This window comes from Neurospora hispaniola (assembly GCF_033458365.1).
Source record: "Neurospora hispaniola strain FGSC 10403 chromosome Unknown B0T23scaffold_10, whole genome shotgun sequence".
NCBI classification, from domain to species: Eukaryota; Fungi; Ascomycota; class Sordariomycetes; order Sordariales; family Sordariaceae; genus Neurospora; species Neurospora hispaniola.
In genome coordinates this window covers 1115738-1374591 of record NW_026944415.1, presented here as the reverse complement: position 1 = coordinate 1374591, position 258854 = coordinate 1115738, and the positions used below count along the sequence as shown (strand labels likewise).

Below are 258854 nucleotides of genomic sequence, written 5' to 3'. Positions count from 1 at the left end.
TTTCGTATTAAAATTAATAATTTTATATTAAATATAGTATTAGCGAAAGAAATATATAATACTATAATTATTTTAGTAAAACTATAATAAAATTTAATTCTATTATTAGACCCTTAGGAAATAATAAGGGTAGAAGAAGATTTTTACCCTCCTATATATATAAATATCTTATTCGAAATCCCCTCTTCTTTAATATTAGAGCTTATAACCTTACTTATTATAGTAGAATCGGCCGAATTGCTTCTAATCCCTACCCCTTTAATAAAAAGTTTTTAAATAATATTTAATAGTATTTATCCTACCCTAATACCCCCTACAAAATTAATACTACTATAACCTTTAGAATTATTAAAGGAAATAAAAAATAAATCTACTATTTCCGAACCGATTATTTTATTAGAATATAAAGAATTTTAATCGGTATTCGAAGTTTCGGCTATACCCCTACCCTAATACAACCGGCTAAAATATTATATTAATTTAATTAAAGGGGAATTAATACTTTAAAGACTAATTTATATATTAAATATTAAGGAATTAGAAGTATTACGCAAATAATTAACGGAAATACTTTAAAAAGGATAAATTTATCCTTCCATTAATTTAGCGGGCATTCTTATTATTTTTATTCTAAAGAAGGGTAAAAGATTAAAATTCTATATTAATTTTAAAGCGTTAAATAAAATTATAAAAAAGAATTAGATAGTATTACCCTTTATTTAAAAAATTCTAAATCAATTATCATTAATTAAAGTCTTTATAAAATTAAATTTAAAGAATATATATTATAAAATTCGGATTCGAAAGGGAAATAAAGAGAAGACAATATTTTATATAAAGTATAGGTACTATAAATTTTTAATTATATTAATAGGATTAACGAACGCGCCGGCGATATTTTAAATGCATATTAGCGATATATTAATAGGACTAATAAATATAATATATATTATTTATTTTAATAATATTCTAATTTATAGTAAAAACGAAGAAGATTATATTAATTATATTAAGGAAGTCTTTTAACGGCTATAAAATTGTAACTTCTATATAAATTTAGGTAAATACGAGTTTTATATAAAATAGGTATTGTTCCTAGGATATATTATTTCCCTGGAAGGTATAGCGATAGATTTAAAGAGGATTATAATAATTATAGAATAGGAGGCTCCGGTAAGTATTTATAATATTTAAATTTTTTTAAAGTTTATAAAATTCTATTAATATTTTATAATATTATATTCTAAAGTATCTACGCCCCTAATAGAATTATTGAAGGGGAATAAATAAAGGTTATTCGAATTTATAAAAGAAGTAGAAAAAATATTCGCGGAATTTAAAAAATTATTTTAAAAAGTTCCTATATTATATTATTTTAATTTAATATTATAAATCCAAATAGAAATAGATATATCGGACTTTGCAATTGGGGTGGTTCTTATATAGTTATATAATAATAGATAGTACTTAATAATTTTTTTTTTTAAGAAGAAATCGCCGGAGGAAATTAAATATAGGATTAGAGATAGAAAGTTATTAATAATTGTAGGAGTATTAAAGGCGTAAAAATAATATTTATTATATATAAATAAATTATTCTTAATAATTATAAATTACTTAAATTTATAATATTTTAAAAAGAAGAAGCGGGCTAATATAAAGTAGAATTAATAGGTATTAAAATTAGTAATGTATAACTTTGGGATTGAATATTATTCGGGAAAATTAAATTTAGTGGATAGACTATTAAAGAAATTATAATTGCGAAGAGAAGAATAGAAGGTAGGGGGCGACTATTTATTAATAAAAATTATTAAAGGGGGTAAGGAGAAGGGTTAAACGATAAAGGAAAATCGAATAGTAAGAATATTAATAAAATAGATAATTTTAATTAGAAAGGAAATTTAAAGGATAATAATAGAAGAAAAGGAATAGCAATAGAATATAAGTAAAATAAAAGAAGGTTGGATATTAGAAAATAAAAAGGTCGAATTATAAAAGGAAAAATAGAATTCGTAGGGGGAGGGTAAATTAAATAGAAAAAAGAAGAAATGAAAGGAAATTGAAAGTAATAATAAAAAGGATAGAGTAATAAAGAAGAGGATAAAATTCGTAAGCGAAATTACTATTAAATTAGGGAAGGAGAACGAAGGTATTATTATAAGAAATATAAATAAATATATAATAGTAGCAAGGGTATAGAAAAACGAAGAATAATTACTATTATTAAAATAATAATTATTAGAAGTATAAAAGGAAGACCTATTTATTATTAAAAAAATTTAAAAGAATAGCGAAGGGAGGAAACGAATAAAGAATTAAAAAATAGAAAAAAATAGAATTCTATAGTATTAATACTAAATTTATATTTTAGAACGGATATAGGCCGAATTACTCTATATTTACTATAATATAGTAATAATTAAATACCCGGGCTAAAGGAAAATATTAAAATATATTAATTAATTCTATTATTAGCCTACTATTGTAATTAATATTAAATTATATATTTATAAATATTTAATATACTAGAAGGTCAAACTTTATAATTATTAATTATATAAATTATTAGGGTTATTATTTATCCCTACTATTCCCTAATAAAATATTTTATATAATTTTATTACCGGAGTATTAAAATTATTCGACCCCGTATTTAATTAGACCTATAATATAATCCTTATTATTATTAACTATTTTACTAAATATACTTTATATATCCCTATATAGAAGATAATTAATACTTAATAATTTATATTCCTCTTCTAGCGAAACATCTTCTAATAATTTAATTTCCCGAATTTAATTATATTAAATAAAGGTAGCCTTTTTACAAACTAATTTTAAAAAACTTATTATAAATTCCTAAATATTCGTAAATACTTTAATACAGCCTAATACCCCTAAATAAACGGATAAATAAAGAAGTAAAACTAAAATTTGGAATTATACCTTCGAATCTTCTATAATATAAAATAGGTTAATTAGGTTGAAAAAATTATATTAGTATAATAAATATATAATAATTATTTTTATACTGCTATCGGAAAGTCCCTTTTAGGATTACTCTTTAAATATTATCTTTAGGGATTAATAAACCCGGAGTAAAGGCGAAGGATAATCCTTCTAATAATAATTACTAAATAAATTAATAAATTACTTTATAAATAATTAAAAATCGTAGTAACTTTAAAAGTTATTAATTAAGGGTATGTGAAATAATATAATAAAGTTTGGAAATTAAAGGAATTTAATATTAAAAATTAGGTTTTACTTAATACGAAATATATTAAATAATATTACTTAAATGCTAAATTAATAGATAAATTTTTAAAACCCTTTTAAATTACTAAAATCATTAGGGAAAAAAAGATAATATATTAATTCGCATTCTCTATATATTATTAAATTTATTTAATATTCCCTATTATTCTATTAGAGCCGTACTATAGGGATCCCGTTGTAGTAACGCTATAAAGGGAAATTATAAATATTAAGGAGGATAATATTTAATATAAAATTAGAGTAATTATAAAATATTATAAATCTAGCCGCTAATATTAATTCTAAATTAAATAAAAAGGGTATCCGGACAACGAAAATTCGTAAGTTTTATAAAAGGATATAAATTACCTAAACCTTTTTAAAAAATATAAAATTAAAGAAATATAATAGTAGTATACTAGCGGCGGACTAACTATTAAATCAATAAAAGTTAATTAAATAGTACGAGGAGAATAGTAATTATTTGGAAATATAGAGTAGAAATATAAAATGTAAATATAAGCTGCAAAATAAAAATATAAAATATAAATGTAAAATGTAAAACGTAAATGTAAAATATAAATATAAAATGTAAAATGTAAATATAAGACGTAAATGTAAAATATAAAACGTAAACGCAAGACGTAAATGTAAAACGTAAGACGTAGATGTAAAATATAAATGTAAAATATAAGATGCAAATGCAAAATGTAAATGTAAGACGTAAAATATAAATATAAAATATAAATATAAAACGTAAATATAAAATGTAAATATAAAATATAAAGTAGAAATATAAAATGTAAATATAAACTGTAAAGTAGAGATGCAAATGGAAATATAAGATATAAATATAAAATGTAGATGTAAAGTATAAAGTAGGGATGTGAAAGTAAAAATATAAAATAGAAATATAAAGTAGAAATATTAGATAGAATAAAAAATAGGAAGGGAAAGTAGCTTAATTTAATATAGGATACTAATAAAGTACTAAATAGAATATAGCCCGTATTTTCTATTATTGCCCTAAATAAAAAAATCCTTAATAGTATCCGTTATTATTAATATAGAATTAGAACTTATAACTTTAAGAGGAATATTCCTATATACTACCGTGCTTATTAATAATATTCGTAAATACTATTTTATACTATTTACTTATAATCCTCCCTCGCAAATTCTAATAATTTATTTAATTTCCTATTTATAAATATTAGCCTCCTATTAACTATTTAATATTAGGGACCCTAATTATAATTAAAGGAAGGGGTAATATAAATAAAAAAATTTAATATAAAAATATTTATAGGAGAGCCACTATTACTAGTAATAAGACTATTAATAAGGGCTATTAGATTAATATTAATATTAATATTACCAATACTATAATAACCAAATCTCGAATAGCCCTTACAATTAAAATTCCTAATTTGGAATATACTAGGTAATATTATAAGGAGACTATTATTAATAAAATATACTTATATTATAATTTAAAATACTATTATAAACTAATATAACCGTTATAAGAGGGGGGTAGGTAAGGGGCTATTAGTATTAGTAAAACGTACAATCTTAACTACTATATTTTATATATTATTCTAGAAATTATAAATACTATAAAGGACTTCGAGTATATAACGGCGTAGCGATAGCGAATATTGCGATTTTTCGTTGAACTCTGGAAGGAGAAAACGTTAGTAAAAAAAAAAAAAAAAAAAAAAAAAAAAAAAAAAAAAAAAAATAAATTGGAGAGATAATAAACGGAAAATAACGTACCTTTAATCTAGTAAGTATATATATTAATTAAATAAAGTATTTTACATAGGTTTAGGGTTAGAGTATCAATAAATATTTAAATTAAAGTAATATTATATTTTAAATAAATAAAGGGGTGGATATTATTAAAGGATAGGAAAAGAGTAATTGATTAAAAGTTAATTACAAGCGTAAAGTGAGAGGAAAGAGAGGATAGAGCGAAAAGGAAGAAAATAGGGAGGAAAAGTAAATATATTAATTAGGTTTATAAAGGAGATAGGGATTAGTATATAAGTATATAGTAAAAATATATATATTTGTAGTAAGGGCTAGTTTAAATGAAAGGATAAGTAAGATAATTGTAGAATTAGGGGAGGAAGTAACGGATATAATTATAAAAGTAAGGATAGGAGAAAAAAGAGAGGAGAAGCGAAGAGGGTAGGTAGAAGGAATATTATATAAATAAGGGAGGAAGTTCTTATACGAATATAAATTAAAGTAAGTAAATATAATTTAAAGTAAGTAAATATAAAATAATGTAGGGTAAATGGAATATTAAATAATTATATAATGATGTGGGGTGGTTCATTTGTTTTTTTATTTTTCTCTACGCTTTCTTCTTTTCTTTACTTTAGACTCTTACTTTCAAATAATAAGTGGAGGTATCTAGGCCTTAGCTTATTATTCATTGAGGAGTAGATTTGTTGTATTGGTCGGACAGGACCTTAGGAATATAATAAGTAGAAAAGGGATATAAGGAGGAGATTCCGATTGAGAAGAGGGAGGAAGGACAGACACTCCAGACTAGATTAGATAATACCTATCCTCGAGAATAGACCAAAGAATCCCGCTCCTACACTATAAAATTACCATCGAACGCCCTCGTAATAATAAATCTAATAACCCTTTTATAAAAGAATTAACTTTTAGACCTATCTAATTAATTTAAAATTAATAAAAAGAATCTTATCCTTCTCATTAATCTTTAATAATAATTAATAAATTATAATTTTATTATTCTATTTTAATTCCTAAGGACGAAAGTTATATTCAATTCTAAATCTATTCTTTACTACATTTAAATATAGTAAAATACTTTTCGTATTAGTATAGTTTTTACTCTATTTTAAATAGTAATAAAGACGAAATTAAATTTCAAACTCTTAATTAAATTAGCTAATACGAATTTAAAAAGCTCCTAGAAAGGAATTCCTAAAAACGTAGAAATTAACCTCGAAAACCTCAAAATACCAACTCGAACACTAAGAATTAAATAGTAAAGAATTAATTAATTCTTCTAATAAAAAAACCTCTTACTCAACTCAATAGAGACCTTAATTCCGGACGTATCCGGATTTCCGCCTTATTAATTAATTTATAATTTATTAATAATAGATTATAAATACTTTAAATTATTATATTTATAAAATTAGAATAAAAACCCCTTACTTTATAATTTTAAAACCGATTATAATAAAGAAAGAAAATAAAATTAAATTAGAAAGACCCCGAGTAGTACTTAGGAAAAAAAATTAAATAAAGAATAATAATTAAAAAGAAGGTTAGTATAGATCTACCCCTTATTAAATAATATTTAGTATTTAAATACTTATATACTATATATAGAATTAGCGCTTCGAATTACCAAAATTACTATAGGATTAATAATTATATTATTCCATTCCCTATTTAATATTTTTAGAATAATACAAATAATATTTTATAAGGTTAGTAAGGTAAATAAGGAGGTAGTATCAACAATCTTAACTCGCTAATTATACTGTTTATTTAACCCTTAAATATTAATATTTATATAAAACCCCGAAAATTAATTATTATAGTTACTAAAATACTTATATAAAGAAGAAAGAATTAAAAAGGAATATTAAATTAGTTCCTTACTAAAGAAGGGAGAAAAAAACATCGCTTTTCAATACTAATATTACAAACTATAAATTCCTTACTAAAATCCCTATAGATTTAAATTAATTACTATATTTAATATTAGTAGTACCCCTACTAATAAAACTCCTTCGATTAATATTTTTACTCGTCCGGGTAAAATATCCTTTAACGCTATTACCGCCCTCTTTACGAATAATATTACTTCTATTCGAAAAATTCTCTTAAAGAAAAAATTCGATAGAAAAAGAGTCTTTAAATATATTAAATTATTCGAGGAAGAAATTAGTATTTATAATTTTAGAAATAATGAATTTAAAATTAATACCTAGCTTTAATAGTTTAAAAAGGAGCTTAAGGACGTTAATAAAGGTCTCCTTCGTAATTTTAAAGTTAAAAATACTATTATTTAAGAGGAATTTACTAAAAAATTTAAAACTATTTATAAAGTAAAGGATTCCGAATAAACGGATAGTATATTTATTACCCTAAAGAAATTCTATACTAAATACGTCTTTTATTAAATAAATAAAATTATTAATACTATTCTTACCTATTCGGTACTATTTATTCGTTAAAAGGCATAGAATCGGTATAGTACTAACCGTAATACTATTAAGAACTTTTATAGGAAATTGTATATTAATATAAGATATATAATTACCACCTTTTTATAGAAATTAAAGGAGGAACTCTATACTATAGAATAGACTAAATTTTCTCAATCCCTAAATAAACTCGTAATAAAATAATTCAATAATATTAATTCTAATACTTCGTTAGATATTAGTAGTAATAATAAAGAGGAGATATTTATTAAGAAGTATAAATATAAAACTAAGTATATAATTAGCCTAAATAGCTCTTCCGAATCTTCTAAGGAAAATACTAATTCTAAGGTCCTTATTAAAAAGATTATTATAAAAGTATAAATCCCTACTAAAACTACCCCAATTCTTAATAAAAAAATTATAAATAATCTAATTAATTATATAAAATAATTAATAATTACCCGAAGCACTACCTTTACCCCCCAAATCTAATAATAAACCCCTCTCCCTTAGTAGCCCGCCCTTCGCTAACCTATTTAATTTATAAATCTTTAAATTAATATTATTCAAATTAATATTTTATATAGAAGAATTAGGAATAGATAGAGTGCGAAGAGAGACGATAGAGGAAGGTATTAATAGTAGTATTATTAATATAATCTATTCGGTTACTATATTTAGGAATATAAATAAAAGGAAGTTAATTATAATTATAATATTATTAATTAGAAGTCTACCAACCGAAAAAGAAGTACGAATACCGTAGTATTTATAGGCTCTAAAATAGACTATAATAATAAGATCCCTAGGGATATATATTTTTGAATATTTAATTTAGGCCGATTAAGGGATATAATCCGCTCCCTTATAATTCTAGCTATTAATTACTCTAACTATTAGAAATTTAAGAAATAGAAATTCGAGGTTTAATAATAGTATAACCCACAAAATATACTATTTATCCCAATTTTTAATTTACTTTAGGATCTTAAATAGGCTAGATAATATTAGGATTAAATTTAAATTAAAAATAGTTCCCCTACTATTACTATTAATTATATTTTAATAAAAGTATTTAAAGAATTATATAAAATGTCCTCTTTTACTTAGGAATAGGTAATTTAAATTTATACGATTGTTACTAATCCTAATAAAATTACTAAATTAAGAGGGTCCTTTAAAATGAATATAAATTAAAAAAAGATCTATACTATTTCCTAGAACGTTATAATAGCAGCCAACGAATTAAAGAAGCCTAGGACTAATAATATAATACTAAATTCTATAACTACCCCTCCTTTTACCCTAATCCTTTATTTATCTACTATAGAAATATTTAAGTTAGCCCTTAAATAACTTAGGACTATTTTAAATAATAAAATTTAAATATAATTATTTACCTCTATTAATAAAGTATTAGAATTATAACCTAAGAAGGTTTTATTTATATAAAAAGAGGAAGGGTTAAATTAGGTACGTATAAAGAATATCCGGGCTCGAAATAATATTTTAAATATAAAGGAAATATACTTTATAATTATTAAGTTTATAAATATTAAAATTACTATTACTATTAAAAATATTATTTAAAATAACCCTATTAATACTTTAACTATTTACAATTAAATTAAGTAATTTTCTAGGGTCCCTTATAATAAGGATAGGATTTTTACTATATAATTTAAATACTATACTAATATAACCCTTAATAATAATTCGGAAGCTAATAAATTTATTCCTATTAGGCCTAATAAAGCGTAAATTCACTTCGTATTTATAGAAAAATAGGAGTTTAAAACGGATATATTTATAAATTTAATTAAAATTACTTTAAAGAATAATAGCCCTATATTTACCCGACCGTCCTTAGAAAATAATATTTTCTTTTTATTTAAATAGCGTAATATTAGGGATTAAAGAAAGAATAAATTTATATTAATACGTATTATCTCCCCTTAAAATATATTAACTTTTACTATAAATTAAATAAAATTTATTAATAAATTACCCCTCGCGGAAGGAAATACTATACGCCTTACCCCTTTATTTATACTTTATATATTAATTAAATTCTAGGGAGGAAAGAAAGTCGCCGCTTTATTAAATATAAGTATTAAGTATAATACTATTTATAAAGTATTAATAAATTCGCTAGGATTCTAAAATATTATTATAAAAATCTCTAATATTAATAATAATAAAAAAAGGAAAAAATTTCTTAATAAAATTTATAAGAAAATTTAATTATTCGATAAAGGATAGGAAATCTATTTCTTTATTATAAAGTAGGCCCTACCGAACTATAATATTATTTTAAAGTTACTATTCTTTTAAAACGCTAAAATCTATATAAAATATAAAGAAGGCGGAAGAAACTATATAATTATAACATTCAATAGGGTAATAATCCGTACCGCTTTAATTACTAATTTAGAAACTTTCGGGGGAAGTAAAACAATAAATAAAAGGTTTAACTCCCTTACTATTATAATAGCCTTGTATATTAAAGGGTAAGGAGGTAGGCCTAGCGAGGGCTATATAAAGGAGACTACTTTATTAATAAATTAAGAATAACCGTTAAAAAGCATCCTAAAAGAAAATAATAAATAAATTACCTCCTTTAATAATAAAATAATAAAGGATTTAATAATCTTCTTAAAAAAAGAATAGGGTTTCCTAATTAGCCTATAAAATCTGAATATCTTTTAATAAATTTATTACTATTAAAAAAAACTCTTTCTAAAATTATTAAAGAATATAAACCCGGACGACCTACTAATAGGGTATTTATTATTACCGGATAGTTATAGGGAAAAAAAGAAGGAGTTAGAGGGCGTTAAAGGAAAATTAGAGTATATAATTATATAAACTAATATAATATATAAGCGAGCGGTATAAAAAATAAACCTAATTAATAATATTGTATTAAATAAGTTAAAATTTAGAGGAAACCCTAATTAGAAGGAGAAGAAATTAATAATAGTAAAGGATCGAATTACTTCTATATTTAAAAATTATAATTCAAAATAGGACTACTATATAATATCAAAATTTATAGAATTAACCTAAAGATTATACCTAACGGAAGAATAATTTTAAACTTTATTAAAAATAGTTTAGGATACCCTAAACGAAGGAGAAATCGAACTATTTACCTATATCCTCTTTAATAGGGAATAAACTCTAGCCTAGGATTTTATTAAATATAGAAAGCTAAATCCTAATATTATTCTACTTTAGGAGATCTATACTATCCCTTATTCCACTTAGTAGATAAAAGCTATTCTAATCCTGAAAGCCCTCTATAATAAAGTATATAACCTATTGAAAAATCGAATTAAGAAGGGGATTTTAAAAGAAAATTATACAATATATAGGAATAATTAATTCCTAATTATAAAGAAGGATAGCGGTTTATATCTTATTAATAACGCCTAATAAATTAATAAGGTAATTCTCTAAAATACTAACCTATTCCTAAGTTATAAAGAGTTTAACGAAGTATTTAGAAATTGTAAAATAATATCCTTATTAGACCTCTTTTTAGGGTATAATTAAATCCCCCTTAATAAAGTAAATTGTAACCTTACTACTTTTTTAACCTCTATCGGTCACTTTCGGATAACTATTCTACTATAAGGAAGTACGAATTTTATTATATAATTTATAAAGGTAATAATAAAAATACTATATAATTTAATTCCTAATATCTACTAACCTTATTTTAATAATATTTATATTAAAGGACCCCGAAGTAATTATAGTAAAAAGTAAATTAATACTAAGGGAATTAGGAAATATATATTGAAATATTTTATAAATATTAATAAGGTACTTATTAATATAGAACTAGTAGGAGGGATAATCGCGGCTGTAAAATCCCAATAATACTAAAGGGAAATAGTATTAGTAGGGTACTTATATATATTCAATAGGAGAGCGCTAACTATAAATAAAGTTATAAAAATTAATAAGTAAATTTATTGCAAATATTAAACCGATAAGAAAGGAAAGGAGCTAGAGTAAATCCGCGCTTTCCTAAATATTATAGGGTATTATAAAATTTAAATTAGAGGATTTAATATTATTATAATCCCCCTCTATAACCTAATAAAGAAGGATATTAAATTCTAATAAATAGAGAACGAATAATTCGTAATAGAATATTCATAATATATAATTATTATTATACTAATTCTTACTACCCTAATATATAATAACGACCGTTACAAGATAATTTTCCTTATAATTAATATATTATTAGAAAGTTAGGGAACTATTTTAAAATAGATTAGCCCGGACGGAAAGTAATATTTATACCAATTCGAAAGTAGAATTTAGTTCGGTATTAAAAAGAGGTATAATATTATAAAGAGGGAATTTTAGGGCCTCCTCTATACTTTGAAATATTTAAGAAAGTACTTATTCAATATTTATTTTATAATTAAAATTAATATTATAATCCTAATTTATTAATTAAATAGAACTATAAACGATATACCCAGTACGCTACTAATATAGTAGATTATTTAAATAAAAATCTTTAACTTTAATATTAAATATATATTAGGGAATAAAAATATAGTAATTAATAATTTATTTTATAAACCCTTTAAATTTTCTAACTTTTATAAATAAATATATAAAAAGAATATTAATAATTTTATAAATATATAAATCTACTCTATCTTTATCACACACGTAAACAACCCTTAATTAATATTCTAAAGGGAATAGTCTAAAAAATTAAAAGAAATCGCTAAGTACCTATTAACCTACAAAGTCCTTTCAAAATTGAAAGGAACTACTATAAAACGCCAATTCCGGACTAATACTATTAAATTTATAATATATAATAGAATCCTTTAATTATACCCTACAATTTCGACTTAGAATTTAAAATAATTAATTAATAATTTAAAAGAATATTAATAGATTATATCCCATTACTATAACGAAGTAGGATATAGAGGCCGAGAAGGGACGTACTACTGCATTACAAAGTACTACTATTAGAAAAGAATATATACTTAAATAAAGGAATTAATCCGCTTATACCTTAACTACCAAATATTCAACCCTAAACAATTTAAAAATAACTACTAATAAACTTACCTAAACTCTCACCCCTTTAGAAAATAAATATTAAACATCTAGTACCTCCTAGGTATAAATAATAAGAAAATCCTTTTATTAAAAGTTAAAAATAATTTAATAAATTATATAGAAGCTACCCTATTCCCTACAACCTTATCAAATAAAGTAAAGGACTTTCTTAAACTTCTATTCTTAAAATAGGAATACCCTCTAGTAATTCTAATTAATAATAATATAGAATTCTAAAAGGTTATTACTAAATATTTACTTTAATTAAAGATTCTTAGAAAATTTATTATACTTTATAATTTACGAGCTAATAGTACAAATAAATAAAAATATACTATAATTACTTCCTTACTTATAAAAATAATTAGAGGGAGTAACGCTAATTAAAAAAAACATTTACCTTATATCCTTTTTATAAATTAAATTACTATTAAAAGAAACTATAAGTATACTCCCTTCTAACTAATATACAATTATAATCTAATATTACTAATTAAATTTAACCTACCCTCCTAGTAAATTACTAATTAGAAGAATAATAATAGGGTAATAATTAGGGAGGAATTAATTAATACAGTTACTCAAATATAAAAAGACTTTAAATACAAATTCGTATAAGCCGTAGAAAAAATCGTAGCAACAAGGGAAGCAGTAGTTAATTACCGTAATAAATAAAATTAGTAAAAAATACAATTTAAAAACGCTTAAATTAAGGTCGGCAATTTAATTTTAAAATATAATAATATTAGAAGGATTAATATAAATTTAATAAGGAAGTTCTCGTACTAATAGCAAAGCCCCTATAGAATACACCGGATCTCTAGCTTAGGGAGTATATATTATATTAATATTTTAAATAGGATATAATTTAATAAATTAATAAATATTAAAAAGATTAAGAAATTTATAGTTAGGGATAGAATAATATTAGACGTTAAAAACCTAAATATAATACTTAGTAGGGAATAGATTTTACCTAACGATAAAAGAGGTTAAAAAGACTCTAAACCGACTAATAATAGATTATTTATAAAAAAAATTCTAGGACGGGCATTACAATACAAACTTAGAGAAAGTATAACCGTAGAGAAAAGGAAAACGAAGTAGAATATTTTTAAAAATAAAATATAGAAAAATCTAATTCGAATTAAGATTGAAATTATAATCCCTAAGGGGAAACCCCTAGGAATATAAATAAATCCTAAGAATTAATTTAATACCCCGCTCGCATACTTAAGGATAAGTAAATCCGGATCTAATAATTAATATATAATAATAAAACCGAAATAATAATATAGCCCCCTTTCTCAACCTTTTTCTTTATAATATTTCCTTTAATATTTATTTTCCTTTATAAATTTATAATTTATATATTTATAATTATATTTTTACTTTTAAAATACTTTAATATTTTTACCTTTCTATTTTCTAATAAAGGGAAGTCCCTACTAATTCCTATAATATAAAGAAAATTAAATTAAACCGGCCTTAATATACTAGTACTACGTAGTAATATTATAGAAATGGGTATAGTAAATTTATACTATATAATTAAGGGACTAGTAGTTTAGAAAACATATAATTATTATATTTTATTATTATTCTATTTAATTTTTTCAATAAAAATAGTAAATTAAATTCTTACTACTTTCGAAGGGAAGACCAAATACTACAAATATACTAAGGAATAAAAGAAAATTTCAATATAATATAATAAAATATTCGCCCCCCCCCCCCCCTCTATTCTTTTTTATCCTTTTAGAAACCTATCCTCTCTATTTTACAAAAATTTAATTAATTAATAGAAAGATCTTTAAAAACGTCCTAACTATCTAACTCTATTGGATCCTACCCCAAGCCCATAGGATTATTAATAATAATAGGAGTAATATTAATATTTCCCTTAATATTAAAAAATTCCGAAATATTAGGAAAATTATTAAATTTACTACCACTTTCCTTAAATAAAGAAATTACTATAAAATCCCCCTTTCCTCCAAAATTATAAGTATTAACTATAGGAACCTCGCAATAGAACAGAATCTTTAATATATTATTAGTACTAATAAGCTTCGAATCAACACTACCCTTCTCGCTACTATCCTATCTATAAACTTTAATAATAATAACTATAGGAGAAGGAGCCTCTTTATTTATATAAATAAAGAAATTTATACCTAAAGGAGTAATTGGAGAAAGGTACTCTAGAATTTTAAGAAGCGGAGTCTTAAAATTTATATTACTACTTTCAATTATAATATTAATCTCTATCTTATCCCTAACTTTAAATTCTCTAATATTATATAAATCTATACCTTTATCCTTACTATCGACTTCTATATTATTACTAAACAAATTCTTATTATTAAGAATTTTATTAACCTCCGAAGAATTAAAATCAACCTCTAAATCCTCAACCTTCTCCTAAAAATCATTATTATTATCGAAAGAATATTATTAAACTAAATAACTTCCTCTAATAATATTACTCTAACCTTTAATTCAAAACTAAAAGTACTTAAATTCTATATACTCTTCCTAAAACTCCTTATTAAAAATAATTTACTTATTAATACGAATTTAAATACTCTAAATAATTTTACTAATTACTAAAAAATCCCCGCCTATACCTCTATTCTTATTTAAATACTTAATAAAATCCTTATAAGAAGGAGACAATTTATATTCAACAATAATCTAAAAACCCTCGAGACTAGTAATTAAGTAAATATATTTATTAATTCGCCTAATATCTTAAATATAATTACTATAAATCCCTCCTTTAATATTATTAAATATAGAAATATATTTAATAAAAAGTAATTAAATATTAATTATTTTCTATTAATTTTTTATAGAAAAGATAAAAGTAAAAGTCTTCTGAATTTTAACTAAATAATAAGAATAAAGGAAGCGATTCCTAAAGAAAAAAGTTAATAAGGAAGAATAAGAAGGCAAAATAAGGAAGGAATTTATATAGAATACTAAACACTTAAATAAAAAGGCCCAAAATCCTCTCCTTCTTAACCTATAAATAAGTACTATAGTAGCCCTAAAACTAAACCCCTTTTTTCTTAATAAATAAGTACTAAGGAGGTTAATTATCGAAGTTTCGGGTTATAAAATAAACTACTAGGACTATACAATATTAATTAGTAGAACGAAAAATATTAAAAAATTTAATAAAACTAGTAAGGAATTAAAATAAAACCTATTCTATATATAACTTCCTAACGAAAATAGGCTCAGAGATAGTATAAACCCGAACCAAATTAGTAAAGGCCTTATTAAATTCATTTAAAATTATACCTTAAAGAGAATTTAGAATAATAGGCTTAGAAAATAAATAAATATATATTTTAGAAAGTAATTACTATTTATTATTAGGGCGCTTATTAATATAACGAAGATTATTTTTCATTACTAATAGGTAAAATAGAATCGGCCCTTTACTAAAAATTATATTATAACCCCTTTTAATAATAGTAATTAATAAAGGGATATTAAAAGCTAATTAGAAATTTATATTTTAATACTTAAATAGAAGATTAAATTATTATATAAATTTTTAAATAGGATTATTAAGAGAAATATACGAATTCAATATAATAAAGGTAATAAAACTAAATATTAATATTTAAGGATAAGAAGGCGCTAGAAAAAAGAAGAAGAAATAAACAAATTTACTATAAAGGGAAGAAGGTAGTATATTTACTAGCGAGGAGTAGAAGTAAATAACGAAATACGTATTACTTAAATAATAATAATAGAAAAGTTTTAAATAGGGGCGGGAAGTAAATAAATATACCGTAATATACCCCCCTAGCGAATTAGTACTAAAATAATACCTAGAAAATTAAAGAAAGTTATAAAATTATACTAAATTACTATTATAATACTTATAGAATAAACACGTCCGGAGATTTCCAACCCCCTACTATTTTTAAAAATAAATTAATAAAGAAAAACCTTTTACCTTCTAAGGATAGTAACGTAATAAATAGATTATCTCCCTTTTATTTTTAAATAATATTCTTTTACTTTAATACTTTTAATTACCTTAAAGAATACCCTTCTTTAATAATATTAAACACTCTAGAAATCGCCCTAAAGGTACTCTCCTTTGAAAAACCTTTTAAAAAATCTAAGAAGAAAGAAATTATAATAACCTTAACCTTAAAGAGCGTAATTACTTAAAAAATAAAAATAAATTATTTTAAAAGGTATTTAACGAAACTAACTACTAAGACCCTAAAAAGCAATAATAAGGAGTGGATTACTATCTAATAATTATTTATTTCTCTTAAACTAAAGAAGAAAAAATAACTAAAAGTAAATATTACTATTAAATTTATTATAATTTCTAATAATTTAAATACGCTTGAAGAAATAATAAGGTTCTAGAAGGGTAAAGATAAGGGTATAAAAATTAAATCTTACCGGATCTCCGTAATTTAATTTACTATTAAGAATAATAAAAATAAGAAAAATTCTAAAGGTTTTAAAAGGAGTAAAAAGACCCTAAAGAAGAATAAAAAATTATTAAAGAATATATTACTATTTAAAGTAGATCTACTTAAAATTCTATAGAAAAAAAATATACCCTTAATAAACTAAGAAAATAATAATAAAAAAGTATTAAAAAATATATTATTATTCGTAACCTACCTAATTAATACAAATCCGACCCCTAAGAAAAAAAAAATTTTACTAATTTAAATTCCTATTAAAGGTACCCGTAAAGCCGATTTTATTAAAAATCCTATTATAAACGAATAGTATTTTATTCTAGAAGGAAAAGGTAATAATAAAGAACCTATATTACCGGCCTAAATCCTTACTTTATTATTAATTACTTTATCCTACCCTACCTCGCCCTCTATTACTTCCAAATTATCCTATTCTATAGCAATAATATTAAAAGAAGAATAGGGAAAAATTACTAAAAACTATAAAATTTAATAAATAAGAAAGGTAATTAATTAGTAAAATATTATTTTAGGACTTAGAAAGGTCTACCCCCCTTAAGGAGAAGTATTAAAGGATTTTAACCTAGAATTTAATTAGAGACTACTTAAGTATTTAAATAATAATCTAATAAATAAAAATCGAATAACGCTATTCGAATTAATATTTAATATTTTAAATATCGATTTATACAATACAATACTTAAAGTAAATCTCCTTCCCCCAAAGAATTAGCTAATAATAATCTAATTAAACCGAATAACTTAATATAAATATATAATAAAAATAATAAACCTATAATATATTATTTATATTAAGGGCTGGATAAATAGAGTAATTGTAAGTATAAACCTAATTTAGTTACTTAGAATATACGGAAATCGGATCTACGTCCCCTCCTCCGCTCAAACCGTAATTAAAAACGAATTAGGGAATCCGTACTTAATAAGTATTAGACTAATAAAAGAAGCCTTCTTATTATTAATAAAGTAGTAGTATATTCCGATTTATAAGGATTAATATTTTTCTTTAACTATCTTTAATTAATTAGAATATATATAATATTATTTTTATATAATAAAATACAAACTTAGGATACAGGAAATATTAAAGGCTTATAGTATATTTATACTAGCGAATTATAGATACTTTATTAATAAAGGAAAACGAATTTATATTAAAATATACTTTAACAATTGCGAATTCCCTTAATAAATAACTATATAACTATACGGCTTCTAAATATTAGAAGTAGCTAGGACTTTCTTTCTAAATACGAAGAGAGTAGATCAGCACCCTAATAGACGGATAATCCCTTATATTAAATTATATATCTAAGAATAGTCTAACTATTAGAAACCTTAAATATAATTATTAAACTTCAAATAACTAAAAGAAACTATAATTTACTAATAGATAAAAATAGCCTATAACTATTTAAAAACACTATAAATTAAATTATTAGTAACTCTTATAAATTAAGAATAGAGAATAGATCTATAATATAAAATAAGGTATAGGATAATATAGTACTAAAGGATCGAAGTGAAAAGAGATTTTTAAGAACCCGAATTTATAAAAGACAATAATATTATATAAAAGTACTTAAAAAACCCGCTTGCCCTCTATAATTTACTAATTTATATTTAAGGTATTTAATAGTTAAAGAAATTCTTAGTATTCGAAGGACTAAGGGTAAAAAATATTAGAAATATATTAATTAATAATTATAAAGATAATAAAAATAAGAGTAAAGAGGATGAATATATAAATAGACCTACTATACTATAATATTAAATCTCTTTCCCTTTAGAGAATAAAGTACTTCTAAAGCCCCTACGGAAATTAAAAGTAATTAAATAAGTAAAAGGCTATAAAATTAATAAATAAATAGAATTATTCAACCTATACAATAGATTTATTATTAACTATTTCATTTTACTTAAAAAAAGGAAGGCGGATTTATACCTATTAAGAAGAAAGGCTAAGGGAGAAGAGAAGGGGAGGTTAATTATAGAATACTAATACGTACTAATATTAGGCAAACAAATAGTATAGAATATTCCTACTATTAATGATATTAGTATAAAGGAAGCGTAAAGGGTATTAAGAATTTACAAAATATTAATCCGGAACGTTAAGAAGGAGGTAGAGGAAAAAAAAAAGACTAAAGCAAAGGAAGAAAGAACGAGAATTCGGAAGGCTATATAGAATAAAAAGAAATAATATTAATAAATTTACTTTATTTATATTATTACATCTACTTTTATTAATAGTAGGGTTATTAATATATAAATATTCTTATAAAGGATTATAAAAGAACATTCAAAGGGAAGTATAATATAGGGTAGTTTATTTATTTTCTTATTTTTCTCTATACTTTCTTCTTTTCTTTACTCTAGACTCTTACTTTTAAATAATAAGTAAAGGTATTTAAACTTTAACTTATTATTTATCAAGGAGCAAATCTATTATATTAATTAAATAAGACCCTAGGAATATAATAAATAGAAAAGGAATATAAGGAGGAGATCCCGATTAAAAGGAGGGAGGAAGGATAGGCACTCTAAATTAAATTAAATAATACCTATCCTTAAAAATAAATTAAAGAATCCCGCTCCTATACTATAGAATTACTATTGAACGCCCTCGTAATAGTAAACCTAGTAACCCTTCTATAAAAGAACTAACTTCTAGATTTATCTAACCAACCTAAAATTAATAAAGAGAATCTTATCCTTCTCGTTAGTCTTTGGTAGTAGTTAATAAATTATAACTTTACTACTCTATTTTAATTCCTAAGGACGAAAGCCATATTCAACTCCAGATCTACTCCTCACTACATTTAGGTGTAGTAGGGTGCTTTTCGTATTGGTATAGTTTTTGCTCCATTTTAATAAATAATAGGAGGGGGTAAATAGAAGAATAAAACGAAAGTAATAATTAAAAGGGGAAGGATAAAATAAATAGATAATAGTAGCGGTTGTAAGAAAGTAAGAGAAAAAGGTAAAAAATAGAAAAGTATATAATTCGGATTATAATAAGGAAAGCGGAGGAAGCGGTTAAAAATCGTACTATTAAAATAAAGGGAATAATATAATAAATAAAGCGAGGGTAATAAAAAAGCAATTAGAAAAGAATAATATAAATAAAGGAGGTTTATAGAAGAAATAGTATATAAAGTTATAGGAAATAGAGGAAAGAAATAAAAGTCCCGAGGATGGAACCTATAAGGAGGGGGATTGTATTTAAATATTATAATAGTGTCACGATGCCGACCAGGAAGGACTTGGAGAAGACGTAATATTGTACGAAGAGGAGAAGATTAGAAGAGAGTAGCGAAAACTCTACTCCCAGATTATATATATAAACTAAGTAGAAATTCGACAGAGTTAATTAAAGGACGGTTGGGTTGCGGTAGCGGAACGCCGAGAGGGACGGAACTATATTATATAATACTATAATAATACCCCCGGCCTCAAAACATAATTAACCTTAATTGCAAATAAAATAAAAATATTATAAACTCCCCGCTCCCCTACCGTAGTAATATCGCTATACGTTTATACTCGCTAAAACGTATTGCCGGCCGTACGCTACCTGCCGAAAGGCTATTGCCCTCGGTAATAGAAATAACGCTACGCTAATTCCAATTCGGCCTTAGTAATACGAGTGCCGTACGTCGCGTGTTTCCCTTACTTCTTTTCTCACTTTTTCCTCCTACTCTTATTCCTTCCTTTTTTTTTTAATAATAATATATTATTACTTCCCTCTATAATAATATATTACTAATAAAATATTTATACTCTATTTTTATTTTACTATTACTTTCCCGCTATTACTATAGGTAAAGAAAATTTTAAAAGGAAGTATATATTATACTATTAAAATAGCTAAGGGACGTACTACCGTTTGCGAAGCTGCAATATCAACCCTCGTACTTAAATTCGGTTATATACCTTACCTTCATTATTATAATTTAAATATTAAAATTAATAGTATTACCCTACTAAAAATCCCCTGCCTTTTTCCTATAGGGAAGAAGAAGAAATATTATTATTACTATACATTTAAAGATAATTACGATCTTATAAATATTTTTAAAAATCCCAAATTTAAAGCTTTATTAACGAAATAAGACCGTTCTATTAATAATTAGAAATACTTTTAATACTATTACCCTAACCATTTAGGCCGCTTTTTTTTAAAAGAAGGAGGATAATAAATTTATTTAGGACGAGGCTATTTATATAAATATTATTATTAAGACATAGAAGCTTCTTAAGAATTTTATAATAATTAAGAAGGACGTTTATAGTAATTAGGGATTTATTAATACTAAAAAGGCTACTAAGAAAATTATAAGTAATATTATACTAGTAGGGTACTAATAGGGGTATTTAAATAAATTACTAATATTATATTAATACGCTAACGTTTATACTACTATTAATTTATATTATAATATATTCGTAATTACCGGCGGTTTTTACCCCGCCTTTAATATATTTACGGTCGAACGTTATATTTAGGCCGAAAATATTAAGTCCTATTTTATAGAAGGAGATATTAACTATATATAATAAATTTTAGCGAAGTTCTAGTTCTATTCCAATATCGAAGTTGAAGTATTTTACATAATTGCCGGCGCTAAGGATACGATTCTTAAGAGTATTAAGGAGTTTATGAACTAAATTATATTTAATTATCCGAACTAGATTGAAATATAAAATAGCTACCTTACTTATAGCATACTAACATCCCCGTATCGAAGGTACTATATTACCGAAATTAGAAATCAAGTTCTTTTATTAGTATTTTAAGGGTATAATCGGCTAGGGTAATTATAGTAGAATATTTAAATAACGTAATTAGAAAGGCGGCATAATTATAACAATTTATTATTAAATATATTGAATAAAGTAGTCCTATATTCTTAAAATTATAAAAATTATAAAACTATTATAGAATAACCGTAAAAAAAAAATTGTAGAGACTTTACCGGATATTTAGAGTTAGGTATAATTATTCCAACTACTTAGCTCGGTTAGGAGCGGGAAGGGGTAATTTATAATAGTAATTATTCTAGTAGTATACTAACTATTAATTTAATACTCCTATAATAAATAAGCGTTTTAGTACCGTCCTTATACAATTAGGGGCTGGGCTTCCCTAAATTCTTAATATAAAAATCCTTAATATTATTAATATTCGCCTAAAAGTCTTTAATAAGTTGCTAATTAGGGTAGTAGGACTTTAATTATTTAATTTAATATTCGAAATTACTATTTTCGTCCTATCACAAATTTAAAATATATTTAAAGTATTATTTTTCTTCCTTAAAGTTAATTAATAAAATAATAACGCTATAGGCCTATTAATTTAAAGTTTCGTTAAATACGGTCTAACTTAGGAGGCCTCCTTAATACGGGCGGACAAAGGAAGTATAAAAAACCGGAAAAACTTTATATAAAGGATTTATAGTAATAGTAATAGCCCGGCGGTATACTTTCTTAATAATAAAAGGGCCTACCTATTTATTAGAGAGTTTAAGGGCTAGGCGGCCCTAATTCTAATACTATATACTCACCCAAACCTTATTATTTATAATATAGCGGGGGGCGTCGGACCGGTACAAATCAGTATAATAATAGTAGTATTCCTAGGCCTCTTCTATAAATAACCGAACTCTAAAAGTAATCCTATCAACCCGCTCCTTAATACTATATATATTAAAGAATTCCTAATATTACACTACTAATATAGGGCTAGTCCGGTAATTAAAAGGCTCGGTACCTATCCTCGGGTATTATTTATAATTAGCGAAGAATAGTAAAAGGCCAGTAGTTTCGGAAATATAATTATTAATTACAAATTTAATAAAAGGGAATTACTATAATTAATTGTCCTAATAGTAAGAATAGAAGGTACGGAGGTACTATTTAATATAAGCATTAATAATTTCCGTTTAACCATTTATTTCGGAATAAATAGAGGAGGATAACCTTTATTTAACGCTAAATAAATAATAAAACTCCTATTAGAAGGTAGTAATAAACTAGGTACTATAGTTAGAGATAATAGAATCCAACGTACTATAGAAGTAGTAAATTTCGTAAAAGAAAGCGGCTATAGTCTCCCTAATTAATAGGCTATAAATAGTAATATAGTAACGTATTTTTATTAATTTATTAATAATAATTATAATATAAATATAAATACGGCCGTCCGATTTTATTTTTAGGAAGGGGCCGATAAAATCGACGGAAATATTAGACTAATTATAAAAAAAGACTAATAATAATTCGAAGAGGCTAAATAATATAAAGTAAAAATTCTTAACCCTAGTATAAAAGTAATAACCCTAAACAAAAATAGCTATATTATAAGAAAGGTTCGGCCAAATATAAATCCACCAAACAAAATTATAAATTTTAAACCGTCCGGAGTAGCCGCCCGGGGCTAAACTATAAATATATTATAAAACTTAGAGCTTAATCTTAAAATAAGGGGGAATAAAAATTCTATTATTAATTAAAATCCTACTATTAATTATTATATAATCAATTATAGCCGCGCTAATAATTTTTTGCAACCATTTTGGGAAAATTTTACAATTAGGGTTTTAAAACGCCGTAAGGGCCGCTAGGGCCTCCGGAGAGGCGAGATAAGCCGTATTAATATAATTATTAATAGGAGATTTAGTATTAAGGACGAACAGCCTCGTTAATATTATTTTAACTTTATTAAAATCTAATTCTTTAATTTAATTCTCTTTAAATAAAAGTATATATATATAGTTAGCAATTCGGTTATCGCTAATATTCCATTTATTAATCGAAATATTACTAGGGAAGTAGAATAGTATATCCGGAACTATAATGTAGGTACCTAGATGGTAAATAATTTAAAAGCGGAAATTGCTAAAGAATTTGGACTACCATATTTACTACTAATTAAAGAGTTTTATAAAAGTAAAGTATTATAAATTCTTATAATTTATAATAATTTCAATTAATTCCTTTATATTTTAAAATTCGGGGCGCCATTCCTCGAAAGCCTTAATAATAACGAACAACTCCTTATTATAGATTTTATAATTATATTTTACTAGGGAGTACTTTAATAAGAAAAAGGCGATAGGGTAATATTTCCCTTCCTTATTAACCTACGATAAAATACTTCTAAAGGTTTAATTTAATATATCTACTTTAATAATAATTTTTTAATTAGGATTATAGTAAATAAGGACCAATATTGAAGTAAAGGCGATTTTTAATTATTCGAATATAATTACAATAATTAGGGGTATAGGCAAAGTTTATTTATCTTTAAATATTAATATAATTAAGGGTTAGGTAATTTTTAAGAAACTTTTAATAAAGCGGCGGTAGAAATTTATAAAACTAATAAAATATTAAAAGTCTTTTAATATTTCGGGGGCGCCCTAATTTAATATAATATTAATTTTTTCCAAATTTATATAGAGGCCGTCCTAAGAAATAATTAGGCTTAAATACTTAATCTTGTACCTATAGAACTCGCACTTCTAAATATCGATTATAAGGCCCGCCTTATAAAACCGCGAAATAATATCTTTAAAGTAATACCTATATTCCGCCTTAATTTCGCTATAAATAAATATATTATTAAAGTAGACTATAATATACTTATTAAAAACGTTAAATAAAATATAATTAATATAGTACTAGAAGGAAGTAAGTACACTTATTATATTGAAATTTACTATAAAGTATTCGAAGAGGCCGAATCTAATAATAAATATAATTTTCTATTTATCCTTTAGAATAATTTATAGCCGGTTAAAAGCTATTATAATATTAAATTTATTAAATTATTTTATTTTCTAAAGGATATTAATAATCTCCCTAATAAGGGGGATAAAATACTTATTCTTAATAGTAATATTATTTAAACCCTTATAATTAATATAAATACAGACGCCCCTATTAAGTTTTTTAATAAGTAGGATTAGGGTAGCCGTTAATAAAAAGTTCGGACGGATAAAACTAGTAGTAAAGTAATTATTTAAATATTTATAAATAGCGCGGAATTCTTTTTAGGATATAGGCTATAAGTAATAATAAGGGGGGTTCTAACCGGGAATTAAATTAATTTTATAATTAAAAGGGCGGTAGAGTAATATTATTTTAATAGTATTAAAATCGAAGGCCTTTTACTTTAGCCGAAGATAGTCTAAGAAAGTATTAAAAATCTCCTATTAAATCGGCGGTAATTTACTATTAATATATTTTTAAATATCCTCTATTAAAACGGCCCTAAATTACGGCCTCTCTATTACTTAATCCCTATAGTTAATAATCGGTTGGGAGAGGGGCTACTTAATAAATTAGCCCTAGAAGATTACTTAAAGCGTAATATTATTAAAGCTATAAAAAAACTAGTTAAGGTCGGCTAAGTTATTAAATATTTAAATATTATCTATAATACCGGGGGGTCCCAACGCCGAAAGTTCAATAAAGTAGTAGAATTAATCCGGCGTATATTTATAAATTTTAATGCTAGGCTCCTTATATATAAAAATAAAATTAGAGGTAGATAACATCCGGATAGAAGCGTCCTAGGGTTAAGTACGGCTATTTAAATGTGTATTCGCTAATAGCTATAATTTCCCTATTATTATAGAATGGTAGTAAGATATTTTAAATTTTACGGTAGGTTTAAACCTATCTTAAGGGGCGGGTTTAATAATTAATATAGTAATTAGGGGGTCGGTTCCGGCCGGGTTAGGATTTAGAGGAACATTTTTAAATACTTATTAATTAGGCCTAATAGGTATTAGAACTTTAACAATAGTAAAACCCAGAAACTTTATAGAATTACTAAATTAATTAATCTTCGGATTATACTTTTATAATTAAAGGAGGCCGAAGATTATATCCGGGCTGCCGAATAACTATACGAATAGGGCTAAGTAATCTGTAAATGAATTTAAAAAGTAGGATAGAATATAAATATATAAAATTTTACTACCCTCCTAACTATTAATTAAATAAAGGGTATATAGCTAAAGGAGTAGTATAGTAGGAATATTATAATAATATATAAATAAAGAATTAATAAAACCTATTAGAAAATAATTAGAGTTAATTATAATAAAATAAAGGACTAATAAATTAGCGTTGAAATAAAAGGAATTTAAAAAAAAGAAACTAGTATTAAGTCCTATAGAATATAAATATAAATCTTCTAATTTCTTCGAATTTCGCCTCCAATAATAATTTATACTAGAAATTAAACTTTTCCTACGTTTTAAAGAAATATTAAAACGGCGGCGAGGCTAGCGGGTTTCAATTTAACCTTTATTATATAAATTATTATATAGTAATTAAGAACGCTATAATATATATATAAATTAAACTTCTAGCGGCGGTCCTTCTCAATTTAGGAGATTAATCCCTTTTAAGGGGTATTAACTTTATTAAAGACTATAGAATTGCTAATATTACTAATTAGGGGCGGCGGATAGAATAGGGCCGAAGAGCTATTACTCCGGTAATAGTAATTATTAATATTATTAATTAAAACCTAGAGGAATTTAACTTATATATTAAAATTATTGGCTATTAATTATATAATAATGCTAATTAAAGTATTTTAGAAGGCGCTATTAATTTTAAATTTAAAGGCGTTGATATAGTACTATCCGTTGAATTTATATTAATTGGCCAATTTAATAAAAATAGTAATAAAATTAATAAAGGGGGTACTACCCTATTTAAAATAGTTTATTTTCTATATTATTTTAATATAAATATTCAAAGTAATATAATAAGAATTAAAATAAATAAGGATATTTTAAAAGTTAGAGAACCTAGTTGGCTAAATTAAAGTATTATAAAAATTAAGGGTAATAATATCGACTTTAGCCTAAATATACGTATAAATATCGTTGGAAAAGTATTAAGAAATATAAAGGATATAATTGGTTGGGGTTAAATATATAACGAAATCGAATATTAATTTAATAATTAATTAAGATTATTAATTAATATACTCTTCCTAACGTTTAAATAGGAATATTTTAGTGCTATTAAATATAAGAGATTTAGCGCCGTATAGGCGGGCAGCGCCGGTAATTAGGGTAATTATAGTTAATATTATTATTATATTAGCGTTTTATTACTGGGCCCGGTCTTTAACTATAATAAATTACTATTACGCCTATTAAATTTACGTAATTATAGTAGTAATTTTAATTATAACCCTAACGAAGTCCTACTACGCCTAGGAAGTTATAATAAAGTTCTAAATAACGGCCTACTAGGCCTAATTAGCCGTTTATTAAATATTTAAAGTTTCCTATTAAATAATACGAAGTTTACTATAAGCCCGGCCGAAATAATCTTTGATAATAGTAAGGTAGAACTAAAGTTAAATAAGGATGTTAAGGTTTGCTTCTAAAATAGAAGTAAAATTAGAGAAGTCCTCCTATAGGCTTTTAATTACTTTATAAATAAAAGAAAGGGTATCCGGACGGAAGAGAGTCCAAATGGTAGTTTTATAGGTAAGTATAACGCTAGAACCGGGGGTGGGCGTGTTTAATAAATTCGTAAAGTTATTTATAATTTAGCGTAGGGATTTTAGTAACGGAACGTTAATAGTATATTATATAAAAAAAAGGAAGTAAAGTATCGTAGGTAATTAGGGTACGTAGCGTAATAGTAATAGAACGTAGTAATAAAAGTAAGGTTGTCGGTTTGGGGCGTTTTCTAAGGGGGAATTTTAGCGAAATATAATTGGGTTGTATATATAGTATAATAGGGCTAGGACTAGGGGATTGGGAGAGGTCGGTACCGATTTTAAAGTAAATTGAGGCAAAATAATAAAGAGGTTGTTAGGCCGTTAATTTAATAGAAAAGGTACAATATATTATTATAATACCGATTAGGAAGGATTTGGAGAAGACGTAATATTATATAAAGAGGAGAAGATTAGAAGAGAGTAGTAAAAATTCTATTCCTAAACTATATATATAAACTAAGTAGAAACTTAATAGAACTAACTAAAGAACGGTTGGGTTACAGTAGCGGAACGCCGAGAGGGACGGGACCATGTTATATAGTGCCGTGACAAATAGGTTGTAGTAGGCGCGAATAATAGAAAATAACTTATAAAAAGAATTTCGGGTTTTAATTATATAGGTATTATATAGTAGGTATAAATAACGAAGGGTACTTTACGAGAATATTAAACTATATTATAAATACGAATAATAAAGAATATTTAATATAAAGAATTATAGGGCGTATTTATATTAATATTCCAAGATATTTATTGATACTTTTAAATTTAGCGTAGTACTCTTTATTAAATAAAACGAAACTTACTATTTTATATACTTATAAAATAACGGTCTTAATAATAGTCGGGAACCTAATTAATTTTTTAAATTTAATAATAAATTCGTATCTATATTTAGAATTTATAAGAATAGATATTATAATATTAATATTCTAACGGGTAGAATACTAGCGCTTTATATTTAATACTAGTTTTGTATCCGTATTAGAATTTATGAAAATAAATATTATAATACTAATATTTTAGTAGGTGGAATGTTAAATATTTAAACCTAATACCTATTTTATATCCGTATTTAGAATTTATAAAAATAAATATTATAATGCTAATATTCTAACGGGTGGCATACTAGCGCTTTAAATTTAATACCGGATTTGTACCTATATTTAGAATTTATAAAAATGGATATTATAATACTAATATTCTAGCGGGCGGTACGCTAATACTTTAAATCTAATACTAAGTTTATACCTGTATTTAGAATTTATAAAAATAAATAATATAATACTAATATTCTAGTAGGCGGTTTATTAGTAGTAAAGCGGCTATAATTTGGAATATAATGTTAATAATTATAACGAATAACGCCCGATAATATTATAATACCCGGCGTTTATTATAGAGGATTCTAAAAACGGAACTTATAAGGGGGGGGGGGTTATATTAAAAGGCTAAAAATTCGTATATAGAAGTACCTTAGCGGTTACTACTCCCCTTCGTTAATTAAAGTATAAGATTATTTATAATAACGCTTATATTGGGTCGGATTTGTAGGAAGAATAATCTAGTACCGCGCTGAAATATTAAATTAATATAAGGTTCTATAATACTTATTAATAGAAGAATAGAATTTATATAAGTATAAAAGAGGTTTAACGGAGCGTATTTTATTATAATTAGTAATTATTAATATATTTTTAAATTAACCCCTAATTTATTATTCCCTATATATAGCTACAATTATAATTACTTTAATTTACTTTTCGCCTATATTCTTAATAATAAATAACTATATCCTTTATTCCCTTCTTTCTTTATAATAATAGAAATTATAATAATAATAGAATTAGAACTTCCTTCTATTCTTAAAAAGAAAAATGTCCAATTAACGAAGGATAACCGGGTTTCTATTCGCTCCCTCCAAACTTATACTAATTTATCTTATTTTAAAATTTTTATAAAAATTAGCTTCATTTTCTATTAAATTTAAAAAACCTATATTAGACCTCTTACCCCTTAAAAAAAAAAACTAAGAAAAAGCCTTTTCTAAACCCCTCAAAAGAATACCCTAAGAAAATAATTGAAATTAAATCGGAATTACTATTTTATTTCCTAGAGTAATTTCCCTTTTATCTTCCCCCCTTTATTTTCTATTAGAAATAAAGCGTTAAAAAAAGTATTTCATTTATTTAATTTTAAAAGAAAAGTAAGAAGAAGAAGAATAAGGAGGATTAATACTAATAAAAAAGAAAGAGTTAATTAATATTAAGAAATGAAGCGATGGTGGCTATTATTATAAAATTAGGAAAGTATTTTTATTTTTAATAAGATTTGGGTAATTAATAATCCGATATCGAAATAATAAATTACTTTAAATAATAAGGATAATCCGAACGACTTCTCTTCAATTAAAAGAAAACCTTACGGATACATATTTTAGGAATCCTTTACTAGAGGAAAAAAAGGGCCTTATTTCCTTTGGGAAAAAGAATTTAGAAATATTACTACTTAGAAATATATTTTTTTCATCCTTTTTATAATTACTACCTTTACCCGGGAGTACCTAAAAACCGGTATCGTCTTTTAATAAAATAATACTCCTTCTTATAAAGCTAAAATTATTTAGAGAGTTATTTAAAGGATAGGGATTAATTTTTTAAATAAAAAAAAGTTCTTTATTTATTCTCCGGATTTAGTATTAATTGAAAATATTTAACTATAGATTAAATTATTTATAGAATTAAAATGCGATATTCAATTATTAATACTAAAAAAGCTTAGGGAGGCTATAATGTAGGCTTGGAATGATGTGCCGGAAGAATTTCTTTTAAAGTTAGTTTATTCAATACTAAAAAGATTGAGAAAGGTTATTAAGGCTAATAGTAATTCTATTAATTATTAGACTATACAAAATATAAAGTATTTACTATAATAAGAATCCTAGTTTATTGTCTGGGTTTAGCGTCTTGGCTATAGTACGCTAACCTTTTAAATGCCTGCAGAGGTGTATAATGGGAGTGCAAAATATAAGAAGCACTCAAAAAACTCGATCCACCCAGGGGTCGAACCTGGAACCTCCTGATTCGTAGTCAGACGCTCTGCCATTGAGCCAGCGGACCTTGGTTGACGAGATGGTTTGATTCATGTCCATAAGAAAGGCTTTGCCGCCCGCTATCCGTCGCGATACATTCCCTCTTTGTACATGATCATATGATAGACACTTCGTCGTAGTCGTATGATACTGGCTTCTGGATGCTTGTTGAAGTCTTCATCTGAGTACTAACATACCCTGATTTCTCTGCTCTACAGTTTGCTGGGGTTGAATCAAAAACACCAATCTCTGTGTGTGAAATTGAATGTTAGATACTTTGGCGGCCGTTACAATGATGCAACCGGCGAGGGAGTTCCTGAATCATCACCAGCAAGGCAGCAACTTGCATTGGCAGTCCTTCATGCCTATTTCCTCTTTGGTAACCTTGACCACTAGAATGTCGTCTTCCTCCATGACAGAAGACCCCGTCGTCTCCATGGGCGCTACTATTTCTCGACATCTTCCATCGTTTGCAAAGGCTACAATCTCCTGATCCTCCTTTGAATACACGCGGCTTCCAATGACATTATAGATCCCCGCTGGCTTTTTTACTGCTTGCATAGAGGTAATCTACGTGCCGTGAGAAGCATGTCTAGGGGTAATGACCCATCTTCCCATCATCTCAAGCCCGGCGATGACCCGCTCAGCCTTCGCCCTGATGGCGTCCCGCATCTCTTTACATGTGACACTCCCGTTTCCGCAACGGGGTCCTGCTCTTCCCAAAGTGACTTGAGTTCGCTGCGCATTCGTCTCTACGTCTTTTGCGAATATGTTTGTTGGTCCTGGTATGACTGATCGGGCTGCTGGAAACAGCACTGCCGGACGGGATCGTCCGGACGTCAAAAGGTCTCGTTCGCAAGAGTCATGAATTACTCCATCGGCGCCGTCTTCGGCTAGGCCAATGGACTTTGCCGGTTGAAGATAGCTGCATGTAATCATTCTGCTAACGGCGGTGAATGTGAGGGGGCGGCAATGCATTCGACCGCCGAGCCAAACCTGGCCTTTAAGTAAAAGGAAGGATGATGTTTGCTTGCCAACGAACATCGGAATGCATTACTCTATAGGCTAGGACAACCATGTCACAGCCAAGGTTTTACCCTGTGACAGTGAGGGAGGAGACCTGATGAGTTCTGGACATTGGAGCGGCCGTACACCCGAGTCCCAAGTCCCATGTACTCCCCACAAACTCGAGAGTGTTGGCTAAATACCGCCGAGGTGATAGGGAAACCCCGATGAGCGAAAGCGAGAGGGTGGGCAAGGACGAGTGAATTGACGGCGATATTGCGGAGAGACCCCGAAGGCTAAGGTATACACCCAAGGCGATAAGCCAAAAGCTCAGCGAAAAGCACCTTCGATGTGGAATAAGTCGAGCGCAGGACGAACAATTATGTCATATCTTGTCTCCGAACAGGCACGGAGATGTAGGAGTAGTTAGACATAGAGGCATTCCGGACCTCGATGTTGACTTTGTGCAGTGTGTTACAGTTGATTTCGAAGAACTTGGTCGCAACCACATCCATAAATGGGTAAATGGAAACATGTCCCTCGTTCTGCTGTCATCGATTATGTGAGATGCGAAAAACTCAAACACACTTTGTTGTCAGCAAAGTTCGATAGAGACAGTAATCACTATGGGTGACTAGAGAGGTCCTAATAGTAAACGATCGGCTTTGGGACGGTCAAGCTTTTGGTGATTATCATAGCTTTTGATCCTATCGACATAACAACTGTAATCCAACATAGCAAAGGGATCCGATGACGATAGCTAAAGAGCAAAGCCATAGGTAATCGAAGTCATGACACGAATGTTGCAGGTGAGGGAAACCGAAACACGCGGGACAGCCGCCAAATTCACGAGACAACGACGAGCCTAGTGTATCGTATCTATTAATTTGGCAGCTCATTGCACAAGACATGGACGAAAACTGCTTAAACAAGGCGCTAGCATGTCCCATCGCTTTTAGCCCGTTCCCTCATCACCAACCCCAACTACCATGCTATTATAGTAACACCATACTCATCCAATCATGACGTCTTCCATCAGAACAACCCAAGCAGATCCTCGCTACCTCCACCACTCTTGGGAGGAGTCTGACTAGTCGGATGCCCCAGCTGCTGACCAGGCGGCGGCGGCGCACTCGTCCCGCTGAGATCCATGCCCGCAAACGAGCTCATCATGTCACCCATCCCGCCTGCAGCAGCCGGCGAAGTTGCAGCAGACGCCGATGGCATGGGCGGTGGTGCATCGAAAAGCCCCATGATATCCGCCATGCCGCCACTGGGTTGCGGTGGCGTACCGGGAAGACCACCGACGTTGGCTGGGCTGCCAAACCGATCTGGTGTGCCGACACCGCCCCCGTGCTCTGCGCTGGCAGGAGCGCCGCCGTCAAAATCGATGTCGAGAAGGTTCTCAACGTTGTTCTGCTGGCCACCTTTGGCAGCAGCAGCGACTGACGCGGCAATGGGGTTCTCGGCGGCGTTTTGGCGCTGTTCTTGGATGGCGGCGCGCTGGATCTCGTCGGCGCCGAAACGGCCCTTGCCGACGAACGACTCGGGAGGCTTGTGGTAGACGGAGGCGAGAGTGGAAAGCTCGGAAAGAAGTTGCTCGAGGAGGACGGGAGGGAGGGATGTTACTGTTGTCGTAATGGCGGGCTTTTGAGAGAGAATAATGCTCTATGAACGTAGGTCAGTCAATGTTTACATATTCAGGGGGTAGAGATTGTGGCAAACCTTGGCAACATCGAGATCGCCAGAGAGGAGACGCCAGTAGATATAAGCACGATCCCTGATATCGGGGTTGTCGTTGTCTGCCGTGGCTTGCTGAAGGACCTTCTGTACTAGGCCTTGGGTGTTGCTGGGTTTCTTCAGGAACAGCTTGACCACAGCGGTAAGAATCTGCAGTTGGGTCTGCGTGAACTCTTCCAAGAAACCCTCGACGAACCCTTCCAGAATTTCATCGGCGTTGTTGATTTTCTCGGCATACTCTCCAACAATCCAGATCAAGGCACCCCTGGCGTTGGGCTCATCTAACTCGTCGATGTACTTGCAGAGAGTCGGAATGACACCTTCGTATCCGGGATACTTGCGGAGGATGTCCTTGATGACGACAATAACCTCTTGCACAACATAGTTGACCTTGGTGGAGATTAGATCAAGCAACGCGTTGACGCACTTTTCGCTAGCGGCCTCAATCTTGATGGCGACCTGACCGATGGCCTTGACAGCTCTCCGGACGAAATCCATGTCGACTTCAAGGGCATACTCCTTGAGCTCGGAAAGTAGTTGATCGAAGTTCTTGTCGTTTGCTATCCTGACCATGATTTCAAGCTTCTGGAGCTTGACGTACGGGGGGTCGTTGTATTTGCAGAAGAATACCCTCAGCTCCTTGCTGAGAATATCGGGATTGGCTTGCAGCAGAAGGTCAATGTTACGCAGAGCGACATACTGAACCTCAGGGGCAGAAGCGATGAGCGTTACCAGAGGGGGAGCCATCTTTTTCAGGTAAGCGCCCACTGTCTTGGGGTTGAGAGCCTTCATGTGGGTGAAGACGACCTTGACGGCAGCCAAAACCACGCTGGGGTTGACGTGTTGGAACTGGGGCGCTACTCTTTCGCAAATGTGTTCCGATTCCTTGACGTCATGGGCAGTATACTCGGCTAGTGTTGTCAGAATGGTGACCCTCCCCCATTCCGTGCACTCGTTCAACGCCATAAGCAGCTTCTTTAGGGTCGCGGGTGTGAGGACAAGCGCCCTGGTCTCGGGGGCAGTTTCGTGGATTTCGGACAGGGCCTGGACGGAGTTGGCCACAACCATGGGATTGGGATCGCCAATCATGTCTTGCAGCGTCTCCAGGAAACCGTTCTCGATGCACATTGTGGGGTTGAGATCGAACAGTTTGGCGACACAGATGGCGGCGGTCTTGCGTACGTAGGGGGACTCGTCTCGTAGCGTCTTTCGTAGCGGCTCCTCCATGTAATCGATCATTTTGTCGACACGAATGCAGCCCATTGTTCGAATCGCCAGCGCTCGAATGAGGGGGTTCGGATCTTCCGAGTCTTGTACGAATGTGTTGACGGCCAAAATGCAGAGATCGGGATGTGATTTGGCGTAGTTCCTGGACTCAGGGGTTAGCGCTCGTTCGCGAAGGGGCCAGAGACGAGGGCAGCTGATGCTCACATCAAGTAGAGATACACCAGCTTCTTCTGGTCAAGGTCGGAGGTCGCAATGTTTTTGAGGACGTCCGGGAAGAGCGCCGACACATCCTTGCCCAGGGTCATGGCCATGATGGTCTTCTGGATGGCTTCCTTTCGCTCGTAGGCATATTGGGACACAAGGCCGGCTCGCAGCTCGAAGGTTTCACCCTTGCGCGGCGGCGCAAACGCACCCCTAATGCGGTTGATAGCTGACATTGCGAAGGCGTTGATGTTCGGCGCGCTCGGGGAGAAAAAGCAGTGGTGGAGGTGCTGACAAGGTCGAGATCGGGCGGTGAAACCTCGAGCTTGGACAAAGGAGATGGCACCTCAACGGACGGTCGTGGAATGGCGCATACACGGATGCTTTGGTATGCTGATCGCGGAGGTACCGGTAGTCGTGACACAAAAGTGCAACCTGGCCGGCTGTAAGGCTGCGTACTGTTGTCCTCCAGCTTTGGATCAGGTCGCCGGGTCGTCGCTGGTGTCGGGATGGATCACGACGATGATGTGGACGGGCAGGCAGATGTCGGTCCAGTGATACGCGCTGAATGTGGAACTGTGGTGTCCTCCAAGTCACTGAATGCAGCGACAGGCCAGAGCGTCTTGGCGTGAGCCTTCGTTGTGTTGCCCCACTCACAGGGTCCTTCATTGCTAGGTAGGTGCCCCGCCGGAAAGGAGAGCTTCAGCCACAGTGCCGTCCTTTGGAAGCTGTGGCTTGCCCGGCACTTGGCGACGAGGACGATGATGATGGTTGTGCTTAGCCGTGACGACGAGGGACCATCCACTCCCAGTACACTGGACTATTCGGCGACATTGCAGCTTAGACACATCCTCCCCTTATACCAATATTTTAATCATCTTCTCACATCTTCAAAAGTACAGCCTATCACCAGCATCAACGTCTCAAGTGTCAACTGGCAGAGGCGAGACAATGGTAATTGTCCACAAGACTGACCCTTGTTGCTGAAATCCCCTAAACATGTTTCTACGACTGAGAACCTTGAACTACAACAGGCCAACTTTCCCAACTTGCGTCGCCTCTTCATCGAGGCCAGGACGGACAGTGAAGAAAGAGACGTGTCCAGAAAAGCAGTACGTCATATTCCGGAGCTACATACTGTTCAACCCTAAGACCACCTAACATGAAATTACTAGTTCTACAACGCCGTCCTGTTCCTAAGCTCCGTCGCAGTCTTCAGCTTGATAGCTCAAAGAATGAACGCCACAAAGTAATTCTGAAACTGAGAACCTGCCTCCAATGTGCCATATTCTCCGCCCATTGCGTACCTTGATAAGTAGTCATACAAAACCAAAAGGGTATAAAACATCTCGTTGAATCGTACACGCCCATAACATAACCATGAACAAGTAGTGGTGGTCCAAGACACTCGGTCTTGCTCCATATCAATCACCGTGACTTAATCAGACTCGCTCTCAGAGCCCAGGAAAGCGAAATCCGCCCTGTGCTTGGCTGGGCCTCTCACCCTTGCCTTTGGCTCCGCATCCTCTGAGTCGTCCTCGTCCTCGTCCTCGTCATCTTCTTCGTCGTCCTCCTCAATTTCATCATCATCATCATCGTCTCCATCTTCATCACCGCTACCCTCCTTCTCGGCCTTCTTCTTCTTCTTCTTTTCTTTCTTTTCCTTCTTGTCCGCTCCATCCCCACTCTCGTCCTCTTCCTCTTGATCCTCAGAGTCACTTTCAAGCTTCAGACTCTTCACCTTGGCCGCCGCCCTCCTCCTGGGTCTCCCGCCATCACCTAGTCCCCAGCTCTTCTCTCCATCCTTCACGGCATCCAGCTCCGCCTCCAACTCCCTGCGCATCTTGATTTCCTTGGCCTTGGACTCGGAGAACCGCCCGGTCATGCCGATATCGGTGAGCATGTTCTTAAGATGCCTGATCTTCGCCTTGGTGTCGTCACCGTACTTCTTGAGCTCGATTGGCCAGATCTTGCGAATGCCGCACTTGAGTAATTGGCTCTGGAGCTGCTTGATCAGGGCTTCGTCAGGAGAGAGGTCGGCGGATACGGACTTGGCTTTGCGGCCTTTGCTGGTGCTGCTGGCGGCCTCCTTGGATTTGCCGCGCCCCTTGCCGCCACGCTTCGGGGGCTCGTCGAAGACTTCAGACATGGAACTTTCGCCGTCGTCCTTGTCCGCGGGCGGGGCGTTGGTGGGCTTGGTGTCGGAAGAGTCTTTAGATGCGCCCTTTTTGGGTTTAGCTTTCCGTTTGGGAGGTTCGTCGATGACTTCGGAAAGCTCGCTCTCGTCGTCTGAGGCTGGTTTCGTCTCCTTCTCCACCTTTGTCACCTCGTCTTTTGTGTCCTTCTCCTTGGGGGTTTCGACATCCATGGCGTCCGATAGCTCACTTGAGTCGTCCTTATCCTCCAGTCCAGCCTCGTCGATTTCGCTAAGCAGGGACTCCGCGTCGGATGCTTCGACCTTTTTCTTCGCAGCGGCAGTCTTCTTGGTTGGTTTGTCCTTGGTAGCCTTGGCGGCGGCTTTCGCTCTCTTCTTAGGTCTTTCGGACTCGCTCTCCTCGGCTTCCTCTTCGTCATCATTGTCGTCTGATGACCCCTTCCTCTTCTTGCCCGTTACCTTTGTCGCTTTGCGCTTCTTGGCCGGCTCCCCTTCGGATTCGTCGTCGTCGAATTCCTCCTCTTCGCTATCCTCGGGATCGCTCAACTCGGACTCGGACTCTTCGGAAGGTGTCGCCTCCTTCTTTGCGCGCTTCTTCGCAGGTGCTTTGGCTTTGGCATTGTTTTTCGGCTTCTTGGCGTTTGGTTGCGCTGGAGCGGCCTGGTCTGGTTCTGCCTCGTCGGATTCTATCTTGGCCTACGATGAGTATACCTCTGTCAGTAATTGATTGTGGTCTCTCGGTGCTGTTCAATTGGGCCATCAAAATGACTACTTACGAGAGTGTCCATGACAAGCTGCTTGCTCTTTGCTTTCCAGTCGCCATCTTTGAGAAACCCTTCGCCAAGTTTGAGCTTCTTTTCGACAGCTTCGCGCACAGCGTTGACGGTTAGCTCTTGCGGACCGTGGTAGATGCGGCGCACGGCATCTGCGATCTCTGTCTTGATTGTCGCATCGGCGACCATTTTGCGGGGAGGCATGGTGATGCGAGAAGATGCAGGTCAAGTTCAGGTTGTGTTTTCGGTGTCGCAGTCAAAATAACTTTCGGCTTTCGGTGTTAAGAATAGTTGGAGACGGAATACAGAGATTCGCAAAACCCTTCAGCAGCTTGACAGATAGAATGCGATGAATGACGTTGGTGATCGCGTCCTGGTGAACGTGTCTGCGATCGAACAGACGCGAACAGATGGGGCCGGTGGGTTAGATGTGGATCCAGACGATGGCATCAGACAAGGGTCTTTGATGTTGGACAAAAGCGGTTGGCCCAAGCGTTTTCGAAGAGCTCTCCTAGACCGGTAGACCTGAGGTCCGTGTGCAATCGCTGCTATACTGTGCTCGACGACATCGATGCACTCGCTACAAGTTGAAGTCATCAACGTTCCCCTTTTCGGGCTTAAGCATGCCCAAGTTGTGCTACCAGTTGGATGATATTAAACCTTACACTTGGCTAGTTCTTTCATTGCCTGTAGTTACTTACTTACTTCCGTTACGCCGCCTTTGTCCCACTCACGAATCGAACTTTGTCGATAATCCATGTGCATGCTGGCGTGTCTCTATGGACCTCTTGGTATTTGCTGGTTACAGCTTATTGCGCTCCTGCGCTATTATGCTCCTTCAAGTTCTCCAAATTCCTGTTAACTTTCTACCTTTGGGGTTACCATCGAGGGCAGAGGCATCGAACGCAGCCACCGAGGGATTTGGGATCAGAGGATCGTTCCGACGAGAGGGTTTGGAGGACTGTGGAAGGCTCCCAAGAGCTGAGTGAGCTACATAGACATACTTCGATAGCTGAAACCCCAAGAGGGTACGCCGCCTTGAAAGATGGTAGGGCACAGCTGGGCGCGAACGCATCAGCACAGAGTGTCACCGTCCATTCGAATGCATATGAGTCTCGTCATTTCCCCGTTTACAGCAATTACCGCCGACACTTCAACATCTCAGCCTCAGCAACCAAACAGTCACGGTGGGGAAATTCCCGACTTTGGACTTGTCCCTCTTGACCGCTTTCGGAGCCCACGCATGGCCCAACCCATTTCATTTCTCAAAAAGCAACACTAAGTTCGGAATCGGCACACCCAAAGAATGCCCTCCCTTCAACAAGGGTACCTCCGCCATAGACTACTTCCTGCTCTATCCCGCAGATGACGACTGGGATGCCCATTCCTGCCAAGTCGTCTTCGGGTCAGTATCTCCCAGTCCCATGACCTCCCCAAGCCCCTGCCCAGGTGCCATACTCCCATACTTCCCATGCCTTCCAGATTCCTCTGGAACAGTTCCGTCGCCATCTACAATCCCTACCTCTCCCAGATTGCCCAAATCCTCACCTTCCACGGCGTCTCCTTCACAGGATGAGTAACTGAGATTGTTAGCCACTGAAGTCCTCCGACTTGGTTCAATTGAACAGGATTGGCAATGTGGTAGGTGAAAGATGAACGTGTTCTCGCTACAGAACCGCTCAAACACTAGCTCTCGGAAGACTCGATCGATATTTGCGAGGGACACGTGCGCGGAGCATTGCACAACTAGATGCACTGCGCTGAAAGGGCCTAGCGATGACCCGGCCTCCGACCAGACAGGAACTATGGATGGAACAAGGGGGGGGAGGTGATAGTCTGAAGGGGGTTAGGGCGGATTGTGGTTGATAGAAGCGTACGCACGACCGTTGCCGTCCGTGAGGTTCGTTCTGCATGAGGGATCCAGAAGTTGTCGTTGGTCGGAGCTGGCGGATGTGGCGGTCGGATGGCCCCGTCCGAGATCGGATCGGGATAAGCATCATCTTTGGGAATGGGAACGAGGTCCATCGGTTCGGACAATGGTGATAGACGTTGAAACTTGGTTCTGTGAAGAACGAGGAAGAGCTTGGACGGGAAATTATAGGAACGAGCTTGGGTTGTGAAGAAGCAAAGAGTGACAGTTCAAGCTTGAGGCTTGTATCCCGAGAGGAAACGGAACGACCTAAGCCATATGTTCTATCACTGCGTACATTTTGTCGGCGATGGTGTTGACATTGTATCCATGTTAGATGTAATCGTTGGTGCCTGGAGGCTGTATGCTCTATTCGGAGGTCCTGAACCAGGGGTCCTTGGAGTTAGATGCTGTTAACATCTGTGTCCATGTTTCAGTGTATCCCGCGCCTTATTCTGGAGGGTATTTCCAACGATGGAGTGATTTACCGACCATAGCTCGTTCAATGCCGGTAATTTCGCCCGTGTCGGACACATCTGTTTATTTGCTGATTTATCGCCAACGTGCTGACGATCCCTTCAAGAATCCGGATCGGGTCGCCCACCCTGCTAGTTTTCAGAAATCTTGTATCTTTTCGGTCTGTCCAGATTGTCCATCGTGGAAGCACCAAATGGGCTGTCATGTTGACACAGTCTGCTCCAAATACTCAAAGTACTTCTCGTTCCATTGCGCCAAGAACACGTCGTCGAACAAGCCCGGCGCCATGTCGGGCGACACCTCACCATGAGAGCAGAAGCTCGGCGGCATGCATTTCTTGTCGTTGACGGCTCGCTCAAATATCTTGATCAGGCATTTGCCACAAATCTTGTGGTCGCATCCCGGCCTTGAGAGTAGATTCGCGGCTTCCGGTTTGTCTTGACAAATGTAACATTTTGGCCTGTGTGAGGGCGAGATATAGAAGTCAGTAGAACTCTGAGAATGTCTCCATCCCGCACAGTCCTCCGTGATGGATGGCATGCGGATTTGGATGCAGTGAAACCTTACGTGGGTGGGAAGACCTTGATCCAGAAATTGTCAATCCGGCTGGCCCTGAATTCCGACGAGTTTGGGTCTGCGGGGATGTGCGCCAGAGTGTCGAATGATTGGCGATAAGACGGCGCTGGCTCTCGTTCGTGCTGTGTTGTATTCATGTTCGACATGTCTTCTGTTTCCTTGCTGCTACTGGCGTAGTGCAGTGTTGTGAAGGACTGATCAGAGTCCTTGGCGTGATTTGGTTTCTCGGGTCCGGTTTTGTAGTGCGATGTGAGCTTGACACATCCGACGACCGGGGCAGTGGTACAGCGATATCGCCGTCATCATCGCTGGCGTTCCTCGAGCCGAGCCGAGGTGCACCTTGAGTATCATCGGCGGTCGCTTATTCGTGGACGGCACCTTTCCCCGCACACCACATCTACGGCGCCTTCCAGGGCTTGGAATTGGCTCTTCGCATCCCCTCGTGCACTGTAATAACGAGCATTACTGCAAGGAAGTCAGAGAGAAATTCGAGCTATTCTTCCACATCCGGATGTGCACATCCCAACTCTTATTGACATTTCTTCATCTCCTCGAAGGACTATGACTGCCGTCAATTGATGGTTAATAAGTAGTGCATCTCAACATGGGAGCATAAAAAAACTCGCACTCGCCCGGCTAGCTCAATTGGTAGAGCGTGAGACTCTTAATCTCAAGGTTGTGGGTTCGACCCCCACGTCGGGCTCAATTCCCGGCGGCGAAATGCGATTCATCTTTTTTTGGACTTTTGCCCAAGTGTGTCGAACATGCCAATTGTTGTTTTGTTGTCTTGATTTTCCTCTGTTTTGTCCATTGTCACTGACTTGTCAGCCCTCCATTCAGTGTTCTCAAATACACCCGATATTTCTCGATTTCTACGTACCGCCCTACCGCTCCACTCCGACAGTTTGACTCTGTCAATCGGGCCATCCGATTACAATATTGAGTACGCGTGCAGGTATGCATCGAGCAACCCAAATATTCCACAAAATTTCGACCAAGGCCAACTTCCTGATATCTGAACCTTTCCAATTTTCAAATTCTATCGACTGTTACTCACAGTTAATACCGACATACTATATACCTACTCGACGTCGCTTTTCCACCGAACCCTGGCCAGTCTCGACAAAACCGGACAGTCACAGACATTCACAACATCACAACCTTGCTAACCGAACCCAACCAGTCGCACCAAACGTCGGACTGAACCTCAATCTACCTACGTTCCACATCGATGACCGTAAACAGATACCCCTTTATTGGAGGTTGCGGATTACAAATACAACAAGATGTCAAGACATGGTTTGATGTGCTATGGTTATGCTATACCGCTATAGGGAAGCTCCCGCACGAGGTTTCGGAGGCAATATACCTGCGGCGATCCCTGTCAACACACAGCCCTATGAGTATTGCGGGCTTGATCGGGTCACCTGCCCGTGGCCCCGTGATGACAACATTTATTATCCATCTCAAGATTACAGCACCCACCCTTCGAACATCAGGCTAACGGGAAAAGGGGACAAAATGACAGAACCAACGAGACATGCCTAGCTGCTATATGCATCCAGTTCCGTCCGGTCCGGTCCGCCCCGACATTTGATGGATTGAACTAACCCGGGTTTTGGGGCCAGTGCTACCTACATCCATACGTACCTATGCACGACCGTCGAGAACGTCCTCCAACTCCCGTTAACAACAGATACCGACGACCCAACGTCCGAATCCATACCCGCACCGTTTGAACATCGAAGCGCAACTTTAACAACTACCCACCTCGTCACCCATTTGCCATCGTCACGGTTACGTCTTCATTCCAGACTACCTACAATATCCTCACCATAGGCTCCCGCGATCGGTATCCGCACCACACACACAGGACTCGGTGTGCAAAAGTATTAGGAGGAGGAGGACGACGAGGAGGAGTTCACTGATGCACAGGGCAACAGTTTTAGTCTGCGGCATCACCGGAGTAAGTAGAAGTAGGTTCTGTGGAAGCAATAGAGTACCAGATCCACAGTGCCAGGCGAGGTACACAGCAGCTCTTTGAGGCCATGTGGAATGCATTGTCGGGACCTCCCGAACTGGCTGCATGCATGTACAACACCTCATGTATGGTATCTACTGTATCACACGCGATTGGTCAGCTGTTGTTGGCTCAAAATGGCCCATTTTGGTATCAGATAATTCACGAATGCAGACACATTCCGACTCCTTGTTGTTGTTGATGTTGCTGAAAGTTTGTTGATCAATAGCAAGCAGGTGATTCAAGTAGGCCATGTTTTCCCTTTCTTTTATTCTTCGCACAAGTCAAAGGCACATCAGAAGCAAAGAACAGTAACCATGATCAGCACAAAAGTATCATTAACTATCTAGACCTGAAATTGCGCCTTACTGCCCATTCGGGACCCCTGAGGGTGATGTTGGGAAACCAAGCGAAACCAACAACCAGAAGCCAGCAGGCAGAGGCTTGGATGAGACGCTCCGCTGGTGCCAAGTCAGGCCAAACTAATTACAACAAACTTGAACTCCTCTATCCCCAAAATACCCAAAGCAAAACCCAAACCCAAGAGCAGAAACCAAAAGCAGAAAGCAGCCATTCCTCCTCTATAGTCAAACGCCTGAAAATCCAAAAGCAAAGACCCAAAAGCCGAAACCAAAAACAAAAATCAAAAGCAGAAAGCAGAGATTCCTCTTCTATAGTCAAACGCCAGAAAATCCCAAAGAAAACAACCCAAAAGCAGAAACCAAAAAACAGAAAGCAGAACATTCCTCCTCTATGGTCGAACGCCAGAAAATCCAAAAGCAAAAACCCCAAAACAAAGACCCAAAAGCAGAAATCAAAAGCAGAAATCAAAAGCAGAAAGCAGACATTCCTCCTCTATGGTCAAACGCCAGAAAATCCAAAAGCAAACAACCCAAAGCAGAAACCAAAGGCAGAAGCAAAACCGAAAACAAAGCAAGAACAGAGCAAGACACGAAGCAAAACTTGAAGCAAAACAAGAACAAAACACGAAGCAAAACTCGAAGCAGACCAAGAGCAAAACAAGACAAAAAAAACACACACCTGAATGATAAGAAGATGGTACCTAAAAGTCAAGTCAGCAAACAGAGAGAGAAGAGTGTGAACTTACCGACGATCTAGAGACCCAGGTCGAGTGGCCCGGAATGTGACCGAGCGCACCCTTCCCAGATCCCCAGACTTCCGAGGCCTCCCACCGGCTTTCTCCAGCTCAGCTCGCCTGTTCGCCTCAGAGAGACGGAACGCTTGAAACCGGGCATGGAGGGTGCGACCGGAGTTCAGCAGGCGGCGAGACTGATCGAGAGCTTCCGACATTGCTGCCTTCGGCTCAGCAACCCGACTCACCACCTCCGGACGCTTGTCCGGCATCGGGGGCTTGGTCCCCTCAGCGAAGCGCACCTGCTTGCGCTTCGGGGTTTTGTCTCCCTTTGGGCGCTGCCCCTTCAGAATCGGCTTAGGCTCCGGTCCCATCTAGGTCCCTTCGCCGTCCACCTCCTCGTCCGAGACAGGCACACCAAAGTTCGACGCTGCTGTTAGTATGTGGGCAAGATCAGCAGCAATTGCTCGGCAAAGCTTGTCAATCTCCGCCGCGATGGCCCAGATCGCGACGTCGATGTGGACAATTGCTGCGATCAAACCTAGAGAGAGAAGGAAGGTTAGTCGAATCAGGAACATCGAAAAACCAGAGAGGGGCGGAAGGGGAGACTTAGCAGCGGAAGAGGAAGTCATGTTGGTTGTTGTTGTTGTTGAGTGCAGTTGTGTAGCAAAAAAAAGTCGTGGTTGTCAGCAAGTGCAAAAGACAATTGTTGTTGTAAGAGGAAAGAGAAGAGAAGAGAGAGAAGTGCGAGGGGACGCGACCTAGTATTTAAGGGACCCACGCTGCCTGAGTACGTAATCAAGTTTCACATGTCATGGCCTGATTTCTGAGCAAACGTGTCTACTCAGCTCCCTCTGACCCACAGGAAGTTGTGGGCTTACCAGAAGGAGCTGTAATCCTGTCAGAAGGTCTACCAGAGAAGCCCGGGGAGTAGGACTTTGGAGGTGTTGAGAGCAGTATTGTGCCAGAACCAAAGTCAGGTTATAGTGAGCAAGGTCCCTAAAGGGCCGGCGCTAATATGACTATGGGGCTTCACATTAGAGTGTACCTGAGTACCTGTAACTACCAGCTACTGGAGAGGCAGTCAAGAGTTACAGTGAGACTTTCTAGCTAACTATCAAGTGTAAAATGAGGAGTGTCGGGCGCCCGACGGGTCGGGCTACAGCAGTTCTTTTCCCTATAAATTGTGCAGTAAAACACCCAACAAGTAGCATTTCAGGAGGCCCTAACAGCAGCGCAGGCCTTGCAGCTAGTGGATGGCGAGTGCTTGAATGGGAGTTGAGGTATCTGTGTCGAGCAACAACAATGGCAAACATCACCACTTTTTCGATGTCAAGTAGTGAAAGACGTTCAGAAACGGCCTGTTGTCAAATTAAGCTTGCATATTGTATAACATCCCATTGGTCAGCCTTATATGTGGAGTGGCTGCACCCCTGTCCCGAGACTTCTTGGCTTGTCATCCGGACCCCGGACGCATGCCTCGCGGCGACCACCGGCGGCTGCGATGCACTAGCTAGCGCCGGGAAGGGCTGCATAACACATGTGCATTCGTCTGAACATCGATAGGGACGAAGTATTGATATGCGACATAAGGGAGGACCTGTGAAAAGAGGACGTCAGCGGTGGTGTGTATCTAGGTGAACCAGTTGTTGAAGCTGTACGTACCAGGCAGAGGACAAGGTGCAAATGAGACATTGCCGACACCTGCAAAGACCAAGACACCGTAGGACAAGGCAAGGACAGATAGATACAGCTCAAGACCACGTCTTGCTGGGTGCGAGCATGGGTATAGGGAGATGCCGTGGTGCAAGGTGGTCTCTCCTACTTCCAGTTCCTCTTTTCTTTCCCCTTTTCATCATGAACAGACACAGTTGTTTGCAGCCACGCTTTCCAGTTTTCATCTGTCGAAGCCGTCACCAATTCTTGACATTCTTATGGCACCAGTGGATACGATCAACATATGGCTACCCTGTATATAAGTCGGACTTGGTCCTCTTTCTTCCTTTTTTCTCTTCTCCTCTTCAATCAATCAAGACTTTCACCACCACCATGTCGTTCACCGTGGTCACTATCTTCCGTATGGTTCAACACCATCAACAGAAACCACATTCTGATCGACTTTTCATCATCAAACCTCTCTACATTGCACTTGACAACTTCTACAACCATCAAAATGCTCTCCACTCTTGTTCTCGTCGGCGACTTCGCCATCGTCTACACCATCGGCATGATGCGCCTTCTCTTCGAGCTATTTTTGTACCTTGTCACAGGCAAGACAACCCTACTTCAAAGGTAAGCATCAACATCTCCTTCCATCATCATTATCATCGGCCCGCGCTAACTTTCATTCGCAACAGGGACAGCAGCAGCGGCTTTGAAAGCAGCAGCAACAATGGCAGCAACAACAGCAGCCTCAGCAGCAACAACAACGGCAGTGCCCTCATCCGCACCATCAAGATCAGCCGTGGCGGTTGACCTGCTGCCTGCCATTCATGTTGCCTTCAGAGACGCAGACTTCACTCCGGTTTCAATGTATAAGCTCAAGCATGATACGGTTTTCAACCCTACAGGAGTCAGTTGCGGCTGGTAGGTCCAGCACGCTGATGGCCAGAGGATTCAGGCTTTCACCGGCCCTCAGACGGTAATGCACGAATGAAATATCGACATCGCACAGACCGACCCAGCGGCAAACTCTCGGCAACCCATCCCGTACAACCCTCTCAAGTATCTACGTGAGAGCATGAAGATGCTAAGGTGTTTTTGAAAAGGCCACTTGAAAACAGGCGCAAGAAAGGGTACGTGAGGTTTGCAGTAAACGAGGAAAAGGGATTTGCATTAGACAAGGGAAAGGAGTTTACATCAGACTGAAGGAAAAGTTTTGCATTACTCTCGGGGTTGGTTAAATGAATACAATGTTGCGTTTCTCTTCTTCATTTGCATGGTCTTGTTGTGCTTTTTGTCTTTGGTCACACAGGGTCTAGGATGCCTTCCACTGATTCCGTCATTAACGGCTGTATTGTAGGGAGGTTTTGCGCGGTTGACATAAGATAACAGCTAGACTCAATTGTTCACTGAGCGCAACGCTTGCGAGCTGACAACGGTTAATGGGATTATGGACATGGACCAGGCACGCGATCGAACCGTCGAAGAATAGGCGGATTATCCGTTAATGGTCCCAACGCGCGCCTTTGCCACAGCTAAAGTCTTGATTGCCACGATAATTGTCATCATGGTAAGCCTCTACAATCTACAATCTAGCCCTGGTTTGTTTGCTAGGTAATCTGGTACAAAACAGCTAAAACTTTACTGACTATCTGTAGAACAGATTTTGGCTTTCTATCGACTATCTCAGTCTTAAAGGCCTATCTGCCAGTCTGGAGGGCCTTAAAGGAGATCAAGAGAGGCACTGGAGGATGTCCATCAGAGGTTTCTGTAGCGTCACAAACCCTTGCTTACCATTGTCCCATATCGATCTACACGGAGGAGATTATCTCTTTTGAAAGACCAATGAATAAGAGCTCCAGAAATTCCCTGTTCAACCTCTCATCGAAATGCTAAACTACCTCCACCTAACAGACAAACGGGCAACTCACGATGTTAGCCACCCAGCTCGTTGTCTTCCAATCACTCGGTTCGATTGCGGCGAGCGTCCACTACGATATCGCGATCCGGGCTATCGAGACATCGATTGTCAATAGCAGCCATAAGGGCAGCAACAAGAGGAAGGGAATGTGGGGCAGAGAAGGATACAGGCGGAGCAAGAAAGGAAGATCAGAAGGCAGGAGAGAAGAGATTTATTGTTGAGCGGGCGCATAGTTTGGGGAACGAGCTAAAGGGGGGGAGAGTCTTGCATGAACAGTGGACGAGAACTAAAATGGAATGCGGGAAACGGGCAACGTTGAGAAAGCACTGGAGTTCAGGCAGTCATGCTGGGACAGAGGTGATTACAGATTCATCGTTGGCTAGGGCCTTTTGGATGTGATGTGAGGGTGAAAAGAAACGACGGAAAAGCATTGAGGCCACAGCCCAGCGTGTTGAGAATGGAACAACAAGAAGAGTTGCGACCACAGTCAGAGAGTAGTTGCTGAGAGGCTGTGGCAAGAGATGAAAGACCCGGATGGTATCATCAAGAGGAGTAATCAGGACAATTCTTAGGCATCGTTTCGCTTCAGACATGGATCAGTCTTGTATATAATCAGGGTCCCACATTCTCTTCATGTTCCGTGTTCTGTCTTCCTCCAGATCAACACGTCCATCACCATCTCGGTGCCTTGTTCAGTATCAGCTTGTGTCTATTCTTCTGTTTACTATGTTTACTTCGACGCGGTGGTGGTGATGGCATCGGTGTTTAGATCATCGAGATACGGGACGAGGTTATTGGCAATAATCGGACGCAAAGCAGAATCAGGCGGTGTCGGTTCAAGTTGAGGTTTGTTTGTTTCGCTGGTTTCCTTGTATCGGCGCGTGCATGGAGAGGAATGAATAGCGGTTGTAGGTCCTTAAGGCTATACCTAGATTCTTGGTATCGGCTAGAGCATTGCGTCTGTCAGTACGCGTGAAATAGCGAACGGAAGGAGACCAAACTCCCTCTGCTCCAAACCTTGAGTTTCGGTAGGCAATGTTTAACTTGAATCATGAAAGATGGGGATGATGATGCGTGTCGGTCTTAATGGAGAGATCCAGCTAACTCAAGCTAGAGGGAATTGCCACTGTAGGTATAGCTGGCAATACCAAGCATAAAGGTCTGCGATTTGCGAAGGAGTAGATTCGAGAAGTGCCAGAACCCTCTATCAAAGACAGGGGTGCAGGGCAAAGAGCCCTTGCTGCACTAGTAGACTAGCGGTCTGATAAACAAACGCCCAGAAACTTCTCGTACAATGTGACTGACCAGTGTGTATTAGCTCTTGGCCTTATCAGCCTCTCTTCACGTTCGTCTGCCCTAAGGGATTCCTAAAGTTGAGAGCCGACCATAGCCATTTGGGTGCAAGTTGCTTGATTCGGACCGGATCCTTTGAAATGTGTCAAAGGCTCAGCATCACAGTCTTTGGTCTACCAAAATACCGGCCCTCCAGGGTGCTCGAGACCATGACTTGTCGTGTCTGGGTATCCGACAGCTTTGTTGTGTTTGCCTTTCGTTTCGTGGGTTGGGATTGATTGGTTTGGTTCGCCTCGGGTCTGGCGGTTACGAGGAGACCACTGCGGATATGAAAAGGCTAAGCGCTCTCGCTAATCTTTTTGGTGACCGAGGGCAATCCCACTGGCGACGATCGTAGTGCGCGAAGAGGCGCGCTGCGAGATGCCCTCGATGGGCTCGGACGTCTTACCCTCCGGGCTCGTGCATTTCGGACGTATTGTCACTCTCGGTGTACAGATCCTCGATATTCTGGCGCGCAACGACTACATCAGGGAGCTTCGCGGGCGTCACGGCGCACTCCGCGGAGCCTCGATTGACGTACAAGCCCGATGTCTTGCGCAGGGTGACGGATGTATGCACTTGATAGCGACGTTCGTACTTGGATTCTTGAGCTGGGGAGCTTGGAAGCGGGTCGGTCGCTGGAGAGAGTCCTTGCCGTGAAACAAGCAGAAAGACGTGCTCAAAGCTCTTTGATAGTTCACAATCAATGAGTAGAAATTCGATAAAAGAGAGCAATACAGATTTGGTTGGTTATATTGACATCCCCACCAACTGGTCCTCGGGTAGTCTCTAGTAGCAGTTGGAGAGCGAATACGTCGGCATGTGGTGCCAGTTTCATTGTCTGCGGTTGGCGATCGGAGTCAAACAACTGGAGACCATAAGCCCATTTCTTGTAACCCCTGTTGCCTTGTGCGGTAATAATGTTCTTGGGCGTCAATACAGATGGCAGCCCCCTTGATCAGTGCCAGTGGAGCCGGGACACCACACCTGAACAGTTTCTGCTGCGATTGACAGTTCCCAGTACCTTCCAATCCTTCATTTGATTATATGATTCGTAGCATTTCTTGGTTTCCACATATGACCCCTTACTAAATCACACTTAGAGAGTGGCTGTGTACGTACCCTCGAGATCTTAACCTTGTTATACCCTCTAGGCTAAGCTTGCCGTACAAAGCAAACAATATTCACCTTGTTACACGATCTCTTCCTTGGCATGTAGAGCGGTGAGATATGTCAACATGGGGAATTTCGAATTGATCTTACAATTGAGAGCGTTCAACGTACATACACACAACATGTGTTTATCGATTCGCACCTCCTCCCTCCTCTAATAGATAAATAGGTACTGAATACATATACCTGATACAGACATTGATGAGTATGACGACCAGAATTCGAACAACTGCCCTTTCTACATTTCTTCCCCGGGCACATGATCCGGAACGCAACAGTAAATACCATATCAGTCTACTTGTTCAAGACCAAGGAAAAGTAGACAGTGAACACATCAATGACACACTGACATGTTTTTGTGATTGTTTCAGCCAGCTGACAAGTCAGAATGCGAGAGCTGACCAAAGATATCGCTCTTGTCAGTCGTCGAGCGATCCCTCAGACTGATCATCCTCCTCCTGGTTTGACTCAGCATCAGTGTCATCGTCCAAATTGTCGTCTTCATCGCTTGTTTCGCCAAAATGGATTCCTCCATTAACAAGACGCCAGTTCAGCCAAGCATCACTACCTTCGTTGTCATCGCCACCCTCAACGCCATCACCACCCGCGGGGGAACCCCCTGTTCTGGCCGGGTATTCGTGTACACCGTTCTCGCATTCTGCGACACATGTAGTCCGAAGCTCGATAGTATCACGGGGCGGCTGGTGTCTCAAAGCAAGGCCAGAGTCCTCCAAAAGAACCGATCTTCCATGCGGCAGACTTCTCACCGGTCGACGAGGCCTAACTTTGCGAGCCTTCGCGGATCGAAGAGACTGACGCACTCTCTCGTACATCAGGTCAGGATCGGTGTCACCCGGAACCGGCCTATTCCAGATATGACACCAGTACCCAGAAAAGGGAAGATCTTGAAGCGCTTGATCTGCATCTGGACCAGTAAGCTCCTCCCAGACTAGTTCCCATCCAATTGTGCAGTCTTCGTCAGTGATGAACTCCCCACATAAATAGCTGTATTGGGCCCAGAGTGGCCACAGACGACTGCCGGAAAATAACCGCGAGCCAAAGTCAAGTCTGTCCTCCCAATCAATAGTATCATCAAGGACATCTTCTTCATAGTCGTAGAGAATAGTGACAATAGTCTGCGTGGTGCCGAGACAGTTGTTGAAGAGTTTGTCCAGAGCACACCACGTGCATATTGCTGCGGGTGCATTCTTGAGAATATTGAAGCATTCCTTATCCTTGTCAACCATGAAGAAGTCGAGATCTCGAACAAATGCATGTTTGACGAAGCTCATATCCTCTGCGAGGGTAAAAGCAGTTGGGTTTCCATATTCCTCCGTGAAGTCTTGAAGACGGAATTTGAACATTGCGCGACATGTGATCGAATCGATGTAAAAGTAGTCCATTGACGGTCGCACGATGATGTTCATGTCGAGGTCCCAGGCGCGGATACTGACATAGCGCTGATTGCGGAGGGCCGCAATACGTGCCTCCTTGCTGACTCTCAGAAGGGGGTTCGAGTTGTACTCTACCAGACGGTCGTTTTGGCAGTGTCCCTGGATGAAGATGTACGGACGCAAGCGAATGTTTGTGGGATCAGAATGGTCGTCCGGGTCGTCCATGCCCCAGATCAGTGTCCAAGCAACGGATGGATTGTCTTCGTAATCATTCAGGAATTCTTCCCAAATCATGAGGCGTATCTCGTACGGAAAGTTGGAGAACTGGTGAAACTTCTTCCGCAAGCGCTGATTGAGTCGTTGGGATCTTGCTTTGCGGGAACTGGGCTGCGGCTCTTGGGCGGTGCTCAGTGACCGCGTGGTCATCTTGTGGGTGCGCATCTCGACGGCGCTGTCCATTTCAGGGGATTGAAGCCCCAGAACGGGCAAAGGGGTTGAACAGTAGACAGGTCCGGGTTGAAAGGAATGAAGTATGGGAAGAGTTGATTCGAAGTACGAGGGTTAAGGAGCTCGACTTCAATCCCGTGCGACGGAATCGACTAGAAGACGAGGAGTGGGAGGAAAATTTTCGATCGAAGGGCGGAAAATTAGGCATCCATGACAGACGTGCTCTTTGAAATAGTCAGAGGGAAGGAGCAAAGGGTCATTCAAGTGACTCTTGCTTGTCAAAAGCGGTCAACAGATGAGTGTCCCAGTTGCAGTGGTTGAAAACCGGGAAGGCAGGCACGCCTCAAGAGTAGTCAAACACCCCACCCTTCGAGGTCCAGCCCCCAGGCCTACACGTAGTGACCGTGGCCCACTGACGAGTGTACCGTAGAATTCAAGTTCTGGGGGATAGCTTTCCAGGGAAATCAGGCATGGTCTGTAAGCATACTGCAAAATGCCTCATGCCCACCAACATTTCTATGGAAGACGATGACTCTGAATGTCTCTACCCTCCAGTGCCTTGGAAAGATAGGTAGAAAAGGTGAGGTAGGGTACAAGATGGATCGAAATTACAGCTGAGTGCTCCGGGGTGGCAACACCTCTCCCTGATTCTATCTTGCGGGCATAAAATGTACATATTCGGGCAGGATGCTTCCAGATCCTGCCTGGTTTTCCCAGAAGTTCAAAAGCTATCCCCCGTAATTCTACGGTAGGCAGGAATCTTTGATGCAGTTGGAAATGTTTGCAGATGATGTAAACGCAAGGCTGTGGGTTGGTGACAGCCTGCCTAACCTTCCTTGCCCTGCATCACCTTGTGTAGAGGTACCAAAGCCTCGGGCTATTATTTTGTATCGACCATGTCCACTTGCGCCTTGGTAGATACATCTCCAAACTCGGATGTCTCTCGGCTACTCATCGGGGCCGTCCCAAACCAACACCAACCCAGTGCTGCGAGGGGCTAGGGCCTATTTTCTTTCCAGCGCGTGTGTTTGCTTTGATCCTTGACGAACCGACACTGCTATAAGGAAATCTGACCTCTTCAGAAGCGTGATTAATACTATTTTGGTCGCCCGCTCGAAAGTGACCACGATCCTAACCATGATGCCGAACACCGACCGTACCTATAAAAGCACCACCTGCCACCACAAGACCGACCGCAAGCATGGACAGAAGCGCGACCGTAACCGCAGCCACGGCCACACCCCCCTATCTTCCTCACGTCGCTACTCGATACCGCCCACTCCCTGATTCGATGATCGTGAAAGCTACCGATAGCGAGCTGAAGCTCAGGCCCTGTTGGTGTAAATGGCGAACTGAGAACCAAGCCAGTGGTAGGCAGACCATACGGGCACGCCGCACGTATATAGCGAAGTGTCGTGCGATATTCAGTTCAAAAGAAGGCAACAAAGGTACTCGGATGGGCTTAAAACGTCGTTTTAGACCCCAGGCTTAGCGACTTTTGAATCAAACCACCAGATACTATTGGCCCAGGTAGAGCCTGGGATATTGAAAGGGCGTCGCTTCTAGCCCCAATGACCGGGGAAGTGAATAGATGGACAGATATGCCAGAGAGGATGAGAACTGAGAAGCATCTGAGGAGCTTTTATAGCCATTCTGCAGGACGAAACTTCAATAGCAAGCGACAGAAGCGGTCAAAGGCCCTTCGAGCGGTCAAGAGCATATTCGTGATCTCATCCTGAATCGCTTCCTCGCTCTCGATCTCGCCTCCAGTACAAGAACTGAGAACGTCCATGCCTGTCATAGCAATGTCCTCCCTGTCGAGGTCCACTACCCGAAGCTTAGGACATGATGCTCCCCATCTAGTTTCTCGGGTTGGACATCTGGGCGGCTCAGTAACTCCACGTTCTGGGTTTCTCTGCCCCTGATACCTCCAGCACTTGCCAGCCCCCTTCCGCAGGCCAGCAACTTTCATGCACCCGTTGGGCAAAGCTCGTCTTAGATGGCCCCCAGTCCCGAGTTGCTGTCAGTGCAAGGCCACGCAAAGAAACAACAAATCATTGATCACCTGCTTCGTGGTAGCATGTGTTCTCCCGTTGATGTCTCTACTGTGGTATCACAGTACCTAGGTGGTCTACAAGTCTAGGATCTCGGATCTTTGGTTGGGACAATTTCTAATGGTTGGTGTGAATGATGATGGCTTTGTTGTGTCCTCCCCGTGGTTCAGGCCGCTGTGGACTTCAGGCTCTTACAGCTCTCTGCTGCGGCGCTCGCTCCTTGATTTGTGGAGGACCCAGTCTCAGCCAGGCCGGCCCTGGCCTAGATCGTTTGTTGAAAGTATCTCCTCCAATAAGACAAGGCGATCCAGACCAGATGATGGGTGATTTTTGTGTCGGATAATTCAAGCTTGGGAAAGGGCTCGGGGGGACGAGGCAGAGTACGCCCACATTCTGGGGTTTGGAGGTGGTTTGGAGGGGTTGGTCACGACTGCCCACCCGACAGCGGCCGGCACCAAAGCGGCGATTGTACATAGGTACCTTATCGGCTAATCAGGCTTATAAGTACCTCCTAAGGTAGACGGGCTAGTAGAAAACATCCATGGTCAGGGGCATGGGGTTCTACACCAGTATCAGTTGTAAGGAACATCTTTTCGTGATGTCTCGTTTGCGAAGATCGACTAAATCTTCAGCATGGACTGGAGCGGTACACCCATTCGAATAATTACCGGTTACAGCATCATGCTGTTGCTGCTTCCATGAGACCGTGGCCTTCCATCAAGCATCACCAGGATACCTGGTATGAATCGATATGAGCTTGTCATGTGGCTTCAACCCTAAAACCCCATCCTCTCTAGCATCATGTCCAAATAACCATCCGATTCCCAAACTCAGTGCATCAAAGAATTCGTCAGTTTGCATTTACCCACGCTGGTCTCACATCTGTCGAGTTCTGATACCGAAGCCAGGTCGCTCCTTCTTCTCTCCATTCGCGATTACTCTCGACTTATTCCCCATCGATAATTCCACATTTGCCATGGCTACCTCTAGGTACAATGGCAGACAGGACAGGACCGGTTGAAGCCTGCCTCCGCTCACCAAAACAATGGAGAGCAGTACAAAGCGGGAGCAAAGTCAGAAGGACATCTGGAATGACGACATGACCACATAGTGTAGATCCCATCTTGTTCCTGCCAGGCAACGAATGGGGAGATCTCTGGACGCGTACGCTCGGGACGGATGCAATGCAGATCATGGTGTGTGCTGTTTACTAACTCGTTCCCCGCACCGGCACCACCAGGCACAACAGGCAGCTTCCCAGCATCCTTTGCAGTCCGAGTCCAAGAAACACAACGCAACACTTTTGACCGACCGTCTTGAAGGCACCACCCAGCAACCATCTGCACTTCCGCCACATCGGGTCGGACTTCATCTCGGGTGACACACAGAATCTGGATGACGTCGCCGTTACGGATGTCTACCAGCTGACTTGTCTGCATCTCCGCATTGTCCTCCTTTCCGTGCAGCAACAGCAGTGCCATCATGCTGCCCATGGGAAGGAATAAAGTGTGTGCCCTCTTCTGTTGAGCGATCCGGGCGATTCTCTCGCTGTTCTCCCTTTCATCAACATATCACCAACCGGCTTCTTGGGTAGTTGAACTCGGTACTTTCAAAGCAACATGATCCATCCAGAGCAAGTCGCCGACATGCTTCGGCCCACCACATCCACCACATCTAGCCATGTGCCGGGACCAGTCCCGACCGTGGTCCGTACGTCTCCCGTCCCCGTCTTCTTGGTTCTCTCCTGCTAGACTGAATTCCGAGACTAACATTACGTGAACCAGCTACTCCAACAGAGTATCAAACCCTTGGCGAAACAGGCCACCGCACTCTATGGGTGACCTTCGCCCTCATGGTTCTCTCGTCGGGCATCTTTGCCCTCCTGTCGTGGAACGTGCCGACCTCGAAGCGTCTGTTCCACGTCATCACAACGCTCATCACCGTCGTTGCCTCGCTCTCGTACTTCGCCATGGCCACGGGCCACGCCACCACCTTCAACTGCAGCACCGCCTGGGACCACCATAAGCACGTGCCCGACACCTCACACCAGGTGTGTCGCCAGGTGTTCTGGGGCCGCTACGTCGACTGGGCCTTGACCACACCGCTGTTGCTGCTGGAGCTGTGCCTGCTGGCCGGCGTTGATGGCGCTCACACGCTGATGGCAATTGTGGCGAACGTGATTATGGTGCTGTGCGGCCTGTTCGCGGCGCTGGGAGAGGGAGGAAACACGGCGCAGAAGTGGGGATGGTACACCATTGGATGTTTCTCGTACCTCTTCGTCATCTGGCATGTGGCACTTCATGGCAGCAGGACTGTTACAGCCAAGGGACGTGGTGTCTCAAGGCTATTTACCGGTTTGGCTGTGTTTGCGCTGTTGCTGTGGACTGCGTATCCCATGTAAGTGCTTCATTCGTAATCGTGTGCTTCCTGGTTGTTGCTAACAGGACCACCTTTCACAGTATTTGGGGAATCGCCGGTGGTGCTCGCAGAACGAATGTCGATACCGAGATCTTGATTTACACCGTTCTCGACTTGCTGGCAAAGCCCGTGTTTGGCTTCTGGTTGTTGCTGAGCCACCGGGCCATGCCCGAGACCAATATTGACCTCGCCGGCTACTGGTCTCATGGCCTTGCTACTGAGGGTAGAATCCGCATCGGCGAGGAGGACTAAGCGGCGATCATTGAAGATGAAGGTTGAGTACGTGGTAGACAATGGTGTAGGGTGTCGGAGACGCCTTGGGTCAATGCATGCTGGACTTATTGTGGGTATTGGAGCGTTTAGGTTGAGGAACAACTTGAGTCGGCTTTCTAGGCTGGAGACGGACGCTGTGGTCATTTTTACGGCAATGAACGAATAGGGGAGGTTTTTGACAGTCATTTTTACTGCGGCTAAAAGTGTGTATAATCATAACAGCTTATTTTCGAGTAAACCTACGGAAGACACAAATGAAAGAAATTGCATTGGACCACAAATGGTTCTTGTCTTGCAACTGTTTTGATCACCGTGGGCGTTCAACTACTGTTAGAGTTGCCTTTTCCCTCCCTCTACCGAGGGGCAGCTTGCCAGGTCGATATCAACTTGAGCGAGGCATTAGGACCATCAGCCATCTCTTCATCAAATCATCCAACACGACATTACAGCCGCATCACAGATCGCATAATCCCATGCTCCATGATACCCTACACAACTGCAGATTTAATGACGATCAAAGGCATGTGAACGAATCAATCACCTTCTCTCTGCAGTACAGCCTGTGTTTTTTCCGCAAGTGCTCAGGCGAGAATCAAAGCTATCATGAATTACATGACAATGATGAGCACTTGCTTTTTCCCCAAGTCCTGATCAAACCCAGAATCAGCATGCGTGAATGTGCAGATATCCCTGTTTGTACATATGATCGCTCAACTAACTTCTAGTTGGCCCCGTCACAGCCAGGGACGGGTGAGTTGACGTTGCATCCCGCTATAAAGGTCGCAGTTAGTTATGCGGGCTTTTGTTCCTATTTTCCGCTGTATTTTCGAAACCGTTATCTCGACAGGGCAGCGGGCACTTTAGGGGAGGGAGCTTCAACTTCCATTCTTTTGAAGGTAGGTACCTTGGTGTCCATCAACGGGCTTCACAAATTCTTCCAAAACGATGGAGTCACTTGTGGCATGAATGGTCACTCTGTAAATGCTTTGCTTGTGTGTTTTCCCTGCCGTTCCCGCTCCCGCTCCCGTTACCGTGGCCCTTTTGTTGCCTTGCGTACTACCTTACTTCATATGTATATTTCCCTCGTCATTGAAGAGTATGAAACCGTTGTCGGTCGGTTAGACGCCTCATCAGATCGTACATACCGTTTCTATTGACTGCATGGGTAGACGGGACGGAGAAGTTTACTTTGAATCGAACATGACTTCTTCTTGACCAACAAAAAGAATCCTGTGCCACAACATATGATAAGGTCAATGACGGCTCCCCCTTTGGTGAAGGAGTCGCGGAAATATATGAACAGAATCAGTAGCTCTAGTGGCGGTGACAACTCTTTCTCGTTGCCGGCTTAAGCCTTGAGGCGGATATCGTAGCGAAAAGGGGGATCTCAACATTACCACCATCTACGGTACGTACACGATACAACAGCAGCGAAGGTGGTTCCCCTCGGAAATAACAAACGTTACATTCCACTTTCTTTCTTCATGAGTGCCCAGTCTGATGCAGGTTAGCGACGGGAGGTTAGGTATGGTTGGTTGCAGTTGCTAAGGTAATTTGACAGGGCGAGACGGGCACTGACACGTACATTCGGGAGGGTTGCATCATGGGAGGTTCAAGGTTGTATCCGTCGAGTCTTTTCTATTTCGGTTTCTTCTTCTGTTTTTCGGTGAAAGTTTGCTATAAATTGCATTTCATAGAGGGATACGGTGTTTCATCATCTTTTTCACCTGCCGCGAACGATGTGGTTGATACAGAGTCCTGCGTAGAAAAAATGACAAACAACTCGGAACTGAAACACGCGACACGGGAGAAACCACGTTTGAACGGGATCTAATAGAAGGGATTGACGTGTTCCCGTCGGGTCCGGGTGTTGCTATTTGTTTCTTTGACGGAAACGACGACGTGTGGAAAAAAAAAATGCTCTTGAGACACCAGAACTCTTTCCAAGGAATGTCTTGACATATGAAGAATGGAATGTGAATATTTCCATCAACAGGATGGAAATGACGAAGGCACTGGAAAGCCCTGCCTGCGTATGTAACATTGTAACGGATGCGCTGTAACTGCGTATCGACTTTAGCCTGAATACAATTGTTACGCTGAATGCTGATAAATACCGGGGTATGGGGTAGAGCTAAGTCCGGATAGGGCAGTGATGAGCACTTTGTATGTACGTGTAAGAGTTTGTTACCGGTAGCAGCTTATCACCGTCTATGCGCAGCGCTCGCTGTCTTCAGAATTTCGGTTACCTCGACGATATCAAATCGTGATGATGGAAGCAGTCCTGGTGTAGTGGATTCTTGAGCACAGAAAGCACAGTGTGATGGAACGGAGAGGCATGAAGCATACGTAAAGCGTGCATGGACTTGTGGTGGCCAGCACAGCGCAACTGTCCGATGCCTCAAATAGCACAGCTCTCGGTTTGCACAACGTCGAGGGCGATGTATGACACAGCGGAACGCGGGAAGCGGCTACTCAGAGCCCCGACCGTTCGCGGCGAAGCTTCAGGGCGCTACGGGCCACGAGCAAGTGTCAAGCGGACCGGACGGTCAGTTTAAGGCACTCGCCCTGTTCGTTTTCTCGCTTCGAGTTCCCGAAACCGTTGGTGAGCCGGGAGGATGGGACTTTGTAATCACTTACCCTTTTTCTCGCACTCAATTTTCTTGCCACCTTTGTTCTTGTTGTTTTTTTCGCGTCGGCCGATACGGCCACCGCCGCCGTAGCCATCAATTGGGGTTTTCGATGCTCGATCACCAGCCATCAGGAATATCGACAGTCTGGTCAACCTTCAATAAAGGCCAACTTCTCCAACTCGATCTGTCCCCTCACCTGATGCTTACCGCCACTGTCCCCATTCGCCTAACAAGCTCTGCCAACGCCACCCGAAACTTGTGGCGTCTGGGGTTAGCAAAGGTTTGCTTCTTATTGGAGTCATCAAGCGGGGTAGACGGTATGCGGAAACTGGCAAATTCTGCGTAGAATCAACAGGTCGAGAATCGGAATGGCATTTCCTGTCTTTCTCGAACGAGGCGCCTCGGCGCTTCACCTGACAGCGCCAAGGTCGATCTTTTTTTTTTTTTTTTTTTTTTTTTTTTTTTTTTTTTTTTTTTTTTTTTTTTTTTTCAAGCGTGCCAGATACCGAAAGCGACTCGAAATCTGATGATGGACAACGTCGATAATAGTCCAGCCTGGGATGTCGACGTTCCAGAGTACACTAGATCTCGTTGTACGTTGGGTCGAGTTTTGGATAGCTAAGCCGTCACCACGATGGAAGACTGGCTAACTGGCTCAACTGGAGCAAGGAGCAATCTTGATGGTCATGATATCTGTTTCGTCGCCATTTCTAGACACAATTAGTGTTTGCACGCTCCTCAGGCACATAATCTGACAGCACTCACACGACCATGAAGTTGTAAGGAGGCAAAGGGGTTGACGAAAGCAGAAACTCACCGTCACAAGATGACAAGACCAAAAGCGTTGCCATGGCTTGACAGAGGGTGCCCTTCGCTGGCACTATCCAAAGCTGATATCTGCTTCTTCAACCTTTCGGCTCGTAAACGAATCATCCTTCGCAATTTCCAAATTCGCTCCCGGATCGCGAATGACAACGCCTTCTTGCTAAAGCGGCACGGTACGGCAGAGTAGCCGATCCTGTTGGTCAGAACACCCCCCAGAACGGCCCGAAAAGAAGACAGAATAGGGAAAACATCCGGCCATCGACCTCCAGTCCTCTGCACCGCGTACCCAATAGTGCCACACACGACCACGACATGGGGAAATAAAAAGGATGCAAAAGGGGAAAGGGGGGGGGGGGGGGGGCAGAGGCCACCAAGCGGGTGGTGGGGCCGGAAGAAGCACGTCGACAGAAAGGGATTGGCTACCTTTACCTCGGTCACTGCCACGCCGTAGTAACACAGGAACGGATACCACTCTAATTTTCTATGTGTCCATCCCAGTCCACCCGTCCACAGCGCCAAACGTCTCAGCAGTCCGTTTTTCTCTCACAGGTAGCCGGACAAGCTTGAATTCCTCGTGGATGGACAAGGCTGACATGAGTAACCTCGTGTAGAACGTATCCGGTCCTGAAGACTGATTTGGAGATCCGGCAAACTACGAGTTGCGATCCAAAACAAAGAGCGCTGGTACCACTCGGAGACCCAGGTCAAACCAGGCGTGGAATCGCAGAAATTTTACAACTGTGGTCGAGTGTACCCAGGCAGCAGACTTGTAACTGGTAAACAGTCAGGGCTGCCTCAGCCTGTCAGGCTACCAAACGATGGGAAGTTTCTTTCACACATCATCGCACATCCTGAGAGAGTCAGGCGACAGATGCAACAAAGGGCGCTTCCAGCCCGCAAAGTGGGGTGCCAAAAAAATCAACAAAGAAAGAAACATTTGTCACATGAGACCACACATTTGCTATCCAGGGGCACATGATGCGGGATACCGTCCAGGCTGGCTGGCGGCCGGATACGTCGAACTGTTCCAACTGTCGGAGCAGTCCTCGATCTGTCGCGTACACCGTAGGTAAGAAATCGAATGATGACGGGGCATCATGTTGCGGTGTGAGAAATACCCAGCCCCCCTCCTCTGGGATCCAAAGAGCGAGGGCATTCGTGCACTGGAAGTGTAATTAGGGCATGTTTACCAACAGGTTTTGCCATCGTGGTCAGTGATAGGAAATCCCAGCGCCAAAAACCTCAAGGCAGCATGAGCATTTCCATACCTCTATCCACCCAGCAATCCCGGATAAAAAGAGCTTTTTCCAGAAGGGCTCGGCGAGCTAGGTAGGTACGGGATCGAACTCTGAGCCAAGGGGGCAACAGAATGGTACACTACTGAATGGTAGTCGAGAACTGACGGTGGTGGCTCAATGGCTTTACTACCTAGGGAGTGAGGGAGTATGCCCGTAGAGGTAATCTCCTAGAGTACCTACTGGACTGTGGTAACGGCGGACAGCCACTCATGTCATGAACACAACTTTTTAGCTCCTTGGCCTGGGCAGGCAAAGCCCGATGCCAAGCGCTGGCGAAGGAAGTTGTTGTGCTGAAGGAAGGAACAAGGGTGAATGGGATACCCCACTGTCGCCGCTTCGGTCCCCTTCCCGCCGGTCTTGCAACTTTTGTCGAGACTTTCAAACTTGTAGTGTACGCTGGAATTAAAGTCACATGCCATTCCCCAAAAAAAAAAAAATGTTATCAAGACGACGACCCAAACCCAGACGATATCATATGGTGGTATTGGGCGGAGATTTCCCCAGATTTGTTGCTCGTTCGTTATTCTCCTCAATCGCACGCGTCAATCCACCCGTCCCATGGGGAAGAGAAAAAAAACCACACAATCATGGGGTTAATCTGGGGAAAACAAGATCGCAAGGTCGGGGCAAAGTGAGGGGATTGGGGGAATGGACTGGAGAGACTGGAGAACAATGGAGAATATTGGAACTTTGGAGTCAATCTAGATGCGAAAGACTCCACAAAAGGACCGTTTACAAGCGGCCCTGCCCTGCACTTGGAGTGGTTTGGGCCCCTGTCGCCCCGGACCACGTTGCCATGCTTGTCCTAGTGGAGGTTGCGCGCGCCGCCCGGTGCCTGACTCCACAGAAATGTTGGGGTCAGCAAGCGTTCTGGATTTCTTTGGGACGAACAGATGGAGGGTGTCTGGCTAAGTGGTGTTGTAACATTCGACGTCGTGTAAGGGACAGAATGTTACGACGATTGTTACCATTGCTGAGTGACGTTGCTCATATAACACAGTCTTATAGAGCAGCGGCTCGGCGCGACTTGGTCGTGGTGCACTGTGATCTGTTTTGGTTCAAGGGAAGGCTTGTTGGGAGCGAATGGCGACAACTGATAAGTGATAATAGCGTCGCCGTCGTGTCGCTGTCGCCAAAGCGTCGGGACAGATGGAGAGCGGAGACCCGGCCCTACGCACCAAGCGACGGCAAGTAACGGTGCCGATGATGCCCAAAACAAACCTGACGCTCCCATCCAGAGAGGCACCGGGTCAAGTAGCCCCGAGTATGGGTACGTGACATGGCGTATGTATGGTATGCGGTATACGAGTCAGTGTTGGTGATACCCCGAACCCAATCATTCAATAACGCTTTACCCGGATTAGTCCGAGTACAGTAGCTGATGATGATGTATGTAGTGCGCCCACAAAAGCGCCGGTACTAATGTGCAAATACTGCCGAAGGATGGTCATTCGTATCTTCTTACCAAGCAGGCGGGATGTTGACAACTTGAACCTTTGGGACACGTCCTTGTCTGGATTCTTGGGGGCTCCTTGTGGGAGGATAACATCGAGCTTGGCCTCACTTGTAACTGGTAAGCAGTGAGAGATGGCTGACTCGTTTGGGCTCCTTGGCGACCACGATGTCAGTTCTGGGCATCGTTCGATACGTACTCTGATGCTCGTGTAGGGAGAAGCCCTGCGAGCATGGTAGGCATAGCTAGAAATGAAAAGGGTATTGTGCTGCGTGCCACCATGATCACATACATAACTTCAGCCTCAAAGTGATCCATGTTGTGGTTGTGGTTGTGTCGAGGAAACCCAGGACCCTAATTCTGAAATCTGGTGGTACGACAAGGCTGGACGGGGTCACTCTGGGTTATACTCGGTCCTTGTGTTCAACCCATTGCAGATTTCATCACTGCTGAAGATTCGATACTGATACTAACTGGGTATTGGACAACGGTGCATCGTTATCAACGTCAGGATCGTCTCCAGTTTCTCTGATCCTCATCAAGGGTTTGACAGCAAAGGGGCAAGAACACGTCCGTGCGACTATTCAACCCACAACACTACGAACTCAAACCTAAAACCTTTCGGCTACTGCAACGAAGATCGTTGGGTAATGTGATTGCGATCATGGGTGACAGAAAAGTCTGGTGCAGGGAACAAGGTTTTGGACGACGAGTTTAGCTTTGTTACGATTGTTACACAGCTCGTTGAAGGAGGCGGGATTTTGTACCCCCCTTCCCGGCTGGCCCATGCTTCTAGAGGATTGGTTCAGGCAGCCGTCAAGGCCGGCCAACAAATATTCTTTCCAAAATTACACGCAGGAATTGTTCCATTCCATTCGACCCTTGAAAAGCCACAGTCAATTACATACAACTATACGCACAGGAAGAACAGAGATCTAAGTCACCTCATACTGAGATTTTGGAATTGGAAGTTTAAAGCCAAAGATGAATGCTCCTCGTTCACTGTGTGTAACGGCTGGGAATATTGAAATGCATCGCTCATGCAAGAGAGCAGAATGGAATAGAAGGGAACTTGAAAGGGTTTTGAAGAGCAGGATGAGAACACTGGAGCCCCGGTCTCGCTTCCTTCTAGAAGCACATCCTTCATCTACACTTTCATCAACGGATGCAAATCATCACCGTCACCATCACCATGGTTTGCCAAGTAATGGGTGTCGCCAACGTCCCGGAAATAATCTTTAGCGTAGTGTGTCATGGCCCAGAAAAGGGGCTTCGAAGATACGTACCGTACCGTAGAAATCATTCCCGTTTGCATAGGGGAATTGTAACCACACCCCACGCGCGAGCTGGACGGGCGTCCACTCGGTCAATCGCCAAGTTGGGAATAGAGAAGTCGCTGTGATAACATCAATCACCCGGGAGCTACGGAACAAGAGTGCCAAGCGAACGTTTCTCCCAGGAAATGCAGCTTTGACGTCTTGGTGGTGATGTCGGGCTGGTAGTGGTTGGGACTCTGGTTGCATGGCGGTGGGACTGGACCTCGGCTTAGTTTTGAGCGCGAACAGTTGACCGAGGCGGAAACGCAAACGGTGTGGAATGCGGGTGATCTGGAGGAGGTCTCTTCCATTCCCGGCGGGCGGTCCGGCTTGTATCCATACCTCTATGATGGATGATGATGATGCCGTCAAGAAGTCGCCCCATGCATCCCGTTGAAGAAGAGCGAAAGAGCAAGACACGTATCGAAAAGAATGAAACAATGAAAGACTGACGACCGGGAGCAAACAATGCTAATTCGGGACTGGACCGAGACCCAAGACATTCCATACCGGGCGGAAGAAGAGTTGAGAATTGATGCGATTCAAGACGCTGTTACTGTAACAAAAACGGGGGGTTCAGCGGTTGTGTCTCAGGTAATTTTGCGTCAGGAATGTAACGCACCGAAACGGGGTTCAGAAGCGCTGTACGGATGCGTTCCTTCACATGACTTTACAATACGGATACGGCTTACCAGGGGGGTAACGATTCAAAATTTCAGCGACATCTCGAGAGGGAGCAGACACAGACTGTTCGAGGCCAAGATCTAGTGCAGACCAAGCTCTCTCGCTCGGCGTTATTCTGCATCTCTCGTGCATGGCGCTGCATGGATGAACAAGGAGGATGGCCACAATCTGGGGACCCCATGGAGAGGGAAGGCCACCCCTGAACAGAAAGATATGGGATGGGATGGGATGGGCCACTCCTCCACCATCCTGCGCCTTTCCAACCAACCCCAGACCCAGCACTCCAGACCCTCTCCACGATGGGACTTTTGCTGGATTTGGGGTAGAATCTTCCTTCTCCGCAACACATGGGAGTGGTCTTGCACGCGACCCCCCGGGCGGGACAATGGCGAAATCCCCAAGGAGCATCTTGCCAAGTTGGGGAAATCGCCCTCTGTCTGGCTCGGTCTGGCTGGTCTAGGTGCGAATCTCCGTTTTCTGACTGGCCGGATCCGACCAAGCCCTCCGCAGCCACCAGAGTCCCACCCTCCCCCGTCTTCTCCAACTTGGGAATCTGTGGGCATGCGTGTGGTATGGGCATGGGGAAGCCGGCAAGGTTCCAGAGTGTAACCACGGGCATGGGCTGTACTAAGATACAAGACCTTGAACATGCAAACTCAATTTACATAAAGAGCTTCGCATCCCGTTTCTCACCCCCTTTTCACCAGCCGCTTTCTCGACTTCCTTTCTGTGTCATCAACAAGTGATCTACCTCCCTTCATCCCCTCTTTCCTCTTCTCGTCTCTTTTTTGCTTCTTCCCTTGACGACAACCAGACGACAAGAAAGGGAAACCAACAAACACAAGAGTCACAACAAACACCATGTCGTCCACCCACGAGAAGGAGACGGCTCCTACAGCGGCCCACATCGGGCTCGCTCACACCCAAGATGTCGAACGCATCGAAGCCCCTGTCACATGGAAGGCCTACCTCATCTGCGCCTTCGCCTCGTTCGGTGGTATCTTCTTCGGTTATGACTCCGGTTATATCAACGGCGTTCTTGGCTCGCAGATCTTCATCGATGCCGTCGAAGGCACCTCCCCCGTCCGCGATGCGCTTTCTGAATCCCACCAGTCCCTCGTTGTCTCTATCCTATCCTGCGGTACCTTCTTTGGCGCCCTCATTGCCGGTGATCTCGCCGACATCATCGGCCGCAAGTGGACCGTCATTCTCGGCTGTCTCATCTACTTGATCGGTTGCGTGATTCAGATGATCACTGGTCTTGGTGATGCTCTCGGTGCTATCGTTGCTGGCCGTCTTATTGCTGGTATTGGTGTGGGTTTCGAGTCCGCCGTCGTCATTCTGTACATGTCCGAGATTGTGAGTTTTCTTTCATTCCCCCCCCCCCCTGACCGGTTTTCTTCCAGGGCATTTGACTAACTATCCAATGTCTGCAGTGCCCTCGCAAGGTCCGTGGTGCCTTGGTCGCCGGTTACCAATTCTGCATCACCATCGGTCTCATGCTTGCTTCTTGCGTCGTCTACGCAACTCAGGACAGGAAGGATACCGGTGCTTACCGTATTCCTATCGCCATCCAGTTCATCTGGGCTCTCATCCTTGCCGGTGGTCTCATGTGCCTTCCCGACTCTCCCCGGTACTTCGTCAAGAAGGGTAACCTCGCTGCTGCTACCAGCTCTCTGTCCCGTCTTCGTGGCCAGGACCCCAACTCCGAGTACATCCAGGTCGAGCTTGCTGAGATCGTCGCCAACGAGGAGTACGAGCGTCAGCTTATTCCCTCCACCACCTGGTTCGGCTCCTGGGCCAACTGCTTCAAGGGTTCTCTCTGGAAGGCCAACTCCAACCTCCGCAAGACTATTCTTGGTACCTCTCTTCAGATGATGCAGCAATGGTGAGCTTCCTCTTTACTCCTTGAGAAAGGCGGATGGACATGCTAACAAGTAACCAGGACCGGTGTCAACTTCATCTTCTACTACTCCACCCCTTTCCTCAAGTCCACCGGCGCCATCTCCAACACCTTCTTGATCTCTATGGTCTTCACCATTATTAACGTCTTCTCCACCCCCATCTCCTTCTGGACCGTTGAGCGCTTCGGCCGCCGCACCATCCTCTTCTGGGGTGCCCTCGGCATGCTCATCTGCCAGTTCCTCGTCGCCATTATCGGTGTCACCGTCGGCTTCAACAAGACCCACCTTGACGCCAACGGCGAGTCCATCGCCAACAATGTCAGCGCCGTCAACGCCCAGATCGCCTTCATCGCCATCTTCATCTTCTTCTTCGCCTCCACCTGGGGTCCTGGTGCTTGGATCTTGATTGGCGAGATCTTCCCTCTTCCCATCCGCTCGCGCGGTGTTGGTCTGTCCACTGCCTCCAACTGGCTCTGGAACACCATCATCGCCGTCATCACCCCTTACATGGTCGGCGAGAAGCGCGGCAACCTCAAGTCGTCCGTCTTCTTCGTCTGGGGCGGTCTTTGCACCTGCGCCTTCGTCTACACTTACTTCCTCGTGCCTGAGACCAAGGGACTCTCGCTCGAGCAGGTCGACAAGATGATGGAGGAGACGACCCCCAGGACTTCGGCCAAGTGGAAGCCTAGCACCACCTTTGCCCACGCGGCTGAGGATGGTATGCTCAACGTCCCTGCTGAGAAGCAGGTTTAAGCTATGAGCTGAGCGTTGACACTACCGAAAGAAAAAAAAAAGAGAAATAGAAAACAAAAGAAAGAGAGAGAAGATGGACAGACACGCACGCTTTCGACCAACACGGCCAGCGTTCGACAGAGAAAGATGATGGATACCCCGCGATTGTATTTTGAGCGAATGATTTTGATGAGCAAGCACGAGTACGAAAGCAATGAAATGCGTGATGGGAATGATTTTTCTGTACATGCGGTTGGATAGGCTAAGAGTTCTTTATGATATCTCTGAAAATGCGCGGGGTGTGTACGATGGCGCTGGTGTGTGGTGGCTGTCCTGGTGTCGTTGTTGTGGTCTTTTCTTTGTCAATCCTCGATACCTTGGTATACCCTCATCGGATACCGTAACTATACCACTAGCCTTACTTAATTGACGACATCAACCGCATATTTTTGAGCCCCTCGTGGTGAAGTGTACACTTGTGTTTACGGTTTGCCAAAACGTTCACGACACCTTGGCAAAGACGCATTGACGGCACTTGCTCCTCCATTGAAACGTGACAAGACTCGTCAACCCCAAGCTCGTAAGTGATGATCGCTTCATGTGCAACACCAACGATTCCACGCCTTCGGTTCACTACTGCGATCGGCGAATTGTCTGTCTCAGCAATTCCTTCCCCATGATCGCCCGGTACCTTGGTCGTTTCGCGGGTTCACGGGCGAGCGGTGTTCAAGCAGCTGAGCAGGCATCTTTGATCTGGGCATCTACCGAGACAGTGGCGTTTTCCGCACTACGCTAGCGCCGTCCAACTCCCCAAAGACCGTCGCTAGCAAGCGTCTAGGCCGATCTCTAGCGCACTCGCAACACAAAATCTTGATAAGAAATCCACATGCGTCAATTGAAGTGGAGGTTCGGCAACCGCTTGGAACCGCCAGAGGCAGATTGACCACTGCATTCATTGCCTTTCTCGCTTTCACTTCTCGGCTCTCGCCCGTCCGACATGTACACTACGCGCTGCCCTTGTGCTCCGAAAAGGAAGGAAAAGAAACAAACACAAAAATCTGCCTGGTCGTACCGAGGCAGTCGAATAAGACACCGAACATGCATGCCTGCGCTCTGATCGGAGGATTTTGATAGAAGAACCCCAAACACACCGCTTCTTAAGCTAATTTGGTTCAGATTGTTTCAGGAGTACCGAAACCAGATTTTGAGTAACCCAGACCCCAAACATGTGAAGCCAGACTCTGCGCGTGCTCTGAGACCAGCATCGTGGCATTTTGCCAGTTGCCTGAAAAGGAAGTGCGGACGTGTGCGCGCTTAACAAAAAAGGGGGCGGGAATCACCAATTGGCGGGGGTGCAACTGAACATGGAAACACAGGAAAGGGCAAATGTAGTTCAATTACGTGAGAGACGTCGTGTTAGGGGGGAGAATCCTAGAGGGCTGACTTGGAGTGTAACCGTAAGACAAAAAGGTGAAGGCGAAGGATGACGGGAACGCGAATTGAAAGCGGTAACAAAAAGAAAGAAATTAAAAAAATAATTGAAAGACAGTGGAAGAAAACCGAGGCAGACGCCCAGCGGAATGCTGATTCCTCAAAGAGTATCATACTTGGAGGTGAGACCTGTGGTACCCATCTCCTATTTTTTTTTCGAAAGAAGTCTATCAGAAATTTCAGTAATCGTCAGGTCTTCGAAACCGACCGTCTGACTGGCGGGCGAGCCACTTTGATGTCCCTGACTTGGATTTGGTGAGAAAAGGTGACACACGATGCGGAAAACGGGCTCAGTTCCGATCCGCGAGTAAGAGTGGCGTGATGAAAATGGATGGCAGCGTCTACAAGAACTGAAAACTGCACTGACTGAAAACAAACAACGAAAAGAAGAAGCGCAGAAGTGAGGAACTTCAGGGTCATTCGCTGCCCCTGGTGTCTGTCAACATCACAATTCAGGCACAGGTCTGGACCCCCAATTTTTTTGGTTTTTTTCAATCTTTGGCTTCCGAAAATCGGAAAGTGGGATACGCCTTACTTGGTACAGCCCGACACGGCACCTCACCCGGACTAGTGGGGGCGGGGGCGGGGATCTGAACAGAAAAAGAAATGCAGTCGTGCATCAACACCAAAGTGATGGCTCCAATCACGACGACATCTACCGATTTGGACAGCCAGCAATCAAGCATATAAAGATTAAGCTCTCGCGCAGTGGTTGAGATGTTCTCCTTTACCAATTCAAGGTGTTGAAACGGAATCCTTCGTTACCGATCTCGCAATGCCGTCAGTCTGATTATTCCCGGCTGCACTGCCCTAAATGCCTTATCTTGTACATATGATGACTCCACTGTGCCCACTGAAGCCGGTGCGCTGATGTGGGCTGGTGGTCTAGTCTCCCGACTTTCCGCTTCCCGTCCACAGCTTTTTTCTTCGGCAGTCAGCTTCATCGCCAGAACGGCCTCCACTTGCCCACACATGACATCACGAGCCGCCGAAGGGGTTTGATGGGGCCCTCGAGAAGCTGGGGGTTATCATTCCCCCGGAAAACCTCCCCCCATGCCCACGACCCCGGCAGCGTCCAGCAAAACACCATCGCCTCCTACCCCGCACAGCGGCAATGCCAATCTCGGTGTCCATTCCACCACCGACACCCCCGGCGCTCGCCTCAGGACCCTCCCAATCTGGATGATCGCGCCCCGAGATCCGTCAACATGAGCCTCTTCCCGCAGGCTGGACCCATATTGCTCGCCAAAATGACACGACAGGTGGATCGGGGATGACTGGATGTCGGTAGGGCGCTAGGCAGCCGAGTGGTATATAGCAAAAGAGCCGCCCTGCCTGCCGCCCTCCCTTTCAGCAGCTCCCACCCTCTTCTATTTCGTGTCGACACCACACCAACACACAGAAATTAACCATGCCTCTTCCTGCTGGAGTCTACCGCGCGGACCACGTCGGGTCCTTCCTTCGCCCCAAGGCCATCCTCGAGACCCGTGAAAAGGTCGAGAGCCAGGCCGCTACCGCCGAGGACCTGCGCAAGGTTGAGGACGAGCACATTGCTACTGTCGTCCGGGAACAGATCGAGAACGGCCTCCAGTCCGTGACCGACGGTGAATACCGCCGCGCGTGGTTCCACATTGACTTCCTGCAGCATCTGGCCGGTGTCGAGAAGCGCGGCCATGTCACGTCTACCAACGTCACGTCGCACGGCATGACTCCTCCCCGACTTGTTGTTGTCGGAAAGCTGGGCCACCCGAACCCCATCCAGGTCGACGACTTCAACTACGTGAACAAGCAGGTGGAGGCGGTCAAGGCCTCCTCAGGCGCCAGCCAGACCGTCACCGCCAAGGTGTGCATTCCCAGCCCGACCATGGTGTACTTCCGCGGCGGCCGCGACGCCATCGACGCCGACGCCTATCCCACCCTCGAGCCGCTCTTTGACGACATCGCCAAGGCCTACCAGGCCGAGCTCGACGACCTGTACGCCGCCGGCTGCCGTTTCGTCCAGCTGGACGACACCAACCTGGCCTACCTCTGTGACGAGGGCATGAGCAAGGAGGCCGCGCAGCGCCACGGCAAGACGCCCGCTGAGCTGACCCAGCAGTGCGTCGACATCATCAACGCCTCCATCAGCAAGAGGCCCAAGGACATGACCATCGGCATCCACCTGTGCCGCGGCAACTTCCGCTCGCAATGGTTTGCCCAGGGTGGCTACGAGCCCGTGGCTGAGACCCTCTTCAAGGGCCTCAATGTCGATGTGTACTTCCTCGAGTTCGACGACGCGCGTTCCGGCGATTTCTCTCCGCTCCGTCACCTGCCCGAGGACAAGATTGTGGTATTGGGCGTCATGTCGAGCAAGAAGGCCGAGCTGGACGACAAGGAGGCCATGATCGAGAGGTTGAAGGAGGCCGCGGGATACTGCCCTAGGGGCCTGGATCAGCTGTGCTTGTCGCACCAGTGCGGTTTCAGCTCGACCAAGGAAGGAAACGATTTGACAGTGGAGGAGCAGTGGGCCAAGGTGCGCCTCGAGGTTGAGATTGCGAAGCAGGTCTGGGGTGACGATCTGTCGCAGTAAGCGTCTGTCTACTTTGAAAAGGAGGTAAAAAAAATTTAGAATATTTGGATGCATTGGCTACGATCCACGCTTTCATTTTCCTAAGATGCATAGCAGTGAAGAAATAGATGGATGGCAAAATACTGCGTGGGAGAGCTGACCAGAAATCAAACCTCGATGCTTTTTCCCTCATCGAATGGGACCTATGCTCTACTTAGTACTAAGATGCATCAACCAAGATCGTTCGTTTCATTGAGAATTGGTGCAGCACACCACACCACTCGAACACCATCCGACTGACTGAACCCTAAAAATGAATTCAGGACACCTAGCCAAGGAGCACCAAGAGGTAATGAGCAGAAGGACACAGCGCCGACCACCGAGCAGCAAGTCAGACCAGAAGTTTGGAAGTAAACCCCCGGCAATGGTCAGCTAGAGGTAGTTCCACGCGGAATGACGGACGCCCCTTTGGTCAGGAAGAGCTACTTGCAGAACGAGGGATGTTACTTCCGGATTGTTCATCGTTCGTGAAGTTGTGGTGTGCAAAAGCCAATCCACGAAGCAGCGCAAGCGGTTGTCATGCATCACCGCTCCTTTGACCCGAAATGCCGATTCGGACCTCAATCGCCATTCCGTCTGTCTCCATGTTGTACAAACCGGCACATGCCCGTCCGCACTTGCTCATCCCTTCGTTTGCGCTGTCCCGTTACCCATAACCGTAACTCTGAGGACCGATGCATCATTATTTGATCAACGGTTATTGTTTGCTTTTTGGACAATGAACGGTCACAATGGAACTACCCTGGAATATCAACGTGGCAGGCGGGATAACCCGTGTTAAAGTCCAAACGTAACCCGTCGTTTCTTTCTTCTATCACCTTTTCTCCCGCTGCCCCCAACGGCGTCGTGGTTTAGAATGGAATCTGACGGGGTATAATTTCACCAAAGAACAAAGCTAGGTGGTATGGCTGGGACATGGAGGTGACTGAACGTCTTATAGGAAGAGGTTCAAGGGATCAGTACTGTGATTCATTCATTACTGAAGAGACTAATCACAGTCCAGCCATGGAAAGAAGAGGCCCGCGTTGTCTTTGATGAATCCTAGTTAGACCCATAGCACCTAGGTCTTTCTACCTTTTTGCTTCCCAGTTGGTCGTCGTCAAGCTATCTGCTTCGTACTCCTCCCGTCTACCTACCTTCAACAGGAATGGCCTCCATTTCGACCACCAGAACCCAACAGAGACACTCACCAAAATGACTTTACCGACCGAGTCCAACTCGGCGGTCACCCGCCTGATCATCGTCTTTACCTTACTGGCTTCCCTAGCCGGCTTAACTCTGGGATTCAGATACTACTGCAAGCACCGCTACGCCAAGCAGCTAGGTGTTGACGACCTCCTTCTGGGTATCTCCTATGTACGTTCGTCATCGACATCCATCTCCTACCCCCAAATACCATGGCACCCAGTTTCCTTTCTAGCACACTTACCTCTACGAATAATAGCTCATCCTCACCGCCGCCGCCATCTGCACCGCCGTAGCCACCCGCCACGGCTTCGGTCAGCACATTTGGACCATCCCTCGTGTCACAGAAGCCATAACGGCAGCCAGGATCGTCTTCATCGGCGGCGCTTTTGTGTTCTTTGGCATCGCCCTGGCCAAGACGTCCATCTGCCTGACGCTGTACAACATCGCCCGAAGGAAATGGCAGAGATGGGCATTGGTGTTTGTGGCCGCTTCGGTGCTGGTGACCAAGCTGTTGTCGGGCATCTTCATCTTTGTCTCGTGCACGCCTGTGCAAAAGAGGTGGAATCCGATGGTGGAGGGGAATTGTTGGGATATTATTGTGCTTTGTCGGTATTGGTCTTTTTCGGGAGGTGAGTTGTCTATTTGGATGGGGAGAAAAAAAAAAAAAAGAAGTCACTGATTGACTGACGGACTGACTGGGTGGTTACTAGCGTGGTCAGCAGTGACGGATTTTGCTTTGGTGGTACTTCCTTGGTGCATCATTTGGCACCTGCAGGTGAAGAAGATTGAAAAGATCGTGCTTGGGTTTGTTCTGAGTTTGGGGCTTCTGTAGGTCTCTTTCCTGGACGGGAATATTGGTCATGCATTGGTACTTATCGTTGTGCTAATAAGACGATGATGCCTAGGACCGGCATCGTTGCGGCCATCAAGACGACATACATCAAAGCTTCGGACCTGGAGAATGATTTTACCTGTCAGTTTGCCTTGTTTTTCTTTGTCGGAATCAGTGAGCATAACTAATTTGTCGTTGTGAGCCAGACGCGGCAGCAGATCTAGTCATATGGGAATCTGCCGAGCTAGCAGTCGCCATCATCGCCGTTTCTATTCCATTTGGCCGCTTGGCGGTCCAAGACTACTTCAGGAGGAAACAAGCACGATCCGCAGGAAACACCACAAGCCAGGCTAATGGGACCCGAAGTACACAGCCGGCCACGTCCGAGTCAACAATGGTCCGGAGGGATGTCAATAATGCTGACGACGAAATGCCCCTTGCCCGGCGTCAACTGAAAGCAAAAGCCAATGGTGGCGTCAGATCTAGTACAGTGTCTCTGGAGCAATTTCTGCGTGAAGCTCCAAAGATGCCGGGAGCGTGGAGAGAGTCGGGAATCATGCTGACGAGGGAAGTTTCAGTTGGAAGACATCGAACAGATGGTTCCGAACAGGAGCTGGGATGCCGAGCCTGGTCACCGCCGCCACCGTCGAATGTGTGAGCAGTTGGAAATCTGCTTTGGCAAAGGTGGGAGTTGGTAGAATGATATGCTTGATGATGACTGCCATAAGAGCTTTGATTGAAATGCAAATCATTGTTTTGTCGAGGACTGAAGGAGGTCGTCAATGTTACATTACAATCTAGTTGTGCCTGAATTGCGGGGAATTCACGCGCTCCGCACAGCAGCCCAGCGGGGTGGCCCGCCCATGCAGCCCTATCACTTGATGTCCACTCCGTGGATGTTACAGCCAGTACATTGTACATACATACATGTATGTACGTTGCGTAATTTACCACTGATCACCTTGTCTGGAATTCTCACCTCCAAATCTGCCCTGGTGTGCGCAGGGAACGCGGTACACTACTTCGGACAGTCGTGACCAATCCTACCTGTGGTTCCTTTGTTTACTTCAAAACCTGATTCAGAATCCCCTGTTTCGATCTTCGATATCCAACTGATTGAATATACCAACTATAGGGTTTGTTCGTCTTTTATGCATTTGCCATCATCCTATCTCACCGGGCGCTCAAAGTGGACGGCGTTGGAACCACGTTTCCGACATCCCATCCCACAACTCGACAAATGTATCTTCCAATAGCCCTGCCAATGGCTGTTTCCTACGAGTCCCCTCGCGCGACTCTTCCAGTATCCCTTTGTGATGTCTCTTTGATCGTCACTCCCGACGTCTCACAAACTCGATCCTCAATCAAATGCTCGCGTGCTCTCTAATCGCCGCTACGGATCGAAGGCGAGACATTGAGCCTCGCGCCGTGACGCTATGCAGGAGCATTACAATCCCCCGTCTTCTGCCTACCCAATTTCTATGATCCAGACGCAAACTGTGCGAAAGCCATGCGGGTCACACCATGTCGTGGGGCTTGTTTCGTCAACTTGAACTCACCAGTGACGGCTGGTGAGAGCCTCACCGAGCGCATGTTGGTTTGATGCGGCTTCAAAGACCAGCTTCGCTACGTTGGCCACATAAACTCTTGTTGCGTGTTTCGTCCTTATGTAGCTCTTGTACCTCGCACTCTGGTTACGCATCTGACTTTCGAAACACCACCGTGAACAGCATGTGGTGTATCTAGCACACCCACACTACTTAATATTATGCCCCTCTATCAAATGCGACACCTAACACTTTGACGCCGACCCGCGCTTCAGTGCCATCGCCTATCACCGGTTTTGCTACGCCACCTTCATTCACGCCTGTGTGCTCGCTCCAGAGATTGCCAGGGAGAGGCTCTGGCTGGCTTCCATGGACAGATATGCCGATCCCAGTCATTACTGCCACACGGCCGCACACTCTACTGTCTTTGACATGTCGGAGGTTACCATTAGGGAGGTCACTCGTGCCTAAGGTCTGCCTGGACTGACCGTAGCCCAATAAAAATAGTCCAACCCATTAACCAGCGCTCTTCGTCGCGTGTGTTTCATGGTGAGTAATTTCGGCTTATACATTGGCCGGGAAACTCGCTCCACTACCCAAACAAAGCTTGACTGAAATGCGGTTGGAAGACATTGTCAAGCGGAAGTGAGGAGATCTCCTCGTTTCGCCTCATCCTGAGCATATATATTTTGAAGACGACTCAAAGTCAGTCATGTGAATCACTTTGCATCACCATGGCACAAGAAAATGAGCGGCTTCTTCATCTTTCCTCCTCTTGTGAAAGTCGTGTTGGGTCCCTCCCCTCCGTGGTCGAGAACCTCTCCACATTGCGTGAGTATACTGCCCGTGTAAGAACTCCACACTGGCACCAATCACCTATGTGGACTACGCCATACTTTCTTCCCCCCCAGCCAAATTTGCAATCTGGATGTTCAATTTTCTGGTGTCTAGCGCTCTCAATATTCACTGCACTGCAATGGAATTGTTATGTGCAGCGACCTCGACTTGAAGTCAGCCACAAACCTGACATCAACTATTCCCCATCGCTTTGAGGACACCGGACGCTACCACGTAAAGAAGTGCCTCTCTTATCTGCCAAGTCATCCTGGAGACATAATTGTCCACACTGGCACAGTCCGGTACTCCGAGGGCGGCCGCATCCTTGCCTGTGGAATTCCACTTTGCGCGGGAGCGGCTCTCCGAGGACATGCCAGAGCATCAGTTTCCGGTACCGCAATGGAGGTTGCCGAGCCGTTGGCCATGTTTGACATCTTTGCAGTTGTGTTTATCGCAATCCCACGCACTTTTGCGTCAGTTTCACAATATTCTCTTGTGATAGTTTCGGATGGCCGTGTATGAGCTCTTCCTTTCTTTTGTTGATTCGTGCCTCCAGTAATCGCCCAGTATTTTTGAAACACTTGGAGGATCACCCACAATATTTGCCCTGATTGTCATTCCGGGATATCACTTGGCTCTTGTCTCAGCTTCCAGTCAGTCGTACCCGGTCATCGACGAGTCCATCACGAACCGATATTTCTGAACCAAAAGTAAGAAACAAGATGTATAATAAGATATTTGACCCTTCAACTACCTTGCCAAATCTCTTTCATGGGTGGAATTCCACAAAGAGGGGGTCTATTGTGCGAGTGATCCGTTGTCGGGTACCTAACTCGCGGGCAAGATAAGATAACGGGGAATTTGTTAGGTTCCATCCCTTTGTTATTGGCGCTTCGAGAGCTGGGGGCTGGCGGCTGCCAGTGGCATGCCATCTGTGGTCGACACGTGCTGAGCCAGGGGTAAAAAACGTGGCGAATGGGCGGCGCGACAGATTGCCTTCAACAACACGGGGAGGACCGAGGATTGGATGGATGTTGGGATCGCTGGTGGCTTATGCCTGGCTTGCCTTGAGACCTGGTGAAGGGGTTGACAGCAAGGGAGGAGGATCACGGATGATCTCGAGGGCAGAGACAAGACGGCTTCATGTTTGTACATAACTGACCTTGGCCAAATACGGCATGAGCTGTGAATTGAAATGTCCCTATTACTGCTGTCCAAGAGCTGAAAATAATCAACAGCATTGTCACAAGGAAGATCTATCTCGACATGACGTGAAGTTAAGCGGCATGTTTTTGTATGCGATAAGAACGGTTACTCAGACACGGCATCGGCGTCCTCACTGTCGATAAAAAGCGCGGACCAAGGCTGGCCCAAGCGCCCAACTCCATCACAATCAACCAATGAGCAGCTCCCATCCCCGGTGTTGTGGAGAAGGCGAGACGTAATCAAGCGTGACCAAGCCCAGTGCATTGCCCACTCCATTCCTCCAATTTTGACTCGGACGGAGACATCAACAAATCTGGAATCTGGAATCTGCATCTCCATCTCGGCTGAATCTGCCCGGCCCAAATCCTTCAACAACCCAACTTGCCCACGCGTGCGTCTCGATTGCTTCTGGCCCGTCGCTCAGTCGATTCTTGATGCCGGCAACGCCCTTCCTTAATTCTCAACCCGGGTTGGTAGTCAGGTCACGGTCGTACTGCGATTTGATTGTCTCCCTTCAACAACCAACTTGAAAAACTTCAATTTCTGTACGTGCTTTCTCTGTCTGGCCTTTCAGGCCCCCTTCCCCCCTCCCCTTCATACCTTACCTACGGGACCCCTCCTCGCCCTCCGGCTCCGTCCTCGACGAAAGCCCCCTTCTCTGGCCAGGCCCCTCCGAGTCCGGGCCACTGCAGTCCAGTCCCCAATCCAGTGCTGTGCCCGCCGTCGCCCTCCCCCATCCGCGACGCAGGGCAGGGAGCCACCACTAGTGCAGAGGTGGAGGCAGCCAGGGCTCGTCGCAGGTTGCAGTTAGCACAGCTTCCACTTCCCTTGGTTCCCCTCCTCTGCCCTGCCCTCCCGTCCCGTCCTTGTGTGGGATGGATTGTTGTTGCTGCCCCGTGCCCCCCGTCCTGCCCTCCGTCCCTGCCCCCCCCCCCGTCATCAATCATCACAACCACCAGGTCGTCGACCATCATCGCCCCTCATCACCACCATCACCATATCCCCATCAACAAAGACAACGACGACGACAACAACAACAACAACAACAACAACAGCATCTTATAGCAACTGCCTTATCTACCTGGTACTTCCTCTGTGCGCATACGTGTTGCGCTTGCGGTTCGGTTCAGCTGGGAAATGCAAGCTGCTCCTTTCTGCACGCCTCGAAACTCAGCAGCAAATGGTTTGGAGAAGGTGCTTCTACCCTTCGATCCTGGGCGCCAAACATGGTCCCAGCCAGTCATTTCACGTGCCCCCCTGCATCTGTATCAGCTTCTCTTCAGTTCCAGTCCCTCCAGAGACTTTGTGCTGCCCCTATCCTCAAGGCTGCCGAATCCTACTTGCCGTCGCCAGCGAACCCTATTTTTTGCCTTAGTTGTCCTCCTCCTCGTGAACCTGCTCCCCTTCCAGGTCTGGCCAGATTGGGGCAATGCTCGGCGCCCATCTTACCTCATCGCTACTAATCATCGTCTACCTTGGACCTTTACTGTCCTGGCCTCGCTACACAAGCTAACGCCGTCTACTCCTCATTGCAGTTTTAAACCTTGAGATACCCTATGTCCGACCGATTAACAAGCTCATAACCCAATTCGATACTTTCTCCCCAGACCAACGCCATTAGACGAAAAATCCGAGCTAGGCTAGACCACATTCGACCAGGACGGCCACATAATCCGGTCAATCCGCAATTTGCATCCCACTTGCTTTTCAACCCCGCCGCATGCCCGCCCCCCCGAACTTGCATACAATTGTCAAAACAGCTACCCCAATCGTGTCCGGTGTCAGTGCCCCTCACCGCTGGCGCCACAACGTACTCATAACATTCGCCCAACATGTTCTGGCGGTTCGGCGGCTACGCTGTTGCCAGCACAATAGAGAACATCCTCGACCGCGGCGACTTTGCCCTTGAAGAGCTTCTCGATGAGAGCGACTTGATCCAGGAGCTCAAGCAACACAATGCGAAGCTGGTCGAGTATCTCCGCGATCAGGATGTCCTCAAGAGGTTGCTAGAATACGTTGTCGCGCCCAAGCTGGAGCCCGTGGCGGCTGCTGAAAACGAGGACGACGCGGAAGACGAAAACCAGAGGGGTATCTCCCTACCCTTCACTCGACCCCGCGCCTCATCGCGGGCCACCGATGCGAGCAATGATGACAGCGCCGTCGAAAAGAAACGGAACCGCTATGCTTTCGTCGCGGCCGAGATTCTGTCGTCGGACAATTGGTCAATATTCGAGGCTCTTATGGAAAGCAAAGACCTGCTGCGCGAGTTCTGGCAATTCCTGAAGCGCCCTGCCCCGCTCGACCCCCTCCAGGCCAGTTACTTCACCAAGGTCAATGAGTCCTTGTTCGACAGGAAGACCGAAGAAATGATCGATCTTCTCAAGTCTCTCGATAACGCGGTTCCCGATATGCTCAAGCACGTCGACTGCCCCATGGTTATGGATTTGCTGCTGAGAATCATCAGCTTGGAAAGAACCGAGGCTGGGCATGGTATAGTCGAGGTAGGTGGATCAATTTCTGCATTAGGATCTTTCTTGTACTAACTATTGTCTCGTTCAGTGGCTCTATACCCAGGATGTGATGCCCTCTCTGCTTTCTTTCCTCGGCCCAGAACATGGCTGGGCAACCCAGACATCCGCCGCCGATTTCATCAAGGCCATCATTACTGTCTCCGCCAATGCCTCGCAAAATGAACAGACCTGCATAGGACCGAACGAGCTCACACGACAACTTGTCTCAAGACCCTGCGTGGAGCAGTTGATCAATTACATGCTTGGTGGCGGCAACCCCCTCACGTGTGGTGTGGGTATTGTCATCGAAGTCATTAGAAAGAACAACTCCGATTACGACCCAGAGGCAACCGAGCCCAACTCGACCCCCTCGGCCCGCGACCCGATCTACCTTGGAACCTTGCTTCGCATGTTTGCCGACCATATTCCGGATTTTATGAGGCTCATCATGAACGCCCCGGCGCAAAAAGAACGTTTCACTTCCACGTTTGGTGATCATATCGAGCCGCTGGGCTTCGACAGGTTCAAAACATGTGAGCTGATGGCTGAGTTGCTCCACTGCAGCAACATGGGCTTGCTGAATGAGGTAGGCGCCGAAGAAGTCATTGCGCAGCGTGATGCTCAGCGACAGTTGCTGCGCACGCAAGGCCGGCTTGTGCCTGTTCGGGAGCAGGAACCTCCATCCGCGGCGGAAGATATCACAATGCGCGCGGCGCACTCTTCCCCAGCGGATACCGGCAGAAAGCTGGGGGTCACCAATACATCGGTAGATGACGATGGCTTTGAGGAGGTCACCCATACCACCGACGAAGACATCACGCACGGCATCGAGGAGCTTTCCGAAGGTTCATTGCCAGGCCCGACATCGTCATTCCTGGATAAGGACGAGGATGATTTTGTTGACGAGCCGCTGAGCTCTCCAAGGCTGCGTGTTCGCGACCACCATAATCCCATGGAGGATACAGCACCCATCAAGTTCGACGATCCGAACCTGGTGGTGGCGCCTCTGTCCCCTACCAAGAAGGCATCCGTGCCAATCAGGACAGCGTCTGCTTCTGAAGGGCAAAACGATGATGGCAACAAGACAGAGGAAACCACCGCCAACAAAGAAGGAAGTGATCCGGACCTTAAGCCGTCCGAGGATGCTCAATTGCAACTTCGCGGCGGCTCGGACAAGCCCGTAGCCCCAGAAGAGATGTCTCCCTACCCGGACGATACTCCTGCGCCGCTCTTTTCGACATCCGCCCGAACAACAGACCTCTCGGAGCCTAGCCAGGACGCTATATCAAAGGAGGAGCAGGCGGAGACCAGTCAGATGTCTACCGGTGGAGAACAAAGTGACCCCGATGCCACCATCGCCCACGACGCTTCTCAGGCCGACAAGAAGCATGAGCCTGTTGTTGGCGACTACCTTAAAATGCAGTTTGTCGAATACAAGGTTGTCCCCACGATTTTGAGCTTCTTCTTCTCTTATCCGTGGAACAACTTCCTGCACAACGTGGTTTACGACATTGTGCAGCAAGTGTTCAACGGCCCTATGAAGGACAGCTATAACCATAAGCTGGCTATCAGCCTCTTTGAGACGGCCGACATCACCAACCAAATCATTGGTGGACAGCTCGCCAGCGAGAAATCTGAGAACGAGAGAAAGACCCGTATGGGATACATGGGGCACTTGACGCTCATTGCTGAAGAGGTGGTCAAGTTTACTGAGCGCCACGAAACCGAAGTTCTCACAGAAAGCATTTTGGAGAAGGTCATGGCGCGGGATTGGATCGAATACGTGGAAGGCCCGCTTAGCGCTACGCGAACACGCGATAATGCCGTGCTTGGGGGTGTACGACCAGAGAGTCTGATGGGCCGTTCTGGCTCCGGGATGTCTGGCGTAGGACTCTCCGCTCTTGGATCTCTTGGTCTGAGTGGCGGTTCCAACGCCCTTGCTGAGGCAGGGTTGAATGGAGGACAGGATGTTGCGGACAGTTCGGGTGGAAATGGAATCGGGCCGTTTGCCATCAGCGCCGGTACTCTTATGAGCGGGTTTGGTAGTTCGAGCGATGAGGACGAGGACGAGGAACAGGACAACGAGGAGGATGTTAACAATGAGGTTGGTTATTCTGATTATGTCTCATCTCTTCTCCCACCCCATGACATGTTCCCCCTGGGCTCAAGTGAGCCCCTGATACCGAGCAAACGCGACCACGGCTCCTTCGTCGACGGGGAGGAGCTTGCCGAGGCCCACCATGTTAAGGATGTTGATTTCGAAGTCGATGTCGAACACAACGAGCCCTTCGAGGAACAAGACTACGAAGACGACCCAAGCAGCTATGGATTGGACCATGAGGACTTCGAAGAAGGTCTTGCCGACTTTGATGGCTGCTCTCCAGCCCTTGCTCGGAAAGCGGAAACGTTCGCACAGCGACCCCCTACCCAGACAAACTCGCCACCGCCAGTTCGATCCTCCGAAGCACTATCACCAGTGAGACCGCAATTTTCCACCCAGGAGAACCCTATCGAGCCTGCATGGGGAGTTGATGAGATCGACGCTCCACTCTATGACGACTTTGAAGGCCAATGGACGAGGCCAGAACCAAGTCCTACCGACGCACTCGAGCTCAATCACTTCCTGTCTCAAATCAACCGGATGATCCACTTTCCTCCTCCGTCCCCTTCTCGAACAGAGGACACCGACCAAATATGATTATGAGGGTTCGATCCCCAATCTCTGAACCCTCTGACGCGAGACTCGGGCAACAATCATTGCTCTGCATCTGCTTCACGACGTCCGAGCTGTCAGGGTTATTCTTCTGGTTGAGGGTGTTGTATGATTAAAGGGCGCCAAGGACATAGTGGGCTAGCAACTTCGGACATGTTTTCCTCGCATTTTCCTCCTTCTCCTCACTCCAGTGGATACTCGTGATCAGGTTCCCTTCCTCGGGGCCGTGGTCGGTTCTTTTCTGACACCAAGGGTGCCGCAACGCCAAGAAGACCCCCTTATGCTTTCCATGGTTCCTTCTATCGTTGCATATCACTTATATTTCGCACGATGGCATGATCTCTGTCTCCTGACCCTTTATCCGTGTTACTACGCAGTTGCCAGTCGCCATGCCTGCCTGATTCTGCTCACGTTTTCTTGATTCACATTCCACTAACCGTTTCCCTTTGTTTGTTTCTTTTCCAGATGCGAACAATATGCTAATTCAGCATGCAGTTCCGTGCTTACACCGATCCTCTGAACGCCAACCTCTCAAACTCGATGAATCCACCTTCGATTCCACCGCCCCCACCACCACCTCCCCCGCTTAACATTCCTCCTTCTCGTGCGCGTCTCCAACTTGCTGCCAGGCTAGCTATGAACAAGCGTAACGCTGAAGCTGCAGCGAACGGCGGGCAAGAGGGCGGCTCGGCTCAAGCCGACAATTCCACCGGTTCTGGTACATTCAGCCTCCCAGATGAGTCAGCCAGCGATCGCCTCCGGAATCCCTTTGAGGATGAAGAGGAGGACGAGGATGAGGACAACGATGGCAATGGGTCTGGCAGCGATGATGGGGAGCTGGATAACACAGCCCATAACGGCTTGGGAGGTAGTACGTGGAATCGTGGGTCCTGGTGGCGCGGGATGGTTCCCGGTGGACAGAAGAACAAGAGCAGGGGGGATAGTCAGGATGCAGAACGATTCGGGGATGGGCGTGACAGCGAATCTGATGATGGGGCTGACGGAGGTGACGTGGTGGATGATATCGACGACGAAGAGTTTGGAGACTTTGCCATGCCTGAGGTTGAAGGCAACGCCCAAGATTCGGAACAGTCTCCCACTTCGGGCCGTACGGTCTCTGGCATCGACCCTGCGCGGGAGAAGATCCTGGTCAAGCCGCTCCCAGTCCATCCGAGCAAAAGCGGTAGTCCGTTTGGTAATCTGTGGCCTTTCTCTACTCCTGGATTTGGCAAGAAGGATGAGAGGGAGGTTCCGACGTCTTCGACGGGCGAACAGGGCTCAGAAAGGCAGAAGGAAAATGCTAGCCCTAGAAGCGGTGTTCCTATCACAGAGGAGCCCGAGGAACTGGATGCTGTAATGGAGGATCTGGTTATCGGCGAGGACGGCAAGAAAATCAACCGCGCGGTTGAGGCGAAGAGGAGGACAAGTATTGAGGATCCGGATGACGACGAGGCGGAGGAAATCTTTGTCAGCAGGCCTACCGGAGCACGCTGATTAACACCATACCCCTGGAGATGATACACATGTCGTTTGGTTATTGTTGGTAGGTGGTAGAGGTAGATGAGATACAGATACACACAAGACGGTCACTGTCATGATCGGAACGATGACGATGGGCGGGTGGAGGTAAACCGGTGCCGGATTCCTTACTTGTTTTTCAGTTTGTATTTCTAGCATTCAGACCCACCGAAGCAACTTCTTTGCAGTCGCTAGGGTTCTCTCTTTGCCGTCATATCGTCCTTCTTCCAATATTTCTTCCTCCAATGACTCGCGTCGGCCGAGAACTCACGTATACCAAGTAGGCGTCGGAATCTCCCCCAACAACACCCATCTTCCCACCTCCCTCCGCTTATACGCGATCGGATCATGCAGCGTATGCGTCCTCAAGTCCCGCCAGAATCGATCCAAGCCGACCTTACTCGCCGTCGCCCTTGACCCTGTCACCTCAAATACATCACTTGTCACCTTAAGGCCGACATCCGTCACCACAATCTTTGCAGCCGCAATCAGCTCGCTTATCTCACCCCTTTGCAGCGCCGTCACCTCCCCCCGGTTATCTCTGGTATGATTACCAGCATAAGCAGCAAAAAGACCAGAAATCCGCTCATTGGCCCGATCAACCAGCGCCGTAGCCGCAAACAAGTGGGCGTGGTGCGTACCGTACGTGGACAAAATATAAAACTCATCTGTGGCCTTTTCGGCGGGAGCAACGGTTTCGCGCTCGCCGCCTGAAAGGTAAGGCCACGGCCGTGTGCTCTTGCGCGTGTAAGCAGCTGCTAGGTCCAAAGCCGCGAGCGCGATGCCGAGGTAGAAGTTGGTGAAGACCAGTTGGATAGTGGGAAGCAACAAAGTGGCAAAGGGGACGCCTAGGATGTCTTGCAGGGGTTGTTTGGTGGAAGCATCCCAGCCCAACGCGTCCTCCCAGGAGACGACAACGTTGGAGATCTGCGCTGAGCCCGATTCGGTCAGCCGGAGACCGATGGCGTCCCAGTTGAAGGAGAAGGTGATGCCGGGGTCGGTGGTGGGTACGTAGGCGAAGATGTGTGCGCCGCCAGACTCGGGGAAAGAGGAGGAAGAGAGGGAGCCTTCAAGCACGATCAGGTCCGAGACGGCCGCGCCGGTGGTGAAGTGTTTGGAGCCGTTGAAGATGATGTTGGCCGAGTGGTTCGGGTCGGCGGTGATGACGAGGTCGCTGTCGCGCGGGTTGACGGCACCGCCGACGAAGAGGTTTTGTGAGGTGATGAGTGCAGTCCATTTGGTGATTTGGGAGGGGGTGCCGAGGATGGAAGAGGAAAAGGCCCAGAGGAGGTGATAGCCTAGCAGCATGCCGATTGAGCTTTTTGAGGTGTCAGTCTGTCAGCATAGCCCTCAATGGCTGCTGTTGATGGTGGTAAGGTGGTGAACTCGGGGCATTCTACTCACCCATCACCCTTGGCGACTTCCCGAATTGCCTGGTAAGCCACGCTCCATGGCTGTTCACCGCCGCCGTACTCCTTTGGACCAAGGATCTTGAGTAGGCCGGAGTGTTTGAGGAGAGCCACTTCGGCACGGGGAGTCCTGTTGGCTTTCTCACGGGCGGCGGCGTCGGGGGCAAGAACTGCGGCCACATCTTTTGCGCGTTGGATCCAACCAGTCGAGTCTGAGGGGAGCGTTGACCATTTGGACTCGTATTCATGGTAGATGGACGGGTCGCTGCTTGGATGGACGGTGTCCTGGTTGTTTTGGGAGGAAGCCATGGTGTTGATGATATTGTTATGGTTGTGAGATGGGGCAAGTTAAAGGGGGTACCAGACAAGATTTTGGCAATGAACAGGATGTGAGTGTCACAAGTCTACGACGACAATGGCTGAGATGGCGGTTTGCCTTCGTTATAAGGTTTATCTTGTTTTTGACGCTCAAGAAGTTTGGCTGGCAGCCATCACATGTTCCTTCCTTCCCCCAGTGATCTTCCTTTCTCAGGATTGCGCACTCAGACATCAACATTTCGCAAGCAAGGAGGAAGCTCAGCATCCCATGTCCTCGGGAGAAGCTAAATCTCGAGATCTCGTCTTTGCTCTTGGGTTTTCGGTACGAAAATGTCACCGCTTTCGGATCCCAGGGATTTAAGGCCTAGGCTTATCGCAGGTCATTGCTACACTAAGTCTTTGATCTTACCGTATTAGCACTCTTTCGGCGACATCGGCTTTTAGAGCCTTGTCATTGGTGACTGTTTCCTCACCAGATGCAGGTCAGTATTGTGCAATCAGTCCGACGGATGATAGCATCTTGCCAATACCGTATTAGCACTCTTTCGGCGACATCGGCTTCTAGAGCCTTGTCATTGGTGAGTGTTTCCTCACCAGATGCAGGTCAGTATTGTGCAATCAGTCCGACGGATGACAGCATCTTGCCAATGCTCCCTTTCAAACCAAGTTGGGAACAAGATGTTTCTCGCGGTAACCCATTTGGGACCTATCGAAATCAGACCCGGTTAACTGTCTACATCTCGACACGCCGAGTCCTTTCCTACAATAGATTTCTCTATCACCAAAATTGCAGCTTTTGGCGCCTTTCACACGCCCCGAAACCGCAACCACAACCCGCGACAACACCAACCGATCGTCCAACTCCACCTTTCCCCGCGCCAAGCCCATCATTTCGTGATGAGATGGGTTGCGACTCACATGGCGTCATCTGGTCGCAATATTGTGAGAACCGACCGACGGCAGCTCGAGTCCCAAAAAGCGACTTCGCACACAAGATGATGATCGGAACAAATTCAGAAGTGGTGTGGTGTAACTACAAGACGCCGGCTATGTGTACGCCAGTTGAGCGGAGATGGAGAATATCGAGCCTCACCCTTTTAGCCAAGACCCTTTCCCTTTTCAAGCAGATGTTTTTAGCCCCTGAGCGGCACTTCTCAAAGGACAAAGATCATGAAACATATTGAGTTCAGCTTCCCAAGACAAAGCATATAGGTACTCATGCCAAGTACGCCCAAACAGACATCATGGTCGACGCCAGCACACTCAACAGCGACCCTCACAGGCTCCTCTTTGCGTAAGTCACCTTCTCATTCCTCCGTATTCCGGCCGGTACTAAGCTGAAAGCAGCTACTGGGTCCCCAACGTCTCTGGCGGTCTCGTAGTCTCCAAGATCCCCCAGAACACCGGCTGGGACCTCAAGTCCAACGTCCGCTATGCCCGTACCGCCGAATCCGTTGGCTTCGAGTACGCTCTCACTCAGATCCGCTTCACTGCCTCGTACAGTGCCGCGTCCCAGCACGAGTCTGTCTCGTTCTCACAGGCTCTCCTTCACCACACCGAGAAGCTCAAGGTCATTGCCGCTATCCTTCCGGGTCCCTGGAATCCTGCTGTCGTGGCCAAGCAAGTGGCTAGCATTGACAACTACACCGATGGACGTATTGCTGTGAACATTGTTTCGGGATGGAATAAGAGCGAATTCCATGCTAGTAAGTGAAAGCCCATACAAGCTTAAGTGGTAAAGACAAGAATAACACATGGTACACCACAGTCGGTGAATGGTGGCTCGACCACGCCGAGCGCTACCGCCGCTCCTACGAGTTCATGAAGTGTCTGCGTGGCATCTGGACTGCCCCGGAAGACGAGGGCTTCACCTTCGCCGGCGACTTCTATCGGTTCCGCAACTACAAGCTCAGCCCCAAACCCATCGCCAGCCCGCACCCGGAGATCTTTCAGGGCGGCAACTCGGACGATGCCAAAAACAATGGCGCCGAGGTTTCCGACTGGTACTTTATGAACGGCATGGACCTTGAGGGTTTCCAGACGCAGATCGCAGACGTAAAGAAGCGCGCCAAGAAGTTCGGCCGCGAGAATGTTGTCAAGTTCGCCGTCAACGCCTTCGTCATTGTCCGCGACACCGAGGAGGAGGCCATCCGCACTCTTCAAGAAATTCAGGGCAAAGCCGACGTCGAGGCTGTGGAGGCCTTCAAGAAGGAGGTCCAGAACGCGGGAGCCAGCTCGAGCAACAAGCAGGGCATGTGGGCGACTAGCACGTTCAACGACCTGGTGCAGTACAATGATGGGTTCAAGACTAAGCTGATCGGCACCAAGGAGCAGGTGGCTGAGCGGATTGTTTTGCTCAAGAGCTTGGGCGTCAACCTGGTGTTGACTGGCTTCCTTGACTATGAGGAGGAGGTCGAGGCGTTTGGCAAAAATGTTATACCCCTTGTGAGAGAGCTTGAGAAGCAAGGGAGGGGAAAGGACGAAGTGTTTGAGATTGAGAGGACTGGCGATGTTTATAGGAAGTAAAGAGAGGAGGGATATGGTCGGACCATCAAGGGACCACGTCGTGCCACAACGGTGATCCCGCCTCTTTGCATGACAAGAATTAAAGGAAAGGGACAAAAACTGCGATTCAGCACTGTGCAAGTGCAAAATGGGATGGAGTTGAAAAGCGCCAGAGCATGCAAGAAAACATGCAGGTTCAATAGGTGGGCAGTGACGGGAGGTACAGTCATCTTATCGATAAAGAAATATTTATCGATAAGGTACGTATGGGGTAATTGATGTAAAGGAGGCGGCGCACCTTGGGATTTCCCCTTTTCTTCCTTGGACCATTCAATTCATCAATCCCTTGCATTCGTTCTCATCCACTCTTTCGGGCAGTACACTGCTTATGAAATCAGGTGTCTTATTTTCTTCCAACGGAAATAAGAGCTGATAAGAGTTGGCATTAGATTATGTAAGTGACCAAAGAAAACAAGACAAGCAGCTGTCCATAGCTAACCAACACAAGCCAGAAGGGATTTGGAATGGACCAAAGTCCAGGATAATTGACCCCGTGATACTCGTCAGTTCCCCGCCATTCTGACCAGACAGTCGGGCTTGCAGACCTGATGAGCTAGAGTAGCCTCACCGGGGCGACACCCGTCCATCTCTCCATGCCGGACACCGACCGGAAACCAGACTGGTTAGACAGGCAGACCCAGAAGTCGACGTCAGGTCCAGAGATGTCGTCTGGCAGACAGTCCAGGTCTCTGAAAGCTGCTGAATAAATACATTTAAGCCTTATAAACCGTGGGAGTAGCCTGGACGCAACTGCTTCCCGCATCGGACCCGTTGCCGCTGGAGATAAATATTCCAGAACCGCACTGCACGAGGTTGTGTCGTCCATCCGCCGAAACGGTAATTTGCCCAGTGTTTGCGTCGACGCAGCCCTTGATCCTCGCCATCGAACCGGCCGCGACGCCGGCGTCAACAGAGTTCCTGTCGCCCAGCTTGACCTGCACCGAGGCAGCCGAACTACCGGTCGAGACATACAGGATGCTATTAGTGCCGCGCCATTGGACAGAACCGTTGCTGTCCAGAGTCCAGCTAGCCGCCAGCTGCGAGGGGACTCCAGTGCCGCCGTAGCCTACCCAGAGGACCTGGTTTGAAACCCCCCATAGCCACAAGCTCTTCACCCCCGACGTCGCAGAAGTATACGGCGTGGAAACCAGGAAGTTGTAGCCTGTAGGCTGGCAAGTGAGCGGAACAACGGTGCTGGGCGTCGATGTGGTGGTCACGGTGACGGTGGAGGTGGCGGAGACGGTCTCGGTGATGGTGACGCTGTCGGGCACATCGGTGACGGTCTCGGTCACGGTGCTTGCGTCGGTGGCGGTTGCCGATACAATGGCGGTCTGGGTGCTGGAAACAGTCATGGGGACAGTAACTGTCACCTCCTCACCGGGAACCGTCACCGTCACAATTTCGGTCTCGACGGCAGCAGAGACGGTTGCCGTCACGGTGGCCAACTCGACACCCACGCACTTGCATGCCTTGACATACTTGGTCCAGTCGGCACAGTCGGCTGACGCATACTCAGGCAGGGTAGAGGGAGCAGCAACAACCGTCCGACGGGCTTTGACTTTGAAGACGGTCGGCTCGGCGAGATAGTATGTTGCAGTTGAGGTGACACCGGGGGCCAGCTCAGTTGAGGTGGTGGTGAGGGTTTGGGTCAAGGTGCGCGTAACCGTGTCCGTCTGGACCGGTCCGGTGGATGTGACCGTTTCCGTGTAGAAGAGGGTCTCTGTCAATGCGGTCTCCGTGGTAGTTTCGGTGAAGAGATCGAGAGTTGTGGAAGTAAACTCGGTGACTTGGTCCACCGTGGTAGTTACCGTTTGGGTGGAGGTAGTTGCGGCTGCGGTGGAAGTCACGGTGACGGTGCCGAGGTTTGCTGAGCAATCGGCGAGTCCGGTGTCGGCGAGGGCAACCGCTAAGGATGATGGTTAGACGAGATTCGGACTCGCAAGGGAAATGGAAGGGAGAGCATGTACCTTTCAAGCACTTATTACTGCGACAACAAGCAGCGGAAACGCCTTGCAAGAGGGCAGCGCCCGAGAGAGCGAAAAGTCCCAAGGTCTTCATCGTGATGATGGTGATAATTCAAAAGAGTGACGAGGGTGAGATGAGGAACTACTCTGCTGACCGTTACCGAGCCCGACACAGACAGGACTTGACCAAGTGGGATTCATCTCCCTTTTGTAGGTATTCTGCCATTCTCGATCTTTTCTCTCTCTGACGCTGTCCATCGTGCGATTTTGGCTATTCGAGGCGCTATCATTTTACCTCAGCTCTCTACATCCTCGCAAGCCTCGACCATTTTGAAGCCCATGCTGGGTCCCGGAAATGGACGATAATTTGCTAACCGGTAGAAAACCCACACAAACAGTGTTCGACAAGGGCTACCATTCGCGGAACTACGAAAGCCTATCGATAGCCGGATTAAAGAATTCAATAGTGTGAGAGTGTTTGCACCAGGCGGCTGAAAGCTTAGCACGCTAATTACCCCGGGCTTTGAAAAGAAAAGACCGAGGTCTAGACCAGCATCTGGTTCTTACATAATCATTGACACTCCCTCCCAGGCACTGCCCGCGAGAACGGCTCAGCACACGGTCGACGTTGATGTCGCCTATTGTTGGCGCCGGCGCCAGTGGTGCCTACGCTGCCATCCGGCTCAGAGAGGATTTTGGCAAGAGCATCGCCGTGACTGACACGAGTTTGCGGCCGGGCGGCCACGTATCAACTTTGCATCCGCCTCCTTTTTTTTTTTTTTTTTTTCTTTTTTTTTTCTTGTGTCATTTTTATACCTTCTCATCCAGCCGCAAACCTTTCATTTTCCACGGACATCTCATTGTTTATGTCAATAATTCTCTTGCTTGTTTTTCTTTCTTTTCGGCATTCGCATAGATACACGCCAATCGCAACCCCATTATCCTACCCTTCCCGTCTTGTTTGCCTTGTCCTTGACAGATGCCTTGGTCTCCATCCAAAACCACATTCGCCGTAAGAACTGAGAGACGACCAGTTACAGGGACCTCCGGACCTCGACTGGACATAAACTTCTCTCAGCACATTGCGTCGCGGACCTTGGAAATCGCGAGTGTCACCAGTGTTCAAGATGCCGAGCTTGGAAGCTTAGCATCACTGCCTCCCACGGCTCCCATGAGTGGGCTACTTGATGAAATTATCGGACTGTGACAAGCACATACGACCATACCCACTGGAAAACTCGGGATCCCGTCCGCTCTCCCATAGATAAGCCAGTGAGGGCCAGACTAGTAGTTGGGTCGGTGACGACCAGCGAATCCCTGGTGTTGTATGTGTTTTTTGTTCTGACTTTACTTTTTCACTTCTTTTTGCAATCCAGTTGTTTCTCTTGATATTTCTCTTACCTCTTTTAATAAGTCCACCCAGCCTGTCCTTGGTATTTGTGGGTGACGCCGTGACGGACAGCCGGGCAGGTGCTGGACTCCGGCTCGGATGTCCGGTGTGGGCTTCGGTTCCCGCAAGCGACCAGGCGGTGCGGGGAACTCGGGACGAGCTGGCTGTGGCGGATTGGTATGGTAGGTCGCCATTTCCGGCCTTGCGAGAGTGGTTCCAATGGATGCCATATGATGATTGCACTCGATGCTCGTACCGAACGAGGGTCACTCAATCAGACGTGGTTTGACTCCCTTCTGATGATGTGAACTAACAAGCGCAGCGTGCAGTTAAGGTGCCATGGATCATGGAGAACCAGGGACGTGCGGCAGTGTAAACATGACCTGAGTGAGGTTGCCTGTGCAATGCAGGTGTCGGAGTGCTTGCCTCATGCAAGAGCTGATACCGAGAAGCTATTTCAGGGTCTCCTGCCAAAAATACCGCAGTTACCAGTGCTCTGGAAGTGCATCCGAACTTCACATGAAGCACGTCGACGGCGGTGTCCATGGTGTTGGACGTGACGATAGGTCTCGTGAAAGTCGCCGAGGTAGGTACCTAGAAGGAAGCGTGGGAATTCAGGGCAAGAGCCCCTGGAATGAAGGATTCTTTGGACGCTGTTCCAGGGCTGCGGGATGTTAGTGATGTAGTCGTGACTACCTGCTTCGCACTAACACTAACACAACAAGGGCATGAACTTGCCGTGGAAGGGATGGAACAGGAAACGCTGGGCATCTACCGATGAGTGCTTGTGTCAGCTGTCATCCATCGATGTCTCCCCCAAGTTCGGCAACTCTTCCCTGGCTCTCCACCAATACCAAGGGCAACCGAGACTTTGCCATCTCACGATGCGTCTGTGTTTCAATGGACAAAAAGTACCATATGGTCGGTCTCGCCTGACGCCCCAATGCGGTGTTTTGCGCTCCTTCGCGCGTAGTGACTGCACCATCCGGCATTCCTCCAACGCAGTCCGGGAACCGCCAAGGTCATCACCACTTTGCCCTGAGACTTGGCCTGGGACACATACAAGTCGGCAGATACTTGGTCCTACATTGTTGACTAGGGATAACCGGGCATATAAGAATGTCCTGTGCCCCCAGGAGCCGTACTCAAGAAATCTTCTGCCAGCCAATCTCCCCATTCCACCCAAAGACGACATCAACCGACTGTCAGTAGGCAACCTGTCCCACCCAGTTTGCTGCTTCAATGGCCCTCCCTGCTTTTCTCGCCCGTCTCCTGTCCCATTTCTCGTCTAACAAAGCCAGCACCACAGAGAAGAAAGTACGAGTCGCCTCTAACAGCTCAAGCACGACTACTTCCAGTATCCAAGCCACTCCAGATCCAGCCGCCAACATGCCCGGTGTAACAGCCCCGTCCGGTACTAGCAAGTATGACCAGATCCCCGGCCCCCTCGGCATCCAGTCTGCCCAGCTTGGTGGCAAGGTAGCGCTTGTAACCGGTGCCGGTACGTGTTCCTTTTTTGTTATTGTCATCGTTGTGTTGTGAAGTCGTGCCAAGCAATGCTGCAAGGGGCAAAGAGTGAGCGACAAGAGGTGGGTGGAAGGGAGCTCGCGTACCCGGACGGGACGGCAGCTTTACCCCAACCCCAAGTCCGATTTCCCCATGTTCAGCTCCGGCGACGCCCTTTTCCCCCAATCCATTTAATCACCACATCTCAATCCCTTTCAGTTTGGAACACAAAGACATTCTACCCCTCAGACATCGAAAACAACTCCCACTGCAGGGTGTGCTGCGCAACGAGTCGTCATTGGTTCAGTCAGGACTGTGCAGTTGCACCACACAACATGCCTGTCATGCACCACCATCACCGTAGAGGGCCAAAGAGACTGACAAAATCATCCCTTGAGGATTCCAGGCCGCGGTATCGGGAGGGAAATGGCGCTCGAGCTTGGACGTCGTGGAGCCAAGGTGGTAGTCAACTACGCCAACAGCGACATCTCGGCCAACGAGGTTGTGCAGGCCATCAAGAAGAGCGGCTCCGACGCGGTCGCCATCAAGGCCAACGTCAGCGATGTCAGCCAGATTGAGAGGCTCTTCCGCGAGGCCAAGCAGAGGTTCGGCAAGCTCGACATTGTGTGCTCCAATTCGGGTGTTGTCTCGTTCGGTCACATCAAGGATGTCACCCCGGAGGAGTACGACCGCGTCTTCAACATCAACACCCGTGGCCAGTTCTTTGTTGCGCGCGAGGCCTACAACAACCTTGAGGTTGGCGGCCGCTTGATCCTCATGGGATCCATCACCGGCCAGGCCAAGGCCGTGCCCAAGCACACTGTTTATTCTGCTAGCAAGGGGGCCATTGAGACTTTTGTCCGCTGCATGGCTATCGGTAGGTGGCTGTCATGGATTCTTCTTGGGGATAAATGCTAATCACAAGACACACTGAAAGACTTTGGAGACAAGAAGATTACCGTCAACGCCGTCGCTCCTGGCGGTATCAAGACGGACATGTACCACGCCGTGTGCAGGGAGTACATCCCCGGCGGCGACAAGCTCGACAACGAGGGTGTAGACGAGTATGCCGCTGGGTGGTCGCCTCTTCACCGCGTGGGTCTCCCCATCGACATTGCTCGTGTTGCCTGCTTCTTAGCTTCCCAGGATGGCGAGTGGATCAATGGTAAGGTTATCGGTGTTGATGGTGGCGCCTGCATGTAAGGGAGTGAGTCAGACACTGTAGTACAACCACGTCTGGATGTATCAGTAACTAGGAGAAATGAGGATAGATGGGAGGTGGAAGCACGGTAGATGATCAAGGGTCGAGAGTGTAGCATACATGGTTAGCAAATTCATACTCGAATCAACATATAAATAGACTGAGCTCCGTGCTGCTGTTACCAAGGCGCTGCTCATCATGTCTTGATGTTCCACACAATCTGTGATCGTTTCATGTTGAGTTGCGACCACCACAAGCGGGTATCTGCATTCCAGCTTCACAATACTGGCCTGGTTTGTATGTTAGTCCGGTACCTGAAAGGCCTATCTTCTAGTCTTGAGGCTATTGAAGGAGATAGAGAGAGGTAACACAGAACACCCATTAGAGGTTTATGTGGCGCCACAAAACCTTGCCAATGAAATTTATGTGTCTTATATCCGTTCAACGGGATATAGCTCCAAAACCTTCTTGTTCAACCCATGATCAAAGTAGGTACCAAACTAACAGACTGACCAGCATCGTATTGTATTGTATCACCAGTGACGGACTTCGGTGATTACCTGGCAAGAACAAACAGCCCGCACCCAGCGGGTCAACTTTCCCTTTACCTTTGATTCACACACTCGGTTTCTTTTTCACTTTTTGCGAACAGGAAGCCATCACCGGCGTACGTTACCTCCGAACAAGGGCGTGTTCTTTCCAAACTGCAACTGATACGCGACTGAACACCCAGCCTGACGATCAGTGGACCAAGATCTTCAGCATGCCCGGCGCGCCTAATTCTCATGCGCAAGCTGTCTACGCCTCTTGGGCACGTCTCAGACACCTGAAGGAGTCAAAACAACCCATCGAGGTATCAGGCTCCAGCTTGACCATTGCCGATGCTATAGCAGTCTCGCTGTATGATCCATCTCGAAAAGTCCTTTCCGTCTTGCGCCCTCCAAGCCGACAGTCACTAACAGGTTACGAACAACAGGCATGGCGCAAAGGCCCATCTCTCAGACGACACCCGACAGGTTGATCGCAGCATCGCATTACTCGAAGAGCGCATACAGGCAGGCGACGTTATCTACGGCGTAAACACTGGCTTTGGCGGTAGCGCCGACACTCGGACCGATGCAGGAAGCGAGCCCCTGATGCGCCTACAAGGCGCATTAGTTCAGCACCTTAACGTTGGAATTCTTACACATGCCGACAAGGGCCGCGATGGGAGCAACTCCTGGGCAGGAAAGCCTTACGACAACGAGCTTCTTCGCAGCCATGCTCTCCCGAATCCCGTGGTCCGAGCCACCATGCTTATACGCTGTAACTCCCTGATGAGAGGCCATTCTGGTGTTCGACCGCTGATCATGGAAAACATTATGAAGCTTCTGAACAGAGACATGGTCCCTATCATTCCGCTTCGGGGAAGCATTTCGGCCTCGGGTGACCTATCGACTCTCTCGTACATTGCCGGCGCTCTCGAGGGAAATACAGACATTTACCTCAAAACCAGGAAGCCAGGCAATAGGACGGAGATCTTGCCGGCCGACAAAGCTCTGTCCCTTTCTGGCCTGGAACCCGTGCGTTTTCAAGTCAAGGAAGGACTCGGCATCACCAACGGCACCGCACCCTCCTGCGCCACCGCCTCCATTGCCATCCAGGAAGCCAACCAGCTGGCCGTTCTTGTCCAGCTTCTAACGGCTATGGGTACCGAAGCCCTGGCCGGCACAGCGGCAAACTACCATCCTTTCATCTCCTCCGTCCGGCCGCACCCCGGTCAAGCAGAAGCAGCATCCAACATCCTAGCCTTTCTCGCCGGGTCCAAAATCGCCGCACCCTGCGAAGCGAATCCCGAATCTGAAGGCGAACCGGCTAAGGTCCGAGGCCTTGCTCAGGACCGCTACGCTCTTAGGACCGCACCGCAATGGATCGGACCACAGCTCGAGGACCTGGACCTTGCTACGAAGCAGGTACAGACAGAACTCAACTCGACCACAGACAACCCGCTGATCGACCCTACGTCCGGACTCATCCACCACGGCGGTAACTTCCAGGCTATGGCGCTTACCTCGGCCATGGAGAAGACCTTACTGGCGCTGCAGAACCTGGGCCGCTTGCTCTACGCGCAAAGCTCGGAGCTGCTCAACAACATGACGAACAAGGGCCTGCCGCCTAACCTGTCGGCGGATGAGCCAAGCCAGAGCTACACGTGCAAGGGCTTCGACGTCAACATGGCCGCGTACATGGCCGAGCTGGCGTACCTGGCTAAGCCGGTCAGCCCGCATGTACAGGTAGCGGAAATGAACAACCAAAGTGTCAATTCGATGGCGTTAGTTGCGGCTCGTTATGCACTGGAAGCGGTCGAAGTTGTTAGTTTGATGGCGGCGACTTACATATACGTGCTCTGCCAGGCGCTAGACCTGAGAGTGCTGCAGTTGAAGTTCCGAGAGGCCCTATCGGTGCGTTTGCGAGATCTGGTTCTCTCCGATGTTGCCAGGCAGAAGAGTCCGAAGTCCAAAGAGGAAGAGCACAATGGCTTGTGCGAAGATGACATCACGAAGAGCCAAAGGCTTGCCAGCAAGCTTGCAGAGTGTATCCGTGACCAATGGGACAAGCTAGCCTCCCTGGATGTAGCAGAGCGAGCGTCCGTGGCAACTAAACAGTCAGCCTTGGACGCCCTTGAGCTTCTTCACTGTGGGACGGAGTACGATCGTAGAACCTGGGGCCTCAGCGATTTGCAAGCCTACCACTTGAAGACCGCTCGAGTGGTGGCAGATTGTTATGGTGAAAACCGAAATACCTTGCTCAAAGGCAGGCAGGACACTCGACGGTGGCTCAGCGGTGGCTCTACAGTCGTCTACGAGTTTGTCAGGAAGGAGTTGAAGATTCCACTGAATAGGGGCGTGGCTGACCATCCGCCGCTTCTAAAGGAGGAGTTGACGAGACTAAAGGAGGCGATCCGCAGCGAGGCAGGAACAAGAGCCAAGGAGATAGAGGAGGGTAATGACTTACGGTCAAGAAACAGGATTCTTGGAAGCATGGCGTCGGAGATTTATGAGGCGATTTGCAGTGGGGAGTTGCATTCACGGATTATGGCGTTTGGAAGGGATAGCAAGATGTGGGGAGAGGCCTCGTCTTCGTAGTTCATACCATTATTAGTTTGTGCTTCAGAGAGGTTTTCGTAATGGCAGAGAAAGAAGGAATGGGTTACATTTCATAACTTCATGCTTGCTTCCGAAGCTATATCGGCGTATATTCCTACAAAATTCACACCAAAAAACTTCATGCTCGCTGATATCTGACTAGAGGATTAAGGAACTTGATGCGCTCCCCGTTCGTTTTCTTCATCTCTTTCAGAGCCATTCAAAAGTCCAAGTTACATGCGGCATAGAGTCCTTATTCCTGTCAGCAAGTGCACCGTTTCACACTTTTGCACTTTCAACAGCCAAGCCTAGTAGTGTATTGTGAATCGGTGTTCAAGCTGTTTCTCGTAAAAGTTAGTACGGCCTGTCAAAGACAACGTCAATATCTCCCTCGCTAAGCTGGAACGAGAACCGCTTGGAAAGATCCTGAAGCGTCATGAGATCGGGCTCACCGCTTCCCTAGTTTCAGCTGAGCAGAGCCTCTCGAGGGGATCAAGCTGTCCTTGTACCACTACCGTTCGCAACATTTCGAGACACTGGTGTGGTAGTTTGGTCCTAGCATTGGTGAAGGACCGCACGTGTCATTTGTGAGCAGGCGCTTCAGGGGTGCACATCCCATGCGGAGAAACTCTCCGCATCAGGTATACGGCGTATTTTTTGCCTTCCCCCCTTTGCGCTTATCAGATCGTAATCGGGCTATTAGCGGTAGGTAGAGGTAGGCATGGGGATTCAAGACATCATGACCCCTATGGAAGTGAAGTCCACTACATCCCGCCACTACATCCCAAACCCAAGGAGGAGGGACCCCACCCCGAATATACCTTACCCCAATATCATTTGTTGATCCCTGTTGTTGGTGTTCGATTTGTTGAGAGACTGAAACCCTCGTCCCAAAAGTCATCGATTTCTCTGCTACTGGCGATAGAGTCAATACCAGAGTTCCTGGCTCGTAATAAGGTCTTTTGGCCTTCAGGGGTTGGTTCTAAATGAACTGTACGGACGGACCTTTGTTGAATTAGCATAATTCGTCCGACGTTTGATGTTCATATGATGGGCTCAATGGTACACTAGCTCATGGTCGATCACATGGCTGATCGACAATGTCTTATCTCTTTAGGCCTGCCTGTCCTGTGGTGGGACCTCCATCACCTTCCTGACGCGGGAATCTCTTCCACATGTTGTAGTGTAAGGCAAGGACCCCTGCTTTTTTCGCTTATGTGCAGAGTAGTGTACACTATGTACCTAGTTGAGGGGGATGTTCCGAACAATCAATCTTTTGTCTCGTGGCATGCGACTGATGTTCTTTGGGGTAACCACTGTAGTGTACATACACTACTCTCCCCTGTATAGTGTACACGTAGATGTAGAGGATTTGCAAGACACCTCCTCCATACTGCATGGACCCCCATTCGCCATCACGCCATCCTTGGATGTCTCGGCTTCTCCAAATCTCAAGAGGTAGGTAGGGGTCCATTACATAAGTGGGAGCTTCCCGAGGCGCAGCTGCTGGACCCTCAAGCGACCCAGTCCATTTTATCGGGTTACTGTCCTGTCGCTACCATTGGTACACAGACGACATTGAGAGTTCCTCGAAGATGAGATTCAGCATCTCTCTCAATCCAGTCTTTTAGTTCTCAACATATATCAAAATGAGTTTTGTCGCAGACATGCCGCCTGGTAAAGTAGATCGCGTTCCCTCCTGTCTGGTGTCAGCTCGTGTTTGCTTGCCTCAAAGGCACTCGACTTGCGAAGGTGGTAGTTACAAGCTGAACCATCTGTTTTTCTGCCCAATCAAAGCCAGTGTATTCTTCTTCCAAGCCAGTGTGTATTGGATGCATCATTTTTCCACACCGCTGGACCCTGCCTAGCTAGTCCGACAGTACATGGCAAGCAATCTCATGTTTAAGACAAGGAGAAACATCAAAGACACCAACGTACCTGAACCAACAGTAGCAGCGCTAATTTAGGCGATGGTCTCAGCAGCATTCGCTAAAAAGGCAATGCGGCAGATTGGTCGGCCGATCGTCGGCCGGCTAATCGGAGTTCACACTTCACAGGTCCCACGAGACCGGTTCACATATGTATTGGTAGGGCTCCGAAGGTTCGGTAGAGAGCAGCATGTGGTGAATCCGCGACAGGTATGGGTGTGATTTTGCGGTGGTGTTGATGTGGCCATTCGCGCAATTAAGCACTGATTGAACGGGCCCATACAGCCTGTATTTCCTGCAAAACCTCAGGATTCCCATGGTTGCGTGTAAATGCATCTGAGGACCTAAGAATCCCGTTACTGTAACCCCTGCCGCTTAGGGCCATCGGCCAGCGGCCGCCTGTCGGTTGGATACCCCGGACTCTCACCGGCCGGCCCCTTTTTGATAATTGACGTCCGTGCAGCTTCCCTGAATGTCCGAGAAGACGACAAGTAGAGCAGTCAAACGTCGACAGCGGTACAAGCGGATCACCGTGCGATTTCGTCATCTGGACAGTCGCGCGTCCAAAACTCAAGGGGATTACATACCGCGCTGCCGGCGGACCAAACATGCGATATGGTACACTACGAACGAAGACGGACTCTCGCCCGGAGGAATCCCTCCAGCCAGAGTCCGCGTGCCTCCCTGTAAGCCTGGTCTCCCCGAAACATAAAGATCTGGGGACCAGCTGAATCTAGAGACAGCATGAAAAAATGACATATCAGGAAGTTTCCCCTCTATCCCTACCCGCTGGAACAGCGCTGCACTTGTAGTATGGCTGAAGGTTGAAACAACTTCATCCGAACAGCGTGCCCGTACCCCGTGCAGCATCGGCCGGCGTGGGCGAGCACGTTCCAATTACAAAACACTGCCTTGACGAGCCCGTTTCGTTCTTCCTCTTTAATTGACGGTGGTGTGGCTTCCGTCGATCACGGGCGGAGGTTTGCGGTTGTGTACACTATTAAAGCGGTCAAGGTGCATCCCCAATTGGGACTTGTGATAATTGATGGTCATTATAGCTTCTGGCATATGTACTGGTACTGGCGGGATGATATCTGATGTGGTTAAGGCAAGGTCGCAGTGTCACATTCGCCAGATATCATGATCTGAAACGCGGAGTTCAGTGTGTGACCCGGCAGGCCGGCCTGCCAAGCGTCATGACGATATTGGGTTCGGTAAGGTGACATCAAGCCATTGTGGCAGGTAAACCAGCATCGACGATGTTTTTGGGCCATCATATTCTGGTCATCGACTTCTCATTGAGGCAAGGAAGTGAAATCAAATGAAATGATAGCAAGAGAAGCATAGAAAAAAAAAGTAACGTGAAAACGGTCCTGGGCTCCTTTTTCGATTGATAGGCTTTTCCGAGTTTCTCAGCCAATTGAAACGATTGCTTGGATTGGATGTAAACCCAGGTACCGATGTCGTCTCGTTGACTTCAGCATTGCCGGCTGCCAGGGCTAGGCAAAATACGCAGTATAAGTCAGCGGCATAATGCCAAAAGCGGACGAAATAAGCTTCAGCTTCAACACGGGACTTGAGGCAAAGACCTGACTCGTTAGGGCTTGAGCATTCGACGCAATGCCTGAGGGTCAAGATTATTCCTGTTAGTGTAGACCCTATTAGAGTACATGAAATCCGGACGTGGCTCCGATAGAACCCCCCGTATTGTTGTCGCCGACGGGGTTCCTGTTCAGGCTATGCACTCCCAGCACAATGACGAGTCCTGTTTTCTCCTCTGTGCGATCCTGGAAAGAAACAAATGACAAATTGGACTTCGCGATAATCCCGAGGTGCCGAAGCTAATTTCTTCGTGGACTTTATTACCCTTTTGAGACTCGGTTGCTGGTGCCCCATGGTTTCGACAGCGGCTCATAGCTTTCCGCCGATCCGCAGAGTCTGCAGAATCTCCACGAAGTTCACAAACCGTGGTAGATTGGAATGCCCTGACTAGACGCTCTTTTGGGCCATTGATGCATATGGTTCTCCTTTCAGCAAAGTGGATGTTGAATCAGCGTTGAAAGCAAGCCACCAAACGTTGTAAACCATGCCAAGGAAGATCTTGAACATGGCGTCAACGCTAGTTGTAGGTGGGCCTTGTCAAGTGGCAGCCGGAATTGGGGTTTGAACGGCAAACCTGTCTGTCGGGACTCTCCACAACGCCAAACCGATGCAATTATGATGGTGCGTGGGTACAGTCCGATCTTTGGCAGCTTACGTAGAGCCATGTGTTCCAGCCTTGGCAACTACAACGACATCATAGACAAGCTGTCTCGGCTAGAAATCATGAGTGGTGCGAGGGATTGTGTTGCAAGCTGATAATAAAAACGCGAATTGGCGGCGTTGGAAAGGGGATTTGTGCGTACGGATGGTGTGCGTACAATGAGAGCAGGTTTGCTCTTGTCGAGATTCCTCATGAATTACTTGGGGGTTGTGGTGCGGTTTGGTGGTGGAACTTGTAAGAGGGGGTTGACAAAAGACTCTGACCAAGCCGCCCGACAACCCCCAAGTACTTCTGTTTCAGTAGGTAGAAAGAGCCAATATCGAACCAAAAGTGATGGAGAGGGATGTGTGAAAGAAATCATCGGGGTTTACGCACTCTGGCTACTCGTCTGCGAATCTGCTCCCAAATCTCACCTCATACCCATTCGGGGCTCCCAGCCAAGCCGAAGGGTGCTGTTCCCGTGGACCCAAACCAAAAGGCTGGGAAGTCTTTTTGGATGTTTTGCCAAGAGAACTATTCCCGTCTTCAACACGAACGGAGATAGCGTTGCAGGGACATGGTTCCCAGAGGTCGGCGACTCAAGAACGCATTCATCCGAAAGCCAAGGAGGTCAACTGTGACCGCAAATGGCAGCATGATGAGCTGGGAACCGCCAGGGGCGTTTGCATAGAGTTCAAAGACGCAATGTACGCCAACCTCGCTCTGGTAATGCTGATATATCGATATTTGTGCACTTTGGTGGTCCACGTCCAGGAAAGAGTAAAAGGCAAAATGGTGAGTTCGCACAGGTATCCCTGTTCAGCTCGGCCGAAGAGGGAGTGTCTGTCACTGATACGGTTCCTAAAAGGTTTAGCGCGTGCAACTGGTTGTCCGACAGTCAGGAAGTTCTCGCAGGTATCAGTACCGAAGTGAATGTGGATGGCAAGTGTTCGAGGAGATTTGTGCCTGGATGCCTGCTTCTTTCCGCCAATTCGCTCGCTTCCTGGGTAGTTTGTAATCCAAAGACCAAAGTTAGTGTACACGTGGTAAAACAGCCGAAGCCCGAATTTCGGGTTGGCCAGGACGCCGGCATGACTTTGCTTGTGGCGGGATCAAGAAAGATGCCGACGAACCTTTGGCGTGTAGATTCGCATAAGTATCGCCATGGCGTCTCAGCAAAGTAGTGTATACGCATTGAGATATGTAAGTAGACGCTGAATTGAACATCAACCGACGGATGTGTTCATTGGCAGTTGCCGTTTTGTCGTTCGTATTGTGTTGTTGTCGTGCCATCGTGAACTCCCGTTGTTGTCCATAGCCTGACTCGCGCGACGGAGTTTTGGCATGTGGGGAGGCCCAATCCCGTAGCAGCTAACCATGGTGACCAGAAGTCATGTCCGAATGCGCTGTGCGTCGAGTTAACACGGAGTCCTCAGGCGTGTAAAAGTGACGACAACCGAACCACTGCGAGCGCTTCTGGAGCACATAACGTGCATGGCTGGGATGTCGCCGAAAAAGAGGAGGCGCTGGCTTCGGCCAAAGTGTGGGACGGTGGGCCGAGGTGCGAGGAGCATCCTCGTGGGCCGCCCACCAAGCCGCGGGCTGGATGGAGGCTCCATACGCAGCCGACGCAACCATTGGCGATTGCCTCGATCCACACCTTGAGCTTCGCTTCTAGAAGACCAGTGGGTCAGCCTTGGCATTACTAACGTGTTTCTTTCTTGAAGGGTTCGAAAAGTGCCAACCTTGGATGTTGTAGCGATCATCCATGCTTGTGCCATGGCAGAGCAGAGGCCTCAATTGTGTCGCGGGTTATCCTTCGGCATTGATGGCTAGCCTGGGAATGAATGAATGAAGGATGGAATGGTGATTTCCAAGGATGTTGTCCTGATGTCACACATTCGATATTCGATGTGCGTTGGTAGGAATGGCAGGTGTAGAGGACGGGCAAAATCAAACTGAATCCATAGTATGTAGTGTAGGTGGAAGGAACGGCAGATTCCGGCATGGACGACGTCGCTGCCTGCCGCGTGGGAAGCACCTGCCTTCTGTTACCTACGACGTGGAATTGGCTTCAATTGCAGCCAGGCAAGTACCGATTCGCTCATGGTCCCCGGCAGACATGAACCAGAGCTGTCCAATCCAATATCAAACTCAATTTGGTACATACCAGGTTAAAACCGCCGTCAGCTGCATTCCACTTTTAGTTTTGTGCCTAGTACACTACGTACTGCATGCTATTCGGTAGAGACGCCAAGGCGCAGACTTGTCCAGACTGAGGACGGAGCTCGTGGAACGCGGTGGAGGAGGTCAAGCATGAGGACATGGCATTGAGCCGCATCACTTCCTCAGAGTCCATCCTATCAATGTAGCAGCACATCGGTAGTGCGTCGGCCGGTCTCCATACTTAGTCTGTAGTTTAAGTCGACGGGCGTTTCGGCGCTAGACCATCAGAGTCGGGCTCGTAATGTGCATGGGCCGTTGGGTTCAGGCCAACAAGCACATGCAAATTTTGCAAGGAGAGGAAAAGAACTCTTCTGGCCACATGCAATGTCACGGTTTTCACAAACTCCCTTTCCAAATCCCCTCCTTCTGTGTTCGGAAGTGAGTCCACTTCAACAAGAAAAGACCTTCCGTCACATTTCATCCCCAGCGATCCGACTGCACACGGGTCCCAGTGGCTCCATACTGCTCTCTGGCCTTCCGCATTTAGGTATATCGCCTATAGACCCCCTTGATACAGTACACTACACGTAGGGCGTATAGAGCATGCCTAATAGATGGTCGTGTAGCATCCGCTGGTAGGATGGTACAATCGTCCATTGATCCGGCCCGTTGACAATGAGAGGTGGCAGGAGTCCAGACCGGAAAGTGGGGGTTCAAGACCGGAACCCTTTGAAATTATGATGAGTGTGTGCCTTTTGCGTGTTCTTGATGGTCACATTGAAAACATCACAGCCGCAGCCAGCACGCACATCTCGCACATCGGAAACAAGTGGAGGGTTTTGCGGATCCACGTCGATCTTGTGGCCGTGCATGTTCTTTAACTTCAACTTCGGTTTCGGGCCTGCCAATGGCGGAGCACACAGGGCAATGGGTACGACGGACGGGGTGATGGAGGCTGGCGTTGAAGCCACCCTCGATTTCGTGACGCTGGTTGACGCCCGGCCGAGTCAGGCGTGGGCGAGCATGGGACAGGCCTCGGTGATGACACGCTTTGCCAGTACTGGATCTCCGCCCGGAGAGATGAAAGCTTCCAAAAGCCTTCCAGAACGTTGCTGAGAATCCCAGGGTTCGATGGCCACTTTGTGAACAGCCCTTACCCCAGTCCTCGTTACAAGACGATCACCATTCACCATACACTACACGTAGTGTACATACCTACATAGCAAGCTAGCAAACCTCGCCGCCGTGAGCCCCAGACGGCGAGGATAAACATATTTCCGCAAAATTGCAGTTGTAAAAGATTTACGAAAGGCGCTAGCTACGAAAAAGACAGAATCCCACTGGACTGATTTCTCATCTGCCACTAAAGCCGTCGTGCATATGCGCTATTCTCACCAAAAGTGCCACGTTTACACTATAAAATCTCGGGTGACTGAGAGAAAGCGGTCTCTACGTAGAGACTCAGAACACTGTGAGCGACCGTGCGTAGGTAGTCCATCCTGTCTTTGCAAGCGTCGAGCTGTTTTAAGAAGACCCATGAGATGTTCACAAGGCAAAAAAGGTAAAGCACAACACCCTGCCACCGGAACATTGGCAGGGTACCTAAGTTTCAGAGGAAACACCGGGACCCTTTGATTTCTATACGCTCATTTGATCTTGTCGCATACTGTACACAATCGGCTGTCATGCTATAGCATCACCGTGTTGGTGCGCGCGCGTTTCGAGTTCAGATGAATCCGAGGCCAAGATGAAGCTGGGTCGGGGATTCCGTTGTGTGATAATACCGCCGCGCCGAGCCTCAATTCCCGAACTCCACAGGATATTTTGCGAAGAATCTCCCCACATTGAACCACTAACACGCCGATGAGAGAGGCCGCGCTTGCGGCGACTTGTGATGTTGAACTCTCGGCCTAAAAAGACTTGACAGGGAATTCGCTAGCGGACATTTTAGCAGGACTCTCCCGCCGTGTTTTCTTCTTTTGTGTTTGGGTTGAGATTTGAAGATGCGGGAATTTTCAGCACAACAAGCACTGTTTTTTCCGGGGTCTGCTCCATTGCCGAGTCGGAGTCTATGGGGCACCTAACCGGGCCGGATAAATCGACTGTGTGCCCAGATAGATCCCCTGTGTGGGGGCCGCCCGACCAATGGCAAACCATGTCAGCGCCCGCCAAATTTGCTAGCGAGCAACATCGTGTGACATCTCTGTACCTCAGCAGTAACGATTGAAGCAATTGAGCACATCGCCGTCGCCGTCATTATTTACTATCGAGCCAGTGAGTGTGGTGTTGAGGGGGTCATACTTATCGAGATTACTAACCGTGCGCTGTAGAAATGCCTGAAGTTATCGATCTGACTGCCTCCTCCCCAGCGGGCTCCCCCATACTCGCGCGCGCGCCCAGTCCGACCCCCTCAATTGAATGGATCAAGACTGAACCGCGCGACGATGACCACGAGTTTCTCGATATCAACGACCTCATCAAAGACGAGAAGCCATCTCCATCTCCAGCTCCGGCCCCAGCTCCAGCGATCCCCGTGTTCCACCGCCGCCGTCGCTCCCCCTCAAGCTCCTCGAGCTCGTCGTCGTCGTCGAGTTCTTCCTCGGACCAAGACAAAGAGACAGAGAATGAGGAGGAGGTTGGCAAGAAGGAGCCCGCCCTCGCCGAGCTTTCTTCTCGCCAGTGGACCGACGTCGACGCCGCCGTCAGAGAGATCAGTGACATCGCCAGACAACTCGGATTTGGTGTTTCTAAGAACCGTGCCAGTAACTACCGGACAGAGGGAGCAACTCGGTTCCCTTGTCGGTACGATATCGAGTGTGTTATGGCGAAGAAGCGCGGGGGCAAGAAACGCGACAACGACGCCCCGCTCCAAAGACCGTTGGCAGCGAGTATGAAAAGAAACTGTGAGTGGCAAGCAAAGCTGGTATTCAGCACCAAAACCAGGGTATGGCAGTTTACCCTCATGAGGGGAGACCACAGCCATCCCCTCGACCCCAACAGCGCCAGTTATCTCGCCGTCAATCGTCGCCAACACCGCACAGAGGAGGTAACCGCCAGTATCCTTCGGTTGGCCAAGCAACCAAAGACTTCCTCGTCAGACATCGCGTCTACTATCCGTGACGAGTTCCCTGGTATTGCCATCACGCAACGCGACGTACTCAACGTACTGGCGGCCAACAGAACGAAGCAAGCGGGTGCCCTCACACCGACCCAACAATTTCTCGACCGGTTACAGTCAACAGAGGGGATTCATCATGAAGTCTACCGTCACAACGGCGAGGAGTTTGGTCTGATTGAGAGAATCTTTTGGACTTATCCATGGTGTATTGACCAGTTGAGGAAGAATCCCGAAGTCATGAGCTTGGACTGCACGTACAAAGTCAACAAGTTCGACATGCCTCTCCTTCAAATATGTGGGATAACGGCCATGCATACGACTTTCAATATCGGTTATTGCTTGTTAAGTGGCGAGAAGGAGGCATGCTTTACATGGGCATTTCAGCAAATCGATGCCATGCTCTCAAAGTATGGTATCCCCCAGCCTCTAGTCATTGTCACCGACTACGATAAAGCGTGTAAGAGAGCTTGCCGGGCAGTCTTCCCCATAACCCAGCACCAGATCTGTCTCTGGCACGTGATGAAGAACGTTGCCTTCAACGTCAAAAAGAAGTGGGAGGGTAGTCTTGAGGGTACAGCGTTGGGTAACCGTGGCAGTGACGGGAGTCATCTCCGTGAGGATCACCATCATATGGATATCAACCCCGCCAACGAAGACTCTACTGCTCGCCAAGTCGCCGCCCAGTTGTTGAATGGAGATGACCGGAATCACCACCTCGAGTCAGGGACTAAGAATCCCTTCATTCAACCCATCAACGGTCGTGCCCCCCATGGTTCAAACCGTGAATGGATCGACAACGCGGATGGGATCTTAGCCGCGTGGAGGGCAGTGGTGTACTCTGATACAGAGGAGGGATTCTACCAGCAATGGCGGGTGTTGTTGAGGGAGTTCCCCAAGCAAAAAGGTACGATTATCACATCTTTCTATTATTATCTGTATAATTACTAATCCCTCTTTTTACAGCCATAACCGACTACCTTCTCTACGTTTACCTCCCGTTGAGGTACGAGTTTGCCCATTTCGCCATCAGATCATACCGCAATTTTGGTATACGAGTAACCTCCCGCACAGAAGGTGCCCACGGCGTCTTGAAAGCACTACTCAAGAATCGTCGTATTGATCTCAACCAGTTACTGGGCGCCATCACCGAAACCCTCAAGCGGTTGAAAGAGAACTTCACGATCAAATACACGTATCAGATCTCAAAAGACGTGGCGAAGTTCAGGCATACTGCTCTGGCGGACTTGAAGTTCATCACCAGCTTCGCTTGCCTTGAGTTACTCCAACGGCAAGCTCAACTGGCCAGTGATAATCTCAAGCGCTCACAGTCTGACTTGGAGGGACTAAAAGCAAAGTGCTCTACCCACTTTACGAGGCAGTATGGCTTACCCTGCTGGCACGGGATAATTGATATCGTACGGTTGAACGGTACCATACCTCAAAGTATGGTCGATAAGCACTGGTTGCTCAAACCAGACACGGTAAATAAATATCCCTCTCTTAAATATCATTTATCTAGTGCGCTTACTAACCGTGTCTTTTACCAGCCGTTGTCTACAGAGTGGCTGTCACTACGTAGGGAGAGAGACCCTCTCCCAGTTGTCACCAACCGCTGGAAGGCTCGCAACGGTGCCCAGCCCATGCCCGCCATGCCCGCGCTCCCTCCTCTCCCCTCCTCCAGCGTTAGATGCGATCCATCTCATGATGCCCCCCCCAAGGCTTCACAGCCTCCCAAGAAGAAGAGGATGACCAAAGCAGTACTGGCCAGTCAGAGGGAGCAGGAGGCAAAAGCGGCGGCAGAGAGCGCGAGGCTGGAGACAGAGATATTGAAAACACAACTCCAGGAGTTGAGAGAGTCACGGCAAAGAGAGGCACAGCTGGAGGCACGGCTGCGAGAGCTCACGAGTCAACAACAACGAGCTCAACCCCCGCCGCCGTCACCAGTATACCAAGGGTATCAACAACAGCAATATCACCAGCCCACCCGCCAGCTGATGATGCCCCCCCCTCCCTCACAGCAGCCGCTGTATCTAAATCCTTACCAGCCGCCACCATCTGGCCAACAGCAGTCCCAACAGCTGTACTGGTTCTCCCAGTCGAGCCAGCAGTACCAACACCAGTAGATTATATATACCAGTATAAATATAAACTCTACGATTTCAGCATATTCATGTAAATCAGCATCTCAGAAAGCCTCGTCTGTGTAAATCCTTGTGCAATTTTGGTGTGGATGTTGCACACATGTCATTTTGGTGGAAATTTGGCGGGCGAGAACATGGGTGAATCATTGGCCAGACCGGTTCCACACAGGGGATCTATCTGGGCACACAGTCGATTTATCCGGCCCGCACCTAACTGAGTGGTACGCATGCGAACGGAGATGTCACCGTAGTGTAAACCCACAAATTCCACTCATCACACATGCCTACAGCCCGCAAAAGTGCCTGTGTGAGTCGTTTTCTACGAGGACGATTTATTCGTGTCATGCTGAGATTCAGACACTGTATTGTCGTTGGGCAAAAAGGTACGGTCGCTCCGTACTGGAATATCAAAAATTTGCCCCGCAGCTGGGTTTTCCGCTGGCAAGATTCCATCAGCCACCGACAACGACGGAAATGCGCCGCGTTTCTGTCTTCTGCCTTTCAGATCGGCCCGTTGTCCGTCAGCATGGTGCGAGGTTTTCCATCAAGATTTAATGCCAAAAGGTGATGGGATCTAGTGTAAGTCGGTTCGAAAGTTCGCGGAGTGGTATCATTCATGCGGTACCAAAGGCCCGTCACCGAATCATCGTTGCGAATATGACCGCTGGATCGAGGCGTGATAGACGACACCTTTCTTCGCAAAGACAAATTGCACAAGAGCCCGATGACGATGGTGCCTCCCTCAGCAGCCTGAAAGCCCAAATGGTATAACTAAATATATCAAGTCTGGAGACGGAGCATCCGACCTTGACACGATCACCCGAGTACCTACGGGAACAGAGAGAAGTGTGGTGGAGAGGACGAGTGCAAACTGTGGTCGCAGCATTGGTGAAAATTGCAGATATACGCAGTAAGTAGTGTACCACACAACAAACGGTATCGCTTATACGGAAGACACAACGAAGACTCTTCGCCGCAAGGATGGTGAGTGAATGTACGTACCGTACCTGACGACTCGTAGCCGAAGAACTTGAGTCGCACCGTGACCCCGTCCTTGCTCCGTGGAAACTTCAAATGGATTCCTTACCGTGCTGCCGCTAACAAGACTTGCAGAATGCCAAGCATCAAGCTCCACATACGGCGAAGTAACCTGAACCCCTGTCGGTTAACCTTGGCTCCACACGCTCCTTGTGCACACAGTCGAGGACTCGAGGAGGAACGGAATGCCCCTTGCCCAGACCTCCATACCGTGTCTCTCAGCGAAGTCAAGGGTGTGTGGTGTTGGCACTTAGCAGCGAATCAATGTCGCGCCATTGTCCAGACAAGAGGAACAAAGTTCGGGGCGGCGGTCCATGGACTATTATTTCACCATATGTTTCCATCGTCCCCTGGCTCCCACAGCCTCATGCTTTCGGTAGTCTCTGTACAGTGAACTGTGTCGCACGCTGTACATGCGTAGCCAAGGTACGTACCTGCCGAGCGGACCCATGTCCGGCAAGTAGCAGGTACCCAGCAAGGTAGAGGTACCTGACGAGAGCTCATCAACTGACACCAGAAAGCGGGCAAGGGGATCCTGGAAGGAACGGTGCTTCGCATCTTTTGACAACACTCCACCTTCCAAAGGGCTCACGTTGGAGGACTAGGTCGGGATTGACTCGGATGCGCCATCCTTTTTCATTTTCCTTTTTTTTTTTTTTTTTTTTTTTTTTTTTTTTTTCGTTTTCTCACTGTGCTTAAGCATCCGTCCTCCTCACGATCCCTCATACTCCATAGGACGCACCACCTGGCATACAAGGTTAAATACAACGTCGTGCCCACCGTCCCATCTTGGCCATCTCCTCTTTCTCCAGTCTGTAGAGCTTGCTTCCCCCACAGATTCCTCAACCAGCCCAACTCAGGCACTTGGCTACTCGGCTCGTCATCGACATCGATATCATACCTTGGGTTCGACTCTCACTAGACTGCCGACTGTCTGATCCTCGCAATCAGCACACCAACACCGCCAACTGTTCAACAAAACACCAGTATCAGTCAAGATGTGCGACTACACTCAACGGGAATACTCGTGCGGCCACTTCCGCTGGATCGCGTCCAAGTGGTGCAGAGACTACACCATCACCCACAAGCGCTGCCAACCCAACGTCACCCACTTTGAGTACAGGCAGGAGGAGCTATGCGGTATGTGATCGACATGACCTTCATCTGGATATGAACAACCGTTCCTGACCCCCCACACCCTTTCCTGTTTAATCATCCTGACATCGTTCTCCCACATCGACTGGAGGCTGACTTCTGAATAGGCGAATGCAAGCCCAAGACATACCCTCCCTGGGAGAGCATGATCAAGCGCACCAGCAAACAGCAAACTTACCTTTGAGCGCATCAGGCTTCTGGCGATAACAGATAAAAACACCACTTCCCCACCGAAGCCCGCAATCGCATCGACGATCAGTGGCATTCAAGGCAGTACAGCAATGTGAGGTTACTACATAGGTACACCCGGGGAGTCTGGGGATACCGCAATCGGGCGATGACAAGCCAAGCGCCGACCACCTCGATTTGAACATCTTCGCCAAACGAGAGAACGACACTGGAGCGGAAACATCGACAACGGCGGCGACAGAACTGCGAAAATGGGTCAACCACTGTCGAAAGCACATGGACCCGGGCCCGTACATCAAAATCACTGAAAGCGGCAGTTCGGCCGTTTCCATGCGCCAACAACCACAACGGCCATACACAACGCGAGCCCCATGCAGAATTAAGACAACGATAGGTACTTGGGTTCGCAAATTGGACCCTCGGCATCCCATACTTGCCAAGGACCATGGATGGGCCACACCTCACGGCGGACCCCCTTGTCACAGCAGCCAGCATGGATACCACACCCATTCTCTCCGGCCATCACACAGTCGGCGAGCAACCGGGCGGTCAAGCACTTCCGATCTTCCTAAAAGTTGTGACTCGACGCGCGCGACGAAGGCATCGGTTATTTATTCACCTGCCTGCCGAATGGGTCTCCATTTCCAGCCAACTGTAATATGAGGCACCATCTGCGCCAGCTTGTGATGAGTCCTTGTTATCGCAGGTACCATTGCACTGGCGCCCGCCCTCATACGGTCCGGTCCAACCCCAGTGCAACCCTATCCAGGGTGGTGCTGCAGCATGGTTGGGGGACAGTTCCAGGGCATGGAACAACAGCAGCCTGGGCAGCCAGCTGTCGCCTTGTCATATCAACATCGTCATCATTATTATCGGTACACGTGGGCGCCAACAACCCGGCCAGACCTTTCTCCTTTCTCCTCCCCCACTTTGACACCCGACTCTCCAACCACAAAACCGGTCGTGTCTCATCCCAAGTCACTAGCCTGCGCCTCCCCCACGACTTGCATGCTTCCTCTCATCTCATTCTAGAAACCCAACGAGTGGGTGATGAGCGACAACAAGCCCAACGAACTTGGGTTTTTGTTGCCGTATTCTTTTCTTCTCTGCTTCTGTGTATTTTTGTTTTGCTTGCCTTCCATGGCCTTTTGGCCATCTCGCATCTTATACCCATGGACCTTAAAGGCAGGTCTTTTGTCATTCATCATCATCACGAGCCATACATGTGTATGTGTGTATTGTACATATAGAGACGTCATTTTACAGGTGTTGTTTGCTTTTTGTTTGGAGTCTAGGGAGATTGGATTGCGCTCTTTTACAAGGAAATATAATGGTTATTGGTATCGCTGGCAAGCTTGGGATGGAAAGGAAAACGGATTATTCAGGAGGGATGAACCGGCTATGGCTCAAAAATGACTTTAGATGGGAAATTGGGAATTTAGGGACCGGAAAACAAAAACGATTCATCGTAATCGATACCACCATAGCATTTTAACAAGGCGCCTTGAACGGTGCTTCATTTGTGTCACCAAAAAAAAAACGTTTCCGTGTGTCAACGCGTTCTGGACTCTCGCTGATAGATTTGAAATATCGGGCTCTTCGCGCTTGTGATTGATAGAAATGTTTATACGTGCTATAGTTGTACCTGAAATGGTACGAGCTAAACAGCAAGTACCGACAAACACGGAAGCTCTTTCGTCTCAGGCAGATATCCTTGTCTGTCCCTCGATATTCTAACCTGAATCACATTACACCGGGCCAGCAATTGTTTGTTTCGATTGCTTGGCGAAGCCGAGGGCTTCGTCGTCTTACACCACATACACTGACAAAGTGGGTTTGATCGGCAATGGATAAGGGGAGTTTCTTCCCTTCCCACTCTTGAAAACACAGCATCCTAGTGTAGACACCTTAGACAAAGTGGATATTAGCAAATACACCTGCTGAACCATCTTTTATAGCTTAGTTAAACTGAGTGGCCCCGATGGCCAACCGGTCTCGTGGGAGAGTCATGGCGTGACGGGGGTGCTAACGGCGTCAACAACTCTTGCGAAAAAGAAGCAGAATAAGAAGAAGAAGAAGAAGAAGGAGAATAAGAAAAAGACAGGTCTGGCTGAAGATGGCTACGTAGGTACGGCACGCACATTAGTGTATGGATTGAAAAAACAAAGAATAATAAAAAAAAAAAAAAAAAAAAAAAAAAAAAAAACATGGCTTCCCGGTCTTGTTTTAGTGTGAAAGCAAGCAGGGGAGAATACCTTACTGTGATTCATTATTCGCGGAAAAAAAAAACACACCAGTGGATTACGAATGAACGTCCTGTCAGGCAAGCAAGCATCACAAAAAGAAAAGCTTCGTCCTTCCTCATCATCGCACCGCATCGAGATCGGAATTGCGGGTTTCATGCGACGCGCGCAACCCAGGTCAGTAGCGACGGGACAACGGGAGAAAGCGGGTTGCGGAGGGCCGAATTATGGAGTCGGTTGGAGTGGGAGTCGGATGCGATATGGGGATTACAGTACGCACAGCGTACAGTGTGTAAATTGCATTGGATTATGTATGTATGTCACTGTGGTGGTGGTGGTGGTGGTGGTGAGGCTTATACGCTAAAGTCTTCAATACCAAAAAGTCAAGGTAGGTAGTGGTAGTGTAGGATTATGATCGTGATCCCTGGGTCATTTCTCGTATAAGATTGGAGGTATTAGCAATGGTGAGCATGGGTCAATATCATGATGCGTCTGGCGGCGCTGTGGTACGATCCTTATCATAGTTCCCTTAGCGCTGATTTCTCAGGCGTAGAGTAGTGGTATGTTGTCTGTTGCTGTAAGTCACATTACATGGAAAAATTTCTCGATTCCTTCGGTAGTACGGATCTTTGGTAGTCATGTTGTTGAGATATACCTAGGAATTGTCAGAGACGACCTAGACATGAAGCCTTACTCGGTTCGGTCACGGCTCGGTTCGGTTCGGTTCGGTTAGAACCTCTTCAAGCTTCTTTGTCTCGGTCTAGTAAGGGTTCATTATTTTCTTTTCCCCGTAAGTGCTTAAGAGGGAATCTTTCGATTGTGTATCGAAGTATCTGACATGCTTTTGATGCCATGAGTTTCTATCAACAGTCTCGTTGAGATTTCTGACTATCGCTGTTTAATTTCAGCAAGTGCAAGGTTGAGAGTGCTACCTGTAACCGGTCATGTTACTGTAGGGTGACACTACAGACACCAGAGCCTGCCATTGAATATGGATCAACCCATAGGGCAGCATACCGGTATGATCTGGTAGGAAACCAAAAACCCAAGGCTGTCGGAAGGAGGTCAACAATTAGCATGTGCTCCGATGGTCCATCAACTCGGCCGACCGGTCATGCAGCCCTTTGGGGCGTGTAACAGTTTAAGGTAACTTGTCATCATCACAATGCCTCATACTGGGTAAGCATTAGCCCGTCGACGACGACCATGTAAGTCTTACCTTGGGTGTGTGGACGGACATGCGCAGCCTTATGACTGTCGTGGAACGATGCTGGGAAGCCGGTGACGACTAAGGGTATGAACAGATGAAGTAACACGTCTGTCGGGTAGCCGTAGTATTTTCCACTCAATCCCATCTCTGTGTGAGGCCTGTTTTGTTGGCACAATGTAGGCGTAGCTGGGATAGTTGTGCGGTTTAAGGAGGCTTGCCCGGTCCGAAAGAAAGCTGGCAAAACCTCCCCTAGCCGCAAGCACGATATCGGGATGTAGACGGTCGCTGGGTACAGCTTTACCCTGTGCGCTGTGTTACACGGGTGTAGTTGCATCGGCTTACCAGACATCTGCTGAATAGTTTGGTGTCGAACACAGTGATCTTGCAAAATTTGAGTAGGTGGTGTGTGGGGGTATATTGGGTCGAAGAGGACATGCCTGTACCTCGAAATGCCGTGGTTGACTCCCCATCCGTCGTCATTGCTTTTTCCCATGGTTTTTGAAGCAGTACTATGTAGTATCTCTTACCTATCAAACACATGTATGCGTGAGAATTTGGCCGTGTCCGCTTCCGAGCTGTCCATGCTCATGTTCAAGCCATGTGTGTGTGTCGTGTCTTGTGACAGAAAGTGAGGTCAACCTGACTGGCTAGAAATTCAGGTTTGCCGCAAATTTGCTGTCAATCTTTGCTAACAATAGGCTTCTTCTACGCTCAACTTGTTTGGTTTCCAGCCAAGGTGGAAACACGCCAAAGGCAACACCCGTCATGACTGGGCATGAAGAAAGGGGACGAGTAAGCAAGCATCCGCTGAGCATCGATGGCTTAGGTATATTTGGCCGATGGCTTTTCGTCATTGTGTGCATGTGGTAGTGACTGTCAGGCACCATGCGTACGCCATTGGAGGTTTTGGGAAGTGCGTGGGCAACAGTGTTGCACATCCCGGACAGTGCCTTGATGTCCATCGCTGAAGCCCATCGATCGACGGGATACGCGCATCTCGCAAGCGCCAGTGGATGTTACTGGGCAGCAAGGCTTCATACCTATCACAGCATTACGGATGCCTGGCTGTCGTTGTGGCGTGCACCAGAGGGTATCGAAAATCAGGAGTGTTGAGGGGATGGCGTTTGTTTGCGTGTCAAAAGAGAGAACGAAGAGATAGGAAGAGTTAACTTGCCGGTGAAGAAATAACAAGGCAGCCAATCCGGAGAAGATGAACAATGCCGGTCGAAAGCAAGTTCGATTGTGTCAATGGAGAAGGTGGCCAACTTGTCAACTGTTTGTTTTGGTGAAGCTTGCCGTTGTGTTGCTATGGTGATGGCGAGAAGGACGAGGAAACACTCTGTTAATCACCACAGGGCTTATTGAACGCGTGACACCAACACTACGTGGGCGAAGAAACCGCCAGTGGTAACTGTGTTTGCGAGGCCAGAGTCAAAGGAGACGCCAGTATGAAGTCGAGGCGTGATGTGAACTGCTTGCCCGACGCCATGCTTGCTGGCGCAAGATAATACGCAGAAATGTAGATGCAGTAACAAGTTGCAGGCGTTGCGCTGCCGTTCGCTGTCCCTCTCAGACCGTTTAGGAGAATAAACCCGAGGGCGAGTGGGTGTTGTAAGCTTGTGTTTGACGGGTATACTAGATGGTTTGGGCTGGCGTGTGGCATTTGGGTTTGACGCCAGTGCCAGGTTCCTGCCGTAGATGATGGTGGTGGGACAAAAACAATGTGATGATGGTCAATCACTCTCGGCCACACCATTCCTCAAGCGTGTGGGCAGCCCGTGATCCCGGCCGATGTGTCGGTTCGATGTATGGCGTTCGCTTGCCCCACAGCCGAAGTCGAGGCAGCAAGGTGTGTCTGTGATGTTTCCGGGATGGGATATGACAGTTCGAATTTGAGGCCTTCAGCCTCAAACTGGCTTACATAGAGAGGGGATGCAATGCAGTTTGCCCATCATCAACGTGTGTCAATTGGAACGCGATGCCGAGATCCGATAGTTGATCAGATGGGTCGGATATCATTATGATCAAGATCAACGCAGATAGCCGCAGGCAGGAAGGCACAGGCCATGGCCGTGGCCGCCGTCATGGACGTGGACGTGGTTGTCGTCAAGGTCCGAACGAATTTGACACTGCCATGGATGAGGAGAAGTTCAGGTCTTTGAGGATGCAGTGCAGCGTCAAGCTAAGGTAAGGTTCCATACCTATGTACCTCTAGGCGGGCCGCATAGGTACCTAGCTAGCGATCGGTAGCGGGCGGGGTAATTTGCCGGGCATCTGCCTACCAGCTGCCACAAGTGGAAGTGCCCCTCTACAATTGCCCATATCGTACCCACTGCACCTTTCAACGACCAACACTCGAGAAACCGCCTTGTGCTTTGCAACATCAAAAGCTGCAGTTATCGTATTGCATAATCTGGAACAATTCCGAATCTCTTCGTTTCTTTCTTGATACTTCAGTAGCACCGGCTTTCCAGCTTTTCCTTGTATCGGGTCGGATGCCAGCAGGGCCACCGAGGGCCATCACCCGCTTCGCTCGTCCAACATGTGTTGAAGTTGGGAATCAAGTACCAGTACATGGCCAGCTTTGTACTCCGTGGATGGCATTGAATCCTGGTCAGTGGCACAATACTACCCCCACCCCGTCCGAGTGTTGAACACCGTAAAGGCCTTAGCTCTTTTCACCGGTCTGAGTCTGCCGTGTGTGTGTGTCCATGGTCAGTAAGCTATCGGCAATGAGGAAATGTCACAAATGAGAAAAAGATGCTGATGAATCAGTGTAAAAAGGGTGCCCGGACGGGAGTTAGGGATCTAAAATGATACCTAAAGCTGATTTAATAGCGGCCCTGTAGCGGCCTCACCACAGCCACCTACTAGAGGTACCTTCACGACACTCCAGTCCAGGGCCAACGGGCCCGACACGCCGACGCTCGTCGAATCTGGAGTACCTTGCAAGCAGGATAAGACTTTTCCATCGACCTCAACTTCCTGTCAACGCCTGAGATGGACGCCTTCGGAGAGACGAACCTCCATGGTCCCCAAGGTTGTACCTCAGAACACGCCAAGACTAACTGTTCCATGGGATTTCGGCGACATGGCCTTCTCTCACACCTGGGTCTCTGAGGGCTGCATATGGATGGCATACGTTTATGGTGTGGTTCTTCCCTGCAGGGCCCAGCAAGTTCAGGCCAAGTTTAAGCGAGCCGTTGGAGAGACATGGTCGGGCAGGCTCGGCACACCCATGTTGCACCACCGCCGTTGACATCGGGGCACCCGATCCTTTGACGGTCCGTCCACCCGAAGTCCTAATTTCCGGCTTCATGGCTCTACCTGCCTACAGCATGTGTCAACGCTTCAACGGTCCTGTCAGCCTTGACCGATGGTTTCCGAAAACCCGAGTCTACCAGTTGGGCATTACACATGGCTTGGCGGTGGTTTCCAAGTCCAAGGCCATTTGGTGCTGAATGGCTTCTGTACATGTTCAACTACCTAACACACCACAAACTCTCCCCTAACCCACAAGAGTCGCCAACCCAGAAGATTGCAGGCTCCACACATAGCTGCGGCAGCTTACGTATGTGTACCCTGCCATGTGGCCGTATCTCTGTATGTATCAGCTATAACATGGCGCGCAGATCGCTCGGCACAGCATGCCAGCCGCCCAAAAGGGACAACTTCTACCAAGGTCGTTGGTGGAGAGTGTTGTTCTCCGGGAGAACTAATGTCGACCTTCGACGACTGGAAAGGAGGCAGCGCCGGCACTTAAAGTGACGGGTCGACGGTAGCCTACGCTGCATCTCGACCAGAAAATCAACGACCTTCGGCTCGAGGATCCGGTGCATTGACCCAAACCAACCGGGCTTGAAGATTGATATGCACAAGTTTGACCTTCATGGGACATTGGAATCTGCCCCCAGATTTCCCCATATTGATGACATCTTTCACATGATGTCGGTTAATCTGCACCGTTTCATATTTTCGCGGCTATGTTATCAGTCGCATTTTCGTCATATATTTATCCAGACAACTATTCAACTCGGCAAGTACACCTGGAATATCCATGTTAACCGAGTAAGCATGTGAAGATCCCTCATCAGATACTATAATCCGAAGCCAGACATTCGATCGTCATTCCGCACGTGTCTCAGTCCTCGAACTAGCTACATACCTCTAACCACGTGGCAGCGTGTACCTTCATGTCATGGAACTTTCTGGGGTTTCATTTGGCAAAGTCCCGACCTCCTTCCTGGTCGTTAATGCGACCCTATAAGACCCCACATTCAGTTTCATCGAGCATCCAATTTTCCATGGGTCTTACCATCTGGCCGGCTCACCGAGTTATATCAGATCTGTCCTAAGACACGGTTGGGGTTACACCGAATTTCTTTTTGGTGCTACCTCCCAGCAACGCCAGACCATGGCCCCATCCGTACCTCGATGATATATGATAAGCTACACCGGGCTTTTCTTATCTGGCTCCCGACGTGTTCAGGCTCATTTGTCAAAAACGGAGCGTGAAGGAAACGGGGCACCCGCACCTCACTGTTTCTGTCACAAGCTTATCGATGTACAGGGCAAGGCACGACTCGGAGTGTCCCTTCTGCCGCCTTCGGCGCATCCTAGTCAAGCTTTCTTCGGGAACAGTCGTGTTATAGTTGCTTCTGTGCTCCTTCCTTTCTTGACCGTGGTTCCTGAACAAAGCCCTACTAATCTTATCTCAGACCGCTTCACTGCTCACTGATAAACCAGTAAGACAATCACTTAGTAAATTGCCCGCCACATGTCATAACTGACTGTGACTTTTGATCTGCTTATCCTGCAAGCCACCATGTAACAAGCTTCTCTCGATGTCCTTCCCCCGCGCGTCCCGTCTGATGTCAGCTTGATACTGTACAAGTCTTAGCAGACCCTTGACCAGAGACGCCGGTTACAAACAACTTTGTAAGCTTCAGAGATGGTTTTCTTTTCGGAAAATCCCGTCTGACATGTGACATCAGCGACCCTGCTGCAATATTATACACGATGGTCGGCATTGCCATTTCCGGGGGGGCTTCGGGTGGTCATAGAAAGGACCGCACTCATGGTTAGACATGGAGAAGGGTGTAAGCAGAATGATCAGCATCAATGACGGGAGTGGGATGTGTTTTGTTTGGGTTGTGCGTGGGGGGGTAAGATGAAGAATTGAACGTTGCAGCTCTACATCCCCCACCAACAGATGACATCCGCCTACAAACAGATGATCCTGATCCTAAGCCCGATCCTAAATTTGATGATTATAGCCTGAGACTCTAAAAGCATCAATGTGGATACCACCATCGTTATCCCACATTAAGTTGGGGAAAGAAAAAAAAAAAAAAAAAAGAAAGAAAAGGAGAAGAGGTCAACAAGTGGTGGGGTGGCTTACTCAGCAGTGGCTTACACGCTGCTCCTTCCCCGTTCAAATCCCATCCCCTTCACGCATTGTTCTGATAGCCAAGTGCGTGAAGGTGAAAAGTGGATAGATGTGTCTATCGCCCTAACAATAAGTTTTGAATGTGGGTACAGCATAGGTTGCAACGGTGGTTGGCAACTGAAGTTTGGGGGTCAAGACCAAAACCTCAATGGGAACTTCTGCATGTAGACTGTACAACTCATCTGAAATGAGCACAACAACTGCCAACTAGTCAACATAGAAAGAGCTAGGGATGTAAGTAAGGTTAGGTACCTAGGTATAACATCGTCATCACAAACCCGCGTTGTCCTCACAGCAGTTAACAAGGACGACACCACTCGAGATGACCAGCCAAGCTACAAGTCACAAAGCCGGACCCGGACTCCCGGAGCGGGAGCGGACCGGGCCGTAGTGGAGACCTTGGGTGGAAGGGACCCAGAAGGAACCAGACAACCTGAACCCGCCCGGAGAACTCTTTGGTCCACTTCGGCTTACTGCGTACACATTAGGGACTCCACAAGTCTATTACAAAAAAACGGAGAAAAAAAAATGTTGAGTAGCTGCAACTCGTTTCGATCGAGTGACCTCCGGGTTATGAGCCCGGCGCGCTTCCGCTGCGCCATGCAGCTTGTTTACTTGCGGTGGAGTTTGAGGGTCGATGCAAGTCTTTATATATGCTAAAGAAGGCTGCCGTGCATTAGTGCTATGGACAACCGTCTGACTGCGCAACATCGCTTGAACAATCTGCCTTCCGCGTATCTACATATTGGCCAAATCAAGCATCCATGGGAGCGAAGACAACGAAGTGGTTTCACATCCAGGCTTCAACATTTGTCTCTGATAACACCCGGCCTCGCTGTTTATCTAGCAGCTGGAATCCAAACCACCGCAGAAAAATCAAAAAGTGAAAGATCCACCTGAGCGAAGATGGATACGAACAAGTGTATGTGGATGACAAGAGTGGGATTCGAACCCACGCCCTTTCGGACCACGGATTTCTCAGATGAGGATTAAGGGTTAACCTTAACGTGGCGCCTTAGACCGCTCGGCCATCTTGCCTTGGGATTAGATGAAAAATAAACAGCTGTAATGAACCTTATAGGTACGAGCTGAAAGCGATTATCAGTCAGCCAACGACCGGCGGGTCACCTTTGCCATGCTGCGCTCACCTTGATGAAGCCTTCAAACTTGTGCATGTACTCGGTTGTTGTGACTATAGTACCTACTAGCATTGACACTGTATCTATTACAAGAGCCTAGCCAGCCTCATCGTTGTCCTCCAGCTACCACGGTGAACACAGGTTTCTGAGACTTTACCGGCGACTGACAGAAAGAAACTGTGCATACCACCTGACTAGTTGTTGAAGTTCTAGACTTTCAGCTAGGTAAATCAGAACCATATCGGTTGAGAGGTCCGAAAGAAATGGTGAGATCTCTGTCGATCTAGGGTTCACTGGTTCATGAGTTGTCACCTAGGTGCTCCGGTGCTTTTCAGTTCTCGCCGTCTCTAGGGGTCTTGAACAGGTCGTTGAGTACCTCTACTTCTTCTACTTACGTTCTCTTTTCTTTTTCTTTTCTCTTTCTGTTGTTTCTTTCTTTTTCGAAGCTTACTGTGTACGCGAGTCCCCCCGGACAAGAAAGGCAAAGGGTCTAGTTTAGCGATGGTTCCTGCAGGGCAAGGAATTCGGCGACGGCGGCGGCGAGGTCTCAGATGTACAGATCTTAGGGTCGGTGAGTGGACGAATAGGAAATTAAAAAATGCGATCGGAGCCCGGAGGAGATGTCCGAAGAAACAAGCAAGCATTCCCCACGTACCCCCTGGAGCCTTGGTTGCTACTGTTCTCTACACTATACTAGTACCTGAAATGCATCGCTATGTTGTCGTACAAGACACTGACTGGGGTTTAGGAATGAGGCAGCCGAGCCACCAAGAGGACTGACCGCATGTGCAAACTCTCATGTGATCGGCCGGAGTGAAGATGAACTGCTTGCTACCTAGGTACCTCTAGTTTCTGACTGACAGGACCGGTGCAACTGTCAGCGGCATCAAGACCAGACTTCAAGAGGGATAGGTACTGACGTTGCACAACACACTTGAGCACCAGGCAGACAGACAAACTTCGAGAGTCAGGACATGAAATTTCCGAGTACTCTCAATACTTCCGCTCTCTTGTAATCGATGGTGAAATGTTCATCACAGAGTTGACTGTTACTAATGAAGTCTAGAGGTTGATGCTGTTCCACTAGTGTTCGGGGCGGCTTCGCCGCTGCGCGTCCGTGAGGGGTGTAAGGCTGGAGTCTGGGGTTGTGGCCCATGTAGAGCTACATTGAGGTGCTTTACCTACCCTTCCAAACCTGTAGGCGATCGAAAGGTTGAAAGGCTAGATTTGTAAATTAGTTCTCAATCGTTACTATTCCCATTTCCTTTTTTTTTTTTCCTGTCAGGGGGCTGCGCCATCCGAGAGCCCCCCTTCACTTACAGCGTACCAGAGCTCGAGGTCAGCCCTTAACTTTTTAAATATACAAAGTATTAGGCCTAACAATTTCCTTGGCGAGCGTTGTGCGGAGCGTGCGGTTCGTGCGGTAACTGATCGTTAGTGTGAGTGGGGCTTCGCATAAAACCGCCCGCGAAAATCATCAACGCGCTAACAGGACTTTCTTAGGACCCAGCTCAATGTAGGTATATAGAGAAGCTGTTAGAATTGCATGTTGCTTGTGATTGTTCCTTGCTGCTTCGTTTGACAGCTTATTGTTGAATGCAGAAGTAAAGCTACTTCCAGGACTGATACCATGACCGACGACACTGTGTCTGGGGAAAAAGAAGCTAAGATGAAAACGATAAAAGTCCCCTAGCTTCCATTCATTCCATATTCATGATCGAGATCGCCCGGCACCAGCTACGTCCGAGACAAGCGCGGCCAGGTACGTCGTCCAATAATGAGTTGCGGGGCAAAGGAGTAGTTGGGAAATGTGATTTGTAACCTACCTCTAGTCACACTGGGCTGCACTAAAATGTGATATGGAATGGCTTCGGGAGTCTAAATCTATAGATAGACGTGCAGGCGCGGGCAATCCATTCCAAGTCTGGGATGGTCTTGCGAAGGGCAATGAGAAGCAAAGTTTGCTATGGTTTTAAAGAGGAAGGACTGTGTGGTAGAGCAGATAGGAACCCAAGATTGTATGCGAGGAAGGTGATCACATCACGTTTGACAAGTGTCAAGACATGACAGCCCGCTCTGTGATGGTACCCAGTATGTAGGGTCTAGTGAATCACATTATTGCGCACAGTCGAGTTCGTTGAGATCTTCCCGTGTAGGGGATACCATAAACCTCCCACAATCCGTTGCGGGTTTCGAGTCCTCTGGTACTGTTTCCATGGCCACGGGCAAGGTGAGTGTGCGTTACTAGTGTCGGACTGTATGAGCTGTACGGTTAAGTCAGTTGATAGGTCATTCGGTCAGTCACCAATCAGGCTACTTGGCGAATGCAAGGAACAAGCGAAGAAATCGCCGACGGTTTGAACCAGAAGGACACTCGTCGGTTCGGTAAAATTGGGGGATTCAAAGGGGAAAGGACCCTTGATGTCTCGGACGGGCCTTCCGAGAGTTATAAGCATATTGACGATGGACAATCTGTCCGAGTCCCCGTCTGTTGTCCCAGGGGTTCCCCAGATGCTTGCTTTCTGGTATCCCGTGGCGTGCAGGTGAGCCTGTGTGAATCTCTAGCATGGTGTGAACGATCATGTGAGCGATCACGACCACCCATTGCGACCTGTCAAGTCGTCGAGAAAATCCCAGTGCTGGGGTCCGGGCTCGCGTACCAGTACCTCGGACCCTTCTCACCGATACAGGGTGCCCAAAATGGTTGCTCAAAGAACTGACTGGACGATATTCCCTGCTTGAGCTCCGTTCTGCCTGCTCGAGGATAGGAGTGAAATGGTGGGAGCTGACCCAAAAGTGTAAACATGTGCTTGTCTCCGCCGTTCACGCAGGCGGTTGTTTCACTTTGACGCGTTCATGTACCATTCGATGCTGGTTGACCGTCAACTTGTCCCTGCCCTACGGGAGCTGATTCCTGATTGATAGAATGCAGTAACAGTTCCTGTCAAGATGGCATATGAAACACACTGTGTGTAGGGCTATATACGTTAGGATCCATGTATGCCACTACCGGCTGTCCTCTTGATGCATGCGAAGCTGAAATGGTATGGGCCATCTTGGTACCACCATGCACGCAACGAGAGTCCCAAGGCCGACGACAACCATAGAGGTAGCACATGATGGAATGTATATGCAGCTTGGAGGCGAGAAAGTCTCAAGCAGAGGCACATTCTGGGACCTAAGGGGGAAAGTGCTTGCAGACGCGAAGACCTTATTGCTTCTTCTTCTCGTAGTTCCCGGGGGCTGCCAAGGTGGCCTGACCAGCACTTGACATCGCGAGCGTACCGTCTGAAATCAATACCTCAGACCGGCGGACCTGCCACAGTACGAAAGGATACAAGATGTCGCAGACGAGAGAAGTTCCCCATAAGAATACGGCAAAGGGGCTGAAGACGAAGCCATGAGCTTCTGGCCAGAACCACCAGAGGAAGACATTGGCAAACACCAAACCGATCAGTGTGCCGAGTGCTCGACATAGCCTGGCGTACTTGTTAGTGATATTTGCTTGGAGATATCCGTTATTGCGATGGGTCTTTCTAAGCACAAGGCGCGTTTGTGGCATTGTATATGAAACGATGGCCGCTTGTCAAACTCGCAAATGTTTGCGAAACGGTCCCTGTCTCAGCGGGGACGATACCGCCTTGGTCGAACCCGATTCCGAATCGCGGACTTGTCTGCCTTTGCCATGTACGGATGGATACCCACGGAGAAGGAGAAAGCAATGGAAGTGTTGGAACCTACCAAATCAGATAGCTTGTTCCCCCAGAATGACCCCGGGTTATGAGCATGGCGAGACTTCCCGCGCTGCCGGCAAGTTGACAGACGGCGGCAGACCAAAAGGCCACTTCGGTGGCATCATACGCATCCTGGCCCGCCCAGAACTTGCCCGTCTTATCGCCGGAACCGCGGTGAGGCTCGGACATCCACCAGGCAGCAAAGGCGTAGTGGCCCACGCATCCAACGGCGGTCATAAGGGCAAAAAGCCAGCCGATATTCCGGCCTACCCATGGGTTTGTATGACGCCAGGCCTCGGGACCGAAGCGGACGGTGGTGTAGATGAGGCCAATGTCCAGCAAGAGCCAGAAGGCAAAGCCCAGTTTCTCGAGTATCATCTCGCTAACGTAAAAGGCATAGACGAGCTCCCACGAAACGTTGAGGGCGAGAGCCAGGAGCGGCATGCCGTAGGTTTTGGTGGCTAAAGCGCGCCGCGTCATGAGGATATAGGTCGCGTCCCAGAACAGCACGCCGATGCCGAGCAGAGCGGTACTCGTGGGGACTACCCATGATGGGCAATGGGCGGGCGGCACATCGTTGGAGCCCATTTGGGTTGGCGTTCAAAGTGAAGGATGTTGATGGATGTATCTGTATGGAAAATAGATGGTGAGAGAGAGAGAGAGAGAGAGCGAAAGCTGAGGTTGTGGCAACAGGTGAAGAACCGGGCTGACGCCGCCCCTGATGCCCATGGCGAGACTCGTGCATTAGTGGTACATGCCTTCCTCTATTTCAGTTCTTTTATAAAGCCCAGCTCATCATGGGCTTTTGACCTTGAAGCGGACACCCATGGCAGCAACAAGTTGTCGTCATATACCAATGGACAAGTCAGTGTGACTCTCGACGTTTGTCTGCCAGTTACCGTTACATATGGAGGTGTTGTTTTGTCTGCCTTGGTAGGTACCACTGGTCTTGATGTATATACCATTCAAGTCGACGAGGAGATGCTGAAGTAACCCCGCCAAGAGCACAGGCCACTAGGTTGCAGGGCGCAGGGGGAGCTCCCCGCCTTTTTGGCACGTTTGGATAATCCGTCTGTGTTCGATTCCAGTCCGACTGTGTGGAATCAAGGTACATGTCACCTCCGCAACCAAAGTAGCGTGAATTGATTGCTTCATTGACGGTGGTTACGAGCTCTCGTTGTCGTTCTCAAAACGATGAGGTGCTGGCGCGCGAAGTTGATGCCCTGCCGAGCTTGACTGTCCCGCAGTTGTAGGGCCCCACACAATCGAATTGGCATCGAACACAGTCGAATAATTCGGGTCGCGTCTTCCCGTCACGTCGTTCGACAAACCGAACATAGCCAACTTCAACTTGAAGGCGTACTACATCAGGTACTGTACTGACCGTACCGTGTTTGTTTTGTTTTTACACAGCACGACCATTCAATTGGTGCCGAAGCAGTACATACTTCTTGCACGAAGTGACACCAAACAACCCATCCCAACAGAAACGAATTCGTCTGAAGTCGACACACGCAAACACGCCCACCACCAGAGTCGCTCTTCATTGAGCCATGGAATCGACCGAGAACCGAGTGGGCCGCGGTACATGGGCCCGTTACAAGCTTGCCCAGGCCCAATTCACCAGCTGGGTCAAGCAAACCGCCGACAAGGTCGTGTCCCGAAAACCGAATGGCACCGCTCCAGAAGTTCAGACCGAAGTCGTCGTCGAGACAGCTCCGGCGCCTGGAAAGGAGTCGCGACGGCAGAAAAAAGCCCGAGCCAAAGCCACAGTCACTCCTCTCGCCGACCCCCGCCTCGAGACCAACATCGAAAGCGCCAAATCTGTCCATTGGACTGAACTCGAGGTTCTCGCCCTCAAGATCGCCCAAAACGCCGAGCCCGAGCAGATCCCCGATGCCGCCGTCAACATCCTCCGCGATGTCGTCAATCTGCGCAAGAAAAGCTTCAAGTTCTTTAGTGGCGCCGCCGCCAAGCGACCGGCCGACCGAAAGCTCCAGGAAAGCAACCAGACCCACGCCCACATCATCAACGTCCTCGAACGAATCCTCGCCAAGTTCGAAGCCCTGACCTCGGCTCGCCGCAAGGTCACCAAAAACGAGAAGCCTGACGAGAAAAACCCAATGGGCCTGTCCGATCTCATCAACATGTTTACTCATCTCGAAGTCCAGACGTCCCCCGACGCAGCCGAAGATGACAACCAAGGCGATCCACCGTCCGAAGACGACCAAAAGTCCACAAGGTCCAAAAAATCACACAAGAGCAGAAAGAAGAAGCCGCGTAAAGAACGCCACAGCGAGACGAAGGTAGCCCCGCGCCCCTCCACGACAGACAATAATGACGACACTTCGTGGCTGGACACGTTCGATTGGGGCCTGCCCTCGGCAGATGAGGACGACGAGGACGACGAGTTCGACTTCTACATGATGGTTTACTGCTTTTTCGAAGACTTCAACACGATCCGAAACTACGTCCAGGAACGTTGGTGTGACTACTGGTATGACCGGTCCGTCCATCTCAACACCTTGGCCGTCATTACCAACGCCGCCTTCGAACTATTCCACATGCTCGAGTGGGACCTGATGAAGGCGCTCAAGTTCCATCCCGAGCTTACCCAGTACACCTTCATGATGGATATGCTCTTCATCCAGATTGGCATTGAGCACATTGATTACGACTCGTACGATGGTCTCAGCCAGGAGGAACATGACGAGCGTCTCTGGAGAGACGAGGCAGATTGGTTAGGGTTCCTGTCCTACTGTACCATATACCGAACCCTGAAGAACGTGCCTCCTGGCAAGGTTCCCATGCTGCCACCTTCAGCCCGGAAAAAGGTTGTTTATGGCGCACATAACATGAAGACCTGGCAGGATTTTGAAAACACAATCAGCTTCCAAATGATCACCGAGGGTTCTTTGTTAAAGGCCCTCAAGAAAAATGGGCAGGTCCCCCCCAAGCTCCCAGCCGAGCCACTACTGCTGCTAGACTGGCAGGAAGCGCTCAAGAGGCATGCTATAACGTCTTCCCTCATCTTCTCCTTCCACCTGTGGGTCGATATCCGCCATATCATGGAGGAGGAAGTCATCAATCCCTTCAACGAAATGCAAAAGACGGGCCAAAGAGTGGTGGATGCGCTTCGCCTCCACGATCCCAACAGTGTAAGCAAAGATAAGGCATTCAAGTGGGAGTACAGGGAGCGCATCCAGGACACCACCGAGTTCCTGCTCGAGGACTTTACCTACGAAGACAAGCTGCTCCGCTTCCGACAAATAGGGATTGCGGAAGACCCAGAGGAGTTCTTCCTCCTCAAGAACGAACCAGTTTGGGCCGGCCTTCTGGACTTCCGCGCAAGGCTTGTGCATAGCGAAATGGGCCATCAGTTTGCCGCCTTCACCTACGTTCTCGAGGCTGCGGCCTACTTGTACCATGCGGCGCGTGCTGCCGATCCAACCTTACCTGTGTGGGACAACATGTTCAAGCTTAACGAAACCTACCTCGATGACAGCATATTCAAGAGCGGCTTCCTTGGAGTGACGGACCCTGTCGCTATTATCCACAACTACCAACTGGCGATCAAGCCACCGGTAGGCTGGGACGGCCCTCCCGATCTTGCAAGCAGGTCTGGTTTCGCCCAGTCTGTCAAGATTCGGAGAACTCTGTATTATCGCTATGGTTTTGCCGAAGAAGACTCTTACAACGAGATTGCCTACATGGAGCATCTGGCCATGCATCGTCTGCAGCTTGAACGATATCGAGGAACTCCACGTACCCTCGTTGGTTCTACTCGGGAGTCGAATGGGTTGTTGGACGGAGAAGGCGTGAACGGCACGACGACAGGCGCCTATTCAGTTGCGCCACCCAAATTGGACGAGAAGAGCGAGGAGTATCTGCGTCGCAAAGCGGTTCTGTCGAAGCTGTCGCCTATCGAGATGCTGCAGCTGGTTGATGACTCTGTCCAGACGCTTTTGGAAGGTCTTCTCCAGCTTGACTATCTGCAACTGTTTGACGAGGCGACATTGTTCTTGGAAGAAGTCATGGATACCTTTGGGCCCGAAATGCAACAGCGGGTTAACTACAAGGGAGGTGAAGGTCATCCGCCCGCGAGGTTGGATAAATTGCCCACTTACTTGGGCGAAGATTTGAAGGCTGTTGCAGAGGCAGGCAACGGCAAAGAGTCTGAGATAATCAGCAAGCTTGTCGACGGTTGCAGGGAGTTTCTGGAGCAAATGCAATCGGCTACTAATAGCGATACTAGTGCAGCTACTGAAGAAGTTTGTAGTCAATAGACTAACAGTGGATTTCCTGAAGGACTGCTAAAGGAGTTGGATCAGAGATCTGCTACTTCTGGTCATCCATAGAGGATATTAATACCAGGTTCCTGAGCTGTCAAAACAGGGTCCAGCCAGCCTGAGGGAGCCAAAACTAGTTTTTTTATGTGGTTATACAAGGTTTTTATTTTGGATAAAACATTTTTAAATGTTGGCATACCTTCATCATCAACAATACTTTGTAATACATCTTCTTGGTAATACATTCGACCTCCTGTGAAGATTATAACTAACCCTATCACGTAGGTATTTTTGCATCATGCGAGTGTTTGGGGTCAAAGTTCTTTTGCACTTGAAAAAGGGTTTCGCATTTTTCTTTGAACCCTATTTTGAGACATTTCCAACTATTGACTCTCAAGCGTCTGACTTTACCCACAAGAACCCGGGGTTCTCTGTGGATGTAACTCATAACCAGAATACGGCCAATTTCTGGATAGCATGGCAACTAGACAACAGCAGCCGTGATCTTCTTCCACTCGGGGACCAGCTCCCCATAAACGGCCCGCTCGAGGTCGTCGTACAGCTGGATGACCACCGGGTCGGCAAAGGGAAACTGTTCAACTAGGAGGCATGCACCAATGCCCGTTTCGCGATCAATCCACTGCATTCCAAAACGTTAGCCGTCAGTCCATGATAGTACCATAGTAGAACAAACTTACCCAATGCGAATTGCAGTATCCATGCCACATCATACTTCCCTTCTTCCTCTTGCCCTCCACATCCTCCATATTCAGCAGTCCGCCCAAGCCATGATCGACCGCGTCGAACCCTTCCGGAAACTCTGGCATGATGCCCGCATGAAACGCCCTTCCCATCTCCTTGATCATTTCCAGGCCTTTCTCGTTCAACTGCGGACTAAACATCTGATCAACCGTCTCCTTCGTGAGTCCCAGCTCCCTCTCCCCCTCCTTTGAGCCCGAAGCAGCCCTCAAGACCGCCGCCAAAACCTTCCCATACTCCTCCGCCGTAGTCCACAACCCCGCACCCCCGCTCTCCGCCTTGGGATCCCACGCTGTTGAGATTGGCAATTCTCCCAGCGACAGCTCGCCCGTCTTCGCATCCCTCAGCGCCACGCGGACCAACTTGTCTTTGATTCTCTTTTCCGGATTTTCCAGGAGTTCAGCAGCCGGTTTCAGAGTTGAGCACTCCATCCCCAACGGCTCAAAGATGTTCTCGCGCATGTACCGTCCCAGCGTCGTCGTCGTCGTCGTCGTCGTCGTCGTCGTCATCTCACCTTCATTCTCAGGGGGGGAGGAGGAGGAGGAGGAGGAGGCCAAAACCCGCTCCAACAAAACGCCTGCCCAATCCAATCCCGTGCCGTATACCCACCCCTCGCCAGGGGAAAACAAAAGGGGAGTCGTCCACCCTTCCACCGTCATCGAGTTTGTGTTCCCCTTTTTGCCGACTTCTTTCGCCCATCGCTCCAGCAGGGGATGGCCCAAGTCATAAGATAAACCGACAGAGTGCGTAAGTAACTGGCGGGCAGTAATCGGCTTGGTGATCTCTTCCAGTATCGCTTTTTTTCCCTGCTCTTCATCTTTCTCCTCCTCCTCAAAACCCCGCAAGATCCCCCATTTGGTCAGTTCCGGCAACTTTTCACGGACGTCCTCATCCAGATGAAGCTTGCCTTGCTGGACGAGCTGCATCAGACAGATGGTGGTGAGGAGCTTGGTGAGGGAGGCGACCCAGAGGAAAGAGTCGGTTGAGAAGGCGGGGGTCGAGGCATTGATGGGGAGGGAGGTGTGGCCGGCTGCGCCGGCGTAGATGGGACCGGATTTGTCCACGACGAGGAAGGCGGCGCCGTGGAGTTTGTCCTTTGTGGAAGTAGGCGAATCCCGGTGCAAGGTGTAGCGGTGGAGAATTTGATCGAGGATGGATTTGGCGGAGGCCATGGTTGAGATCTATTTGTGAGGTAGGCGCGGATTGGCAACGGTTGTCCTGTCTTCTTTTTTCCTCTCAACTAACACCTTTTTATGAGACAGTCCAGTCCTGAGCTTGAGTACAACTTGTGCTGACCCCCTCCCAGTAAATTTGGAAAGGCTTTAAGTGGTTTATATAACATTGGTTGGGTAGATAAGTACACGTGTACTCTGTTTGGCAGGGACAAGGGCCAACAGGCAACAATATATACACTATGATGATCCTTCTCGGTCCCGGTGTAAGACGGGCGATCATTTGATTCCCCGCACCACGCCCGCTCCTATGCTGACATTTCGACGCTGTAACACCACATCCCATCAGAATGAATCATCGTGTAATCCCAACAGGCTATGCGAGAGGCTCTTCCTGAGATATGGGGTGCGCCTGCTAGTGTTCGGCGACACTACCACTTTGATGATACCCTTGAGAGCCTTTGTGTTCCGTTTGCTCAAACTTAGGTACATAGCGTACCGCTTCATTGTCACTGAATGTGGTTCTACTCAACCTGCGCTACGATCCGGACTAGCGAAGCCTAGTAAGGCCTTGAAACCAAGCGGTAAGGCTGACATCACTAGTAGACACTCGGCACAGTTCCACAACAGTTCGACCCAACCTTTGTCTATCATGCACTCAATTAGTGGTAACTATTTGGACACAAAGACTTAGTCCACAAAAAATCCCAGACAAAAGGAAACAAACAGGACAGAAAAAGGGTATCGTACGCCTCCGCTCGACATCGGTGTCCTCCTACTTCCACTTGCTGCTCTCCTTCAGCCACGTCTCAAAGTCCTCTGTCGGCACAATCTTCTTGGTGGCCTCTATATCCACTCCATACCCCTGGTTCTCAAAAAAGGCAAACATGGCGCCCATCTCCTTGACCATCCAGAGCATTAGGGTACCGAGGAAGGTGAACGTCTCGGGCAACTCCTTGCCAGTAACCTTCTTGAACTTCTCGCGCGCCTCGTCCAGAGTCAGCTCGTCGCCCGCGATGCCCACGGCCTTTCCATCGTACTCGGTCGAGTTGTAAAAGGCTTCGGCGGCGAACAGACCAATGTCGCGGACGCCCGTGAGCTGCAGCTTGGTGGTGGGCTTGAGAGCGGCGCGCCACATGGCCGTCATCAGCTTGCAGAAGATGCCTGGGTTAAAGTTGTCCATGAAGGCGACGGGGCGTAGGATGGTCCAAGAGAATTTGGACGGGTCCTTCTCGGCCTTGTTGCGAATGTGCAGCTCGATATTGTGCTTGGCCACGAAGTGGGGGACCTCCGGGCACGGGTTGTCCCAGCTCTTTACGTCGCCGCCGCGGTCAACCGATGAGAATATGACCTGCTTGACGCCATGCTCGACGGCCGTGTCAATTAGCGGGATCGCCTGCTGCTCCTCGGGCTGCTTGCCCATCGTCGTGACAACGAAGAGGGAGTCGATGGAGCCCTTGGGCTGGGCGTCAAAGATGGGCTTGGGGTTAGTCGAGTCACCTTGGATCAGCTGGACGATGCCCTTGCTGGAATCGGCGAGGCGCTGGGCCGAGGGGCTGGACGCGTTGCGGGTAAGGGCAAGGATCTTGAGGGATGAGGAGTCGAAGCGGCGGTGATTGAGGAGAGCGCGGACTACGGCGCCGCCCTGTTGACCGGTCGCGCCGGTGACGAGGATGGTTCTGAGAGCCATTCTAACGGCTGGGTTGAAATTGGTTGACTTTGGTTAGTATGATGGTGTTTTGGTTTGTTTGATGCGAGTCGCAAAAAACGATGACGACATGGAGAATCGGGGAAGGAACATATTTATAAGCACAGGACGGGGATGGGGAGCTCCGATTTCCTGCAAGGGAGAAGAGCGGCAGAATAACCTAACGAGCTAGATTGAATTGGAAGCAAATGATCACTGAGACCCAACACGAAGTACTTTTTGTTTGTACGACTGCGCTGTCATGCTTCACGTCTTTCATTTAGTTCGATCGCAACTTCCCAGATGAATGGATGGTGAGCTCTTGTCCGAGAAAGCTTGATACCCTTTTCGGTTAGTATCTGTTTGGCTTATTGATCCCTGAGCATGCGGGGTCTCGATGTTCTTGGTAAGTAAGAGTGTCGTTGATGTGCATGGAATCGAGGGTCAACATCACGTCTCAATGATCAACATGCAGGTTGCGGGTCGTGGTTGCTTATCTTGCCCGGGATGATCAAAGCTTCAGGGCCGAGAGCACTGCGATATTGGGAGGTTTTAAGACAGTCCAATCTATCACCTAAAAAAGCAGCTCGACGGGAACAGAGCAGCGACTCGAACCATGGTTACTTATCTGATTGGTTGTTTGCCTGCAAGAGTGAATGGATGTGACCAAAATGTCCACGGAACCTCTTTTTCGCCGAGTGCCTTTGAGGGTCCACCATGACTACACTACAATTGCCAGATTGGAGACGAGACACGACCACGACGACAGCGTCGCCAATCGCCTCGAACGCCATACAAACCTCACGAGGCACTTGGAGGCGATTGGTAGGGATATGTTGTTGATTCTATGACGCCTCAAAGACAAAGCAAAAGAAGGCAGGAACAATGGTCTTGTTCTTCTTTGACTTCACCTCGGCCACTCAGCCACTCACGTCCCCATAATGTGAACTAGTTTTCGAACAAAGAATACTGGCAGAACGTACTAGAAGAATCACGCGAACAACCGCATTGTGTTTTGAATAGATTGAACCACCCGCCATTGTTACCTCGAGCAAGTACTTAGGTATAAAGCCCCCGTTGTAACCCGTCATGCAATTTCTTCCCGTCTCAACATCAAAGTCACAATCTCACACTCAGATCATCAGAAAACTAGGAGCTGGGGGTAGGTAACGAGAAGCGCGTGCCAAACACTCATTTCCGAATATCAAGATCAAGCTCCTGTCAGGTACAGGCAAAGCAGGCAAGTACAGGTACTTCTAGCAGCCGTTCACTCTCGCAGGCACGCTTTCATCGTTACTACCCGAACGACCTTAAAGCCCAAAATTCCTTGATCCTACTCAAATAACTCAACATGATGTTCCGTTCGCTCTTTTCTTCCCGTTCTCCTTCCCGCTCTCCTTCCCCTGTTTCTACCTCCTCTACAAGATCAACCTCAGACTTCAGCTCCAGGCCCTCATCCCTATTTTCTGTTTCTGTTTCTCTCTCGAAACCTTTACCCCCTCCCCCCGACGCCGACCTTGATTTCTCTGCTCCCGATTCCTTCGCGGTCTCTCTTCCCGGCGGTCACCTGCCCGTTCCTACCTCTAGCCATGCTGTCTCCACAGCCGAAACCATGCTTCTACCCAAAAACAAAATCAGCTCCCACCGTCTCCACCAACTCACTATCCTCATCACAGTTCTCAACCTAACCAAAATGTCCCTCCAGGGAGAACAGGATACAATGGTCAGTATTCTCCAGGCAGCGACCACATCCACGGCCGCAAACTTGCGTACCCCCTCACCAGACTCGCAGGACATCGAGCTCCTAGCTTTGGCTGCCAACGCCTGTAGAGTGAGGAGGTATCGAGCTGAGGAGCCGACGGGTTCAACTGCGGTAGGTCCCTGGCAGGTGGTGGTGGACGAGGTGAAAATAGCGATAAGGAGGTTGGAAGCGGAGGTGGAGGGACTGGAGAGAGAGAGGAGGGTTTTAGAGGATAGTTGGTAGGTACTTCATTGAGTGAAGTAGGTAATAAGTCAGTTCAGGGAAGGCGGTGGTAATGTCGATAGTAATGGGGAGTTAGAGATGGAGAAGAGGTAGACAAGTGGTCAGCATAGCGTGGTAACCTTGCATAAGATACGGTATAGACATTGAAGAATAGACTCTACATTTCTTTTTCAATTTTTTTTGTAACAGTACAGGCAAACAATGATCTCAGTAAATGCAAAGAAAATGACATGCCAGAAGGTGTACCCGGTTTACATTTACGAAGGGCACGTTGCTGTAGCCGGGCAATTCGTCCCCAAGACCGCGGGGTTTCGCGATCTAGGTGTCTTTCCATCGCAACCGCTTTGGGCGAAGTGGCAGAAACCGGCGGCGATCTGGGTCTGTTGGCCTAATGATTTGCATAATAGTCTGGGGTACACTAACCTCTAATGCGACCGCCGCATGTGCTATGGGATGGACAGACCGAGGTATTCCTCCACACCAGACTTTTCAGGCCGCTTATAACCGGTCCTAGCCTAGGCTAGTAAGACTAGAACTACACGACCGTTGTTGTCGTCGTCGCCGTTCATCCGGTGTTCTAGCACCACTTCCAACCAAACCACCAAGTCCATCTGTCACGACAACATCGCCAGTTAACATGGGCTCCCCTCTTGCCCTCTGGACTCACCTTGTCCAAACCTACTCTCCATACCAGATCGAATTCTGGGGCACTCTCCTAACCCAACTCCTCTTCTTCTGGATCCCCGCGGTATCATACACCTTGCTCGACCCTCTCTTCCCCTCCTTCTCCGCGCGCCACAAAATCCAGCCGCCTTTCAAACAACCTTCCGCCGCCGAAATCCGCCACTGCGCCCTCATCGTCCTGCGCAACCAATGCTTCAACATCTTGTCTTCGTTAGCCCTCACCACCCTCGCCATCCGCTCCGGCCGGGGCTCCCGGTTTCGCATCCTTGCCTCCCCGCCTGGCTTCTGGAGCGAAATGGCCTGGCAGATTCCCTTGTGCATCATGGCCCGCGAATCCATCTTCTACTACATCCACCGGCTCCTCCACACCCCGCGCTTCTACAAGATGATTCACAAGACGCATCACGAGTTCACTGCGCCCACGGCTCTATCCGCTCAATACGCGCATCCCATCGAACACATGTTTGCCAACACCTTGCCGATTGCGATCCCGGCGATGGTGTTGGGTGTGCATATCCTGACGTTTTGGACTTATTTGGCTATCATGCTGGTGGAGACGGCGACGGTGCATAGCGGGTACGATTTCAAATTGTTTGGGGTGCTGGAAATGGCGAGGGATCATGATGCCCATCATGAACTGTTTAATGTCGAGTTTGGCGCGATTCCCGGGTTGATGGATAAGCTGCATGGGACGGATTTGAGCAGTAGAAGGAGGAGAAGGAGGGAGGAGAAGGAGGAGAGGGAACGAAGAGCACGGGAGGGGGGAGCGGGTGCGGGGAAAGTTGTGGAGAAGCTGGGAAGAAGGGATTCGGGGGTGATGTTGAAGTAGAGTTGAGATGAGGCTCTCGTCATTTTGAAGGACCGAATTCTTACTTCACAGTGCCCGGTTCAAGTGCATGCCCGTAAAGTAGACTACTGCGTGTGCAAGCTGCATGTCAAAGATGATGATGACAGTGTCTGAAAAGTGGGTTTTTGGAGAGGACGGTTGCTCCACTATCAGCATTTTTTTTTTCGAACGGAGGGCTGACGGTGATGTGCACGACGTTCGGGTATCAGTCATGATTGGATGCTCTGCCGCAAGTTCAAGCAAAAAAATAGATGGTCTGCACGAAGATTGGTGTGGTTGTACTGTGGTGATGATGGGAAGTATAAGGGAAGGGGGAGAAAAAAAAAGCAAAAGAAAAGATAACTCGATCCACCCAGGGGTCGAACCTGGAACCTCCTGATTCGTAGTCAGACGCTCTGCCATTGAGCCAGCGGACCTTGTTGAAGAAATTCCCAAAACTCATATCCCATAACTCCATTCCAGACTTTTTCCCGTCGCAATGTCCCAACCATCACTCCCGTCACCGGCCCCTTTCAACCTCTACCCAACAGTAGTATAAGCACAAGGCTGATAATCACTAGCATTCCCCCTTTACTAAAAGGAATCACACTCACCGTCTCCCCATTTTCACAAACACAATGATTTCCAACTCCATTTTGCGGGTCCGCCGCGTTCGAACAAAACGGCGTTCCCGTCAGCGAAGCAATGGGCACCGTCGTCCACTTGGGGGAGGTAAACGTCGTCAGGTTGACAAACGGGGTGGTCTTGAATGTAAAAGAATTGGATGTTGTGATTGGCTGTTTTGTAGACCGCTTGACAGTCCTGGACACGACGGTGGTGGTGAAGGAAGTGAGGGTTTTCATCACGAAGATGGTCGTGGTCTTATCTGTGACAGGACTGCTGGGTGTTGGGTAGGTGTTATGGTCCCCCCAGGTGTCCGAGTAGCTTGACCAGGTGGTATAGGGGACCGTAAAGTTCCAAGTGGTAGTAGGTGTCGTGAAGTTCGAGGGCGCAGTGGTGGACGTGTCGGAGTAGCTGGTCCAATTCCAAGTGGTGCTAGGTGTGCTGAAGTTCCAGCTGCTGGGAGTGTAGGAATCTGTGTGAGGGTATGGATCGGATTCTGTTGATGTCGTCGTCGTTGTTGAGCTGTGTGGTGTTGGTCGTGGTGGCCATAATGGCGGGAGGGAGGAGAAGGAGTCGGTATAGTGATATTGTGTGGTTTCATTCTCGGTTTGAGTGCTGGTTAGGGCGCTGGGAATGTCACGGATCTCATGCTCATGTCTGGGTGGTCCTTCCAATGATCCTAGAGAGACCTCTGAAAGGAGAAAGAGCAGGAAGAGGGCTGTGCTGAGCGATCGCAGAACCATTTCGACGCTTGTTGGAAGTGATGGCAGGTACTGACAGCCGGGATTATCCTGTAGACGTCGAAGCTAAATCTGAGCCCAACCCTCACTGGTAACCGGCAAAGCTCGAGTGAACCACACGGTTTTCAGCATCGTTGGAGACAGCACACATCTAATACCTTCTCATATATGCTACTATTTCATTTTGCTACTTCCGGACATAAGACCATAAAGGCGAACAGTGTAACCGGCACATGATGGGTGAAACGATAACACGAGCTGTCAAAAAGTCGTGGCCGCGTTAGCTGTATCACAGACACGTTTGCTGCCATCTTCCAGTTATTGTGCGGTCCTTTGTCGATTCTGGTAGCTGGATCCCTTGATATCAGTTGTCACAGGTAGTACAATATTCTGTAGTGCCGTCCAGATGGTGCTGAAAATGCAACACTGCAGAATTGTTCGCTAATCGCTTGTCATCTTGCCGATTTACTCGGGGACGTTGTACAATCGACAGGGGATACCCGTATGATATCATAACTTGGCGGAACATCCGTCGATGGACACGGAAGACTCGAGGTGATACGCGTTCTATCCCCGAGCTACTCAAGTAGAGGTATGCGCAGAGATTTTTAGCAGACACAGGAAGCCATGAAAACAGAGAAGAACGAGATAGCATTGGATGGAAGAGGATATTGAGGTGAATTGGTCTTTGGTACTCAAGAGTCGCCCAGATAATCAAGCCCGCGAGCCATCATGTTCAGCCTAAAAACCTTGTCAAATAATGCCAAAAAGGCATCTCTTCCTGGATTCTTCCGGGTTGCCTGTTGAGAAGATTCGAGACCGGTAAACAGGGTCCTAGAGACGCAGGAGCAGAAATAAATGGGCAAAAGGTCCGATATCTCTCATCAGCAAACATGGAAGGTTAACAATGGTCGTGTAGGACAGAACTTGATCGTCCGGGGGACTCGAGAGCCCCAATAACCTGTTCATAACCTGCATGTACTGCATATTTCCGAGCAAAGTGAAAGAAATTCTGTCATGCCTGCCAGACTACTGGACACAACTGCACATGTTGACCTAGGCGGGCACCAATCCTGGGGCTTGGATTATTCACGGGCAGAACACATACCCCTTGGATCTTTCTGATGTCTTAATTCCTCCTTGGCGGGGAAACCATCCGCAGAAGCCGCTGGTCATCATTCGCCAACGTCCATCAAAGCAAGAAGAAGAATTCGCAGACACCAATCAGCAGCCGGTGTAACGTTGACGAAGACCCTTGCCATGACCGTGTCCAAACATGTCCGCTCAAGGCCAGCGCCGTCCCAGAGGCCACCGCTGTCTGGCCGTCAGCAAGCCCGGGAGACACTTGACCTCACCCGCTTGTTCGTCTTAATTGGAATTTGGCTTATTTTGCTCTTTGTAATTCTTGCACGCCGTGTTTAGATTGCATCCTTCGAGATACCACCAACATCCTCTCCGACGCCGACCATGACGATGCTGAAAAACTGGGAGAACATTAGCAGCGACGACAAGGGCCAAGGTTCTGAATACTCAAAGACCGATATCTATGTGGGCAGTAGTGACGTAGGCCTCAGCCAAGCCTACCAAGGAGCAGAATATCACGACAACATGTTCCCCCATCTCCCAAACCAGCCGCCTCGGCTGATTATTATCGGTGCTACCTGGGGTGGCGTCAGTGTCACAGACGACATTCGGGCCATGGTGGCATCCGACGACAGAGTCACCTTCGACATGTACAATCTCTACAACGTGTTGACGCCCGATCCAGCTTACGGTGCCGTCAAAACATTGACAGTGCTCTACCAACTCGAGGGTTTGAACAACAACGGAGAAGTGCATCTACTCAACATTCCCGAGCACAGCGCCGTCGTCAGTATCTGGGCCGACAAGCACGCCTTAGCCGAGCAAGAAGCCGTAGACAGAACATCGGATTTTGTGCAAACCATCCACCGGCCGTGGCGGACGGGACTTGCCTACAACGGCTCAGTGGAGATCTTGGCGGCGTTGTACGGGCCAGAACGCATCGAGACGCCGTGGGTGTTGCAGGAACTTGCCAAGTTCTTCGAGGGGAGAAGGGGACAGATCCGCATGACGAACGCGTTTTGGAAGAAGGACACTTGGCCGGGTGTTAGAAAGTCATGGACGGTGTACTTTCGGTTTGCCGACTCGAAGCGGATTCAAATTGTTACAGGCATGGAGGACGGCGCGCTGGAGGTACCGTGGGGTAGGTTCTAACGGGAGAAGAATGGTCATTTGAAGAGAATCATAACCAGAGAATATTTGCTTCCTCTTCTTAGACTCACGACGGTCAGCATGGCTTGAATACGGAGGGAAGAGTTGTGTCTTGATGGTTGGGCTCCGAGTTGGAAATATAAGGGTTAGGGTTTTGGCATGTCACTGCACTTACACAATACGCCAAGATAGGTACATCGTCTGGAGTCTGCCACTGTCCGCAGGAAACGGGCAAGACGATAGAACGAACTTGATGGGAGCAAGGTAGTTGGAAATTGATTTTCTCAGAATTACATCACAGCACTTGATAAATGCTTGATATCCGTAGGTATTGAAAACAACAATCAGGCAAAGCTTGACTTGATTGGGGGAAGTAATCCACTAACCTCCATGCCGGTGTTGGTGGCTGATGAAGAGATAGGCAGCAGGTGAGGGATCCCCATCCCAACAAACCTGTTGGTCGCCGAGGTAAAATAGTTTCTTCCTGTTCAGGTAGGTAGGTAGAGTACAATGTGGGCTGTGAAAGGAAAGGAAAGATCTGTCGCCTACCGAGCCGTTATCGGCAAAGAAAAGCGTGGTGAGCAGAGCAGCAGTCAGGGCAGAGATAAGGATCACTGAAGTTGGCGTTTTGGGACGGGATTGGAGGCAGACCTTGGCAGTGCCGCAGCATCCTCCTCTTGGCCTGTGGGAATGAAATTGATCTGGACGTTAAACATGGAATCGTCAGGACGCTCATATTGTGCTCGGGAATCTTCAGTGAGGATCGAGTAAATGATTTGTTCTTACATTGTTGTTGGTGTTCGTGGGGACTGCCGTCGATGACGAGGCCTGGGGGGCTCACTCGGCGCTCAGACACAGAAAGACCCAGGGAAAGACCAAACCATGGGGGCCTGGGCTTGGCACATCGACCCCGCACTATCGCGGGCTAGTGGAGCGGCTGAGCGTTGGCAGGCACACGCACTGCAGCTCGGCGAACTACCCGACACCACAAGCCGTTGCTACTCTACAATCAGTGAACGATAAGCCGGCATCTTCGAGAATTGGGAATCCGAGACTGGACAAACATCTCACTTTAATAGTACCGCTTCTCTGAAAGCGTCGCAGAATCAAGCTCGGATTCCCATTATTTTCGTCTCGCAAAGTTCGCGCTGTATCCATCTCGTGACATCTAAAGTTCATGACAACGGTCTTAGTCCCTCTCAATCAAATACAGCTGACCCCAAACACTCGAAAGCCCGCGATAACGGCGTTGAGCTGACCTCGACCATGGCTTCTCCAACAACCCCGGATCTTCATAACCTAAATCGGAATAGAAGTACGGCAACCGGGAGAACGACAATGCTACCCTGGGGTCCCAAGAAGTACCTAAAGACCGAGGGTGGCTAACAAGACAGACCCTGTCCGATACAACACCACCTCGACCTGCAGATCCATCATCTACACCCCGGACACTGGTTTTCGCGGTACAGCAGTTAATTTCTTCGGTGCTACGATAAGACGTCCGCGGCTTCTGCACATCTGATCATACTCTCAGTTTGCTCAAACGATTACTGGACGAATCGGTCCGTGTTGGAAAGACTATGACATACAGCAATCTCCAACGAGCATCTCACGTATCTCTCTCTTCCCAGGCCAGGAACGGCAACATGAGAAGGTACCTAGTGATCATGTCTGGAGATAATATAAGCTGGCGATGCCTCCCACAGGACTCGACATGAGGACATCAGCAACTGCTCTATTACCAGCTTTGCCCCCGAGTTGTGCTCACCAGGCAACAATGGGTTTCCTCAACGCTCTTAGCCCCCGAGCCATTGTGGCCTCGGTTTTGGTACTGAGCTCCCTCGCCTACGATGTTGCCGCTCGACCCAGCCCCGAACCCAAAGCCGACTGGGTACGAAAAGGCCCTGCTCGCAAGAAGATGTCAAATCACATCAAACGTGCCATTGAGAGCCAGAGCCACACTCGACGAACCGAACAAGTCCCTTGCGCCGATGTCCTCGCAAAGCCCATCACTGCTCCCAAGCCCAACATCTGGGGACAGCTAACAGGCGAAGAGATTTCATCAGTGGTAGACTGGCTCTTTGCGCAGCAACAGTTCAACCTGACTGTCACCGAGGAGGCTGGGCCATGGGATAACACGATGTGAGTCCAAGACACTCGACAGGCGCTCTTTGCAAATGCTTACTACCCATAGACAGCTTGTTGAGGCCATGTGGCCAAACAAGACCGATGCCCTTGCCTTCATTGACGGCGATGCGCCGGCTCCTACCAAGTACGCCCACGTCCTGTTGAACAACCGCGCGACGGAGAACCCCTTCTATGCCGACATCCTCGTCGGTCCTCTCCCTCTAGACAACACAACCGTATCGTGGGAGCCCCTTACTTTTCCCTACAACAAGCCCAGCGGTGACGGAAAGGTCCGTAACCTCGATGCGGACGAAGACATTGTATACGAAGAATGGATCTGGAAGATTAGCGCCTCTATTGCCGATATCACTCTCGATCTATGGAACGGCACGGCCTTGGGTCTGGAAAACGATACCCTCGACATCTGGGGCATCGACCCCTTGTGGCAGGATGATGGCAGGGTCATCCGTTGGGATGGCTTTTGGGCTCTTTCTGGCGATGTCTTTGATGCCGAAACCCTGCTGCCCCTGGGTCTTTACTTTGTGTCCGACATCACCGGCCGTGACCCTAGCAAGTGGTCGCTCGAAGGATGGCTCTATAACGGCACCTTTTATGCCACCACCGAAGAGTTCCGTGAAGCGTACTGGAGCTCTTGCTTCAAGAAGAACGGCCCTAATGTCCCTGGCGCCTGGTCAGCCACTGATCATAACGGAGATGTTCCTCCTCTGGATTACAACCACCCCCCAACGATCGTTGCCCCGGCCGGCGCGAGATACGGCGTCGACCACGAGCAAAAGTACGTTGAGTGGATGGACTTCAGCTTCTACATCGGCTTCACCAGAGATACTGGCATGGCCTTGTACGATATTCGCTACAAGGGTCAAAGGATTCTGTACGAGCTTGGTTTGCAGGAGGCATTGGCTCACTATGCCGGTAACGACCCGTTGAACTCGGGCATTGCCTATCTTGACACCTTTTACGGCTTTGGCCCCTACGCCTTCGAGCTTGTCCAGGGCTACGACTGCCCCACGCACGCCACCTACCTGAACTCCTCCTTCTATGTCTCGGAGACCACCCACACGCACATCAACAGCATCTGCATGTTTGAGTTTATCTCTGACTTCCCGATCCAGCGCCACACCACCAATCGTTACACATCGGTCACCAAGAATACTTACTTCGTTGTTCGTTTTGTCTCTACCGTTGGCAACTACGATTACTCGTTCAGCTACTCGTTCTTCCTTGATGGCACCATCTCTGTCGAGGTCCGCGCCTCGGGTTACATCCAGTCCGCCTACTTCGCCGGAAACGAAGAGTATGGCTTCAGGATCCATGACAACCTTTCCGGCAGCATGCACGACCACGTGCTCAACTTCAAGGCTGATTTTGACATCCTCGGCACAAACAATTCCGTGGAGCTGGTGACTATGGCGCCCACTACCGTTACATACCCCTGGTCCAAGGGTAAGGCCAGGAATACCATGCACTTGGAGAGGTCGTTTGTCGAAAGCGAGGACGAAGGCCGGTTCAACTGGGCTCCTAACCAAGCCACACAAGTCATCGTTGTCAATGAGGACGTCAGGAACAAGCACGGCGAGTTCCGGGGTTACCGTGTTCTCCCATCTACTGGGACTGTCCACTTGACCGTGCTCAACTCTACCAACCTCGCCAACGCTGGCCGCTGGGCTGAGTACGACATCCAGATTACCAAGTACAAAGATACAGAGCCGAAGGCGGCGCACCCTTATAACAGCCAGGACGTGCATGACCCACCCATTGACTTTTCCAAGTTCTTTGATGGCGACAGCCTCCGGAAAGAGGATCTCGTCCTGTGGCTCAACCTGGGTATGCACCATCTCCCCCACACGGGCGATCTACCCAACACGGTCATGACCACGGCGCACGCTGGTGTGCATTTCATGCCCAGCAACTACTTTGAGGGAGACGAGAGTCGCAAGACGGTCAACCAGGTCCGCATCAATTACTCGGATGGCAAGACCAGCGAGGTCCAGACATTTGGGCAAAAAACCAAGGCCGAGGATTACAATGGAACCTGCAAGCTGGTGTTCGAGCCGGTGAAGGCGGATCTGTGGGGCTACACTGGTGATATTGTGGTGAGGAAGTTCCCCTATGATCCTAACAACCCATGGTTCCAAACCGGCTCCATCGTTTAGATCAGCAGAACTCGTGTAGCAGCAGCTGCTTTTGTGACGAGATAACGAGATATTATATGAAGGTTTTGGATAATGATGGTCAATGATAGTAAAGCTTGCGATTGCTCGTCTTGTTTATTGCGCATCGTGATTCTGCTCCTGTCAGTCTATCACTCACAACAAGGAGGCTCGAGGAGCAACAAAGTGAAAGTCGTACCCTATCGTCGACATTGAACAGACCTAAAGTGTCTCGTTGTATAGGAGAGAATAGCCAACTTCTAGACGATTTCGACCTACGTCTGAAGAAAAGGGTTCAATTTCAAAGTCCAGGAAAAACCGAAGCTATCTCTGGATGAGTTTCAGGGTGGGGTGCTAGGGTACCATGTCCATGTGCACGCTCCAACTGCCCCTTTCGTCAATACGGTCAATTTTGATTGGATACACTCAGCAATAGCATGGACAGATGGACAGGCGATGCCTGCCTGCAAAGGTGCACTTACTGCGGTAGTGCTCTCGATGACCACTGCTGACATTATGTGGTATCAACCCTTGAACTGTCAATTGGGTTATAACTTGGAACCACCTGAATCCTTTGATCTGTTGGAGGAGACAAATATCCCGTTGCAGATAGTCACTCGTCTATGCAGCTTGGTATGGATGAGATGGACTTAAGTTGTGAGCTACTGTCATGATCGAAACTACCTTTGATGATCTCGCTTGGCTGCGGATGAAAAGCCTTTCACGTTGACGGAGACTCTGGTGATACAATGTTGATCAAATCCATATCCTCCGAGCCTCCTCATTTTCTGCGGTGTATTAATTCAGCTTGTCTCTATGGGTACCTTCAGACCTTGGGCTATTTACCAATCATGTTGCAGTCAAATCTGACTGACCTAGTGGTAGGTGGGATTGTCGGAATATTCAGCTTTCACGACGGTCAGATAGGGTGCCCCTGGTGCCTTCCGCTTTAAGCCCTCTACTCTGGCTGCGCCTTCACTGCGTATCAGGCCATCTTGTTGCCATCCTTCTGTTCACTCCAACCAACTGCTTGAATCAGACTTCTAGCACCAATCCCGATTGCCGCTTTGCAAACAACAAGCACGAGCAGCAAACTCAGAGCGACCCGGAAATAGAGACTGAATAAGTATTGCTCGTCGGCTTTACTGTCACCGACCTTTTCGACGCCGTAGAAAAAGAAAAGTGCAAGTAGACACAGACGAGAAACGCGGCACCGCTGGTGGTACGTTGCCGGGCCAAACCGTACGATAGCCGGCAATAACGACGATATACTGATCATGGTAGTCACTCCTATCAGCGGTCTGGACGGCCAGATAAACTTCTTCAGTCTTGTCAACCAGCAGGATGAAGATGGGCCGTGTACCCCACACGCCATGGGCCAAGAGAGCTGTTTCATCGTGCCAAATTTCCATAGAGGAATTTAGTCTACTTCCGAATCCAAGGTTGAGAAACAGTAGAATAATATTCGGGATATCTGCGGAGATGGAGGAGAGGCTTCGCCCAAGGTCGCTGTCTGCGCCAGTGCCAGTATCAGTGCCAGCGACGGCGACGAGGGACAAGTGTCTCACAAAGTTTACAGAAAGCTCTGGAGATGGCGAACGGCAGGTTTTGCCTGATGTCGCAGCCAGTTCTGGATGACTGAAGTCAAGCGGCTTCGCGGCGAACAACGGACCATCAACACCATACGTCAGACTGTCAATACCAACTTATACTGACGCATTGGTACTAAGGTTACGGGAGATGAAGAGACTGATGGCGCCAGGGAAGGATGTCGGGCCTGGTCACAGAAACTCCGAGAATGTCGGTTCTCATTGCGGCGACTCGGATGATGGACTCAACGACAACGCCGACGAGTTCAATGCCCATTTGGCTGATGGTGCGCTTTTCAACAACGGATATTCGGATGGCATCCCAGATGGCAGTAATACCGATGGGGGAGTCCGACAGCCGGATGTGATTCTGTGCTCCTCCCATGACTCAGATCTGGTGATATTTGCATCGTGGTTGAGTGGAAATTGTTGCAAATTGACCGCTGCCGCTGATCGCTGAGCTAACAGTCGCCGAGAGTCGAAAGTTCAAAAGTAGAATTCTTTTTTGTTTTTCCTATTTCCTTTTTTTTTCTTTCTTCTTTTCTTTTTTCTTTTTCCGATGGGCCGCCACTCTAGTATTGGCTTGTTTTGTTAACTCGAGACCTCGGATTAACTCCCATAGGCAATGTTTGATATCTCTGTCTTACTCTTCGCTTCATGTTAAAGACTGGCCTCATCTAGAATATGCTGATCCTGCTGTAAATCATAGGATTTCCAACTCATGTGAAGGTATTTCCGATTGGCACCTGGGTATTCGATTGTTTCATTTCGAAATCTAGGACAGTTCAAAGTTTGTCTCCTCCAGAGTGCGAAGAGGTGCTAGATGAGTTTAGGTCTGTTGGTATCACCGCTTAAGATCTTCGTGATTCTATAAGTGCTTGGCCCAAGACTCTCGACTGTGCAGTTGTGATAGGAAACAATGATGCGGATGATAAGCACAGGATGCATGGCAATAGTGTGATTCTCAATAGCTTTTTTCCTCGCTCTCAACATTGATGTGCTTGGGTATCCTAAAATAGTAATGATACTATTACCAATGTAAAAGTTCTACAATATTACTCAGCCTCATGCAATTTCCGTGTCATGGCTCTTTCGTGGACTTCCGCAATTACTCCCACCTTCCATACCGATATGTCGTCTTCCGAACGGATCGTTACTGCATAACATGTTTCTCATTAACTCAACGAGAGCCATCCACTGAAGCTTCCCTGTCGAGCCTTCAGCCTACGCAGAATCACTCTGAATCTCATCATCTGCATCCGAGTGCGCCACATTCTGTTCCCCGGCCACCTCGTCAATCCCCACAGTCGAGCAATTCCCTGCATGACTCGTGGGCGGCGACAGAGGTCTGGAAAAGTCAAAGGGTGGTTCGTCTCCTCCCGAGCCGTGCTGAACGAGTTGCTGCAAGGCATGCGATGCCTGATGGAGGCTATGGCTATGACCATGAGCATGTTGAGGATGCGCGTGACCCTGGGACCAAGGTCTCCCTTCCCTCATGTGGCTTGCGCTCTTAGCAGACCTCTGCAACCGCGGCTTGGCAAGTGTGTGGGCAACGGGCGCTCGGGCGTGCGGGGTTATACTCCCAGGGCGTGTGTGGGCACCTCTGCGGTAGCTCATCTCCAGTCGCTCGTCCTCCTCGGATTGGTCATCGGTTAGGTAGTCATCGTCATGGCTTTGGTACATCTTTCTGTGCCGCGAGGCGAGGATCTGGACGCTGCTAGCAGAGCTTCTGCGGTGATGATGCCGGCTACGATGATGCTGATGCTCGCCAGGCGTGGCTTCCCCAGAAGAGGTTGGAGGGCGCATAAAACAGGGGGTGGGCTGGATGGCTGGGCCGAAAGTGGCACCACTGGAGCGACCGAGGTCGACTTGGCTCTTACCAAAGACGACGCGGGCCCGCAGGGCATGGACGGCCTGGTCCAAGGCCAGCTCGATGGCTAGCCTGTCTCGAATCCGGCTCAGTTTTGGCCAGGTTGCTCGTTCGCCTATGAGACAGTTTCGCATCATGAACTCTGATGTTGGGTTCTTGAGAATGCGGGGAAGGTCTTGCAATTCAAGTTCTGGCAGAATGGTAATGTCCCCGGAATATCGCTGGCTGAGGATAGACCTAAGCTTCGTCAGAAGACCGGGAAAGATGCCAAACTCGGTCAAGAAATGCAGTCGGTGAACGGCCTCGTCTTTAGCAAGAGTGGTAAGGTAATAGAGCCACTCGCTGTTGTTTTCTTGGGCGGCAGCCTTCTGTTGGCGAAGGCGGCCGGGATGGTTCCGAGGATATAACCTGTCATCTTTAGAGAGAAAAGGAACGATGTGGGGGTTGACTTGGGAAACAATAAAGTGGTTGACATTGAACATCTCGGCGAGACGGGTCATGGGTAGGTCGTTGTCTACAGAGCCATCAATCCAGCGTTGTGGTGTTGGGTTCCACGGAACGTGGGCGCCGGTCGTAGGATCCTTGACCAGCAACGGGGCTGCCTGGAAAACGAGCGGGACGGAGCACGAAGCGGCCACTGCAGACCAGATCATAACATTCGGAGCCGTGATGTAGTTGAGCAACCGGGGGAGCTCGTAAATAGAGGCGGTCGAGACGCAAATGTTGCATATCCTTCGTGTCCGGTTGTAGGCTTCCTGGAACGTTAGATCGCCAAGCATGGATCGCATGACGCGGGTAAGATTCGTTATATCGGCCCAGCTCCCTTGGGTAAGGAGTCTGCGCAGACTGTCGGAGATGCCGTCGTTGGGCCCCTTGAAGACGTCGAGATCGCCATAAGGAAAGGTCCGGATCAAATCGGGCACCTCCTCGTCCTTCCTAGTGCACAAGACCGAGCACACAATGGAACCAGCAGAGGCGCCCGAGATGATGCGAGGCAAAAGGTTTGCTTCGAATAGAGACTTGATGACTCCAATATGGGACATGCCAAAAGTAGCTCCTCCACTCAGAAGCAGGGCACTTCTCCCAAAGCTCTGTCTTGCGAACAACATGCCCTCCAACAGATCCTTGGTCTCCATGTCGGCAGGCAATGTTTGGGTGCTTTGGTCCACCAGGGCGCCGATCGTTTTGACGGCCGAGTCAACGTAGTCCTCGATCAGTTTCTTGGTTCCAACATACGAATGGCGGTACAAGTCAATGTTGCCCATTCCCCCGAGGTCACGCGAGAGGGCGGTGCGGACGAGATACATCATTTCCCTTGTGTCGCCATTTTCGCGAGCATGATCCAGGTCTCGTAGTTTGGCCTCGATGATATCGGGGTGGTAGTCGCCGGTCGAGGGATCGAGTTTCCAGGCGTCATTGCCTTCGAGGTGGTCGAGTTCCTTGGCGGCCGTTTCCCATTCATCTGCACTGGTGGCCTGCATGTCACAGAAGAATGGTCAGCATTGTCGGAGATGTGACGTAGAACAGCATGGCTCCAGAACAGGTGTACAAACATTGTGCATGACGTCCTCTAGGAAGCGCATCCTCTCCTCGATCCTCCGCTTGTTTTCCCTCTCCGACTCGGTGAGGCCGTCGCGCCAGGACATAACATAGTTGCCGGCGCTGCGCATGAGTTTCGAGAAGGGCCGGAACGTGACGCGCTTCTCGACCTTGCTGTTCCTCTTCTTGAGTGCCGAAGTCAAGGTTTGGGGAGATGCCTTTTGAGTGCCACAATCACTGCCATCGGGGCCGCCGGGGCCGACACGGATGCCTGGCGGCCCGTGGACGAGGAGGTCGGTCATTGGAGTACGGTAACAGGGAACTGGGGGGTCGGAGCGCGGCGTCGGATTGTATACGTAGGTGCCTGCGGTGCGAGGGTTTGGGCCGAGGATCTATCTATACGGAAGCCGGCCGTGGCGGAAGGGAATCGGCGTGTATGGTAAGCGCCAGTGGGGGAGGTTCAGGCTCTCGGGTAAGGTAGGTACTGTAGTGTAAGCAGAAGAACAATAATAGGCGCAGTAGCGTGCAGTGGATGTTGTTTTTAGGTTATCGAGTTGTGGAGTAGAGGTAGGTAGGTACTGGCGACAGGACCTAGTGATGGGACTGGAAGCCAGGGCAATCGGGAAGGGCGCGTGGCCGATTCGACATGGAAATATGTTATGAAAGACGGCGACATGGAAAAAAGAAGTTGGCGGTCAAGAAATGACTGCGTGGTTTCATTGCAGCAAGGCTTCCAGGATCCTTCCTGTTCGGGCCCGTCCTGCCGTCATCAGAAATTCAAGGTGCCCGGGTTTGGCGCGCAAGGGGAAGGGCCAGCTGACGCCTTTCGGGCGCTGTCCCCGACAAAAGAGGCTGGAAGGGTCTGGGGCTGTCGCTGAAGGGGGGCCACGGGGGCCACCGGACCACACAGAGGGGAATGCAAATCGTGGGGCAACCCTTGCATTGGTGGGGCCCCGTCATTAGTCAGGACGGACACGCGCGCACTTTCATGGCCCTTTGGGGTGTGTGGTTGGGTGTTCCATCGGTCCTCAATGTGCAATTTCCCATTCAGATCGGGACCACCCAACCATCATCGGAAAGGAATCTGGGGAAACACCACACAGACCGCACGCATCTCTCACGGGTTCACACAGTCCACCCTTCTTGAAATACTTGGTGGACCTCTCTCTCTGCCTCTTGGGTCGCCGTTGAGCTATAAAGCTTTACATTGCTCAGCACATGCCTAAATCAATGACCGCAGAGGGAAAGCTTGGTGATTGCCCTTGTCATACACTAGTGCTGCCGATGATCAGCAAGACATGACCAATAATGTTGACACTGCGATAATTTACGTGGGTGTTGATTGTGGAGAAGAGAGTCGGCGAAGGCTTCAATTTAGGAGGCGCCGAAAAGTGGACGCAGGGAGTCCTGGGATGGTGCAGTGCAAAGGACGGGATCTCGTGGCAACCCGCTACCGTTGGTCCCATAAGCCACCAGAAGGAAGATTGAATGGAGAACAGAGACGAATTAGTGTAAGGTGGGGTCAGAGGACCTCCATTAAAGCTTTCACATGTTAGAGGTTGCTTTAACTTCCATCTTGTCCTTCAAGTTCTCCCAGTCTGGATGACGTGCATGCATTTTCGGGCAACCCCAGTGCTCCACGCACGGCTCCATCATCGATTTCATTTCGAGTTCAGTTGAGACAGTGCATAAACCGTCTCTTCCCACTGTCGTCACCCACCAACATCAGCATGAAATGAAGGATGGATGGATGTTGTCAGGGTGAGTATCGAGGATGTTTACCACAACACTCCAACAAGGGTGGGACTCAGCCGTGTTTTCAACATACATATAGTTCACACCTGACTTCGTTATGGGTGGTCAAGTCACTTCAAAAGTGTGAAGGAATGCCAGTGCCTCAATGACAAGTCCACTGAATCCACGCGTAACCACCTCACTCAACAAGTCCCCAACTTCAAGACAAACATCGATTCTATACTTGACAAGGAATACTGTCCACCTTCCATTCACAACGGCGTTTGATTGTTTGTGATTGACCACACGGAGACAGCAAAGTCGGCAAGGCTTAGAAACGTAGGCTTTGAGCGATGAAGCGTCCGATTGAATACTGTCGTGCCATCACACTGCCGAATAACCGGAAGTTCTCACATTACAATGTGGGATTATCCGTCAGAATCTACCTAGTGCGGTCTCAGATCGCCAAATCGGACGGAAGAGCCCGGCCCGGGATCTGGGGACGCTGAACTTCGGCACTCCATCCTGGAAGCTGCCGTCTAAGTCCAGTCTTAGGTTCCGGGTGGAGTGCACTGCAGCGGGAGGTGGAGTGGATCCCGCCTGGGACGGGAACGGCGCGCTCTCCACTTCAATTCAGTGCAGCCCAGGGCAGTGGGCACCTAATCGCTTGGGGGGAAAAAAAAAAGAGGAAAACAGAAAACAGGATTGACTTCATCAGTCACGTTTCCGTGTACCCGCCTTCAGTTACACTACAAGGAGAAGTCGACTTTGGTCGTCGTGCAGGTGCCCGTCGCTCCGAGTTCTCCCCTCTTTTTGTCTGTTTGCTCGTCATCGCTCCACCGGGCCAGTTTCCGGGCTACGGCAAGGTTCGGCGCACCAGCAATGACAGACGCCGACAACCAGCCCTCCCGGTCGGCAAGATCATTGCTTCCAGAGCCGACGCTTTCCTTCACCCTTCCGAGTCTGCACGACGGCCTTGCCATCGATTGTCGCGTCTACCATCCTCAATCTCTCGACCCGTCGCCCTCCTCGCCACCCTGGCGGAAGCACGCTGCCGTCTTCGCCCATCCGTATGCTCCTCTTGGGGGTTGTTATGACGATCCAGTGGTAGACATCGCAGCCGGAGTACTGCTTAAGCTTGGCTTTTTGGTCGGCACCTTTAACTTTAGGTTGGCTTACCTCCCTGCTCCCAGTCGCTATTCCCGAGTATGCTGACAATAATACCTCGTCAACCTAGAGGCGCACAAGGCTCCGCCGGTCGGACCTCTTGGACAGCAAAGGCGGAACATGCAGACTATCAAACATTCATCGGCTTCCTATCATATTACATTCATTTTCTCGATCCCTTCCGAACACAGGTTTCCTATGCCGTTCCGACGACGACCCCAATTGCCGAAGCACCAGATCACCTTGGGGCTCATGGCGGCTCTAGCCCCATTACACATTCTGCGTCACGCGATACCACCAGATCACCATTGTTCCTAATGGGGGGCTATTCGTATGGTTCTATGATTACCATGCAACTTCCCTCGCTCCAGACCATACTCCGCCAATTCGACACTCCAGCATGCACCTCCCATGCTGCTGAAATACGACTTCGAGCTCAGCATCTTGCAGAGGCGCAAAATACAACTTTGGGCAGTGCAAGAGCAGCGGCCCTCGAGCGTCAAGCCAACACACCGTCTCACTCACCGAGCGGCATGCGTTTCGGGGGAGAAGAAAGCAGCAGAAAACACCATCATTCGCGATTATCCTTCTCCCAAGATACCGAAGACAAAATCCGCAAGGGGGTTTCGGACTTGATGGTCAAGGCAAAGAGTCATAAGAGACGTCTTTCCGGAAAGGACCACAGCTTTGTGGGTGGAGATGCAGCACACGACACACCCGAAACCAAGCAGCAACCGGCCAGGGATTGTTTACCTTCTGTACCAGACCGAGTGGTCTTTCGTCCGGCCTACTTGCTGGTTTCGCCTTTGCAGGGCCTCATCAACAACCTCGCGACGTTTTCCTTGCTTCCTCGAAGGCCGTCGTGGAAAGGTTTGACCAGATCCCTGTCTTCTCCAGCTGCCACGGCTTCTCCAACGAGTGAGCTTGGTACGGATTCCGAGACTGCTCTTTCGCTCGAAGAAGCCGAAGCCAAGTTGGTACGAAACCCTACGCTCGCCATTTACGGCGACAATGATGGCTTCGTGCCTGTACGAAAGCTACGGCCGTGGGCTTCCCGCCTGGAGAGCATTCCTCACTCTTCCTTCCGAGCCCACGAGGTTTCTGGAGCGAGTCACTTCTGGGCGCAAGGCAGATCAGCATATACACTGAAGGATGCTATCAAAACGTTTGCCGAATCAATCTTGGCCGTAGACGCAAGTTGAGTTCAGTAGGTATCTATTCAACATTAAGTACATCAACTCATAGGTTCTCCAACGCCCGGACTCTGTTCTCAACCGCAATTTTCGAGACCCTGACATTCACTGCCACCATCTCAAATCCGTGCGGAACTCCAGGGTACACGTGCAGCTCTACACTGACACCAGCCTTGAGCAGTCTTGCACCAAACTCCACGTCTTCGTCCCTAAACAAGTCCAGCTCGCCGCAGTCGATAAAGGTTGGTGGCAGTCCTGACAAGTCCTTCGCCCTTGCCGGCGCAGCATATGGCGAGATCTCCTTCACGCCATCCGCACCCGCATACGCCCCCCACGCAACCCTGTTAGCGGCGCCGTTCCACATCAGGTACGGGCTCAACGGATGGTCCTCGGGCCAATACGTCCTATCATCCAACATGGGGTACGCCAGCACCAGTTTCTTGACGGGTGGTGAGATCTTGTCGTCACGCGCCTTGAGGGCAACGCCCGTAGCCAGCCCGGCGCCGGCGCTCACGCCGAAAAGGGCAATGCGTGCCGGATCAATCTGCTCCGAAGCAGCATTGGCATGGAGCCATTCCAGGGCAGCATAGCAGTCGTCAAAGGGGGTGGGGAAAGGGTGCTCGGGGGCGAGACGATAATCGGCGGCGTAGAAGGTGAGGCCGCTGGCGTGCGCGTAGCGCTTGATGTCTTTGCGGAACTGGTCGACATTGTTATTGACGAAGCCGCCGCCGTGGTGGTGGAGCACTGCAGCACGAGGGCCAGGGGTTGCCGCCGCCGCCGCCGGGGTGAAGCGGTAGAGGGTGATCAGGGTGCCGTCCTTCGAAGGGATTTGGTAGGTGGTCTCGGTGATGTCGGGGGAGTCGGGAATGTTGGCGAGGACGAGCTCGAAGTCGTTATAGTTGGTGCGGAGGGAGTTGATGTCGGTGAGGGGAGCAGGAGGCGGGAGGGATGCTTTGGCCGCCAACAGAGGCTGGATGGCCTGGAAGTATTCGGGATCGAACTTGTTGTCGGCCATTTTGTTTGATGTTGCTGAAGGTGGGGCGTTGGTGTTCCAAAAGATCGCGGGGAACTCGAGGTGCGGGATTGCAGCTACGTAGCGATGTCGAAGCTTCTTCTACCTCCCGAACCTGTCGATCACCCTGCCGAACTCGGCGATGGTCAGTGTACGTGTCGATGCCGAAGCGATGGCAGTCTGTGGGGTGGGCACGTGGTGGGGTACCGCGCTCGCCCCGGCATTGGCTATCCGGATCGCATTGATGGGAGTTGTGGGCGGAATTACACCGTCGCTTCCCACCGCGGTATCTCAAACCGGCTATTAGCGTCATGGCCTGACCATTCCATTTGTCAGCTTTTTTTTCATTAGGAGACCCCAGTTGGATCGTCACGTCACCGACGTTTGTTCATCTACGCTAGGCGCCACCATCGACGATTTATAATACGCAGTTACCGAACGGCTGTGGTAGTTGATTCCCGCGACTGTCAGCAGCTGTTTACTGGAAACCTGTAGATGCTTCTTCGGGTCTAGGGCTGACGATAGACCCTGTCCTGCGCCATGGTCAGCTACTTGATATCGACGCTGCCGAATAGGTCAACGTCTCAAGCGAACATCATCAATGCAAATATTCTCCCGTTTCCGATCCTGATTACTCATTGTACATGTATGGCTCCCGTAATCAAGCCCTAGAACGCCTTCCAATGCTTTCCGTCCGCGTCTGTCGTCGTCCTTGGTCACATCAGCGCTAGATCTAGTTATCGTCCAGCCAACAATGGCTTTGTCTCCCCCTCCTCCTCATCTCCCTCCTCCTTTACATCTCTCAAAGCCCTCACAGCGACCCTCGCAACACCCTTCCCTTTCCCCTTTCCCCTCCCCTTCCCCTTTGCTTTGCCCTTACCCTTTGGGCCCTTCCTCCCCACCGTTGTCTCGTCACTCGAAACAGGCCTCTCAGCCTTAACACCAAAAACCAGAAAGATGGTCGCCACCGCACAAAGCACACAGGACACCAGATAAGGCAGCCCCCTCCACAGCCCCTCCAGTCCCAAACTCCAACTAAAGGTCCAAGCGACCGCCGGTCCCGCCATCAAGCTACCTGCAGTATCCATCATGGCGAGCGTGGTAAACAGAATCCCAATCATGTCGGGTTCCACCAGGCTCGCCAGTAAACTTCGTCCAAAGGGATAGAACCCCGAGCCGAGGGTGTAGAGGGTCAAGGAGACAAAGACGTAGCGGAGGGAAGGGGCCCAGACTAGGACGCCGAAGCAGGCGGTAACGAAGCAGAAGGAGATACGAGATAGGATCAGGTCTTTGCGCCGGGCAGGCACGCGCAGACGGTGGGTGATTAGGTAGTCGACGGAGGGGAGGAGGATCGTCACGATAAAGAGTTGGGTGAAGGCGCGGAAGGAGTTGAGGAGGTTTGCCTGGGGTTTGGTTTGTTAGTAGAGCACAATGGAGGGAGGAGACCAAGGAGCGAGGATGAGCGTACCTGAGCAATGGGAATGTGGTACCGTGTGGATACGAACTGCATCAGCATGACAAGCGACTCGCGCGAGTAATCGGCAACCAAGAAGGCGAGAACGACAAACAGGATGCTGGGGTGATGGAAGATGTAGGCGAGCGTGTGGGCGGCGTGGCGGTAGACTTGGATGGCCGAATTGTTGACGTCCCCATTCTTCCTCGAGTTAACTCCGTTGATGACGGACGCCTCCGTGTCGTCGTCGTACTCATCCTCCCCGCGGACCAATGCCTCCGAATCAGTACCCGCTCCAGAACGAGCGCGCTTGAGATGCATAGTCTCGGGCATATTCGCCGTCAAAATAGCGCTCATAACCAGACACCCAAACCCAACACCCAAAGGAACCCAAAGTCCCCATCGCTGCATCATCAGCGTACTAGCAGCCGGACCCAGCAACTCCGCCGTAATCAACGTCGACAGCGCTGCGAAAAACACGCGACTGCGGTTCTCCTCCGTCGTCGCGTCCGTGACAATCATCATGCCCACTGCGCTCGTGACCGTGCTTCCGCCGCCGATGATCAAGAAGTAGGAACTCAACCAAGTGGCTTTGAGCGAAAGCAGATGTGCCCAGCCGTCAATCATCCGGGTGTCGCTGTCGATGTTGTTGCCTGTGTCAGAGCTGGGGGAAGAAAGCGCCGAAGCAGAAGAACACCTCCAAGCGACGTAAAGAACCCAGCCCGCTGCCAGAACTTGTCCCAGCAAGGAACGGAACAAGACAGGACTACGACCCTTCTTGTCGGCCAGGACGCCGTAGTACATGGCGAGCAAGAGGCCGGGGATGCCGTCGAAGAATATCTGCCATCCGAATAGCTCGGCGAGGGCGTCCTGCACGGGGGCGATTTTGCATTGCGATTCGGAGGGTGCTTGTACCTGGCTGAGGTCGAGGTTGGTAGTCATCGATAAGAGGGTACCGGCGGAAGTGATGCCACTATCAGTCGTCCCGTTATGAATCGCATAGTACCTCCTACAAATGATGTCCTCGAACAAGCGCGTGCGCGGAGCGAAGGAGATGACGACGCTCATGGCGGAGAGGAAGATCATGAGCTGGATTAGGATGATGGGGGTCCAGTGAGTCCGCTTCTGGCGGTCACTGTTTTGGAGAGATGACGGATCATTGTCGTTGTCGTCATCGTCGTCGTCGGAGGAGGGGGATGAGGAGGATGTTGATGGCCAGTATGTTGAGGAAGCAGCTGAAGGGCCCTCGAGCGGAGTGGGCGGCATGAAGAGGAGGCTTTGGTGGTCTTCACTTGTGTCTTCTTCCCGCTCGTCGTGGGTGCTCAAGCGAGCGACGGAGCGCGGCATTGTGGTGGTTGGAGACGGTGGGAGCGCGGCCGAGGCCGGTCGTCTTGTCCTGAAGGCAGCGATGAGGGTTTTCGGTTCTTCTGGTGGTGGTGGTGGTGGTGGTGGTGGTGGTGGGCAAGATCCTTTTCTTCTTATCGGGCGAGCATCATGAGTCGGCTTCAGTCTCGTCTCCCAGCTCTCAAACCGCGCAAGGATTGAGAATGAGCAGACTGAAGAAGATGAAAAAGAGGAAAAGACAAAACACGAGAGGCCGCGATCAGAGAATTTGGACCGCCGATCGATCAGCACATGCTCGTCAACCTTTCCCTGCTGGGCTAAGCCGACGTATCCGGGCCGCCGGAGCGGATGCCGTTGCGGATGCCGTTGCGGGGAGTTTGTTTTGTTTTGCCTCCACTCGTGATCAGATCAGACGATGTGGATCTTGTGATAACTGATAAGATCTTACATATTCTGCACGGTGATACGACGTCAGGAGAAGGAGGGCGGGGGTTATGGAGACGGGGGTGTCGAGCTCAGCCCTAACCCTGTGGTTCTGCCGACGTTTTTCTTTCGGAACTTGGATGCCCCTGATTGTTCGTTTACATCTTGTGTCACCCAGGCCCATGATATCTTAAGCATGGATTCTGAGCTTCATTTTGTCGTTCCATTATCTGCCTCACATTGAATGAGGCCTGTCCTTCAACTAGAGTACGGGACCGCAGTGGTACTTATCTCTATCGCCGCCTTAGAGAGGCGGGGTAGCGGAGATTCCTCACTTAAAATCGGACTCGAAAAAGGAAGGAGCGACGATGACTTGTCGCAACTCGTGACCTTCTTGACCCAACTGTTCCTCTCCTTGCAAATTCCTCAAGCCCTAGCTGAGTGACTTCCACTTGATTCAACTTTTTTCACCGCCATCCAAAATGGCCATCGACCATGCTCTCCCCGACTCCAGCCAACATCACCGACTTTGTCCATAGATGTCACTGTCCTGCTCTCAACGAGCAAAACAACTGAGGCGCGTGTGCCAATCATGGAACACAAAGCCTTGGCGATCAATCATGATGACCACGGAACACCCACGCAATTCACTACACACTAGTAGACCTCCTCAGCAATCTAGCCCGGAATCTCCGGCCCTGACCCGGACGCTTTGTTGAGGACAAAGGCCCTCATTGTCATTGAGTTTCAGAACGTGTGTAGAGCTGACAATGACATTGTGCAGTATGGTCAGGAACCCGCATTGTGTTGACAAGCCATGTCTTGTTCCGTTGTTCAAGACCAAGGCCTCAGTTTCCAAAACACACCATCGTGTTGTTCCATGACTGTTGGAAAGCCGACCACATATAATCGCAACGTCCCGAGCCGTCCGACATGGATGTTTCTGGAGGAACCGATCATCATCACACACGAAACAAGCACCATAGCTAGCAACAACCACAATCATCACCATGAACTCAACCATAGTTTCCCCCTATCCGCGAACCCCAAGCAGGACATACCTCCGTCGCTCGACCTCCACCATCGGTTCATTCGCTACCGCCCTGTCCTACCTCACACCCACTGAAGATGACATCTCTCTTCGCCGGTCATCTTCATCAGACATTCCAACGGTAGCTGCCCCTGATCATTCGCCGACTTCCCCACCGTCTTCTCCACCGTCTGAGACTGATACGGATACACAAGGTGTAGATTCATTCATCCTGATGGCGTTCAATGCAGATGACATTGAATACGGCCCAAAAACCCTGGATGACTTTCTCAGAGGTGATAACCCTGTCCAGAGGGCTATCAACTTCTACCGATATGTCCAAATGAAGAAATTCTCACTCTGCTTGTCAGTTATCAAGGCTACCCTATCCATGGCACTCTATGGTTATGCAATGATCTGGTTCGTAGAGCTGCGAGACGTATGGCGCAAACTCGACCTTGAGGACCACGAGAGCCGCGAAGGTTGGTTTGTCTGGTTATATATCATCAACGCATTATTCCTCATTGTGACCCTGTACCGGTTCATCCGCGCCATCAGCCGCTTACATGGTGCTCCGTACGAGAAGCACACGTTCTTGGACGTAGGTGAGGCCTTTGATCCATTCATTCCCGGCAAGACAAACGTGTACATTTACTTCATCTTTAGCAGCGCTGCTGTCATAGCCCATGTCTCCAGTTCTATCGGTATTGCACTGTGGGTTAAGGACTGGATGGCAGGTGGCCCAGCGACCACTAACCCCCATCAGGATATTATTGTTGGGTGCATTTATTTTACTCTCCTGATGGGACACCTTGTCAAGACACTGACATGTTGTACAGTTCACATCCGTTATGGCGCCAGGTGGGCCAAAGCGCCTAGTCGCGATCCCCGCTCGCTTGTTCCTGATGACGTTGACGACCACCTTTTGCCCTTGTACGAACTCGACGATTTTCATCATCCACACGACGGTCATGGCCACGACTTTTACTCAGACCACGAGGCGCATCATCATGGACATCATCTACACAACAACCATGTCCACGGCATCTGTTCAATCCACGATGTACACCATCATGAACACAACGACATTGACATATGGGAAGGCATTCCTCGTGGCCGAACTCAGTCGTTTTCTGTATCGTCCGACCTTTCGGTAGGTACCGCGGATACTTGGATGACCATCCAGTCTTCAAACATGTTTGCGACATGGAGGTGGGTGGGGATGTTGAAGATACATTTGACCGATCCGTCACTCTATCTGTTCTAGGAACAATGTGCCAGACCGAACCAGGAAGGAAGATAGCAGTGTGGTTCGAGGTGAGTTGAGCCCCATCTGTTTCTTAGATAGAGACACATGCTACTGATCTGAGCAAGTTAGGGAGCTTGAAATGTACGATTAAGTAGGTGATGGCGGACGGTTGATGTACGTGCAGGTAAGAGAAAAACATAGAAGAGAAACAACGAATTAGAAAGTCACAATAGAAGTTGACCAATTTCCAATCATTGTGCAATCGCGAACGCGTAGTCTTTGTTTTCAAGCGGTCGCTTCTTCCTATCTCCATGGGTCCCTTTATTGCCTTGTTGTGGTACATCCATTATGAACGAGAACTTGCGGTATTGGCTAACGAGCAGCTAAGTTTTTCCGTCATAATAACCTATTTCAAGTGGAACGTACCAAACAAGTCCTCAGTAGTGTCCGTGTATGCATTCATCTGTACCCACTCTACCTCCTACCAAAAAGTATACATCGTATGCCCTGATCCCATCCTTATCCAAAACAAGACAGCATGCCAGCATATCATATACCAAACACTCGCCAGCTATACCAATTCACCTACATATCTGATCAATCTTCTGTCAAGTCAACAGTCTCCACTCCGTCCTCGAGGCTAACGCTCCGAGACCTCTTCACTCCCGCCACAGGAGCGGTCGTGGAGAGACTCGACCCAGAAGCACCCACTCTAGTTCTACCCATGACAAGTCCCGATGCGGACGCCAAAGATCTCGGTGCCGTGCGTCTGGCTCCCGCTGGGTTTGGATAGACATCCTGCATGTTCATGATCCTATCAAACTGCTCTCCCAGCAAGACCCTCAACTCCGGCATCGCCTGCGAGTACGTCTCAAAGATGCGTAACCTACTGGCCGCATATGCCTTTCTCTCTTTCCACTCCTTCATCAGCGGCTCCTCTTGCGTAAATGTCTTGGTCACCACCAGCGTGTTCGGGGTCGTGCCGCGCTCAGACACGTGCGTACAGTCAATCCCGCGCTCATCGAGCATCTCGTGCAGGTGGCGTCGGGCTTTTTTGCCGACATCGAATCGTTCGACCTCCTCAGTGGGGCTTTGTAGAAAGAAGTTGAGGGCATTGCAGTCGGGGCAGTGGAGGAGGGGGCAGTTGACGGGCGGGCGGACAAGCGAGTTTGAAGGCGCGGGCTGTGTTCTGACGTACTCTTGGATGTAGCGAGTGAGCATGTTGCGGTAGAGGGATTGGTACACGGGGGTGGTGAGAGGGATCCCGTTGGCGGTGAGGATGGGGATGAGACACCAGAGAAAGGGAAGCCAGAGGTTGTGCATGTGATCGACAGGTAGACGGGGGACAGCGTCGTTCAGCTTGGTTATGAATTGTGTGGCCAAGTCGTCATCTGGGGTGCTGATCTTAACGAGCTTCTCGAAGAACTTGACTAGTGTATTGGATGCGACTGTCCTTAGGAGTTGTTTCTTCGAGGGACGTTTGTTGCTACCGTCATAGCTGGTCCGTTGCCGCTTGGTCCCATGCTCAGGCTTGATTCCACCTTTCGGTCTAAGTGTGGAAAGGTCTGCTGAGGCAAGCAATTGCTTGGCTATAGTCCTGTAAATGGCAAAGCCATCGTCACGAGGAACGACGTCGGCCGAGACTTCCTTCCACAACCGCGCCAACAAGGCGATGAAGAAAGCTATTGACTGACGCTCTGGATCCAGCAATGGAACTACGCTTGGAGATTGTTAGACTATGTTCATAAGTTTATAAGTCTATCATGACTAGGACGAGAGAGACATACCTGGTGGAGAGGAAGCGTGATGGATCCGGAAGGATTAAAGCCATTTCGATTATGGTTTTCCCGTCGCCATCACCTACTTTCTCCTTCATTAACAAGTCGCCGAGGGATTCCTCGAGCTTGCCGTGTACCCATGTTGATATTTCATCACGTAGACTGGCGGGCCAGTCCGCGTCTTCGGGCTTCGGGATCAAGTTCGTAAGGGCTGCTAACCTGTCAGACAGATCAGGGTATGAATCGACAACGCAACTCAGCCTTGGCGAGTATTATTGTTAGTTTGTGTCCATCATTATTTACATAATCTGTGCGGCATAAAACGTACCCTAGTTCAAAGCACTGGAAGCGCGAATCCGTGTTTGACCGCTTGAACCACTGCTTGGTCCATGCGAAGAAAGAGGTCGGGATTCCGGCGTTTTGATTCAAGCAGGCATCAGCGAAGGAATCATAATCTCTCAGCTCAATTGCAACCTTGAGAATACTCATGAGGTCGTTCCCATCAATCAGTGGATTTTTGGGCCAAACGGTCGAGCGAGCATCGCTTGTGGTCGTAGAGCGTTTGGCGAGATCCATCGCAGCCTGAAACAAGAGCGTTGCACGGTGCATATTTGACCCCAAACAACTCAGGCTTGATCTGGCACAATAACTGATCAATGATTGGCGAGTCTTTCTTGAAAGCTTTTGCATATTCTTCTCGAAGAATTCGAGAATTGAGGCGGATGGGACAAGGAGGACAGCCTTGTTGAGAGGGGAGTTAGTGATGGAAACATTTGACAAAGCGACAGGCAGATACGAAAGAAACAGAATGCTTACGGTTGAACGGTACCGATGTGTCACTGTCGGACCCTGTTGAGTAGATATATTAGTGTCAGCCTCGCTGTTTTGGCAATAGCAAGAGCAAGTTGTAGAGGTACTTACTGTGTTGCCCATGACGCCCTCGTACTCCTGCTCAGGGTCATCATCGGCAAACAATTCCCCGTCGTCTTGGAGGATTTCCTCCTCAGGGTCAAGTGCTAGACCGTCGACAACCGGCTTACCGAACATATCTCGAACTGTTTTGACTCTGTAGTCGACTTCTATGAGTTCTTCTATGCAAAGGAAGGGTTCCTCCTCGCTCGACTCTTCGCCTTCTTCACGATACACATTATAAAACTTAGAGTGGTCGACCTCGGCCTCTCCAAACTCTTCCTTTTCCAGAAGAGCAAAAAAGACTTCAAAGTCGAGTTCCTTGGATAAATTGTTCAAGACTTGGCCGATTGCTAGGTCACGCGTCTTCAGGTTGTTCAACTTGATGCTTGCTTCGGTGTAGTGGTGATCCAGAACGTAGTAGAGACCCTTCTGGCGCGACTCTCCGGGTTCCTGGAGCCATTTAAGCAGGATGTGGCGGAGAGCCTCGGTCTCTGAGCGTACAAGACCGGCTGAAGGGCGAACGGCATTGGGATCAAGAGCGAGGTTGTAGATCAATACCCATCTATACCCGGACTCGACAGGACACACCTTGTGGTGTACATCAGAGTACCAGCAGATAAAGGACTGTCCATGTTCCGAGGTCTTGAATGTTTTTTGGTCGCCACAATGCTTGACCACCACGTCTCCGCCTTTGTGGGCAGAGGGGAGGGCGACGACGAGGGTGCCGAACTGGCCGGGGATTTTCTCGGTATCGGTATGGCTTTTGAACATGGCACCGCGCTCGTAGATGAGCATCTTGTATATCTCTGCCCGGATTGGTGACTTGATGCCTAGGTCGGCGGCAACACGGGAACACAGATGCCGGACGTAGCCTGGCCACCTTTGGTTGTTGAAGCTGAACTGGGCTGCATCGATTTCCCAGGTATTTCGGACGCTTGTGTCAACGATGGTCTCGCTTCCCCTGCCATAGGGAGCCTGACGGGCTTTTGCAATCAACTGGCGGGCTTGAGTCTCGCCAAGAGGCATGGCGACGTCGCCAACTCCGTCGACGTAAAAACCGTCAGGAGGTGTACGTGATAGCTTGCGGAAAGAAGCGAATGATCCGGCGACTTTGACGTTATCGAGAGCCTTGCGTAGATCATCCTTGAGGCTGACGGTATAGTCCTGCGTGCTCAGGTCACTTGTTACGCTGTCTTGATCAGATCCATCGTCGGTCTGATCATCTTGGGTGCTATCCGTTGGGAGACTAGCGGAGGAGATATCGGAGCTCTCCATGTTGCTGCTGTTCCCCTCGACTGACAGTGCTTGTGTTGGCTGGTGGTCGGCCATGTTGTAGACGATATCGAGCGGCTCGAGCCTCCGCTTTGAGATGAAAGGTGACAGAAGCGTTGCCCTGAGAGCAGAGCGCCAGAGAACACATGGCTGTCCTTCACACTTGAGGAAGAGGGGTCGGTTGGTTCACGGCATGTGGTGGGATCTATCGAAAGCATTCGAAGCCTGTTTGTGGGGGGAACACATCTGCATGTAGGTAACTTGCTCTTGACCTCGCTTTTGGCTAACAGGGCGAGCAGGACTTATCTGGTGCCTGTTTCACGTACTGCCCAATACCTCTACCTATCGTTCTGGGATTATGCCCGGTAATGCACGCCCCGTAAAGCGTTTGAAAGTACAAACGAAGGTCCATTACGCTCGTTTAAGCACGCACCAGAATGAGACATTTCTGCCCGGCAATGCGATGATGTCGAGTGTGGTACGTTCCAACTTTGCCCGGATGAAATAGTAAGGAGGGAAAAACAAGAAATGGTGGTTAATAGCGGGGAAGCTGTAGGGTCGAGGTCCCTGTGGCTGGCATCTTGGGCGGCTACTTCCGTTCCAGCCCATCCCCCGGCACCATGAACCCAATCTGGAACCATTTCCCCAGACTTTTGTGCCCGGACCCTCCTTCTTCCCGCCGTCTTCAACCTCAATCGGGTAAGCACCCTGTTTACAGCTCAATTGCCAATGGGGCTATGATTCAGTATCAAACTACATCCAGTGTCATGTGTCCGTAGTCTATTTATCCTCCAATTCGTGTCTCGTTTCCTTGAATCTCGTCCTTGCCGGATGGTAGGAGGGACCTCTTCCCCAAGCCGATGTTCTGGACTGAGTAAACCACTTGCCGCTTGTTAGTTTCCCCGATAAGACACCTATGGCCACGATAACTCTTCCTCATCATGGGCTTTGGCCATCTTCTTAACCAGCGGACGCAGGAAGGGGATGCTAGCGGCTATGATTGTGGTGCACACTTCGAGGACCGCAAACATAATCACACATCCTAGGGAATACATTTCGGGTTACTTTCCCAGCGGAAACAGGTGATCGTAATATGCCTTTGTTCTCAAGGCTCCCATCATGGCCGACCTACGGGCAACATAAGCACTCATTCGTTACATCAAGGCAATTTACGCTACTCACACAAAGCCCACGCTCGTGGCACAGATGATGCCCATCTTGGTGCTCCGTTTCAGTGGCAAGTTTCAAACGACATAGGCGGGAACAGCCGCCAATGCGAATTCCTATGTATCTCTCTGTCAGCATTAAAAGGCGCCTGCAGCATGGATGGTCAAGGATCGTATGATTCCTTACCAGGACAGTAGAGTAGATTGAGGTAGCTAGGCTGATCTTGATGGCCACCCAGTTATCGAGGCACCTCTGGTCCGATGTTGCTGGAGTGTTCCAGCTCCCGTCAGGCAAGAAATGACATTGGTAGTACCCAAAGGTAGAAGCGACAAACAGGGCGGCGGTGCTGAAAACCATGAGGACCCAGAGCACAACCTTCTGCCAACGCTTTGTGACCAGACGAATGAGGGTTATGAACCATGACACTTTGGAAAATGCAATGGCGTTGATGCCGAAGAGCAACAGATTTGAGGTCCAGAAAAGAAGAGCGTGCATCACCTCTGGTTCGACTATAATTTCTTGCCCCTCGACGATGGCTGTGCCAACGCCGTGCTTGGCGAGCATCAAACCTATGATGGAGGTTATGACCATTAGGATCTGATCTCCCATGATTTTGACGTTAGCTCTCTCGTCTTCCACGGTCCAAACACAGATCTGGGAGCCGAGGGTGATGGGTAGGTGAGAAGAAGAACTGAACCGCTACGTACCCATGACAAAATCAACACATAATCATCAAGATATCCGGCCGTTGCATTTTTAAGCCATCGCCTGCAATAAAGCCTAAGGATGATAAAGACAAGTGCCAACACCGGGAAAAGGATCATGGTACCCCACATGACGGGCACGATGGTTTTGCCTTTCTTGTGCTCCATCTTGAAAGGTCGTTTTTTTACCTCTAGGCACCTTAGCACTGGCAAAAACTGGGTCGACACTGAATTTCCGAGGTGCCGTTGGTTGCTCTTTCTAACAAGCAAAGATGTGAAACTTTGGGAGGTGACGACAGGACGCAATACACCATCTTTTTAACCGGCCGAGGCCACCGGACATACACATAATCTAAAGTAGATACAGGTCATGGAGGGTTTGACATTTCTTTGCGACGATTGAAGTAAGGATGATAAACGCAATAAAGGAAAGTCATAAGAAGGTCAAAGCTGCAGGCCGTCTGCCGAGCCAGATTGTGGCTCATTGTACCGCACGCTGTCCAATAAACCTCTTCTTCCATGGGTTGAGCACATGTTTGCTACAAGCCTTCAACGGCATCTTGTATAAACCCCGGCGAGATGTGTTGCAGAATCGACGGTACGTTCGTTTCATATATGTTATCGAGTTATATCTTTCCAGGACCCAATGTATCAACACGAGAAATATAGAGCGAAAAGAAGAAAGGCTATAGTGAACCCGGCGCTTGAAACAACCCCCCCCCCCCCCCCCCCCCCCCTCCCCCCCCCCCAAAAAAAAAAAAAAAAAAAAAAAAAAAAAGAAAAAAAAAAAAGAAAAAAAAAACCACAAGTTCAGACAATGATCTGTTAAACTCCTCTATGACATGGTCGATTAGCCGATCCCTAACAAACTCGAGCCTACTTGCTCGTTCAACTTAACAGTCACAGTCTCGCAGCGGGGTGTCTGAGCCAAAGCGAGCGTTATTGGACAGTCCAATGTCCGTGTTCAGTTTCTTCCCACGGTTACTCAGGCAACGTTCAAGGTCAACCAGTTGGCAGGTATGACCGTACGCATCATTTTTTTCTTCCTCGCCCTTCGCTTCAATTTATTCTCCTTTGGCAATTCTGGTGCCGAGAAGATGGAAGGAACATGATGATTCGGAATTTCCCCACCATGAGTGGTGGTGTGAAAACATGGAAACCGCGAAGCCCAGAGGCTGCGTGGAGTCGACTTCAACCAATACAGTAGCCGGGTGATGATGTCCAAAAGAGAGAGACCAGAGAACTGACTTGGTGCAGGCGTTGGTTGCTAGGGAAGTCTTATCGTGACTGCCATGGCTGTCGTGACTTCCTTAATCCAGTGTCAGCTCTGGAGTGGAAGGAACGCCTCGCTCACGTTGCAATGGTCCTCAAGAGCGATGGGGTGTCATGACTCCGTTCCATGTCGCATCCAAACCAAGGGAAAGAGAAGAAAGAAACAAAGACGGCGAAGCGAGAATCGAGAAAGATGAGGTGAATATAAAGACAAAGTGAGACAATCGCCCAGCCAATTCTCCGTGCCGAGACAAAGCAAAGCCCTTGGTCCCATCAAAGCTAAGGTTAGCGTTATTCCCTTTCCATTCCGAAGCTTCAAGCCACCGCCGGAATGATCCCGAGCTGATCAACGGTCTTCCCTTCCAGTTTCCATGGCCTGCCATATCCACTCTCCTACTCTCGACAAGCAATTCCCAGCACCATGCACTATGAAAGCGCCGTCTTCTTTGCTCGCCAGGACAGTGTTGACTCCATTGGCCCTACAGGCATGGTTCAGCTCCTCCCCCTCTCATGTCGATCTCCGCATCCCGCATGGACATCAAATTCGTGCCATGATGCAGGGTATTATCGCTTCAGGTTAGGCCAATAACGCCACCATACTCCCTGATAGGTCGATTGTTTTGCGTATCATCCTGCCTGGCCAAGCTGGATTCGGTGAGTAAAGTGATCAAAGAGGATCCCTACACGTGTACCAACCACTGTAAGGGAGCACTGGAGAGCAACCACATGGCAAGCCGCAACAATGGCAAATGGACGATTCGGAATGAGCACGGGAAGTTAGGGGGGCCACGCAAACATTTTACCATTGGGCGAGGAACAAGCAAGCAAGGGCTGGCACACATGCAACGGGTAAAAGGCATGGCGAGCTACATGTTCTTATTGAATAGCGGCCCAAACATACGCCGCGTGGCGTCCGCCACCCCTGTCTAGACGATCAAGTTTTCGATAACGAATGTCTGATGTGGATGGAGCATTCAGCTGAAAGGATGTTGATACACCTCTTATGGTCAGGTTGGCTCAAGCGTGGCCCTGCCTGCCCTTGCTTGTTCTTCGCAAATGCCTTCGAGAGATCAACAACACCATCAACTAACGGGAGTCCTTGGTGGCGTCCGCCCTTTGTCTGGAAGCCCCGATAATACCGAACCTGATCTACGTGTTGGCTTGTTTTAGGTTTCCAATATACCGGTGGTGTGGCCCAAGTCATTAAACCTAAGCAAAGTCAAAAGCACGGTGCTATCCGCGCTTTGCCTAGCTGGCTGAACTAACCAACCAAGCAAGCCTGCTGACCTACTATTGTCTGTGCAAGGAGCTTGATACAAAGCTAGTTTCGTCCCCCAAAACCCCAGGACCTTTTTTTTTCACACTTACAAACCCTTGATCTCATTCATTTCTTTCTTTCCTTCGCGATCGAAGTGCCAAAACCAGGGGACGATCTATGTTCGAGACATAGCGATTATCCGGCGTGATCATGCACTTGCCGGGATGGCTAGTTTGGTATAAAAAGCCCGAGTATAGGAATTTCAAGGAATACGCGAACAATGCCAGCTCTGGAAAGAGGCCACCAAGTCCAGAAGCGGGAAGGGAAGGAGTGATACCAAGTCGATTGGGACTCGAGCGAATACTGCAGAACAAGACATGTAAGTGGAAATTGAAGGATTACATCAGTTAGACCGTGTGCTGACTAGTCTGATATTGATAGGTAGTCCAATGTCACTATACGACTTTTATATGTATCTCAAGTACATTGAGTATTCATCTGAGAATCTTGAGTTCTATATCTGGTTTAAGAACTACGAAGAGTCCTACCACAAAGGGTTCGCTTCCCGTCACGACAAGGGCTCTCATGATCTGGTCAAGACGGCATCGGAAAGCGGAAGCGTATCGTCGTCTGTCTTCAAGAAGAGCCATTATCAACCCAGCGATGGCGAGGGAGACGGGGACTTGGAGCCGGGTAGGTTAAGCGCCATATCAACAAACATGATTCTCCACCCAGTGCACTTGACAGAAGTACGGGTCGTTACTCGTTAGTTTCAGAATTCCAACATTGCTAACAAACAACAGTCACCACAGCGAGAGAAACCCTCCATCGTATCTCGATGCTAATCACCGCCTCTGCCTCATGCACCAGCAGCGTCGCCCACCCATCCTACCGCCCATGTGGTCCCTGCGCCCCATCATCCAACGCCATATTTCCGACGGCAACCTTCTTCAACAACTTCAACAACAGCCAAATCGCCGTCCTCGCGAGCGACCCGACCCCCGACCCCGCCGACCCGGCCAACAAGTCCACCACCCTCGGCCTTCTCGCCCCTCAACCCGGTCCCATCCCGCCTTCCGAAATCCAAACCATCATCACTCTCTTTCTCCTGCCATCGTCGTCAAAAGAACTCAACATACCCATGTCCCTCCGTCGCTCCGCGCTCGACGGATTGGCTGCTACTCCCCAGGGCACGCTGCCGGACCCGAACGTCCTCAGACCGATCGCTGATCACGTCTACTATTTGCTACGCTCGTGTTCGCACCGCAATTTCGTCAGGTTGGGGGTGAGCAACGGGACGTTTGAGACGATATGCTTTGCGACCGTTCTGGGTTTCGTGTCGCTGGCCTTGGGATACCTGGTGGTTCTGGTGAGGGCATTCACGGAAGGCAGAGGTGCAAGGAGCAGGTGGGAGAGTTTCGACGGGTTTGGCTTCTGGATGGTGGGGATGAGTTTGGTGTTATGCGGGCTGCGGGGCAGTTGTTTCTTTCTGTTGCTGTTCTCGAGGAGGCAGAGGTTGCCGTGGGAGAGGTTGAATGATGGGGAAAAGGTAGAAGGGGTACATATGTGTGGTGGTCAGGAAGGAAATGAAGACGAGATGGAGACAAAGAGATGGTCTGTAAGACAAAGGGTAGGCAGGATGATGATGTTCGATAAGAGATTGAAGGTGCAGGAACGCAGTCTGCGGAGATTGCAGAGGAAGATTGTGATGCAGAGTATGGTGGGTGGAACGATCTTCTCGGCCTTGTCAGCTGTGGTCTTCCTATTGCTTCCGATATGGAAGGAGACGGTTTGTGATGACTGATGATGGATGGAAGGTGTCGAGATTTGGTGTTCTGTTCTCATCAGAAGGGTCCTTTTTTTTGCCGTCGTTTTTATACCCCTAATAGAGTGTCTCATCCGGCCCTTGTCTCCTTCAGTCGAACGCAACCTTTCCCTCCGTGTTCCTGCATTCTCGGATGTCGAATGGTCCACCCAGGCCCCTGTCTTCCGATTACTCCGCCAATCATCTTACACCATCTCGACGAAGCGAAAAGAAGAGCACCATGGCCGATTTTTCGGTCCAGGCCTGTGATGGACGTGCAATAATGTATATCTTGACCCTGATATCTCATGTCTCTGACGTTTTTTGACCTGTCGATTATCCTGCATGCTATTATCTCTTCGGGACCAACTCCACGATCCATCATGGCAGCTCTCAAACTCGGCTTCATGGCTCTAGCCCCAGCGCTAGCTGCCGCTGCTGATATTCCACTGTGGGGACAGTGTGGTGGTATCGGATGGCAGTCTGCCGGCTCGGCTTGCACTTCAGTAGCTACTTGCACGTCGTTTAACGACTACTACTGTTGGTCGACCTCGTTGACTCCTCACTTACTCTTGAAGCCATTGACATGACTGACCACCAGCTTCCAGACCAATGCGTTCCCAAGCCCACCTCGGCTGCAGTTGTCACTACCAGCTCCAAGCCCGTAACCGTCCCCGCTACGCCCACGACAACCAACAAAGGCAGCAGCTCGACCTTTTCAACCTCCATCAAGCCATCCAGCAGTAGCACTGAATCTACCGGCTCCAGCACACAGTCTAGCTTTGTGCCCGTCCCCACCTTTACCTCTGCCAAATACCTCATCTCCTTCGGCGACTCCTACTCCCAAACCGGCTTCGACATCAACGGCTCCAAGCCCTCGTCCTCTAACCCGCTTGGCAACCCCCCTTTACCCGGCTGGACCGCCTCAGGCGGGCTCAACTGGGTCGGCTTCCTGGCCTCTCAGCTCAACACCTCGCTCACGCTCTCCTACAACTTCGCTTCGGGCGGAGCCACCACGAACGCCTCGCTCGTCGCGCCGTTCGCGCCCACCGTGCTCAGCTTCGTGGACCAGGTGGCCCAGTTCAGCGGGAGCATTGCCAGCCGTCCTGCGTATGCGCCGTGGAATAGCGAGAACAGCCTGGTGGCGGTCTGGATTGGAGTGAATGATGTGGGTAATACTTGGTGGATGAGCGAGTCGGAGATGGATGCGTTGTATGGACAGATTATGGATAGTTATTTTGGACGGTTGCAGGTGTTGTATGATGCGGGGGCGAGGAACTTTGCGCTTTTGGGTGCTGCTCGTGAGTGTTCTTCTTTTTTTTTTTTTTTTTTTTTTTTCCCTCCCGACGTTCTGAGATGCAAAGAAAGAGGTGCTAACAATTTGATCGTATTAAAACAGCCATCTACTACACCCCTTCCACGATCGGCCAGGGTGCCACCACCGTCGCTACCCAAAAGGTCGCCATCGCCAAGTACAACTCTCTCCTGGCTTCTCGGTTTGATGCCTTTCTTGAGGTCAACAGCGATGCCACAGGAAAGGTCGTCGATACCGTGGCGCCCTTTGAGACGGCCATCAAGAACCCGACGGCGTATGGAGCGCCCGATGCTACTTGCTTCAACGAGGACGGCGTGAGCTGCTTGTGGTTTAATGATTACCATCCTGGTGTGCAAATCCAGAAGTTAGTCGCGCAGGCGGTTAAGAGTGCCTTTACTGGTACTTTCTTCTGATGTTGTGGATGGAATGCGGTAGTTAATCGGAAAAGAATGAAATGGTTGGTGATGATGCCGGAAAGCCTCGGCGGCAACAGGGGCTCCGGCCACATATGGAGGTGTCATGGTCACTCACTGTAAATAAGATGGAGATCAAGTCAGCAGTACATACCATAACTCTTTTGACATATGTCTGAGCCAGCTACCATCGCGAATTATCGCCGGGGCGAGTGCAAAACACGAGTGTCGGATGTGGGAGACGCAATGACGGAAACTAGGCGCAGCCTACCAAGAAATCTTCAACGAGAGAGCCAGGGAGTGGATTCCAAGGCAGAGTCAGCCAGCAAACTGACCTTGGAACTTGGAAGGGGGTTGATAGAGGACCCTAGGCTGATGAGTGTTTAACATACAACTGGCTTTGTAATTGAGCGGTGTGGTGCAGCAGACTGCATAAGCCTCAAGAAGCTTGGCTTAACACGGCTGTGGCCTGGCGAGGTGAAGAGGAGGGAGTGAATGGCGCGTCGAGAGCTGTCTTCTTGGAACGAGCCTTTAGAGGCTGTGGTGCCCTTGTCGTTGTAGAATACATGATGGTCGCTGAACGGAATAGCGGAGACGGGCGCTTCTGGCAGCTCGTTGACGCATGTGACTAAGTGATAAGGCACGTTCTTGGTATCAAGAACACGAGGAGGTTGCAATAATCACGCATGATAGACTGGACGTCACGCTGCTTTTGTGCTTATACCGTATCTGTCTCTTGTTTTCCTTGATGTGCTCTCAACTCCGCAGCTGGATAGGAAGGAACCCTGAAGGTAGTGATGCATGTTACAAGTTTTGAGTTGCTCCTTCTTCCAAATCTGCTGCAGAAGACTGCATCGTGGACCTCCTGGAGAGGAAGTGAGTGAACTTTTCCATGCTCGTGCATGAAGACGCAATATGAGGGCTTTATATTCTGCGTTCTTTTCTTCGTTCCTTCCAAGAGCTGCTCGCTCTTTTGTACCTTTCTTCCATTCAAGGTTCCTCGACATCAGCCTTTGAAACATCACGCAACCGTCAATCGCTGCAAAGAAACTTCAACCCATTAGAGTCAACCAAAAGCAACAGGGGCAAATTTCATCGTAGGTTTTCATCGCACAATTACACGATATCATTTCCTTTTCGAACCATCCGAAAATGTACTAACCTGGAACTCTCTTCATCAGATCCGAACTCTCAATCCATCTTCATTACCCGAGACAAGCATAACACAACAATCCAACAAGTCACCGACACTCGAGCCACATTCATGTCTGTCATCATGCCATCCTTGACAGCCTCCCCATCAACCGAGGGGTCATCCTCCACCCCTACAGACAGCCAACTCGATACCGCCACGATTATCTATACGGTCTCCGGGGCAATCTGGATCCTTGTAGCTGGAAGCTATATGACGTTTTTGATGGCGCTCATGGATGAAAGGTTGGACAGTACCGAGGAGACGGGTGTGGTGGTGGCACCGCGCACGAGATTCACCGCCCGCATTCTCTGGGCCGTGCTCAAAGGGCTACTTTGGCCTCTTGTTCTGCTGTGGATACTGGTGGAATCGACTGTGATGGATTGTTGCATCCCCGTGTGCAAGTGGTGCGCCGGCGGGTGCATGTATGATGGGAGTAAGTGTCGGGAGGCGTACGAACGACTCTCTCGGGAGCCGAGGGATGTCGCCGGCGAGGGAAGCCAGACGGCCCGATCGGCAGACGTTGTGAGGAATCCGCCTCCAACCATAGTGCCTATGGAAATGCCGCCTACATATGAAGCCGCTACTATGCCGATGGAGCTGTCTAAGCTGCGCAAAGGCAACTGAATCGACAGGAAAATGAGGTGGATAGTTTTGAGTGGAGGAGGGCAGCGAACGAACGGATATTGATGGTATCATGTCAGGCTTATGGACACTAAAATGGTTGATCTTGTACGTCAATTGAGGCATGAGAAGGCTATGTTTGGAAAGGAAATGGTCCTGGAGACAGCGGATGAGCGTTTCGTTTTGTAGGTAAATCGCCGTTAACAACACACCTTATAACTCCCCAGACAGGATGTTCCTCTAAAGAAATCTCCAAATATGCGGCAAGAGACCGCAACCCTGTGACCAATGCTCGTATCAGATTGAAAGCCAAACGCGGAGATCCAATGCAGGCTCTCGTTGGAGAATCGTGCAGGTGGCCCCGACTGCTGCAAACAGCTGGAAAAAGCACAACTCGAGAGGCTCCTCATCGACGTCATCCTGACAATCTCCAACTATTTATCCATCCTCCCCGGTCGCATTTCCTCAGCTGTCCGTCATGAGCATGCCAGACACTCGATAAGAAGCAAGCCCAAAATGCATACAACGCCCCTCACGACAATGGCGATGCAGTACCAAGCTGCATTGCAGATATTGCAAAAGACGGCCAACGATATGTCCAAACGCAGAACAAGAACGGAAGAGCTCGTTCCACTCGAAGACTCGGTCGGGCGGACAGCGGCCAAGGACATTCTGAGCCCGGACTCAACACCGCCCTTCGATACGGCCGCCGCCGACGGATTTGCGTTGGTATCCTCAGCCACCATCAACGCATCGCCCATGAACCCGGTCTACTTTCGCGTGGCAGGAACCATCACGGCAGGCGAGGAACCACCACTAATGCCGCCCTGTAGGGGACCCGATGGTGTTCCCCAATGCTACGAAATCATGGTCGGCGCCAGATTTCCCGACACGGCCACCGAACACTTGATACATATGGACGCATGCGTCTGGGCAACAGACGTCCAGGAAGTGTCGGTATCAGAAGTACCAAAGGCCGATCCTCAGTTGGGCAACAGGTTCATCAAGATTACCAAGCCGGTTACGTACAATGCCAACCGCCGGAGGGCCGGAGAAGATATTAGCAAGGGAGACAGACTGATAAGAGCGGGGATGAAGATACGGTCCAGCCATTTGTTGCCGCTCGCGTCGGTCGGGATCAAGGAGGTCGCTGTTGAGCCGCTGATTCGGGTTGGGGTGTGGTCAACTGGCAGAGAAATTGTGCGGAGCGATGTCGACGGACCGACTGCAACCCAGAGGACGGGCACGCGGTACACATACGATGCTGATGGGCCTTATCTGATGGCAGCTTTGAAGGAATTCGGAGCAGAGCCGCACTTTCTGGGCTTGCTGCCCGGCGACGATCCGGCGGTGCTGGAGAAGGCACTCGGCGAGACGATGGCGACGGACAAGTTCGATGTTCTGGTCACGACAGGGGCAGCCACGCCAGGCAGGTCGGGCTTTGTCAGATCCGTGATCGAGAAGCTGGGGGGACAAGTGCACTTCCACGGGGTGGCGATGCGACCGGGAGGCACAGCCATGTTTGCGTCGCTCGAGTCGACCGCACCCAACAATGGACTTGTATCCTTCTTTGGGCTTCCGGGAGACCCTTGTGCGATGGCGGCGTGTTTTAGGTTCTTGATCATACCGTACCTCCAGTTTGTCCGAGGCGAGAAGGCGGACGAGCCGCTTATGGCGACGCTGGAACTGCGCTGTTCGACAAGGCAGGAATCGGAACCGAATATGGACGCAGGAGCACCAGTCGAGGCATCCATGGGTAACAACTGTGGACCGCTCTGTATGGACTGCTTCCGACACGGACGGGTGACGGCGAGCGAAGATGGGCGACGCAAGGTGGTTCGCATGACCAAGGACCAAGGCCCGGGCAAGGTGTATCCGTTTACCGAAGCCAACTGCTGGATCCATCTGCCGCATGGCCAGGAGATTGTGCAGGGGGCAATGGTGCCATGTCTATCGCTGTCGGCGTGTCGGGACGAGAAATGGCAATAGCCGTGTTTGGGCTGTCAGTCTGTTAGTAGATAGATGCGCTGCAATTGCTGGCGTCCGGTTGAAGCATTCATTCAGGGGTCTTGACGTGGTACAACCTGTTGTTTTGGCGTGTCCTGTCGCTTTGTGAACATTCAGTTGTGATGGAAAAGGAAAAGAAAAAAAAAGAGGCCTGCAGAGCTGAAAGTCGTATGGCACTACTATGTAGGGTTGGTGCTGGCCGCCACTAGGTACCTAGGTATAGCAAAGGCGCACGGCGTCACTCTTCGCATCTGGAAATGTTAGTGCTCATACCATTGATTGCTTCTGCTGTTAGTGAGCCTTGCTGTGTACCCATCCCTTTAACGGTGAAAATGTATCATTTTTGCCAAGACTCGAGGGGATTTGCAGTACTTAGCGACTTTAGGGTTACCGCCAAGCTATGTAAGCCAGTATATCTATATAAGCGATCGACGATGATAAAAGTGTCATTTTTATAGGTAAAATCAGCGATTCTGCATCGTCTGTTAAGGTTTGAGATAGACTTACTACAATATACTATTGAACGTAATTATTATTAGATCTTTGAATATAGTATTAAAGTATTATAAAATAGATATTTTAGTAATTTTAAACTCGTCTCCTAGTAAAGCGGCCGTCTAGTTAGTACTAGCTGGCCTAGCCTAGCCGGTACTAGCCTAGCTAGTACTAACCTAGCCAATACTAATTTACCTTCTAGTAAGTATTAACCCTATAAATTATTTACCCTTATAAATCCTCCCTCTCCTTAATAAACTAAAGCTAAATATTAATAATAATAAGGGTAATATTGTATTTAATTCTAAAGACGATTACAATGACGAAGACTATAATAAGGGGGATCTTAAACTATTAAATAATTAGTTTCCAACTATCCTTCTAGCCGGCTATTTTTATACTTGAAATATTTATAATTTAATAGGCGAGTTTCTTAATAATATACCTAACGATCGCTTTACCTTTATCGATTACAAGTTTCGAGACCTTTAAGTTAATATTATAGATTATCCTTATTTCCCCTTTAAAGTGGTTTGCAGCGACGGCGGTATATTTATATACTAAATTACCTATACTTTTACAATTATATTATTAGTATTTTATATATATTTCCCCCTTAATATAGTAAAATAGTAGGTACGATAAATTAACCTTCGAAAGATTTCGTTACTTAGTAAAGATAACCCTTACTCTTATAAAACACATTAGGTACCTACTTATATTGCGGAGTTATACGTATTATTCACTATTTTATTATATATTAGTCTCTATATAGAAGCGAACTTCCCTTTATATTAGTAAAAAAAAGAGGGGCGCCCGAATTACCTTATCTATAATTAAATACTTTTTTTTAGGTTCGAGATATTTCTAAGGCGGTTTTGCGTGTGGGATCCTACTTAAGAGGATTTTACTCTCTAGGATAAGATATACGATTTTAATAGATATATTTAGAGAGTTTGTTTTAAATTACAGACCTTGTTATAGTATATTATTATTAATAAAAAGATAGTAAAATATACCGGTAGGAGTATAGTAACGGTCTATATCCCTAATAAGCTAGTACTACAGGGTATTAAAGTTTAGGTTACTATAGTTGGCGGTTGCTTCTTTAATTAAAAGTAATATAATAATACAATTAATATTATTAATTTAAATAAATATATATAGTATTCTCTATTAAAATCTATTTAATAATTAATTAATTAAATATTAATAGGGCGAATTAATACCGATTTAAATAGTAGTAATAGAATTAGTAATTAGGTTACCCTACTTATTTTATTAATTAGTTTATTATGTATTTATTAATAACCTTTTTACTATTTTCGTTTTTATATATTACCTTTATATTAAGAATATTACGGTTATTAGTATAATATACTCTAACTGTATAATACTGTAGTTCGTTAAATTTCGTAAGGTTAATAATAAGAAAGAGAAGGTACTATTTAGGGTATTGTATCGCTCTATTTTAGTAGTACTGGTAGTTAAGTCTAAAAAGAGTGTAGATTTACTAGGAGTCGACGATTAGAATACCGGCGTAGTATACCTCTATATAAAAGACCGTTAAATAGTAAACTTCTTATTTATTTATTATATTAGCGGCGAATAACCGAGGTGCGCTATGCGCTACCGTCCTACGCGTAAGGGAGTAATGAGAGATTATTTTAGTAATGAAGGGTAAAAAAGAGTTTGGATACTACTAATTATCTTAGTATATAATAGCTTTATAAATAGGGTTAATATAGGTAACTAGTTTTATATATATAATATATATAGTGAAATGGCGAGAAAACCACAACAACAACACTAACACCACTACGACTAGCACGATGTATAAGGACCGTAGTTCTTAGCTGTCTGATTAGGTAGAGTGGTAAATGATTTTCAAGTCTTTTTAGATGGTCGAGATAGGAGGTATTAAGCTAGATACGATTTATTGGAGTCACGCATTTATTAAATAGTTTAATATTTAGTTTTCGCTGGAAAACGAGGGTAACTATTGGATCTTTCTATATTTTTCTTTTGAATATAAATAGGGATACGAATAAGTATTTCCCTAAGAAGGATAAAAGATTACTTAGTATACTAAATAAATAAAGATAAATAATTAGTAACTATTAAAAACTAATTTTATATAATTAAGAATTACTAAAGAAATAGAAATTAATTATTTAATTTAATAAAAGGTTAATATTCCGTTAATCTCCCCTCCTATTTCCTTATATTTAATTTCTTTCTTTTTCTATTCTTTTTCTATACTAATTGTTTAAGTTTATTTAATTTAGAAAGTACTTCCCTAATCCTATATACTTTGAAAATTTTTTGAAAAAAATTACTACTAAAAATTAATATATATATTCCTATATACTACTCCAAATTAAATCTTCCCTTTGAATCTGCAACAAGTCCCCTAAGCAGACTCACCTACATATATATATATATATATAATTAGTACTTTCCTCTATTATTTCTATTACCCCTATATTTTCTCTTACTTTTCGTAATTAAATGTCTTTTTCCAGCGCTTTTAGTAAGGAAATAGTTATTTATTCTCCGAATAATATCGTCCTAGGTCGTTCTAATAAATTATAAAGGTCCCTACAGTTTTGAACGAATATTTGGATTAAATTTTTCTTTAAATTTCATTATAATTTAGGAAGGGTTAGTAGGATTGTATTTAGGAAGGTTATTTAAGTCGTGCTCTATACGGCGAATAAAGTGGATTAAAGAGTTTATTATAAATTTATAGGAGTTAAAATTAAATAGTACTACTACCTATAATTAATTAACTATTAGGTTTTAGCTAGTAATAAGAATTTCTCTAGCTAAATAAAAGTTTTTAGATCCGGATATTGGGGATAATCTTTACTACAATATAGGTATAGGGTTTAATAGTATACGTTTGTGTTAAGAGGAATTGGAGGGAATAAATGGGTTCGAAGGCTTCTTAAGATTTAAAGGGATTAGTAATTGATTAATCCTCTTTACTTGAGTAGATATTTATACTAAATTTATAGGTAATCCTAAGGTACTTAGTAGGCTAATACTTTTTAGAACTGATAGAGTTCTATTTTTTAATAATAGTTTAAGAGTTCCTATATTCTTAGGCGGAAGAGGAATTTGTAATTATATACAATTTATTAAAGTATTAATAGAAAGAGTTTTAATTTCCCTAAGAGGATTAGATATAATTAATATTAGGTTATAGTATATTTAATTATTAATAGTTAATTAAATAGAGGTACTTTATTTCCTAATTAAATAAAAATTAAAAAGTAACGATACTATTAAACGAAACGAAGTTAGAGTAGAGGTTAGTTGATTTATTATCCTAAAATTCTAAGAACGAATTATAATTTATTAAAGTGGAATTAGGGTTAGAATTGAATTTTAGGAAGAATTTAGGGGCAAATAAATATTGTTTGAAAAAGAGGTTAATTTTCTAACCTCTCTTCATTATATTATAAAAGTAGGAGAAGAAGAGCTAGACAATAAAAAATTAAATAATAAAGAGTTTTTACTATTATTTTCCTTAATAGGTTTGGTTAATATATATTAGAATAGAGGAAGGTTAATTATAGTATTAAGGTTATTATATAGTTAGTAGCAAAGAAAGATCTCTATACTTCCGAACCCTTATAGTTAGTTCTTTTTAGTTTAAGTAATATAATCCTTGGGCTATATAAGACGCTAGGGTTTTTCTTTAGTATTGTATATGCGTTTGTTTTATTAGGAGAGGATATTGTTGGATTTACTATTTATTATAAATAATACTTTTTTTAAAGGATTCCTAGGTAGGCTTTTAAATTGCTATTACTTTATCTGTAAAGTATTATAAATCATTTTCTAATACTATCGTACTATAACGTTCTTTTTCTATTCTTATTTAAATATTATATATTTTTTTAATATTATATTCTATTTTTAAATTTTAGATATAAATATTTAAAAGTTTGGATTATATTTTATTAATTTTATTTGTACAATTTCTACTACTATTAATCTACAAATCCAGTCGGATTTTTGGGTAATGAAGTCGATTTAATGAATAAGAAGGCCTAGGTTAAACTTTATTACCCCCCAAACGCTAAATTTTTAAAATAATAAAATTAAACTTAATTCTATATTCTTTAATATAGAATTATATAAATTAGAATTATAGTAGTCCTATTAGTTTACTAATTAATTAAAGATAGCTATTGAGAAATATATATTTTATAGGTAGATAAGGATTACTTAAAACTTTTTTTCTTTTATAGGTAATTTAATATCGTTCGAATTAATTATATATTTTAGAATTTTATTAGTGTTATTTAATTAAATATATTTATTCAATACGAAAATTATTTTTAATCCCTTTCTAGTTACTTATAGAAGTAGGGCAACTAAATTATTAATATAGGTAAAGGTATATTTATTAATACTATATTAAAGGTTGGCTAGGCGTATTGTAAATCGCTTTTAATTATAAAAATTATTTTTATTTAATAGGAAGGCGCTTACTTAATTAGATTGTAATTTAGAGCGGAAGAGTTTATTAAATAATTCGTCGGCGTCTAATTTATTATAAAGTAGGTTGAAATTAAAATACTAATTTAGTTAAATACTATTTAGCTAGAGATAATTGAAAAGTATATATTTATTCTTTAATTTTAAATCTTAAGGGGGGTTAAAATATATTTTATAAGCCCTACGTTTATTATTATATTTTAGTATTTAATTATGTAATTGGTTTATTCTTATAATATTTAGTTATTTATTAATTATTTTTAATAAATTAGGGAAGGATCCCTAATAGTTTTGAATGTATTGATTAGTAAAGCCTTGGAATATAGTCTTTAGTAGTTCGGGCGTAGTATTAGTATTTAGCCGAGGTATTTAATTAATAATATTCTAATTAAGCATTATTCTAAAAACTTTTTAAATTTATTTAAATTAGAAGTTTAATAATAGTATAATTACCTATTTATTAAGTTAATTAAGGATCGGTACTCTATTATACCTTTGTAAAAATTGAAGGCTACAAGTAGGAATAGGTTATTAGGGTTATTTATTATTAGTATTACTAAATTTTATTATTTTAATCGGATTTAAAGTAATTTAAGGCTTTTTACCTTTAGCCTTATCGGATCTACTTATATTGTTATTACTTAAGGTAGCCTAAGCTTTATTATAGGAAGAAGTATAGTTGTTAGAAGATATATTAATAAGGTAATATTATAAATAATTAATTTATAAGTATTGGAGGAAGAAAAAACTAAGATTGATATTTAATGTTTTAAAACGTGTTGAGCTGTGTGTAGTAAAAGAGTTAACAATATAGGTTGTACTAGATTAGGGTTATTTTAATAGAGAAGAAAAAGTTTTAGAAGTTTTTAAGCTTTTTAATATTATTATTATAGGGAGAAGAAAAGGAAGGTAAGGAAAAGGTTAGGGGAAGAGGGTATTATATAGATAGTTTATAAATTATTCGACTATTGAATTTAAATATTAGAAGTATCTTTTTAAAGTTACTACTCGTTTAGTTAGTAGTACGATACCTAACTTTATAATATTTGCCTTTAATATAATTAATTTATTTATTTTTTTAAAGCGAGTATTTAGGCGGTAAAGGCGGTAAATTGCAAAGGTTTAAAGTAATAGGAATTTTTTATCTCTTCTTTTTCTAGCGGTTATAATAATTTTAATAACTACCTAGAGCGGTGAGCTTTCTTTGAGTAATTACTTTCTTCTAAAGTAGTAAATAATAGATTAAGTATTAATAATAATTTATTATTAGGGTATAAGAATTTGCTTCCTTCGATCGAATTTCCCTTCTTACTTCCTTCCTTTTCTAATTAATTCCCTATTATTCTATTAATTTTCTTCTTTCTATATTAAATACCTACTATTAAAATATTTATTTATAATTTTAACTAATTTTAAAAATATATAAATCCTATATAATTTCTTCCTTCCGCTATTATTAATTAGCTAATTAATATTCGTTAGAACGTTTATAAGAATAATATTTATCTATTGTAACGCAATAATATTTTTAGGCTAGTTTATTCTTATTTTATTTTTTATTAAATTTAATATAATAATTGCCTTAAAGTTTGCAAATTTCTTTATTTACGAATTTAATAATAGATTAGGCTAGGACTTTTATTTATAAACGCTATTTAAGGAGCTTATACGTTAATAAAAGGTATAAAATTAGTTATTATTTATTTAAAAATTTATATTATATTCTACCCTCTTAAAGCATTATATTTTATTTTTTTGTAGGGATTTTCTAATTGTTAAGAAGCGTTCTTATAAATATTTAGCGGTTTTAAGGCTAAGGGATAATTTCTAAATTAGGTTAAATAAATAATAGCTTCTTCTAATATAATATTAAATTTAATTTAAATTAATACTAAGAGTAATTAACCGTTTAATTACTATATTTATTATATAGTTTAATGAAATAAACGGTTGAAGGCGTTAATTATTTAGATTTTTGGTAAAAAGTATATATTTCTATTTATTTAATTAATTCTCTATTAATTTTCTTCTTTAGATGTTAGTAATTTGCTATAATATAATTATTACGTCTTAATATACTAAAAAGAATATATATTAATATTCTGCGGTACTTCCAACGAATTTAAACGGGCTGTAATTATAAATCCTTTTGTAGAATATCGTTTATTTCTATTATTTGGCTTTAAGGATAGTATTTGTAGTAATTATATATAGTATTATAGAATAGTTAAAGAGTATACTATAAATTCTATTTCTTTGGAGTTTATTTCTAAAGTAGGTAATTCTAGTGAATTTAAGGTTGGATAGTATAGTAATCGGAAGGTTTGGACTATAATTAATATTCCTCTTTTATAATTTTGTATTGGACTATTTTTTAGGGGTAAGATTAGGCTTTAGGTTGAATATCTTTAACGGGAAAGGGAGTTGCGTATTAGGGGTCTAAGGTTGGATTCCTCTAGTATATAAAGGTTAATAAAGTAATTAATATATTTATACGGTATTTTAGGACGGGAATTCTAGTATGGGAAATATATAAAAATTTTTCTCTAGGGGTAATAGGGGTAATTATTTTAAACGTTTTTAAACGTTTTAATTTTTTTAGTTTCTTGTATATTATTAATTAGGAATGAAGTGAATTTAGTAGTATATAGGGAGATAGTAAATAAAATTTATAAAGAATATTTCTTAGTATTATAATAATATATAATCCTTTTTATTTTTTTTTTCCTTTTGAAAGGAATAACGATATTTATTCGGTTCCTTTCGTATAAAATAGTAAATTGATTAGAGTTCCTTACTTCCTAGCCTATATATCGGTTTCTAATCTTTAGGCTTCCCCTTGGGTAAAATAATTTTAAATTTCCTATTATTCTATTATACTATTTGATGTGTTTTCCTTCTACTATTTTGTTCAGTTATGCAATCTATGGTTTTTCTAGTGGTATCTTCGTTAATTATGGGTTCCTCTAGGGTCTCCTTCGGGTATAGTAAAGGAAGCGTTTTTTATTTAGTTATATTACAATTTAGTTCTAGCTATATATTATTATATAAAAAGTATTTTTTAATTTTCTTAATTGGGTAAAGGTTTATAATATTAATTCCGTCTAAGGTTTTTAAAAGGTATTTGTATTTGGAAATAATCTTTCTAATGTGAAACGGGCTAAACTAATGATAAGTGAGTTTTCGGACTAAATTTATATTAATTCGTCGAATATAATTGTAAATTAATACTAGATTCCTTACCTATAGTTTTATAATATTGGATTTGATTTTTCTTTTATTTATTAAATTGTAGTATTCTACGGCCTTTTACTATATTGTAGAAATTCGTTTGGCTGTAAGGGTAAATTTATATTTACTATTTTAGAGTAAATAGGTTTTAGTAAGTATTAAATCGAGTTGGGCTTCTAGTAATTTATTATCTTATATATTACCCTATTATATAATTCTTTAGGAAAGTAAATTAAATTTAATTGGTAAAATAGGATTATATTTATAACTAAAATAGAAGGGAGTAAAACTATAGTTTCTTTGGATTATAATCCGATTTATAAATAGGACGTAGGGCAGTTAGGGTTTCTAATTAGATCCTATACTATTTGTAATTTTTGTTAGTATTGTAGTAAGTGGGAAATGTTTAGTTTTATTTACTTTGTTTGTTTTAGAGTTATAGGGTGAGATTTTAATAAAAGGAATATTAAATTTCCTTAGTAATCCTTTACAATCTTTATAGAATTTTAATCCGCTATTAATAACGATTAATAAGGGAAGGCCCTATCGATAAATGATCTATACTTTAATAAAACGAATAATATATTTTAAATTTACTATAGGGAGGATGTTTACTTTAATATAACTAGTAAAATTATTTCGTACTTCAATTATTTTTATTTTTTTTCCGTTCTTGCTTAGTATATATTGGATATTTAATATTTATTTATAAAATAGTTATAGTAACGGATTAATATATTAAAAGGTATTAATAAATTGTTTAGGATTCTATTTTTAATAATTTAGGTAGGACTTAATGCGGTTTTCTATATAGGAATAGATGCCTTTCTATTAGTAGAAATTAGTAATATAATGGTAAATTACTTCTCTTCCCTTATAGTTAATTTTATTATAATATTTGTAGAAGATAATATTGCGATTAATATTATCGTTTATAAGTCTGCGTGGCGCTTGATCAGTATATATAGGCTATAATTATAGGGTTCCTTCCTAGAAGAAGAATTTTAAAGCTTTTGTCTTAAAGCGTTGTTATTCTTATTCGGTAGTTAAATTAGTAGGTAGTTCTAGTATTTGAAGGTATTTAGTAATCTATTAAAAGTTATAAATCTAACGACCTTTTAAAGGTTCCTAGGTTTTCTTTCTTTAGTTTAGTATTCTGTTGAATTTAATTATATAGATTTATTAGTCTATATAATTATTGATATCTTTTTTATTAATTTTATTCTATTGATTTATTACTGAAGGAGGTATACGGGAAAGGCTATTAGTAATAATGTTTTTTTTCCTAGGGATATATTTAATTTCGAAGTTAAATAGTCGGATTTAAGTAATTTAGTGTATAATTATTGCTATTGGAATATTAAATGCCGTATTATTTAATTAATATACTATAACCTGCGTATTAGTTTTAATAATAAAGTAAATACTGAATAAATAGCGTTTTAGCCGCTTTAAAGTATAAAGCAACCCTTAAAATTCTTATTTAGTAATATTATATCTTTTTTCTATATTTAACTAAATATTATTCTTAAACCGATAAGGGTAGTATTGGCTATTTAGGCCAATTTATTTAAGGACCGCTCCCTAGCCGATTAGTAATATATTTATTATAAGGAAAATTTTGCTATAGCGGGCATTATTATAAATAATAGGTATAAGATAAGGAGTAAATAAAACTTTATACTATAAATATTCTAGAGTAAATTGCTTATTTTCGGTTTATTACTATTTAGTATTTTTTTTAAATAGAGTATATAAAGGTTAAGTAATAGTACTAAAGTCCTTGATCTAGATTCGGTAATACCTAACAATTCCTAGGAAGGCTTTTAATTACTAGAATTCTTTACCCTTCTATTTAGTAAACTTACAATCTTCCTACTAAAAGATTCTAGATATTTTGAAGGGAGAAGGTTGTTGACCGTTTTTTAAATAGAGGTAATTTATAAATTTAATTTCGGACTAATATTATTTGGACTTTCCGGTTGCAATAGTATAGTTATTGAGTTTGATATTAACTAGGACTTTATTAATATTTACTAAATAATTAAAAATATATTTTCGTATTTTAAGTCTAATTTTAAATTCGTTATAATTTGTAGTTGTTAATTTAATATAAATGTTATTTAGGTAGGGCTAATAGATAGTCGGGATTAGATTATATAGTACCTTAGTTATTATTTTAAAGAACTAAATAATAGAGTTCGTTCCTCCTTAGGGTAGTATAATTATTCTTTTTATTCTTATTATATTCTAGAAGGTAATTATATTCCTATTCTTTTTATTAAGAGGGATTTAGTTATATTTAAAAAAGAGGTCGAGGAAGGAAAGTATCTTGAATCCTCCGAATTCTTTATTAAATTCTTTATAACTAGGAGGGATATTAGAATTCTATAAAGTAATAGCGTTAATTTATTAAGTGTTATTAATTAATCGAAAGCTATTATTTTTTTTAGAAATTAGGAACCAATTATTCTGGTAGGCGGTATAATTATCTTCTAACGTTCTTCGTTGGATTTAATCCTTTAGTAATTTGTAAACTTTCTAGTAGTTAGCTTTTAGTATTAGGATTAATTTATATTGCTATATTGAATGTAGGACTATCCTGATTTTTTGGGGAGGGAAAACGTCGGGTTTAATTTTCCCTACGTAACTAAAATCCTAAGTAAGAGCTACTTTACGATTGTGAAGAATATAAGTAAACATCTTTTATTCCTCCTTAATTAGATTATTATATAAGTTATTAAGTATGGTTTGAAGGCGTTTAGGGGTTAACCGTTCTCCTTTAAGTATTTTTAAGAAATGTAGTATAATAATTTTATCTTATAGCGACGGATAAATCTTCTTTTATTATTCTAATTTATTTTTTAAAATTGTAAAACGCTATAATTTCTATATTAGGTTTCCTTTTAGCTTTAATTTATTAGAAGGTGCATTGTTAATTAGTAATACCTTTTAATTTTTTCGCTTATATATAATATAGGTAGCGAAGTTCTTAGAGGGTATTATATTATTTGGTTGTAATTGATTAGCTTTCCTATTAGTAGATATAAACTTATTATTTTTATAAATTTTCTTCCTTTAATCTATATACTTTAACCGTTATATTAATACTTAATACTGAATAAAGTTATATATTTATTTTCTAAACTCCGTTGTAAACTTTTTTTCTTCGATTATAAATTAGGGAATACTTCCTATAATTATTATACTAAATACGTTATTTAATTCATTGTAATCGGTATTATTAAAGTCCCTAAATAAAAGTCTTTCGAATCGTTTAATATTAAGTGGTTCGTCTTATAAAAACTCTTAGAAGAATCCTAAGACGGCCTTTCTTAACGAGTAATATCTTTTTTAAATATATTATAAATATATTAATAATTTATTAATTATCGAATTTTTTATTTATTTAAGGATATCGTCTTAGGCTTCGCTATTATACTAAGTAGGAATTAATATATTAATTTTAAAGTTAATTCCTAAATAGTTAGTGAACCTATTTAGGGGAGACGGCTATTCGGCGAGTTCCTAGGTATATAGTAATGCCTATATACTTAGCCTTATTCTTTTTTTTGGAATTAGGGCGGCTTTAATAATTATTTCCTCTATTAATATATCTACTAATTCGATACCGCTAATTAAATAATTTAATTTTACTTAAGTATTTTTAAAGAAGGGTTGTCTAAGTATAACGTTATAATGTAGTAGGTAAGTAGTAGTAACGAAGAAATATGCTTCCCGTAGAATGTTAGCTAATTATATTTAACTATATACTTCCTCAATAAAATTCCGTCTACCGCCATTACTATCTATATTTAATATTCTAATACTAATAATAATCAATTCGTATTCCTTAGTTAAATTATAGGTAATTATATTCACCTCTACACTAATATTAAGAAGGGCTCTAATCTTTAGCCCTCTTTACTATAGGGAGATAAATAAGGTTAGTAGAATAAATATTTTAATTATATTTTCTAAATACAATAGGTAGGAGAATTTATGTAAATAGGCGTATAATTATATAAGAATAATTACCTTTATTATATAGTTAAAAGCAGATTTCAATATATCCTTCCGAATAAGTTTAGTTATATTATTTAATTTTTAATTTAAGTAATAGATAGAGGTTTCGGTAGAGTCCGGATTTTTTATACTATTATTTAAATTTCCTATAATAAATATATTATTAATTTTATAGTAGGTTAAAGGAATAACTTAATTCGTTTCTTTAAATTAATTAGTTATCGCATTACCTTTATAAGAGATTTTAATAATATTCTCCTTATTTAGGCTAGCTTTATACTAGATTAGAGTAATGAGTGTAATTGTAAACCGTCGATTTATATAGTATAATTCCCTAATTCGATAGGGAATATTATAGTTAATAGTTTTGGAGACGAAAAAGTATTATTCTTTTACCCATTGGATAGCCTCCTTTGTAACGGCGTCGGTATTAATTATTCTAGTAGGTTTTATAAATAAAGCGTTAGGTCTTATATTTTCCTTATTAGAATTAGGGGTTAGTAAATTAATTGCTTTATTTTCTACAATCGGTTTAAAGATTTTTATTAGCCGGTTTATTGGAAGTATTTAATTAATTTTTAGGGAAGGGGGTTAGGGTAGATTATTCTCAAATATAGTAGTACTATTATTAGTAACATCCAATTACTATTATTATTTAATTAAACGGTTAGGGAAGGATACTTCTCCCGTAAGGCTTATAATTTATTTATTAAACCTTTTTATACTAGTGTTTTAATTAAATAGCTTCGGATTAGTTATAATATTAATTATCCTCTAACGGGTATCTTTAATTTTATAATTTAAAGATTGTATTCTTTAAAGGAATTGTGCCTAATTTGCCCTAAATTTGTATAGTATTTCTATAAAAGTTATAAAATAATTTTAATATTTAAATTATATAGAGGAACTTATAGGGGCTTCTATATAGTATAAGGAAAAAAACATTTATTTAATAAATATAATATTATTTTCTAATTTTGGTATATCTTCGGAGAATATACTTAGTAGGCTATTAATTAGAGGTAATAATAGCCCTATAATAGTAGGACTAGACTCTTCTAATATATTCCCTATTTTTTTAAATACTTATCTTTTAAATAATAGTTGGATTGGATAATTTTTAATAATATAGGATTAGCTTATAAAGTGGCTACCGAGGTTTTAGGGATATTCTATAGGTATTTAGCGGATTATAATAACTTTATATTCGGTTAGAGATTTCCAGTACACTTCTTGGGTAATATTTAATTTATTAATTATATAATAGTAGTTTAATAAATTAATGCCTATTATATTTATAGAGGTATTTGTATTACTATTTTATTACTATTATTAACTATAGGTATTACTAGGTAGTAAGGAGAATTCTAGTTCGAAGCGATACTTTTTTTTTAATATTTAAATATTCTTCTCCTAACGGTTAAAAATAGCCTTATACTTAGGAGATATCCTATAAATTACTATTTAGGATTGCATTAGAAATCCTAACTTCCCGTCTTTAATAGCTAAAATTAGTAATTTATTTAGAATAAAATCGTTGTAATCCTCTTTATTACTAATGGCGATAATTATTTAGAAAGCGTATATAGGATCCCGAAGTCGAAAGACTACTAATTTACCCTTTTAAATATTATTTACTATCTTTTAATATTAATTCTAATAATAATTACTATTATATTAATAGTAATAGATTTAGTAGGAGTTTCTACGGCTTTAATTCCTTCCTTTACCGCTTCTTTATTTACTTTTTATAAAAGAGCTACTTATATATCCTCCTCCTTCGTTAGTAGCGTTTCCTTAATTAATTATTAATAAATAGTTAATTTGAACTTCCTCCTTTTATTTTTTTATTAATTTTTTATTGAATTAGGATTGTATAAGCTTTATTTAGTTAAATTCTTTAGTTATTTTATTAATATCCGATTTTTTAATTAAATAAGAAATAGTAAGCGTTAAAGTAATAGTTTAATTTATCGAAGGAATTTTTTTACGAGAAGGTTAATCGGAATTGTTATTTAATCCGATTAGGCTACTTTTCTTTTTAGTAATTATTAATACCTTCTTTTTAATCCGATTTATATCGAGGCTATTATTTAATAAAATAGTTATTTTATTATTAATATAAGTATTATTTTTAAAGTCGAAGTATTTATAGATAGCCTTAGTTACTTCGGTATAGAATTGTAATTAGGTTATTTAATAGATTTTTTTTTTAAAGCCTATAGTTATTATAATTATTTGCCTAGTCCTCTTTATAAATTTCTTATAGAAATTGTATATTATTATAAATTAAGTGAAATCCTTCTCTTTATCCGGTTATTTTATTAGAAGTATTAAATGCCGAAGTATTATTTTAATAATTTTTTTTTTATTATAGGGAATTAATTTGCTGTAAAAGACTTTTAGTAAAGTAATTTTATTATTTATTTAATTAGGGTCTAGTACTAAGAATTCTCGTTTTAGAAGATAATAGAATTCTTTCTATATTTAAATACCTTTATTAATAGCGTCCTTCGCTATTTTTCTATAAATCTTTCGGACGTTTAATATATATTATTAATATTAAGTATTTAATTTAGTTTTATTAGAGAAGTAATAGCTTTGAACCCTATTATTAAATTCCTCTAAGTATATAAATATATTTTTCCTTTTAAATTATACATTAGGCGTATAATCTTTTACAAAGGAAGTTGTAAGAGTTTTGCCTATTAACGTTTGTGCTAAGTATGTATTGGATAGACCTTTAAATAGGTTTTTGTTTGAATTTTGTTATAATTTATATTTAGGTTTTTATGGTTATTCGGACTATTTAGGCATTATAATACTTAATCCTAATAATTTTGAAGAAGGATGTTAATAATTATTAAAAGGGGTAGAAGTAAGAATAATAGAATAATAGTCTTAGGGGTTCGGAGGATACTATTTAAATTTAAAGTTTTAAAAATGATTAATTTTTGATTTAGTACGATAAAGTCCTAAAAGTAATTAGATAGGTTATAAAAAAATAATATAAGGAAGCGGAGGCTGGGTTCGAATGTTAAGCGGAAGGGTAGATAAGGTATATAAATATAGGGTACGAATAGAACCGGGTAGGTTTAGTAGTAAGTTTTAAATAATAGATTAATTGTATTTACTATTATTTTTATAGTAAGGGATCTAATAACGGTTTTTTCTATTTAAATTGGGTAAAGGATTCCTTAAGGGGATTAGTAATAAGTTTCTTAATAGGATAGGTAAAGGCATTAGAAATTAATTAGGTTTTAGAAAAGGAAAAAAGGTAGTTTCTAATATAAGAATAAAGGAAGGAAAAGTAGGATTTAGGAAAAATAATAAGAATAGTTTTAGTATTAATATAGGAGGTTAATTTAATATTCTTTAATTAATATCCGAAGCTAAGATTATAAAGATGTTCCGATTGTTCTGGATCCTATTGGTGTCGTTTATACTATTTTGCGTGCTTGTCTTTGTTTTGTTTTTTGTCTTGCCCTTCCTTTCTTTTTTTTTTTTTTTTTTTTTTCGGCTGAGGATCTTTATTCCTCTTTTAACTATTTCTCTTTTAGTAAAGTACTTATATACTTTTTCTAATTAGAGATCTCTTATTAGTATTCCTCTTTTTATTCTTCTAATATCCCTTTTTTTTTTTTTTTCTTAAGTAAAAGGAATTTCTTCGATTTTTATTTTCTATTTTTTTCCTTCTTACTATTTTTATTATTAGTATTAGTAAGAGGCAATTCCTATTTATATTAGTAATATCGTTATTAAAGCCTTTTTAATAAGGATTTATAGTAATTAATTACTTCCTCTCGGTTCTCTGAAATGTAATGATGGTAATAATTACGATCCTGAGAGTTTATTAATAGTAATAGTCGATATATTTTGCGAAGGAGGAATTTGGAGATAATAGTTAGTACCCTTCCTTTTAGGGAATTGATTATAAGTTTTTAAGGAAAAGGGTTTAGGGGCCGTTTAATCTTTTTACATTTAGGTAGGGGCTATATACTATTAATTTAAAAATAGCGGTCCCTAAAGGCCTAATATTAATACCTATTTTGATTATTAATAGATTTTTTTATTATTTATTATTTTTAAATAGTCTTTTAATTAAATTATTGTTTAAATAGCCTATTAATTATTTATTCTTATTATTATTTAGGTACTATTAGTTAGGTATTTATTTATTTATTGGGTTATATAATTGAATTACTACTATTTAGTAATTTATCTATTGTCTATATTTATTTATATTTAATTATTATTATTTAGATATTTGTTTATATATTTTTCTTATTAGTTAGTTATGCTGTTATTCGTATTCCGACGTTATATTTGAATAGTAGTTGGGTAATTACTAATTAGTTATATTATTGTTAATTGTAGTACGGCTATTGATGTAGCTATATGTTGGTTATTGTTGAGGGCCCCGGACCGTAGTAAGTATCCGGTGCTAAGGATTTTTATTTTTTTTTAAAATAAGGTTATTTAAGTTTTTTTGTAATGATTAATTAGATATTGTTAATAAATATTGGGTAAATTTTAATGAGGATAGGAAGTTGTAAATTCCCTATATTTGTTTTGGTTAGTTTAGTATAGAGTTTTAATATTTATTTTATCCTTATTACTAATTTGAAATGGCGAGAAAACTATAATAATAATACTAATACTACTACGATTAATATAATATATAAGGATTGTAATTCTTAATTGTTTAATTAAGTAGAGTGGTAGATAATTTTTAAATTTTTTTGGATAGTCGAGATGGGAGGCATTAAGCTAGATACGATTTATTGGAGTTACGCATTTATTAAATAGCTTAATATTCAGTTTTCGCCGGAAAACGAGGGTAATTATCGGATTTTTCTATATCTTTCTTTCGGATGTAAATGGGGATACGAATGAGTATTTCCCTAAGAAGGATAAAGGATTATTTAGTATACTAAATAAATAAAGATAAATAATTAGCGACTATTAAAAACTAATTTTATATAATTAAGAATTGCTAAAGAGATAGAAATTAATTATTTAATTTAATAAAAGGTTAATATTCTGTTAATCTCCCCTCCTATTTCCTTATATTCGATTTCCTTCTTTTTCTATTCTTTTTCTACATTAATTGTCTAGGTTTGTTCAATCTAGAAAGTACTTCCCTGATCCTGTATACTTTGAAAATTTTTTGAAAAAAATCACTGCTGAAAATTAATGTATATGTTCCCATGTACCACCCCAAATCAATAGCTACCGTTACTACTGTAGATTATTTATAGTACTATTTACTAATTTCTACCTTAATATATTACTTGTATTAAATTCCTTACTAAATCCTATATTAATAATATATTATATATATATAAAAGTTATTGTAGCGAACCTTTTACTCAATTGGAGGGAGAAACTATATAGGCCTCCCTTTAAATAGAAGTAATGGACTGTATATATAGACTTTCGAAGCCAATTAATTAATAAAATATAGGTATTCTATAGTAAAACTACTACTAGGCACCGCGCTTTACCAAACTAATCTCTAATATTTAATACTAGGGAAATTACTATTAACGAATATAAAAGAGGACGATAATTAAAGCGAACTACTTGTATAATGTGTTTATTAAACCGATATCGAGAAATAATTACTTATAGAACTAATAACTCCCCTTCTTATTTAAATAAGTAGGGTACAAAGCGAACCTTAACGTACTTGCGGTGTAATACGTACAATATCTCAATCTGTAAGTAAGACCATTGTTGGTGGGCCTATACGCGTTAAGCGGGTTTGGGAATAGTATTACTAAACTTAAAATATATTGGTTAGATTTAATCCTTAACCTCTCCACACCCCCTTACTTCATTCTCTACAATGTCAAAATCGCTATAAAAAGTAGTAAAATCGAGGTATCTGTATGGGTGCAAATGTCAAGGTGGATTCAGGGAGGCTACCCGACTGGCCAGATTCTGGTCTTGGCAAAAATGATACATTTTCACCGTTAAAGGGATATGCGCTACTCTGTAGAATAGCAGCTAACGAAGTGCAGTCTTAACAGCCTTGGCGGTGCAAGAGAACTCAGGTACGTAACTCACTAACTCTTACACATCGCAATTGCCGTTTTGGTCAACGATGGCCCCCCTGTCCCAACTTCTGTCTCCATCGGCGACCGAGCATCAAAGGACGGGAAGGAAGACTGTTTGGCAAACTGGGATTAAGCCAGAACCAGCTCTCCAGGTACCAACGCGGCAGGCACTTCACGGACAACTCAAGTAGCAACGATCTTTACTGAATCAACTGAGGACTAAAGATTCTTTCTAGTCTGAAATTGTGATTATGAACTCCCGTCTCCTTCACCCTGCCGGCCATACTATCCAGAGAAAAGTCACACAAAGGCCGTCACCCCTCCGAGTCCTCAAACTTAATTACCCCCACCACGCCATCACCCCAGCAAAACGCATCTGCATCCTATTCCAGCCGTGAACTTCCCGCAAAAAGTGGTACATGTCCCGGCCCTGACCAGTTTCGTTACACGCGACCAGCCCAAGGAGAGTGTGGACAAAGTATTTAAAATCTGCATGGCCTAGTCGCCCAGGTGTGGTGAGTGGGAGCGTATGGTGGTCGCACCCTCCGTCGGGACATGCATAGGAAATGTCTCTTTGGCGGCAGAGCCCACGCGACATTCCATGTTGAACTCTAATGCCGTTCGCTACCAGGTACCGGATAATATCCTTGTGCCCAAAATAGACAGCGAGGTCAATGGGATGCCACCAGAACAGAGGGTGGCGTCGCGGTTTTCCGCTAAGGGAGTCGTCCTCTGTTTTGAGCGGACGGCGGTTCAGGCTGAAGAAGTCGTTGCGCCAGGTGTATCGAGAGTCTTGGGAAGCCATCTTGAGGAGTGGCTGCCCGGCTTCGTCCTTATCCTCGGGCCAAAAATGATCTTCAGAGTCAGGGTCTTCTTCTTCCAGTTCGTAGCGCTCTTCACATGGGCCCTCGTCTACCACCCGTTCTGTGTCGCTTTCTTCATCACTTTGCTCCTCTTCGACCGCTTCTTCGGTCGCTTGGTCGAGCAGATCCTGTTCCCAATCGTGGGTGAAGCCCTCTAGGTCCACGTCAGAGATCTCAAGCCAGCCATCGTCCTGGCTTCCAACACTGTTGTCTTTGTCGTCTTTCAATCTGAGTGCAACCTTTTGGTAAAACTCCGGGCTGTGGCGGTAAGGGTTGGATGGAAGCTCTCGGAGCGGCTTCTTTGATGCCCAGATCTGGTTGAGTGGCGCCCCGGCTTCATGAACCAACTTGAGCGTTCCCAACCTACCGAACTGGCAGGCCCAGGGCAAGGCACACGAACTTCCACTGCGTACATCCAGCTTGTAGAGCAAGGGGTTGAGCATGCAGTAAAGCCGCTTGTTGGTCTTGGCCAGGCGTGCCAAGTCAGCGGAGGAGTGGGTAGATTCGGCGATCTGAAGTAGCATTTCCGCAGGAAGGCTTTCTAGAGTCCGTGAAATTTTGGACGGCTGTTGGAGCGCCATAGCAGTGAAGTTCCACGGGAGTCTGTTTTGGCGGAGTCTGTAATTATATACTAGAGGAAAAAGTTGTGTGGTAGTAGGTGCTCGTTAAGGCTACTGATGATGATGATGATGATGATGATTTCGTAGGAATAGAGCGAGATGAGGCAAGCAATGAAAGAGCACGATAAGGATGTGAAAGTAGTTAGATGCTGTTTAGCATATTAGTTGCCGTATAGTGATTCAGCGTTGAGCGAATGGATGTCCTGTTAGTTGTCTGGTATTAAACCAAAAGTTCAGAGAGGTTTGTGCGGTCTTCATGTCCATGGGATGACAGTCAGCAGAAGCAGGATTTTGAGGAAGAACGAACGAGCACACTTTCCCGTTAGGCTCTTGCATTCCTGTTGCAGGAGGCCAGCTGCGGACTGTCCATGGTGTAGGTAGCCTTTTGCTTGAATGGGAAGAAGAGAATACAGATATGCAGCCTCAAAACCTATACCTGTTGGGGAAGGGGGTCATATTTCCTGTCTGTTCCTCCCCAACTCTGTTGCCTCCCCAACCGGTACTTGCTTTGTCTAGGTACCCATTAGCAAGCGTGTTGGTTGTAGCCTTGGTTGGCGGCTTGCTCGATCCCAATACATCAGTTCCCCGGTTCACCTCCTCCCACGACTTGGCCATAATGCACCGTCTCATCCACCGTTCCACGGAGTGTCTGGAACTTGAAGCTCCACCGCAGTACCCGGGCTACGCTGCATCGACAATGGCCTTGCACTCGGCGCTTGTATGCATAACCTGTCCCTTGGCACAATCATCACTTTGCCAGCCATATACCCCTGAGCTATTCTCCGGATAAGCATAACAGCCAAACGGTTCACCCGCAAAGGCCACTTCTTGCAGCGAACGTATCCGGATGTGACCGTCATAAACACCCGCGATGCATCGGCATGGTACTTCTTGATAGCCCAGCAGACCATGCTTACAGTATCCGGTGAATCACCGCGGCCATCGTGCGTCAACCCTTCAAGTCCTTGGATGTTAAGTCCCGGCACTGGTCTGTTGCATTTTGAACGTTCAGGTGAAATACAATGTACCCGTACGTTTTGGCCCGTGTGGAGTACTTAGAGACGAGAGTGTCGAGGACATGGTTGTAGAAGCCGACGTTGGTCGGGTTTCTGAAGTCGGTGATTATTTGGCGACGGTGAGGGGTGGGGATATGCTGATTAGCCTAGATGGAGACGGGAAGGAGGTGTGACTAAGAGGGGATGGGGAGGGCCAACGACCGTCCGTGGTGGCCACAACGAGTGGTCAATTCCTATCCACCATACATCCGCGATATCGTGGGAAGATTTCAACAAGAAATAATGGGAAGCTAGTAAGCACTGCCGACGACGAGCATTCATCAAAGACCTCATGGGTGGTCGTTAATGCCAAGAAACGTTCCATCGTGAGAACCTCTTTGGCCGATACGATTGGTGGGGTTTTTAACACACTTGGCTCGTGCACGATGCGGGGGATGATGAGCATTTTCCTTGCCATTCAATTCAAACACGGAACGTCTTCTCGCCCTTTGCGATCGCCTCAGCCTCCCACATCTCTCTTGACCGCGGCTCCTTTGACAGCAAAAGATATGATCAGTACCAAAGGGATCACCCTGTCTCTCGGCGTTGACAATGCCTCCACCGTCTCGTTCCTCAATGTCTCTCCAGTCGTCTGACGCGGCCCGTCGCACGATACTCTGACAACCGACAACTTTGTTGGTCAATCGGCTCCGGCGTCCGTGGGATCTGACCAACCATTATTGCGAGCGAACCAATGAGGTCACCAGCTTCCTGGTTTGTCGATGCTTCGTTGACAATCAGATGCCAAGGATGCCTCGGCTAGCCCAGCCCGGGCGCTCATTCGCATCCAAAACCTCGACACCACATCCCTCCGATTTTGGCTCTAGCGATAGCTTCCTGGCCCTCAGATCACACGAGAGCCAGTACTTGCCGTGATCATGCCGCCGACCGGCAACCCGTTCAATTTCGCGCGAATTACTCTGCTAGCCCTGGTCGAGGTGCTTATCGTCAAGAAAACCAGCTATCGCCATGTTCTCCCCATCTCTACCACATCGCTGGTCCTGGCGATCCTCGCATTAAACTACGTCTTCCTTCTCGCCTGGAAGCTGTATCTATACCCCGTCTACCTCCACCCTCTCTCAAAGTTCCCAGCACCAAAGGTCGTCGACCTCTGGCGAGTGCTGGCTCGTTTTCGGGGAAAGGTCCCGCCTGGCCAGCTACTCCTCGAACTAGCCGAGCGTACCCCCAACGATGGCATCATCATTCTACAAGGAGGATTCGGTACTTCCATGCTGATTACCAAGCCCGCACCCCTTGCCGACATACTCGTCCATCGTCCGTACGACTTCGTCAAGCACGACGCGATACGAAATTTCCTGCGTCCGATTCTAGGCAATGGCCTGGTTATTGTCGAGGGCGAGCAGCACAAATTCCTGCGCAAGAATACACAGCCGGCATTCAAATTCGGTCATATCAAGGAGCTCTACCCAACAATGTGGACCAAGGCGATTGAGATGAACCATGTTTTGAAGGAAGAGCTCAGAGAGAAGGGCAAGGACACGAGCGTCGAGATCAATGCCTGGGCGGGCAAAGTCACCTTGGACATTATTGGCATCGCTGCCTTTGGCCGTGACTTTCACGTACTCGAAAGGCCCAATCATCCTCTGGTCAAGAATTATGCCGACCTCCTAGAGCCAGGGCCAGCAAAGTTCGCCTACTTCTTCCTGGCCCTGACACTCTCTCGAAAGTTTGTCGACCTGTTCCCTTGGGAAATTTCTAGGAGATTCAACCGAACGACCTCCAATATAAGAAGGATATGTGCCGAACTTGTTCGCGAAAGAAAGGCAGCAATTGAAAAGCTTGGAGACGACCAGTTCGATATCCTGTCCCTGCTTATCAGAAGCAATAACTTTTCCGAGGCCGAGTTGGTCGATCAGCTTCTGACCTTTCTGACCGCTGGGTGAGCCGGTTCAACAGTCTTCGCGCATGGGCTTTCCACTGACAATCACAGCCACGAAACGACTTCTTCCGCCTTTACCTGGGCTGTCTATAAACTCGCCCAGGACGGCGAAGTTCAATCCACTCTTCGGTCCGAACTTAAACGCGCCTTACCCGACTTTCCCAGGTTTGCGCCTGGTCAGGACATTGCCAGTATCCTCGAACATCTCCCATATCTTAATGGTGTCATGAACGAGACCCTCCGTCTCTACCCTACGGTCCCTATGACTGTCCGCACCGCCACCTGCGACACAACTGTATTGGGTCATCCGATAAAGAAGGGCACAGAGATCATGATCTCGCCTTGGCTTATCAATCGATATTCCGACAACTGGCCCAGCGCATCAACAGAGTTCGTACCGGAGAGATGGATCGACCAAGAGGGCACGCACATTGCAGAGGACGGGACCGAACAGCCGACACAGAAGCCTAACAACACCGGCGGAGTAACGAGCAACTACGCCCAGATGACGTTCCTCCATGGTCCAAGAAGCTGCATTGGTCAAGGTTTCGCCAAGGCTGAGCTTCGATGCTTGCTTGCCGCGTTTGTTTTGGCATTTGAGTGGGAGCTTGGGATGGACGAAAAAGACGTCATGCCTGACGGTGTAATCACAATCAAGCCCAACAACGGGATGCACTTGATATTACGGAGTCTTGACGGGCACCAAAACGGCTGATTTGCTTTTGTATCGAAGGACTAATATCCATCTCCCGCTTCCATCCCTTCATCTCAATCTTTCTCTTCTTGGCCGACATCTGCTTCGGCGCCAGGACCCTAAGTACCTGTAGTGTCCCTGGGGACACAAACTAATATCCAAATGCCACTATCATCACTTGACCTCAATCTTCCTTCCCTTTTGCGGCTGGTGCTTTGGCGCCACGACCTTGAGTATGCCCTTCTCGAGCGTCGCATCAATATCCAACTCCTCCAATGGCCCTGGGAAAGCAAACTCGCGCCCAAACTCGCCAACATGGCGTTCCCGCAAGAAGAAGCGAACAAATGTGTCATCTTTCTTCGCACCCTTCTTTCCTCCAGCCTTTTTCTCCGCTTCCGTCTCGGCACTGCCTTCGCCCTCGGCCTTCTGCTTCTCCTTTCCTTTATCCTCCTTTCCCTTACTCTCCTTCGCGCCACCTTCTTCCTCAGGAGTAGGGTCGTATTCCCGCTCAATTCGCCCATAGATCAAGAGAGTATTCGGCTCCGTCAGTTCGATATGGATATCGTCCCTGTCAGCACCGGGAACCTCGCCGTACAGCTCGTAGGCATCCTTGGTCTCGCGAATGTCGAAGCGCGGGCTGAAACCCCGACTCTTACGGCCCCAACGGCCGCCGCCGCCGCCATGTTGGATGCGAGGAGGACGGGGCGGCTCTTGACCGCCCGAGACTTCGCGGCTATAGGTGTCGAAGTCATCGAGGAGCCGGAAGAGGGTGGTGAAGTTTGGGTCGCTGGTGGCGAAGTCGGAGGGAAAGGTGAAAACCATCTTGGCGTTTGGGCTTTTGCTTGATGTTTAAGTCAAGCTGATAATCAGCTGGAGTGGAACAACGATGAATTGTGAGAGAATTATTCGGCTGTTGATGGCGGTAATTCTCCAAGTTGGTGTTGTTTGAATCGAGACCATAAGAACACGGCCGGGGACTTGGAGCTGCCCTTTGCCCCTCTTAAACCGGCCCTCAGCTTTGACCTTTGTCGTTGCTCAGGTGATGTGTGACGCACTTCCGCTGTAGTTGCCAACGAATATCGATGTCACAGAAACGTCATGTCGGCAATCAGATACTGGAGTCTCGTATAGGGACACGGGCACTGCACTGACAACAATGACGCCCTTCCTACGTACGGCACTGGATACGATACCGTACAAACTCGGGAAATTCGGATTTCAGGTCCGCAGGAAACTATGCCAGCGATTTTCCTCTGGTGAATCAAGCAGTCGCAGGAACTTCCCTAACTCGGCTACGTACCTGATGCCTAAGGGTCCAAAGGCTGGACGATTCACTCAAACAAATCACCGGCAGGGAACTTCCAGCGAATCTGCAATTCGGATCTCGTGAAACTCGTTTTCATGCCACCACCCAGACTATAACGCTAGCAGCGAAGGGCTTTTTAGGCAGTTTCTTTTGAAATTGATGATCTGGACCATACGACTGAACTCCCAGTGACATCGAGGGACCATGCCCCATCGGTTCATCTCTAGTATTTGGAGTGTTCAAGCGTAAACCATCTGCGGACGCCTCAGCATCCTGCGACTGAATACGAAGCTGGTAAACAGGGTCGACCATACAAAAACTGCTACAACTCCATGATGGGCGCACGTCATGAAGCCAGCCATGGTGGTTGTCAGGGTGACATCTTGACCATTGTTCGAATTGTTTCGAGTCTGACTTGAACGTAAATACTTCGGCCAGCATCCTGTTGGACTTTGTCTCGGTTTCTTTTCAACTTTCGAATGCCATTCTTTTTGTGTCAATTTCAGGAGTTTACAACCAACTTTGCAACTCTCACTGACAGTCTTTTCATTCCGACACTCACAGTACTCACTACGTCTCGACAGACAGACAAACAAACAACGAGCAACCTCAGCAACAAAACATTATCGTTACCGTCACCAATCACTACCCTATAAAGGATTCCACATTCACTTTACCAGCGTGTCGCTGGAAAACACAACGCCAAAATGACGTTTACTCTCACTAATACCATCCTCTCGCTCGTCTCTCTCTTCATCAGCCTCACCTCAGCCGCCCCAATTGCCGGTGGTTTTGGCGGTTTCGGTCGCAACGCTGTCGCCGGTGGCTTTGGTGGTTTTGGTCGTAGCGCTGTCGCCGGTGGCTTCGGTGGTTTTGGGCGCAACGCTGTAGGCGGTGGCTTCGGCGTCGGTTTCAACGCCGCTCCCTACGGCTTCGGTTTCAACCGCGCCTTCAACAACTTTGCCGCCTACCCCTACGGCTACGGCCTCGGCTTCAACCGAATCAACGCGTTCCCCTACGGCATGGGCTTCGGCCGCGTGAACAGTGTCGACCCCCCTACCATGATCAAGGCCGAGGGCGGCTGCTCTGAGTGCATCAAGGAAGCGCCCGTCTACGTCAACAACGTGCCGCCTCCGCCGGAGCCCAACCCAGCGCCCATCATTTACAACGAGATCCCCGCCGCCAAGCCGAGCCCGCCTCCAATGGTGATCAACGATATCCAGTCTCCTCCTCCTCAGGCTCCTCCTACCATTATGAACAATGTCATTCCCAACATGGAACCTAACGTCCCGCCTACTGTGATCAATAACCGACCCCCTGCTCCGGAGAAGCCTATGCCGCCCATGGTCGTCAACAATAACGTCGCGGAAGATTGCGAATGCGATGATTGCGGCTGTAATCCCGGCGCTGCCGAGTTGGTTCAGCAGGATGTCGAGTACGTTGAGCAACCGGCGGTTGCGTATATGCCGGTCGGCTCTTCAAGCGTGGTAGAGAACGTCGTTAATGATGGTGTGGCGTATGGAGGGCAGAGTATTGTTTATCCTTAGGTAAGGACACCATTGCCCCCAGAAATCTGATCAAGCCTTTTGATTGCTGACGATGATGACTTAGGGTGACCAAAAGATTGACGCTCGTTTTTAGAGAGGAAGACGCCTTGTAGCTGGGACTGCTAGGCAGCATCTGGGCCTTGAAGGTTCGACGGAGAGGAGGGAAGGAGAAAGAATAACCCGATTCATGAATGGTCTCGCTTCGTTTGAGGACCATTGCCCCACTGTCATTCAAACAACACAAAGATACTCTTACAATTTCACCTGATTATGCCAAAGCCTCTTTCTCGATAGCACTGCTGGTGACGAACAGCGCATTTGTTATGGGTTTTGTTGTGTGGTTGTGTAAGTCGTGTCCCTTGGGTCGTCGTCGACTTTGAGCAAGCGTCCCGCCCGCTGTGTGACTCCATCAGATATCTCACAACTCTTGTGTGTTTCGGGAATCCTTGGTACATGCATACCTAGTGACATATGATCTTCGAGTCTCGACCGTCTCTTAAATCGAATGCGAAATGCTGAACTTGATAAGTCAGCATGCTTGAGACATGCTGTCCACGTGTTGCTATGTACCCCTAAGGGGGGGGCACCCTGTTGTTGTCTTGCGCTGTCGGCTTGGCAGGGTCTACGCCCATGAACGGGCAACACCATCGATGTCTAAAAACAATTTTCCAGGTACACTACACATGCGGAAGATCATTTTCTTCGCAAAAGCCTTATTCCCATGCGCTAATCTTCATCGCGTACTTTATATAGCATACATTTGCGTCTTTCCCGCTCACTCCCGAATCGGAGCACGGCACATGGTATGTGACTCTGTCGTCGTCGTGAAGGGGAAAAAAAACAAAAAAGAAGATGGCTGGAGGAGGAGGAGCCAGGTTCACGTAGTGGGTCAACCAACCGCCTGAAATGATTCGATCCCTGTTGTAACGGCCCGCTCTCCAAAGGGCGCCAAAACTTGGCACCGGGGCTTTTGACGCCGTCCGATTCGACGATAGCCGTCCACTACCCTCAATGATGTCATCCCCAACCACCGTTTCACGAAGAAGGCCGAAGGGGGGTTGAGCGCGCGAGGGAAGCTGAAAGGTCCAGCCTCCAGCCTCCAGAGTGACAGAGCCGGTCGAATGCAACCAATGCCAAAATACGAGCAACTTCTTGCATGCCTGGGCCCTGGCATGGCTGGCATGGCTGGCGGATGTCTACCTGACGTACCGACGGGGCTTGGTGGGAGGAGAAAGAGATAGAAAGGCTCTTCATGCATCTGCAGGGCGTCTTTTTTTTTTTTGTTTTTTGTTTTGTTTTTGTTTTCCCTTTGAAAATTTCTCTCCTTCAAACACCAACAAATTGCAACCCGCGATCTTTGTGAGCGCAGCTGTTAGCGGAGCTTTGAAGATCTCCTGGGCGTGTGCATCCCCAGCAGCCAAGAAAGCAACCCCAGCCAATCGCTACACCTCCAAAGTCCAAACCACGTTTGTTGTCGAACCCTCCCGAACCAGAACTTCAACAACGGGTACCCGCGCAATCTTCGCCGAAGAAAAGGGACAAAAACAAAGGATTCCAAAAGACGGGCAACAAAGCCAAAGAAAGACATTACACAATGGCCCCCTTTCCATTGAATCTCGGGGTTCCCCACATAGACGCCGCCGAACTCCTCTCCCACCTCAAGCAGCTCGCAGCGCCATCGCCAGTGGCCCCCGCGCCTACAGCTGCCCCAACCGCCGCCGCCGTTCTCGAAGACCGTCAATACTATGGCTCCGTTCCGGCCGCGCCCAACTACGGCTCCGTGCCGCCCAGCTATATCTCGGCCCAGCACCCCACGGTAATCTACACCCAAGGACCGGCCGTGACCGATACTGTTACCACCACCGTCTTCCCTCCTGCCTCGGGCGTTTCCTCTGCAACCTCGTCCGCCACCGTCATCCCAGTAGTTGGCGAGACGCACAATCACGACGGCGGCCTGTCGGGTGGCGCCATCGCCGGCATCGTCATCGGTGTCATCGCCTTCCTCATCCTCTTGGCCCTCCTCTTCTGGTGGCTTGGCGCCTGCGGCAGGAGGAGGCGTCGTGATGATCATTACTACCATGAGGACGTTATCTCATCATCCGCCTCGTCCAGCTCTGGTGGTGGCGGCGGCGGCGGCGGTGCTGCTTATATCTCGCGCCAGACAAGGAGGACGGAACGTGTCTATGGGAGCAGCGGCGCTGCGGCGGGAATGAGAGGCGGCGGCATGAGCGAGACGGATAGTAGTGTGAGCAGTGTCAGCATGTGCTCGTGTGGATGCGGAGCGGTGGCGGGCGCGTGCAAGAGGGAACAGAGGCGCCATTCTAGGCACAGGTCCGGTTCCAAGCACGTGCATCACTATCGGAAGGTGTCGAGACATGAATCGAGGCACAGGAGCGCGTCGAGGCACGAGGGTCGGGGGAGGAGTGTAGGGGCGAGCGAGAGTGAGATGAGGGAGACGCCGAGGGTTTATAGGTACACAAGCGAGAGGGAGAGCAGGTAGAAGCATGGGTGGGGGTGCGTGGTGATGTGGTTACGAATAGGTGACCATGAAGCTTTGCGCTACCGTGCAAGACGTTAGTCCGGGGAAAGCAGCTTGGATGGATCATGATAAATAAACCTTGAAGAAATGACTGGGACGATGGGGATATGGATGGAATTTGGATATATCTGGATATGTATGGGCTTAGCACGATTTGGTGATTCTCGATGAAGACAAGAGAAGCAGGACTGGGAAATGAGAGACGGATTCTGATGTATCAGTTGGTTAGTCTGTGAATACCAAGGCAAGACAATTAGCATGACTATATCGTCACTCTCATGGCGTACCTTTTATGAAGGTTGACAGAATCCTCCCCTTCTGTGAGCCTTCCTCGAACGTGTCCTGAACGTGTCCTCTCGGTATTCATGACAACCAACTTCTCAACAGGTCAGGATTCTCGCCATGTGCTTCAAGCCTAGAGGTAGCCAAGTCAAGTGCCTGGCCGGCGTATTTCCCTGCAGACCTGGATAAAGTCAGGGCGGTCACATCAGCAAGGTAGTCCGGCAGACACTCAGGCGCTGAACACGCCAACCAAGGGAACAAATTGTAAAGACAAGTTCGTTGTCCTGCTGGAAAGCCCCAAAATGTCTTTGACCGGGCTGGTTGCCAGCACAACAACATTTTGGGTGCGTTATCGGTGAGTGGCCACAAGGAGCTGATGCATATATCAAGATTTTGGGGCAAGAGCCATCTTGGAACGTTTCGTAATTGCACCCGCTGCATGATGGCTTACCTTTTCAGTTGGCAAGAGCATGTGCCGTGTCAAGTGGTATGTATCGGCGACCGGGACAAGATGGCAGTGACACTTATCCACCAAAATGACTCCTTCCATGTCCTGTTGGAGAAATAATCCTGATCAGGGACAGCGCAAGAGGTCAGTACTTGTGCTTGCTGACAAGCCCAAGGCAATTGCATGCAGCTGCCTGTGTAGAGTCGGAGACGAAACTTCCCCATCGGTCGTCCGCAATGCATTTGCTTGCTGCGAGATTGACAACCAAGGCCAGCTGCTGGCCGTCCCACCAAGATATAAATTCCCCCAGACTCCATCACTTCCAGAGCTTCTGGTAGTCCTCTCCATCTCTCAACCTCTTCCGCTACCAGTGATCCGTCGCCTACAGCCAGGGTAACTCCCAACCAGACACCATGAAACCATTCTCCCTCATGTCGCTGCTGGTCACAGCCTTCATGAGCCTCATGTTGGCCACCACCGCTCTCTCCAGCCTTCCACTCGACAACCGGCGGGGACTCGACGAACATCCCCCAGTCAAGGGTAACCCCCCAAACACCGGCTTCGAGCTGGACTGGTGCAAGTACACAGCCGGCATGTTATTCCAGTGGGATCTCCCGACGTTTATCAAGCACCGCGAGGCAAACTTCAGCCTCGGACGGCTGACATGGGACTGGTCGTCGGATGGGTGTACCCACGTCTTGGACTATCCAGCCGGCTTCCCATTCAAGCCGGCGTGCCAGCGTCACGACTTTGGATACCGGAACTACCAGGTCCAATTCCATTTTACCCCGCGTGCTAGATGGAAGATTGACGAGAATTTCCTCAAGGAGTATGTTTTGATCGACCGCAATCAGCTCTTCAATGGCATCGAGCGAGGCTAACGTATAACGTGTTCTAGCATGAAATTCCAGTGCAAAGGGCACAACATCTTCAACGCCTGCCACTTCATGGCACATATTTATCATTGGGGAGTCCGACAATTCTATAGAGGCCATGAGCAATACCGTGAAAGTGAGCCGTCTCACAAGATGATGGACACGATGGTCGCTTCTGAATCGATGGACGCTGCTGAATCGATGGACGTGTTTGATGGGATGGACGCCGATGAAGCGAGGGACGCTCGCAATCCATATCTTTCTGAAGAGAAGACCAAAGCGTACTACGATCGTGCCGTAGCGCGTTACAACAAGTGCGTCGAGGAAGCCCTGGCACAAGGCATTGACCTTCAGAAATACTGGGCCGCTTAGAGGTTGTCATGGAGCAAGACAAGGTACTTTGGGGCTTTGCAAAGCGCAGATGGATTGGCATACTTGGGTAATCTTTTGGCTTTCAAGTCAATAGATCTCACGGTGGAAGATCAGGTTTCCATGTACAGTGTTAAAAGCTTATCGCTTCCATCAGCCTTATCGAAGGCTTATAAAGGGTGTCCGATCCACACCAGTCATGTGTACAAACTCGTGAACCTTATGTTCACTCCTTTCCTCCTTCTGTTCCTTACTCTCAATCAAGAATCTTTGCCATACATGTCTTCGTTCCATTCTTCCGCTTCAATATATAGTCCAAAGAGCGACTGGTTAGATGGTAAAAAGAACAGCAAGTAAAATCAATCAACAAGTGGGAATCGATTCATTGAAAAGCTGACTAAAAGAAAAGGGAAAAAGCCACATGGTATGGCTTCAATATAACAAATCGTTAGTGCTGTATGACGCGCGCAACAGATAGTAAAAGATCTCAACTCACCCTTCCACAATCGGTATGAACCCCCCTCCCCGCTACAAATTCCCAATAGTCCACAACGTCTGCCCATTGCTCCCCGTAACGGTCACCCACGGCGGCTCCCTCGAGAACGTCAACAGCTGCCCACTGCCATCTGTTCCCGACGCCCAAAGCGGTCCGTTCCCATCGTACATGACAAAATTTCCGTCAATCCCAAAGGCAAGCAAACACTGCGATCCATCCGGCCCACAAGCCGACGAGAACCGACTGCTCGCCCACTTGACCGTCCACACGCCTCCGGTCGTGTCAATCCCAACCACGTTCCCGTCACCCTGCACCTGCACATGAAAGTCCCTTAGCGAAACCACCCTTGAAGTCGACGCATCCACAGACAACGTATTTGGCAAAAAGGATTTCGTGTCCGGCAGCGGCGGCGCCGGATTCGTCAGGCAAAGCCAGTTCGACGCGTTCGTCGACAGCGCAGTAAACTGCGACTGTATGACATTCGGGCCCGACGACCCCGTCACGCCAGCCGGGTAATACACCAACTGCTCCGAATCCGCAAAAGCAGCTTGCTGCACCGCTCCACACCCTGACGCCGAAGCGAACGAGGACGAAGGGGTCGTTACCCCGCTGACCGAGTTACCCGTCACCGTGAGACCACCTAGCCAGCCGTTCATGACGATGGAGAAGCCGACGTTGCCGGTAAACACGTTGTTGGTGACGGTGACTTGTCCGAAATTGGTTTCCGGGTGCGGGTTGCTCCAGACTTGGGAGCCCATGCCGATTCCCAAGTTGATGAAGCTACCTGGCCCGCCGGTGATGGTGTTGGAGGAGACAACGACGCCCGAGTAGTTGCCCGACCAGGTGGGGTCGACCATGTTGATACCGCCGAATTGCAGGCCGGAGGAGGAGGAGGTGATTGTGTTGCGGAGGATGTGGGAGCCGGGGGAGCCGAAGATTACGATGCCGCCGTCTGTGGCACCTGTGATCTACTCATTGTTTTAATTTGGCTTTGTCAGTTCATGAACACTTCCTTGTACAAGATATCTAGGTAGTCTAGGCCAGGGGTACAGATCCTTAGGTAGGTGGTGGTAAGGTAGGTAGGTAGGTAGGTAGGTAGGTAGGTAGGTAGGTAGGTAGGTAGGTAGGTAGGTAAGGAACTCACAGTGTTATCAGTCACGGTCGTATCCATACACTCAATACTCAACCCATCCGCCCACAAGCCATTTCCAAGAGAGCATCACCCCCAAAGTAGCCGGCATTGGGCTGGTTGCCGTCTACCTGGATGTTGAGCACCTTGACGTTGTTTTGCCAGTTACCGCGGATGGCTGAGGTGACGGTGCTGCCTGGCTGAATCAGGATGGTGGCCCGGCTGGAATCGGTTGGGTAACCCTGGGTGGATAGTTCCTGTCCCGGAGCAGTGAAGACGACGGGGGCGGTGATGGGAATGGTTACTCCCGGGCAGAGTGAGACGATGGTGTTGGCACCGCCGGAGGAGAACAGGGCGTTTATGGTCGACTGGGTGCCGGTTGAAAGGCAGGAGGATTGACGTGGGGTGATGGTCATGGCATCATCGGTGGTGTTGGTGGCTTGGGCAGAGCCGCCATGAGCTGCTTCGGGACTGGGTATGGCGTGGGCGAGAGACAGGAAGTGAAAGGCCAGTGGCAGTGCCAAGGCATGGAAAAGAATCTTCATTTTCTTGATCAACTGATGCTAAGTTGCAAATTGCAATTGAGACCTTGCTGTCAAACTGCTCTCAAATTGTTACCATGAGGTTAGCCTCTTATACATGGCCGTTGAGGTCTGATGAGTAAGCTTAAAAAATCGCGGTGAAGCCGGCACTCCAGTGAGATCTTGGGGTCAATATTGGGCTGAGTAATCTCAACGCCAACATTGAACACTATCGACAGCGATGTTACGCAAGCTCGTGTTGACAACCAGGTAAGGTAAGGGGTAGAATCAATCACCATCACCATTGCTATGGGGCTGGCTACAAACAGTAAGCAACAACACCATCACCCCAACAAAGTTGGTGCCTGGACCGATCTTGCTTCCCCGAATGAGTATCCATAGAGATCATTTCCACAATGGGAACCCCATGGCACCGTATGCGAACATGGAAACAAACAGCCACCCAAAATGCTACGCCAACTGATCTTCAACCGAGAGCCCAGCTTGTGTCTTTTCCATCTTCTTTTCTAACGTCGCAGCAGCGCAGGATATCGGACGACTATACACCACAAACTTACGGAATGATCACTGTGAGGTTGTACGTCTGACCTGGCTCGATGTCCTTGACGTGAGGCGCAGGCAGGACCTCGTCGCCATTCCTGACAGTGACCTCCTTGACACTGCCACGACGAATGTCGACATTGAAGGTGGCGCCCCGGAACTCGCGAGTGACCTTCATGCTGTTCCAGGAGCTCGGTAACTGTGGCCGGATGAGTAGACCTTTGCCATCGCCGCGCAAGCCACAGAGCCCTTCGATGATGCAGCGGTAAACCCAAGAGATGGTACCGGTGTTAAACAACTGACTGGACCGCCCAGCGGTGCGTGGGAACTGCTTCCAGGCGCCTCGGTAGTAGTTGGGAATGTAGATGGGCAGCTGGCCTCGTTGAATATAGTCGGCGTCAGTAGGACCAGGGAGCATTTGCCGTAACAGGGTAAATGCTCGGTCTTGCTGTGCTCCAAGCTCGTACAGGCTATGTATGAAGAAGATTCCAGCGTGGTTGTACACAGCGGCGTTCTCGGCCGAGCCAATGGCCTTTTGCGTTACGCGACCAACATCCTCGCGCATCTTGGTGTAAGGGGGACCGAACATCTGGATACCATATGGTGTGTTGAGATGCGAGTCAATTTGGGGCAACATCTTGTCAATCTGTTCAGGGCTGGCAGCACCGCTGAGGATGGACCAGGACTGGGGGTTCAACCAGATGCGGCCTTCCTTATCCTCCTTGATGCCAAAGACAACATTGTCGTCAGTGATGCCGCGAGCAAACCATTCACCGTCCCAAAGATGCTCGTTTGCAGCAGCGTTGCATGCGTCGGCACCCTCACGGAAGCGCTTGGCGAGATCGGTCTCGCCTTCATGATCGCAAACCTTGGCCCAAATGTTGAGGGAAAAGGCCGTGGCTAGAGTGAGCCAGCCAGAAACACCCTTGCCCTTGTAGCCCACCATGTTCATGGGATCACACCAGTCACCCTGGGCAATGTAACTCAGACCACGAGGGTCACGAGACTTGAGCAACCAGTCCATAGCACGGCAGAAGCGCTCGAAGACGGTGAACTCGTCGCCGTTGGCACTCGGCACTTTCTCCTTTAGCAAGCTGTAATCACCGGTCTCGTTGAGGTATGCCTCCAGTGTAACTGGCAACCACACACAGTGATCAGTGTGAGGTACCTGGTTAATGTATTTGAGCTCGGCACCCTCAACCAAAAGGATGCCGTCGGGCATGGCGCCGGTAGCTTCTTGCTGGGCAATGGCTGTGAGGAAAGCCCTGCGGGTTACTTCGGGCTTGATGTAGTTCATGCCCATGTTGTCCTGTAGGTAGTTGCGAGTTTGTGGATCAGTGGTCAAGCGGTTGACATCGCCGTGGTAGTAGACCTGTCGGGGCAGCCAGTTGTTGATGAAGTTGTCGAGATCCTTATCTGGGGTTTCCACGTGGAGACATCCGCGCCCACGGGCCATGTAAGCGGCGTAGTCAGCTGCAGTCTGTTCGAAACCTTCCTTGCTTAGGTACTTGGACCGCAAGGCTCCGATCTCAGCTTCATCATAGGCGGGGCCAAAGAGGAACCGGTACTCTTGTTGCTCGCCCGTGTCAAGAGCAATCTTGTATTGCACAGCTGCCGTGGGAGTTTCGTACCGCGCATCACTGCCGCTGAGATTCCTGTCTTGTAAGGCACTGGGTTTGTGAAGACCACCCTCACCTTCGAAGACTTGCTGACTGGCTTCCCAGGAGTCGGGAGGGATCTCACAAAGGAAGTAAGTCTTGTCCTTGAGATACTTGTTCTTGAAGTAGTCGGCGGCCTTCTGGTAAGGGGTGACACAGCTGGCAACAATTCCGTTGAGGTCATGATTCCACTCGGCCGACTGGTTCATCCACGACATGTATCCAATGGGGAAGTAGGGGGTCACACTGAGTTTCCGAGGACGGCTTGAAAGGTTTTTGACTTTGATGGTCCAGAGTTCGGCAACATGGTGGGTGGGGAGGCCCATGGTCATCTCCACGCGAACTCCCATCGACTCAATGACCCAGAAGACGTCAGTCTTGCCGGCGGAGAAGACAAAGCGGTCGTGTGGGGCGCGGACGGGTTCGTAGGGAGCAGAGAAAAGCTGGCCGGTCTCCTCATCCTTGATGTATACAAAGCGGCCGGGATGGTGGGCGTAGTAGTTCGGCTCCGGTTGCATGAAGGTCTTGGCCTCGATATTGGGCGCATAGGCGTACTTTGCAGGCTCGGGCTGCATGAACTGGGCAGTCGCAAAACCACGGCAGGTGATCTGAATCATCATCTTTTGATTCCATAGAAAGCCAGCGGCCTTGGGCATGGCTGTGGGGTTGGCAAGTTCACAGCGCTCGCCGCCATGGGTCGGGCGGACCAGAGTTGCTATTCTCCTCGTCATCTCGGTTGTGTGTGAAGTTTGGAGAGGGAGAGAAAGGAGACGTGCCTGAGGAGTCAACGATAGACAGGAGAGGATAACAACAAAAGGAAATACAGCTTCCAAATCTTGAGGTGGTCTTTGGCGGCTTTTGTGACTTTTGGACCCAAGGAGGATGTAGTGTCGTCAAGGGTTCAACAACAGAACCTCGGGGTGTGGCATCTAGCCTGCTACCCCAGGCCACTCAAGCAGCTAGCATGGTCAACGGTCAGGGGGAATACATAGCCACTGACCGTTGAGAATTGCCCTCGAGCTTCGATGACTACGGAAACAGTATCCGAGCCCAGCCCCGACACCTAAATAATATCCCGGATTCGCCAGACCTGGATATCAAATCCGAGCACTTTCCTTTTGGCTGTCAGCTGACCAGTTCAATCCTCTTGACTCCGAACAACATTTCAAGACAGGCGTATTTGGCAAAAAGCAATCAGGCCTCCTGACGTAATCCTAAAGGAGCGTCATCCGGGAGATTAGACGGATTGCATAAACGAGCTCACCGCCCTGTGTTGACACTTTCCAGACTCCCACTTGGGCGGGATGTGTGTAGCATTGCGTGGTACCTCGATCATGGTTTGGGCTGCTTGGCCTCGATGCCGAGAAGTTGAACCTGCTGCCTCCACAGTGCCTCTAGCGTTGTTTGGTGTTGCTGTGCCTCAATGAGCCGTCCACAACAATAAAGACGGAATAAGAAATGCGGATGCCCCTAACACAGGCATGGTGGTTTTTGGCATCGAGGGCGGGGATGTCTGCTGTCTGTAAATCCACAGCTCAACTAGCTTCGAATTTGTTGATGTTTCGCTCCTGGCATAATGGTGGACGTGGTTCGGGATTGGTGACGCCTGAGACCAGACGTTGGTGATGTTCGAAGGAAAACGATGCTGTCGAATATTTTGCGCTGCAGTTTTTTTGGTTCACAAGGGCAGGTGTGCCCCCCGCAGTGCAGCGGTTCATGGCCTGAGTGTGGGTGGGTGGGTCCTTCCCCAGTCCAGATCTTGGCCCCTTGTCTTACTCCACCTCCACAAGGCCCAACCCCCCGCGTTCGGCAACTTCGTTTTTGTGAGGGGAAGAGCACCTCCCACAAATTTGTGAATCGAAGACCGCAATATTCCTCCGTGTTGAGGTTATCCGAGGGTTCATGGAGGTACGAATACAGAGAAGACGTATTGGCGTTTCGACACAAAACGAAGTCCCTTTCTACATATGAACCATTGGGCGTTGTAGAGCGACTGAGAAAGAGATGCACCCGTCCACAACTTCCTAACGTCATTCCCGTTGTTGCTGTTTTTATACATCATATGATTTGAAGAGATTGCCCCTGCGGCCCTGCAGGCTTGGTCAGCCACTGTTTCCTTGGGAGGTACAGCTGTGCTTCGGCCCAATCGTGGCAGGCGCGATGGAAGCTTGGCCGAACATTCTGTGTCAGCCAAATCGGTGAGACAGTCTGGAGGGACGGGAAGCACGACAGGACAACGGGTTTACGCTCTGTTACTCTCGATCATAGTCATCTGAATATCACGACCTCTCAAAGATTTATCTTCGAAAAGCTGATCCGTTGTCTCGACCATCACCGTCTCAAATAACCCTTCAAAGGTCTTCCCATGATCTCGAGATTCATCATCTACTTCTTGTGTCGACAGTGACATCACGGAATTATAATCCTGATCACTCATCAAAGAGGTTGCAAATGTACACTGCAATTCAGGCCTGCATTTGCGGGGCTGCGGCAGGTCGAGAGTCCGTGGACATCCATGTAAGCTTCCATCAGTCGCAGTCCTTTTTCATTGTGGGAAGCCCAAAATCAGCGGCATCGGACACCCATCAACCTATTCAGACCACTTTCGGGCCTCCAAACGTCCATCGCCATGCCTCTAACAATCTGACTGGCCCAGTTCTGTCACATTAAGGATGTCTTGTTTGTGCCCATGGGCTATTCCAAGACGTCTGGGTTATATGCCCAACCATCGGTTGCATCGGCATTCTGATATTAAAACAGCCTGTTCATGATTTCGACTTGTCACTTGTCTTACGGAATTCCGGCCTCGAGATACAGTTGATGTTTGGAAGATTATACACTAGAACAAGTTATGTTGACGTTGTCCCTGTCAATGGAGCTCTGGGGTTGACCGGGGTTAGACCGGTCCACAAAGGCGTCGATCCCTCTCATCTCCGCATAGGGTCCCACCTGGCGTCGGATCTCGGGCCGGGTGGGTCTTGTTCCCCGTCACTTCGGGAGTCAACTCCGGGGTGGGTCCCCGGCAGAATGTATCGCTCGCTGTCTTTGCTCCATCTGCAACGACCGGGGTAACGGAAATGCAATGAACGTCGTTCCCGACGTCTGCCACTGTCCGCCATGCTCGCGCTCCCGGTACGTATCTTTTATCTGTACATACAATCCTCCAGCCTCCTTTCGGGCTGGATGGTTTTGCTTCTGATGACTAACTTCAACATCCCCTCAATTTCCAGCGAACGCTAGTGGCTTGAATGAGCTAAAAGAATATCCGGATCAGAAACACCCCGAACCCGCCAGGCGCCAGCTGAAGCCATCGTCAACTGCCGTGATTGCCCAACCTCACTTGCCTTGGGTCCGTGAACGCCACGAACGTCGTGTGCGACCTCTGCCACCAATTATCACGACAGCCGACAAGATCCGCCATCCTGCCGCCGAATGTCAGTCTCCCGCCCGCCCGGTCAATGGAACTGTTTCATAAATGGTGGATGCGCCACACAGTCCCATCGTGGTGATCCTTGGGTTGATGTATCATCCGGGACCCGTAACCGGACGCAATGACCACCGGACGGGACCGATGCGAGACAAACATCTGCCCAACTGTCACTACATTCAGTCTCCTACTCGTCTACCGAACAAACAAAACGACTTCTCACCTGAATGGCATTAGGACTTTCAGGCAGGTATGCATTTTTGTGCAACTTAGCACCCAGGGAGACCCAAGGTGATGTACAAACGATCATCTTGACAGCAGCCACTCACCATGCCGACGAGCAGGGTATGAAGCGTGATCCACAGGTACCCAATGCGCCCCAATATCACGATAGTCCACTTCAAAGTAGCCTCTCACATCATGGAAATGGGCAGATCCGGTATTTTATATCGGCGCTTGTCTGTGTGTTCCAATGACTTCTTTCCCAATCAAACGAGCTCATGCAGGGTATCATAGAATTAGACCTTGTTCGCCGGCGCTAACAGCAAAGAACCTCAAAGAATAGCATAGGATGTCCACGTTGTCCGCCATCGTGAATCGTCCATCAAATCATGGCAACGATCCATACTCCAACAGCAATTAAACACATAGGCGACTATCTTTCGTTTTTCCCCTCCTCAGACAGGCGAAACCCTCTCCATCCTCGCCCCATTGCCCGTCAGATCCTCCATACTAGTCGTATCAATCTCCATCTCCTGCGCCTTCGCTCTCGCCATCGTTGCCGCCCAACTACTACTTCCCGCTGCCCCTCCACCTCCCGACCTCCTGCGATTGGAATCCCCTCGCCTCGCTGACATCCTGGTGCTTTCCAGAATGATTCCATCATCATCATCTCTCTTCTTATTACCCCTACTACTCCCCACACAGCAGCCCATGCACCTGTACTTCACCACGTCAAACACCTCGGCCACCTCGGCGCCCAACTCCTTGCACGCCGCCCACGACGTGACCACGTAGATGATGGCGTTCCAAAACCCCTGCAGCGGCAAGACAAAGGCACTGGCGAAGAATAGAGGCTTGGAAACTTCTCCCCTGTTGATCAAGGTGTACACACGGTTGCCCGAGGACGGGATCCAGGTGATGAGCAAGACGGCAAAGAAGAGGATGGCGCACTTGGTGTAGGACCAAACGGCATTGTGGGCTTCGTGGACAAGGCGACGCTGGGCTCGGGCTTGCATATTGGCCGCCGTTCCCGAGCTGTTGCCGGCTGAGATGTGCACGATGGTTCGCTCGTTGTTGTTGTTGTTGTCGTTGTCGATTGTTGATGTTGTGGTTGTTATTGTGCCGGTTATACCGCCGCTGTGGGGACGATTGGTGGTGATGTCGGTCTGGGGTTGGGAGCTGCGCTTGTTTGATGAGTGGTTATGGTTGTCGGAGGAAATGGTAACGGTTACGGAGCATGAAGCGGGGACCTTGGCATCGTCGGCTAGGGGAATCGGGGTGTGTGGGAATATTACGTCTCTGTTGGCAGCGTAGCCGTTGGCGGTCGACGGAGGGGAGATGATCTCGGTGGTTTGGGTGACTTTGGTGGTCTTGTAGTTGTAGGCTGGAGCAAACATGTCGACGAGGGTACCGCCGTTGGAGCTGGAGCCGAGCTTGCTCATACTACGATGCTTCTTGTATATGTCACGGCCGGCACGGATGTAGATGGTGGTTGCTACCGTGATACAGAGCCTATGGAAGGGCATGTTAACTTTCCCTCATGCTGGGGTTTGATTTTGGATGGTTAAAAGGGGACTCAACGTACCAGACGGGCACATAAAACGTGGCAATACGGTAGACTTCCCATTTGCTGCTCAGCCAGCACCAGAGGATTGCGTTTCCGTATGGCCTCTCGCCGTGTTGCCTGATGAAGATGAAGGTGAAACCGGAAATGAACGGGACGCCGTAGCAGAAGAGGAAGTACGGAATCTCCATCTTCCTGAGAGCTCTTCCGTCGAACTGGTGGTAGAAGGTGAGATACACGTTGATGGCCATTGCCAGAGCCCAGAAAGCATCGCCTTGCATGAAGCTGTGGTTGTAGCAATTGGAGTTAGCAATTTTTTCTCTCTTCAGTTGAAGACACAGGAAAGGGTGATCGAAGAGCAGATAACCTCTTTCTTCACCTCCCCATGAACCAATTACTCACACCTGAACCAGAAACCCCTGAAATTGACATCCAAACGAGTTGATATGGTCCGTAAATGACGTAGTCATCAGTGTAGCCACGTTGGTGAGGATGTTTCCGAAAGTAGCAAAGAAAACCATGCGGTTGATAGCACGCTGACGGAAAGCATCCGAAACAGAGAAGCTGGTGATGACGAAGAGGCCACCTAAAAGCGACAGGGCGGAGCAGACGCGCTCGATGACGACGATCGACTCCGTATCTTCCGGGGTGATGACCATGGTGACGGTGCCTGTCGATGGCTGTGAAGCGATGTTTCCCGGCCTGTTGTCGAACTGTTCTTCAGTTCGATAAAGTACATCAATGGCCAGTGATAGATAGGGTCGAGAATGCGATCGGTATCAGGTACCCGGGGGAGGTTGACCTGTCGAACGACCAGAGGCCCGCATGCAAAGTCGGTCCAAATCCTGTCGTCAATGGTGGACCTGAGACGTGGTTGACTGCAGGTACATCTACCACACAAATGAATGGAGGTTGGCCGCCTTCGAATTGGAATCTGGGGAAGTGGAGACCTGGATGGCCCGTGGAGCCGAAGTGGCGGGATGAAGCTTGCTTGCTCTCTCAGGTCTCCGCGTGAATGCTAGGTTATCGTCCGCAAGGGGCTGAAAGGTGGGAGAGAGCAAGAACCGAATGGTTGTTCTTCTCAAAAAGCATCGCAAGTGACCCTCTCCTCGAATTCACGATTGACCTAGTAGTCAGGCTGTTTTGGATGTGTCCAATCACGACGCAACCCGGCATCGGCGGCCGTTCAAAAGAAAGAGGGAAGAAAAGGGATGCAGGAAAGCCAGATTTCGGAAAGAACTGCAAAAGCACTCAAAGTATGAGGAGACTGTCAGTTTTAGAAGAAAACGAATGCAGGCACTGTCCGGGATGCTGCAGTGGAACGCTGAAGGTACAGTAGCAGTGTCGGGCGTAGCATCAAAGTAATTTCGTTACAGAGCGAGACGTTCCTGAGTTCGGTTTGGTATGTATGTCAAAGCGCAATTGCTTGGCAGCCATGTGGGGACGTGGAGAGCTATGCCATGCCTTATTCAAGATGGACAAATCCCTTGTTCCCTGTCGAGGGCCTTGGTCCACCACATCCTTCGAAGGTTCCCTCTTGAAGCTAAAACCCGAGCGAAGGCAGAGTACCTACATGGCAATGCAAAGTCGCCGATCTGACCACCCAACTGCCCAGCTTCTGGAACGCCACTCAACCGCTTGGGCTAGACGGTTCACACGTTTCGAATGAGAGACAGGGACTCGGGAATGCCACTAGGTGGTTGGAGTGCTGTCGATAGCATTTATCAGGATGATGCGAAGTTGGATGGTGATCAGTTGTATTTCCAACTACCTCAAGTACATAGGGGATGCGGAGCGGAGATGGCCTCCAGACACGTATCGCGGACCAAGACCCCTGGAGAAGGCTCGGGGAAGAAGAAAAGGGTGAGGGGTTCGGTGTAGTAGTCTATGGTTAAAGAAGTTCCTGTCATTGATCTGCCGTCCTCATTTCTTTCCTCGGTCTTGGGTTGAAGAATGGAAACGCAATGAGTGATCGATCGTGTTTTGCAGTCGGACATTTTAACCGCCATGAGCCAGAAAGCCCCGTGTCTGTCTTGTCTGCGCTAGCCAAGCCACAGATGGCCCCTGGAACGGGAGAAGGTGCCGTCCTTACCTCAGCATCAGCGTTGAGGGTGGTAGGACAATGACGAAAACTGTACAAGATGCTGCGCCATGACAAGGCCTTCTTCAAACCGAATCCATGCTGTTCGATTCGCAGGAGCGCGATCATTGAAAGAGTCTAGAAAAGTCTGGGTTCGACACTGTTGGGTTGTCAGTGTCAAGTGGAAGAAGGAACTTGGTAATCTGGGAACGTCGAAAAACCGTAATCTCTTGTGATTCCTTTCCATTGCTTGGACGGGGGTACACTTGACCCAATCAGTTCCATGCTGACCAAGTGATCGACCACAGCAGAGCCCAGAACAGACACGCTAGAGTTCGCGAGGTTCCAATGCATGGAAAAGACGAGGGTTCCATGCAGAATTTGTAACAACGGCGTCTACCATCGGAGACGGGAGTTGTTGTGCGTTGGGGACAGAGTGAATGACAAGAAATGGTTTTTTTTTTGGATGATGGTGCCATGGAATGCCCTTGAGCTGCCACAAGGTGGGATCTTGGCCATGTCGATCGTGAGTTTGCTACGGGTGAGAAAATGAAGAAGAAATTTGCATTGTGTGGACAGCAGAAATGAAGAGCAGAGTAGTTGGTTAGTGCGAGAGCCTCCCCCTCCCTCGTTGGGTAGAGGTAGGTAACGGTAACTCGACTCGCCAATCAGGTTTCCTGTCTGTTTCCCCAACTCTGAAACCTGACCCCCCCCCCCCCCCCCCCCCCCCCTTTTTCTATTCCAAATTCAACGGCGGGGGTAATATTGCCCGTCGAGCCAATTCGTGATGGGTGGTCAGGGTTAGGGCTGTTGGTGACCCCATCATCTTGCCTACTAGTGCATGTAGTTCCGGCAGCTACATAGTACATACACTAGTGCAAGTCAACTCGACTCGACTCAACTCGACTCGTCGAATGAACCCAAACAACAAGCTTTAAACCCCAAGTTGAGGTTTGTCGTTGATTCCTTGGTGTCGGCCTGCGCCGGACCATGCCGGGCTTGGCGGTAATACATCGGATATTCACGGCTCACGCTACTGGACAATATCTTGTGACTCAGTCAAAAGAAAGAACAAAGATGGACTTGATCAAGGGGTAGTCCGACGCTTTTCACATGTGTTATTAATAGAGATGTTGTGGTGACTGCTGCTCTTTTCTTGACCTGACGGGAATGACCATCGATCGATCGGCCCGCATTTCTGTGGCGCCGGGGTTTATTGTCTCATCCGCCCTGCTTCCGTTCGGGCCGTGCCACTGACAGATGGGAAAGAAAACGGGCAACCAACGAATCTCCTGTATAGCCTTTTTCTTGGGCCCTTTGTTTTAGTTCCCATTCCAAAGGGGTTGAAAGATCCATGCCCAGCGGTCAAGCAAGTTCAAACCTATTGTGCCAATCCCCTCCTCCATCTATCTCATGCCTTTGTTGTTCCACCGCCCCCAGCTCTGACAGTCGCGCCTTCTCTTTTACCTCCGCACCCTTCCAGGTACCATCGAGCTCGTTCCTACACGGCCTCGGGCTGTCTTCCAACTCTGCTTTGAAATACGTCGTCATTGCTCCCTTCTCCTGAGTTTCTCCTTCTCCTTCTCCTCCTCCTCCTCCTCCCCCCGGACTAGTGCTGTTAGCAGTAGAAGCCGAAGCTGTCGCCGCCGCCGCCGCTGCTGTCAATTGGCTCTTTCTTCGCCTCCAGAATACCCAGAATGCCAGAGCGGCCATGACGATGCCCAAAGTGGCGGAACCAGCGGCGATACCGGCTATTGCACCGGTGCTTAGGCCCCCTCGGTCCTTCTTTGCGCCTGGACTCTCTGCTGTTCCTGATTCGATCCCTGTAGCTGGGCCGGTGGGGAGGACGGTGCCCGAGCTGGTGGATGTCGCGGTCAGGTCAGGACCATCGGCACTCTCGGTAGCTGTATGGTTGTTCTGCGGCAAGCCAGTTGTCGATATACCTGTCGCGGAAGTCACTTGTGTCGAGATTGTGGAAGAGGATGCGTTCGAAATATCATCGGCGTCAATGGGTCCACCGTCAAGCCCAAAAGGCGTAGTGATAGGTTCTAGGCGCTCAACGTTGGTAAACTTGAATGGGTAGCCATATCCAATCATGGTTTGGTTGCTGCTCCCGCCATCTGTCCCATATCCCGCAAAAGCGCACTCAATCACTTCTGCCAAATCGAACATATCGAGGAACGGGAGCGGATAAGCCTGTGTTTCGTTTAAATACCAGTGATTGGTAATCAAGGGCTTCTTCACTATGGGCACATACAATTCAAGCGTTAGAGTACTGGGGCCGAGGAGCAGCATCATGGTTTTCCAACAATTCTCAAACAATACCACTTCCTTGTGACTTCTGGAAGGACACAAAGTGGTTGTTTCCCTCCGTTTGCAGACTTGTAAAGGCATAGATTGGGGCCACTCACCGTTCCGGGCATTGCCTATTGTATCAAATGCATCAACACCTCCATCACCGAGGTACTCGCGGCCGCCGAATGGCCAGTTTACTCCGTCGTTAGATCTTGTACAATAGAGATCCACCTCTTTAATCGCAGCATACTGACTGATTACCCAGGCCACGATCAAGATGTCTCCTTCCCAATATTTGGCCCTTTCTTGCGTCGCTTCATTTTTGAACTTTGGGAACGTAAGTTCGATCTTTAGTTCAGCTTGAACGCCAGTTAAGACGACGCCCAGCCAGAACCACAAACTAGCCTTTGTCATTGTCGATAGTGGGTGCGATGTCGAATGGAATATGGCGGGGCGACAGAAGATATGAGTTGCCGACGAAGCAAAGCCAGTGAGTGCATCCGAGACGGACTACAAAGCACGCTCAGGCACCAGAAGGAAGAACCACAGATGAACTGAATTTTGACCGGACGAGTACCAAAGGCCCAAGGCTTTTTATAACTGGATCGGTGCCACTAGGGGGCCCTTCACAGGAAGAACCACTCACATCCGCAAAAGCAAACAGTCTCACACCACCCAATCAGTTCGCTGTCCTTGCGGCTTCCTACGTGTACACCAACCTGCGGCATCAAGATCCCACAGTGGACGTGCTGGCAGGCCCATCAAGGTAGGATTGTGATCCATGTTGTAGAGCAGCGCAAAGCGGGGTTCCTCCTTATCTTCTTCTTCCTCTTCCTCCTCTTCAAACCTGAAAACCTCGCCGCCATGGCCGTGATTATCGCGGATATCCACTGTGTATCATGCTAGGAGTTGCCCCAAGGCAACCAACAAAGTAGCCAGCCGCTCAGCTCATGCACTCATCCAATGTTCCCGACTGTCGACCAAACCATTGAGCCAATCTCATGGAAGCTGAGAGTTATTGGAGGAAGGCGTGGCAAGAACTTTGAGGTCGCTGTATGGAAAGAGGGGAAGAAACCCAAAAAAAAAAAAAAAAAAAAAAAAAAAAACAAGGCTCAGGATAAGTGGCACCATGCAGAATACTGTAACGGTGACTGCTGGATGGGCCGCGTTTGGTACAGTGCGGCAAAAATTTCCAGCAACTCAGCAAGGAGGTGAGAAGGGAAGTCCGAGTATTTGCGATGGCTTGAACTCTGAGACACAACAACGAAATGAAGATCACGAGTAGGGATCGGGCCGTTGATGAAAGGGCGGACAAACCACCCCCATGGGAAACTTGTATCTGTAGACTTTCTTAATCATCACGCCACTACCTATCAAACAAACCTAACCCTCGCACTACCTTGAGCTCCACTACCCCTACAGGAACCCATCCAAGCTCGCCTTAATCTGCAACGCCACGACTCTCGAATAATACCTTGCCAACGCCAGATTTCCTCCGTGAAACCAAAACGCCTCATGTCCACTCCTCGTCCATATCCCTCTCATCTCCCCTTCCTCATTCCATCCCCACACATCACCGACCTTGTCCCCTACTTGCTCGTTCCCAAACACCTCCCTGGCCGTTGACCGCATATTACTATACCCCGTAGCGAACACAATCTCATCGGCCTCCAACACCTCCCCATCCTCCATCTGCAAACCCTTCTCCACCACCGCCGCGATGCCCACCCCCGACTTGACGGCAATCTTGCCCTCAACAATCAACTTGGAAGTGCCGACGTCGATATAATACCCGCCCTGCCGCTGCAGATACTTGGCAAACAGACCCGCGCCATCAACGCCCTTGTCCAGCTTGAACCCAGCTCGATCCAGCCCCGCCAACAACTCGGCGTCGTGCTCAATCGTCAGCTTGGTCAAGTCCTGCTGCAGCGTCTTGAGCACCTCGCTCGGGTGCGACCAGAGGAACAGATCGGCGTCTTCCACCGCCGGCCCGCCCTCGCTGTAGAGCGGGCCGATGAGGTACTTGAGCGCCGCAGACGAGGACACGACAAAGGTCGAGGAGCGCTGGACCATGGTCACGTCGTACCCGCGCTCGTAGAAATCCTGGCAAATGTCATGGGACGAGTTGCACGCGCCGACGACGATGGCCTTTTTGGAGCCGCGCTTGGCGAGCGGGGTGGCGGTGGTGAACTGCGAAGAGTGGCAGAGCCGGTCGCCCTTGAAGACGCCGCCGGTAATGCCGGGGATGGAGGTCGGCATGTTGGGCTTTCCTGAGCCGCCGGTGCATTGGATAATGTGTTTGGGGTAGACGGTGAGTTCCATGTGTTCGATCTCTTCTTCCACTTGTGCTGCAGGTGCGCCGGCCGTAGGAGGGTTGGAGGAGGAGGAAGGGCGCGAGGACTTGACAAAGGAGCGGCGAATGACCACTTTCCAGGCCTTGCGGGAGTTGTCGTACTCGGAGGAGACAATGGTGGACCGCAGCCAGACGTTGAGGTCGAGCGCTTTGGCGTACGAGTCGAACCAGTCGGCTAGCTTGTCCTTGGGCGTGAAGATGGGCCAATGGTCGGGGAAGGGGAGGTACGGCAGGTGGTCGTACCAGACTGGGTCGTGCAGGACGAGTTGGTGGTACCGGTTGCGCCAGTTGTCGCCGATGCGCGGGTTGCGGTCGATGATGAGCGAGGAGACGCCGAGCATCTTGAGACGGGCGGCGGCGGTGAGGCCGCCTTGGCCGCAGCCTGTGATGATGGTGGTCAGTGGTTGTTGCTGAGAAGCAGATTAAAGGAGGGTACATACCAAGAATCAACACATCGGGCTCGTTTTTGGTGAAATTGATCTCCTCCTGCCTCTTCTGCGCCCAGTTCATCCGTCCTGGCTGGCCACCATGCTCGACGCCCTTGGGCCTATTGGGTCCCTTGGGTTCTGGGTGACCGCGGTACTCGTCAAGAGTGAGAAAGAAGGTCCAGATCTTCCACTCCTCCGTCTTGTGCTCCTGTACCAACCTCACCACACCGCGCCCCTTGCCATTTTGCGATGTAAACGTGATGAAGAACTGGATGCCCTTGAGCCCGTTGACGGGAGCGAACCCACCGACTTGCGGCTTGCGGAAAGCCTGGGACTCGTCGATCTGGATTTGCAGGGGCACTTTCTTGACTTGGGCTTCGGCTTGCAAGAAGTTGCGGATCTTGTCTTTGCCTTTGAGAGTGCGCAGGTCCCAGGTTAGGGCTAGGTGGTCTCGCCAGAAGCCGGCCTGGGAGTCGAGGAACAGGTCGGGGACCTTGTCGAAGTGGTTGTTCACCGTGTCGACAACATTGGCGGCGATCTTGGCTACCTGGTCGGACGTGGGCTCGGTCTTGAAGTGCGCTGGCCAGGGGGCGGGTGGGAGGTTGACGGAGCCGGGCTCGATGCGCTGGCTGGAGGCAGTATCGACAAAGTTGATGGAGTCGACGATGGTGCTAGAGCCCCCCATTTTGCGTTGAGGTGATCTTGATTCGCGCGAGTTCTGCAATGTGACTTGATCAAGGGTGACGGTGTGTCGCCGATGAGCTTCAAATTATTTCCCTTGTTTCCTAGTGAGGTCCAGCCGGTACTACTTATACGGCTCTCTCTCCCCGCCCCGGGTCTTGTTCCCCATACCTACCCCCCATACCCGACCCCATCTCCCCCGCTCGTGTCAATCAGGTCCCCCAAATATGCGGATGGATGTGGAGGAAGACCTAGCTGGACGGGAGTGCAGCACACACAAGGGTTCACCACCCCCTCACCTACTCTGCAGTGGTCAGAGGTCCTGGACAGTCTTGGCCCCAATCCCTTAGTGGTAACCCCTCACTTTTGTCTTGTGGTTTCGCATGAACGGAAATGACTTCAACGGGAAGCTGAACTTGTCAATCCCGTCTGAACGTGGCAATCCTTTGATCCGCGTCGCCTCGGCTTCCTTTGTTTGTATATCCGTCAGCGCCTCCAATACCTACTGTCTGTCTTTTAGTTTCCTACTGGTAGGTACCCTCACGATGTCTGGATATGGTTTATTGATCTGCTTACCCTTTTTGCTTTTTGCGGGGTAGCGGGATCCGGGGCGCTTATTCCGTCCATAAAGTGGAAACCTGTACTACTGCATGTCACAATCGACAGTGGGGGGTCCGTCAAGGTGATTTCTCAGCGTACACTATCTCGTGACCGTGATTTTGAAAGGTCTGGCCAGAGCTTCTCTATACTAGACACTTTTACTCTCCAAAGTCAGTAGAGATAGAGCGACCAGGAACTTCATGATGTCTCGTACCGGGTCACGAGAGGTTCCGCCTTGAGCTTGGTGCCGGCCCAAAGCTGCTCTAGGCATGTATGTCTTGGCGGAGTGGGCACCAACCGACTAACATGACTTCTAAACAGAACGACTAATAAATAACCAGCGTATCTGCTAGTGTGATATCTGCCACCAAGACATGGGCCAGCAAAGCCTCGAAACCCGGCGCCGGCATGACTTCATATTACGCACCGAGTTTATCACATTGAACCACCATTCTCGCTGACAAACAAAAGCCATCTCGTATTTCTATTTGTCCGCGGATTATATAGACAACTGTTGATTAAATTCACACCCATGAACATTCTGAGCTTGATATCCTCCAGCTTCTTCCTTCTTGTACTACTAACCAATTTGTTGCCCTTTCCCCGGTTATCCTCTTCCGGCGAGTATCCAAAATAACAATCTTGAGTTTTAATGCTTCGCCTTGTTGTTTCATCAGTCTTTCCGTCTTCTTCATATCCTTCCCATCACCAAAAACCCGAGCCATCTTCATCTTCATCTTCCAGCTCGTCATCTGCATCATCCGAGAAATCATCAAAAAAGTCATAATCGCTGTCCTGTCCGAGGCTTGTCACACTTTCCACATCGTGTGTATCATCATCATTTGCCTCGTCCCGTTCAACACGCTCCCCATCTTCCCCATCCATAACTGCCGCTTCCCTTCCCTCCACTCTCCCCCCCTGCTCCCTTCCTCTGAGCGCAACCAACGACACCCAAGTTGACCTCGGCGACGTGCCCTCCCCCATAGTCCGCACATTGCTTATCTCCTCACTCTTAACCTCATCCGTCTTCGTCTTCGGATGCGTATCCGTTGAACTGCCCTCCGCCCCCTCACTTCGCTTCCTCGCCTCCTTCTTCCGTGTTAATTCCATCACAAACAGTCGCCCCGCCCACGTGTTTTGGAACGCAACATCATGCTCGTTTGTATAAGCCGCCTGCTGCCGGAACCACTGCATCATCACCTCCGGCTTCTCATGCAGCTTGACCCACTTCCCTCTATACTGGATCGGATTGAACGAGTACACCCGCCCGTACTCGCGCGCAATCTCCACCACCCTCTGTGACCGCTCCATCCGCACCTTCTCGTACGCCCACAGCGCCGTCTCGGCCATCTCGGGAGTGCGGACGTACGTCCTAAACAGATGTGCCAGCACAGCTGCGTCCTCCAGTGCCTGCGCCGCTCCGTTGCCGGCAAAAGGAAGCGCAGCGTGAGCCGCGTCGCCAGCCATGGCCACGCAGCCGCGAGCGTAGTAGGGAGCATGGTCGTGGTCGGCAACGGCCCAGGAAGCCGAGATGTCGGCGGCAACCATACGGACAATCTTTTGAGCCTCGCGTGTGTAGTCTCCATAGAGGTAGGGTTTGAGCACTGGTGTGCCCTGTCCCGGAAGAGAGTTGGAAGGTTGGGTCTGGTAGACAGGATGTGCTTGGGGTGAATTCTCGTGACTGGATGGACGTGTACGGTGAGTGATGAAATCACCGATAGTGGTGTTGTGAAGAGCCGCATACCACACCCACGGCACGATGCCGCTTTCAGAATCAGGGGGGCTGAGAGGGGCAGTTGAAGGGGAGATAGGAGCGGAGACAGGGACGGTGGAGGGGCCGAAAGCGGTGTTTAGTCGAGCAGCGCCGCGAACCGCTACTCCGGCACTGAGCATTTGGCCCTTCTTCATAGGGATGATGTTGATGTGGCCGTTGGGGCCGAGAAGGATGGGTACAGTTTGGGTCAACTTGCGGTCAACTCCCCATTGTTCGATAGCCACCTCTGTCGGGATGAGAGTGCGATAGATCTGCCATCTATCGTGGTTCTTGGGCTTCGTCGCTGGATGATCTTCGCCCAGGATATAAGATCGCACACTCGAGTGTATTCCGTCACAGCCGATGAGGACGTCGGCATGCGCGCGGGTGCCATCCGCAAATTCAATGTGGATGGGGTGGTCATACTCGGCAGAATCCTCAGAATAGGGGGCAACCGAGTCTGTACTAGATCTTTCGGTTCCGGGGTGAGTTTCCCAGACCCTCACAACTTGCTTGCCGAAGCTGATGTTTTCCCCGGGCACCTGCTCAAGGAATCCATCTAAAAGGTCAGCGCGGCTGACGGACTTGCGTCCCCTGGCACGACCGAGCTCGCCAACCTTGAGGCCTTTGTGTCTCCCCGCTGCTAGGATGACTTCGGTTGCCATTTCCTGATCCTCCTGGCCGATTTTGACGGCTTTCTTCTGATAGGCCTTGACAAGCTCCGGATCAATGAGATACATCGCGGCAGTGGCGTTCTTGTGGAGGGACAGACCAGCCCCCACGTCACGGTAAACAGCCATTTTCTCGTAAATGTGAAAGTCTATGTGCCTGCATCCTGAGAGGCCGACTGCGAGAGCGAGGCCACAGATGCCGCCGCCGATTATGGCCACTTTAAGTTGCTGTCGTTGACTTTCTGCCAATCTGGTGGTCGAAGAGCACACCGGTGGTTGAGATGCGAGAGCGTCCATGTTGAATGATGTTGCCGGTTTCTAATTGGGATACAGTAGGTGAAAGACGATGAGAAATCGAGTGTAGGGACCGTCTATGGTCCAAGGCACGGAAAAGTGTACGAACCTCGAAAGTCGAGATAGATGAGCTGGTATGGCTGGTTGAATAGTAGGCTCATCTGAAGGCCAAGGTTCAACAGGGTAGGGTACTCTGGGCAGTCCCAGTGGGACGGAAGAAGTTGGTGATGACTCTGTTGATACGGTTGACTTTGCGATGTGTGATGAGCAATATTCTCTGCAGTCAGAATATCTCTGAGAAATGGTCGACTGATGCTTCACTTTATACCTCACATCCACCAAATCGGAAAGAGACTTTGACCGGCCGCCGTCGGAACCTTTGCGCCATACATCATCACGCTTCTGCTCACCCATGGAATATTGGCCTAAGTCCTGCCAGCTTTTGTGGCAGTGGTCGCAGCTTGATTCTCATGTCGGCTCGGGAGAGTTCGGACAGTCGGTTGATTGTAAATCCAAGTCGCGCAGAGTATCGGTTGGATTCAACTGGAGGGGATACGTCGAATCCAGCGCAACCACATAACATGACGCATGTTCGATGTCTGAAGGTTGGAAATCTGACTTTGAAAGGCTGTGTAGCCTGCGCACTTCCACGCTGTGTGTGTCCAACTCAAGGTAAAAGCTGGAAGGTCTGTCGCTTGCAGCCTCCAATGGGAACCGCAAGGTTCGTGCTTTCTCGCTCTCGTTGATGTGAGCGGCACGGTTGCTTCGAAACTTGACGAAGAGGTACTGTAGGTTTTGAGGCAGCGCATCAATCCTGCTTAACACTGCTGATTCCTGTCGGGAAGTGTGATGTATACTGCAGCTTGGTTTCTGACAAAGGTAAGAGCAATCAAGTCGAATCGATACTGCAGTGGCCAAACCAAATTTTCCAAGTGCGAGGACCTCAACCTCATCCGCAGCAGAAGAGCACATAGTCGGATACCTTCCTGACCCCAGTTCCTGAATATCCAGGCATGGCTGCATCTCGCAGACAGAACCACAACTCTGAAGGCGCAGATCAAAGCGAACTTCCTCGGAATGGCAGAATGGTGAATGATTTCGTAAGCCAGTCTTCGTTTTTGTCGATTTCGGGGATCATGTGATGATGTCAAGCGTTTTTGCTTTCAGCGCTTGCTTCCTGCTTGATTCAGCACTAGGTAATACATACTACGCAGTTCCAAGGTCCTGGCCCAATCGCGTTAACGTCGACCTTGGATTCTGGCTGAGACACCTAACCGCCAATGTGCTAATCCTGTAAAGGAACAAAATGTGGGGAGGTTGTATGCTTGATTTGTGCGAGTTGTCACTCTTGGTGAACCAGATCTACCACTATGACTTGGGGCGTTGATTTTACGACTTCTACTTCCAGGGAAACCTGGCATAATCTCTAAGCATACTGCAACATTCACACAGGCCAGAAGGTGTATACAAGATGGTGAATTGAATGTCTCAAAAGTCAGGTCGATGAAAGGGCAAGACATCAGAAGAATCGAATCTACTGGCTTCGGGGTGGCAACACGTCTCCCTCACGCCTTTTCGAGGGTATAAGATGCATATATTCGGGCAGCATACTTACAGACCATGCCTGATTTCTCTGGAAGTTGGAAATCAGCGCCTCGAGTTTTTCCGGTAGTTCATAACTTTAGGGACTCTCCTTTCGGTTCGAGAACCGCGATTTGTTGTGTCTCGGAGCCCGCCAAGCCGGCGAGGGAATGGGAGAAAAGACTTCTTCATTCTTGATCACGGGTGCCATCGCGAACCACCTAAATCATCGTGCGCGTTCCTGGTGAGTGTTTCTGTGTAAACAAAATTGTTTGTTCGGGAATTGAGACAAAGTCCATGTTTTGACGGAAATGAGCTTTGCGATTTGCCTGGCCTTGCTCCGTGGTCAAGGGAATGGTATCTTGCTAACGATTCGCGATGCCAGCAAAACCGTCATTCCGGAGCCCAATCATTTGGGAAGTCCGTTAACAGAATCCTTCAAGTCGCCATACCTTTCCAACTGATTGGTGCGTGTCGTGTCTGGGAAGGATTCACGTCGTTGATAAGACGTGAAACCCCCCAATCCTCTCGTTCAATGCCTCCATCATCAACCCTACAGGAAGCAACAGTAGCAATAGCCGACCTACTGCTACCATGAGGTCCACGATTTTCCGTGCGGCCGCTGCCTTGATGGCCATCCTTACACCCACCATTGTCACAGCTGCCAACCCCCTTCAGATCCGCGCCCATATCAATGAGCATACTTTATCCCCTCGGGGCACGTTTGCCTATGGCCAGGGAAACACGACAGACATCATCATCCGCACCGAAATCCCCCGCCTCATTCTATATTTCCAGACCACACACGACGAGTCGGGCAAGCCCATCTCCATGCTTCCACTTGTCACCGAAAAGAACATTGCTCTCACGCACCTCATCGTTTGCTCCCTGCACATCCAAAAAGACGGGAACATCACCCTTAATGACCACCAGCCAACCCACCCGCGTTACGGTACCCTCTGGCAAGAGACCCAAATCCTTGGCTATGCCGGCGTCAAAATCATGGGTATGATCGGCGGAGCCGCCGCTGGCTCCTTCACCCCAGAGACGCTCGACTCAGCCAACGAGACCGTCTTCAACCGATACTACGGCCAACTCCACGAGACCATCAAGCGCTACAGCCTCCAGGGACTCGACATTGACGTTGAGCAGCCCATGAGCCAGGGTGGCATCGAGCGGCTCATCCTTCGGCTCCGCGCCGACTTCGGAAAGGACTTTATCATCACCCTCGCCCCGGTTGCCAGCGCCCTGACCATGGGCGGCTGGAACCTCAGCGGGTTCGATTACCGCAAGCTGATGCTGGCGCCGAGCGGCGCCGGCAAGGAAGTAGCCTTCTATAACTGCCAGTTTTACTCTGGGTTTGGCGACGCGGGGAACCCGAACCAGTTCCACCAGATCATTACCGACAACGCACAACGAGACATGCGCGGGGCGTTGTCGCCTACCAAGATAGTCATCGGGCAGCTGACGAACCCGAATAACGGCGGAGGGTTCGTGACTGCCGGCACGCTGGCGAACTCAATTAAGACTTTGAGGGACGCATATGGGCAAATTGGGGGGGTCGCGGGGTGGGAGTATTTCAATGGTCAACCGGGAGGGGTGGAGGAGCCGTGGAAGTGGGCGCAGACGATGACGGCGATTTTGAGGCCAAACCAGGTGCCCAAGCTGAAGTTGACGGTGGAGATGGCGGTCAAGTTGAAAGATGTTTGGAAGGAGAGTGCCGCCGCCGGAATGAGGCAAGTGGTAGGTAACGTGAAGGTGCAACTTGAAGGATTGGAGCCGACGGTGGATTATATGGCCATGGTGAATGCTTAGAACTAGCAAGTGGTGTTACTGGCGTTCTTGTCTGTGTTTGTTAGTATCGATTTTGAGTATAAAGCAAAATAGAGGTCGATGGTGTTGAGAAAAATGCGAATTAGGAGCCTTGCGATTGTCGTGGTCGGACTCTGGGACCCTGATGATGCCGATGACGTATTTGCCTTTGTGGTCCTGCAGATCCCCCATTTCCGCCGCAACAAACACAACCACCAACAAGCACAACTACTTTGCTCACCAACTTCTCAATTCCTCCATTCAACAAACTCCGTCTGTTTTCCATCGTCGAAGTATTCTTGAAAAGCTTCAAGCTTCGAATACAGATTTCGGTTAGCAGCCTTGAACGTTGACTCACCGTCCAATTCTCCCTCCACACTACAGCCAGGCAGTAGAGGTATCATGGCCTGGGCATCCTCGTTTTCCCGCCCGACCAAGTCGGATGCTATCCCGCCCCCATACTACCTCCTCTCACAGTTCCAAAACAATCCCGAAGAGCCGTACTGCAAAGGTTGCGGCAAGCTCATCGACCCCAAGCGCACCTTTGGCACCACTGGAGCTCCCGCGTCAACTGCTGCAAGCCAGAAGCAGGGAGCAGGCAAAAGCAGGGGATTCAAGCGTGGCGGTAAAGACCAGGACAAGGAAGACGAGAAGACAGGCCAACTCCAGCAACAGGAAGTCAGCAGGTTCTGCACGTCGAGATGTCGCAGTGAGTCCCAACACAAGAAGCGGGACGTAAAAGAGCAGGAAAAGCAGATCGAGGAGACGTACGTCAAGTTGTTGCAGGGGCAGATGGTGGACGGGATGGAGCAGCTCGCAGATGGTCAAGCGGACGGAAAGAAGAAGGGGAAGAATGGTGGGGCGAAGCCAAAGAAGGGAGAGGGAAGAGTGGTAACGCTGGAAGAGGTGGAGACAATTGTCTTTGGAAGGGAGAAGGATGCCGAAAAGGTGTATGGGAGAAAGAAGAGCCGGAAGTCGAGGGCGTTGACAAGCGTGGGGCCCAATGACGAGGATCCTATTACCTCTACAGACGAAGAGTCTCAGTCAACCTCAACAAAAGCCGGCAGACCATCGAGTAGAGATTCGGCAATCAGCGGCATCAAGATTGACGCTCTGCAGCTAGACGACAAAGCTTTTGACGATGAGATAGCCCCGCTACCCAAGGGCAAATCCCATCCGTACACCACTGGCGGCCATGAGGTCGCTCGTCTGGCGGTCCGCAGCGGCACACGCATTCGTCCTCCCCAAGAGGTCTCTGAAGTCAACGGCAGCGTGGGCGGAGAAAAGGGCCGGGCGGAGCGCAAGGCAGAAAGCGAGGAAATGAAGGAAGAAATCAGACAGAAAAAAGCGGAGGGGGACAGAAAGGCGCAACAAAAGGAGATGATCAAGTCGGTGGCGAGAAGAGGAGTGGTGTTTGGGTTTGATGTGTCGACTTCTCCCGATGGAAAGAAGAAAACGTGCGAGTGCGTGATGCCAGGAGGCAAGGTCGTCGAGCCACACTTTGCAAAGGGTAATTGGGGAATTCGATGGAGGGGTGACTGAAAGTGCACCTTACCGCGCTTGGACAAGTACAACTAAGTTCGCGGGAGTGATAAAACTATATGTCAGAGAAAACGAATGAATCAGAGACAAAGTACTATGTAGAATGGTGACGACGACGAGGTTGGTGATGAGTGAAGCAAAGTCGCAGCTGCACACGGCACGCCAAGTGGAAGCCCTGGTTCCACACACTAGTTATCATATGTGTCTTATCGATAAGGTGCTTATTATGTAAGCCAGCCGTAGAGGTTAGGTTGTGCAAGTAGCAGTGGGGAATTTCGACGAGCTTCGACCGCAATCGCGTCTCAATCGACATCATCATCATCATCCATCGTCAACATTCGATTTCTTGCTCAACCAAACATCTGAACCCTCTACGGAATTTCGCCCTCTGACTGTCATCACCATCGACATTGATATTGATACTAATCGTCCACTGAACCACCGAATCGCTCAACAACTTCTACAATCACCATGGGCTCCATCGTTCTTCCCCATCTCGAGACCGGCTGGCACGTCGACCAGGCCATCCTAAGCGAAGATGAGCGTGTGGTGGTTATCCGTTTCGGCCGCGATCACAGCCCCGACTGCATGCGTCAAGATGAAGTGCTCTATCGCATCGCCGACAAGGTCAAGAACTTTGCAGTCATGTACGTCTCCCTCCGGCCTCGATCCCACTCTTCCATCAACACCTGCTGACCCTTCGCCATACCGCCAGTTACCTATGCGACATTGACAAGGTTCCCGATTTCAACCAGATGTACGAGTTATACGACGAATGCACCCTCATGTTGTAAGTACTATCTCGGCCTGATCTCCCTTTTAAGTTGCGAGACAGTCTCTGACAATCTTTTGTTTGCACAGCTTCTTCCGAAATAAACACATGATGATTGATCTCGGCACCGGTGACAACAACAAGATCAAATGGGTACTGGAAGACAAACAAGAACTGATCGATATCATCGAGACGGTGTACCGCGGCGCGAAGAAGGGACGCGGTTTGGTGGTTAGTCCCAAGGATTACTCGACCAGACATCGCTATTAGAAGGGCGAATAACGACACGAGCAACAACAACAACGAGAACGATTTCCAAGATATGGCAGACGCAAAACTACGCGGTACGGGGGTTACGCGACGAATTAACAACAAGTTCAAGGCGAAGCGACAGAGGAGGGTGTCTGGAGGCTGCTGGGGATCCTGGCGTTGGTTCCCGTGACTCAGCCTTGCTCTGGAATTCATTTACCACGGGCATTTTGCAGCGTAATCAGATGGATAAACGGCTGTTAACTCGGCGACGAATAAGCGATGGTTGGCTTGGGCCCACGCCGAGCCGCGAGCTGCCTTTGGGGAAATAGCACGCGAGCGTGGAAAACATAAAGGCAAGCGGAACCATATCGATTGGGCATTGAATGTACCTAGCTAATGCTGAGCAGAACCGGGCAGAGAAATTGATGCCATGGCGCTTACCGACGGGGTCCTTGCGATACTGTCCAAGTGCTTCATCGCTGTTCACTGGGCTGCACGTGAATGACCACGGAATGCCATAGGCTGTTTTACAGGCTTGTCCTTTACAAGCCTCGTTGGTGATATCTTGAGGATTCGAAACCGAGACTGGCGCTGCTCGGTATCTTTCTATCGCACCCCCTCGTTACTCGGGGATGGCGAGATCGACAATTGCTACCCCGTTTCAGCGGAATCGCGATATTCGCAGATCTACAGCAGTTCCGTCCAGGGTGCACGGCTGGCAGAACCTTTATGCTATCCTAGTTCTGGGATAGCAAGAGATGGACTCGTCCAACCCCCTAGACAGCATCATTGTCTGTCACTGACCGTTTCATTGGTACAGAAGGATCTGAAACATAAACATTGTTCGCACGTATCACATGTCACCTAATACCCAAAACGAGTGTCACCTTTGTGGCACAGACGGCATCGGGAATGACAAGCAGTGAAAGTACCTCGAACATTCGGAAACCACTCTGTTCTCGGTGTCAGCCTCTTTTGCGATGGAGCTCTTCATTTTTCAATGCCATGCATAGGCGCAAAGACGTTTTCGGGCGGGCGCTCTAAACCCAATATTGAAAGGGGCGTTATGGGTGCGTGTGAAGCGACCGGGCAGCCGTTGGTTTGGGGGCTTTCAGGGGTAAGGGTTGGGGGCGTCAACTTTATTTTCGCCTCACCGATTCCCTCTTCCTCCTCGTCACGGCGAAGAAAGCGATGGGGTTTTTGGACGCTTTGATAAAATGACGAGAATGTCATGCTCTGGAAACGATCCACAACGTCACCGGGATTCCTGGCTTTGGAATGGTAGAAGTGTTGTTCGGCTTCTTCTCTTTTTTGAACTGGTCCATCATGGGGTATCAGGTCTCGTCTTTCCCTTTCCTTTCAAACGTGATGACAACTGAACGTTTCCGTTAACATTGTACAACTGCGGTGAGGGTGGCTTTGTGTTCCAACCATGTGTTTCTTTGCCATCTGGCCATGGACAGCCAAAGGAGACAAACAACCAACGCGCATTGCTACCTACCGATTCAATACACATCATTTCTTCAATCGCATCCTAAACAGTATACTCCGGTTCTCGCATACTCTGCATGCTCATCCTTCCGAATGGCCCTTGCTCGGGATCAGCGTAAAGACTAAAGAGTACCCAAATGGTGCAGAATCGGCAGTGTCAAAACCTAGGTACGTACTACCTCTAGGGTACTGCTGTGTAACTTGGTCTCGAATTCGGTCAGGGGGCGACGAGGGCATGGAGTGGAGGGGTCCAGGTCCAGCTCCCTTTTCCCACCAAGACGGCCCGCCTTCAGGGGTCTCCCTGCCCGCCCGGCTTGCTGCCTCCATTTGGTGCCTGCCCGCCGTAAGGTAGAGGTAGCCGGGCACTGCCGGGGGCCGCTGAGCGTTTATCGCTGCCCGTCTCCGTCAGTGCCGCCCTCGCTCCAGTCCCTGTTCATCCCTGTCTGTCCCTGCACTGGTTTGGCGGTGCCTCCACTGTTTGGCTGGCGACCAGTTTAGGCGGGGACTCGTACGAGACCAAAATAATGTGGTGAAACCAGCTGCACCGTTGATTGATCATTTTCCTGTCGTGGAATCCCATCTTTCTCTCTTCATCCTGTCGAGTCTCTCTCACTTTTGGAGCCGGCCCTCTTCCAGCTGCCTCTTGTTTCAGCGTCATGCGACCGCAGGTTGCGTGATACCTTTTACCCCGCTAATTAGTCCTTCGGTCCTTCGTTTCTTGTTGAAATCTTCCTTTCCACGAAAGACTTCAATCACCGTCACACCTGCCTAGGCAACTGCCATACCAGCTAGGACAGGAACCGCCCTCCTTGCGACAACTTCGACGCGGGGCAGCTAAGAGCGAGTCTTGGAGGCACACTTGTACCGAGTTGCTCTTCACTGCTTCAGCTGTATGCGATAGCCGGATCTCGATCGCTCGTTTCATTTCCTCAGGGTAGGAGGTTCCTCGCCGGTCCTCCTGATCCTTTCTCGCCCACCCAGGGACACTTCCGCGATTCTTCGCCAGTTTTCGACCGCTACCGCCCATCATGAGTAGACTGCTCAAGTTCCGCCGAATCATCTTCGCCCGACAATTCCTCATCCCCGTCGCTGTCGTCTACCTCTTCCTCTTCCTAACTCTGGGGCCATGGTCACCACGCTGGGCCTCCTCGTTCTCTCCCTTCACCGAACCCCCCAAGAAAGGCCCTGTGCGCCAACCCACCAACTTCAAACCACCACCTCGGCTACAGGAGCGTGTCCCGTGCTATGGGCCTCGTGGCAAGTTCCTGTCGCGGAGTCCCGATGACGAGTTGAAGGAGGAGAAGCTCGATGTCGGTAGGTTGCGCCTCCCGCTGCGCGCTTCAGCTTGCGTTCCCTGCTAACGTGTACCTGCCGCCTTCAGCCTACCCCCAGCCCTTCTGGGGCTCATATGCGACCATCGGCCTCGACCAGACATGGATGACGATCGACGGACGATACGGACCCTACGGATACGGCGAAGAGGACAAGTCGTACAACAGGTCCAAGGTCGATTGGAACAAGATTAACTGGGGCAAGCTCCAGAACGAATGCTTCGAGAGGAACCGCCATCGCTTTCCCACCTCGGCTATTCCCTTCGATAACACTCTTCAGATGGTTCGGCTCGGATACAGAAACGTAACACGCATTCCTGAGACTCGCCAGTGGCACGAGTTCAAGAACACTCGACGAACAGCAATTGTCGTGCGCGCGTGGAGAGGATACGATTGGAAGGCCGAGGACATGCAGAACCTTCGCTCCCTGATCGTTGAGGCATCCTTGAGGACAGGAGGAGAGTACCAGGTCGTTTTGCTCGTGGATATGAAGGACTATCAACCGTACATCTTCGCGTCGGACGAAAATTACGAAAAGGCCCTGAGCGAGCTTGGGATTCCCGCCGAGTTCCGCGAAATCGCAGTGTTGTGGGACGATCGCCTGCTCGAGAGCTGGTATCCGGATATCGCGGAGCACAGGTAAGATGATGTGCCCACAGAACCGCAAGAGAGGAGACTAACCGTATTGCAGAACCATGTGGCAGGTGTACCAACCTGTCCAGCTCTTTTCACTTCACTACCCCGAATTTGACCACATCTGGCAAGTCGAGCTCGACATGCGCTTCACCGGTGACGCTGGCAAGTTCCTCGACAGAATGTCCGACTTTGCGCGCAAGGAGCCGCGCAAGCAGGCCTTTGAGCGCGCCATGTTTCAGCAGATGGAGAACAAGATCGGAGACTACAAGGCCTTTTTCGACGCGGTTAATAGGGCCAACAAGGGTGGAGCGTACATCTGGGGCCCTCTGAGAATTCCCGACATCGATCCCATCGGCCCCGAGCCGCCGACCGAGCTCGCAAACAACGAGGACTTCAAATGGGGTATCGGCGAGGACGCGGACGTGATCGTTACGTCGGCATGCAACAATGCGCAAAAGGCCGACGCCTGGGTTTTCAAGGGATGGCTAGGAGGATTCAAGGACGGAACCAGCACCCCTCGTTTTTTCTGCCCACCCGCCATTACCAGGACAAGTCGGACCCTTTTGCTCGCCGTCCATGAAGCCCAACTTGTCAAGGGACTGAGGGCGCCCAGCGAAGCCACGCCGTCCAGCTTTGCGCTCTGGCATGGCCTCAAGTTGAGCTTCCCTCAACACCCCGTATTCTGGAAGAAGAAGCACGACGACGAGACGCAAAATGCCTGGTGGAAGGGGGGGCCGGCCAACAGCACCGATGGCGTCGGTCCCGACGTCTGGGATCACCCCAGTGGCATGGGACTGACTTTTTGGTGGGAGAGCGAGTGGCCCAGGCAGATTGTCGATGCCTGGATGGGCAAGGAGCTGCCCAAAGATGTCGCCCGCCCCTGGCTCCTGGTCGAAAAGGACGGCAAGAGATATGTCCCGAACATGATGATGCACCCCATGAAGCACTACCATTAAAAACACAAAGTGGAGGAACGACGACACCAAACTATACAAAAAGCGATATCATGGCGGCCTGTTTTAGAAATGGCCGTTAACAACTTAATGAAACGACGAAATTCCACACGACTTGAGCATCGGGATCGCATACATGCATGGGCAAAACTTGTCGAAACACCTCGGAAACGTGTCTGGCAAACAGCCCTGGGGCCATGCTTGGGCTAAATTCGATGTACCTCAAACAGGCTTCGCTTTTGCGCGCGAATGATCATATTCTCACAGCGGTTGCAAGGTGATGTCGCAATGTGAGCAGAGCGAAGCAGGACATCATCGATTGTATACCTGCATGCATGCAGATGACAGCATCCATGCTTCAAGCAACGTGGGCAATAAGGACGCAATGCAGGCCGCATTTACATTACATCTCTCTGGTTGTCCACTGTCCCACCTCGGAAAAATCGCAATCTATTCTATTCTCCTCTAAATACTTTTTATGTTCGTTTTCGTTTTCCTATCACAGTAATGTATAACTATTTCCACTTATGATAGACGGACGGACGGAGGACGGCTGAATGGGAGGTTGGCGATGATGGATGGTGTTGGATGGTGACGATTACGCATATCTAGGCCTCGCGGTTTGAACAATAGGGGAACATGTCACTTGGACAGGGGTGCTGAAGAGAAGAGAAGGAAAAGAAGGACTGGGTTGACAAAGGGGAGGCGGGCAAGCAAAAGCAGATGAGCAAGTAAGCAAGCAAGCGAAAACATGCAGATGAGAGAAGAAGAATAAGATGAGGAGGAAATATAATGGAAGAAATAAGGTTCAATACCCACATGTGACGTCTGGTTCGCGACTCCATGTGGTAGGTGTTTTTTTGAGTTAAAGCATCGATGCCATTCACGTCCTTCATCCCTAGGCGTCCTTAGGTCTACATCACCGGCAATGGAGAGATGCACACCTTCGAACCATGAGGTCGCGGAATGCCAGAAAAAGGGAAATTGCAGTTCTGTCATGGCTTAGACAGGATGGCCGTGACCTAGAGTGAATGGCATCGACATGGCGGTATATCCTTCGAATGGTATTTTAGCTTGATGTTTGGTCTCAATCACTGATTCACAAAAGCAAAGGTCTCTTTGAGGAGTGTTGTTGTTGTTGTTTGAACGTCCACAAATAATGCTGTAGGAGGCATCCTCCATATTATTATCATGTACATGATCAGAAACAAAACTGTATTAATCATACTGCCATACGACGTCATAAAATCATCATCCCCCCGCTGGTCCGTACATCAAAGCCTGGGTATCAACAACAACAACTTCAATGACAGACTATCCATCACTTCCCCATCACTTCCATCTTCTTCCACATTTAATGGAACTGCCCAGGCCCGGGTCCGAAAATCTCTCCCTCCTTCAACGTCTTCAACAAGCAAGGCGTACCCTCGCACCCTTCCGACACCACGTCGTTGCCCCACCAGCTAACTTCGACACCCGACCAGTCCAAGCTGAAAAAGATGATGACAGCAGCGACAGAGATGCCCGTGGTGAAAGCGGCCGACAGCACGAAGTTGTACTTGGACCAGAAGCCAAGGAAGCGGCTCCTGCACCAAATCCAGGACAGCCAGCCGATCCAGACCGAGGGGATTACGTACGACAAGTTGTATGGGGCCCAGTACATGGCTCCGTACAAGAGGACGATGGGGTGAATCTGGCGCAGCCACTTCTTCTGAGGGAACTTCTTCTGAATGTACCAGGTAATGACGGGGAGGAGGAGACCGAGGGGCCAGCCAAGCATGAGGGCCGTGTACTGGCCATTGTGACCAAAGATCTTCTTGGGGCCGATGGTACCCCAGAGGACCGAGGCAGTGAAAAAGGTGTTGATGCCCGGGCACGTCATCTTGTTGGGGGCTTCGTTGGTGCAGACCCTGGGGATGTCGTTCATCTGGAAGTTGAGGATACCGGTGCAGATGAAGGTGGAGACGAGCGTGGCGACGACCTGGGCAGCGAACGTGTGCTTGGGCGGGATCTTGACATAATGGGCGAGCTTAAGGTCGTTGGCGAACCAGACCGCGTGGGCGCAGGTAACGTAGCCGAAGGACTTGAAGTAGTTCATGGCGAGTGCGTTACCTTGGACCCAGGAACCACCGATAAACTCGGCCAAGACGTTAAGAGTAACCTCCATACCCGTCATAGCCTTGACGATACCGACGGGGATAACGAAAATGAAGCAGAGAATGAGACCGTAAAAGACGACGGCAGGGGTGGTGTAGGTCTCCCAGCCGGCGATGCCACCAATGCCGCAGCCGATGGCGCCCAACAGGATAATCAGATACCACCACTCGGGAACTTCGGAGTAGACGGCCATGAGACGGTTGTGAACATCCTTGTATTGGCCAGCCTCGGTGTTCTTGTTCCTGCGAAGCGAGTTCCAGAGGTTCTTGAAACCCATGGAGACTTCGTAGCGGTGGTTGAGCAGGATGTAAGTGAGTGTGGCAGGATAGATGGCAAAGAAGAAGAGGTAGATAACCAAGTTGCCGGCAGCCAGGTAAGCAGGTGAGTAGGCCTCGTACCTCTCAGCATCGAACAGACCCTTCTCGTTGATGGCACGGGAGATGTTGTAGCGTTGGCCCATGTTGTCGTAGACCTTGTTTGAATTGATGGGCAGGTAGCCCGTGTTGTAGGTGTTGGACCACCAGATACCAATGACGACAAAGAAGGAGCAGAACATTCCGAGGAACTTGTTAAGCGTGCTGAAGAAGGGAACCATGAGCGGGTCGGTGCCGTCGAAAAGCAGGACATTCCAGTCGAAGGTGGGCCAGGGGTTGAGGCCGAGACCGTTGTTGAATCCGGTGATGTTGCTGAGGACCATGTTGTTGGGAGAGATCCAAGACAACCAGCTGAAGGCGCTGAGAGCAAGGAAGAGGTAGTTGGGAAGCCAGAAGTAGACAAACATGGCCAAAGTAGCCCACAAGAAGAAGGTGTAACGCGACATGGAGAAGACCTTCTTGAGGGGGCCAAGCACTGGCACGTTCGACTCGGTGTGGAAGGCGTTGTTGAGAGCAATGGTGACGAGAGAGGCGGGCCAGACGCAGTAGCTGGGGTAGACGAGGAATCGACGAGTCAAGCCGGCCATGCCGTAGCCGATCAAGTTGGTGGAAAGGGCGACCAGGATCTGGTAGCTGAACTGACCGGCGTAGGACTGGTTGAAGTACTCGGGAAGGTACTGAGACCAGATGATGTTGTTGGTGTAAGGAGTGCTACCAGCAACGTTGGCCATGATGGTGATAAGCATGTGCTCCTTGCGGCTGAAGGGGCCAGGGTTGAGGCTGTGGCGAGAGCCGAAGAGGGTGAAGCCGACATCTGGAAGAGCCTTCTCGCAGATCTTGCCAACGGGGTAGGCCAACAGCTGGGCGACGTTGAGACCGACAGTAATGGCAGGCATACGGATGGAGAAGAGCTGGTTGATGGCACCGAGAGCACCGGAGAAGATGAGACCAATGACCCAGGCACGGATGGTGGAGCAGGGCATAGTGGGATCATCATGGTTGTCGACAACGGCACGGACCTCGGCATAGGGCGAGTTGTTGGTGATGAGGGCGGCCTCGATCTTCATCTCGTAGATAATTTCTTCATACTTTTCGGGATTCGTGAGGATGTTGGCGTTGCCCAAGAACTCCTCGATCTTGGTCATGATGGTGTGGGGGAAGTTGGGATCGTTGCCGTGAATTTTGAGGACCTGCTCCATGAGGGCTCGGACTTCCTCGAGCGACATGTTGTCGGCGAGGGCCTTGGCCTCCAGGAGATCCTGCTCGGTGACACTGAAGTCACTGTTGTTGTTGTCGGTGATGTTAGTTATGACTTTTGGAACGGTACGGGCCATGGCTTGGTTAGCTGGGACAGACTCACGCTTCGACGGTACGGTCAACGGTGGCCTCCTCAGCCGCAAAGTCATGAGGGGCCTTTTCGTCGATGCGGCCTTCATCGTATGGGCTAGACTTCTTGTCCACGCCCATATCGTGGATCTCGGTGACGTTTTGCGCCATGATGGCCGCAGCTGTGTGATGTCACCCCTTGGGATAAGCTGTAGGGTTCCCGTAGGGGATCGGGGCTAAAAAGGCTGCAGGATGTAGGTAGGTGAGGTAAGTTTGATATTTAGTGAGGTGCGGTGTTGAGGAAAAGTCTCAAGCTGGCATCGATCGATCAATATGAGGAGTAGAGGAGGCTCATCGAAGAGGTTGAGTCAATGGGAATGAAGAGGATAGACCTGGAGGGAAGGAGAGGCCCAGGAGATGGATCCTCGGGAGGACTTGGTGGTTTAATATAACAAGGCGGAGGAGGTGTCTTTCCATGTCGTGCGACTCAGATCCGTCTCAACGGAAAAGGCCTCTTTTGGATGGCATCCCGCCACCCTTCCGTGTCTATCAACCATCTCCCGCTCACAAGGGCTATGGTATCAACGGGAGAAGGTAGGTAGGTTAGGTTGTATCGACTGGCACCGCAATGTCTCGCCCAGTCGTCCATCTAAGGAAAGATGTGCGAAGTCGGACCTGGGGTCGAGACCTCGGTCGCTCTTGTCGATAACTGGCTACAGAGCTGCGTTGATGAGCTGCCAATTTGGGAAGGCGCTTGTTACCTACCTTGACTTACACCAAATCCTCAGTGGCGTTATGGGCCAGACAAGGAAGGCAAGGGTGAGTTAGTTACTGATTCGCAGTACATACAGTGTGTACTTTCCATACCAAGACCTCTACTACTACCACTGACCTGGGACGGGAACAAGAGACAAACTGCGGCAACCGACAGCAAGGAGAGATTGGCGTGTTTTCTCTTTCCTATACTTTGATAGAATGCATCAATTGGATCAGTGTCGGCTGGGAACACATGCAGTGTCTCTCGTTATTACTCGGATCTCAGCCTGTGAACACAACCGACTCGGAGTCTGGGTGTTAGTGTTAGTGTGGGCTGTTAGAGGTAGGGACAGCACTAGCTCCGCAGTCCACATGTCAGTGTTCACCCGGCCACAGTCCACAAGCGCTTCAGCCGCCCCCCTTCCATGTTAACCAGTTGCAGACGCCTTCATTCTTTCAGCATCTGTTTCTGGTCGTTCGTTCATCTTAAGCCAGGGTACCTGACGGCCTGGGTGTGGTAAGACTGGAGTGACTGTGTGGGAGATGGCCAGGTCCACACGGTATTGCATGCCAAGATAGCTTAATTCACGTACCACCCACCCACCCACTGCTTGGTGACGACCTTCTCTTTCCAGAAGAACTGGCGACGGAAGGCAATCACAGACAGGAATGGCGACCTCCCCCCGGCGGTTGTTGTGGGATGGATCAAAGCTGGGGGTGGGATTACATGGGCGACCAATTTCACTGGTCAGGGGTACGGCGCTGGGGAATCCAACCAACGTTAAGACACAGCTGCGAGACAGGCCAAATTCACTAGCAAGGACTGGAGGCTGCTCCTGCACATGCAGTGGGTGCAGTGGTGTACCAGTTGACCGGAGGAAAGAGCCGTCGGCGTCCCTCCCCAATCATCATCATCATTATCATCGTCATCATCATTGTTCCTTCCTGTCTTTGCATCGCTGTAGATAGGTATGTTCAGGTATTGCCCCTCCTTCCTCTGAAAATTCATCCTCGCCGACCCGACACCATCATCATAGCAAACGGCAGCCGATCGGTTATCGCAGTGACTTGGAAACACCCCGAGAACAAACCCACTCAGTGGACCAGCGGGGGATAACCGCCCGGGTGACGGAATGTCCGAATTGCCTTCCAATACCTCAACCTGCTGGCTCTCAGGCTTTCCGTTTGGCAATGGCAAAGGCGATATTGTCCCGCACCAATGATCATGATGTGAAGCACAACTTCTCTTTGCGGACTCGACTGTTACACACTGCGCTTCAGCGGCGCAAAGGGGATCCCTACCTCGGGCGCCGATATCCGTAGCAGCCAAGAGCCAAGGGTTGGAACAAATCAAGTATGAATTGAAAACTACGAGACTACGTAGTGGCCGATACACCAAGTCAAACCTAGGGCCGGATTGGGATTTGGTTTGAGGCAAAATGCGCATATTGGGGAAATCATACTTTTGAAATGAGAAGAGAGCGCAATTTTTACTAATGTCAGAGGGTTTCTCTAGGCCCTGGACGTTCATACTTAGCACCTAAATACCCCACCATTTTCTCTACAACTGGGTACCCGCTTAATGATTCTGTCGACCTTTAGACATGAAAACCTTCAAGTTATGGAAATCTGTACTTCGATTCATTGGGTTTGCAAGTCAAATCTTGACTCCGACTCAGCCAAGTCTGGGGTCGACTCACGTGGATTTGATTTGGGTAAATTTGACTCATTCCTCCTGACCCTGACAAGACCTTCGACCCTCTGAATCCCCTCATACTATGGACCTAGCGCCATGCAGCCCATCTTTGTTCTACCCGATTGGGACCAGAATCATGATATTATTGGTGTCCTTTTCCTCCAACAGGAAGGGGCATCATCACAATCGCCGTCGGCCAAGGAGCGGAATGGAACAGCATGGCACATACATAGAGTTGAGTGTCCCTCCCGACACGGTGCCCGCCCAGACGGAATGTCGTCTCCGATCGGCGCCAAGCATCACGATAAGCTCCTCTCGACGTGCGTTACGACATGGGCCCGTCTGGGGTAAATTACCGGATGCGGCAGCTCGATTAGACTCGCTGATTAGCCAAAACACCTGGTCCATGTTTGCTTCACTCTCCCCCTTCCTGATGTTCCTACAAAAGTACCTAGGGCCGGACTGTGGCTACTGAGGTCTAGGCATTATGGTAGGAATTGGGAGCTCTAACTGGCCAGCCGACCACAGGGTTGATACATTCTCGGCGTTGGATAAGAGTCACTTCCATGTCAAATGTGCGAACAACAAGAGGACACCCGACTAACCCATAGGTATGCCCTATATCGCCAGAAGGGGCCGACATCCCACGCTCGGGAATAGCCGAGCAACGACAAGCAACTGTGCCCTGACAAGAAATCGACAAGACCTGTCACATCTGCGCCCAGAGCAATCTATCGCCCGATTTCTGACCTGGCCACCCACCCATTTCGCTGTTATGCCGTTCTGCTACCGTTCGAGGACACCATCATCTGCACGCGGAAGGAATGTGGCAGCGGCGACCAACCTATCGATGTACCGCCGACCCATCATCGGTGACAGCCAGGTTGGCCGACAAGATCACTCAGCTGGGAACCAGGTGTTCTAAATAACTTGTTACTCCTTAATAACCGCGTCAGTTTCGACTCCTCGCTCGTTCGTCTCGAATTGGTCTCCAACCCGACATCCGATAAGAGAAGCGCCGGGTAGCGATAACGTTATACAACCTAAAATGATGTGGTCCGCTTGCGTTTCCGAGTCGCTGTCGCTAATCGTTCGTCTATATTACCTTCCACTTTTGGCCACGAGGGTCGGGTCCCTGTATGTATATTTAACTACCCTAGATTCGCTAGTGTCATGTTCCAACGGTCCTTTGAGCCGAACGATAGGCCGGGGGATCAACTGGATGTGTTAGATTCCATCCAAACCGACTACATACGCGAGCTTAACATTAAGCTTCCAGTTTTGGGGTAGGCTCGGGGGTCTGGAATACCTCTAGGACCGGTCCATCTGGAGTCGCGTGGTCCGACTCACTCGGAGGTATGCGGGGTGCATCACCACCATTCTCTCACTGTGACAGACACAGCTGTGTGATAGCATCATAATGACTAGGGACAGGCCTGCATCAAGTTCCAACTTGCCTCTTGAGAGTTGCAATGGAATCCCGAAGGAATGGAAAGCGCAACCAACAAGCCGACTGAAAGCAGAACACGGCAGCAAGAGTGATGATAAGGATCGGGTTATGTTTTTCGTGCCCGTATCACGACCTGTAGCCTACCCTGAATACTTTCTTCTGGCCCGGAAGTGTGTTCCGTCCGATTTCTTGGCTTCTCGGTTACATACCTATGGACACTATCTTGGCTCATGGGACATATGGCAGTGGGAAGCCTGGCATACGACTTTGGTTGGGGTCGCCACACTACCTACACTAGACTGGTGTATTGTCCCAGAATAACGATTCAACACCATCTCGTCATTGATAAGGCAGCATGATGGTTAGCGTGGAGATTCCAAAGTCTGATTGGGTTTCCCACCACACCTCGACGCCTGCTCAATTGTCTCTTCGCCATCCGCAACGTCGGCCGGCCCGACTGACCTCTTCAGACCAGCCCAAATGTCCACGAGCTTTCCCAGCTGTACTTCTGGCCAGGACCGAGAATCTGCTTGTCGACCCTCCCCCATTCCGGGCTTTACCTTTAGGTCAGCCACCGAAAAAATCTGCTTGTCATTTCCTGAAGGCAAACTCACTGGTTGATACCATCGGGGTAATCCTGAGCCTCAATGGCGACACACGAGCTTCTACCGACGGTTCTGGGCACCGCCGTCCCATTCACCACAAGCTTTTGTGTGCTCTTCAACTGCGCGCTTCCGTCCATCCAATTGCAAGAATACAATACGACACCTGGTTGATCGGTCCGTAGATCGGCCTTGACGCCCGAGAACGGGCTCGTCAGAGAAACGACCACGGCATCCCTCGACGGCTTATCCTCGATCAGCCAATATCCGTTATAACCCTCGCATGCGCCGTTGGCACCGCAGTTGCCTGCAAACCCCGGCTGATCGCGAGCGTGGCCCAGAGCGAGGCCGGAAGCACTGGCAAAGTCGTTGATGGAGCCCGGGGCTGCAGTCAGAATCTTGCCCGTGGGGAGGGCACCTTGGTCGGCCTCAAGGTAGCGCGCTGAGTAGGGCATATACAGGGTGTGATCCCAGATCTTGTCCGTGGCCGGGTTCTTGTAAGCGTCGAGGTTGAAGTAGGTGTGTTGAGTGAGAAGGACAGCTGGGTGGTATTTAGCATGGCAGCTTACAACTACACAGTTAGGGGAGGTGAGTTGCTTTGGTCACTTACGAGTCTTCCTCTCGGGAGAAACAGCATTCATCTTGATGTGCCAGGTGCTCTTGCTCACAGAATAGGTCACGGTGGAGTCGACGCGGCCCAGCATGCCCAGAGACGAGTTGGAAGCATCGGAGATGGCAAAGGTTATGGAAGTGGGCGTGTGTTCGGTGACGTTCCAGAATCGATACGACCAGTTGTTGGTGCCGCTGTGCAAAGTGTTGTTACCGTCGTTCAACTCGGTGTGGTACTCCTCACCGTCGATGGTGTACTTGCCCTTGCCGATACGGTTCGCATAACGACCTGGAATGGCGTTGTACACGGGATGGCCCGGATCCTTGGCTGTCGTCTGCGTCAGTGGATTTTGTTTCGGACTGGGAAAGCTTCGACTCGTCAGATCACGAACGATAATATTCCACATCATCATACCCCAGAACCACGTCGACGTCTTTGCCATTCTTGTCCTTGACAAAGAGGTTGGTGAGAGTGGCGCCGTAGGGGATAAACTGCGCCTTGATCCCCGGAGCCGCGATGGTGTATCTTCCGTCGGGGTCGGGCTTGACGCCCTTGCCCGGACCGCCGAGAACTGTTGTCGCCTCCATGATAACGGCTAAATAGGTGATGATGGATTTCATTGCGTTTCTTCAGACGATGCTCAGAAACCCCATTGCACTGACCGCTTGATAACCGCTTCCACACGAGCATCACACCTTTTCTTTTTGGCTTCCGGCCTCCTCCTTTATACCCCTCTTCATATCGTCCGTTTGCTGCTCCTCATCGTACCCAAACCTAACGGACCCGTCGGAGTCGTATTCAGGCAACCCAAGCCGCGAATCGGGAAACCATTCGGGCTTTTTCATCCGCTCAAAGGCACACATCTTCCCAAACGAACAAAGTCGTGTCCCCCGTACTAACATCCCAGATCTCGAATTTTTCCCCTGTCGTACCCCAGATTGAGAACGTAAAAGGCGGGATGGAAGTCTGGTTCCGCATGTTCCTAATCGGAAGTAGGTAATGAGGGGAAATGGCAAATGTTTAGGTACCTCCCTACCCACGAGACCCTTGGTATTCCCTGAGCCCCTTGATTTGCCTTTTACTTGAGTGAGGGGCAAGGTCCACAGCGTGTGATACACAACGTCGACAGACTGTATGCTAGCAACATTGAAAAAGCTTAAGGGGGGAGGGGCTTCTCATCACAGCCAAGAAGTGGGAAGATGTTTCAAGACCACGAGAGTACCACCTCAAAATGCAGGAGCGTCCTCAAATGAGCGTAATGGGATGGCTATCGTCATTTGTTTTGTCTTTTTTTCGCATATTAAACTGCAGGTTGGATGCAGTTCATGGGCGTGTCTCTCATGCAAAACGAAGTGGTTTTCTGTGGTTTGTCATAAAACTCCTCCTGCTGTACGAACCAAATTTTCCGCCGGCATAAAGAGTGTGGGAGGTTTGGATAGGAGTATATTTGGTTACTCCTCATATCAGCCACGGTGCGCTTTGGTCGAAATTAATCTTGTGCCAGTCACACGGCAGCGAATATATATGACGTACAGAGTGTTTACTAGGAGGTTTGTGTTAAGCTTGTATGGACGACAAGTTCTACCTAGATTGTTGATGCAGCCAACCAATTGACTTGCGATACCTACCTACTCTTACCTTAGAAAAAAAAAACAGAAGATCAGGTCTCCCAACGTCTCCTATTAACATCGACAAGCAAATCCATCCTCCGGAGTCAGCATAGCGTGTTCTTGGTCGATTCTCGAGAAACCTGAGACTTAAAGGCACCTGAGCTTCGTCAATGCCATTGTCGTTGCCACTGATTGAAGCCGAACGGCCCGGTTGGTCTCAAGAGGACGGGCTTCCTCCGGGGCCATATGATGCTCGGCTTTGTTTTCCAAGTTACCTAGTCATAGCGTCGTTGTAGGAACTGGGAATCCTTTCTAAGTGCTCCTTATATTCGCCGGACTAGACCTCAAGGTGTTGATTGCCTGATGTTTGTTCATTAGGGCCTAAAGCGCCGAGAATCCCCAAACAAATTTGCTTTAGCAAGACACGGTTGCTACTCGCTTCTTCACCGAAATGGAACCACTCAAGTTATTTCGGTTTTGTCTATTCCGAGAACTATACTTACAAACTCTTTCCCACTTGTCCTTGTATTCGGAACAAAGTGTTTAGAAATGAGTACGCCATGTCCGACCTATATCCGGCAACCTATGACTGCAAAACCATTGAAACCCTTATCAAGCAAAACGCCGAATCCATGTAGTAGGTTACTGAGGGTATAGTGACCATGACTATCTAGCCAGCTCGTGAGAGCATGTGCAAAAAGATCTAGAAAAAGTGATTCCACTCTAGTACAGTGGGAGAGAAGAGAACAAAGAACAGAAAGTAGAGAGAATGAAAAGAAACCAAGCCGAACTCTCAGAAAATCGAACCATCAAACCAAATCGCACCGGAAAATCCCACCATCCATCGCTCAGAGAAAAATGGAAGACTCCTTCTTTCCTACGTCCTCCCAACTAGCCGACAAGGCGTTATCTTCGTCAGCGTCACCATCAACGCTGGTAGCAGTGCTGGCACTGGAAACCACAGTGGAAGTGCTGACAATCGAAACCACAGTGGTTTCAGTCAAAGTGCTAGCCGAAGCCTCGAGAGATGGAGTGGTGCTCGGAGCCGACTTAACCGAGCCACTAGCAGCCTGCAAAGTCTGAGAGCCAGCGGGGGTCTCCTTCTGTTCAGTAGGAGCAGTAGAATCCTTGGCTGCAGCACCGCGGGCGACCAAAAGATCACTGGCAATTCCCTCGCACAAATGGGCAATGCTGGTAGCGCTGAGGATCTTCATCACCGCAACATCTTGGGCAACCGTCTTCCATATCCAGGAGCGGATTTCGACTGCGATAAGAGAGTCGACACCAAGCTCAGTGACGCTGTTGGCAGGTGTGATTTCGCCCTCGGCAATCTGCAGAAGTGCCTCCAAGCGGCCGATGAAGGCAGGCACGTACACCTTCATCACGTCCTCTTTGGTGGTGGCAGCATCAAGATCCTCGGCAAGAGACTTGATCTGCTGGCCGGTAGAACCAGCGGCGGTTTCGTCCTCCTCGGGGAGGGTATTGTGAGAGAAACGAGGATCGAGCTGCCAGTGCTGATTCGGTGCGTCCATGCGGAATCGGTTCATGCCCGTAGTGATGTCGTAGACGGTGTGCCCCACAGGCTTTCCAGCAGCAATGGCCTCGAGGAACATATGATGAAGATCACGCTCGGAAATGGGCGGGTATCCCTCACGCTCGAGACCGGCGTACAGATCGTCCTTCTCACGGTGCAAGAAGCCAAGGCCGTAGACGACCCCAATGTTCAGAGCCGTGGCCGGCAATCCGCGGCACCGACGAGAAGCGGCAATGCCGTTCATGTACATGTTAGCCGCAGCATAGTTCGATTGACCGGCATGGCCGCCAATGGCAGCGAAAGACGAGGTCATGATGAAGAAGTCCATATCTGGAGAGTCGAAGACCGTGTCGAGATTCCTGGAACCGACCACCTTGGGATTCATGACACGATTCCAAGTCTCGACGGACATCTCGGAGAACACACGGTCGTCAAGAACCATGGCACCGTTGACCACGCCTCCGACAGGCGGCCAGAAATCTTCGGCAAGCTTCGTCTTGAAGGCAATCACCGTGTTGAGGTTGGTAACATCCATCGCCTCGAACTTGACCTTGATGCCGCGAGCATTGAGCTCCTTCTGCCACTGAGGCTGCTCCTTCGGGGGGTTTCGACTGCACAAAACAAGGTGACGAGCACCCTGCTCGATGAAGAGAGAGCAGAGGCTCTGGCCCATGTCGCGAGTGATGCCAACCAGGACATAGGTCCTGTTAGGGCGAAGCATCTTTTCACACACGATAGGCTTAATCATGTGAGCGATAGACCTCTCGGCCTTCCAGTCGAGCATCTGGAAAGCCTCACCAGACACAGCAGAGTCAAGCAACTTCGGCAAAGTGATGGGGTCCAGGATGTCGAAAGAAGGCTCAATGGCATCAAGCAGCATGCTCTTCATGCTGTTGTAAGAAAGCGCCACAGCCTCTTCCCAGAGCCTCTGAACGAATGCCGCATTGGGGTGCGCCGTGAAGTGAGTCGAGATAAGTTTATCCTGGGTGAGATACTCGCAATTCTCAGGCACCGAGTCAACAAGCATGCGAGAGACGTCGTGAGTCTTGGGCAGCATATTGACAATGCAAGCTCCGTCGAGGGGATAGAGGGCCTTGATCTGCCTCGAAGTCGACTGTGAATGAACGAAGGCCATTTCGGGAACAACTCGGCTACTACGCTCATCCGTGGAAGCACCCATAAACCAGATGCCGCGGTTGCTAAAAACTTCCTTGGCGCATTGGAAGAGGAGGCCATCCGGCTCGATGATCATGACAGCCTTGCCATTAGCCATGTCGACAATAGTGAGAGCGTAAATATACCGGCTGAGCAAGCTAAGGTAGAGCGGCTCACAGACGCCGACAGTGCCTTCAGGGAGCGTGCTGAAGATTGTAGAGGCCGTTGAAATGAAGGACTCGTTTGATTTAGAGAGGGCAACTTGAGCCTTGCCAGTCTCGTTGTTGCGGCCAATGCAGATATGACCGGAGCAAATGCCTCCAACGTTGAACACGTTGACAGTGCTGTAGTCCACGTGCATCGCCGATTCGGCATGCGAAGGATAGGATTCGCTCTTCTCGACCCGAGTCTCGTACCGGCCAGAGGCTGAAGCGAGGACCTCAACAACGTCTTCCAGAGTGTTGACTGTATCGGTCACCACGCGGCGAGGCGCATTGACACGCTGATTACCCTCTTTCCACGGGAGAACGCGAGGAACGATCAAGCGGCCACCCTCAACGTGTACCTCGTGCTCACGAACCCAAAGGGGCTCATCATCCTCATTCTTGGGGCCGAGGAAATAAACGATGAAACGAGCAAACATTTTGGACACGGCGCGAACAGCCGGACAGGTATCAATGGTGTCGAGATCGAGCACTTGTATATGCAAGCCAGGGACTTCACCGGTAACCGTTCGAGTGAAGCCAAGCGATGCGGCATGATCGGGGTTGTTGAACCTGGCATTATGGGTAACCCACATGATGAGCATTTGGGGGCGCAGCAAGGACCGAATGGTGTCCATCCGCTCGGCCGTCATATCAGCAAGAATAGGCTGGTCAATATCGCCAAGGATGATGGCTGCGGTGCAAGATGAGAGCAACTCATCATTGTGGATATCCTCCAAGGAGTCGACAGCGGTGATCTTTGCACAGAAAGAGGCAAGTTCCTGGAAAACACCAGAGGAAATGCAAGACGTCCAGACCTTCTTACCACCCACGATCAGAAGATGCTTCACAAGAGGAGTTGCGGTGGCATGATGCAGAGGCCAGAGCAGTTGCTTCTTCCTCTGTGACATTGCCTGTCTTACACTGAGGGTGAATCCAGGATTGAACCACATATCCGAGTTCTTAGCAGTGTTCTCGAATCCGCACTCTTCGATGAGATCAGGCCAGTCAGGAGGTGTGGCGATTCCGTCGTCGCTCGAGGTACGGCCAGCGCAACGAAGCATCCTCTCCTTAAGCGGAGTATGAGATGCATGGACGACAACAAGAAAGCCGCCAGGACGCATCAAATCCCTGATAAGCTGGAGCGCGGAATGAGTCTTCTTGTTGTCGAGGATGGACGTGTTGAGAACCACAAGGTCATAAGGTCCTTCAGCAGATTCAGCATCGCCCTCGAAGTCAACCTCATCAATCATGATCTTCTTGCGAATCCCTTCGGCAAGAGGAGTGCGCTCCTTGAGGTTTGTCTCAGGCTTGCCACCAATGCGGTAGCTAAGGAACGATCCATCGAGTGCTGCCATGATATGCTCGGTCAAGCCCAATTCGGGATCAGTCAGGCCAAGGATATTCATGCGAGGGTACTTGTGAACGATCTGGCGAACAACACGGCCGACCTGCTTCTGGAAATAGGCGAGCTGCTGTGCCTCTTGAACCAAGGTAGGGAGCATGCCCGGGAGGACGTCCGGGAGATTCTCTCCCAGGTGGCGAACGAAGTCGAGAGTCATGAAATAGGGCGAGGAGCGGATGAACTTCTCCAGACTCTGCTCGGTCTCGTTGGGCCAGGAGTTAGACACCAAGCGAGTCTCGGTTTGGTAACCCGCTGGCTCAAGCAGATCCCTGGGCGTCTCCTTGAGGCGTTTGAGCGCAGCACGCTCAACGTAAAACGAGGCAACTCTGGCACAGCTCTCAAAGAGCATGGGGCTCGCGCCATTGAGGGCTTCCGGTGGAGAAGCAACGATCTCATCCTCAGGGTCGAGTTCGTAGACGGTAGTGAGATAAAGCTCCTTATCATTCTCGGGGCGAGTCGATGTGAAGGAGCCAACGGTGAGACCCTCAATTTGAATCTCCAGGTCGCCCTCAGGGTTGAAGATGTTGATCTCAGCTGTGAACGAGGCTGCAGCCGTCTTGGAGAAAGGAACGCCTTTGGTGAGATAGGCATCAACAGCGAGGTTATCATCGCGCGCACCGCTGCGGCAGGTAGCAAGGTTGAACTTGACACGACTCATCACCTTGGGAAGAAACGAAGTCCATAGGGACCTATGAAAGCGGTTAGTAAAATGGTAAATGATTAACAAACAGAAGAGATAACTTACCCGTCACCAGGAGAAGAAACAGTGAGGAACGCAGTCTGCAAGCAGCTGTCCAGCGTGGCAGGGCTGATGTCCAAGCCAGTCTGGTCATCTGCATGGAACCTCTTCACATTCCCAGAAGAAAAATTGTAGCGACGCTCAATGGCCGTCAATCCCTTGAACGGTCCGTTGTAATCCAAACCTGTACCCGCCATCATCTTGTAGAACGCCTCGGGTTGGGCAGTGAGTGTCTCAGCGCGCTGCGCGGGACGATGGCTAAGTGCATTGGGAGACTTCTCTCCGAGGACAATATGAAGCTGTCCACTGAAATTCAGCTTCATGTCAATAGTGCCATCAGCAGGCGCCGAGGTCAGCGTGAATAAGGCCTCGATAGTGGAGGCATCCTTGGGAGAATTGGACACCACCAAAGAGAAGAGGGTCTCAACACCGGGAGACTCAGGCTCGAGCGTAATGCCAGCCATAAACTTCAAGTCGCGCAGCTCGACAACAGAAGCGGCGCGGTTGCCCAAGAGGACGCGTGCAGCATCCAAAACCATGATACAGTATGCTGAAGCCGGAAGCAGCGCCTGTCCTTGGAACTTGTGGCCCTGGGCCCATGGAAGCTTGGCGTACTTCATAATGTTGCGCCATCTGAGCTCATGCTCGTTGTCGTCCCTGGTACGAATGCCAAGAAGCTCATGAGGTTTGTGAGTCCTGAAGTGATACTGGCGAGAAATGCGTGACTCGCGGTAGTAGGTATGCGAGTGGTCCCAAGGATAATTCGGACCCTGATGGAAACGAAGGTGAGCCAATTCAGGATTGACTGAGCTCTGAACAAACTTCTCAATCCATGATGATGATGAGCCAAAGTTGGACCACATCCAGCCCAAGAAGTCCGCAAAAGCAATGCGATCGTCGAGCTTCCTGTCAAGAAGACCAGAGTAGATAATGGCCTCTCCCGATTTGGCCTTCATGGTCTGAATGACGGGGCCGCGCAGGGCAGCGTGAGGTCCAACCTCGATGGCACAGTCAAAGGGACCTTGTCCTTCCAGAGCAGTGCTGACAGCCTCAAAGAAAAGGACTGCATTGACCATGTTGTCGCGCCAGTAGGAGGACGCGAGCTCTTCGGAAGTGGGCTCACCATGACCGTAGACGCTGGACACCCAGGTGGTGCCGTTGCCGTCCTGCAATGGAGCTATGTTGCAAGCCTTGAGGGCCTCAATGTACTCAGTAGCAGGGCGCACCATGTGAGGCGAGTGATAGGCTGTGTCGACCTGGAGCATCCTCGCAAACTTCTTCTCGTCTACAAGGTGATCATGGACCTTTTGCACGATGTCAAGGTCGCCTGACAAGGTGACACTGCTGGGTCCGTTGCTGGCCGCAACGCAAACGCGGTTGGCGAACTGAGGCAGGGCGCAGAGCTCTTCGGCTTCTGCCTTCGTCAAACCTGCAGCCATCATGCCACCCAGACTGCCCTGAGCACCGCTGGCGAGGTGAGCGTATTTTCCGCGATAATACGAGATGAGAATCGAATCGCGAGCTGACAGTTTGCCCGCCGCGTAAGCCGCAGCAATTTCGCCGGATGAATGACCGACAACGGTGTGGAAATTAATGCCCAAGTGAGCGAGAAGATCGATGAGGGCGAGCTGGACCGCGGTGCAGAGAGGCTGGGAGATGGCCGCCTTCCCAACTCTAGAGAGACTTGCGTCGGCCATGATCTCCTGTTCAAGGAACCACGAGGGCGGATGAGGGCAGGCCTGAAGGACCTGGTCGAGGTTGCGAATGGACTGAGCATAAACATTGTTGCTCTGCAGTAGACCACGAGACATGGTGGCCCACTGAGCACCTTGGCCGGTAAAGATACCCAGGATCTTGGGGACATCGGTCTCGGGGCGAGCGCGGACACTGATTGTAGCTGCTTTGCCAGCATCGGCCTTTGCAATCAAGGTGTCAAGACCCTTCATGATGTCGGACAATGAAGATCCGGTAACGGCAGTGCGGTAAGGGAAAGCGGTGCGGTTCTTGTACGCATTCCAAGCAGCCTCCTCAAGAGGCAACGCCACCTGCTGCGCGAGGTAATCGCGATAGCACTTCGCAACAGCGCCCATAGACCTGGGCGAGCTGGCGGAAAGGACCAGGGGCAGACGAATCTGGCCATCAGCCGAGAGGGAGCCCGAATCGATGAGCTTGGGCGTGATAAGGGTCGGAGCAAAGACCTTGGCGACCGGGTCATGGATCTCCGGAACGTACATCTCCTACAGAACCATTAGAATCAGATCAGGCAGCAAGACAACCGAAGATTTGTGACACTTACGCAAATTGCAGTCGAGTTGGTTCCTCCGAATCCGAAGGAATTAACAGTGGCACGTCTGGGCTGTCCAGCCGCGACAGAAGGCCAGGCAAGGGCCTTGGTGGGCACATGAAGGTGCGAGTAATACTTAGCGACAGCTGGCTGAAGTCTGTTGAAGTGCAAGTTAGGAGGCACAGTGCCATTGATCATGGCATGAACCACCTTGAAGAGACCGGCCAATCCGGCGGCACCTTCGGTGTGACCGATGACAGTCTTGACAGAGCCCACAAGCAGCTTTGACACTTCGGCCGTGTCTTGGCTCGAAGTGCTGACGTTACGGCCGAAAAAGGCATCCTCAATCGCTCTAGCCTCATTGGGATCTGCGGAAAACTATGAGCTGATTTGATCGAATGGAGAGATGAAGGGGAAGAAAACTTACCACCAGCAGCAGTGCCGGTACCATGAGCCTCGAAGAATTGGCAACGATCAATGGGGTCTCTGGCGTTCAAGCCCGAGCGACGATAGGTGTCTTGGATGAGGGCGGACTGTGCCTCCCAGTTGGGCATCGTGATGCCCTTGCTGCGGCCGTCAGAGTTGACACCGGTCTCGCGAATGATGGCCTCAATACGATCGCCGTCGGCCAAAGCCTTGCTAAGAGGCTTGATGAAGATCGCGGCGACACCCTCGCCACGTGCATAACCATCAGCGCGATCGTCCCACATGTGGCAGCGGCCAGTGGGACTGAGCATGTGCAAGCTCGACTCGACGACGAACTGCTCAGGGGTGAGAATCAAGTTGACGCCTGAAACACATGCCATCTCAGCCTCACCCGAGCGGAGAGAGAGGACGGCCTGGTGAAGAGCGACCAAACTGGAAGAGCAGGCAGTGTCAATGGTCATAGAAGGACCATGGAAGTTGAAGAAGTACGACACGCGGTTCGAAATAATGGAGCGAGCATTGCCAGTGGCGTAGTACTGGCTGACGGAAAGATCATCGCGCTGAGAAAGGGTGTCGTAATCGGCAGTCATCACACCAGCGAAGACGGCGACCTTCTTGCCAGAGTAATCCTGGAGGGTGTAGCCAGCGGACTCGAGAGCCTCGTACACTACCTCTAGCAGCATGCGCTGTTGGGGATCAATAGCCTCAGCCTCCTTCGGGGTGATGTTGAAGAAGCCGGCATCGAAGAGGCGATGGTCCTGTTCGATGAAGTAGGCCTTGGCCGAATTGGTAGTGCCGTGATACTCGCCATCGGGGTGGTAGAAGCCCTCGACGTTAAACCGATTCTTGGGGACTTCGCGCGTAAGATCCTTGGGATCCTTCAGAAGCTCCCACAGCTTGGCGGGGGATGTGGCTTCGCCCGTAAAGCGGCAGCTGCTGCCCACGATGGCGATGGGCTCAGACAACGGAATCTTGTAAGACATTATGATTGTTGTGAGGTTCTTGTATTTCCAAGGAGGAATGGTAGGGCGAGAGAAATTAGATATCTAGTACTGGACCGAACGCCGAAAAGCAAGAGAACAGAAGAAAAGTCGTTCCTCAGGTCGTAAGTCGTGAGTCGTCGTTCTCGCAGAGAAGGCGCAGGTATGTACGTGGTACCGAAAGAAAATGCTGGTAAGCAAGAAGACGGAGAAAGCCAATGCCGAAATGCTCTGCTAAGTGGCAGAGGAGGAGTTGTCTCGAAAGGAAGGGTGGGTTGTTTTTGTGTGGTATTTGTATGAAGAAGAAGAGGGTGGAAGTCGGGTTGGAAGAGAGCGAAGTCCAGGCACGACTGGAGGGGTACTAGTAGAAATCGTTTTCGCCGGGCATTGAGTGAAGGGCGAGTGGGCAGAAGGAAGGCGGTGACCACCACGGTAGTGAAGGTCGATTTCGATGGTGGGTGCCAAACCTGCGGGCCAGAACCGGAACCCAGAGCCGCAAAGATACAATTCACTCCCACTGGCAACCCGAGGAAGAAGGTTCGTCAGCTGTCGCGGCCAAAGGACAAGCGCCGCCCGTTCGTTGCCAGGTTCCCTACCCGTTGCAGAACGGCGGTGGGCGATGGCAAGTCGCGTCGGTTAGTTGTTGGCGGTTGTTGCCCGGTGGTGAAATCCACTCCACCGGGAATCAACAACGTGCCGCCGTTTGCGGGAGGTAACGTGAAGTGACTTCCAGCAATTGAGGCTCCGCCTGGGTTAAGGAGAGCGGCAACTCCATTGACCCACCGTCATTCACTCGGAGCATGCGACTTTCTTCCTTCAGTTTCCAGCCATAACGGTATTCCAAAGGTTGCCGCATTGCTGCACAGTTCAACACTGCAACCGCATCCACTCGACTGAGGAACGGGGAAGCGCCTAGTTGCTACACTTGTTGTCCCTCGGGTGGTGTTTCGGGGCCGACTGCCATTTCTGAATATTCTTTTACTTATTCCTCCTCCTGAAAGAAAACTCAATATTCTTCGTCATGTCTGCGCAACGAAGAGCTCTGCCAGCATCAGAGTGCGTTCATGACAGTAAGAAACACAGTCAATGCCATCCCCACACTTACTCGCGTTCTATCGCAGGATTTTCCGGTGCAACCGCTATCGAGACGATCAGCTTGAATCTTGTTTGTTCTCTCATGGGACCAAGTGTTCCTCGAAGAAGTGCTTGACGTAGAGGAGATATACACCCATTGAGGTTTCGCCATCTCATGATGAGGCTCACTGGTCATTTTCTAGTTGTTCCATCAACAGTATTATCAAGTCGAGAAGATGTCGACTTGGGGTCCATCGATTATCCAACAGGAAGGCAGATGGTCGGTAGCCAGCTGTCTCTGCCTCCTGTGGTGGTCCTCTAGGGGCCTAGGGGTCCTTCAAAGAGTATCTCTAGGTACGTGAGAGTGGTGTTGCCTCGAAGTCAGCTCGGTTGACCCGGTATTGCGCCAATCCCTGTCGCTCGCTGGCGCGGCACGTAATCGCATCGGCACAAGGAAATGCTGGCCAAAGCGAGCCAGTCCAAGGTGGTACGAGTGCCTTTCTTTAGAGGAGAGACGACAGTCGGTCGTCCAAGTCTGGAAAGGTGCCCCGCTTGTCAATCTTGCATTAGCCAAGGTACCCAATTGCAACCATTAGAAAGGGGTGACGAAAATCATCTTGGTGACACTGCTCTGGCTAACAAGACGCCACCATGTGTAGAAGCAAGTCAGGCGCACCACGAAGCACCTCACAAGCCTAGGGCTAATGAAAGATTGGTACAGCCACAGAAAGAATCCGATGGAGATGGTGGCCTGAAGGCGGGGCAGTTGTGGAAGGTAGTCGAGATGGGACAAAGGGCAGGTGAACCCTCCGAAGGTGCGCCGGTATCAAGTTGAGCCCCGAAGCTTCTC

General features: G+C 47.1%; 66 protein-coding genes and 5 non-coding genes across 71 annotated transcripts; 35 read left to right on the top strand and 36 right to left on the bottom strand.

Moving 5' to 3' along the window:
* Positions 1-30661: 30661 nt before the first annotated feature.
* Positions 30662-30733, bottom strand: B0T23DRAFT_t394. Its single transcript has one exon. It is a non-coding gene; the product is annotated as a tRNA-Arg (tRNA).
* A 1644-nt stretch (positions 30734-32377) lies between these two features.
* Positions 32378-35439, bottom strand: B0T23DRAFT_367615 (adaptin N terminal region-domain-containing protein). The gene is made up of 3 exons (XM_062836426.1): positions 34882-35439; positions 33436-34819; positions 32378-33378 (listed from the first exon to the last, which is right to left on the bottom strand). The coding sequence occupies exons 1-3, from the start codon at positions 35112-35114 to the stop codon at positions 32746-32748; spliced, it is 2250 nt and encodes a 749-aa protein (XP_062688390.1). The 5' UTR covers positions 35115-35439; the 3' UTR covers positions 32378-32745.
* Positions 35440-35909: 470 nt separating this feature from the next.
* Positions 35910-36131, top strand: B0T23DRAFT_326737 (uncharacterized protein; the record flags this gene model as incomplete). Its single annotated transcript, XM_062835568.1, has 2 exons — positions 35910-35990; positions 36054-36131. Coding segments are annotated over 2 exons (159 nt in total), but the record flags the coding sequence as incomplete, so codon positions are not given.
* A 185-nt stretch (positions 36132-36316) lies between these two features.
* B0T23DRAFT_327001 (uncharacterized protein) lies at positions 36317-38010 on the bottom strand (the record flags this gene model as incomplete). The annotated part of the gene is made up of 2 exons (XM_062835586.1): positions 36317-37729; positions 37810-38010. The coding sequence occupies 2 exons, from the start codon at positions 38008-38010 to the stop codon at positions 36317-36319; spliced, it is 1614 nt and encodes a 537-aa protein (XP_062688388.1).
* Positions 38011-39131: 1121 nt separating this feature from the next.
* On the top strand, positions 39132-39382 carry B0T23DRAFT_326725 (uncharacterized protein; the record flags this gene model as incomplete). Its single annotated transcript, XM_062835567.1, has 2 exons — positions 39132-39211; positions 39289-39382. Coding segments are annotated over 2 exons (174 nt in total), but the record flags the coding sequence as incomplete, so codon positions are not given.
* Positions 39383-40063: 681 nt separating this feature from the next.
* B0T23DRAFT_48535 (uncharacterized protein) lies at positions 40064-41208 on the bottom strand. The gene is made up of 3 exons (XM_062841340.1): positions 40760-41208; positions 40208-40652; positions 40064-40135 (listed from the first exon to the last, which is right to left on the bottom strand). Exons 1-2 carry the CDS (start codon positions 40912-40914, stop codon positions 40394-40396), a joined length of 414 nt encoding a protein of 137 aa, XP_062688386.1. The 5' UTR covers positions 40915-41208; the 3' UTR covers positions 40064-40135; positions 40208-40393.
* Positions 41209-41398: 190 nt separating this feature from the next.
* Positions 41399-41471, top strand: B0T23DRAFT_t408. The gene has a single exon. It is a non-coding gene; the product is annotated as a tRNA-Lys (tRNA).
* Positions 41472-43106: 1635 nt separating this feature from the next.
* Positions 43107-43824, top strand: B0T23DRAFT_48513 (uncharacterized protein). The gene has a single exon (XM_062841339.1). The coding sequence runs from the start codon at positions 43183-43185 to the stop codon at positions 43753-43755; it is 573 nt and encodes a 190-aa protein (XP_062688385.1). The 5' UTR covers positions 43107-43182; the 3' UTR covers positions 43756-43824.
* A 68-nt stretch (positions 43825-43892) lies between these two features.
* B0T23DRAFT_327350 (uncharacterized protein) lies at positions 43893-44513 on the bottom strand (the record flags this gene model as incomplete). The annotated part of the gene is made up of 2 exons (XM_062835606.1): positions 43893-44225; positions 44277-44513. 2 exons carry the CDS (start codon positions 44511-44513, stop codon positions 43893-43895), a joined length of 570 nt encoding a protein of 189 aa, XP_062688384.1.
* Positions 44514-46054: 1541 nt separating this feature from the next.
* Positions 46055-46356, top strand: B0T23DRAFT_433063 (uncharacterized protein; the record flags this gene model as incomplete). The annotated part of the gene is made up of 2 exons (XM_062840412.1): positions 46055-46173; positions 46239-46356. The coding sequence occupies 2 exons, from the start codon at positions 46055-46057 to the stop codon at positions 46354-46356; spliced, it is 237 nt and encodes a 78-aa protein (XP_062688383.1).
* A 4032-nt stretch (positions 46357-50388) lies between these two features.
* B0T23DRAFT_436489 (uncharacterized protein) lies at positions 50389-51822 on the bottom strand (the record flags this gene model as incomplete). Its single annotated transcript, XM_062840579.1, has 1 exon — positions 50389-51822. One exon carries the CDS (start codon positions 51820-51822, stop codon positions 50389-50391), a length of 1434 nt encoding a protein of 477 aa, XP_062688382.1.
* Positions 51823-55483: 3661 nt separating this feature from the next.
* B0T23DRAFT_433061 (opsin-1) lies at positions 55484-56534 on the top strand (the record flags this gene model as incomplete). Its single annotated transcript, XM_062840411.1, has 3 exons — positions 55484-55574; positions 55649-56261; positions 56324-56534. 3 exons carry the CDS (start codon positions 55484-55486, stop codon positions 56532-56534), a joined length of 915 nt encoding a protein of 304 aa, XP_062688381.1.
* A 1856-nt stretch (positions 56535-58390) lies between these two features.
* Positions 58391-60355, top strand: B0T23DRAFT_416123 (uncharacterized protein). Its single transcript, XM_062839621.1, has 6 exons — positions 58391-58507; positions 58636-58676; positions 58940-58998; positions 59037-59125; positions 59947-59967; positions 59998-60355. The coding sequence occupies exons 1-6, from the start codon at positions 58473-58475 to the stop codon at positions 60044-60046; spliced, it is 294 nt and encodes a 97-aa protein (XP_062688380.1). The 5' UTR covers positions 58391-58472; the 3' UTR covers positions 60047-60355.
* Positions 60356-66046: 5691 nt separating this feature from the next.
* Positions 66047-67844, top strand: B0T23DRAFT_390386 (general substrate transporter). The gene is made up of 3 exons (XM_062837874.1): positions 66047-66123; positions 66201-66652; positions 66710-67844. Exons 1-3 carry the CDS (start codon positions 66112-66114, stop codon positions 67419-67421), a joined length of 1176 nt encoding a protein of 391 aa, XP_062688379.1. The 5' UTR covers positions 66047-66111; the 3' UTR covers positions 67422-67844.
* Positions 67845-70084: 2240 nt separating this feature from the next.
* On the top strand, positions 70085-71739 carry B0T23DRAFT_48391 (uncharacterized protein). Its single transcript, XM_062841338.1, has one exon. The coding sequence runs from the start codon at positions 70303-70305 to the stop codon at positions 71458-71460; it is 1158 nt and encodes a 385-aa protein (XP_062688378.1). The 5' UTR covers positions 70085-70302; the 3' UTR covers positions 71461-71739.
* Positions 71740-72693: 954 nt separating this feature from the next.
* Positions 72694-74395, top strand: B0T23DRAFT_436487 (uncharacterized protein; the record flags this gene model as incomplete). Its single annotated transcript, XM_062840578.1, has 3 exons — positions 72694-72855; positions 72944-73316; positions 73726-74395. 3 exons carry the CDS (start codon positions 72694-72696, stop codon positions 74175-74177), a joined length of 987 nt encoding a protein of 328 aa, XP_062688377.1. The 3' UTR covers positions 74178-74395.
* A 1405-nt stretch (positions 74396-75800) lies between these two features.
* B0T23DRAFT_400047 (uncharacterized protein) lies at positions 75801-76606 on the top strand (the record flags this gene model as incomplete). The annotated part of the gene is made up of 3 exons (XM_062838465.1): positions 75801-75914; positions 76018-76376; positions 76471-76606. The coding sequence occupies 3 exons, from the start codon at positions 75801-75803 to the stop codon at positions 76604-76606; spliced, it is 609 nt and encodes a 202-aa protein (XP_062688376.1).
* A 2335-nt stretch (positions 76607-78941) lies between these two features.
* On the top strand, positions 78942-82317 carry B0T23DRAFT_326782 (SIT4 phosphatase-associated protein-domain-containing protein; the record flags this gene model as incomplete). The annotated part of the gene is made up of 2 exons (XM_062835571.1): positions 78942-79610; positions 79669-82317. 2 exons carry the CDS (start codon positions 78942-78944, stop codon positions 82315-82317), a joined length of 3318 nt encoding a protein of 1105 aa, XP_062688375.1.
* A 504-nt stretch (positions 82318-82821) lies between these two features.
* Positions 82822-83826, top strand: B0T23DRAFT_400045 (uncharacterized protein; the record flags this gene model as incomplete). The annotated part of the gene is made up of 1 exon (XM_062838464.1): positions 82822-83826. One exon carries the CDS (start codon positions 82822-82824, stop codon positions 83824-83826), a length of 1005 nt encoding a protein of 334 aa, XP_062688374.1.
* Positions 83827-84117: 291 nt separating this feature from the next.
* B0T23DRAFT_326846 (acyl-CoA dehydrogenase/oxidase) lies at positions 84118-85568 on the bottom strand (the record flags this gene model as incomplete). Its single annotated transcript, XM_062835575.1, has 2 exons — positions 84118-85168; positions 85255-85568. The coding sequence occupies 2 exons, from the start codon at positions 85566-85568 to the stop codon at positions 84118-84120; spliced, it is 1365 nt and encodes a 454-aa protein (XP_062688373.1).
* Positions 85569-86332: 764 nt separating this feature from the next.
* B0T23DRAFT_48266 (luciferase-like domain-containing protein) lies at positions 86333-88452 on the top strand. Its single transcript, XM_062841337.1, has 3 exons — positions 86333-86871; positions 86925-87283; positions 87346-88452. The coding sequence occupies exons 1-3, from the start codon at positions 86822-86824 to the stop codon at positions 88101-88103; spliced, it is 1167 nt and encodes a 388-aa protein (XP_062688372.1). The 5' UTR covers positions 86333-86821; the 3' UTR covers positions 88104-88452.
* B0T23DRAFT_367577 (uncharacterized protein) lies at positions 88309-90200 on the bottom strand (the record flags this gene model as incomplete). Its single annotated transcript, XM_062836425.1, has 4 exons — positions 88309-88402; positions 88711-88838; positions 88871-90048; positions 90110-90200. 4 exons carry the CDS (start codon positions 90198-90200, stop codon positions 88309-88311), a joined length of 1491 nt encoding a protein of 496 aa, XP_062688371.1.
* Positions 90201-92738: 2538 nt separating this feature from the next.
* On the top strand, positions 92739-94205 carry B0T23DRAFT_433052 (tetrahydroxynaphthalene reductase, variant; the record flags this gene model as incomplete). Its single annotated transcript, XM_062840410.1, has 3 exons — positions 92739-92997; positions 93409-93879; positions 93940-94205. 3 exons carry the CDS (start codon positions 92739-92741, stop codon positions 94203-94205), a joined length of 996 nt encoding a protein of 331 aa, XP_062688370.1.
* Positions 94206-94966: 761 nt separating this feature from the next.
* B0T23DRAFT_436472 (L-Aspartase-like protein) lies at positions 94967-97328 on the top strand (the record flags this gene model as incomplete). Its single annotated transcript, XM_062840577.1, has 2 exons — positions 94967-95103; positions 95180-97328. The coding sequence occupies 2 exons, from the start codon at positions 94967-94969 to the stop codon at positions 97326-97328; spliced, it is 2286 nt and encodes a 761-aa protein (XP_062688369.1).
* A 4781-nt stretch (positions 97329-102109) lies between these two features.
* Positions 102110-102664, bottom strand: B0T23DRAFT_408552 (uncharacterized protein; the record flags this gene model as incomplete). The annotated part of the gene is made up of 2 exons (XM_062839311.1): positions 102110-102501; positions 102628-102664. 2 exons carry the CDS (start codon positions 102662-102664, stop codon positions 102110-102112), a joined length of 429 nt encoding a protein of 142 aa, XP_062688368.1.
* A 1713-nt stretch (positions 102665-104377) lies between these two features.
* Positions 104378-105005, bottom strand: B0T23DRAFT_416113 (uncharacterized protein; the record flags this gene model as incomplete). Its single annotated transcript, XM_062839620.1, has 3 exons — positions 104901-105005; positions 104600-104698; positions 104378-104565 (listed from the first exon to the last, which is right to left on the bottom strand). The coding sequence occupies exons 1-3, from the start codon at positions 104935-104937 to the stop codon at positions 104378-104380; spliced, it is 324 nt and encodes a 107-aa protein (XP_062688367.1). The 5' UTR covers positions 104938-105005.
* Positions 105006-105996: 991 nt separating this feature from the next.
* On the top strand, positions 105997-106714 carry B0T23DRAFT_400040 (uncharacterized protein; the record flags this gene model as incomplete). Its single annotated transcript, XM_062838463.1, has 2 exons — positions 105997-106567; positions 106665-106714. 2 exons carry the CDS (start codon positions 105997-105999, stop codon positions 106712-106714), a joined length of 621 nt encoding a protein of 206 aa, XP_062688366.1.
* Positions 106715-109424: 2710 nt separating this feature from the next.
* B0T23DRAFT_400039 (uncharacterized protein) lies at positions 109425-109809 on the bottom strand (the record flags this gene model as incomplete). Its single annotated transcript, XM_062838462.1, has 2 exons — positions 109425-109673; positions 109756-109809. The coding sequence occupies 2 exons, from the start codon at positions 109807-109809 to the stop codon at positions 109425-109427; spliced, it is 303 nt and encodes a 100-aa protein (XP_062688365.1).
* Positions 109810-110959: 1150 nt separating this feature from the next.
* B0T23DRAFT_326869 (uncharacterized protein) lies at positions 110960-111300 on the top strand (the record flags this gene model as incomplete). Its single annotated transcript, XM_062835577.1, has 2 exons — positions 110960-111101; positions 111224-111300. The coding sequence occupies 2 exons, from the start codon at positions 110960-110962 to the stop codon at positions 111298-111300; spliced, it is 219 nt and encodes a 72-aa protein (XP_062688364.1).
* A 550-nt stretch (positions 111301-111850) lies between these two features.
* On the top strand, positions 111851-112641 carry B0T23DRAFT_48089 (uncharacterized protein). Its single transcript, XM_062841335.1, has one exon. It carries the CDS (start codon positions 111965-111967, stop codon positions 112553-112555), a length of 591 nt encoding a protein of 196 aa, XP_062688363.1. The 5' UTR covers positions 111851-111964; the 3' UTR covers positions 112556-112641.
* A 1795-nt stretch (positions 112642-114436) lies between these two features.
* Positions 114437-115347, bottom strand: B0T23DRAFT_400037 (uncharacterized protein; the record flags this gene model as incomplete). Its single annotated transcript, XM_062838461.1, has 4 exons — positions 114437-114480; positions 114768-115067; positions 115101-115240; positions 115286-115347. The coding sequence occupies 4 exons, from the start codon at positions 115345-115347 to the stop codon at positions 114437-114439; spliced, it is 546 nt and encodes a 181-aa protein (XP_062688362.1).
* Positions 115348-120743: 5396 nt separating this feature from the next.
* Positions 120744-120815, bottom strand: B0T23DRAFT_t393. The gene has a single exon. It is a non-coding gene; the product is annotated as a tRNA-Met (tRNA).
* A 323-nt stretch (positions 120816-121138) lies between these two features.
* On the bottom strand, positions 121139-121245 carry B0T23DRAFT_t392. The gene has a single exon. It is a non-coding gene; the product is annotated as a tRNA-Leu (tRNA).
* Positions 121246-124311: 3066 nt separating this feature from the next.
* On the bottom strand, positions 124312-125824 carry B0T23DRAFT_47993 (uncharacterized protein). Its single transcript, XM_062841332.1, has 2 exons — positions 125088-125824; positions 124312-124825 (listed from the first exon to the last, which is right to left on the bottom strand). The coding sequence occupies exons 1-2, from the start codon at positions 125666-125668 to the stop codon at positions 124558-124560; spliced, it is 849 nt and encodes a 282-aa protein (XP_062688361.1). The 5' UTR covers positions 125669-125824; the 3' UTR covers positions 124312-124557.
* Positions 125825-126204: 380 nt separating this feature from the next.
* On the top strand, positions 126205-129619 carry B0T23DRAFT_390346 (uncharacterized protein). Its single transcript, XM_062837872.1, has one exon. The coding sequence runs from the start codon at positions 126634-126636 to the stop codon at positions 129364-129366; it is 2733 nt and encodes a 910-aa protein (XP_062688360.1). The 5' UTR covers positions 126205-126633; the 3' UTR covers positions 129367-129619.
* Positions 129620-129637: 18 nt separating this feature from the next.
* Positions 129638-131648, bottom strand: B0T23DRAFT_47998 (beta-lactamase/transpeptidase-like protein). Its single transcript, XM_062841333.1, has 2 exons — positions 130068-131648; positions 129638-130009 (listed from the first exon to the last, which is right to left on the bottom strand). The coding sequence occupies exons 1-2, from the start codon at positions 131298-131300 to the stop codon at positions 129854-129856; spliced, it is 1389 nt and encodes a 462-aa protein (XP_062688359.1). The 5' UTR covers positions 131301-131648; the 3' UTR covers positions 129638-129853.
* A 386-nt stretch (positions 131649-132034) lies between these two features.
* On the bottom strand, positions 132035-133272 carry B0T23DRAFT_48018 (uncharacterized protein). Its single transcript, XM_062841334.1, has 2 exons — positions 133169-133272; positions 132035-132998 (listed from the first exon to the last, which is right to left on the bottom strand). Exon 2 carries the CDS (start codon positions 132988-132990, stop codon positions 132076-132078), a length of 915 nt encoding a protein of 304 aa, XP_062688358.1. The 5' UTR covers positions 132991-132998; positions 133169-133272; the 3' UTR covers positions 132035-132075.
* Positions 133273-134338: 1066 nt separating this feature from the next.
* On the top strand, positions 134339-136484 carry B0T23DRAFT_400031 (fatty acid hydroxylase superfamily-domain-containing protein; the record flags this gene model as incomplete). Its single annotated transcript, XM_062838460.1, has 4 exons — positions 134339-134967; positions 135010-135032; positions 135183-135349; positions 135486-136484. The coding sequence occupies 4 exons, from the start codon at positions 134339-134341 to the stop codon at positions 136482-136484; spliced, it is 1818 nt and encodes a 605-aa protein (XP_062688357.1).
* Positions 136485-136846: 362 nt separating this feature from the next.
* On the bottom strand, positions 136847-136918 carry B0T23DRAFT_t391. The gene has a single exon. It is a non-coding gene; the product is annotated as a tRNA-Arg (tRNA).
* A 103-nt stretch (positions 136919-137021) lies between these two features.
* B0T23DRAFT_408542 (uncharacterized protein) lies at positions 137022-137848 on the bottom strand (the record flags this gene model as incomplete). The annotated part of the gene is made up of 2 exons (XM_062839310.1): positions 137022-137048; positions 137096-137848. The coding sequence occupies 2 exons, from the start codon at positions 137846-137848 to the stop codon at positions 137022-137024; spliced, it is 780 nt and encodes a 259-aa protein (XP_062688356.1).
* Positions 137849-138029: 181 nt separating this feature from the next.
* Positions 138030-138602, bottom strand: B0T23DRAFT_47976 (uncharacterized protein). The gene has a single exon (XM_062841331.1). The coding sequence runs from the start codon at positions 138498-138500 to the stop codon at positions 138210-138212; it is 291 nt and encodes a 96-aa protein (XP_062688355.1). The 5' UTR covers positions 138501-138602; the 3' UTR covers positions 138030-138209.
* An 851-nt stretch (positions 138603-139453) lies between these two features.
* B0T23DRAFT_347477 (uncharacterized protein) lies at positions 139454-140880 on the top strand (the record flags this gene model as incomplete). Its single annotated transcript, XM_062835989.1, has 3 exons — positions 139454-140069; positions 140379-140401; positions 140582-140880. The coding sequence occupies 3 exons, from the start codon at positions 139454-139456 to the stop codon at positions 140693-140695; spliced, it is 753 nt and encodes a 250-aa protein (XP_062688354.1). The 3' UTR covers positions 140696-140880.
* A 974-nt stretch (positions 140881-141854) lies between these two features.
* Positions 141855-144378, top strand: B0T23DRAFT_408539 (amine oxidase catalytic domain-containing protein; the record flags this gene model as incomplete). Its single annotated transcript, XM_062839309.1, has 2 exons — positions 141855-142219; positions 142272-144378. The coding sequence occupies 2 exons, from the start codon at positions 141855-141857 to the stop codon at positions 144376-144378; spliced, it is 2472 nt and encodes an 823-aa protein (XP_062688353.1).
* A 2511-nt stretch (positions 144379-146889) lies between these two features.
* Positions 146890-150036, bottom strand: B0T23DRAFT_416100 (patatin-domain-containing protein). Its single transcript, XM_062839619.1, has 2 exons — positions 149388-150036; positions 146890-149309 (listed from the first exon to the last, which is right to left on the bottom strand). The coding sequence occupies exons 1-2, from the start codon at positions 149673-149675 to the stop codon at positions 147189-147191; spliced, it is 2409 nt and encodes an 802-aa protein (XP_062688352.1). The 5' UTR covers positions 149676-150036; the 3' UTR covers positions 146890-147188.
* Positions 150037-151803: 1767 nt separating this feature from the next.
* B0T23DRAFT_47870 (Alpha/Beta hydrolase protein) lies at positions 151804-153838 on the top strand. The gene is made up of 3 exons (XM_062841329.1): positions 151804-152276; positions 152345-153481; positions 153649-153838. Exons 1-2 carry the CDS (start codon positions 151990-151992, stop codon positions 153474-153476), a joined length of 1419 nt encoding a protein of 472 aa, XP_062688351.1. The 5' UTR covers positions 151804-151989; the 3' UTR covers positions 153477-153481; positions 153649-153838.
* Positions 153495-154849, bottom strand: B0T23DRAFT_47866 (Alpha/Beta hydrolase protein). The gene has a single exon (XM_062841328.1). It carries the CDS (start codon positions 154480-154482, stop codon positions 153514-153516), a length of 969 nt encoding a protein of 322 aa, XP_062688350.1. The 5' UTR covers positions 154483-154849; the 3' UTR covers positions 153495-153513.
* A 33-nt stretch (positions 154850-154882) lies between these two features.
* On the bottom strand, positions 154883-157479 carry B0T23DRAFT_47893 (major facilitator superfamily domain-containing protein). The gene is made up of 2 exons (XM_062841330.1): positions 155948-157479; positions 154883-155882 (listed from the first exon to the last, which is right to left on the bottom strand). The coding sequence occupies exons 1-2, from the start codon at positions 157277-157279 to the stop codon at positions 155217-155219; spliced, it is 1998 nt and encodes a 665-aa protein (XP_062688349.1). The 5' UTR covers positions 157280-157479; the 3' UTR covers positions 154883-155216.
* Positions 157480-158709: 1230 nt separating this feature from the next.
* Positions 158710-160133, top strand: B0T23DRAFT_408534 (uncharacterized protein; the record flags this gene model as incomplete). The annotated part of the gene is made up of 4 exons (XM_062839308.1): positions 158710-159330; positions 159569-159882; positions 159997-160046; positions 160108-160133. 4 exons carry the CDS (start codon positions 158710-158712, stop codon positions 160131-160133), a joined length of 1011 nt encoding a protein of 336 aa, XP_062688348.1.
* Positions 160134-160296: 163 nt separating this feature from the next.
* Positions 160297-164427, bottom strand: B0T23DRAFT_367539 (uncharacterized protein). The gene is made up of 5 exons (XM_062836424.1): positions 162678-164427; positions 162573-162605; positions 162085-162497; positions 161766-162017; positions 160297-161698 (listed from the first exon to the last, which is right to left on the bottom strand). Exons 1-5 carry the CDS (start codon positions 163995-163997, stop codon positions 160576-160578), a joined length of 3141 nt encoding a protein of 1046 aa, XP_062688347.1. The 5' UTR covers positions 163998-164427; the 3' UTR covers positions 160297-160575.
* Positions 164428-164854: 427 nt separating this feature from the next.
* B0T23DRAFT_408532 (uncharacterized protein) lies at positions 164855-165979 on the bottom strand (the record flags this gene model as incomplete). The annotated part of the gene is made up of 6 exons (XM_062839307.1): positions 164855-164927; positions 165006-165068; positions 165123-165157; positions 165191-165223; positions 165294-165704; positions 165815-165979. 6 exons carry the CDS (start codon positions 165977-165979, stop codon positions 164855-164857), a joined length of 780 nt encoding a protein of 259 aa, XP_062688346.1.
* A 2811-nt stretch (positions 165980-168790) lies between these two features.
* B0T23DRAFT_327180 (uncharacterized protein) lies at positions 168791-170145 on the top strand (the record flags this gene model as incomplete). The annotated part of the gene is made up of 2 exons (XM_062835600.1): positions 168791-169034; positions 169145-170145. 2 exons carry the CDS (start codon positions 168791-168793, stop codon positions 170143-170145), a joined length of 1245 nt encoding a protein of 414 aa, XP_062688345.1.
* A 334-nt stretch (positions 170146-170479) lies between these two features.
* On the top strand, positions 170480-172246 carry B0T23DRAFT_390321 (uncharacterized protein). The gene is made up of 3 exons (XM_062837870.1): positions 170480-170685; positions 170754-171446; positions 171545-172246. Exons 1-3 carry the CDS (start codon positions 170529-170531, stop codon positions 171871-171873), a joined length of 1179 nt encoding a protein of 392 aa, XP_062688344.1. The 5' UTR covers positions 170480-170528; the 3' UTR covers positions 171874-172246.
* A 903-nt stretch (positions 172247-173149) lies between these two features.
* B0T23DRAFT_408528 (uncharacterized protein) lies at positions 173150-175678 on the top strand (the record flags this gene model as incomplete). The annotated part of the gene is made up of 3 exons (XM_062839306.1): positions 173150-173501; positions 173921-173970; positions 174011-175678. The coding sequence occupies 3 exons, from the start codon at positions 173150-173152 to the stop codon at positions 175676-175678; spliced, it is 2070 nt and encodes a 689-aa protein (XP_062688343.1).
* An 18556-nt stretch (positions 175679-194234) lies between these two features.
* Positions 194235-195647, bottom strand: B0T23DRAFT_390314 (uncharacterized protein). The gene has a single exon (XM_062837869.1). It carries the CDS (start codon positions 195464-195466, stop codon positions 194363-194365), a length of 1104 nt encoding a protein of 367 aa, XP_062688342.1. The 5' UTR covers positions 195467-195647; the 3' UTR covers positions 194235-194362.
* Positions 195648-197297: 1650 nt separating this feature from the next.
* On the top strand, positions 197298-199252 carry B0T23DRAFT_47762 (cytochrome P450). The gene is made up of 2 exons (XM_062841326.1): positions 197298-198460; positions 198512-199252. Exons 1-2 carry the CDS (start codon positions 197439-197441, stop codon positions 199173-199175), a joined length of 1686 nt encoding a protein of 561 aa, XP_062688341.1. The 5' UTR covers positions 197298-197438; the 3' UTR covers positions 199176-199252.
* Positions 199253-199328: 76 nt separating this feature from the next.
* B0T23DRAFT_400013 (HSP20-like chaperone) lies at positions 199329-199976 on the bottom strand (the record flags this gene model as incomplete). Its single annotated transcript, XM_062838459.1, has 1 exon — positions 199329-199976. One exon carries the CDS (start codon positions 199974-199976, stop codon positions 199329-199331), a length of 648 nt encoding a protein of 215 aa, XP_062688340.1.
* A 1058-nt stretch (positions 199977-201034) lies between these two features.
* Positions 201035-202200, top strand: B0T23DRAFT_47766 (uncharacterized protein). Its single transcript, XM_062841327.1, has 2 exons — positions 201035-202007; positions 202072-202200. The coding sequence occupies exon 1, from the start codon at positions 201168-201170 to the stop codon at positions 202005-202007; it is 840 nt and encodes a 279-aa protein (XP_062688339.1). The 5' UTR covers positions 201035-201167; the 3' UTR covers positions 202072-202200.
* Positions 202201-203154: 954 nt separating this feature from the next.
* On the top strand, positions 203155-204919 carry B0T23DRAFT_390308 (uncharacterized protein). Its single transcript, XM_062837868.1, has one exon. The coding sequence runs from the start codon at positions 203602-203604 to the stop codon at positions 204505-204507; it is 906 nt and encodes a 301-aa protein (XP_062688338.1). The 5' UTR covers positions 203155-203601; the 3' UTR covers positions 204508-204919.
* A 770-nt stretch (positions 204920-205689) lies between these two features.
* Positions 205690-206523, top strand: B0T23DRAFT_433023 (prokaryotic phospholipase A2-domain-containing protein; the record flags this gene model as incomplete). The annotated part of the gene is made up of 2 exons (XM_062840409.1): positions 205690-206105; positions 206175-206523. The coding sequence occupies 2 exons, from the start codon at positions 205690-205692 to the stop codon at positions 206521-206523; spliced, it is 765 nt and encodes a 254-aa protein (XP_062688337.1).
* A 525-nt stretch (positions 206524-207048) lies between these two features.
* B0T23DRAFT_408521 (uncharacterized protein) lies at positions 207049-208690 on the bottom strand (the record flags this gene model as incomplete). The annotated part of the gene is made up of 3 exons (XM_062839305.1): positions 207049-207984; positions 208024-208028; positions 208204-208690. 3 exons carry the CDS (start codon positions 208688-208690, stop codon positions 207049-207051), a joined length of 1428 nt encoding a protein of 475 aa, XP_062688336.1.
* Positions 208691-208965: 275 nt separating this feature from the next.
* B0T23DRAFT_47710 (Six-hairpin glycosidase-like protein) lies at positions 208966-212018 on the bottom strand. Its single transcript, XM_062841325.1, has one exon. It carries the CDS (start codon positions 211614-211616, stop codon positions 209241-209243), a length of 2376 nt encoding a protein of 791 aa, XP_062688335.1. The 5' UTR covers positions 211617-212018; the 3' UTR covers positions 208966-209240.
* Positions 212019-214888: 2870 nt separating this feature from the next.
* On the bottom strand, positions 214889-216935 carry B0T23DRAFT_47676 (uncharacterized protein). The gene is made up of 3 exons (XM_062841324.1): positions 216501-216935; positions 216120-216383; positions 214889-216046 (listed from the first exon to the last, which is right to left on the bottom strand). The coding sequence occupies exons 1-3, from the start codon at positions 216755-216757 to the stop codon at positions 214990-214992; spliced, it is 1578 nt and encodes a 525-aa protein (XP_062688334.1). The 5' UTR covers positions 216758-216935; the 3' UTR covers positions 214889-214989.
* Positions 216936-219543: 2608 nt separating this feature from the next.
* B0T23DRAFT_400006 (uncharacterized protein) lies at positions 219544-220887 on the bottom strand (the record flags this gene model as incomplete). The annotated part of the gene is made up of 2 exons (XM_062838458.1): positions 219544-220421; positions 220590-220887. 2 exons carry the CDS (start codon positions 220885-220887, stop codon positions 219544-219546), a joined length of 1176 nt encoding a protein of 391 aa, XP_062688333.1.
* An 882-nt stretch (positions 220888-221769) lies between these two features.
* B0T23DRAFT_390296 (uncharacterized protein) lies at positions 221770-224103 on the bottom strand. Its single transcript, XM_062837867.1, has 2 exons — positions 223267-224103; positions 221770-223208 (listed from the first exon to the last, which is right to left on the bottom strand). Exons 1-2 carry the CDS (start codon positions 223937-223939, stop codon positions 221890-221892), a joined length of 1992 nt encoding a protein of 663 aa, XP_062688332.1. The 5' UTR covers positions 223940-224103; the 3' UTR covers positions 221770-221889.
* Positions 224104-225157: 1054 nt separating this feature from the next.
* Positions 225158-227488, bottom strand: B0T23DRAFT_47526 (FAD/NAD(P)-binding domain-containing protein). Its single transcript, XM_062841323.1, has one exon. It carries the CDS (start codon positions 227254-227256, stop codon positions 225241-225243), a length of 2016 nt encoding a protein of 671 aa, XP_062688331.1. The 5' UTR covers positions 227257-227488; the 3' UTR covers positions 225158-225240.
* Positions 227489-229428: 1940 nt separating this feature from the next.
* Positions 229429-232329, top strand: B0T23DRAFT_416082 (glycoside hydrolase; the record flags this gene model as incomplete). Its single annotated transcript, XM_062839618.1, has 3 exons — positions 229429-230577; positions 230722-230939; positions 230973-232329. The coding sequence occupies 3 exons, from the start codon at positions 229429-229431 to the stop codon at positions 232186-232188; spliced, it is 2583 nt and encodes an 860-aa protein (XP_062688330.1). The 3' UTR covers positions 232189-232329.
* Positions 232330-232474: 145 nt separating this feature from the next.
* B0T23DRAFT_47404 (4A/4B type thioredoxin-like protein) lies at positions 232475-233716 on the top strand. The gene is made up of 3 exons (XM_062841321.1): positions 232475-232835; positions 232904-232978; positions 233050-233716. The coding sequence occupies exons 1-3, from the start codon at positions 232660-232662 to the stop codon at positions 233228-233230; spliced, it is 432 nt and encodes a 143-aa protein (XP_062688329.1). The 5' UTR covers positions 232475-232659; the 3' UTR covers positions 233231-233716.
* Positions 233717-235246: 1530 nt separating this feature from the next.
* B0T23DRAFT_47460 (uncharacterized protein) lies at positions 235247-237848 on the top strand. The gene is made up of 3 exons (XM_062841322.1): positions 235247-236017; positions 236085-236673; positions 236726-237848. Exons 1-3 carry the CDS (start codon positions 235732-235734, stop codon positions 237624-237626), a joined length of 1776 nt encoding a protein of 591 aa, XP_062688328.1. The 5' UTR covers positions 235247-235731; the 3' UTR covers positions 237627-237848.
* A 951-nt stretch (positions 237849-238799) lies between these two features.
* On the bottom strand, positions 238800-241809 carry B0T23DRAFT_47380 (OPT oligopeptide transporter protein-domain-containing protein). Its single transcript, XM_062841320.1, has 2 exons — positions 241515-241809; positions 238800-241435 (listed from the first exon to the last, which is right to left on the bottom strand). Exons 1-2 carry the CDS (start codon positions 241649-241651, stop codon positions 238978-238980), a joined length of 2595 nt encoding a protein of 864 aa, XP_062688327.1. The 5' UTR covers positions 241652-241809; the 3' UTR covers positions 238800-238977.
* Positions 241810-245775: 3966 nt separating this feature from the next.
* On the bottom strand, positions 245776-247471 carry B0T23DRAFT_47306 (galactose mutarotase-like protein). The gene is made up of 4 exons (XM_062841319.1): positions 246986-247471; positions 246595-246921; positions 245997-246525; positions 245776-245936 (listed from the first exon to the last, which is right to left on the bottom strand). The coding sequence occupies exons 1-4, from the start codon at positions 247212-247214 to the stop codon at positions 245849-245851; spliced, it is 1173 nt and encodes a 390-aa protein (XP_062688326.1). The 5' UTR covers positions 247215-247471; the 3' UTR covers positions 245776-245848.
* Positions 247472-248555: 1084 nt separating this feature from the next.
* Positions 248556-257274, bottom strand: B0T23DRAFT_47260 (uncharacterized protein). Its single transcript, XM_062841318.1, has 4 exons — positions 255952-257274; positions 255537-255892; positions 253247-255477; positions 248556-253190 (listed from the first exon to the last, which is right to left on the bottom strand). The coding sequence occupies exons 1-4, from the start codon at positions 256931-256933 to the stop codon at positions 249053-249055; spliced, it is 7707 nt and encodes a 2568-aa protein (XP_062688325.1). The 5' UTR covers positions 256934-257274; the 3' UTR covers positions 248556-249052.
* Between the last annotated feature and the right edge of the window lie 1580 nt (positions 257275-258854).

What these genes read in the sequence shown, in the direction of transcription:
- B0T23DRAFT_367615 (XM_062836426.1), bottom strand. Translation starts at nt 35,114, where the DNA reads ATGTCAGCTATCAACCGCATTAGGGGTGCGTTTGCGCCGCCGCGCAAG. An exon ending in CTGGTGTATCTCTACTTGAT is followed by an intron (nt 34,820 to 34,881) that starts GTGAGCATCAGC and finishes CCCTGAGTCCAG; the next exon opens with GAACTACGCCAAATCACATC. An exon ending in GCGATCTCGATGTTGCCAAG is followed by an intron (nt 33,379 to 33,435) that starts GTTTGCCACAAT and finishes CTACGTTCATAG; the next exon opens with AGCATTATTCTCTCTCAAAA.
- B0T23DRAFT_48535 (XM_062841340.1), bottom strand. Translation starts at nt 40,914, where the DNA reads ATGTCGAACATGAATACAACACAGCACGAACGAGAGCCAGCGCCGTCT. An exon ending in ATCAAGGTCTTCCCACCCAC is followed by an intron (nt 40,653 to 40,759) that starts GTAAGGTTTCAC and finishes GCCCTCACACAG; the next exon opens with GCCAAAATGTTACATTTGTC.
- B0T23DRAFT_48513 (XM_062841339.1), top strand. Translation starts at nt 43,183, where the DNA reads ATGTTGGGAAACCAAGCGAAACCAACAACCAGAAGCCAGCAGGCAGAG.
- B0T23DRAFT_416123 (XM_062839621.1), top strand. Translation starts at nt 58,473, where the DNA reads ATGCTCTTGAGACACCAGAACTCTTTCCAAGGAAT. An exon ending in CAGAACTCTTTCCAAGGAAT is followed by an intron (nt 58,508 to 58,635) that starts GTCTTGACATAT and finishes TATCGACTTTAG; the next exon opens with CCTGAATACAATTGTTACGC. An exon ending in TGCACAACGTCGAGGGCGAT is followed by an intron (nt 58,999 to 59,036) that starts GTATGACACAGC and finishes GGCTACTCAGAG; the next exon opens with CCCCGACCGTTCGCGGCGAA.
- B0T23DRAFT_390386 (XM_062837874.1), top strand. An exon ending in CTTCAGATGATGCAGCAATG is followed by an intron (nt 66,653 to 66,709) that starts GTGAGCTTCCTC and finishes ACAAGTAACCAG; the next exon opens with GACCGGTGTCAACTTCATCT.
- B0T23DRAFT_48391 (XM_062841338.1), top strand. Translation starts at nt 70,303, where the DNA reads ATGCCTCTTCCTGCTGGAGTCTACCGCGCGGACCACGTCGGGTCCTTC.
- B0T23DRAFT_48266 (XM_062841337.1), top strand. Translation starts at nt 86,822, where the DNA reads ATGGTCGACGCCAGCACACTCAACAGCGACCCTCACAGGCTCCTCTTT. An exon ending in CCTCACAGGCTCCTCTTTGC is followed by an intron (nt 86,872 to 86,924) that starts GTAAGTCACCTT and finishes AGCTGAAAGCAG; the next exon opens with CTACTGGGTCCCCAACGTCT. An exon ending in TAAGAGCGAATTCCATGCTA is followed by an intron (nt 87,284 to 87,345) that starts GTAAGTGAAAGC and finishes GGTACACCACAG; the next exon opens with TCGGTGAATGGTGGCTCGAC.
- B0T23DRAFT_48089 (XM_062841335.1), top strand. Translation starts at nt 111,965, where the DNA reads ATGAGGCACCATCTGCGCCAGCTTGTGATGAGTCCTTGTTATCGCAGG.
- B0T23DRAFT_47993 (XM_062841332.1), bottom strand. Translation starts at nt 125,668, where the DNA reads ATGGGCTCCAACGATGTGCCGCCCGCCCATTGCCCATCATGGGTAGTC. An exon ending in GGAACAAGCTATCTGATTTG is followed by an intron (nt 124,826 to 125,087) that starts GTAGGTTCCAAC and finishes CAAGTACGCCAG; the next exon opens with GCTATGTCGAGCACTCGGCA.
- B0T23DRAFT_390346 (XM_062837872.1), top strand. Translation starts at nt 126,634, where the DNA reads ATGGAATCGACCGAGAACCGAGTGGGCCGCGGTACATGGGCCCGTTAC.
- B0T23DRAFT_47998 (XM_062841333.1), bottom strand. Translation starts at nt 131,300, where the DNA reads ATGGCCTCCGCCAAATCCATCCTCGATCAAATTCTCCACCGCTACACC. An exon ending in GATACTGCAATTCGCATTGG is followed by an intron (nt 130,010 to 130,067) that starts GTAAGTTTGTTC and finishes TTTGGAATGCAG; the next exon opens with TGGATTGATCGCGAAACGGG.
- B0T23DRAFT_48018 (XM_062841334.1), bottom strand. Translation starts at nt 132,990, where the DNA reads ATGGCTCTCAGAACCATCCTCGTCACCGGCGCGACCGGTCAACAGGGC.
- B0T23DRAFT_47976 (XM_062841331.1), bottom strand. Translation starts at nt 138,500, where the DNA reads ATGCTATCTCGTTCTTCTCTGTTTTCATGGCTTCCTGTGTCTGCTAAA.
- B0T23DRAFT_416100 (XM_062839619.1), bottom strand. Translation starts at nt 149,675, where the DNA reads ATGACCGACCTCCTCGTCCACGGGCCGCCAGGCATCCGTGTCGGCCCC. An exon ending in TAGAGGACGTCATGCACAAT is followed by an intron (nt 149,310 to 149,387) that starts GTTTGTACACCT and finishes TGTGACATGCAG; the next exon opens with GCCACCAGTGCAGATGAATG.
- B0T23DRAFT_47870 (XM_062841329.1), top strand. Translation starts at nt 151,990, where the DNA reads ATGACAGACGCCGACAACCAGCCCTCCCGGTCGGCAAGATCATTGCTT. An exon ending in GTCGGCACCTTTAACTTTAG is followed by an intron (nt 152,277 to 152,344) that starts GTTGGCTTACCT and finishes TCGTCAACCTAG; the next exon opens with AGGCGCACAAGGCTCCGCCG.
- B0T23DRAFT_47866 (XM_062841328.1), bottom strand. Translation starts at nt 154,482, where the DNA reads ATGGCCGACAACAAGTTCGATCCCGAATACTTCCAGGCCATCCAGCCT.
- B0T23DRAFT_47893 (XM_062841330.1), bottom strand. Translation starts at nt 157,279, where the DNA reads ATGCCGCGCTCCGTCGCTCGCTTGAGCACCCACGACGAGCGGGAAGAA. An exon ending in ACCACATTCCCATTGCTCAG is followed by an intron (nt 155,883 to 155,947) that starts GTACGCTCATCC and finishes ACCAAACCCCAG; the next exon opens with GCAAACCTCCTCAACTCCTT.
- B0T23DRAFT_367539 (XM_062836424.1), bottom strand. Translation starts at nt 163,997, where the DNA reads ATGGCCGACCACCAGCCAACACAAGCACTGTCAGTCGAGGGGAACAGC. An exon ending in AGGGCGTCATGGGCAACACA is followed by an intron (nt 162,606 to 162,677) that starts GTAAGTACCTCT and finishes TCTACTCAACAG; the next exon opens with GGTCCGACAGTGACACATCG. An exon ending in TTCCAGTGCTTTGAACTAGG is followed by an intron (nt 162,018 to 162,084) that starts GTACGTTTTATG and finishes ATACTCGCCAAG; the next exon opens with GCTGAGTTGCGTTGTCGATT.
- B0T23DRAFT_390321 (XM_062837870.1), top strand. Translation starts at nt 170,529, where the DNA reads ATGGCAGCTCTCAAACTCGGCTTCATGGCTCTAGCCCCAGCGCTAGCT. An exon ending in GTCGTTTAACGACTACTACT is followed by an intron (nt 170,686 to 170,753) that starts GTTGGTCGACCT and finishes ACCAGCTTCCAG; the next exon opens with ACCAATGCGTTCCCAAGCCC. An exon ending in TGCGCTTTTGGGTGCTGCTC is followed by an intron (nt 171,447 to 171,544) that starts GTGAGTGTTCTT and finishes GTATTAAAACAG; the next exon opens with CCATCTACTACACCCCTTCC.
- B0T23DRAFT_390314 (XM_062837869.1), bottom strand. Translation starts at nt 195,466, where the DNA reads ATGGCGCTCCAACAGCCGTCCAAAATTTCACGGACTCTAGAAAGCCTT.
- B0T23DRAFT_47762 (XM_062841326.1), top strand. Translation starts at nt 197,439, where the DNA reads ATGCCGCCGACCGGCAACCCGTTCAATTTCGCGCGAATTACTCTGCTA. An exon ending in CTGACCTTTCTGACCGCTGG is followed by an intron (nt 198,461 to 198,511) that starts GTGAGCCGGTTC and finishes TGACAATCACAG; the next exon opens with CCACGAAACGACTTCTTCCG.
- B0T23DRAFT_47766 (XM_062841327.1), top strand. Translation starts at nt 201,168, where the DNA reads ATGACGTTTACTCTCACTAATACCATCCTCTCGCTCGTCTCTCTCTTC.
- B0T23DRAFT_390308 (XM_062837868.1), top strand. Translation starts at nt 203,602, where the DNA reads ATGGCCCCCTTTCCATTGAATCTCGGGGTTCCCCACATAGACGCCGCC.
- B0T23DRAFT_47710 (XM_062841325.1), bottom strand. Translation starts at nt 211,616, where the DNA reads ATGACGAGGAGAATAGCAACTCTGGTCCGCCCGACCCATGGCGGCGAG.
- B0T23DRAFT_47676 (XM_062841324.1), bottom strand. Translation starts at nt 216,757, where the DNA reads ATGGTCATCACCCCGGAAGATACGGAGTCGATCGTCGTCATCGAGCGC. An exon ending in CAGGGGTTTCTGGTTCAGGT is followed by an intron (nt 216,384 to 216,500) that starts GTGAGTAATTGG and finishes CTACAACCACAG; the next exon opens with CTTCATGCAAGGCGATGCTT. An exon ending in ACGTTTTATGTGCCCGTCTG is followed by an intron (nt 216,047 to 216,119) that starts GTACGTTGAGTC and finishes GCCCTTCCATAG; the next exon opens with GCTCTGTATCACGGTAGCAA.
- B0T23DRAFT_390296 (XM_062837867.1), bottom strand. Translation starts at nt 223,939, where the DNA reads ATGGGGGGCTCTAGCACCATCGTCGACTCCATCAACTTTGTCGATACT. An exon ending in GCCCGATGTGTTGATTCTTG is followed by an intron (nt 223,209 to 223,266) that starts GTATGTACCCTC and finishes CCATCATCACAG; the next exon opens with GCTGCGGCCAAGGCGGCCTC.
- B0T23DRAFT_47526 (XM_062841323.1), bottom strand. Translation starts at nt 227,256, where the DNA reads ATGGACGCTCTCGCATCTCAACCACCGGTGTGCTCTTCGACCACCAGA.
- B0T23DRAFT_47404 (XM_062841321.1), top strand. Translation starts at nt 232,660, where the DNA reads ATGGGCTCCATCGTTCTTCCCCATCTCGAGACCGGCTGGCACGTCGAC. An exon ending in GTCAAGAACTTTGCAGTCAT is followed by an intron (nt 232,836 to 232,903) that starts GTACGTCTCCCT and finishes CCATACCGCCAG; the next exon opens with TTACCTATGCGACATTGACA. An exon ending in GACGAATGCACCCTCATGTT is followed by an intron (nt 232,979 to 233,049) that starts GTAAGTACTATC and finishes TTGTTTGCACAG; the next exon opens with CTTCTTCCGAAATAAACACA.
- B0T23DRAFT_47460 (XM_062841322.1), top strand. Translation starts at nt 235,732, where the DNA reads ATGAGTAGACTGCTCAAGTTCCGCCGAATCATCTTCGCCCGACAATTC. An exon ending in GGAGGAGAAGCTCGATGTCG is followed by an intron (nt 236,018 to 236,084) that starts GTAGGTTGCGCC and finishes TGCCGCCTTCAG; the next exon opens with CCTACCCCCAGCCCTTCTGG. An exon ending in CCGGATATCGCGGAGCACAG is followed by an intron (nt 236,674 to 236,725) that starts GTAAGATGATGT and finishes ACCGTATTGCAG; the next exon opens with AACCATGTGGCAGGTGTACC.
- B0T23DRAFT_47380 (XM_062841320.1), bottom strand. Translation starts at nt 241,651, where the DNA reads ATGGCGCAAAACGTCACCGAGATCCACGATATGGGCGTGGACAAGAAG. An exon ending in GTTGACCGTACCGTCGAAGC is followed by an intron (nt 241,436 to 241,514) that starts GTGAGTCTGTCC and finishes CAACAACAACAG; the next exon opens with TGACTTCAGTGTCACCGAGC.
- B0T23DRAFT_47306 (XM_062841319.1), bottom strand. Translation starts at nt 247,214, where the DNA reads ATGAAATCCATCATCACCTATTTAGCCGTTATCATGGAGGCGACAACA. An exon ending in TGATGATGTGGAATATTATC is followed by an intron (nt 246,922 to 246,985) that starts GTTCGTGATCTG and finishes CGCAGACGACAG; the next exon opens with CCAAGGATCCGGGCCATCCC. An exon ending in TACCCCGATGGTATCAACCA is followed by an intron (nt 245,937 to 245,996) that starts GTGAGTTTGCCT and finishes CTAAAGGTAAAG; the next exon opens with CCCGGAATGGGGGAGGGTCG.
- B0T23DRAFT_47260 (XM_062841318.1), bottom strand. Translation starts at nt 256,933, where the DNA reads ATGTCTTACAAGATTCCGTTGTCTGAGCCCATCGCCATCGTGGGCAGC. An exon ending in CCAACTCGACTGCAATTTGC is followed by an intron (nt 255,478 to 255,536) that starts GTAAGTGTCACA and finishes ATGGTTCTGTAG; the next exon opens with GAGATGTACGTTCCGGAGAT. An exon ending in GTTTCTTCTCCTGGTGACGG is followed by an intron (nt 253,191 to 253,246) that starts GTAAGTTATCTC and finishes CCGCTTTCATAG; the next exon opens with GTCCCTATGGACTTCGTTTC.